The sequence below is a fragment of the Pristiophorus japonicus genome, chromosome 10, assembly GCF_044704955.1.
Source record: "Pristiophorus japonicus isolate sPriJap1 chromosome 10, sPriJap1.hap1, whole genome shotgun sequence".
Lineage (NCBI taxonomy): Eukaryota > Metazoa > Chordata > Chondrichthyes > Pristiophoridae > Pristiophorus > Pristiophorus japonicus.
In genome coordinates, this window is record NC_091986.1 from 149,184,538 (window position 1) to 149,472,895 (window position 288,358).

Below are 288,358 nucleotides of genomic sequence, written 5' to 3' on the forward strand. Positions count from 1 at the left end.
GCGTATAAACGTTTCCCTGCCTTTTTTTGGCAAAACTACGTGATTCCCCCATAGGAGACAATCCGATTGGATGGACATTTCATCCTTGCATCAGTAAAAGGGATTCATTTCATCTTGCATTTCCCCGGGAACAGCCGACCAGTTCCCAAAAAGGATGCAGTTTTTTTACTAGTGATAGCACAGGGTCCTGGCTAGTCCAGGTCCTGATCTGGCGAGCTGTGACGGGTGATCCCTCGCTCTCAAAAGCATCCATTGCCAGAAGCAACTCTGCTGGTTGCGCCATTTCCACCCCGGTGGTGGGCAATGGTAATCGACTGAGGGCATCAGCACAGTTCTCAGTGCCTGGTCTGTGGCGGATTACATAGTCATATGCAGATAATGTTAGTGCCCATCTTTGGATGCGGGACGAAACATTGGTGTTAATATCTTTGCTTTCTGAAAAAAGCGAAGTGAGTGGTTTGGGGTCAGTTTCGCGCTCGAACCGGAGTCCAAATAGGTATTGGTGCATTTTCTTAACCCTGTATACGCATGCTAATGCTTCTTTCTCAACCATACTGTAGGCTCTTTCAGCCTTAGGTAAACTTCTGAATGCATGTGCAACCGGTTGCAGCTTGCCTGACACATTGGCTTGCTGTAACACACAACCGACCCTGTACGAAGATGCGTCACAAGCTAGTACTAAACGTTTACACAGGTCATATAATACAAGTAACTTGTTAGAACATAGCAGGTTTCTGGCCTTCTCAAAGGCTGTCTCTTGAGATTTACCCCAAACACAGTCATCACCCTTACGTAGCAATAAATGCAAAGGTTCCAGCAAAGTGCTCAACCCGGGTAGAAAGTTACCAAAATAGTTGAAGAGTCTCAGGAACGAACGCAGCTCCGTCACATTCTGTGGTCTGGGTGCATTCTTGATGGCCTCCGTCTCAGAGTCCGTGGATCTGACACTGTCGGCCGCAATATTTCTCCCCCAAAATTCGAACTCTGGCGCCAGAAAAATACACTTGGAGCATTTCAGCCTGAGTCCCACTCTGTCCAGTCGTTTTAGAACCTCTTCCAGGTTGTGCAAGTGTTCATTGGTGTCACGACCAGTGATCAGGATGTCGTCTTCAGCAGACTCCCCATGTTCCTCTGGAAGATGGCAGCAGCTGAGCGAATCCCAAAAGAGCATCTGTGATATGTGAACAGTCCTTTGTGCGTGTTGATGTACATCAATATTTTCAAAGATTCAGCCAGCTCCTGTGTCATGTAAGCAGAGGTTAGATCCAGCTTGGTGAATGAATTCCCCCTGCTAATGTTGCGAACAGGTCCTCCGCTTTGGATAGTAGGCACTGGTCCTGTAACGAGACTCGGTTGATCGTTACTTTGTAGTCTCCGCAGATTTTGACTGTGCCGTCACTTTTCAATACCGGAACAATTGGACTGGCCCACTCGTTGAACTCGACTAGCGATATAATTCCCTCTCATTGAAGTCTGTCCAGTTCGATCTCGACTTTCTCCCGCATCATATATGGAACCACTCGGGATTTGTGATGAATGGGCCATGCATCAGGGACTAGATGGATCTGCACTTTGGCATTTGTGAAGTTGCCGATGCCTGGCTGAAGTAGCGATGGAAATTTGTTTAGCACTTGAGCGCACGAGGCGTCATCCACCGAAGACAGTGCTTTTATGTCATCCCAGTTCCATCGGATCTTTTCTAGCCAGCTTCTGCCGAACAGCGTTGGGCCATCACCTGGTACAATCCATTGTGATAAATCATGCACAGCTGCATCGTACGCTACCTTCACTGCTGCACTGCCAATGACTGGTATGAGCTCTTTGGTGTAAGTGCGCAGCTTTGTATGAATCAGGCTTAGTTTTGGCCTTTGTGCCTTGTTGTCCCACAGTTTCTCAAAAGCCTTCTGGCTCATAATTGACTGATTCACTCCCTTGTCCAATTCCATGGAAACTGGAATGCTGTTTAATTTGACTTTCAACATTTACGAGGGCTTTTGGTGGTGAAGGGGTGTACCCCATATACTTCCTCTTCAGCCTCAGGTTGATGTGCCTCTCTTGCTCGTTCAGCGTGATCAGCGCCGGATTGGTCATCTTCTGCCGACTCTGCCATGTGGTGAGTCGCAGCACGTTTGCACATTCGCTGGAGGTGCCCCATTGTTCCGCAGCCCTTGCACACGTAGTGCTTGAATCGACATTAATGGGCTCTATGATTACTCCCGCAGCGTCGACATGGTGTTAATGGATTTGCATTCACGCCCCACAGTGGACTCTGAGTCATCCTAGGTCTGGCCTCTGCAGGCATGTAGGCCCTGCCATGTACAGTTCTGCCTGCTGAAGGTGTTATTTTATGCACAGTACTTGCCGGTGAGCTTCGGTGTTCTAAAGATATCTGCTTAGTGTTATCGTTTGTGGACATGAAAGCCTGGGCTATCGTGATGGCCTTGCTCAAATCTCGGGATTCAGCGGATAGCAATTTGCGAAGAAGACCTCGTAGCCGATTCCAAGCATGGAAAAGTCCCGCAACATTTCCCCCCAAAATCCGGCAAATTAGCACGGTCCCGCAAGACATCTTAGGTTGGCGACATAGCTCGCCACGTCCTGGCCCTTGGAGCGACGGTGCGTATAAAAGTGGAACCTGGCCATTAAGATGCTCTCCTTTGGCTTGAGGTGTTCCTGAACCAGTGTACACAACTCTGCATATGTCTTGTCCATTGGTTTTGTCAGTGTTAGCAGATTTTTGATGAGGCCATATATCGTGGATCCACAAACGGTGAGGAGAATCGCCGTGTTACTGTCCGTATCCAGCTCGTTGGCCATGAAGTACTGGTCAAGACGCTCAATAAAGGCTTCCTAATCATCACCCACAACAAAGTTTTCAAGAATACCAACGGCAGCCATAACCGTGTGAAAGTTCGTGATCTGTTACTTGTCGCCAACTGTTATGTTCAGAATAACTCCACAAGACTGTGTGCTGTAAGCTCAAACTGATGTGACCTTGGTCTCATTAATCTAACTCCAGAGTGCAGAATCAGCATGGCAGACAACCTTTCATACTTACTTGAACAAGGTGTACAGATGACCGTTGGGTCTCCAACAGGTGCTCCCCCTGGTGGCAAGTCTTGCACTATTATAAAGTTTACAGACATAACAGAGGGGAACGTGGAGGTGGTGGTGTTCCCATGTGCCTGCTGCCTTTGTCCTTCTAGGTGGTAGCAGTGGAAGGAACTGACAAATGTAACAAGAGCCACATAGGCTGCACTTTTCAGGTCTTAAATAGAGGGACAGTTTGTAACCTAGTTGAGAGTCTGCACCCCACATGATAAGAAAGCTGAAAGCTGACAGCTACAGTCAAGACATCTTCTCAACCATCCAAATTTGGTAACTATCAATCCATTCAGTTTGTGGGCACAGATTGCTAGGTGAAGAACTTTCCTGTACAACTATAATATATGGATTTTACAATAAGTATTCCTTTATAGAATCCCTTGTATAATGAATATGTTGTACTCATTTAGTATACGGTTATATTACTATGGAATCTACAATTGAAAATAAAGCCTGACCTCAGAGCAACTAAGGTATGTGAAGTGTTTCATTGAAGGTCTCAAACTAAACCAGAAATAAGTATAAAGCAGAAGTGCTTCCCTGTTTTAAGCATGCCTTGGGAGGCCCGCTGGAAATTGTGTCTGGCATGTGGGAGCAGGCTGCTCAATTTTTGGCAGTCTATCAATGAGGCCTGGGAGTTAAAATTGCCCAGGCCTCAAGCTCATGACATCATGGGGTATTTGCTGCCACCTCACTACCCCCATCTGATTTAAAACTGAGGCTTTAAACTTAGCACAACAATCAATGTAACAACCATAATTATTACAATGCTGAGTGTTATGTATGTAATAACTCGATAGACTGAAAACTATAAACTAACACAGGTACAAACGTGCGTACAGCCCAATAACCTTAGACAGTCGCGCTACCTGGTGGCTAGCAACCCCAAGCATACATACATGACAATATCCCCCTTTAAGATATTAGTAACAGTCTTTTTACAAATTGAGGTGGTCCGGGGGTTTCCGTTCCCGAGTTGATCGTCTCAGTTCAACTCCAGCCATGGGTGAGCGTTCTGAGTCTGTTATGACTGGGGGCTGGGTAGCCGATCTGATGGGAGTGGCAATGACCATGTCAGGGATTGAAAGTCCAGATTCATTGATGACAGCAGAGTCCTCTGATGACTGAGGGTAGGTTGGTTGGTCACTGATATTGTCTTCCTCAGACTGTTCCGGTTCATCCGTGTGCCGCAGCTTTATCTGATCGACATGTTTCCTGCATGTTTGCCTATTCTTGAGCTTGACGATAAACACTCTGTTATCCTCCTTGGCCATAACAGTACCGGCGATCTACTTGGGACCTTGACCATAATTTAGTACATACACAGGATCATTGATAGAAATGTCGCGTGACACGGCAACGCAATCATGATATCACTGCTGACTTTGACGTCTGTATTCAACATGATCGTTCAAGTCAGTGTGTACAAGAGAGAGCCTGGTCTTGAGACCTCTCTTCATCAATAGTTCAGCAGGGGGGACCCCGGTAAGCGTGTGGGGTCTTGTCCTATAATTAAGCAATATGCGTGACAAGCGAGTGTGCCGTGAACCTTGAGTTACATGTTTCATACTCTGCTTGATGGTTTGGACAGCACGCTCTGCTTGACCATTAGATGCGGGTTTGAATGGTGCTGACCTCACATGTTTGATATCATTGAGTTTCATGAACTCTTGAAATTCTATTCTGGTGAAGCAAGATCCGTTGTCGCTTACAACAATGTCGGGCAGACCATGAGTGGCAAACATGACATGAAGGCTCTTAATGGTAGCTGTGGATGTGCTGGATGACATGATTATACGGTCTATCCATTTGGAATAAGCATCCACCACAACTAAAAACATCTTTCCCAGGAAGGGACCTGCAAAGTCGATGTGGATCCTGGACCATGGTTTAGATAGCCACGTCCACAGACTCAGCGGCGATTCCACTGGTGCTTTACTTAGCTGCATGCAAGTGTTGCACTGATGCACACATGATTCCAGATCAGAGTTAATTCCAGGCCACCATACATGAGACCTGGCAATGGCTTTCATCATGACAATACCGGGATGAGTGCTATGTAGGTCATGTACAAATTTCTTTCTGCCTTTCTTAGGCATAACAACACGATTACCCCACAGTAAACAATCTGACTGAATGGATAGTTTGTCTTTGCGACGGATGTAAGGTTTGGTCTCATCATCCATTTGCTTGGGTATGGCAGACCAATCACCACTAAGGACAGAATGTTTCACAACCGATAATATCAGGTCCTGGCTGGTCCAGGTCTTAACTTGTTGAGCCGTGACAGGGGTTCCTTCACTTTCAAAAGCGTCCATGACTAACAGTAGGTCTGCAGGTTGTGGCGTCTCCACCTCCGGTGTGGGCAACGGCAGACGGCTCAGTGCATCGGCACAATTCTCGGTGCCAGGTCTATGGCGAATGACATAATCATAGGCAGATAATGACAGCGCCCACCTCTGGATGCGGGACAATGCATTGGTATTGATATTTTTGTTTTCCGAAAACAATTAAATGAGTGGCTTGTGATCTGTTTCCAGTTCAAATGAAGACCAAACAGGTACTGATGCATCTTTTTAACCCCATACACACAGGCTAATGCTTCTTTTTCTACCATGCTGTAAGCTCTTTCCGCCTTTGACAAACTTTTCGAAGCATACACAACAGTTTGTAGTTTACCCGACTCGTTAGCTTGTTGGAGCACGCAACCAACTCCCTATGACGAAGCATCACAGGCCAATACTAGACGCTTACACAGATCATAATGTACCAGCAGCTTGTTAGAGCAAAGCAGATTAGTAGCTTTCTGAAAAGCTCTATCTTGAGACGCACCCCAAACCCAGTTGCCGCCTTTTCTTAGCAGCATGTGCAGTGGCTCTAATAATGTGCTCAATCTAGGTAAGGAATTATCGAAGTAGTTGAGTAGCCCAAGGAACGAACGCAGCTCTGTCACATTCTAAGACTTGGGTGCATTTTTGATGGACTTGGTTTTCGAGTCCGTAGGCCTGATGCTGTCAGCAGCAATTTTCCTCCTCAGGAATTCGACTTCCAGTGTCAAAAAAGACGCACTTCAAGCATTTCAGTCTGAGTCCCACTTTGTCCAGACGACATAGAACCTCTTCCAAGTTGTTCAGATGTTCGGCGGTGTCACGACCTGTGACCAGGATGTCATCTTGGAACACGACTGTTCTCGGGACGGACTTTAATAGACTTTCCATGTTCCTCTGAAATATGGCTGCAGTCGAGCGAATTCCGAAAGGACACTTGTTGGAGATAAACAGTCCTTTATGAGTGTTGATGTACGTAAGTTTCTTCGACGCATCGACCAGCTCCTGTGTCATGTAGGCCAATGAAAGATTCAGTTTTGTGAACCATTTCCCCCCGGCTAGCATTGCAAACAGGTCATCAGCCTTCGTTAATGGGTATTGATCCTGTTTCGAAACTCGGTTGATCGTAACCTTGTAGTCTCCACAAATCCTGACAGTGCCATCATTCTTCAACACAGGAACAATGGGGCTGGCCCATTCGTTAAATTCGACTGATGATATGACCCCTTTATGCTGGAGTCTGTCCAGTTTGATTTCAACCTTCTCCCTCATCATGTACGGTATCGCCCGAGGTTTATGATGGATGGGTCTTGTATCCAAGTGCACATGGATCTGCACCTTGGCTCCCGTGAATTTGCTGATGCCTAGTTCAAACAGCAAGGGGAACTTGCTCAGCACTTGAGCACATGGAGTATCATCCTCCGATGACAACGCTTTGATATCGTTCCAATTCCATTTTATTTTTTCTGGCCAATTCCTGCCGAAGAGAATTGGACCATTGCCTGCAACAATCCATAAAGTTAAATCATGAACCACACCATCATACGACACCTTGACTACTGCACTGCCAATCACCATTATGAGATCTTTAGTGTACATACTCAACTTGGCATTGACTGGACTCAGCTTAGGCCTCACAGTCTTAGTATCCCAGCTTGTCGAATGTTCTCTGGCTCATTATTGTTTGACTCTGCTGCACAGGAGGGCAGGAAAAAGATTGGGAGATCTAAAATGATAGGGGATTCTATTGGAAGGGGAATAGATAGGCGTTTCTGCGGCCACAAATGAGACTGCAGGATGGTATGTTGCCTCCCTGGTGCAAGAGTCAAGGATGTCTTGGAGCGGCTGCAGGGCATTCGGGAGGGTGAACAGCCAGCTGTTGTGGTGCATATAGGTACCAACGATACAGGTAAAAAACGGGATGAGGTCCTACAAGCTGAATTTAGGGAGCTAGGAGTTAAATTAAAAAGTAGGAACTCAAAGGTAGTAATCTCAGGATTGCAACCAGTGCCACATGCTAGTCAGAGTAGGAATAGTAGGTATAGATCTGGACTTGTATTTACTCTGTACAGCCACCAGAGGGCTCATACCCTGGAGTCCCAAGGGATACCATAATCCCTTGGGAGCACAGATATTTAAGGAGGCTTCACATGTTGGAGAGGCACTCTGGAGACCTGCAATAAAAGACTAAGGTCACACTTTACTTTGAGCTCACAGTGTTCAGTCCGACTCTATCTCCATACAAAACAACTGGTGACGAGATACAAATAGCGCACTCAAAGATGCAGAGAACAGTGGGCATCCTGGAGAAATTTTCAGAGGGAGATGATTGGGAAACTTTTGTGGAGTGGCTCGACCAATACTTCGTGGCCAACGAGCTAGATGGGGAAGAGCGCTGCCAAACGAAGGGCGATCCTCCTCACCGTCTGTGGGGCACCAACATATGGCCTCATGAAGAATCTGCTCACTCCAGCGAAACCCACGGAGAAATCGTATGATGATTTGTACACACTGGTCCGAGAGCATTTAAACCTGAAGGAAAGCGTTCTGATGGCGAGGTACCGGTTCTACACCTACAAAAGGTCTGAAGGCCAGGAAGTGGCTAGTTATGTCGCCGAATTACGATGCCTTGCAGGACATTGCGAATTTGAAGGATATTTGGAGCACATGCTCAGAGACTTTTTCACACTTGGCATTGGCCACAAAACCATACTTCGCAAACTTTTGACTGTAGAGACCCCAACCTTGACTAAGGCCATAGTGATAGCCCAGGTGTTCGTTGCCACCAGTGACAATACGAAGCAAATCTCTCAGCACACAAGTGCTGCTACAAGTACTTTGAACAAAGTGACGTTGTTTTTGAATCATAATGTACAGGGCAGGTCACACATACCTGCAGCTACACGTCCGCAGATGACTCAGAGTCCACCATCAAGGATGATGAATGCAAGGCCATTAACAACTTGTTGGTGCTGCGGGGGTGATCATCGTTTCCATTCATGCTGATTCAAAGGGTACGTTTGCAAGGGCTGTGGAACAATGGGACACCTCCAATGTATGTGCAGGCGAGCTGCAAAGCTTGTTAAACCTGAAAACCACCATGTTGTAGAGGAGGACAGATCCACGGAGGATCACGAAGAACCAGAGCCTGGATCGAGGAGACAGAGGTACATGGGGTGCACACATTCACCACAAATTGTCCACCGATAATGCTGAATGTTGAACTAAACAGACTCCCGGTGTCAATGGAGCTGGACACGGATGCAAGCCAGTCCATCATGGGCAAAAAGACTTTCGAAAGGTTGTGGTGCAACAAGGCCTCAAGGCCAGTCTTAACTCCAGTTCGCACGAAACTAAGAACTTACACAAAAGAACTGATTCCTGTAATTGGCAGAGCTACCGTAAAGGTCTCCTATGATGGGGCGGTGCACAAGCTACCACTCTGGGTGGTACCGGGTGATGGTCCCACGCTACTTGGCAGGAGCTGGCTGGGAAAGATACGCTGGAACTGGGACGACGTCCGAGCGCTATCGCCCACTGACGACACTTCGTGTGCCCAGGTCTTAAATAAATTTCCTTTGCTGTTTGAACCAGGCATCGGGAAATTCCAAGGGGCAAAAGTGCAGATCCACCTAATTCCGGGGGCGCGACCCATCCATCACAAGGCGAGAGCAGTACCATACATGATGAGAGAAAGGGTAGAGATCGAGCTAGACCGGCTGCAAAGAGAGGGCATCATTTCACCGATCGAGTTCAGCGAGTGGGCCAGTCCTATTGTCCAGGTCCTCAAGGGAGACGGCACCGTCAGAATCTGTGGCGATTACAAAGTAACTATCAATCGTTTCTCCCTGCAGGATCAATACCCACTACCAATGGCCGATGACCTTTTTGCAATGCTGGCAGGAGGAAAGACGTTCACGAAGTTGGATCTGACTTCAGCCTACATGATGCAGGAACTGGAGGAATTATTGAAGGCCCTCACCTGCATCAACACGCACAAAGGTCTTTTTGCTTATAACAGATGCCCGTTTGGAATCCGATCAGCGGCGGCGATATTCCAGAGAAACATGGAAAGTTTACTGAAGTCGGTCCCGCACACCGTGGTCTTCCAGGACGACATCTTGGTCACAGTTCGGAACACAGTCGAGCACCTGCAGAACCTGGAGGAGGTTCTTAGTCAACTCAGCAGCGTGGGGCTCAGGTTAAAATGCTCGAAGTGCATTTTCCTGGCACCTGAAGTGGAGTTCTTGGGAAGGAGGATCGCGGCAGATGGCATCAGGCCCACCAACGCGAAGATGGAGGCAATCGAGAACACACCGAGGCCACAGAACGTGATGGAGCTGCGGTCGTTTCTGGGACTCTTGAACTACTTTGGTAACTTCTTACCGGGTCTCAGCACACTGCTAGAATCACTACATGTCTTACTACGAAAAATGGGTGAATAGGTTTGGGGCAAAAGCCAAGAAAATGCCTTTGTAAAAGTGAGAAAATTGTTATGCTCAAACAAATTGCTCGTGTTGTATGATCCATGTAAGCGTTTGGTACTAGCATGTGATGCGTCATCATATGGCGTTGGGTGTGTATTGCAACAAGCTAATGATTTTGGGAAACTGCAACCGGTTGCTTATGCATCCAGGAGTCTGTCTAAGGCTGAGAGAGCCTACAGCATGATTGAAAAAGAAGCATTAGCGTGTGTCTATGGGGTAAAGAAAATGCATCAATACCTGTTTGGGCTAAAATTCGAATTGGAAACTGACCATAAGCCACTTATATCCCTGTTTTCCGAGAGTAAAGGAATAAATACCAATGCATCAGCCCGCATCCAGAGATGGGCGCTCACATTATCTGCATACAACTACGCCATCCGCCAGAGGCCAGGCACAGAAAACTGCGCCGATGCTCTCAGTAGGCTGCCATTGCCCACCACGGGGGTGGAAATGGCGCAGCCCGCAGATCTAGCCATGGTTATGGAAGCATTTGAGAGTGAGCACTCACCCGTCACTGCCCGGCAGATCAAAACCTGAACAAGCCAGGACCCCTTATTATCTCTAGTCAAAAGCTGTGTGCTTCACGGGAGCTGGTCCAGTGTCCCAGTGGAAATGCAGGAAGAGATAAAGCTGTTCCAGCGGCGCAAAGATGAAATGTCTATACAGGCAGACTGCCTCTGTGAGGCAGTCAAGTAGTGGTCCCCAAGAAAGGCAGAAATACCTTCATCAATGACCTCCACAGTACCAACCCAGGCATCGTAATGATGAAAGCGATAGCCAGATGCCAGATCCCACGTGTGGTGGCCCGGTATCGATGCGGACTTAGAGTCCTACGTTCACAGATGTAATACATGCTCGCAGTTAAGCAATGTACCCAGGGAGGCGCCGCTAAGTTTACGGTCTTGGCCCTCCAACGGTGGTCTAGGGTACACATCGACTATGCAGGCCCGTTCTTGGGTAAAATGTTCCTTGTGATTGTAGACGCATAATCCAAGTGGATTGAATGTGAGATAATGTCGGCTAGCACATCCGCAGCCACCACTGAAAGCCTGCAGGCCATGTTTGCCACTCACGGCTTACCCCATGTCCTGATGAGTGACAACGGGCCATGTTTTACCAGCGCTGAGTTCAAAGAATGCATGACCCGTAACGGGATGAAACATGTCACATCTGCCCCGTTTAAACCAGCGTCCAATGGTCAGGCACAGAGAGCAGTGCAAACCATCAAGCAAGGTTTGAAGAGGGTAACTGAAGGCTCACTGCAGACTTGTCTATCCTGAGTCCTGCTCAGCTACCGCACGAGACCCCACTCACTCACTGGGTTCCCACCTACTGAACTGCTCATGAAAAGAGCACTTAAGACAAGGCTCTCGTTAGTTCACCCTGATCTACATGAACAGGTAGAGAGCAGGCGGCTTCAACAAAGTGCATCCCATGATAGCGCAAATGTGTCACGCGAGATTGAAATCAATGATCCTGTATTTGTATTAAATTATGGACAAAGTCCCAAGTGGCTTCCCGGCACTGTCATGGCCAAAGAGGGGAGCAGGGTGTTTCGGGTCAAACTTTCAAATGGACTCATTCACCGGAAACACTTGGACCAAATCAAACTCAGATTCACGGACTATCCTGAGCAGCCCACCTTGGACCCTACCTTTTTTGATCCCCCAACATACACGCCAGTAGCAACCGACATCACGGTTGACCATGAAGCAGAACCCATCATCCACAGCAGCCCTGCAGGGCCCAACACACCAGGCGGCCCAGCAAGGCCAGCTGCATAGCAGCCCAGTGAAGGCCCAACAAATGATTCAACAACACCAGCTTTCATACCGAGATGATCAATCAGGGCAAGAAGAGCCCCAGATCGACACACATTGCAAATAGTTACACTATTGACTTTGGTGGATGGGGGGGAGTGTTGTTATATATGTGGACTAGTATTTACTCTGTACAGCCACCAGAGGGCTCATCCCCTGGAGTCCCAAGGGATCCCATAATCCTTTGGGAGCACAGGTATTTAAGGAGGCTTCACAGGTTGGAGAGGCACTCTGGACAACGGTCACACTTTACTTTGAGCTCACAATGTTCAATCTGACTCTTTCTCCATACACAACAAATGCGTGGCTTGAGGAATGGTGCAAGGGGAGGGATTCAAATTCCTGGGATATTGGAACCAGTTCTGAGGGCGGTGGGACCAGTACAAACCGGGCGGTCTGCACCTGGGCAGGATCGGAACCGATGTCCTAGATGGACTGTTTGCTAGTGCTGTTGGGGAGGGTTTAAACTGATATGGCAGGGGGATGGGAATCTATGCAGGGAGGCAGAAGGAAGTAAAAAGGGGGCAGAAGCAAAAGGTAGAAAGGAGAAAAGTAAGAGTGGAGGGCAGAGAAATCAAGGACAAAAATCAAAAAGGGCCACATTAATTCTAAATTCTAATTCTAAAAGAACAAATAGTGTTAAAAAAACAAGCCTGGAGGCTCTGAGTCTCAATATGAGGAGCATTCGTAATAAGGTGGATGAATTTACTGCGCAGAAAGCCGTTAATGGATATGATGTAATTGGGATTACGGAGACATGGCTTCAGGGTAACCAAGGCTGGGAACTCATCATCCAGGGGTATTCAATATTCAGGAAGGATAGACAGAAAGGAAAGTGAGGTGGGGTAGCATTACTGGTTAAAGAGGAGATTAACAGAATATTAAGGAAGGACATTAGCTTGAATGTGGAATCTATATGGGTAGAGCTATGAAACACCAAAGGGCAGAAAACATTAGTGGGAGTTGTGTACAGATCACCAAACAGTAGTAGTGAGTTTGGGAATGGCATCAAACAGGAAATTAGAGATGCATGCAATAAAGGGACAGCAGTTATCATGGGTGACTTTAATCTACATATAGATTGGGCTAACCAAACTGGTAGCAATGCTGTGGAGGAGGATTTCCTGGAGTGTATAAGGGATGGTTTTCTAGACCAATATTTCGAGGAACCAGCTAGAGAGCTGGCCATCCTAGATTGGGTCTTGTGTAATGAGAGAGGATTAATTAGCAATCTTGTCGTCCAAGACCCCTCGGGGAAGAGTGACCATAATATGGTAGAATTCTTCATTAAGCTGGAGAGTGACACAGTTAATTCAGAGACTAGGGTCCTGAACTTAAAGAAAGGTAACTTCGATGGTATGAGACGTGAATTGGCGAGGATAGACTGGCGAATGATACTTAAAGGGTTGACGGTAGATAGGCAATGGCAGACATTTAAAGATCACATGGATGAACTACAACAATTGTACATCTCTGTCTGGCATAAAAATAAAACGGGGAAGGTGGCTCAACCATGGCTAACAAGGGAAATTTGGGATAGTGTTAAATCCAAGTAAGAGGCATATAAATTGGCCAGAAAAAGCAGCAAACCTGAGGACTGGGAGAAATTTAGAATTCAGCAGAGGAGGACTAAGGGTTTAATTAGGAGGGGGAAAATAGAGTGTGAGAGTAAACTTGCAGGGAACATAAAAACTGACTGCAAAAGCTTCTATAGATATGTGAAGAGGAAAAGATTAGTGAAGACAAATGTAGGTCCCTTGCAGTCAGAATCAGGTGAATTCATAATGGGGAACAAAGAAATGGCAGGCCAACTGAACAACTACTTTGGTTCTGTCTTCACTAAGGAAGACACGAATAACCTCCCAAAAATACTAGGGGACCGAGGGTCTAGTGAGAAGGAGGAACTGAGGGATCTGAGGGAAATCCTTATTCGTCAGGAAATGGTGTTAGGGAAATTGATGGGATTGAAGGCCGATAAATCCTCAGGGCCTGATCGTCTGCATCCCAGAGTATTTAAGGAAGTGGCCCTAAAAATAGTAGATGCATTGGTGGTCATTTTCCAACATTCCATGGACTCTGGATCAGTTCCTATGGATTGCAGGGTAGCTAATGTAACCCCATTTTTAAAAAAAGTAGCGAGAGAGAAAACAGGGAATTATAGACCAGTTAGCCTGACATCGGTAGTGGGGAAAATGTTGGAAAGATGTAATAGCAGTGCATTTGGAAAGCAATGACAGGATCGGTCCAAGTCAGCATGGATTTATGAAAGGGAAATCATGCTTGACAAATCTTCTAGAATTTTTTGAGGATGTAACTAGTAGAGTGGATAAAGGAGAACCAGTGGATGTGGTGTATTTGGACTTTCAAAAGGCTTTTGACAAGGTCCCACATAAGAGATTAGTGTGCAAAGTTAAGGCACATGGTATTGGGGGTAACGTGGATAGAGAACTGGTTGGCAAACAGGAAGCAAAGGGTGGGAATAAACGGGTCCTTTTCAGAATGGCAGGCAGTGACCCAGTGGGGTACCGCAAGGTTCAGTGCTGGGATCCCAGCTATTTACAATGTATATTAATGATTTAGATGAAGGAATTGAATGTAATATCTCCAAGTTTGCAGATGACACTAAGCTGAGCGGCGGTGTGAGCTGTGAGGAGAATGCTAAGAGGCTGCAGGATGACTTGGACAGGTTAGGTGAGTGGGCAAATGCATGGCAGATGCAGTATAATGTGGATAAATGTGAAGTTATCCACTTTGGTGGCAAAAACACGAAGACAGAATATTATCTGAATGGTGGCAGATTAGGAAAAGGGGAGGTGCAACAAGACCTGGGTGTCATGGTCCATCAGTCATTGAAGTTTGGCATGCAGGTGCAGCAGGCGGTGAAGAAGGCAAATGGCATGTTGGCCTTCATAGCGAGGGGATTTGAGTACAGGAGCAGGGAGGTCTTGTTGCAGCTGTACAGGGCCTTGGTGAGGCCTCACCTGGATTATTGTGTTCAGTTTTGTTCTCCTAATCTGAGGAAGGACATTCTTGCTATTGAGGGAGTGCAGCGAAGGTTCACCAGATCGATTCCCGGGATGGCAGAAATGACATGAGGAGAGACTAGATCGACTGGGCCTGTATTCACTGGAATTTAGAAGAATGAGAGGCGATTTCATAGAAACATATAAAAATTTGACGGGATTGGACAGGTTAGATGCAGGAAGAATGTTCCCGATGTTGGGGGAGTCCAGAACCAAGGGTCACAGTGTAAGGAGAAGGGGTATGCCATTTAGGACTGAGATGAGGAGAAATTTCTTCACTCAGAGAGTTGTTAACCTGTGGAATTCTCTTCCGCAGAGAGTTGTTGATGCCAGTTCGTTAAATGTATTCAAGAGGAAGTTGGATATGGCCCTTACGGCTAAAGGGATCAAAGGGTATGGAGAGAAAGCAGGAAAGGGGTACTGAGGTGAATGATCAGCCATGATCTTATTGAATGGTGGTACAGGCTCGAAGGGCCAAATGGCCTACTCCTGCACCTATTTTCTATGTTTCTATGTCAATACTGTAAACTAACCTGGCTCTGCTTTATTCGGGCCCAAAGTGATTACATTACATGATGGCTTTCCTTTTATACCTGGGCTGCACACACGTGCGTACAGCCCAATGATCTCCGACAGTCGCGCCACCTGGTGGCTAGTAATCCCAAGCATACATACGTGACACTGAGAGTATCTGTTTGATCACAATTGTGTGGTAACAGAGTTAGAACAAAATACTTATTGAACCCACCCACAAACTCAAGGTGAACAGAATGCTTTATAAAATTTAATGGTTTTACCTCTATTCTAGTTTCAGTGGCACATATATTTTGGATTTATTGTGCAAATACAGTAGCGAAATTCTGGCAAGCCAGTGTAGGTATAAATCAATGATAACATTTACATTATATTTAATCATATTCACATATAAGTTCCATGACATAACCCACAAGAATATCTAGAAAGTGATAGCTGATTAAGTGTTACAGTGGGTACCGCTAATACATATGTTGAAAAAGGGAAGAAAGTCAATATCACTGAATAGTATCACTGAACACTAACAGTTTTTGGTGATTGTTCAATTTATTTATTCTTGGCTAAATGGTATACTGAGCAGTGCTCTTCATACTTGCATAGGTATTCATTACACATAGTCTTATTACTTTGTAAGGATCATTCTCCGCAGGATAGCATCTTGTGCCTATGGATAAATTGATAAACAGAATTTAATGTATGACTTGATTCATGATCGTTTGTCTTGAAATGTCTTTATTTGAGCACATCAACTTCTGAGGGATGCAATTGCCGCTTCAGTTTGGCCACGGCAAATTTGCTGAATATACTTGGGAAATACTTTCTTAGGTTATAAAGTGCTCTATTAAATACATTTTGAAGCTTTTAAGCAGATTTGGTAATTAATGAGATATACAGGCAATAATTCAGATCAACATTCCTGTTAAAGCTACAAACCAGAAGCAGTTTATGGAAGTGAGTGCAACCTATCATAAAATTAATGCTTTAAACTCATTGTTATATATACTTTTTCTAGCACACTACAAGAAGACATACCATATGTTATTGTGACAAAATGCAAGATGTTGTCCACAGCTTTTCATTCTTTGTCTATTTTGGTTTTTCACCATGGTACCTTTGATTTATAAACAAGTTCTCTCGTGTCTACCTAATACACATCAATTCAGGAAACTGACAATGTGAATCTTGCAGATATCAAGGAGGTATTAATATGTAATTGTCTTAAATTGCATCATGTTTACCTCATTGTTTTGCTCATTGATTCCAAAGTGGCTGTCACAATTATCTGCCAATTGAATTGTTCCAGCAGTTATCCCATGTACAACCGAGTGATACGTAAGAAGTTTGGAAGAGGAAGAACCATATTTCCTCAGAGATGCTCCCACTCTGCTGCCTTAACTTCACCCGAAATGCAGTGGTGGAGTGATGGAGTGGGATTAGCTCCGAGAAAATTCCTGTCCTATGTCTACATGGCAAGGTTTAGACTACAATTATCCCTCTCTTCTTCTTAGGCAGTCCCTCGGAGTCGAGGGTGACTTAGAGGATGAATGATCCCTCTATGCCACCTCTGATGGTATCTTTGAAGAACTACATTAAGCTTTATACAGTCTGACATACATAGCCTTGAGTAACACACCAAAAATTATATTGAGAAGGCCAGAATTAACTAGAACAATCTGTAATGAAAGTGCAAACAATTAACTTAGTGGGTAAATTCATCACACGGTGTGTTACTGAGCATTACAGACAAGGAACATCCTGGGTTCAATTCTTGGTCTGTGCCGAGTTAACTGATCTCAGCCAGGGTACCACTTCTTTTCAGAATGGCAGGTAGTGACTAGTGGGGTGCCACAGAGCTCAGTGCTGGGACCCCAGCCATTTACAATATACATTAATGATTTAGATGAAGGAATTGAGTGTAATATCGCCAAGTTTGCAGATGACACTAAGCTGGGTGGCGGTGTGAGCTGTGAGGAGGATGCTAAGAGGCTGCAGGGTGATTTGGACAGGTTAGGTGAGTGGGCAAATGCATGGCAGATGCAGTATACTGTGGATAAATGTGAGGTTATCCACTTTGGTGGCAAAAACACGAAGGCAGAATATTATCTGAATCGCGGCAGATTAGGAAAAGGGGAGGTGCAACGAGACCTGGGTGTCATGGTTCATCAGTCATTGAAAGTTGGCATGCAGGTACAGCAGGTGGTGAAGAAGGCAAATGTTATGTTGGCCATCATAGCTAGGGGATTTGAGTATAGGAGCAGAGAGCTGTTGATGCCAGTTCATTGGATATATTCAAGAGGGAGTTAGATGTGGCCCTTACGGCTAAAGGGATCAAAGGGTATGGAGAGAAAGCAGGAAAGGGATACTGAGGTGAAGGATCAGCCATGATCTTATTGAATGGTGGTGCAGGCTCGAAGGGCTGAATGGCCTACTCCTGCACCTATTTTCTATGTTTCTATGTTTCTATGTTTCTGGTGCTACAGTTGAACTCAGCCAGAATTCCTACTCCTGACTGCCAACCAGCGACCTCCTCATATTTTGTTACAATTGCTGGAACTATTTTTCTTTGAAAATTTTATTTATAAAGCATTTTTAACCCACAGCACATAACAATAGACTGTGAGAAAATGTGAAGAATAATTAAAGTTCATTTGCAAATTTATAACTCATGAGTTCTCAGGTCAACCCACTTGTGAAATATAAATCATATCCTATTGGCCTTTATAAGCTGCCCTTTATATAGTCACACAATTCAATATAATAAAGTACTGAATAAATGCCATTGATCTTCCCCAATTGCAAAAAATCCCAAAGATTATATAATCATTTAAAAACTGTCTATTTACATTAATTTTCTTAATCGTCTCTTGTTTACAATTTACAATTGGTGTTCCATTTTGATGTTTTATATATTTATATAAAATTAATATCTGGAGTATTATTGCTCCTGCATAAAGGAAGAAGTGTTCTTAATATAGAGGTACCTTGAAAATTTGTAGAAGAGTTGCTACTTGCAATTTCCATCCAGTCATTTAAATATCTGAAAAACAGTACAGCAGGAATCAGTTTTCTTTGATGATTTTCTCCAGTACTTTATTAGTGTTATATGTGGTAAAATGTAGATTGTAATAGTGCTAAGTCCATCTAAGACTTGAATACTGCTCCCATGTCTAGGGAGCTTCTTCTAAAATCTCTCTCACTCCTGAACAGGATGCAAGAAAAACTTGTCAACTTTTACCTGTATCTCCAACATCTCTCTCTCCATTGTAACATAGGGCTAGATTTTATGGGGGCTCAGCGGGCACGTTTGGGCAAATGTTATTTTCTGACAGTGAGTCGGGTCCCTGCTGTCAAGCCGCTGCCACGCTACTTTACCAGATGTCAGGTCTGTCCGGGCAGAACAGACCCGACACGCAGCAGCGGGGGAGGCAATTTAGGTGATTAAGACCTTGTTAAGAGGCTATTAAACACAATTTTGAGCTGTACTTACCATTTTACGGAGTCCACGCTGCTCGGGGATCACGACAGGTAAGTAGGCCGGGTGTTGTGCCACCATGAATTCATTTCTTTACCTGACAGCTGCAAATGTGCTATAAAACCTCCCATTTCACAGCTGTTCATTTTCCAAGATCAAAAGCTGTTGCTTACTTCATTTAGAAGGCACATTGAGCTTTATGCAGCTTGCAAGTCTTTGGAGCAATCTCTCTATCCCGTTTCACCTCATTCGAACAACCTCTCTCACCATTAACAGATTGCTTCTGTCATCTCAAGTTCACCTGCCAACTATTATATTAGCATTGGTGCCCTTGAAACTATCTCACCGTGGTCCTCAGCATCCCACCATAATCAGCCCCAACACCAGCAGCACCAACAACAACACTAATCTTCTCCACAATCAACTGATACAGCACAGGACACAGAGCATCAGCACTGACCACAGTGCTAACTGGGATTCCAGGAATGGCCTCACCATGGCCAGATTTACTTCACTTGATCCTGTTCACCCTGGCTGCCACATGATCTGGCTGGTTGGCACCACCCCACACCAACACCATAAAGCATTGCTACAATGCCCAAGCCATTCCTCTCACACTCATCGCCATTGCCGTGGGGAGGGGGTACCGTTATGTCTCACCACTCACTAAGCCACTTCTAAAGGTGCACTCAACTCTGTCCAAGAATGCAAAGTGCTGAAAATAATGGTTTCAATGTTTGACACCGCATTAACAGAAACTTCACATGAACATTGGCTAAAAGATCCAAGTGTCTATCCCTGTGTGTTGTTAGTTGACATGATTAGACTAGGATGAGGGTGAGTGTGAGAGGTGGCTAGTGAGATGGGGAAGCGATAATGTAGATAGAGAGGGATGGGTGGAGGTGGAAGTTATGTTTGTGTGAGTAAGGATGTGTAGGAGTAGGGTAGGGAAGGCAGAGTAATTGAGATGTGATGAGTGGCACAGCAGGATAAGGTTGAGTGTGGCTTTGCAATAACATTTTGTGATCCACTGAGAGGTTTGCGCCACTGCAGCCTGGTCCTCTTGACAACATCCCTGCTGGTGTCCTCCTGTGCAATGTGCAACTAGGCTGTGTTGATCTGCTGGGGAGGTCTCTTCCGTCCATTGGAGGGGAAGAGAAACTCCCTGCGTGCTGTGACTCCATAAGCATATGGAGGGAGTCATGGGAGCGCCTGGGTGTAGCCATGAACCTTTGTGTAGTGTTTGTCAGTGTTTTCAGCATCTCAATGCTATTGAACACTGACAGCACAACTGTCAAAATCAATTTGGACATGCTTCCTTTAAGTAAACTAGCTGATGACACATCATCAAATTATGTCATCAAATCTGTTTCCTTCAATTGCCGGGAAACGCGATGGGCGAGCTTAACAAACCCAATCATCGTAAAATCAATCCCATACAGCGGGCTGGAGCCGGTTCAGCAACCGTCACCGACCCCGGCCACACCAAACCCGCCAATTAGGTGAAATCGCCACCGGAATTTCTATGCCTTATAAATACTACTATGGTCAGTATATCTCTTATTTTTCTAAGAAACAAATATACTATCCGGCAAGGTCTTCCTCTCCATACAGTTCCATTCCTTCTCAAGTCTCAAAACTGTGGGACTCCTTATCCCCTCATCCTTTTCTTTCTTTACAGTCTTCAGACTTAAAACCCAAGCGTGGTGACATACACCTTGTTTTCCTCTTTGCTCCGTGTTGATCTCCTGCACTAAAGACCTCGATCTTAGCCTTGTTTCAGAATTTGAAGCACCATTCAGATTACATTTAATTATTTTTATTTTTCTAGCAAAATCAATAATCCCTAGTAAACCACACTATATTCAAAAGAAATTATGAAATATATAATGAGTGGATTGGGCAAATTTTATAGGATAGCAGTAGTAAACCCTTGAGTGGAATGTAATCTTCTCAATGTATGCTTTATTATGCTTTATTTAATTCACGAGCCATTTGTGACAATTTACCATATCCTAAAATCCTATTCTTATTGCGCATAACCAGAATAAGGTTTTTGCAATTTTCTCCCCTTCTCTCCTTTTTTAGAAGTTAAAATTGTGTTGAACTAAATTATGTACTGATACTATACTGGGAGAGGAGGTACTGAATTGTATCCAAGATTGTTATGTTGGTTTTAGAACTCTTGGGATGTGATACTGTTTCTTTGCTTTTGTCCATGTGAAGGAACCTTTTTGAATTAGAAAATTAACTGCAATACTGAGAGTTTATGTTGGATGACTGATTCCTAAACAAACCATAAAATGCTAGATTGGCAATGAGGAGGCATTTGTATATATTTTTTAAGTCTCAGGAAGATGGAGAAAGGAATGTTACAAAGTACACTGCAGTAATAAGAATGTGTTGAATGGCTGATTATTAAAATAACTATAAAAACACTATTCCAGGCATTAGCATCCCTCCAGTACCTCAGCAAATTGACCAAAGAAAGTATAACAGCAGAACCCGATCCTGACCTCACCCAACGTTCACTTGTACGCTTTCCAGTAGAAGTCACTGGCCAGTGATTAGGAGTGGGAATCATGACTGCCCTTTTCCCTCCCTAACTCAGAGTGCTGAGGCCAATTACAGCAGCCCGGCTGCAGTCTGCCTGACATCAGCTAACTCAGCACAGACTGGGAATCAAACATGTGATCTTCTGGTCTATATGGCTTAGTACCACACCAGGCAACGTACTTACCCATTGGACCAATAGGGAAACTGATACCAGTTTTATTTAAAGCTAACTTGTTTATCAGGTATTTTGAGTAGTTTTCAATGACTCTTTAAATGGTTATTAGATTATACATAGTTGCATAGAAAAATGCCATAGTAATTTTCAAAGTTTTCATATTGGGATTATTTATGGTACTTATAGAATCATAGCATTTGTGGATAAATCTGAACAGAAGAATAGGGAGTTGTGTTCAGATGATAATTGGCAGGTGGTTAAGGCCCAAGCAGGAAGTGCAGGTGGGACATCCAGTCCCTCCATCACCGGCATATCGCAGCTGCAGTGTGTACCATCTACAGGTATATTCAATAGCACCTTCCAAACCCACAACCTCCATCACCTAGAAGGACGAGGGTATACCATCATTACCTCTTTATTTCAAGAGGATTGGAATACAAAAGGGAGAAAGTTTTGCTTCAGTTTTACAGAACCTTGGTCAGACTCCATTTGGATTATTGCGTTCCGTTCTGGGCACCGTACCTGGGGAAGGATATATTGGAGTTGGAGGAGGCACAGCGCAGATGTACCAAAATTATGGTGGGGCTTAAAGGGTTAAATTATGGGCGCATGTTGCATAGGATTGTATTCCCTTGAGTTTAGAAGGTTGAGAGTGATCTAATTGAGGTGTTTAAAATTATTTAGATACAGAGAAGATATTTCCTCTGGTGGGGGGGAATCAAGAACAAGGGAGCACATTCTTAAAATTAGAGCTAGGCTATTCAGGAGTGAAACCAGGAAGCACTTTTCACACAAAGTGTAGTGGAAATGTGGATTTTTTTCCTCCCAAAGGATGTGGATGCTGGGTCAATTGAAATTTTAAATATTGAGATTGACAGATTTTTTGATGAGGAGAAATGTCTTCACTTAGAGGGTTGTGAATCTTTAGAACTCTCTACCCTAGAGGACTATGAATGCTCAGTCATTGAATATATTCAAGACTGAGACCAATAGATTTTTGGGCATCAAGGTTGTTGTGTATGCAGTAACTCAATAGACTGAATACTGTAAACTCCGAACAGGTACAAACCTGGCTCTGCTTTATTAGGGCCCAAAGTGATTACATTACAAGATGGCTGGCCTTTTATACCTGGGCCGCACACACATGTGCACAGCCCAATGACCTCCGACAGTGGTGCCACCTGGTGGCTAGTAAACCCAAGCATACATATATGACAATATCCCCCTTTAAGATATTAGTAACTGTCTTTTTACAAATTGAGACAGTCCGGGGCTTTCCGCTCCCGAGTTGAACGTCTCAGTTCAACTCCAGCCTTGGGTCTGTTATGACTGGGGGCTGGGTAGCCGATCTGATGGGAGTGGCAATGACCACATCAGGAATTGAAATTCCAGATTCATTGACCATGTCAGTAATTGAAAGTCCAGATTCATTGATGACAGCGGAGTCGTCTGATGACTGAGGGTAGGTTGGTTGGTCACTGATTGTGTCTTCCTCAGACTGTTCCAGTTCATCTGTGTGCCGCAGCTTTATCTGATCAACATGTTTCCTGCATGTCTGCCCATTCTTTAGCTTAACAATAAACACTCTGTTACCCTCCTTGGCCGTAACAGTACCGGCGATCCATTTGGGACATTGACCATAATTCAGTACATACAAAGGATCATTGATAGAAATGTCGCGTGACACAGTAGCGCGATCATGAAACTCTTACTGACTTTGACACGATTATTCAAGTCAGGGTGGACAAGAGAGAGCCTGGTCTTGACACCTCCCTTCATCAATAGTTCAGCAGGGGAGACCCCGGTAAGCGTATGGGGTCTTGTCCTGTAACTAAGCAATATGCGTGACAAGCGAGTTTGCAGTGAACCTTGAGTTACACGTTTCATACTCTGCTTGATGGTTTGGACAGCACGCTCTGCTTGACCATTGGATGTGGGTTTGAATGGTGTTGACCTCACATGTTTGATACCATTGAATTTCATGAACTCTTGAAACTCCATTCTGGTGAAGCAAGATACGTTGTCGCTTAACACGATGTCAGGCAGACCATGCGTAGCAAAGATGACATGATTGTACACTCTATCCACTTGGAATAAGCATCCACCACAACTAAGAACATCTTTCCCAGGAAAAGACCTGTAAGGTCGATGTGGATCCTAGACCACGGTTTAGATGGTCACAACCACAGACTCAGCAGCGATTCCGCTGGTGCTTTACTAAGCTTCATGCAAGTGTTGCACTGATGCACACATGATTCCAGATCAGAGTCAATTCCAGGCCACCATACATGAGACCTGGCAATGGCTTTCATCATGACAATACCGGGACGCGTGCTATGTAGATCATGCACAAATTTCTCTCTGCCTTTCTTGGGCATAACCACATGATTACCCCACAGTATGCAATCTGCTTGAATGGATAATTTGTCTTTGCGACGGATGTAAGGTGTAGTCTCCTCACACATTTGCTTGGATATGGCAGTCTAATCACCACTAAGGATACAATGTTTCACAACCGATAATATCGGGTCCTGGCTGATCCAGGTCTTAATTTGCTGGGCCATGACAGGTGTTCCTTCACTTTCAAAAGCATCCATGACTAACAGTAGGTCTGCCGGTTGTGGCATTTTCACCTCCGGTGTGGGCAACGGCAGACGGCTCAATGCATCGGCACAATGCTCAGTGCTAGGTCGATGGTGAATGACATAATCATAGGCAGATAATGTCAGCGCCCACCGCTGGATGCAGGACGATGCATTAGTACTTATACCTTTGTTTTCCAAAAACAATGAAATGAGTGGCTTGTGATCTGTTTCCAGTTCAAACCGAAGACCAAACAGGTACTGATGCATCTTTTTAACCCCATACACACAGGCTAGTGCTTCTTTCTCTACCATGCTGTAGGCTCTTTCTGCCTTTGACAAACTTTTTGAAGTATATGCAACAGGTTGTAATTTGCCCGACTCATTAGCTTGTTGAGCACGCAACCAACTTTATATGACAATGCATCACAGGCCAACACTAGACGCTTACACGGATCATAATGTACCAGCAGCTTCTTACAGCAAAGCAGAATAGTAGCTTTCTGAAAAGCTCTAACTTGAGACGCACCCCAAACCCAGTTGTCGCCTTTTCTTAGCAACATGTGCAGTGGCTCTAATAAGGTGCTCAATCTAGGTAAGAAATTACCAAAGTCGTTGAGTAGACCAAGGAACGAATGCAGTTTTTGATGTCCTTGGTTTTTGAGTCCATAGGCCTGATGCCATCAGCAGCAATTTTCCTCCCCAGGAATTCAACTTTCGGTGCCATGAAGACATACTTCGAGCGTTTCAGTCTGAGTCCCACTTTGTCCAGGCGATATAGAACCTCTTCCAAGTTGTTCAGATGTTCGGCAGAGTCACGACCTGTGACTAGTATGTCATCTTGGAACACGACGGTTCTAGGGACGGACTTCAGTAGACTCTTCATATTCCTCTGAAATATGGCTGCAGCCGAGTGAATTCCAAAAGGGCACCTGTTGTAGATGAACAGTCCTTTACGAGTGTTGATGCACGTAAGTTTCTTCGATGTGTCGACCAGCTCCTGTGTCATATAGATCCAGTTTTGTGAACAACTTCCCTCCGGCTAGCGTTGCAAACAGGTCATCAGCCTTTGCTAACGGGTATTGATCCTGTTTCGAAACTCGGTTGATTGTAACCTTGTAGTCTCCTCAAATCCTGACAATGCCATCACTTTTCAACATGGGAGCAATGGGGATGGCCCATTCGTTAAATTCGACCGGTGATATTATCCCTTCACTCTGGAGTCTGTCCAGTTCGATTTCGACCTTCTCCCTCATCATGTACAGAACTGTCCGAGCTTTAAGATGGACGGGTCTTGCATCCGAGTCCACGTGGATCTGCACTTTGGCTCCCGTGAAATTGCCAATGCCTGGTTCAAACAGCGAGGGGAATTTGCTCAGCACTTGAGCACATGGAGTATCCTCCGCCGACGACAATGCTTTGATATCGTTCCAATTCCATTTGATTTTTTTGAACCAGTTCCTGCCAAACAGCATTGGACCGTTGCCCAGAACAATCCATAAGGGTAATTCATGAACTGCACCATCATACAACACCTTGATTACTGCACTGCCAATCACCGTTATGAGTTTTTTAGTGTATGTACGCAACTTGGCATTGACTGGACTCAGCTTAGGCCTCACAGCTTTAGTATCCCACAGCCTGTCGAAAGTCATCTGGCTCATTATTGATTAACTCGCACTCGTGTCCAATTCCATCGATACAGGCATACCATTAAGTTTTACATTAATCATTATCGGTTGGCTCTTTGTTAGGAACGAATACACTTCCTTTATAATGGGGAACAAAGAAATGGCAGACCAATTGAACAAATACTTTGGTTCTGTCTTCACGAAGGAAGACATAAATAACCTTCCGAAAGTACTAGGAGACAGTGGGTCTCGTGAGAAGGAGGAACGGAAGGATATCCTTATTAGGCGGGAAATTGTGTTAGGGAAATTGATGGGATTGAAGGTCGACAAATCCCCTGATAGTCTGCATGCCAGAGTATTAAGGAAGTGGTCCTAGAAATAGTGGATGCATTGGTGATCATTTTCCAACAGTCTATCGACTCTGGTTCAGTTCCTATGGGTAGGGTAGCGAATGTAACACCACTTTTTAAAAAGTGAGGGTAATTATAGACCGGTTAGCCTGACATCAGTGGTGGGGAAAATGTTGGAATCAATTATTAAGGACGAAATAGCAGCGCATTTGGAAAGCAGTGACAGGAGCGGTCCAAGTCAGCATGGATTTATGAAAGGGAAATCATGTTTGACAAATCTTCTGGGAGTTTTTGAGGATGTAACTAGTAGGGTGGACAAGGGAGAACCAGTGGATGTGTTTTTTTTGGACTTTCAAAAGGCTTTTGACAAGGTTCCACACAAGAGATTGGTGTGCAAAATCAAAGCACATGGTATTGGGGGATAATATACTGACGTGGATAGAGAACTGGTTGGCAGGCAGGAAGCAGAGAGTCGGGATAAATGGGTCTTTTTCAGAATGGCAGGCAGTGACCAGTGGAGTGCCGTAGGGCTCAGTTCTGGGATATACATCAATGATTTGGATGAAGGAATTGAGTGTAATATCTCCAAGTTTGCAGATGACACTAAACTGGGTGGCAGTGTAAGCTGTGAGGGGGACGCTAAGAGGCTGCAGAGTGACTTAGACAGGTTAGGTGAGTGGGCAAATGTATTGCAGATGCAGTATAATGTGGATAAATGTGAGGTTATCCACTTTTGGGGCAAAAACACGAAGACAGTATATTATCTGAATGGTGGCAGATTAGGAAAAAGGGAGGTGCAACAAGACTTGGGTGTCATGGTTCATCAGTCATTGAAAGTTGGCATACAGGTGCAGCAGGCTGTAATGGCCGGACTGACATATGAGGAGAGACTGGGTGGACTGGGCCTTATACATTAGAGTCTAGAAGGATGAGAGGGGATCTCATAGAAACGTATAAGATTCTGACAGGACTGGACAGGTTAGATGCGGGAAGAATGTTCGTGATGTTGGGGAAGTCCAGAACCAGGGGACATAGTCTTAGGATAAGGGGTAGGCCATTTAGGACTGAGATGAGGAGAAACTTCTTCACTCAGAGAGTTGTTAACCTGTGGAATTCCCTGCCGCAGAGAGTTGTTGATGCCACTTCATTGGATATATTCAAAAGGGAGTTAAATATGGCCCTTACGGCTAAGGGGATCAAGGGGTATGGTGAGAAAGCAGGAACGGGGTACTGAGGGTGTGATCGGCCATGATCTTATTGATCTCGATCCAGTACATTATCCCCAATATCATGCGCTTTGATTTTGCACACCAATCTCTTGTGTGGGACCTTGTCAAAAGCCTTTTGAAAGTCCAAATACACCACATCCATTGGTACTCCCTTGTCCACTCTGCTAGTTACATCCTCAAAAAATTCCAGAAGATTCGTGAAGCATGATTTCCCTTTCATAAATCCATGCTGACTTGGACCGATCCTGTCACTGCTTTCCAAATGCGTTGCTATTTCATCCTTATTGATTGATTCCAACATTTTACCCACTACTGATGTCAGGCTAACCGGTCTATAATTACCCATTTTCTCTCTCCCTCCTTTTTTAAAAAATGGTGTTACATTCGCTACCCTCCAGTCCATAGGAACTGATCCAGAGTTGATAGACTGTTGGAAAATGATCACCAATGCATCCACTATTTCTAGGGCCACTTCCTTAAGTACTCTGTGATGCAGACTATCAGGCCCCGGGGATTTATCAGCCTTCAATCCCATCAATTTCCCTAACACAATTTCCCGCCTAATAAGGATATCCTTCAGTTCCTCCTTGTCACTAGACCCACTGTCCCCTAGTACATTCGGAAGGTTATTTGTGTCTTCCCTCGGGAAGGCAGAACCGAAGTATTTGTTCAATTGGTCTGCCATTTCTTTGTTCCCCATTATAAATTCATCTGAATCCGACTGTTGTCTTCACTAATCTTTTTCTCTTCACATATTTATAGAAGCTTTTGCAGTCAGTTTTTATGTTCCCTGCAAGCTTCCTCTCGTACTCTATTTTCCCCCTCTTAATTAAACCCTCAATCTTCCTCTGTTGAATTCTAAATTTCTCCCAGTCCTCAGGTTTGTTGCTTTTTCTAGCCAATTCATATGCCTCTTCCTTGGTTTTAACACTATCCTTAATTTCCCTTGTTAGCCACAGTTGAGCCACCTTCCCCGTTTTATTTATACTCCAGACAGGGATGTACAATTGTTGAAGTTCATCCATGTGATCTTTAAATGTTTGCCATTGTTTATCCACCGTCAACCCTTTAAGTATCCTTTGCCAGTCTATTCTAGCCAATTCACGCCTCATACCGTCGAAGTTACCTTTCCTTAAGTTCAGGACCCTAGTTTCCGAATTAACTACGTCACTCTCCATCTTAATAAAGAATTCTACCATATTATGGTCACTCTTCCCCAAGGGGCCTTGCACAACAAGATTGCTAATTAGTTCCTTCTCATTACACATCACCCAGTCTCGGATGGCCAGCTCTCTAGTTGGTTCCTCGACATATTGGTCTAGAAAACCATCCCTAATACATTCCAGGAAATCCTCCTCCACCGCATTGCTACCAGTTTGGTTAGCCCAATCAATATGTAGATTAAAGTTGCCCATGATAACTGCTGTACCTTTATTGCACGCATCCCTTATTTCTTGTTTGATGCTGTCTCCAACCTTACTACTACTGTTTGGTGGTCTGTACACAACTCCCACTAGCGTTTTCTGCCCTTTGGTATTCCGCAGATCCACCCATACTGATTCCACATCATCCAGGCTAACGTCCCCCCCTTACTATTGCATTAATTTCCTCTTTAACCAGCAACGCCACATCGCCTCCTTTTCCTTTCTGTCTATCCTTCCTAAATGTTGAATACCCCTGGATGTTGAGTTCCCAGCCTTGGTCACCCTGGAGCCATGTCTCCGTGATGCTAATTACATCATATCCGTTAACTGCTGTCTGCACAGTTAATTTGTCCACCTTATTCCGAATACTCCTCGCATTGAGGCACAGAGCCTTCAGGCTTGTCTTTTTAACACATTTTGCCCCTTTAGAATTTTGCTGTAATGTGGCCCTTTTTGTTTTTTGCCTTGGGTTTCTCTGCCCTCCACTTTTACTATTCTCCTTTCTATCTTTTGCTTCTGCCTCCATTTTATTTCCCTCGCCACTCAGAGAGCAAAGCGATTAACACCAATGCATCCAAAGATGGGAGCACACGCTGTCTGCATACAACTATGTAATCCGCCACAGACCAGGCACAGAAACTGCGCTGATGCTCTCAGTCGGCTACCATTGCCCACCACCGGGGTGGAAATTGCACAGCCTGCAGGCTTGCTCTTGGTGATGGATGCATTTGAAAACGAAAAGTTACCTGTTATGGCCCGCCAGATGAGGACCTGGACCAGCCAGGACCCTTTAATGTCCCTGGTAAAAAAAATGTGTCCTCCATGGGAGCTGGTCCAAAGGGCAAAAAACGTTAGTGGGAGTTGTGTACAGACCTCCAAACAGTAGTAGTGATGTTGGGGAGGGCATCAAACAGGAAATTAGGGGTGCATGCAATAAAGGTGCCACAGTTATCAGGGTGACTTTAATATGCATATAGATTGGGCTAACCAAACTGGAAGCAATACGGTGGAGGAGGATTTCCTGGAGTGCAGAAGGGATGGTTTTCTAGACCAATATGTCGAGGAGCCAACTAGGGGGGAGGCCATCTTAGACTGAGTGTTGTGTAATGAGAGAGGATTAATTAGCAATCTCGTTGTGCGAGGCCCCTTGGGGAAGAGTGACCATAATATGTTGGAATTCTACATTAGGATAGAGAATGAAACAGTTAATTCAGAGACCATGGTCCAGAACTTAAAGAAGGGTAACTTTGAATGTATGAGGTGTGAATTGGCTAGGATAGATTGGCGAATGATACTTAAGGGGTTGACAGTGGATGGGCAATGGCAGACATTTAGAGACCACATGGATGAACTACAACAATAGTACATTCCTGTCTGGCGTAAAAATAAAAAAGGGAAGGTGGCTCAACCGTGGCTATCAAGGGAAATCAGTGACTGGGAGAAATTTAGAACTCAGCAGAGGAGGACAAAGGGTTTGATTAGGGCAGGGAAAATAGAGTATGAGAGGAAGCTTGCAGGGAACATTAAGACGGACTGCAAAAGCTTCTATAGATATGCAAAGAGAAAAAGGTTAGTAAAGACCAACGTAGGTCCCCTGCAGTCAGAATCAGGGGAAGTCATAACGGGGAACAAAGAAATGGCAGACCAATTGAACAAGTACTTTGATTCGGTATTCACTAAGGAGGACACAAACAACCGTCCGGATATAAAAGGGGTCAGAGGGTCTAGTAAGAAAGAGGAACTGAGGGAAATCCTTATTAGTCAGGAAATTGTGTTGGGGAAATTGATGGGGTTGAAGGCCGATAAATCCCCAGTGCCTGATGGACTGCATCCCAGAGTACTTAAGGAGGTGGCCTTGGAAATAGTGGATGCATTGACAGTCATTTTCCAACATTCCATAGACTCTGGATCAGTTCCTATGAAGTGGAGGGTAGCCAATGTAACCCCACTTTTTAAGAAAGGAGGGAGAGAGAAAACAGGGAATTATAGACTGGTCAGCCTGACATCGGTAGTGGGTAAAATGATGGAATCAATTATTAAGAATGTCATAGCAGCGCATTTGGAAAGAGGTGACATGATGGGTCCAAGTCAGCATGGATTTGTGAAAGGGAAATCATGCTTGACAAATCTTCTGGAATTTTTTGAGGATGTTTCCAGTAGAGTTGACAAGGGAGAACCAGTTGATGTGGTGTATTTGGACTTTCAGAAGGCTTTCGACAAGGTCCCACACAAGAGATTAATGTGCAAAGTTAAAGCACATGGGATTGGGGGTAGCATGCTGACGTGGATTGAGAACTGGTTGGCAGACAGGAAGCAAAGAGTCGGAGTAAATGTGTACTTTTCAGAATGGCAGGCAGTGACTAGTGGGGTACCGCAAGGTTCTGTGCTGGGGCCCCAGCTGTTTACATTGTACATTAATGATTTAGACGAGGGGATTAAATGTAGTATCTCCAAATTTGCGGATAACACTAAGGGTGGCAATGTGAGCTGCGAGGATGCTATGAGGCTGCAGAGTGACTTGGATAGGTTAGGTGAGTGGGCAAATGCATGGCAGATGAAGTATAATGTGGATAAATGTGAGGTTATTCACTTTGTTGGTAAAAACAGAGAGACAGAATATTATCTGAATGGTGACAGATTAGGAAAAGGGGAGGTGCAACGAGACCTGGGTGTCATGGTACATCAGTCATTGAAGGTTGGCATGCAGGTACAGCAGGGGTTAAGAAAGCAAATGGCATGTTGGCCTTCATAGTGAGGGGATTTGAGTACAGGGGCAGGGAGGTGTTACTACAGTTGTACAGGGCCTTGGTGAGGCCACACTTGGAGTATTGTGTACAGTTTTGGTCTCCTAACTTGAGGAAGGACATTCTTGCTATTGAGGGAGTGCAGCGAAGGTTCACCAGACTGATTCCCGGGATGGCGGGACTGACATATCAAAAAAGACTGGATCAACTGGGCTTGTAGTCACTGGAGTTCAGAAGAATGAGAGGGGATCTCATAGAAACGTTTAAAATTCTGATGGGTTCAGACAGGTTAGATGCAGGAAGAATGTTCCGAATATTGGGCAAGTCCAGAACCAGGGGTCACAGTCTAAGGATAAGGGGTAAGCCATTTAGGACCGAGATGAGGAGAAACTTCTTCATCCAGAGAGTGGTGAACCTGTGGAATTCTCTACCACAGAAAGTTGTTGTGGCCAATTCACTAAATATATTCAAAAAGGAGTTAGATGTAGTCCTTACTACTCGAGGGATCAAGGGGTATGGCGATAAAGCAGGAATGGGGTACTGAAGTTGCATGTTCAGCCTTTATTCACTGGAGTTTAGAAGGATGAGAGGGGATCTCATAGAAACGTATAAGATTCTGACGGGACTGAACAGGTTAGATGTTGGAAGAATGTTGCCGATGTTGGGGAAGTCCAGAACCAGGGGACACAAGGGGTAAGCCATTTTGGACTGAGATAAGGAGAAACTTCTTAACTCAGAGAGTTGTTAACCTATAGAATTCCCTGCCGCAGAGATTTGTTGATGCCAGTTCATTGGATATATTCAAGAGGGAGTTAGATATGGCCCTTACGGCTAAGGGGATCAAGAGGTATGGAGAGAAAGCAGGAAAGGGGTACTGAGGGAATTATAAGCCATGATCTTATTGAATGGCGGTGCAGGCTCGAAGGGCCGAATGGCCTACTTCTGCACCTATTTTCTATGTTTCTATGTTTCTATGAGATGCAGGAAGAGATCAAGCCATTCCTGAGGCGCAAAAACAAAATGTCCTTACAGGCAGACTGTCTTTTGTGGGGTAATCCTATGGTCTTGCCTAAGAAAGGCAGGGAAACGTTCATAAGCGACCTACACAATTCCCACCCAGGCATCGTAATGGTGAAAGCCATAGCCAGATCCCATGTGTGGTGGCCCGACATTGACTCAGATTTAGAGTCATCCGTGCGCCAATGCAACACTTGCTCTCAACTGAGCAATGCACCCAGAGAGGCACCGCTAAGTTTGTGGTCATCGCCCTCCAACCCGTGGTCTAGGATCCACATTGATTTTGCGGGCCCATTTCTAGGCAAAATGTTCTTGGTTGTTGTGGATGCTTATTCAAAATGGATTGAATGTGTAACAATGTCTGTAAGCACGTCCACCGCCACCATCGAAAGCCTGCAAGCCATGTTTGCCACACATGGCCTGCCAGATGTCCTTGACTGCGACAAAGGGCCGTGTTTCACCAGTGCTGAATTCAAGGAATTCATGACCCGCAATGGGATCAAGCAAGTCACATCTGCCCCGTTCAAGCCCGCATCCAATGACCAGGCAGAACGGGCATCAAGCAAAGCTTGAAACATGAGTCGGAAGATTCCCTGCAGACCTGATTGTCCCAAGTCCTGCTCAGCTATCGCACCAGACCCCACTCATTCACCGGGGAGAGCTGAGCTGCTCCTGAAAAGGGCGTTCAAAACAAGGCTCTCTCTTGTCCACCCTGATCTTCATGATCACGTCGAGGGCAGGCGGCATCAACAATGCATATACCATGATCGCGCAAACTTGTCACGGGGTATTGAAGTCAATGACCCTGTGTTTGTACTCAACTATGGACATGGTCCCAAATGTCTTGCTGGCACGGTCATAGTTAAAGAAGGGAGTAGGGTGTTTCAGGTCAAATTGGCCAATGGACTAACGTGCAGAAAGCATTTGAACCAAACCAAATTGCGGTTCACAAACAGCCATGAGCAACCCGAAGAGGACACCACCAACTTCGGCCCTCCAACACACAAGTGGCAACCGACATCACGGTTGACCATGAAGCCGAACTCACCATCCCCAGCAGCCCGGCAAGGCCAGCTGCGCAGCAGCCCAGTGAAGAACCTACCAACTCACCCACACCTGCATTTGTACCGAGACGATCGACAAAGGAACAAAAAGCCCCAGATCGTCTCACCCTGTAAATAAGTGTACTATTTACTTTGGGAGGGAGTGATGTTATGTATATAACCCTTGGCAATCTGTATCACACTGCCACCAGAGGGTGTACCTGTTGGTATCCCAAGGGATCCCAGCATCCCTTGGGAGCACTGTATATGAGCAGGCCTCCCACGCTGTACAAACACTCTGGAGTTTAATTAAAGGAGCTAAGGTCACACTTACTCATTGCATACAGTACTCAGTTGTATCCTTTATTATGAGCATAACAAATTTTTTATTGATAGTGATTGTATTAAGTTCCTCCCTCCCTATAGCCCCTCGATTATCCACTATTCAGATGTTTTTAGTGTTTTCTACCGTAAAGACTGATACAAAATATTTGTTCAAAGTCTCTGCCATTTCCCTGTTCCCCATTATTAATTCCCCAGTCTCATCCTCTAAGGGACCAACATTTATTTTAGCCACTCGTTTCCTGTAGAGACTCTTACTATCTTTTTATATTTCATGCTAGCTTATTTTCATAGTCTATTTCCTCTTTCTTAATGATTTTTTTAGTCATTATTTGCTGGCTTTTAAAAGTTTCCCAATCTTCTATCCTCACACATCCTGCCACTTTGTATTCTCTTGTTTTCAATTTGATACCATCTCTTATTCCCTTCGTTAGCCACGGGTGGTTATCCCTTCTCTTAAAGTCTTTCCTTCTCATTGGAATATATTTTTGTTGACAATTATGAAATATCTCCTTAAGTATCTGCCACTGCTTATCAACTGTCCCACACTTTAATCTACTTTCCCAGTCCACTTTAGCCAACTCTGCCTTCATACCTTTGTAGTCTCCTTTGTTTAAGCTTAGGAGACTGGTTTGAGATCCAATTTTCTCACCCTCCAACTGAATTTGAAATTCAACCATTTTATGGTCAATCATTCCTAGAGGATCCTTTACTAAATTGTTTATTAATCTGTCTCATTACACCGTACCAGATCTAAGATAGCCTGCTTCCTGGTTCGTTCCACAAGGTACTGTTCAAGGAAACTATCCTGGATATACTCTATGAATTCTTCCTCAAGGCTACCCTGGCCAATTTGCTTTGTCCAATTACAATGTCATCTCTAAAGAATAATATGATTCACAGATCGGTGCAATAATAGAATTGTTTTGCAGTTCTAAAGCAGAATTACAATTAAGAGTTTTATACATATTATAAAGGTGTTTCTTGCCTAATTCTTGTCCCAAGAACTTGTACTGTATGTGAAATGAAATAAGTTTGGTTTACTTTTCAAAATTCAGTGCATTGGTCCATTCGAGTAGTTCATCCACCTCCCAATCTAGTACAGCATTCGGGCCATACTGCTCTACACTGTTGATTACTCCTTCTGTTGCTCTCTGCACTAGGACAACTGTACTTGGATCCAGTGACTGGGTCTGAAGCATACCCTCACGGTACCTGGAAAACATGAAATAAATTAAGATGAAAAGCAGAGCTCTGCTCCTGTTTGTATTGTGACTGCAAAACCTACACGGGGTTGGAAATATTTCCCAGTAATTTACTGATCCAATTTATGAATGGTCCTTCTGCCTTGTGTAAAAAGGAGGAAGTCCAATTGGATGGCATCATCTGTAGGAGTTTATGCTGCTCCCATTTCTTTAGCCTCAAACAACCTGAATGCTGGCCAGATACCGTCCAGATGTGTCTAAGTCATAAGGAGCAATGGAACCGGGGCCCACAGGAATGACCTGATGAAAAGGCAACGTCCTCCCCTCAGTGTTGGCACCACACTTACACTTGCTGCCAATTTAACTGGCATGTCCAACTGCAGTCACGTGATCCACGACCACTGCCGGGCTCACCAGGCAAGAGCAGGACCAGAAGTGGGCTGAGTAGGTAAGATTTAATTTTTTTTTTACAGTTTCCTCATTGGCCAGGAGCAGTATTGCTCACAAGGGAACCTCCCCCTTTCCGACTGCGATCATCTCCAGATGCACCTATCTAACTGCCAAGGACCATGCTACGCATGAGAGATTCACCAGGGAGGTGAAAATGAGGCCCGGGAATTAAAATGGCCCAGGCTTCACAAATGGCCAGGCATACATGATGCTTGCCCCGCCACCCCATGCCAAAGTTGCACCCAGAGTTAAAATGAGGGGGCTATAGTTTCTCATTTCTGGTATCATCTTGGTGAATCTATCCAGCATGTTCCTTTTGGCTTTAATGTCCTTTGTATAATGGAAAACCCCAAACTGCAGACAGTAAACTAACTGTGGCCCAACCATTTATCATTACCTCTTTGTTCTTACACTCAGTACCCTAAAACGCTATTGGCCTATTTTATGAATTTATCTACTTGCACTCGTACTTTCAAGGAATTACATATTTGAATTCCTAATTCTCTCAGTTCATCCAAGCTCTTCAGTGTCCTTCATTGACTGAAGTGCCAACTTGGCTCAATGGTAGGGGGCTCTTGCTTCTGAGTCAGAAGATTATGGGTTCATGCCCTCCTCCAAGAATGGAATGAATCTATTCTGACACTCCAGTAGGATCTGAGAAGCCGATGCTTTGTTGAAGGTGGTGCCTTTTGGGTGATACATTAAACCAAGGCTTTATTTACATGTTCAGCAGGATTTAAAAGATACCATGGTACTTTTGTGAAAAGGAGCAGGGAATTTTCTCAGTATATTGGTTAACATAGGTCAGCTTCGGTGGAATTGGCGTGAATGGCATGTCCTTGAGGTGACAATATGTGGGAGATGTTTGGAAAAAAAAAGCTGATGCATTACTGGAATTAATTCTCAGTCAGAGTTTGCACCTGCCTGCACATGATCTCCATCCATGTCATTCTACATCGCATCCGTGTTCTCTCTCCTGCAGCTCCATGGGTCTGTCCCTCATCCTGCTCACTCCTCTTTAACTGGCAAAATTGTGCAGCATGCAGCTGCTAGTGATGATTTTGGGTGGGCTGTAGAGCAGCACCCTGCCCACGTGGACCACACAATTTAATTATTGCTTCAGCATCCACACAATGTGCTCCACAGAAACTCAAGTGGCAGAGTGGGGCTCATTGCATCTGTGCTCTGCTATTTTTTGGGGGTTTCTAATAAGGGGTGATCAGCATGAAAGGTAGCCCTGGTCTCTCAATAGCCATCTGTTCATTTTGGTTCTTTTGCCAATTATCTTCAATCTGAGTCCTCTGGTTAGAGGCCCCAAATTTCCCCAGCTGCTTAGAGCGGCGTATCTTGATGTGGTGCGCCGACTTCCTGGATGAGAAAAAGCACCAAAAATCTATCTGTGAATTTGGCCGTTCCCTCGTCGTCCGCATCCATCGGTATCGCGCAGCAGAGTGGGGGGTGGCTTGGGCCCAGCGTGTCGTGCAGTGTCGGCAGGGGCACGCATGACTGTTTCAGTGTGCGCGCATGCGCAATGGGTGCTTGATGTCTATCACCCCCCAAACCCTACCCGGACAAGTTTGTGAACACAATGTCGACTCCCAAATCTGTGTCCGTCTGTCCCATAACTCCCGGTTCAAATTTTTTTGACCAGGTTTTCATTCCTGCCACAGCATGAAAATAGCCCTAACCAAATGGCAACCTCTGTGATCGCGACTGTGACCGTGGTGTATTATCCCTGCATCATCCTCCTCAATTTCTCCGCAGCCTTTGACACAATTGACTACACCTTTTCTCCATTGATATAGGACATAGACAGACTGGTGAAATGGGTAGACACATGGCAGATGAAATTTAACACAGAGAAGTGTGAAGTGATACATTTTGGAAGGAAGAATGAGGAGAGGCAATGTAAACTAAATGGTGCAATTTGAAAGGGATGCAGGAACAGAGAGACCAATGGTTCACATATACATATCTTTGAAGGTGGCAGGACAAGTTGATAAGATTGTTAAAAAAATATACAGGATCCTTAGCTTTATTTATAGAGGCATAGAGTACAGGAGCAAATAAGTTATGCTAAACCTTTATAAAACATTTGTTAGACCTCAGCTGGAGTATTGTGCCCAATTCTGGGCGTCACACTCTAGAAAGGATGTCAAGGCCTTGCAGATGTTGTAGAGGAGATTTACTAGAATGGGACCAGGGATGAGCGACTTCAGTTATGTTGAGAGACTAGAGAAGCTTGGATTGTTTTCCTTAGAGAAGAGAAGGTTAAGGGGAGATTTAGAGGTGTTCACGATTATGATGGGTTTTGATAGAGTAGATAGGGAGAAATTGCTTCCACTGGCAGAAGGTTCAATGGGCTCAAATTTCCCCAAGAGTTGCCCCACTTTTTTTGGAGCAAGTAGCTTTTTTTGGAGTAACTTAAAAATCGCAAATTTCCCCATTTAACTTGCTCCAGTGTAAATCAGTTAGTTAGGTTTTTTTTTAGTTTCGTTTTATTTTCTGCAAAAGGGGGCGTGACCAGCCACTTACACCTGTTCTGGCCACAGAAGCAAATTTGGCCAGCTGAAAGTTACTCCAAACTAATTTAGACCAGGATATGTGGCCACTTTTGTAGGCACAGAAAAACCTTACCGACATTTAAGAAATCAGCGCAGGTAGCCAGAGATGGGGTGGGGGGGGAGGTGATTTAAAGGATTCCAAAGCTCTAAAGACCTTCACAACATCAGCACAACATTACACCATCTTCAGCACAATAGCTGCACAACATCACCACAAATAAATGAAAGGTAAATCAGCTATAGAAATTAGAGCAGTCCTACCTTGCTGACTGCAGAACACTCCGGCTAGCCCTTCCTCCAGGGCTAGGGGCGGCAGGCACGCATGACTGTAGGTGTGAGGGATTTTTACTTTTTACAGTTGACCCTAAATGTTGCGTGGTCCTAATGGAGGATGATTCAGTTTTGATACAAAATATCTTTTATTGTGAATTTTACAGTGCACTTCAATGATACCAACAACAACAACAACAACAACATCCACAGCAGGAAAGAAAGTCTGCACCCATCCTCACCCACATTTCGGGGATCCTTATAGGGTCAGTGATGGTGGTAGTGGAGGGGTATTGGGTGCCCGGCTTAGGTCTGACCGGTGGCTGGTGCGTGGAGTGAAGTGGGAGTGGCATTTGAGTCTCCGGCCTTTGTGCCCTTATTGCAGAAGCCAGCTCCCTCATGGCATCTGCCATCATCTGCACACCCTCTGCAATGCCCGCCCTCAGTTCCCGTCTTAGTGCAGCGATTTCACCCGATAGTGTGGCGACCTCACCATGCATCCCAGTGACGGCTGCCGCGAGTGATCTTGTGAGGGCATTGGTCTCCTCAGCATGCGCAGTGTAACAGGAAGCTTGGCAATCGGCCAATTAAAGGGAGAGCGTCCTCAGAATAAGTGGCTATGGAGCATATATAAAGATGAGGTCTGAATATTGATTTTTGTGTGGCTGAAGGAGTGGAAAGGAGTGCTGGATAGGTGTATGTGAGGTGTAAGTGTGATCTTTGAACATTACCTGCGTTTGAGTCCAATAGACGAATGGCGCAAGAGCGTACAAGAAGAACCAAGAATTTCCTCCATGAGGAAGTGGAGAAATGAGTAATGGTTATTGAGGAGAAACGGTTAGAGCTGGATATCAGCAAGAGTGGTCCGTCAAAGGTCTTCCCCAAGGAAATGAGGAAAAGGTGGCACCTCGTTGCCGAAGAATTCTCCACTGGGGTCAACACTGCAAGATCTGGAAGCCAATGCAAGAAGAAATGGCAGGACATTGGTCAAGTAATGAGTGTAAGTAATATCTTCATCTTTAAATTGAATTGCAGTGGAAATGTGAGCATCTGTATGTGTCCCACCCATCAGAAGCGCACCATCTCTGACAATTTATATTTTCATCCTTGCAGAAGAAATTGGCCCACAACAAGAGGGAGAGAACTAGAACAGGAGGAGGTCTGCCAAATCTGCATCAACTGACACCCCTGGAACAGAGGGTTGCTGCCTTGCTGACTCGCACCGGCAGAAAAAGAATAAACATAAGCTGGATCCACACGCGAGGGTAAGGGTGAGTCATTAAAATGCATAGTGGCCCTTCAAATCAACTTGCTGACTGGTCTGCTATGCGTGACACTACTCATGCCACCCATCCAGCCCCGTCCTGTGCTGCTAACCATTTGACTGTTGTGTTGTCTTTTGCAGAAGAAGACGACACTCCTCAAGATCCTGAGGATCCAGATGCGTGTGGGGGGAGGAGGGGTCCATGGAAAGGTGTGCTCAGGAGAATGCTGACAGCGATATCGATCATGACATATCACAGGGCATCACACAGCCAGAACCTTCCATTAGCTCCTCGGCAACCTTCCACACCTTCCAAGGTCGTTGGTCCGAGTGGCGGTCGGGAAATGCATCTTGGGACACCCAGTGCCCCACCATCCCAGCCTGCGCCTCGCATTGGAGGGGTGCCACTAGGTCGACCCACAGCAAGGGGAAGGAGAAGCCAACCAGTCTCTCCTGAGAGGCTGCCCTCAGCAGAAGTAAATCAGGTTTTTTCATTGGGTGAGGAGACCAATGCCCTCACAAGATCACTCGCGGCAGCCGTCACTGGGATGCATGGTGAGGTCGCCACACTATCGGGTGAAATCGCTGCACTAAGACGGGAACTGAGGGCGGGCATTGCAGAGGGTGTGCAGATGATGGCAGATGCCATGAGGGAGCTGGCTTCTGCAATAAGGGCACAAAGGCCGGAGACTCAAATGCCACTCCCACTTCACTCCACGCACCAGCCACCGGTCAGACCTAAGCCGGGCACCCAATACCCCTCCACTACCACCATCACTGACCCTATAAGGATCCCCGAAATGTGGGTGAGGATGGGTGCAGACTTTCTTTCCTGCTGTGGATGTTGTTGTTGTTGTTGTTGTTGGTATCATTGAAGTGCACTGTAAAATTCACAATAAAAGATATTTTGTATCAAAACTGAATCATCCTCCATTAGGACCACGCAACATTTAGGGTCAACTGTAAAAAGTAAAAATCCCTCACACCTACAGTCATGCGTGCCTGCCGTCCCTAGCCCTGGAGGAAGGGCTAGCCGGAGTGTTCTGCAGTCAGCAAGGTAGGACTGCTCTAATTTCTATAGCTGATTTACCTTTCATTTATTTGTGGTGATGTTGTGCAGCTATTGTGCTGAAGATGGTGTAATGTTGTGCTGATGTTGTGAAGGTCTTTAGAGCTTTGGAATCCTTTAAATCACCTCCCCCCCCACCCCATCTCTGGCTACCTGCGCTGATTTCTTAAATGTCGGTAAGGTTTTTCTGTGCCTACAAAAGTGGCCACATATCCTGGTCTAAATTAGTTTGGAGTAACTTTCAGCTGGCCAAATTTGCTTCTGTGGCCAGAACAGGTGTAAGTGGCTGGTCACGCCCCCTTTTGCAGAAAATAAAACGAAACTAAAAAAAAACCTAACTAACTGATTTACACTGGAGCAAGTTAAATGGGGAAATTTGCGATTTTTAAGTTACTCCAAAAAAAGCTACTTGCTCCAAAAAAAGTGGGGCAACTCTTGGGGAAATTTGAGCCCATTGAACCTTCTGCCAGTGGAAGCAATTTCTCCCTATCTACTCTATCAAAACCCATCATAATCGTGAACACCTCTAAATCTCCCCTTAACCTTCTCTTCTCTAAGGAAAACAATCCAAGCTTCTCTAGTCTCTCAACATAACTGAAGTCGTTCATCCCTGGTCCCATTCTAGTAAATCTCCTCTACAACATCTGCAAGGCCTTGACATCCTTTCTAGAGTGTGATGCCCAGAATTGGGCACAATACTCCAGCTGAGGTCTAACAAATGTTTTATAAAGGTTTAGCATAACTTACTTGCTCCTGTACTCTATGCCTCTATAAATAAAGCTAAGGATCCTGTATATTTTTTTAACAATCTTATCAACTTGTCCTGCCACCTTCAAAGATATGTGTATGTGAACCATTGGTCTCTCTGTTCCTGCATCCCTTTCAAATTGCACCATTTAGTTTACATTGCCTCTCCTCATTCTTCCTTCCAAAATGTATCACTTCACACTTCTCTGTGTTAAATTTCATCTGCCATGTGTCTACCCATTTCACCAGTCTGTCTATGTCCTATATCAATGGAGAAAAGGTGTAGTCAATTGTGTCAAAGGCTGCGGAGAAATTGAGGAGGATGATGCAGGGATAATACACCACGGTCACAGTCGCGATCACAGAGGTTGCCATTTGGTTAGGGCTATTTTCATGCTGTGGCAGGAATGAAAACCTGGTCAAAAAAATTTGAACCGGGAGTTATGGGACAGACGGACACAGATTTGGGAGTCGACATTGTGTTCACAAACTTGTCCGGGTAGGGTTTGGGGGGTGATAGACATCAAGGATTATAAAAGAGAGGCGAGAGGGGTGTAATAATGTGAAGTGCTTGAAGGAGGCAAAAGTATCAGAGGAGATGTGACTTCGTGATAAATGCCACACCAGCACTGCAGCGGTTTGGGTGGGGCAGGTGGTGTCAAATTTCAGAGGGGTGGCTTCAGTTGCTACCTATGAGTCAAGTTTCAGTCAAAGCCAGGATGTCAATGTAGAAACATAGAAACATAGAAATTTACAGCGCAGAAGGAGGCCATTCCGGCCCATTGTGTTTGGGCCGGCCGACAAAGAGCCACACGGCCCTTGGTCAGCAGCCCTAAAGGTTACATATAAATCTATGAACAATGACGGAAAGGCAAAGAGCACCCAGCCCAACCAATCTGTCTCGCCACAACTGCGACATCTCTTATACTAAAACATTCTACACTCCACCCCAACCGGAGCCATGTGATTTCCTGGGAGAGGCAAAAACCAGATAAAAACCCAGGCCAATTTAGGGAGAAAAAAATCTGGGAAAATTCCTCTCCAATCCATCCAGGTGATTGAAACTAGTCCAGGAGATCACCCTGGCTGTATTCGATTCCCTGCAGTACTTACCATTATATCTGCTCCATCCAACAAAAGGTCATCCAGTCTAATCCCAATTACCAGCTCTAGGTCCGTAACCCTGCAGGTTACGACACTTTAAGTGCCCATCCAACCATCTCTTAAAAGTGGTGAGGGTTTCTGCATCCACCACTCTTCCAGGCAGCGAGTTCCAGATCCCCACAACCCTCTGCGTAAAGAAGGCCCCTCCTCAAATCCCCTCTAAACCTTCCACCAACCACCTTAAAACTATGCCCCCTCGTAATAGACCCCTCCACTAATGGAAATAGACCCTTACTATCCACTATGTCCAGGCCCCTCAATATTTTGTACACCACAATGAGGTCTCCTCTCAACCTCCTCTGTTCCAATGAGAACAAACCCAATCTATCCAATCTATCCTAATAACTAAGATTCTCCATTCCAAGCAGCATCCTAGTAAATCTCCTCTGCACCCTCGCTAGTGCAATCTCGTCCTTCCTATAATACGGCGACCAGAACTGCACGCAGTACTGCAGTTGTGGCCTAATCAAAGTATTATACAATTTAAGCATAACCTCCCTGCTCTTATATTCTATGCCTCGGCCAATAAAGGCAAGCATTCCGTATGCCTTCTTAGCTACCTTATCCACCTGGCCTGGTACTTTCAGGGATCTGTGGACAAGCACTCCAATGTCCCTTTGTTCATCTACACTATTAAGTGGCCTATCGCTTAATGTGTATACCCTTTCCTTATTAGCCCTCCCAAAGTGCATCACCTCACACTTCTCTGAATTAAATTCCATTTGCCACTGCTCTGCTCACTTGACCAGTAGATTGATATCCTCCTGCAGTCCATGACTTTCCTCTTCATTATCAACCACACAGCCAATTTTAGTGTCGTCTGCAAACTTCTTAATCATACTCCCTATATTCAAATCTAAATCGTTGAAATATACCACAAAAAGCAAGGGTCCCAGTACTGAGCCCTGTGGAACCCCACTGGAAACATCCTTCCAGTCACAAAAACATCCATCAATCATTACCCTTTGCTTCCTACCTCCAAGCCAATTTTTGGATCCAACTTGACACTTTTGCCTGTATCCCATGGGCTTTAACCTTCATGACTAGTCTACCATGTGGGACCTTATTAAAAGCTTTGCTAAAGTCCATATATACTACATCGTATGCACTACCCTGATTGACCCTCTTGGTTACCTCCTCAAAAAATTCAATCAGGTTAGTCAGACACGATCTTCTCTTAACAAATCTGTGTTGACTGTCCCTAATTAATCCTTGTCTTTCCAAATGCACATTTATCTTGTCTTTCAGGATTTTTTCCAATAAGTTTCCCATCACTGAGGTTAGGCTGACAGGCCTGTAATTACTTGGCCTATCCCTTTCTCCCTTCTTAAACAACATTAGCAATCCTCCAATCCTCCGGCACCATGCCCAGATCCAAAGAGGACTGGAAAATGATGGTCAAGGTCTCTGCTATTTCCTCTTTTACTTCGCTCAACAGCCTGGGATACATTCCGGGCCTGGGGACTTATCTACTTTCAAAGCTGCTAAACCTCTTAATAATTCCTCTGTCACTATATTTATTTCATCCAGAATATCACACTCCTCCTCGATAGCAGTATCTGCAATGCCCCTTTCCTTTGTGAAGACAGATGCAAAGTATTCATTAAGAACCCTCCCAACATCTTCCGCCTCCACACAAAGATTACCCTCATTGTCTCTAATAGGCCCTACCCTTTCTTTAGTCAAGTTTGCAGATGACACTAAACTGGGTGGCGGTGTGAGCTGTGAGGAGGACGCTAAGAAGCTGCAGGGTGACTTGGACAGGTTAGGTGAGTGGGCAAATGCATGGCAGATGCAGTGTAATGTGGATAAATGTGAGGTTATCCATTTTGGGGGCAAAAACACAAAGGCAGAATATTATCTGGATGGGGGCAGATTAGGAAAAGGGGAGGTACAATGAGACCTGGGTGTCATGGTTCATCAGTCATTGAAGTTTGGCATGCAGGTACAGCAGGCGGTGAAGAAGGCAAATGGCATGTTGGCCTTCATAGCTAGGGGATTTGAATATAGGAGCAGGGAGGTTTTACTGCAGTTGTACAGGGCCTTAGTGTGGCCTCACCTGGAATATTGTGTTCAGTTTTGGTCTCCTAATCTGAGGAAGGATGTTCTTGCTATTGAGGGAGTGCAGCGAAGGTTCACCAAACTGATTCCAGGGATGGCTGGACTGACATATGAGGAGAGACTGGATTAACTGGACCTTTATTCACTGGAGTTTAGAAGGATGAGAGGGGATCTCATAGAAACGTATAAGATTCTGACGGGACTGGATAGGTTAGATGCAGGAAGAATGTTCCTGAAGCAGGGGACATAGTTTTAGGATAAGGGGTAGGCCATTTAGGGCTGAGATGAAGAGAAACTTCTTCACTCAGAGAGTTGTTAACCTGTGGAATTCCTTACCGCAGACAGTTGTTGATGCCAGTTCATTGGATATATTCAAGAGGGAGTTAGATATGGCCCTTATGGCTAAAGAGATCAAGGGGTATGGAGAGAAAACAGGAAAGGGGTACTGAGGGAATGATCAGCCATAATATTATTGAATGGCGGTGCAGGCTCGAAGGGCCGAATGGCCTACTTCTGCACCTATTTTCTATGTTTCCATGCTTCTATGTTTACCCTCTTACTCTTAATATATTTATAGAACATCTAGGGTTTTCCTTAATTTTACTGGCCAAGAATTTCTCGTGCTCTCTCTTAGCATTCCTAATATCCTTTTCAATTTTGCATCTTAACTTTCTATATTCCTCTAAAGATTCTACAGTATTTAGCCGTTGATATATGACATAAGCGTCCCTTTTTTTCTTAATCCTCCCCTGTAAGTCCCTAGACATCCAGGGGGCTCTAGAATTATTTTTCCCAGCCTTTTTCTTAAAGGGCACATGTTTGGCCTGAGCCTTCCGGATCTCCTCCTTAAATGCCTCACACTGTTCCGACGCTGATTTACCCACAAGTAGCAGTTTCCAGTCCACCATGGCCAAATCACTCCTTAACTTAGCAAAATTAGCTTTTCCCCAATTCTGAACTTTTATTCCAGCCTCTTCTTGTCCTTATCCGTAACCAACTTGAATCTGACTGAACTATGATCACTGGCACCCAAGTGCTCTCCCACTAATACCCCTTCAACCTGCCCAGCTTCATTCCCCAAAACTAAATCCAAGACCTCCCCCTCTTGTGTTGGGCTTGCTACATACTGACTAAAAAAGTTCTCTTGAATGCATTTCAAGAATTCCGCACCCTTTATACCCTTCACACTAAATTTGTCCCAATCAATATTTGGATAATTAAAATCCCCCATTATTACTACCCTATAGTTTTTGGACTTCACAGCAATTTGCCTACATATTTGCTCTTTTATCTCCCTCACACTGTTTTGGGGTTCTATAATACACGTCCAGCAGTGTGATTGCCCCTTTTTTATTTTTCAATTCGACCCATATGGTCTCATTTGATGATCCCTCTAACATATCATCCCTCCTCACCGCTGTAATATTTTTTTAAATCAGTACTGCAACCACTCCCTCACCCCCCCTTTTTACCCCCTCTCTATCTTGTCTAAAAATTCTGTAGCCAGGAATATTGATCTGCCATACCAGCCCCTCTTTCAGCCATGTTTCTGTAATAGCTATATTGTCATACTCCCAAGTGTCTACCTGTGCTCTTAGCTCATCCGCCTTATTCGCTATACTCCTTGCATTAACGTATATACCATTCAGCACAGGAAGACCTCCTCGTTTACTACATATTAAGCCCTGTTTCCACTGTCTTACAGATTCGCTTCAATTATAATGTTGTGGATGGCATGGATATGCTAGAGGGAAATGTGGATAGGAGCGGTCATTATTGACCCACTAACATAATTCAAGCCAGCAGTGGTGGATAGGGTGAGCAGGTTAGGCAAGGTTATCCCCAGTGGTGGTGCACTTGGTGGGAAGGTGTTCAGATACAGATTAGTGGGACAAAGTGCCCAAGAGGGCGAGAAATGAAAGTTGGCATGATTGGCTGACAAGAAGAGGAGGAGACAGGAGACAAGAGTCTAAGAGGGGTCGAGAAAGAGAAAAAAGGAGATAGTTCTAATGGGCTCAGGTTCAGAGCAGCAACTAAAATGTGCATGTGAATGGACACAGAATTAATTCAGGTTACATGAGCACAGTAGAGATTAGGAGAGACAGCCTGATCATAATCAAAGGACTTCCCCCCTTACTCCAAGTGCTATGTATCAGAGGGATCAAAAATTGTTATACTTGGTACACTTGGTATTTTAATATTACAATATCTTATTCACTGATTGCCAGCCCACAGGTGCAAAACTTCACTGAATCAACATAACTTCACCAAATACTAAATTATTCCACAAAACAAGGCTCACAAATTCAATAGAAGTTGTCCTATTTTTAAATTGAGATTCATTGATTAAAGGCGTTGAACCCTGGTCTGTCCTGCGATGACCCATGGGTAAATGCACCAATTCCTGGTTTATGCCAAATTAGGGCAGAAACACACTTCGATGGGATGTCCCTCAAAGTCAAATAGTACTCACTGTCAAGGCTCATATGAATAATGGTTGTTTGGGCAAGAGTCAGCGAGCAACTGCCACCCTTGCAAGGAATCAACCACCTCCTGGAGAGGTGGGGAGAGAAGAAAATTGAGAGACATGAAAAAAAGTGGTGCAGGTGGGTTCGAACTGTTTTTCCTCCATTCCGTAATGACTTGCTGAAACAAATGTTTTTCTTTCTCCCTAGCAGAAGTCTGGTACTCCAGTTCTCCCTATTGCTACTAGTGTGCCTCACCCAATCTTGATATGACTGTATATACTTTTATTTAAACTCACATCTTTTTCATCCATTCAATTTTTCTTTGTTTTTGCTTTCTCATGACTTCTTGTCTCCTCTGGAATATGGAATGATGAAATGTTGTCTTTCTGTTAGGCTCAAACTGCATATAATCTGTAGTGGTTCCAAGGTACTGAACAAAACACAAAAGAAAGTTAATGGATGTATAATTAACAAATATGTATGAATTAATAAAGTATAAGATTTACCAAAAAGTGGGTAACATTAACTTAAACTTCTTGGGTAGGATTTTCTTCTATTGATTCACAAGGAGGAGATAGCACATGCATCATGAACTATTACAGAGAATTACACAGAAATTACAATATGGAAACAGGCTGTTTGGTCCAACCATTCATTCATTCATACTCATCCTGTTCCTATATCCCTTTATTCCCCCTTTCCTTCGACCACCTATCAAACTTATTGTTAAATGTTAACATGATCTCTTCTTCAATCACAAACTCTGGTAGTGCATTGCACTACCTCACAACCCTCCATATAAAAATAGTTTTGGTCACATTCTGTCCTAAATTTATTACAGTTATTCTTATATATCTATGTCCCCTTGGTCCAGACCCCTCAATTACTGGAAATGGTGAAGGGGGGCAGGGGGTGGGGGGTGCAGAGGAAGGTATTCATGAAGATATTAAAATTTACTCCATGTGAGGTTTAGCCAAAATCACAACAATTTAATCTAAGTGAAACCCAACAAGAGTCTGTCTGCCAACATATAATTTATTATTTTTTTAAAATTCTGAATTTCCCTTAGGGTCAATAATTTGACTCTGATTTTGATTTGCCTAAAATTATTATTTTTTAAAAAACTGGCTCTATCTCAATTCTGAAAGCCCACATTCATCAAGAGAGTAAACAGAGTACATGCAGAATGATGAACTCCACCTCAATCGCACCTTTTTTTATTTTCTGAGGCTCCACACAGGGATGTGAACTTCTAGCTTTGACCAGCGTAAACAGATTAGAACTACACGCTTACAACTTTTTCTAATGGGTCCCCCCCCTGGATATCTGTCTATACCAGTAATGTCATGGTCACTGTATGCAGTAGGTTGTTTAATATAATTAAAAAGTATTAAACCAACATCTCATTGTTCCTAGTTTTCGAGCTTGTTTAAAGGGGTCTGGATACAGATTATCCTGTAAATATCCAATGTATATTTAGCCTATTAGAGGGGGAAAAACTAACAGGATCATACAGGTTTGCCTTGGTAAAAGAGGGCAAAGCATAGACCAAAATTAGAGTGTGTATGAACAAAGTAGCATTATTTGCCTTTTTTTATTTATTGAACAGGTTAAAAAAAAGCCTTCATAGCACAACTCTGGCTTGTCAAGCGATAGCATCAGTGATACACAATCTTGAATTTTGACTGGAACTATTTCTGAGTGCTTCTAACAACAAACACACAAAAAAGCAGTGGTAGGATCTTAAATACATTCAGCTGTCACTATCCTATTTCAGGAATAACCTTACATACACTCAGCTGACACCACCTGCGTCCGTCTGGGACTTACACAGCTCATATGTCACCATACAATCTCAAGATAGACGTCACACATATTGTCACCATCTCACCCGAGAATGAACCTTCACATACACTCAGCTTCATCAGTCTGCCACAGGATGGAAGTCATATACACTCAGCTATCACCATCTCCCCTCAGGATGAACCTCACATACACCCAACTGTCATCACCCTCCTTAGATCCAACCCCCTAAAACTCCTGTATCCTGCTTCTGTCTACTTAGAACACTCACTGCAATACAAAAACAAAATAAGATCCCTGAACTAATTTAACAATCTAAGTCTTGTTTTTGCTTAATGTTCTTTCGTTAGAGCATGTCAGCCCAAGCAATTCTAGCAAACATCTCAATTGTCAGTTAAATAGCCTTGTAAACTGAAGTCTCCAAGTAGGTCAGATCATTTGTTTTAGCATTTGGAAAATGTGAATACCTTATCTGAAAGACTTCTCCACTCATTATTCTCCATTCGTTTGTACCATCCACTGTGATCATCTTCCGGAATTTTTACAGTGTTATTGTTATGAGCTCGTCTGGGTAGTTTTTGTTTGACAGCAGAATCAGTATAATTTTTGGGACTATTCGCGCACATATCCACGATCGGTCGGTGAGTGAATATTTTGTAGTAGATTTTTGGAGGAAATGTTTCCTATAAAGCGGACCAGAAATAATCAAATCAGTTTGAATTAAATCAGCAAAATATGTGGGCCTCTATTTACAAACAGTTGTACTAGGAATGGATGTTGTAGCTTTTATTTTGTAGAAAAGCAACTGCAACAACAGATAACAGTGCAGGCACAAATTTTCTAAAGTTGGAAATGTCACTAGCATCAGCGCTGTAGTGCATTTGCCATTGTCTGAACTGTCTAATGGAAGTCTGTATGTGTGCTTAGCAACACAACTTCATATGACCAAAGAATTGTATTCAGTTCCAATACAGATATTTTCAAAGCAAAAACATTTGTACCAGAAACTGAGCTGTGTCATGTAAATGATGTAAACAAAAGGTGAAAATATGTGGTCAAATAACAGGTTATTTTCTTACATTTATAAGAGATCATTTTCTGCCTTTGCGCCACTGATGTGTAAGGTTTCCCTTAGGTGTTTTCCAAGCACCCCCATAGTTCTAACGCTGGGAGTGATTACTGTACTGAACAGATGACTGAGTCGGGGCGAGTACCTTAGTCCGAGTACCGGCAATGCTTTTATTAAAGTTAATACACATACCTGCACCCAGTAAAACCACACACACCCTGGTGCATAAAACAAACAAATGCAGTACAATACACAGTCTGGCCCATCTAAACAGGCCCCTATCGCAAAGTAACCACGTCTAAAACACCCCTGCTCAGATTCAAAATTGCATCACTAAATCTGTCCAACAGAAATGTGCGTATGCTTATGATCCTTGCAAAAACCTCCCCACTAAAACCTCTAAAACTTGGTTGGGACACGTGACATCCTTTCACACTATGCAGTGGTCTTAAAGATCCATGGGCTGGGATAAATGCTCACCAATTACCCCTCTGGCTTACTCGCTGCTTCTCCCGATGAGGCGTATCTTCTGGGTCCATACCAAACTGTGGTATTCAAGTCCAGTCTCAAGAAAAGTCTCCCAATTGAAGTTTTTTCTCTCCGTCCCAGCTGGAGTGCTCGGTCCTTGTGCGTTGCAAGCAGGCGCAGAAGAGGGGAGAGAGAGAGATGGCTTCCAACTGCCATTCTCTTATACCTGCAAGACTGCTTAAAGTCCAACTGTCCTTCCTGCCTGAGACTGTCCAACTGAAAAGCAAGTCACATCTCCAGCCTGTCTCTTTGTTACTGGGCCTCTTCCTGTGGATCTGGTTCCAAAAAGTCTGGGTGGCTACATCGTTTCCTTTGTCTTTTGATGGCCTAAAACTCCGGCCACTTTACTTAATGTCTCACAGATGGGTTCCCATTCCATGACAAAAGGCACCCATTAACCATGATGTTCCTGCTTTCAATCATTCTCATTCCCGCCCAGCTGATGTGTATTCAAGTTAAAACATGTTTGGACTTGCCCAGGTTAGCTGCTGTACAGTGAATGTGTCCCAGCAAAGTTCAAAACTTATAAGTCCAAAAGTTTACGCCGCTGTTTTCGACGAATCTCATCTGGAGGCAGCCTACATTGGAAACTCAGGCAAACGCCAATTAATTCAAATGGATGGAAAATCGCGCAAGCAAACACAGGAACTTTCGATATGTGCTTTGAGCAGGTGATGTTCTCCACTGAAGTTGCCCAGTGGGAAAATTACCCTCATATTGTCAAATGAATTTGCTCAAGAATGGCATGCTTTCCACCTTTGTCATCAAATGTCAGTTTCAAGCACTTTCAGGACAGGTATAGCAGGAGCTAAATGCTCTTGTCTGAACCATAATGAGCCTGAATTTGCAGTTGGAGGCTTCGATCCGCATATAAAATCCGTGCCTACCTTCTGCCTCGGGATCCACGGAGACTCGCGCTCCTGTACGCGTAGACATGTGTAGAGGCGCATGTATCCTAGGGGAGCAGGTGGTTTGCAAATGCCCCTAGGATTACATGGGCTGGCCCAACCAAGGAAAGAAGGCGGATAAGGCGCAAGAATTTCATGGGCATTTGCTGGGCAGTAGTCGGGCAAAAAGCCCAACTCTCCGCCCACAGATACCCTTTTCCCGGGGATAGCTGTGATCTGTCAAGAAGATTCTTGACAGATGCAAGTTCTGGGTTTTCATACATGCATTTTGCGGGTCCCTTATGGGTGCATACAAACCCATAGGCACTAGGAAATATGGGTCAATATCAGAAAAGCGTCTCCTACTGCAATAGCAGGAGCTTTTCCTTTTCCCACAGTAGCCATCAATATTGATCTTCTCGAGTGTGATTTAGTGTAATTTGGGCGTATTTTTAGTTTTTTGCAAGGTTGTCTAAATCCATTTCATATTGACCTGATCAGAAAATATCGGGTACACTGAGCCCAAGAGGAAGTACTGGGCAAAAAACGCTAGGGGTTAGAACCTCCACTTTTTTTGCATGCTTAACGCCCACTTAACGCCCATTTTACCGCTGAAATGACATATAACACCCATATATCGCCCATTTTGACACAAAATGGAAACTGGTGGGCATTTTTAGGAAACCTATTGCCGAGTGTTACTTTCTCCATGTGCTTAATGCCGTGAAAAAATATTACTGCCTGCCCACTTTTTGGGGGCGGAATCATCAGAATGGGTGAAATCAACACCCATAATATCGCCCAGCATTACTTTCTGCACGGAATTAACGCCGAGATTCAATAATACCGCCCGCCCACTTTTTTTTGTCATAAAGAGTACATTTGGTGAAACTAATGCCCAGGAAATCTCCCACCGTCCCTTTCACCACTTTGCACACATATCACCCACAATATCACTCGCCCAAAAATTGCCCAGAAAATGTGGAACTAACCGGAACTAATCACAGCGTTATGGACGCCATGTTCTAGATCACATGTCGCATCCTTTAAAAGGCTGCTGTGCTTCAACCTCGGCGTAGTTTGAATGTACTCTGCAGGTCGTTGGAGTTGATGTGAACATCTCTACAAACACCTTGACCATACTGTGACCGATTGGAACTGAATAGGTGTCTTCGTCGGGACTTTCCTTGTTTGTGATCAGAGAGCTACTGCAATGGGGCCTGTCCTTCCTCACTCTCTCTTGGTGAACAATTAAATGCAGCAGACTCAAGATCGCCGAAGGTACGCTCCACTGCATATGTGCCCAATGTAAGGCAAGACAGACTGATGAAGAGGACCAGACGTTACACCCCCCACAAGTACAAGGAGAAGCATTCTTACCTCGACTTGCCCGACACCACCTGCCTTCAGAGACTACACTTCCACAAAGAGGTTATCACTGAGGTATGCCAGCTGATAAGGGCAGATCTACAGCCTGCCAGCACCATCAGTACTGCACTGTCCGTCGAGGTCAAAGTCACCGCAGCACTGTCGTTCTAAGCCTCGGGTTCTTTTTAGGCCACAGCTGGAGACATTTGCGGACTTTCTCAGCATGCCACACATCGCTGCATTAGACAGGTCACTGAAGCCCTGTACGCACGCAGGAGGGACCTGATCAGCCTCGCTAAGACCAGGGAGGCACAGAGTGAGAAGGCTCTAGGATTCTCCAGAATTGCAAACTTCCCCAAGGTGCAGGGAGCAATAGACTGTACGCACATCACGATGCGGGCACCTTTTCAGGATGATGAGGTTTTCAGGAACCGCAAGGGATTCCACTCCCTAATGTCCAACTGGTTGTCGACCACCAGAAATTTATAATGGCAGTGAATGCTAAATTTCCGGGCAGCATCCACGATGCTCATATCCTGCGTGAGAGCGCTGTATCTGACTTGTTTAACAATCAGCCACAAGGTCAATGCTGGATGCTTGATGACAAAGGATATGGCTTCGCCACCTGGCTGATGACCCCCCTGCATGACACCCACACCGAAGCCGAGAGGCGATTCAATGAGAGCCACAGAGCAACTTGCAATATCATGGAGAAAACCATTGGAGTGCTGAAGCAACGCTTAAGATGCCTGGACCACTCAGGAGGCGAGCTCCAATAGCACCTTGAGCAGGTAGCTCAATTTGTGGTGGTGTGCTCCATGCCTGCACAACTTGACTATCAGGAGGGGACAAGAATTGCCTGATGAGTCTGACAATCTACTTCACCAGAGCGAGGAAGAGGAGGATGAGGAGGTGGATGCTGACATCCTGAGCCATGTGCAAATTGGTATAGGGTCAAGCAGATCAGAGAGTTAAATGCATGGCTCAAAGAGTAGTGTGGGAAGAAGGGGTTTCAATTCATGGGGCACTGGCACCAGTACTGGGGAAAGAGTGAGCTGTTCCATTGGGACGGGCTCCACTTAAACCGGGCTGGGACCAGCGTCCTAGCGAATCGAATAATTAGGGCTGTAGATAAGGTTTTAAACTAAAAAATGGGGGTGGGCAGGGGTCAGGTGAGGGGAAATTTAGAACGTTAAAGAGAAAGGACAAGGCAGTAGTGCAGGGTAGCGATATGGGTAATCAGAACTAGAATGTGACAGAAAGGGACAGAGCGTACAAACAAAAGAGTGCACCAGCAAATAGGGTCATAGCAGGGAAAAATGGTAATGATAAAAGGACAAAATTAAAGGCTCTTTATCTGAATGCACACAAGATAGATGAATTGATGGCACAAATATAAATAAATAGATATGATCTGATAGCCATTACAGAGACGTAGTTGCATGGTAACCAAGGCTGGGAACTGAATATTCAGGGGAACTTGATATCTCGGAAGGATAGACAGAAAGGAAAAGGAGGTGGGGTAGCTCTGTTAATAAAGGATGAAATCAGTACAGTAGTGAGAAATGATCTTGGCTCGGAAGATCAAGATGTAGAATCAGTTTGGGTGGAGATAATAAATAGAAAAGGAAAGAAGTCACTGATGGGAGTAGTTTATAGGCCCTCTAACAGTAGCTACACTGTAGGAATATAAATCAAGAAATAAGAGGGGCTTGTAAGAGAGGTACTGCAATAATCATGGGAAATTTTAATCTTCATATAGATTGGACAAATCAAATTGGCAAAGGTAGCCTTGAGGATGAGTTCATGAGTGTATTTGGGACAGTTTCTTAGAACAATATGTTGTGCAACCAACCAGAGAACAGGCTATTTTAGATATGGTAATATGTAATGAGACATGATTAATTAATGATCTCATAGTAAAGGATTCTCTAGCGAAGAGTAATCATAACATGATGGAATTTCACACTCAGTTTCAGAGTGAGAAATTTGGGTCTTAAACCTAAATAAAGGCAATTACAAAGGTATGAAGACAGCATTGGCTAAAGTGGACTGGAAAAATAGATTAAAAAGTCGGACGGTAGATAAGCAATGGCAGACATTTAAGGAGATATTTCATAATTCTCAACAAAGGTATATTCCATTGAGAAAGATAGGGGTCAATTTTCCCCAGTTATCTGCATCGTGTTTTTGGCGTGCACTGCTTTTTTTGGCCTAAATTAAAATATCCAAGTTTTCCCAAAGTTTCTGCGCCAGCTTAACTCAATGAATGATGATTTTTTTAGGTTCGTTTTTTTTTGCGTCATGGGGGCATAGCCTGATGTCTGCGCCAGTTTTTCACATTTATGCAAGTTTGGCCAACTTACATTTCTCCTAGAATGGCATATGTGACCACTCCCAAAAACCTTCTGAGCACTTAAGAAAAACCAGCACACATTAAAAAATCGGCACAGAAAGACGCCATTATTTTTATGTGAAGTTTTGGAGGGAGTCAAGAACACATTAAATATGCATCATGAAGCTTAATTTTTTCAAACTTAAAACGGAGAAAATGGAAGTCTAATGCAATTGCTTAATTTTGGATTTTTTTCAAAGTACCACGCCACCACTAAACGTCTTCTCACTGGGCTCGAGGGTCAGAGCGTCAGCCGGCAGAATCGGTCCCTCGCCCGGACACAGTAGCATCAAAAGAAGCCCGGGGGGGAGGTGGAGGTGTGTGTTTGCCGAGCCCGTGTCTGGGCGAGGGAGTGATTCTGGTGGCCGACTCTCGAGCCCAGTGAGGAGACGTTCGGTTGGTGATGGGGTGGTACTTTGAAAAAAATCGAAAATTAAAGAATTGCAATATACTTCGTTGCTGCAAATGTCCTCATTTGAATGCCTAGCTTCCCGTCCTCAGCAAGCCTATTGTGCATGTGCAGACCTGGGTGTGGTCCATACTAGGGCGTCGACCTTGGGGAGCGAGAGAACAAAGAAGCTTTCACTCCTTGGACTGCTGTTTTGAGCTTCTTGCAAAGGTACAATTTAATTATGGGGCAACATTGACAAAGCAACACCTCGTGCAAGCCTTCTTCATGATGGTGCTGCGGAGGAGATGATTGATTTGACATCATCGCATGAGGAACCTCAGTGCACGTAAGATGATGGGCAGGAGGTCTTACCCACATCAGGTATATTGAGGCAGGCGTTCATACATGCACCTGAGCGATGCAGACTGTGTGAGAAGGTTGCGTGTCTGCAAAGAAGTTGTAACCAAGATCTGTGAGTTAGTAAAAGCAGACCTACAACCTAGAAGCGTCAGGAGGACTGCTTTGTCAGTTGAAGTGAAGGTTACAGCTGTACTTTCATTCTATGCATCTGAATCATTCCTGACCACAACTGGGGATGTGTGCACCATTTCTCAACATGCAACACATATCTGCATTTAGCAAGTGACTGTTGCACTACATGCCCGGAGGAATGACTACATAAAGTTCCCCATGACTGCCCAGGTAATCTGTGAAAGGGCTGTGGTATAAGCATCGAATCCCCAACGATCTGGACATTGCGTTTTAATCCCCAAGGATTTGTGTTTTAATATTTTTCTCACCGCAGAAAAAGGCTGGAACCAGTTTGTGGGAGGGGCCCGGGTGCTGCTCCATGTTGGACTTAGAATGATGGGCAGGGGTTCTGGGAAGACAATGGCAAAGCTAAGGCAATTCATCGCAGGTGATGAGCAAATGGACTGTGTTTTGTTAAGCAATGTGAACTCGTCAAATGAACTGATTGAGCCATTAACTGGATGAGATACCAGAACAATAGAATGCCATTAAGCCCAGACGGCTCGGAAGCGAAAGCCATCACTGGAAAAACAGGAAACCTCAAAACAAAGGAAGAAACTTTAGACACACTCACAGGAAGCTCCCGAAACAAACTTTATTCAGCCTGAAATGGCAAACGAACTTGCGATATAAAAGAGACGGTGTGGGTCACAACACTCTCTCTTGCCTCGCTGCTTCGCCCCTATAAGAATCCAACCCTCCGTATTGGGATGGAGAGAAGAAACCAGAAGAGACATCTTTTCATTGGAAGAAGCAGCGAGTAAGCCAGTGAATCGGTGAGCATTTCTGCACACACATCTTTTAAGATCACAACCACGGTGTGAGGGGGTATCGTGCGTTCTCCCAACCAAATTCTTAGGGGTTTACAGGAGAGGTGTTTTTGACATGGGTATTTCGCATTAGGGGCCTGTTTAGACAGGCCACACTGTGTATTATAAAGCATTTGTTTGTTTTACACACCAGGGTGTGTGTGGTTTTACTGAGTGCAGGTGTGTGTTTTAACTTTAATAAAGCATTGCCGCTTGAGACCGAGGTATTTGTCCATGACTCATTTATCTGTTCAATACAATAATAATTCCCAGCGTTAGAACTATTGTAAAGTGGGGGTGCTTCGAAAACATCCAAGAGAAACCACTTACAGTGAGCTTCTCCAGGATTGCTGGCTTCCCAAAGGTACAGGGCTGCATTGATTGTACCCACATTACCTTGCGAGCACCTTTGGAGGATTCTGAGATGTACAGGAACAAAAAAGGCTTCTATTTCATGAAGGTGCAGCTCGTCTGTGACAACATGCATCACATTATGTCAGTTGATGCGAGATACCCTGGGAGCACCCATGATGCGTTCATCCTACGCAAGAGCACTATATCTGCCGTGTTTCAGCAGCAGCCAGAAGGGCAGAGCTGGCTGCCGAGAGACAATGTGTACGGCCTCGCCACCTGGCTCATGATGCCTCTACGCTTAACCCAGATGGAAGCTGACCGGGAAAACATGTTGCACATTGCAACAAACAGTATAATAGAGAGGACCTCATAGGCAGTCCCTTGGAATTGAGGAAGACTTGCTTCCACTCTTAAAATTAGTTCTTAGGTGGCTGAACAGACCAATACGAGAACCACAGTCTCTGTCACAGGTGGGACAGATAGTTGTTGAGGGAAGGGGTGGGTGGGACTGGTTTGTCGCACGCTTGATTGGCATCTTGTGTGCTGCTGCTGCATCACTTAGCCATCATGAGGCAGCAGCAACTGGTAATAGAAGACCCACCTGAAGTGATAGTGGCTGATGATGAGGAGGAAGGTGCAGATGTCGAGGAGGAAGAGAGGACGAGGAAGAGGAAGCCATGCAACTAACTGAACCCGGAGCATGACGGCAGAGGAGGGCGGGCTGGTGTGCCCCTTTAACGATTGCTCGAGCCTTGCGCCAGCAGCTCATCCGTGAACACTTTGCTGCCTGAAGGCTCAGCAGCTCCTATTCCACATGGACCGTGTTTACTGTTTGGACCTGTTCCGTAATGTTATGTTGTGTTAATAGAACAAATAATAGAAATGATTCTTCTTTCGTTCAAAAAGTTGTGTTAATAATGGAACAAATAATGTAAATTATTCAGTTATAATTTAAAATATATTTTATTCAAAAGTTTAACACTTATTTGTACTTAACTTTAATAAAAATATTCTAGTATCAAACTTTAAAGTTTTCAATTAAGATCATTTACAAACTTTAAGATCACTTACAAACTTTTAAACTTGTAAATTTACATAACTTACAAAAAACTTTTAACTTGAGAACAGTAACAACAATAATAATAGTAACAACAACAGCAAAGAAAGGCTGCACCCATCTCTCCTCCACCTTATTCTAAGACCGCCCGCTGTGCTTGGTCTTGTTGATTCCACCCCCGCCTGCAGGCGGCGGTGCAGCGTTTCTTGGGTTGGTACCAAGCTTATTGTTTCGAACATCTCGCATAATGCGCACTTCTTGATTGGGGGGGTGGGGAGGGCGTGGGCAGGTGGTAATGTGGACGACCCAGCTTGGGCCTCTTCAGAGGCTGGTCTGGGGATTGGAGTGGGAGTGGCAGTTGATTCTGTCAATGGGCCCGGGGTCTGGGCATTTTCCCTTATTGCAGCAACTAACTCTGACATTCCCTCCCTCATGTGCCCCTGACAGTGTCTCAACTACCTGCAACATTCCCTCCCTCATGTTCGCCGACAGTGTAACAGCTGTCTGAGACATTCCCTTCCTCGTGTGCCCGGACAGTGTTCCCATTTCTCGAGAGAGTGTTGTTACTTCTCCCGACAGTCCCGCTACATCATCACCCACTGCACTGATGGTGTCCAGGAGTGATCGGGTAAGGTCTCCGCACTCATTGCCATCATTTGAACCACATCTGTTAAATCCTGCACCTCAGGAGAGCGCTGTCAAGCTCTCCTTCCCCTCCTCACCCTGGGTGTGGCTCGCTGCATCTCACTGGGACTCGCAGCCTCGGACAGTGGGGCCCTGGGTCTGCCTCGTTGCACCCCACTGGAATCCCGAGCCTCGGACTGTGAGAAACCATGGAATGTACCAAACTTGTATCACTCAGGAAAGGGCCTGGCACCTCAATGGGTATCACTTTACCTCCTCCAGTATGAATATAACAGTGGGGGCTTCATCCATCACCTCCCTCTGCCGCCGCCCCTCACCCCCAGGCTCTTGGTCTGGAAAGTGGGATTGGAAGATGTTCTCCTCTTCAGGCTCATCCGCGTTTGAATCTTCTGCATTGGCTTCAGCCTCGTCAGGGTTGGCCTCAAGTTCTGCAAAATATAACAGAACAGACAAATGGTTAGCAGCAGAGGAGGGGACAGGGTGGCATGGGTAGGCTCACACAGCGCAGGCAGCAGGCTGATTTGAAGGACCACGATGAATGATAGCACATTGCATCAACCAAAGCGTAGCTGACGGAAACATTCCCATGAACTGAAGCATGGCTAGCCCGCGCAGTACTTAACATTTAACAATGCCAGACTGTGGAATTTGCAGGACTTACCCTCTCTCTCTCTCTCAAGTGTGGGCCCAGCTTGTGCAGTGGTGGTTGCTTTTCTCCAGACAGGATCCATCAAAGCAGCGACCCTGTATTCGAAGGATGTCAGTGGATACAGATTTGCCGGGCCTCCTCCTGTTGCGTGCTTTCCCTTTTGTTCTGCATTTTTGCATGATGGTTCATTATCTCGTCGCTAGTTGTTATGTACACAATACAGTGATGTAACTGAGTACTGTAGATATGAGTAAGTGTGACCTTAGTTCCTTTATTCTAACACTAGAGTGTTGAAACAGCATGGGAGGCCTGCTTATATACAGTGCTCCCAAGGGATGCTGAGATCCCTTGTGACTCCAACAGGTACGACCTCTGGTGGCGGTATAATACTGGTTACATAGGGTTGCATAGATAACACTATCTATCTCCCTCTTAAATATATTCAGTGACTTGGCCTCCACAGCCTTCTGTGATAGAGAATTCCACAGGTTCACCACCCTCTGAGTAAAAAGATTTCTCCTCATCTCGGTCCTAAATTTCCTACCCTGTATCCTGAGACTGTGACCCCTTGTTTTGGGCTTCGCAGCCAGGGAAAACATCCTCCCTGCATCCAGTCTATCCAACCCAGTCAGAATTTTATACGTTTCAATGTGATCCCCTCTCATTCTTCTAAACTTTAGTGAATACAGGCCTAGTCGACCCAATCTCTCCTCATACAACTGTCCTGCCATCCCAGGAATCAATCTGGAGAACCTTCGCTGCACTCCCCCTATGGCAAGTAGATCCTTTCTTAGGTAAGGAGACCAAAACTGCACACAATACTTCATATGCGGTCTCACCAAGGCCCTGTATAATTGTAGCAACTGAGACTCCAGGATGGTATGTGCCTCCCTGGTGCAAGGGTCAAGGATGTCTTGGAGTGGCTGCAGGACATTTTGGAGGGGGAGGGTGAACAGCCAGTTGTCGTGGTGCATATAGGTACCAACGATATAGGTAAAAAACGGGATGAGATCCTACAAGCTGAATTTAGGGAGCTAGGAGTTAAATTAAAAAGCGGGACCTCAAGTGTTGTAATCTCAGGATTGCTACTAGTGTCACGTGCTAGTTAGAATAGAAATAGCAGGATAGCTAAGATGAATATGTGGCTTGAGGAGTGGTTCAGGAGGGAGGGATTCAAATTTCTGGGACATTGGAACCGGTTCTGGGGGAGGTGGGACCAGTACAAACCGGACGGTCTGCACCTGGGCAGGACTGGAACCAATGTCCTAGGCAGAGTGTTTGCTAGTGCTGTTCGGGAGGAGTTAAACTAATATGGCAGGGGGATGGAAACTTATGCAGGGAGACAGAAGGAAATAGAATGGGGGCAGAAGCAAAAGATAGAAAGAAGAAAAGTAAAAGTAGAGGGCAGAGAAACCTAAGGCAAAAAGCAAAAAGGGCCACATTACAGCAAAATTCTAAAGGGATAAAGTGTGTTAGAAACACAAACCTGAAGGCTCTGTGCCTCAATGCGAGGAGTATTCATAATAACATAGAAACATAGAAACATAGAACATAGGTGTAAAGTAGGCCATTCGGCCCTTCGAGCCTGCACCGCCATTCAATAAGATCATGGCTGATCATTCCCTCTGTACCCCTTCCCTGCTTTCTCTCCATACCTCTTGATCCCCTTAGCCGTAAGGGCCATATCTAACTCCCTCTTGAATATATCCAATGAACTGGCATCAACAACTCTCTGGGGCAGGGAATTCCATAGGTTAACACTCTCTGAGTGAAGAAGTTTCTCCTCATCTCAGTCCTAAATGGCCTACCCCTTATGTCCCCTGGTTCTGGACTTCCACAACATCGGCAACATTCTTCCCGCATCTAACCTGTCCAGTCCCGTCAGAATCTTATACGTTTCTCTGAGATCCCCTCTCATCCTTCTAAACTCCAGTGAATAAAGGCCTAGTTGATCCAGTCTCTCCTCATATGACAGTCCAGCCATCCCTGGAATCAATCAGGTGAACCTTCGCTGCACTCCCTCAATAGCAAGAACGTCCTTCCTCGGATTAGGAGACGAAAGCTGAACACAATATTACAGGTGAGGCCTCACTAAGGCCCTGTACTACTGCAGTAAGACTTCCCTGCTGCTATACTCAAATCCCCTAGCTATGAAGGTCAACAACCAGTTGCCTTCTTCACCGCCTGTTGTACCTGCATGCCTACTTTCAGTGACTGATGAACCATGACACCCAGGTCTCATTGCACCTTCCCTTTTCCTAATCTGCCGCCATTCAGATAATATTCTGCCTTCGTGTTTTTGCCCCCAAAGTGGATAACCTCACATTTATCCACATTATACTGTATCTGCCATGCATTTGCCCAATCACCTAACCTGTCCAAGTCACCCTGCAGCCTCTAAGCATCCTCCTCACAGCTCACATCGCCACCCAGTTTAGTGTCATCAGCAAACTTGGAGATATTACACTCAATTCCTTCATCTAAATCGTTAATGTATATTGTAAAGTGCTGGGGTCCCAGCACTGAGCCCTGCGGCACTCCACTAGTCACTGCCTGCCATTCTGAAAAAGAACCCGTTTATCCCGACTCTGTGCTTCCTGTCTGCCAACCAGTTCTCTATCCACGTCAGTACATTACCCCCAATACCATGCGCTTTGATTTTGCACACCAATCTCTTGTGCGGGACCTTGTCAAAAGCCTTTTGAAAGTCCAAATACACCACATCCACTGGTTCTCCCTTGTCCGCTCTGCTAGTTACATCCTCAAAAAGTTCCAGAAGATTCGTCAAGCATGATTTCCCTTTCATAAATCCATGCTGACTTCATCTGATCCTGTCACTGCTTTCCAAATGTGCTGCTATTTCATCTTTAATGATTGATTCCAACATTTTTCCCACTACTGATGTCAGGCTAACCGGTCTATAATTATCCGTTTTCTCTCTCCCTCATTTTTTAAAAAGTTGTGTTATATTAGCTACCCTCCAGTCCATAGGAACTGATCCAGAGTCGATAGACTGTTGGAAAATGATCAGCAATGCATCCACTATTTCTAGGGTCACTTCCTTAAGTACCCTGGGATGCAGACTATCAGGCCCCAGGGATTTACCGGCCTTCAATCCCATCAATTTCCCTAACACAATTTCCTGCCTAATAAGGATATTCTTCAATTCCTCCTTCTCACTAGACCCACTGTCCCCTAGTACATTCGGAAGGTTATTTGTGTCTTCCTTCGTGAAGACAGAACCGAAGTATTTGTTCAATTGGTCTGCCATTTCTTTGTTCCCCATTATAAATTCACCTGAATCCGACTGCAAGGGACCTACGTTTGGTGGACGAATTAACTGCGCAGGCAGCTATTAACGAATATGATGTAATTGGGATTACAGAGACATGGCTCCAGGGTGACCAAGGCTGGGAACTCAACATCCAGGGGTATTCAACATTCAGGAAGGATAGACAGAAAGGAAAAGGAGGTGGGGTAGCGTTGCTGGTTAAAGAGGAAATTAACGCAATTGTAAGGAAGGACATTAGCTTGGATGATGTGGAATCTGTATGGGTAGAGCTGCGGAATACGAAAGGGCAGACAACGATAGTGGGAGTTGTGTACAGACCACCAAACAGTAGTAGTGAGGTTGGGGACAGCATCAAACAAGAAATTAGGGATGCGTGCAATAAAGGTACAGCAGTTATCATGGGCGACTTTAAGCTACATTCCGATTGGGCTAACCAAACTGGTAGCAATATGGTGGAGTAGGATTTCCTGGAGTGTATTCGGGATGGTTTTCTCGACCAATATGTCGAGGAACCAACTAGAGGGCTAGCCATTCTAGACTGGGTGATGTATAATGAGAAAGGACTAATTAGCAGTCTTGTTGTGCGAGGCCCCTTGAGAAAGAGTGGCCGTAATATGGTAGAATTCTTCATTAAGATGGAGAGTGACACCGTTAATTCAGAGACTAGGGTCCTGAACTTAAGGAAAGTAACTACGATGGTACGAGACATGAATTGGCTAGAATAGACTGGTGAATGAACTTAAAGGGTTGATGGTGGATAGGCAATGGCAGACATTTAAATAGCACGTGGATGAACTTCAACAATTGTACATCTCTGTCTGGAGTAAAAATAAAACGCAGAAGGTTGCTCAACTGTGACTAACAAGGCAAATTAGGGACAGTGTTAAATCCAAGGAAGAGGCATATAAATAGGCCAGAAAAAGCAGCAAATCTGAGGGGGGGGGGCGAGAAATTTTGAATCAAGCAGAGGAGGGCAAAGTGTTTAATTAGGAGGGGGAAATAGAGTATGAGAGGAAGCTTGCTGGGAACATAAAACCTGACTGCAAAAGCTTCTATAGATATGTGAAAAAAAAAGATTAGTGAAAATCAACGTAGGTCATTTGCAGTCAGAATCAGGTGAATTTATAATGGAGAACAAAGAAATGGCAGACCAATTGAACAAGTACTTTGGATCTGTCTTCACTAAGGAAGACACAAATAACCTTCCGGAAATACTAGGGGTTCAAGGGTCTAGCGAAGAGGAGGAACTGAAGGAAATCCTTATTAGTCAAGAAATTCTGTTAGGGAAATTGATGGGATTGAAAGTCGATAAATCCCCAGGGCCTGATAGGCTGCATCCCAGAGTATTTCAGGAAGTGGCACTAGAAATAGCGATGCATTAGTGATCATTTTTCAACATTCTATTGACTCTGGATCAGTTCCTATGGACTGGAGGGTAGCTAATGTAACACCACTTTTTAAAAAAGGAGGGAGAGAGAAAACAGAATTATGGACCGGTTAGCCTGACATCGGTGGTGGGGAAAATGTTGGAATCAATTATTTAAGATGAAATAGCAGCGCATTTGGAAAGCAGTGAAAGGATCGGTCCTAGTCAGCATGGATTTATGAAAGGGAAATAATGTTTGACAAAACTCCTAGAATTTTTTGAGGATGTAACTAGTAGAGTGGACAAGGGAGAACCAGTGGATGTGGTGTATTTAGACTTTCAAAAGGCTTTTGACAAGGTCCCACAAAAGAGATTCGTGTGCAAAATTAAAGCACATGGTATTGGGGGTAATGTACTGACGTGGATAGAGAACTGGTTGGCAGACAGGAAGCAAAGAGTCGGGATAAACGGGTCCTTTTCAGAATGGCAGGCAGTGACCAGTGGGATGCCGCAGGGTTTAGTGCTGGGACCCCAGCTATTTACAATATACATTAATGATTTAGATGAAGAAATTGAGTGTAATATCGGCAAGTTTGCAGATGACACTAAACTGGGTGGTGGTGTGAGCTGTGAGGAGGATGCTTAGAGGCTGCAGGGTGACTTGGACAGGTTAGGTGAATGGGCAAATGCATGGCAGATGCAGTATAATGTGGATAAATGTGAGGTTATCCACTTTGGTGGCAAAAACAGGAAGACAGAATATTATCTGAATGGTGACAGATTAGGAAAAGGGGAGGTGTAACGAGACCTGGGTGTCATGATACATCAGTCATTGAAGTTTGGCATGCAATTACAGCAGGCGGTGAAGAAGGCAAATGGTATGTTGGCCTTCATAACTAGAGGATTTAAGTATAGGAGCAGGGAGGTCTTACTGCAGTAGTATAGGGCCTTGGTGAGGCCTCACCTGGAATATTGTGTTCAGTTTTGGTCTCCTAATCTGAGGAAGGACATTCTTGCTATTGAGGGAGTACAGCGAAGGTTCACCAGATTGATTCCCGGGATGGCAGGCCTGACATATGAGGAGAGACTGGGTCGACTGGGCCTGTACCCACTGGAGTTTAATAGAATGAGAGGGGATCTCATAGAAACATTTAAAATTCTGATGGGATTGGACAGGTTAGATGCAGGAAGAATGTTCCCGATGTTGGGGAAGTCCAGAACCAGGGGTCACAGTCTAAGAATAAGAGGTAAGCCATTTAGGACCGAGATGAGGAGAAACTTCTTCACTCAGAGAGTGGTTAACCTGTGGAATTCTCTCCCGCAGAAATTTGTTGAGGCCATTTCGCTAGATATATTGAAAAGGGAGTTAGATATGGCCCTTAAGGCCAAAGAGATCAAGGGTTATGGAGAGAAAGCAGGAAAGGGGTACTGAGGTTAAATGATCAGCTATGATCTTATTGATGGCGGTGCAGGCTCGAAGGGCCAAATGGCCTGCTCCTGCACCTAATTTCTATGTTTCTATGTTTCTGCCAAACGAAGGGCGATTCTCCTCACCGTTTGCGGGGCACCAACGTATGGCCTCATGAAAAATCTGCTTGCTCCAACGAAACCCACAGAGAAATCATACAATGATTTGTGCACACTGGTCCGGGAGCATCTGAACTGGAAGGAAGGCGTTCCGATGGTGAGGTACCGGTTCTACACGTACACAAGGTCTGAAGGCCAGGAAGTGGCGAGCTATGTTGCCGAGCTAAGACGCCTTGCAGGACATTGCGAATTTGAAGGACATTTGGAGCACATGCTCAGGGACTTCTTCGTACTTGGCATTGGGCATGAAGTGATACTTCACGAACTTTTGACTGTAGAGACCCCAAACTTGAGTAAAGCCATAGCGATAGCCCTGGCGTTCATTGCCACCAGTGACCATACCAAGCAAATCTCTCAGCACACGAGTGCTGCTGCAAGTACTATGAACAAAGTAATATTGTTTTCGAATCGCAACGTACAGGGCAGGCCTCACATACCTGCAGCTGCGCGTCCGCAGATGTCTCAGGGTCCACCATCAAGGGTGATGAATGCTAGGCCATTAACACCTTGCTGGCGCTGCGGGGGTGATTATCGCTTCCATTCATGCCCTTCAAAGGGTACGTTTCCAAGGGCTGTGGAACAATGGGACATCTCCAACATATGTGCAGGCGAGCTGCAAACTCTGCTAATCCTGCAAACCACCATGTTGCAGAGGAGGACAGATCCATGGCAGATCACGACAAACCAGAGACTCAGACCAAGGAGGCAGAGGTATATGAGGTGCACACATTTACCACAAAGTGTCCCCCGAAAATGCTGAAGGTTGAAGTAAATGGACTCCGGTGTCAATGGAGCCGGACACAGGCACGAGCCAGTCCATAATGAGCAAAAAGACTTTCGATAAATTGTGGTGTAACAAAGCCTCAAGGCCAGTCCTGACTCCCATTCGCACTAAACTGAGAACTTACACAAAGGAACGGATTCCCGTAATCAGCAGTGCTACTGTAACGGTCTCCTACAATGGAGCGGTGCACAAGTTACCACTCTGGGTGGTACCGGGTGATGGTCCCACGCTGCTCAGCAGGAGCTTGCTGGGAAAGATACATTGGAACTGGGACGATGTCCAAGCACTCTCGCCCGTCGATGACACTTCGTGTGTCCAGGTCTTAAAAAATTTCCCCTCGCTGTTCAAACTAGGCATCGGGAAGTTCCAAGGAGCAAAAGTGCAGATCCAACTAATTCCGGGGGTGCGACCCATCCATCCATCACAAGGCTCGAGCAGTATCGTACATGATGAGTGAGATGGTGGAGATTGAGCTAGACCAGCTGTAACGAGAGGACATCATTTCGCCGATCGAATTCAATGACTGAGCCAGTCCGATTGTTCCAGTCCTCAAGGGAGACAGCACTGTCAGAATCTGTGCTGATTACAAAGTAACTATCAGTCATTTCTCCCTGCAGGATCAATACCCACTACCAAAGGCAGACGACCTTTTTGCGACACTGGCAAGAGGAAAGACGTTCACGAAGCTGGACTTGATCTCGGCCTACATGACGCAGGAGCTGGAGGAATCGTCGAAGGGCCTCACCTGCATCAACACGCACAAAGGTCTCTTCATTTACAACAGATGCCCGTTTGGGATCCGATCAGTGGCGGCGATATTCCAGAGAAACATGGAAAGCTTACTGAAGTTGGTCCTGCACACCGTGGTCTTCCAGGACGACATCTTGGTTACAGGTCAGGACACAGTCGAGCATCTGCAGAACTTGGAGGAGGCTCTTAGTTGGCTCAACTGCGTGGGGCTCAGGTTAAAATGATCGAAGTGCGATTTCCTGGTGCCTGAAGTGGAGTTCCTGGGGAGAAGAATCGCGGCAGATGGCATCAGGCCCACCGATTCGAAGACAGAGGCAATCGAGAATGCACCGAGGCCACAGAACGTGATGGAGCTACGGTCGTTTCTAGGACTTCTGAACTACTTTGGTAACTTCTTACCGGGTCTCAGCACAATATTAGAACCACTGCATGCTTTACTGTGTAAAGGAGACGAATGGGTATGGGGTAAAAGCCAAGAAAATGCCTATGTAAAAGCTAGAAAACTGTTATGCTCAAACAAATTGCTTGTGTTGTATGATCCATGTAAGTGTTTGGTACTAGCATGTGATACGTCGTCATACGTTGTCGGGTGTGTATTGCAACAAGCTAATGAATCTGGGAAATTGCAACCGGTTGCTTATGCATCCAGAAGTCTGTTTAAGGCTGAGAGGGCCTACAGCATGATTGAAAAAGAAGCATTAGCGTGTGTTTATGGAGTAAAGAAAATACATCAATATCTGTTTGGGCTCAAATTTGAATTGGAAACTGACCATAAGCCACTGATATCCCTCTTTTCTGAAAGTAAGGGGATAAATACAAAGGCATCGGCCCGCATCCAGAGATGGGCGCTCACGTTGTCCGCATACAACTTCGCCATCCGCCACAGGCCAGGCACAGAAAACTGTGCCACTGCTCTCAGTAGGCTGCCATTGCCCACCATGGGGGTGGAAATGGCACAGCCCACAGATTTAGTCGTCGAAAGTGAGCAATCACCCATTACCACCCGACAGATTAGAACCTGGACAAGCCAGGACTCCTTACTGTCCTTAGTAAAAAAACTGTGTGCTTCACGAGAGCTGGTCCAGTGTCCCATTAGAAATGCAGGAAGAGATAAAGCCGTACCAGTGGCGCAGAGATGAAATGTCTATACAGGCAGACTGCCTTCTGTGGTGTAATCGGGTAATGGTGCCAAAATGGGCAGGGACACTTTTATTAGTGATCTCCACAGTATTCACCCAGGCATTGTAATGATGAAAGCGATAGCCAGATCCCACGTGTGGTGGCCCGGTATCGATGCGGACTTAGAGTCCTGCGTGCACAAATGTAACACATGTTCACAGTTAAGCAATGCACCCAGGGAGGCGCCACTAAGTTTATGATCTTGGCCCTCCAAACTGTGGTCTAGGGTCCATGTCGACTATGCAGACCCGTTCTTGGGTAAAATATTCCTAGTGGTTGTAGATGCGTACTCCAACTGGATTGAATGTGAGATAATGTCGGCAAGCACATCCGCTGCCACCACTGAAAGCCTGCAGGCCATGTTTGCCATGCATGGCCTGCCTGATGTCCTTGTGAGCGACAACAGTGTTTCACCAGTGCCGAGTTCAAAAAGTTCATGACCCGCAATGGGATCAAACATGTTACATCTGCCCCGTTCAAACCAGCATGTAATGGTCAGGCAGAGAGAGCAGTGCAAGCAATCAAGCAGAGCTTGAGAAGGATAACTGAAGGCTCATTGCAGACTCGCCTATCCCGAATCCTGCTTAGTTACCGTACGAGACCCCACTCGCTCACTGGGATTCCACCCGCTGAACTGCTCATGAAACGGGCACTTAAGACTAGGCTCTCGTTAGTCCACCTTGATCTACACGAAACAGGTAGAGAGCAGGCGGCTTCAACAAAGTACATATCATGATAGCGCAAATGTGTCACGCAAAATTGAAATTAATGATCCTGTATTTGTGTTGAACTATGGGCAAGGTCCCAACTGGCTTCCCGGCACTGTTGTGGCCAAAGAGGGGAATAGGGTGTTTCGGGTCAAACTTTCAAATGGACTTATCTACAGGAAACACTTGGACCAAACCAAACTCAGATTCACGGACTATCCAGAGTAACCCACATTAGACCCTCCCTTTTTTGACCTCCCAACACACACACCAGTGGCAACTGACACAGCGGTTGACCACGAAGCAGAACCCATCACCAACAGCAGCCCAGCAGGACTCACCAAACCAGGCAGCCCAGCAAGGTCAGCTGCACAGCAGCCCAGCGAGGCCCCAACAAACGACTCACCAAAACCAGCAGTTGTACCGAGACGATCAACCAGGGAAAAAATGGCCCCAGATCGACTCACCTTGTAAATAGTTACACTATTGACTTTGTGGGGGGGTGGGGGGGGGGGAGGGGCGCGAAGTGTTGTGATATATGTAAACCTGTAAATACCTTGTGTAACCACCAGAGGGCTCATCCCCTGGAGTCCCAAGGGGTCCCACAATCCCTTGGGAACACTTGTACTTAAGGAGGCCTCACAGGCTGGCGAGGCTCTCTGGAGACCTGCAATAAAAGACTAAGATCACACTTTACTTGGAGCTCACAGTATCTGGTCAGACTCTTTATTCATACATAACATCAGCCATGATCATATTGAATGGCGGTGCAGACGCGAAGGGCCGAATGGCCTACTTCTGCTCCTATTTTCTATGTTTCTACAATTATATAAAAAGGAAGAGCGTAGCTAAAGTAAATGTTGGTCTCTTAGAGGATGGGCCTGGGGAATTAATAATGGGAAACAAGGAAATGGCAGAGAAGTTGAACAAATATTTTGTCAATGTCTTCACAGTAAATGACACTAAAAGTATCCCAATTATTGTAGAAAATCAGGAGGCAAAAGGGAGGGAGAAAATTAAAATAATCATTATCACTAGAGAAAAAGTACTATGCAAACTAATGGGATTAAAGGCTGACAAATTCCCTGCAACTGATAACCTGCATCAGACGGTCTTAAAAGAAATGGCTGCAGAGATAGTGGATGTATTGTTTGTAATCTTCCAAAATTCCCTAGATTCTGGAAAGGTCCCAGTGGATTGGAAAACCGCAAATGTATTGCCACTATTCAAGAAAGGAGGGAGACAGGAAGCAGGAAACTATAGGCTAGTTAGCCCAACATCTGTCATTGGGAAAATGCTTGAGTCCATTATTAAGGAAGTAGTAGCAGGACATTTATAAAATCATAATACAATCAAGCAACATGGTTTTATGAAAGGGAAATTGTGTTTGACAAATTTATTAGAGTTCTTTGAGAATGTAACGAGCAGGCTGGATAAAACGGAACCAGTAGATGTAATGGATATCCAAAAAGCATTCGATAAGGTGCCACATAAATGGTTACTACACAAGATAAGAGCTCATGGTGTTGGGGGTAATATATTAGCATGGATAGAGGATTGGCTAAAGAACAGAACACAGAGAGTCAGGATAAATGGGTCATTTTCAGGTTGGCAAACTGTAACAAGTGGGATGCCACAGAGATCAGTGCTGAGGCCTCAACTATTTACAATCTATATTAATGACTTGGAGGAAGGGACCAAGTGTATTGTAGCCAAATTTGCTGACGCTACAAAGATAGGTGGGAAAGCAAGTTGTGAGGAGGACACAAAGAGTCTGCAAAAGGATATAGATAGGCTAAGTGAGAGGGCAGAAATTTGGCAGATGGAGTATAATGTGGGACAATGGGAGTTATTCAGTTTGGTAGGAAGAATAGAAAAGCAAAATATTATTTAAATGGAGAGAGACGATAGAAAGCTGCAGTACAGAGGGATCTGGGTGTCCTCGTATATGAAGCACAAAAAGTTAGCATGCAGGTACAACAACTAATTAGGAATGTAAATGGAATGTTGGCCTTTATTGCAAGGGGATAGAGTATAAAAGTAGGGAAGTCTTGCAAAATGACACAGGGCATTGGTGAGACCACACCTAGATTCAGTAGGGAGGAGAATAAAGCTGGAATTAGAAAGCATAATCAGGAAAGTGAGTTTGGAGAGGAAACAAGCAGGAAAAAGGGTAAAAAAACAAACTTAAAGGCACTTTGTCTAAATGCACGTAGCATTTGTAACTAGATCGATGAGTTGACGGCGCAAATTGAGACAAATGGGTATGATCTGATATCCATTACAGAGACATGGTTGCAAGGTGACCAGGACTGGGAATTAAATATTCAGGGGTACTTAACCATCCAGAAGGACAGACAGAAAGGAAAAGGAGGTGGGGTAGCTCTATCGATAAAGGATGGAATCACTGCAATAGTAAGAAACGATATTGGCTCAAATGATAAGGGTGTTGAAACAGTTTGAGCGGAGATAAGGAATAATAAGGGGAAAAAGTCACTGGTGGGCATAGTCTATAGGCCCCCTAACCGTAGCAACTCTGTTGGTCGGAGCATAAGCCAGGAAATAGTGGGGGCTTGTAAAAAGGGAACAGCAATAATCATGGATGATTTTAACCTCCATATTGATTGGACAAAGCAAATTGGTCAGGGTAGCCTTGAGGAGGAGTTCATAGAGCGCATAAGGGACGGGTTCCTTGAGTAGTACGTAATGGAACCAACCAGGGGGCAGGCTATCTTGGATCTAGTCCTGTGTAATGAGACAGGATTAATAAACAATCTCCTAGTAAACGATCCCCTTGGAATGAGTGATCATAGCATGTTTGAATTTCAAATTCAGATTAAGGGTGAGAAAGTTGGATCTCTAACCAGTGTACTAAGCTTAAATAAAGGAGATTATGAAGGTATGACGGCAGAGTTGGGTAAAGCGGACTGGGAAAATAGATTAAAGTGTAGGACGGTTGATGGACAGTGGTGTACATTTAAGGAGATATTTCACAACTCTCAAGAAAAATATATTCCAATGAGGAGGAAAGGGTGTAAGAGAAAAGATAGCCATCCGTGGCTAACTAAAGAAATAAAGGATGGTATCCAATTTAAAAACAAGCGCATACAAAGTGGCCAAAACTAGTGGGAAGCTTTTAAAAGCCAGCAAAGAATGACTAAAAAAATGATTAAGAAAGGAAAGATAGACTATGAAAGTAAACTAGCATGAAATATAAAAACAGATAGCAAGAGTTTCTATAGGTATATAAAAAGGAAAAGGGTGGCTAAAGTAAATGTTGGTCTCTTAGAGGACGAGACCGGGGAATTTGTAATGGGGAACATGGAGATGGCAGAAACTGTGAATAAATATTTTGCATCAGTCTTTACGGTAGAGGACACTAACAATATTCCGACAGTGGATAGTCTAGGGGCTATAGGGGGGGACGCACTTAACATAATCACTAAGGAGGTAGTACTCAGTAAGATAATGGGACTAAAGGCAGATAAATCCCCTGGACCTGATGGCTTGCATCCTAGGGTCTTAAGAGAAGTAACGGCAGGGATTGTGGATGCATTGGTTGTAATTTACCAAAATTCCCTGGATTCTGGGGAGGTCCCAGCAGATTGGAAAATTGCAAATGTAACGCCCCTATTTAAAAAAGTAGGCAGACAAAAACAGGAAACTTTAGACCAGTTAGCCTAACATCTGTGGTTGGGAAAATGTTGGAATCCATTATTAAAGAAGCAGTAGCAGGACATTTGGAAAAACAAAATTCGCTCAGGCAGAGTCAGCATGGATTTATGAAGGGGAAGTCACGTTTGACAAATTTGCTGGAGTTCTTTGAGGATGTAACAAACAGGGTGGATAAAGGGGAACCAGTGGATGTGGTGTATTTGGACTTCCAGTAGGCATTTGACAAGGTGCCACATAAATGGTACTGCACAAGATAAAAGTTCACGAGGTTGGGGGTAATATATTAGCATGGGTAGAGGATTGGCTAACTAACAGAAAACAGAGAGTTGGGATAAATGGTTCAGTCTCTGGTTGGCAACTAGTAACTAGTGGGGTGCCACAGGGATCATTGCTGGGATCCCAACTCTTTACAATCTATATTAATGAGCTGGAAGAAGGGACTGAGTGTAACGTAGCCAGGTTTGCTGATGATACAAAGATGGGAGGAAAAGCAATGTGTGAGGAGGACATAACATTTTTTAAAAAGGACATAGACAGTCTAAGTGAGTGGGCAACAATTTGGCAGATGGAGTATAATGTTGGAAAGTGTGAGGTCACTTTGGCAGAAAAAAAATCAAAGAGCAAGTTATTATTTAAATGGAGAAAGATTGCAAAGTGCTGCAGTACAGCGGGACCTGGGGGTATTTGTGCATGATTAGTATGCAGGTACAGCAAGTGATCAGAAAGGCTAATAGTATCTTGGCCTTTAGCGCAAAGGGGATGGAGTGTAAAAGCAGGGAAGTCTTGCTACAGCTATACAAGGCATTGGTGAGGACACATCTGGAGTACTGCGTGCAGTTTTTGTTTCCATATTTACGAAAGGATATACTTGTTTTGGAGGCAGTTCAGAGAATGTTCACTAGGTTGATTCCAGGGATGAGGGGGTTGACCTATGAGGAAAGGTTGAGTAGGTTGGGCCTTACTCATTGGAATTCAGAAGAATGAGAGGTGATCTTATCGAAACGTATAAGATTATGAGGGGGCTTGACAAGGTGGATGCAGAGAGGATGTTTCCACTGATGGGGGAGACTAGAACTAGAGGACATGATCTTAGAATAAGGGGCCACCCATTTAAAACAGAGACGAGGAGAAATTTCTTCTCGCAGAGAGTTGTAAATCTGTGGAATTCACTGCCTCAAAGGGCCGTGGAAGCTGGGACATTGAATAAATTTAAGACAGAAATAGACAGTTTATTAAACAATAAGGGTATAAGGGGTTTTGGGGAGCGGGCAGGGAAGTGGAGCTGAGTCCATGATCAGATCAGCCATGATCTTATTGAATGGCGGAGCAGGCTCGAGGGGCCGTATGGCCCACTCCTGTTCCTATTTCTTATGTTCTTATGTACTGCGTACAGTTTTGGTCTCCTTATTTAAGGAGGGATATATTTGCATTGGAGGCAGTTCAGAGATGGGTTGAAGGGGTTGTCTTATGAGGAAAGGTTGAGCAGGTTGGGCCTGTACTCATTGAAGTTTAGAAGAATGAGAGGTGATCTTATTGAAACATATAAGATTCGGAGGGGGCTTGACAGGGTAGATGCCGAGAGGATATTTCCCCTCATAGGGGAATCTAGAACAGGGGACGTAGTTTCAGAATAAGGGGTCGTCCATTTAAGACTGAGATGAGGAGGAATTTCTTCTCTCAGAGGGTTGTGAATCTTCGGAATTCTCTACTGAGAGAGCTGGGGAAGCTGAGTCATTGAATATATTCAAGGCTGAGATAGACAGATTCTTGAACTATAGAGAACAGGCAGGTAAGTGGAGTTGAGGCCAATATCAGATCAACCATGATCTTATTGAAAGGCGGAGCAGGCTCGAGGGGCCATATGGCTTACTCCTGCTTCTATTTCTTATGTTCTTAATATACTTTTAAGTACCATCCTCCTGACCCCGCATTCTCCAGCTGCATCAGTGCTGGAGAGCATTAGCAAGCAAGATCTCAGCATAATTGCTGGGTATGGCCAATGTAATTTTTCAGCCTTACATGTTAATATGTTAGCCATTTCTATGTGAACAAATGTCATCAACAAACATACACAACACCCTATATGTGACAGGACTGAGCTAGCATGGCAAAAAGTGATATTAATTTCTATCACTGCAAAAGCAAACAAATATCACTTACTCCTCCCAGTCTGAATCGGACATGAACTCCAGCAGCACTGTCCAGTAAATCTGCCTGTGAAGATGTAGCAGTAATGGATTTAGATTGCACCATGTTAACTTTCTAGAATTCTCATTTGTTTGTTGTTTTAAATGTAACTGTAAAACAGAGTCACAAGTCAATACTATGGCAGACTCAAGAAAATCATTAAAAAATTGTCAATATGCAGACATTGTACCTGCATTTTTCTTCTTGCTGTAAATGCAAAGTAAAGTCACCACTACTTTGTTCTAATCTCAGAAGAGCACACCCCTGCTGCACCATCAGCTAGGCAATTTTGTGACAATTAAAGCCATATTTGGGTAGTTTTGTGCTGTGGGCCCATGGCACTAGGCATTAGATTGAGATTGCCCAATCCCATTTCAGATAGAACCCTTACAGCTACCAGAAGGAGGAAATTTTCATCTGTTCAGTTTGGGCTAATTTGAATCCTTTTCCTGAGTTGTAGTTTCAAATGACATCTGCTGTCCGTCAAATCTTCAAAATACAGTGCAACAAATGCAAATTGTGATCATATTTTATTTATGTATAAAATACACAGGAACCCTAAATACCCAAAAAGAAGAGAGGTAGGGAACACTAAATGTAAACTTAGTAGAGAAACTTCTGTTGGTATTTGTGAGTAGGATAATGTCTTCCCATTTCTCCCATCCTCTCTTAACCATTGAGGGGAAGGAATGCTTAAACCCAAGAAAGACAATAATATTGCAATAGTAACAATATTAATAATAATATAACAATAATATTAGAATTGAAATTCCAAAATTATACTGAAAGTGACTTGAGCTAGATGAAGAAGAGTAAAACAAAAACAAAAGAATGCAGGTGCTGGAAATTATAAACATAAACAGAAAATGCTGGAAAAGCTCAGCAAGTCAAGCAGCATCTGTAAAGAAAGTAAGAATGTTAATGTTTCAGGCATAGCCCTGGAAGATATTACAGACGTATGTGGTCTCCCCCCACCCCTTTCTCTTGCTCTGTTCCTTCTTATAGGCTGTTCATCTGTAATGGACCAGAATTTACTGTAAAAATAACGGCAAGGCTAACGGCGCTCACTGTTATTTATGTGCAAATTGGGCAGCAACTTCAGGCAACAGCAGATGTGAACTTAAATGTGAAAATCTGGAACTCGCTGTCCAAGATGTTCTGCTCCTTCGTAAACTGCGTGAAAACAGCATCTCGCTGACTGGCTACCCTTCCAAATGTATTGAACGGCATGAAGTTTCTGTTATTTGCATAATAGATACAGACTAAACTTGCCACAGAAAGTTAGGGCTTGTCCATTTCAGTCTAAATATCCTTTTTAACAGCGTCATAAGTCTTAATTACTGCCAAACAACTTCTCTGGCACTGAAAATTATCTGCTACAACTGCTACAAGCTTATTCCTTCGATATTTTAAAAAACTTTTTCTGTCTCTTTTTTTCTTTCTCTCTTATTCCAATATTTCTTTCCAACACTTTATTTCACTTTCTGTACCTGGTTTGACATTGAATTCATTATTCTAACTTACATTTCAAGGTTCAGACTCTGTGCTGTTCTGTTCATTAACAATGTTTCAATCTGATTGGTTAATCAGTTGCTTGTCCTATTCGCACAAGTAGCAAGTAAAGGGCACCCATTAAATCTCGAACTTACAGCAACTTCCAGTGCAAAAGGTCATAGAAATTAAATGGGTAAGGGCAAGTCAAATGCTGTTCGTTCACCGGCTACTGTAAGTTCTAGCCCATTCCGTTCTGACAAAGGATTATGCCTGAAACGTTAACATTGTATTTTCTTTATAGATGCTGCTTGACTTGCTGAATGTTTCCAGCAGTTTCTGTTTCATGAACGAGAGCAATGTATCTACAAGGGGTCAGCAACTCATAATTTTTGTGCTTTTTATTGCTACCAAATAGTAGCCATTTTAATAACCAATTAAAAAAAATGAAATTAACGTTTAAATATTTTGTTCTGAAAATTAATAAATTAAATTAGAGCATAAAAAAGTAAAAATTCTACACGAATACAGTGAAATGCTAGTTTGCCAACTTTTCATGAATGGTTTCTAGTGCTAGCTTCTGCCATTAGGTTTCCTCATTCCATTCAGAGGGCTTCTCACTGCCAATCATATAATAACTGTTCAGCAGAAGGTGGGCTTTGTAGGGTGGAACTGTTGGATTTTCCCATGAAATTTAGCACTAAATTACTCTTGCTGAGAACTGATGAAAGTCCTGACCTAATGAGAGCAGGCAATTCAAGCAACAATCAAAATTAAGATTCAAACTCAAATCAACATGCTACAACAGGACCCTTGCTGCAACCAATGTTAGATTATTTTTATTTAGAAATTTAGAAGGAAAGACTTGGATTTATATAGTGCCTTTCACGTCCACCGGATGTCTCAAACCATTTTACAGCCAATGAAGTACTTTTGGAGTGTAGTCACTATTGTAATGTAGGAAACACGGCAGCCAATTTGCGCACAAGCAAGCTCCCACAAACAGCAATGTGATAATGACCAGATAATCTGTTTTTTTTTGTTATATTGATTGAGGGATAAATATTGGCCAGGACACTGGGGATAACTCAAACACAAAAGCAAAATACTGCGGATGCTGGAATCAGGGATAACTCCCCTGCTCTTCTTCGAAATAGTGCCATGGGGTCTTTTAAGCCCATTTGAGAGAGCAGACGGGGCCTTGGTTTAACGTCTCATCCGAAAGACGTAAAATGTAAAAATAAACACAACAGAAATGAAGCCCAATAAAAAGCACAGTGTAAAATTTAGAGATTTAGGGACTGAATATTTATCATGTGTGGTTGACGTGCTCATAGTCAGACCTCATTATAGGCTATATTGCTTAAGTAGAGTTCCACTGAAGATCATTTTTGGCTTACTTTCTGCAAACTTTATCAGAATTATTTCTAAATTGTCCTATCTGATTAAATTATATGCATAAGATGTAATATTAAATATGGGTTTGGGACATTGTGGGATTTTAATGGAACAATCTTGCCCCTCTGGCTTAAAACTCTAAATTTTCACTAAGTGCCACTTCGTATAATGAAGTCCACCAACATTAATAACAGTGATTCGCAAACTTTAAAAAAAGCAAGAAACTCGTTGAAACATTATTTTTATTTTATTTTGCAGATTATTCTTGGTGTGAAATATTAGGAAAATGAAAAATATTTTATTTTGCCAATGATTTCTTGCTAAAGTTATATATATCCATATGTTATTCAGTGTGCTGAATCTCAAAAGATCGGTGACAAAATCTGAGGGTTTTAAGCACACATCATTTTTCTTACCTCGACTGGGTTGATACATTTCATCATCAACCTAGGATTTCCTTTCCCTCTGAAATTAAGAATATTCTTGTAATGCTTAAACAGCTGCATATTCTGCAAACAGCAAAACAAGGTTTACAGTTAGAAACATAGAAACATAGAAAATAGGCGCAGGAGTAGGCCATTCGGCCCTTCGAGCCTGCATCACCATCCAATAAGATCATAGCTGATCATTCACCTCAGTACCTCTTTCCTGCTTTCTCTCCATGCCACTTGATCTCTTTAGCCATAAGGGCCATGGCTAACTCCCTCTTGAATATATCTAATGAACTGGCATCAACATCTCTCTGCGGCAGGGAATTCCACAGGTTCACAATTCTCTGAGTGAAGAAGTTTCTCCTCATCTCGGTCCTAAATGGCTTACCCCTTATCCTTAGACTGTGACCCCTAGTTCTTCCTGCATCTAACCTGTCCAGTCCAGTAAGAATTTTATATGTTTCTATGAGATTCCCTCTCATTCTTCTAAACTCCAGTGAATACAGGCCCAGTCGACCCAGTTTCTCCTCATATATCAGTCCTGCCATCCCGGGAATCAGTCTGGTGAACCTTCACTGCACTCCCTCAATAGCAAGAACGTCCTTCCTCAGATTAATAATGGCAAAAATAATGCAAATTCCTCAACTGGAGCAAAACATGTCAGTTAATTTAATTTGAACATTGAAAAATGTGAAACTTACTTATTAGCCCAATATGCATGTAGAGTAGTGACAATTACTTATAGCCGTTCATTCGGGAACATGAACATGAACAAACCATAACTCACAAGCACTGGAGCAGAAGTAAGATTTTATTTTTCAGCATTCTGCTCTCCCGAAGGTGCTAACTTTTGTTGGGATGTAGTTCCATGGAGACTGGTGAAGCCTTCTTCACCACAACTAGGTGGCCTTTCCTCATGTGTGAGCCTCAACAAAGATTGCCGACAGGTATATTTACCATGGCTGAGGGGGCAGGGAGCGTAAATGCCACGTATTTGCATTGCATTTCATAATTGAGGTAAATGTGCAATTGATGAATTTTAGTCAAGTTGAAATTTTAAAATGGGGTTGAATTACCACGCTTCCCCCGAATGTCCACCATAACTTTGGTAGAAGATCCACAGAAACCCTGGATCAAACCCAATCTATTTAAAGAATCCTAAATGATGCAGCAAGTTTATTCAATGAGTAGCTATACAGATCAAGAAGGTCCCAGGTTTGATCTTCAGATGTGCTGAGTTAGTTGACCTCAATGGGGTGGCGGTCGGCCCACCTGGGTAGCGAGGGGAAAATCATCCAGGGTTCCCGCTCTTGATTCGTGTCCAACAACCCTTGCTAAAAGAATGTACACTTAGATGCCAGGTGAAGACAGGATTGGGCACGCCAGGATGCCCCCCACAGTCAAAATTTCTGCAAATGTTTATTATCACGACTGACATATGAATAATGGGCATTTGGGAAAGCTTATGAGGACAGTTGGTACTTATGCAACTGTACCCCAGTGAACAGTTAATGTCTTCAGAGGAGAAGGGGAGAACATTGGTAAGAAACTCCTCCCCTCCAAATACCACACTAATATATTTTAACAAAGGGAGCAGTAGAATCAAGATAGTAGGCAATAAAAATTCCAAAAGCATTATTAATTGGACTTGTTAAATCCTGTGAATCGACACTAGATGTCAGTGATTGTCAACATAGCTGTCCAAGTGCTGCACTGTTGCTTGTACTTTCAGAAAGAGCTTGCCACCTCTATGGTGCCTATCCTTGGTTAGTTGGTTTGTTTGCCAACCCACTTTTGGAAATTCCTATCCCTGACATGCCATTTTCCGAAGTGTGTCCACAACAGCAGTATTGGTCTGCAGCTCTTAGGGCAAATCAGCATTAACTGCCACCCACTAAAGATTCTCAAATCTGGTATGAGAAGGGGTGTTAAAGACAACTGGAAACTGGAATATTCTGGCCTAGATTGTGCTGCCAATTGAATGCTCCTTTACTTACACCACAATAACATTTCATTTGGGTGTCAAATGCCTGAATACTGGTGTATTGAAGTAAATAAAAACGTTACTGCCCAATCAGAGCACAACATGGAGAAGAGCTCCTGACTTATTTTTGCAGAGCTCACTCCATCTCTCATTTGACAATTTAACTTTATAAAAAATTCTCTATTTTAAAATACAGTGGGGTTTATTTTGACTTTTGGGCAGCCAAACGGCAGAGTACACTGGTCAGTTGCCCAATCGGGAGACAGTGGCCCCTGTGATTTTGAGGCCCCCATTTACACTTGCCAGGTGAACTGCGGGCCACCAAATGGGTGTCCCAACACGGCTTGCCAGCTTCGGCAAAGGAAACCTGGCTGGAGTTGCTGACAGGAAGTTATGTTGCGGGAGAGAGGGGTCGTGCGGTTCCTGGAATGGCAGCGGCCCCAGATTATTTTTGTGAGCCCCGGAGGTGCACTCCTGCTCGATCCGTGACCCACAAAAATAATTTAATAACTAACTATGCCAGACCTCTTCAGCTCCCATCGGTCGTGCATAAGCTCCAACCAATTCATACTTAAAATGGAAATTGCGGTATAATTTACATCATAGAACCCCAATTTCCATATTAAAAGGGACCTGAATCAGGCGGGTGGATTGGACACGCAGACATAGGCCCCTTTTAAAATGCCGCTGGCTGTATCACGGTGTTTGTGAGGCGATGAGGCTACTAACCCTATTTTGAGCTGTTAACCAAGGTGAAGGGAGTCAAAATCAACCCCAGTGAATTACATATTTTGTGTAATGTTTGCATCTTAGAACAGACTTAATACCAATTTAACACTTTAACATCATAAATCTTCTTGTGCATTTGGGGGGGCGGAGTGCGTGGGGGTGCGGGGGGGGGGGGGGGGGAGGGCAGGGAACACCAAAACAAACCTGTTGAAAGTAAGGTATGGGTGAAATAAAAACAGTGTTTCTCTAACTTCAGTTAACTCAACAGATTTTGCATGTCACATTTATTTGAAGAACTGTTATGACTCCATGAGATTCTTTCAGGTATTATTCTTAAAATCTTTGCAGCAATTAAGAAAGTGTGTACACATCTTTCTACCATGTGACATTCGAAACATGATGATTAACATCTTCAGTAACTACTGTTCTTTAGCTCTCACAACATTCTCTGTTTTATAATAAAGAGTTTTTCCCATTTCCACAGTGCAACAGTGCAAGAATTAATTCTGATTTTCGTAGAATTCATGTAGAGTTGAAAAATATCCCAAGCCAAACTCAATTTTAATCAGCAGCATATTTTATAGTGCCCACATACTGCACCTCTCAGCCTGATTAACATTGAAGTAGGTTTCCAGTTGGGTACCGTAACTGTACAGTGTCAAGCACTCAGCCCACTGGCTCTGTTTAACATTAGCTTTGGCAGTAGATTCCCGCTAATTGGAATGCTACTGTGCAAGTAACTATTACATTTAGCAATTGGAAATTTCCTTCACATACCACCTTAAATGATTTGATGGTATAATGCCCCTGATATCATGAAACGGCTTATCCTCGGACATGCTGTGACCAATGTCATGAGAGATCCACTTGTGGATTACATGCCGAAAATAACAATTTTCAGCCATCAATTTAAGGAGATGTGACTAATTATTTATTTAAGGAACAAGTTGCAAGTCTATGAAACTGGCTGAAAGCCAAAGTAACTCTCCCAGGACATCTAACCACACCACTGTAATATCATTACTCTCATACTTCCTTTATTTGCTTGCATATTTTGTGGGGAAAGAACACGTCGGCGATCTTACATCAGCCAAATATGTGCTTATAAACATTATTCTAACCTGTTTTTAAATCAATTTTACCATCAAAGCATATAATAGGGAGGAACCAAATTATTCAGCTGTATACTCAGAGGCACATGATTCTATTACTGATCTTGACACAGCTTTCCTGACAGTTTTCAGCTTTTTCAAACGTTGAGGTATTCAATATTCCAGACGCAAAACTACAACATTCTCTAAAATTGCAAATATAATTAAGAGAATGCTTTTTGTAAAATGTATATATATATTTATTTATTTAATAAATGTATTTTCATAGTTAGAATCACCACGAAAAACTATTTTGATTTTATTATATTTGGGAAATACAATAAAGAAAGAAGAAAGAATCTGAATTTATATAGCATTTTTCATCTCCTCAAGATGTTCTAAAGTGCTTCACGCTTTGAATTGTTTTTGAAATTTGTTGTAATGTAGGAAAACATGGTACAGTATTGATTAATAAAATCTGGGGGTGATGCACATGGAAACACAGATTAAAACTACTTAGCAATCCTGTATAAACTGCAAGTCCCAACCATACACTGCAATTTGCCAATTTAGTATATAGTTAAACTTACAATGTGCCTTCTCCATGCTCTTTGTATTATTCTTGCTGAATTTTCTAACTCTGTCAAAGTTTCTTGATGCTTCTTAGTTACAGGGATCTCATATATAAACATCTTGCTTGCAAAGGCCTCACTGGCAGGGCTCCTGTCTGCGGGGCTCTGCGCTTCCTCATTGTTGGAATCTGACACGTCTGCATCAATGCTTAAAAAAAAGTTATAAAATTTAACAAGTTAATTCATGACTGAGTAATTTTAGCTCAATTTCCACAGAGCAACTTTGAAACAATTTACCAAACTCTGCATGATGCATTTTCCTTTTTATTATATAGGGAAGCAGAATCAGCTTCAGAAAGGTGAAATTTGTGGTTGGTTTCTGCTGCGTATGGAGAAAGAGTCAGACTGAACACTGTGAGCTCAAGGTCAAGTGTGACCTTAGTCTTTTATTGCAGGTCTCCAGAGTGCCTCTCCAACCTGTGAAGTCTCTGTAAATACCTGTGCTCCCAAGGGATTATGGGATTCCTTAGGACTCCAGGGGAGAGCGATTTGAGGGGGTGAGCCCTCTGGTGGCTATACAGAATAAATACAAGTTTACATATATAACACTCCCCCACCCCCAAAGTCAATAGTGTAACTATTTACAACGTGAGTCGATCTGGGGCCCTTCTTGCCCTGGTTGATCGTCTCGGTGTGAAAACGGGTATTGTTGAATCATTTGTTGGGCCCTCGCTGGGCTGCTGTGCAGCTGGCCTTGCTGGGCTGCCTGGTGTGTTGGGTCCTGCTGGGCTGCTGTGGATGATGGGTTCTGCTTCGTGGTTAACCGTGGTACTGGTTGCCACTGGTGTGTATGTTGGGGGATCAAAAAAGGTAGGGTCCAAGGTGGGTTGCTCAGGATAGTCCGTAAATCTGAGTTTGATTTGGTCCAAGTGTTTCCGGTGAATGAGTCCATTTGAAAGTTTGACCCGAAACACCCTGCTCCCCTCTTCGACCATGACAGCGCCGGGAAGCCACTTGGGACCTTGTCCATAATTCAATACAAATATAGGATCATTGATTGCAATCTCGCGTGACATATTTGAGCTATCATGGTATACACTTTGTTGAAGCCGCCTGCTCTCTACCTGTTCATGTAGATCAGGGTGAAGTAATGAGAGCCTTGTCTTAAGTGCTCGTTTCATGAGCAGTTCAGCAGGTGGGATCCCAGTGAGTGAGTGGGGTCTCGTGCGGTAGCTAAGCAGGACTCGGGATAGGCGAGTCTGCAGTGAGCCTTCAGTTACCCTCTTCAAGCCTTGCTTGATGGTTGGCACTGCTCTCTTTGCCTAACCATTGGACATTGGTTTAAACGGGGCAGATGTGACATGTTTGATCCCGTTACGGGTCATGAATTCTTTGAACTCGGCACTGGTAAAACATGGCCCGTTGTCGCTCACCAGGACATCGGGTAAGCCGTGAGTGGCAAACATGGCCCGCTGGCTTTCAGTAGTGGCAGCAGACGTGCTAGCTGACATTATCTCACATTCAATTCACTTGGAATATGCGTCTATAACCACGAGGAACATTTTACCCAAGAACGGGCCTGCATAGTCGACGTGTACCCTAGACCACGGTTTGGAGGACCAAGACCATAAATTTAGCGCCGCCTCCCTAGGTACATTGCTTAACTGCGAGCATGTATTACATCTGTGAACGCAGGACTCTAAGTCCGCATTGATACAGAGCCACCACACGTGGGATTTGGCTATCGCTTTCATCATTACGATGCCTGGGTGGGTACTGTGGAGGTCATTGATGAAGGTGTCTCTGCCCTTCTTGGAGACCACTACTCGATTGCCCCACAGAAGGCAGTCTGCCTGTATAGCTTTGATCTGCTGGAACTGCTTTATCTCTTCTTGTATTTCCACTGGGACACTGGACCAGCTGCCGTGAAGCACCCAGCTTTTGACTAGAAATAATAAGGGGTCCTGGCTGGTCCAGGTTTTGATCTGCCGGGCAGTGACGGGTGATTGCTCACTCTCAAATGCTTCCATAACCAGGGCTAGATCTGCGGGCTGCGCCATTTCCACCCCCATGGTGGGCAATGGCAGCCTACTGAGAGCATTGGCGAGGTTTTCTGTGCCTGGTCTCAGGCGGATGGCATAGTTGTATGCGGACAACGTGAGCGTCCATCTCAGGATGTGGGCCGATGCGTTGGTATTTATCTCTTTACTCTCGGAAGACAGGGATATAAGTGGCTTATGGTCAGTTTCCAATTCAAATTTTAGCCCAAACAGGTATTGATGCATTTTCTTTACCCCATAGACACACGCTAATGCTTCTTTTTCAATCATGCTGTAGGCTCTCTCAGCCTTAGACAGACTCCTGGATGCATAAGCAACCGGTTGCAGTTTCCCGAAATCATTAGCTTGTTGCAATACACACCTGACGCCATATGACGACGCATCACATGCTAGTACCAAACGCTTACATGGATCATACAACACGAGCAATTTGTTTGAGCATAACAATTTTCTCGCTTTTACAAAGGCATTTTCTTGGCTTTTGCCCTAAACCCATTCGTCCCTTTTTCATAGTAAGACATGCAGTGGTTCTAACAGTATGCTGAGACCCGGTAAGAAATTACCATAGTAGTTCAGGAGTACCACTGCATGCAGCTCCGTCACGGTCTGTGCGTTCTCGATTCCTCCATCTTGGTGGGCCTGATGTTGTCCGTCGCAATCCTCCTTCCCAGGAACTCCAGTTCAGGCACCAGGAAACCGCACTTTGAGCATTTTAACCTGAGTCCCACGTGGTTGAGGTCGACTAAGAACCTCCTCCAGGTTCTGCAGATGGTCGACTGTGTTCCGACCTGTGACCAAGATGTCATCCTGGAAGACCACGGTGTGCGGGACCGACTTCAGTAAGATTTCCATGTTTCTCTGGAATATTGCCGCCGCTGATCGGATTCCAAACGGGCATCTGTTATAAACAAAAAGACCTTTGTGCGTGTTGATACAGGTGAGGGCCTTCAATGATTCCTCCAATTCCTGTGTCGTGTTGGCTGAAGTCAGATCCAACTTCGTGAACGTCTTTCCCTCAGCCAGCGTTGCAAAGAGGTCATTGACCTTTGGTAGTGGGTATTGGTGCTGCAGGGAGAAATGATTGATAGTTACTTTGTAATCGCCACAGATTCTGACGGTGCCGTCACCCTTGAGGACTCAGACGATAGGACTGGCCCACTCATTGAAGTCGATCGGGGAATTGATGCCCTCTCTTTGCAGCTGGTCTAGCTCGATCTCTACCCTTTCTCTCATCAAGTACGGTACTGCTCTCACCTTGTGATGGATGGGTCGTGCCCCTGGAATTAGGTGGATCTGCACTTTTGCTCCTTGGAATTTCCCGATGCCTGGTTCGAACATTGAAGGAAATTTGTTTAAGACCTGGGTACACGAAGTGTCATCAGTGGGCGATAGTGCTCGGATGTCATCCCAGTTCCAGCGTATCTTTCCCAGCCAGCTCCTGCCAAGCAGCGTGGGACCATCGCCCGGTACCACCCAGAGTGGTAGCTTGTGCACCACTCCATCGTAGGAGACCTTTACGGTAGCACTGCCGATTACAGGAAACAGTTCTTTGTGTAAGTTCTTAGTTTCGTGCGAACTGGTGTTAAGACTGGCCTTGAGGCCTTGTTGCACCACAACCTTTCAAAAGTCTTTTTGCCCATGATGGACTGGCTCGCGTCCGTGTCCAGCTCCATTGACACCGGGAGTCCATTTAGTTCAACATTCAGCATTATCAGGGGACAATTAGTGGTGAATGTGTGCACCCCATGTACCTCTGCCTCCTTGATCTGAGGCTCTGGTTCGCCGTGATCCTCCATGGATCTGTCCTCCTCTGCAACCTGGTGGTTTGCAGGTTTAACAGGCTTTGCAGCTCACCTGCATACTCATGGAGGTGTCCCATTGTTCCACAGCCCTTGCAAACGTACTCTTTGAATTGACATGAATGGAAACGATGATCACCCCCGCAGCGGCAACAAGGTGTTAATGGCCTTGCATTCATCACCCTTGATGGTGGACTCAGAGACGTGTAGGTGCAGGTATGTGTGACCTGCCCTGTGCCTTACGATTCGAAACAACATCATTTTGTTCACAGTACCTGTAGCAGCACTTGTGTGCTGAGAGATTTGCTTTGTATTGTCACTGGTGGCAATGAACGCCTGGGCTATCGCTATGGCCTTACTCAAGGTTGTGGTCTCTACAGTCAAAAGTTTGCGAAGTATAGTTTCGTGGCCAATGCCAAGTACGAAAAAGTCTCTGAGCATGTGCTCCAAATGTCCTTCAAATTCGCAATGTCCTGCAAGGCGTCTTAGCTCAGCGACATAACTCGCCACTTCCTGGCCTTCAGACCTTTTGTAGGTGTAGAACCGGTACCTCGCCATCAGAACGCTTTCCTTCGGGTTCAAATCCTCTGAGACCAGTGTGCACAAATCGTCGTATGATTTCTCTGTGGGTTTTGCTGGAGTGAGCAGATTCTTCATGAGGCCATACGTTGGTGTCCCACAGATGGTGAGGAGGATCACCCTTTGTTTGGCAGCACTCTCTTCCCCATCTAGCTCATCGTCCACGAAGTATTGGTCGAGTCGCTCCTCAAAAGTTTCCCAATCATCTCCCTCCGAGAATTTCTCCAGGATGCCCACTGTTCTCTGCATCTTTGGGTTCGCTATCTGTATCTCGTCACCAGTTGTTATGTATGGAGAGTCAGACTGAACACTGTGAGCTTAAAGTAAAGTGTGACCGTAGTCTTTTATTGCAGGTCTCCAGAGTGTTTCTCCAACCTGTGAAGCCTCCTTAAATACCTGTGCTCCCAAGGGATTATATCCCTTGGGACTCCAGGGGATGAGCCCTCTGGTGACTGTACAGATTAAATACAAGTGAATTCCAGATTCTAACTACTTGCTGCACAAAAAAGTTTTTCCACATATCGCCTTTGGTTCTTCTGCCAATCACCTTAAATCTGCGTCCTCTGGTTCTCGACCCTTCTGCCAATGGGAACAGTTTCTTTCTATCTACTCTGTCCAGACCCCTCATGATTTTGAACACGTCTAACAAATCTCCTCTCAACCTCTGCTCCAAGGAGAACAACCCCCGCTTCTCCAGTCTATCCACATAACTGAAGTCCCTCATCCCTCGAAACATTTTTGTAAATCTTTACTGCACCCTCTCTAAGGCCTTCACATCCTTCCTAAAATGCGGTGCCCAGAATTGGTCACAATACTCCAGTTGAGATCGAACAAGTGTTTTATAAAGGTTCATCATAACTTCCATTCTTTTGTACCCAATGCCTCTATTTATGAAGCCCAGGATCCCATATGCTTTTTTAACTGATTTCTTAACCTGTTCTGCCACCTTCAATGATTTTTGCACATATAACCCAGGTCTCTCTGTTCCTGCATCCCCTTTAGAATTGTATCCTTTAGTTTATAGATGGTGACAAAGCTTTGGGGAGTTAGGAGGTGAGACACTCGCTGCAGAATACCCCGTCTCTGGCCAGCTCTTGTTGCCACAGTATTTATGTGGCTGGTCCAGTTAAGTTTTTGATCAATGGTGACCCACAGGATTTTGATGGTGTGGGATTTGGCAATGGTAAGGCCATTGAATATCACGGGGAGGTGGTTAGACTCTCGCTTGTTGGAGATAATCATTTCCTGGCACTTGTGTGGCATGAATGTTACTTGCCACTTATCAGCCCAAGCCTGAATATTGTCCAGGTCTTGCTGCATGCGGGCATGGACTGCTTCATTATCTGAGGAGCTGCAAGTGGAACTGAACACTGTGCAATCATCAGCAAACATCTCCACTTCTGACCTTAAGCTGGAGGGAAGGTCATTGATGAAGTAGCTGAAGATGGTTGGGCCTGTTTGGTACTGCGCATGTACACTTGATCCAGTCACGCATGTGCAGTACGATATATGAGGAAGCTGGAAGTGGGGTCAAACCACGTTGTCAAGCCTGGAGCTACTGCCATTGCTACCTGCCTTGTGTGCTACTCGAGCCTGAGCCTGCTACTTGGTTTTGGATTATCTTTTAAAAATCAGTAACTAACTAAAGGAGTCTCCTTTGCCTAGAATATCGCTGTTATTATCTATTGAACATTTTTGCTGCCTTACCTTCCTACAATGCAATGCAATGAAGAAACATAGAAACATAGAAAATAAGTGCAGTAAGCCATTCGGCCCTTCGAGCCTGCACCACCATTCAATAAGATCATGGCTGATCATTCCCTCATTACCCCTTTCCTGCTTTCTCTCCATACCCCTTGATCCCTTTAGCCATAAGGGTCATATCTAACTCCCTCTTGAATATATCCAATGAACTGGCATCAACAACTCTCTATGGTAGGGAATTCCACAGGTTAACAACTCTCTGAGTGAAGAAGTTTCTCCTCATCTCAGTCCTAAATGGTCTACCCCTTATCCTAAGACTGTGTCCCCTGGTTCTGGACTTCCCCATCATCGGAAACATTCTACCCGCATCTAACGGGTCCAGTCCTGTCAGAATCTTATAAGTTTCTATGAGATCCCCTCTCATCCTTCTAAACTCCAGTGTATAAAGGCCCAGTTGATCCAGTCTCCTCATATGTCAGTCCTGCCATCCCTGGAATCAGTCTGGTAAACCTTCGCTGCACTCCCTCAATAGCAAGAATGTCCTTCCTCAGATTAGGAGACCAAAACTGAACACAATATTCCAGGTGAGGCCTCACCAAGGCCCTGTACAACTGCAGTAAGACCTCCCTGCTCCTATACTCAAATCCCCTAGCTATGAAGGCCAACATACCATTTGTCTTCTTCACCGTCTGCTGTACCTGCATGCCAACTTTCAATGACTGATGTACCATGACACCCAGGTCTCGTTGCACCTCCCCTTTTCCTAATCTGCTGCCATTCAGATAATATTCTGCCTACGTGTTTTTGCCCCCAAAGTGGATAACCTCACATTTATCCACATTATACTGCATCTGCCATGCATTTGCCCACTCACCTAACCTGTCCAAGTCACCCTGCAGCCTTTTAGCATCCTCCTCACAGCTCACACCGCCACCCAGTTTAGTGTCATCTGCAAACTTGGAGATATTACACTCAATTCCTTCATCTAAATCATTAATGTATATTGTAAAGAGCTGGGGTCCCAGCACTGAGCCCTGCTGCACTCCACAAGTCACTGCCTGCCATTCTGAAAAGGACTCGTTTATCCCGACTCTCTGTTTCCTGTCTGCCAACCAGTTTTCTATCCACGTCAGTACATTACCCCCAATACCATGTGCTTTGATTTTGCACACCAATCTCTTGTGTGGGACCTTGTCAAAAGCCTTTTGAAAGTCCAAATACACCATATCCACTGGTTCTCCCTTGTCCACTCTTCTAGTTACATCCTCATAAAATTCCAGAAGATTTGTCAAGCATGATTTCCCTTTCATAAAGGCCCCATCTATAGCTCTGGCCGCACTGCACTATAGGGGATTGAGTCACCTGATCAGTATTCCATCCAAAGGTGACTGGTCAGAGGGTGGGTCCTTCAAATGCGCAGTAGAAGCCAAGGGAGTGGTGAGTGCTGGTGGATGAATGGATTTGATTTACTTTACCAATTTACCTGTATGGTGCATCGTGATTTTGTTGTTGAATAAAGGAAGGAAAGCTCTAAATTCTCCTACTAGGAAGAGGTTTGTGAATCTGAAACCTTCTGAGATAGACGGTGTTTCATGGAAAATCTCAGTCTGCTGGGAACAGATTTAAAATTGAGAAATTAAAATTTAGGGTATTCGGGGACAAGTAGATGGTACAGCATTATTGCCGAACACACGCAAGATTTGTGATTCAGTGTCTTTAAGCTGCACAGCTGCCTGATAGTCACGCACAGCCCGGGGCCAGCTTTTCCAACATGAAATTTCATGCATGCGTTAAACTTTGATTGGGCTGCGCACCCAAAAATAATTGCGGAGAATATTCCCCGTGTGTCCCCGGATTTCGTTTTTAAAATATGGTTACCCGACAGTACAATTATCTGTGCACAAGGCTCATTAAGGCCCCATTTTATTAAAATTAGGGAACCCTCATATTGCACACGGAATCCCTGACCAATGCTCCAGGTGCTCATTGTCATTTGAAATGGATACTTCACTGTAGGCCTGGTCAAAAATGGCACTGACCGGGAATTTTGTCAGAGTTGTTGCTTTGCTACATGGTCGTAATTTCATCAAGATTCTGGCAGAAACCCCGTTTACATGTGTAAACAGAATTTCTGCCATACTTTCAACAAAGAATAGCGGCGGAGCAGGAGCAGCTCTGAGAAAATTACCGGTTACTGTTTATTGCTCAGTGGACCCTCCTCCAAATAAGTTTTGTTGCAAGACTTGTTGTAGCATGACTTCCAACATCTGATCTATAAATCAGGCTGTTTTACCCAAGCCATTGTTTGCAATGCAGTGCTCCCTCAGTACTGCGCTGAATTATATCAACAAGAAAAGATTCCACCCTCTCAATATGCAGCTCACAACCGACCATCATCACAGAATCGTGAAGTGAATACTCACTTCCCCAGAAGTTGTTACAACATCTTCATTTTATGGCAATGCACTCTTTGACCTAGAAAGGCAGGTTTCTAGGGGATTGGGTGGCTAACCTGGTCTGGGAACATCGAGAAATGTAGTCCTGCTAGGGTCAGAAGGGTCTTAGTCATGTACTGCATGATGCAAAACTCTGCCTTACAAATGGCTCCTGAGGAATCAGGCCCTTGAAGCCGCAAGGGGAATCAGCAAGAGAAGCAGTAGCAGCCTAAAGAGGATATGAAGGACAATCCATTGCCGTTTGCAAGACATTAGTGGCAACCTTGAACAGGTAACCTTCTCTTGACTACAATATCCAGCCGGCTTATGCATTCCTCCATAAAAATGTCTTCATCGACAGATCTTTCTCTGTGTGCAACAACTTACAAAGTTGCCATTCAGGCCATCACATGAAAGCAACTTCCAAATTTTTCTAAGAACAATGTCTACTAGTTAACAACTTCAATGCAACCATCATTTTAATATAAACTTATAGGTTTTTGGTACCATAGTGCTTCCTCTAGTTCTGTGATTCTCTTAGGTGTTACCTCCATAGCAGGTTTGCATGAGCTGGCTGGTAGCTGCATTGCAATATGAGCCTCCTGGTACTGATATAGCCCTCATTTCACAATAGCCAAGTCCTGAGATGGACTTACTGCCAGCTGCACCTGCATCCAGCATTGGAGGACATGCATTTGTTGATATCCTGACAAGTGGTCATTAGGAGATGCTCCATTTTCTAACTCTACTTACACCTGGCCTTCACTGACCACAGTAGGTAGAATGAGATCAGGAGGTCAGCATGTGGGGGAATTATGTATGTAAACTGCATCCTACCATTCTGTGGTACCGCGAATGGCCAGCGAATGGTATATGTACTGGGAATCTAAAGAAGATATAAAACGGAAACATTGTTTTTAGATGTTTATATTGACGAATAAGAAAATACATCATTTGCCTGGATCAAGTTAAGTGCCAAAAAGCCTGCTGAAACAAGAAAAACTAATCTTGACAGCTGGAATGAAAGCCTTACTAATGTCCTCCGAGCAAAGTAATTATCTACTGTAACTGGGTGTGTAACTGGGTGTGCACCATACAGAATTTTTTTTGTTTTCTTTTGTAAAGTAGGTGTGGCTCTAATAGAGAACTACACAATACTTTGTTCCACAGCAAGTAAAGGACTGCATAGACAGAAAACTATGTAAATCTGAATGGCAAGAATAAATGTACATACAGACATTAGAAAAGTTGCTGAAAACTCAAAATCTATTTGTGTAAAATGTGCTGAAAGCTTTGCTTTCTTTCTTTTTGAGCGAGTATAGTAACATGTGAAAGACAAACGTTTCGCCCAAAAAAACTGATCAACAACATAAACCCTCTCTCTTTCATCCTCTCGCCCTATATGTAAAATATTATAAATAAAAAGCAAAAAAGTCCAGATTCTGAAAATTGTGATAGGGTCTCCTTTATCCTCATCTTCCACTCATCAGCGCATTCGACAAAACGGGGGTTAAATTAGGCCATGTAGTGCCTGTTTTTCAAGCAATATGTGGTGTAAAAGGCCCCAAATTGGCTTGCAGCAAGCATGCGCAGTGTAATTTTTTGCTGCTTATTTCTGTAGAAACAGATTTTATCCTTTACTTAGTGGTACTTGTAAACATAGATAAGACACTGGAAAAATTAGGCATTTACTAAAACAAACTTTTATGTGGCATAATTAATACTAATTTATTTTCCATCAGCGATAAATTTTCAGGACTGAATTTCTGAAATTTAGAAGCCAGACATTCTGATCTCTAGATTTATCCACAAACAACTAAATAAAATAGCCACTGCCCCGGGTTATGTAGGGTATAATTGCTGCATGGGCAATGAGAACATTATTGAGAAGATGTTCTCCCATCGTAATTTATAGATTAATACCAAACTATGTAGTGGAGATTAGAAATATAACCTACCACAGCAATGATGCATTTCAGCCCCATTATAAGCAATTTTCTCAACATATTTTACATCATTGCCCGAAAGAGGGGATACAAATAACTGAGTCAGGGCTCACGTACTTTCATAAATTTTGCTACCTGATTGTGAAAATCATATCCTGACACCTCCAGCATGCACATTTTCAAAAGGATCCATGGTGTCAGATGAGAAAGAATTTCTAATGTTTAAAGGGTCACTGCACCTGTACAACTGTCTGAGTCACCTTGGTTGATAGCATTGCTTGAAATATAATGATATCATAATGACATTTACTATGATAGTATATAATAGGCATCATGTTTCCCTCCTCTTCTGAAGATAGTGTCTTGTGCTGCGATACAATTCCATCCTTAAATATATACGAAACATATAAAGACAGGATAAGACCAAATTATTTTTTTAAGCCTGCCCCATCCTGGCATGGTGTAACCTCTGCACACCATCACCCGGATTCCACCCCTCCCGCTTGCACACGTAGCTACATAGCTTACTGGGTGGGGCAAACAACCAAAGGAAAAAACATTTGGGCAATTTAGAGAAAACTCTGGGAAATTCCTCTCCAACCTCTAAAGGTGATCAAGCAAGCTCCAGTAGACCATGATGACTGAATGACACAATCCCCAATGACTCACCTACCTTCTATACACAGATAAGTTTGTCACTTTCAGGAACTTGTCCTATTCCGTTTGAGATGTTTACAGTGAATTCGCACTCACTGCATGTGCTTGCAACTTATTCCAGAGGTCAATAACTCTCTGGAAAAAGAAGTGCTTCCAAGTGTCAAAGCTAACTTAATGTCTCTGAAATCTTTACTGTGGCCCTTGGCCCTCTCTAACCTATCTAGCTCAAATAGCATAACCTTGAACTGAATCTAATTATTTAATTATATTAAAAGCCTCAATCATATCTCCTCAAAGCCAATCTTATTGTTCTTCTCTGAACCTATTCCAAGGTCTCTATATCCCCCTCCACATGACGGGACCAAAACTGGACACAGTATTCCAGATGTATCCTGATTTTCTACAAAAAAAGAATAGTATTTCTCCTTTTATATTTAATTGTCCTGGCAATACATTTTTATGCCGTATTTGTTTTCACCACAGCTTCACTGGTCCTGAACCTTTAATAACTTATGCATTATAACTACTACATCCTTCTCTCATTCAGCAGCCTTGTGCATACAATCCTGCAGTGGTGTAAATGTGCTTGGAGTGGCCCCTACACAAGTGCATGACACTACATTTATCTATATTAAAATATATCTGCCAGACATGGGCCCATTCCCCAAGGTTCAGTTTATATTTCACTTACAATTTTTTTATTTATTTGAGGGGTCTGTTATTCAAAATCTAGAAGGTCCCAACAACCTTTTCTGAGATATAAAAGATCCATAAATGTAACAGAGCCAGTATAATGTTAAATTCTAACAAGCTGTCTAAAATTCCAAATCTGTTTCTTACCAGTCGTTGTCTGTTTGCGCTGTTTCTTCAGTCATTTCTTGTTCACTGTCAGGGATGGAGTCATTACATAAGTGAATTTGACAAAACTGCCACCATATTGGATGTCTGATATATAGTTAAAGAACTGAAGTATCTCGCACCTACAATTTAAAAAATACAATAGTAACAATATGTCTATCATTATTGGGAATTAAATACAACACATTTATTCAAGCGCTTTTAATTCCATTTGCTTGTTACTGCTGATAATTATCATTAAATTTTATACAAATCCTAATCAATTTTATTGCTCTTTCCACATTTTCAAAGGATCCTTTGACCAAATATCACTGCTGTTGATCTGTTTGGTAAGCTTCCTATAATATACATGATATATATGGAAAATCTCTTAGTTGAATAAATGTGGATTTAGGTATTAGAGATTTCTGCCTTTAAAGAATATACAACAACAGTCATATCTGAGACAAAATACATTTTTACTAGCTTTCTGAGACAGTGCACCCAAAGATGTGATGGAGAAATAGAAATATGGAAATAGGTTAATTAAAAAAAAATATTGTACAGAATGTTAATAATTGTATCCAAATGTACTTTAGTATTAGCATAAATTCACATTAAACATATCTATAATATGACATAACAGTGGCTTTTCAAAAATAAAACACGAGTGCACTGGATGACACCCAGAGCTCAAGTAAACCGAAGCACCTGATGGTGAGAAAGATTGTAAGGGATATAAATTGTAGCAGGCAAAAGAGCAGACAGATAGGCGGTCAGAACACAATGCTGAAGGTGGTGAACTAATCAGTATTAGGCGGGTCTGAGGAATTGCCTATGTATGTAACACTTGCTTATGTAGATATAGCACACTTACAGCGCATTAAAATTATATGGTTAACCTTAGTAACACTTAAACAGCCGAAGTCAGCAGTTGCAAATTTTAATTAGAAGTCTCTGAGGAAGAGATAAGAAAACCAGTATTTTTGGAACAGTTACTTCAAGTGACATACAGACTGTGGCAAAGTGCAAATCATGGAACAATACAATTAACATATGATGGGAGATGGACAATTGCATGTACCACTTAGAGCCAGTCTGATAAGAGTCGACAAATCAATGTAACTCCGCTGACAGCAATAGACCTATCGATGATTTTGTAGGAGGGTAGCTCCTCTCCAAAACCTGTATAAATTATACTCGAAATCTCTTGTACTTTGAAGGTTCCACGATTGAATCCTCCCTTGCATTTACTCGAAATAAAGCCGGTTGAACCTAAGGTTTTGTTTGGTTGATTCCGTAGTCGTTATACGGAGGGCGACGGGCGAGGTGTCGATTACCTATATCTTCCTTTTACCCCAACAATTGGCGCAGCGAGCAGGGTATAGACCTTCCGACCCCAGGATGTGGCAGCAACTGTGGTGAGGAAAATCTTTTTAACCACCTACAAGTTAGAGCTGTAGCATTGACGGGGAAGGAGGTAATCTGTATGAAGAACGAAGAGGGGGCAATCTGTATAACTGAGTTATAACGAACCACGGAAGGACGAAACCCAAGGTGGGATAATGTGTATGTCCCACAGCGTGACATGGTAATAACATGGAGAAGCCAGTATTGATCGTGCGCAGCGCAAACAAGGAAGGAATACAACCTAAAGGGGAGGTGACCCCAGAGATCGTTAGAGAAAAAATGGCTAATGAAATAGAATGGGAATGGGAAACGCAAGGATCTCTAAATCTCTAATATGTATGCTAGCTGAGAAAAATGGGAAATTAATAAAAGAAATGAAAAAGCAAGGATGGCAGCCAGAAGACTCACCTGACAGACAAAGGAAATGGTGGGAGAGTCAGAATAAAAATAAAACACAGAAAGTCTATGTAATAATACTCACCTGCTACAGAGCACAGATAAAAGAAAAAGATACTGAAACAAAACAAATTCAAGAGTTAGAAGCTAAGATAAGTAAGCTGGAAGAGATAAAAGATAGGACCAGACAGATAGTGCAGTGCGCAGCCATAGCACCACCACCGACAGCAATAGAACCAATGTACTCCACAGTGGGGTAAGTGTAGTCCACAAACCCAACCTAACAGTAAACCAGACAGGGATAATGAGTGCGGAGTAGAGTGGCCCCCGGCACATGGCTACCTATCAGCGGCGCCGATACGCACTACTACAATTCCCACCAATAGACGTGGAGCAGCCCACATTACCATACAGGAGGTACCCCTCAGCCCACAGGAGAGATAAATTCTATTGAATGACTTACCAACCCCTAAAGCAAATAGTAGGAATACAGAATTCTGGCAAAAGGTGGAGAAATGCTAGATGCCCATAACCTAACCTTAGCAGACATTCACAATCTGGTAAAAGCCAAAACGGGTCTGATAAATTGTCACAAAGCGACACCTGAGGTACAAGATGGGGACTGGCAGAATAAGGGAAGAGCGGATCTAGCATGAATGCAAAGATTGGAATTCCTCAAATACGGGATGCAAGGATGCTGGGGTTAGAACCAATTGGAGTAGAATACTGAATGTGACTCAAAAGGCAGGCGAAAGTGTAGGGGAGTACGGGGAACGAAAGTGGATTGAATACAAAAACCACTCTGGGGCGAATGACCCCGACAAAAATGATGCAGCATTCTTGAAAATGTTTGAAGACGGGCTAGGAGAAGCACATCAAAAGATAATTAAGTTAGGATTTAAGGTAGGGGATGACTACGATGAAACTTTGGAATGGGCAGAACATGTAGAAGAGTTAAAGTTCGAACAAAGGGAGAAAATAGCAAAAATAGCAGCAACAGCGGTAGCAGCAGAGCTGAAAGAGGAGGAGACACCCCCCGCGCAGCTCCCCTGATATGTTTTAACTGCAATCAGGAAGGCCACTTCAGTAGGGATTGCCCGCAGAAAAGGAAAGGTTACGGAAATTCTAGAGGGAAATGTCACAATTGTGGTAAACTTGGACATTTGTCCAAAGATTACTGGAGTAAGGGAGGAGGCGCGGGAAGGCGAGGCAAAGAAAGGTATATCATTAACCAGGGAAGAGCTGATGGACATGCTCTGACAGTTACCAGCACCACTGCCACCATTGCCCCCACCTGAGACATCTTCTAACGAGGACATTATCAACATGCTCCGATTAGCCAGTACACACTAGGGGTTGCCGGCCCACGGCGGAAGTATGGGATGGCAGCTAGGGGATCCAAGAATGTTTATTAGTGTAGTGTTAGGGGGCTGGCACTGCGGTATGCTAGTAGACACAGAAGCGTCCATTTCCATAACCAACTCAGATTTTCCCCTGACCCATAGGGCCGTCAACCTACAAGGAGTAGGTGGGGGATATCAGAAAATGAGATGGTGTTGTTTGAAGTACAAGGGGTAATGTTACCTACTCAGTTTTGGTGCTGCCAGAACACAGAGGACACCATATTAGGCATCGATACGTTAAGTGAGATAGGGGTACTAATAGATCCCCGGCGTAACCGGATAATTTGGGGGGATAAGCACGAAAACCAAATTAAGTTCGAACACCCGGGACACCAGCAGCAACGAGTGGCCGGAATAACCCTAATCCAGCCCGAGTGGGAAACAAAGGGTGTATGGGATAGCGTGTGCCAATTATACCGGACTCTGTGGGCACAATACAAGCAAGATTATGGGCAAGCAGAGACACCACCCATCAAAATTCCCAGACCTGAACACAAAGCTCACTGGCAGTACCCATTAAGACCCGAAGCTGAGGCAGCGGTCTGTCAGATAGTGCAGGAATTAGAGAAGCAAGGGGTTGTGAAACAGGTAATAGCCTCCACTAATTCACCTGTGTGGCCGGTAAAGGAACCCAACAGGTCTTACAGATTATACCGCCCTGAATAAGGTGACTCACCCAAGTCCGGCCACAATTTTTAATGGCCTGGATCCAGACCATAAGATATTCACCATGCTTGATATAGCGAATGGATTTTGGGCCATATCCTTAGACGAAGAGTCCCAATGAAAATTTGCCTTCACCATAAAGGGAAAACAATACACATGGACTAGCGTGTCACAGGGGTTCCATAATAGCCCGAACATATTTCATCGAGTACTGTAGGGAATTTTGGAACTGGTAGATGTAGGAGAAGGGAGCACCCTTTTGCAGAATGTGGATGATATCCTTATTGCCTCCAGTACAGAACAACAACACGTACTAGCTTTAAGAACATAAGAACATAAGAACATAAGAATTAGGAACAGGAGTAGGCCATCTAGCCCCTTGAGCCTGCTCCGCCATTCAACAAGATCATGGCTGATCTGGCCATGGACTCAGCTCCACTTACCCGCCCGCTCCCCATAACTCTTAATTCCCTTATTGGTTAAAAATCTATCTGTGATTTGAATACATTCAATGAGCTAGCCTCAACTGCTTCCTTGGGCAGAGAATTCCACAGATTCACAACCCTCTGGGAGAAGAAATTCCTTCTCAACTCGGTTTTAAATTGGCTCCCCCGTATTTTGAGGCTGTGCCCCCTAGTTCTAGTCTCCCCGACCAGTGGAAACAACCTCTCTGCCTCTACCTTGTCTATCCCTTTCATTATTTTAAATGTTTCTATAAGATCACCCCTCAATCCTTCTGAACTCCAACGAGTAAAGACCCAGTCTACTCAATCTATCATCATAAGGTAACCCCCTCATCTCCGGAATCAGCCTAGTGAATCGTCTCTGTACCCCCTTCAAAGCTAATATATCCTTCCTTAAGTAAGGTGACCAAAACTGCACGCAGTACTCCAGGTGCGGCCTCACCATTACCCTATACAGTTGCAGCAGGAACTCCCTGCTTTTGTACTCCATCCCTCTCGTAATGAAGGCCAACATTCCATTCGCCTTCCTGATTACCTGCTGCACCTGCAAACTAACTTTTTGGGATTCATGCAGAAGGACCCCCAGGTCCCTCTGCACCGCAGCATGTTGTAATTTTCCCCATTTAAATAATATTCCCTTTTACTGTTTTTTTCTCCAAGGTGGATGAACTCACATTTTCCGACATTGTATTCCATCTGCCAAACCTTAGCCCATTCGCTTAACCTATCTAAATCTCTTTGCAGCCTCTCTGTGTCCTCTACACAACCCGCTTTCCCACTAACCTTTGTGTCATCTGCAAATTTTGTTACACTACACTCTGTCCCCTCTTCCAGATCATCTATGTATATTGTAAACAGTTGTGGTCCCAGCACCGATCCCTGTGGCACACCACTAACCACCGATTTCCAACCCGAAAAGGACCCATTTATCCCAACTCTCTGCTTTCTGTTAGCCAGCCAATTCTCTATCCATGCTAATACATTTCTTCTGACTCCGCGTACCTTTATCTTCTGCAGTAACCTTTTGTGTGGCACCTTATCGAATGCCTTTTAGAAATCTAAATACACCGCATCCATCGGTACACCTCTATCCACCATGCTCGTTATATCCTCAAAGAATTCCAGTAAATTAGTTAAACATGATTTCCCCTTCATGAATCCATGTTGCGTCTGCTTGATTGCACTATTCCTATCTAGATGTCCCGCTGTTTCTTCCTTAATGATAGCTTCAAGCATTTTCCCCACTACAGATGTTAAACTAACCGGCCTATAGTTACCTGCCTTTTGTCTGCCCCCTTTTTTAAACAGAAGCGTAACATTAGTTACTTTCCAATCCGCTGGTAGCCCCCCAGAGTCCAGAGAATTTTGGTAGATTGTAACCAATGCATCTGCTATAACTTCCGCCATCTCTTTTAATACCCTGGGATGCATTTCATCAGGACCAGGAGACTTGTCTACCTTGAGACCCATTAGCCTGTCTGGCACTATCCCCCTAGTGATAGTGATTGTCTCAAGGTCCTCCCTTCCCACATTCCCGTGACCAGCAATCTTTGGCATGGTTTTTGTATCTTCCATGTAAAGACCGAAGCAAAATAATTGTTTAAGGTCTCAGCCATTTCCACATTTCCCATTACTAAATCCCCCTTCTCATCTTCTAAGGGACCAACATTTACTTTAGTCACTCTTTTCCGTTTTATATATCGGTAAAAGCTTTTACTATCTGTTTTTATGTTTTGCGCAAGTTTACCTTCGTAATCTATCATTCCTTTCTTTATTGCTTTCTTAGTCATTCTTTGCTGTCGTTTAAAATTTTCCCAATCTTCTAGTTTCCCACTAACCTTGGCCACCTTATATGCATTGGTTTTTAATTTGATACTCTCCTTTATTTCCTTGGTTATCCACGGCTGGTTATCCCTTCTCTTACCGCCCTTCTTTTTCACTGGAATATATTTTTGTTGAGCACTATGAAAGAGCTCCTTAAAAGTCCTCCACTGTTCCTCAATTGTGCCACCGTTTAGTCTGTGTTCCCAGTCTGCTTTAGCCAACTCTGCCCTCATCCCACTGTAGTCCCCTTTGTTTAAGCATAGTACGCTCGTTTGAGACACTACTTCCTCACCCTCAATCTTTAACTACAGTGCTAGGAGCTCTACAGAATGCGGGATTAAAAATAAATCCTAGGAAGGTGCAGGTGGGAAGGCGCGAAGTAACATATCTAGGATACATAATATCACAAGGGAAGAGACAGATGCCTGAGGACAGAAAGGGAGCAATTCAATCAATGCCCAGGCCAGGAACCGTGAAAGGAGTCCTGCAGGTACTAGGGCTATTCAACTACTGCAGAAATTTTATTCCCGAATATGCTGAGATGGCCCAACCTACACAGGACCTGGTCAAAGGGGGGGAAACCCACCCAAGAGCCAGTAAACTGGTGCCTAGATCAAGAAACTGCATTTGTACGTTTAAAACAAGCTCTCACTAGTGCTCCAGCTTTGGGACTACCCGAACAGAATAGGCCCTTTTCACGTCTATACCTACCATAGTAATGATTATTATAATGCGGTAGTGACTCAATTACATGGGGACAGGCATAGACCAGTGGCATATTACTCAGGTAAACCGCAACCTGTAGCCGCAGGACTGTCAGGGTGCATTGCTGCCCTAGACAGTGCGGCATGGGCCATCAGAGTTCATGAACCAATAATAATGTCAGGATGCATTATTCTACATACCCAGCATACCTTAGTAGAATTGCTTAACATAGGAAGGCTAAAAATGGTGTCTGACACGCGAAGGGCTGGGTGGGAAGCAATGCTCTTACCCTCCAATGGGACGGTAACAATAATAAAAGACAACTGTAACAACCCTGCAGGGTGGATCATTACAGAGGGAGAGGAGCATCAGTGTAACCCGACAGGAGAAGACGAGGGAAGTAGTCAGGCGAGTGAAACCCCGCTTGAGGAGGCAAACATGGATCTATATGTAGATGGGTCTCGGTGCTATATCAACGGTGTAATGTCCTTACTCAATGGCACAAAACCCACACAAGGCACATTCTATGGACAAGGTCACTCTATGACCTGAACCTTTATTCACAGGACCAAGAAGTGATGACCCTGTATGGGACCTCCCTTTATGTACCTGGATGACCAGGTAAGGAATGTCTCCCACAAGTTCACCCCCTGTGGTCAAGGTGTGCATTGCTTAAGTATATACAGTATTGCAGTGGTGTTACATAGAGGTTACATACATGACATCACCTTCCCCCCCAAAGTCTTATTGGGATCATAGGTTAAGTCTTTCAGGTGGTCTGAGCTCCCTCGTGGAGCGCCGCAGTTGGGGCTCTGGTTGTTGAGCCTTGGCGTGAGTGTCTGTCACCTGTGGTGATTCTGGCCTGTCCGGGCTGACCGCCGGGACTGTGCATGCTGCTGAGTGTTCTTGTTGCTCATTCACTCGCAGTGGTATGAGCACCATCTCATGATCTTCCTCGTGTTCCTCAGTGTCAATGCTGAACCTTTTTATTACTTGGTCCAGATGCTTATGGCATATCTGACCATTATTAAATTTAACTACGATGACCCTGTTCCCCTCTTTGTCTATTACAGTGCCCTCAAGTCTTTTGGGCCCCATAGCGTGATTGAGGACAAATACGGGGTCATTTATTTCTATACACCTCCCCCTTGAGTTTCGATCATGGTACTCGTTTTGGGACTGGCGCTTGCCCTTAACTATGTTGGTCAGGACTGGGTGAATGAGGGACAGCCGAGTTTTGAGTGTTCGTTTCATGAGTAGCTCAGTGGGCGGGACCCCCGTGAGCGAGTGCGGTCGGGACCTATAGGCCAGCAGGAGGCGCGATAGGCGGCAATGAAGGTAGGGTCCTTGAATCCTGAGCATGCCTTGTTTAATGATTTGGACCGCACGTTCCGCCTGTCCATTGGAGGCCGGCTTGAACGGTGCTGTCCTGACATGGTTGATGCCATTGCCCGACATGAACTCCCGGAATTCGTAGCTCGTGAAACATGGGCCATTATCGCTAACAAGGATGTCCGGCAAGCCGTGGGTTGCAAAGACCACACGTAGACTCACCACAATGGTGGATGTCGTGCACGAATTCAAAATGATGCATTCGATCCATTTCGAGTACGCATCTACCACAATGAGAAACATTTTTCCCATGAACAGGCCCGCATAGTCTACATGGATACGTGACTATGGCCTGGTGGGCCAGGGCCACAGGCTGAGCGGGGCCTCCCTGGGGGCATTACCCAGCTGGACACACGTCGTGCACCTGCGAACATAGTGTTCCAGGTCTGAATCAATTCCCGGCCACCAAACATGTGACCGGGCAATGGCCTTCATCAGAACGATGCCTGGATGCTTACTGTGGAGTTCCCTGATGAATGCCTCCCTGCCCCTCTGGGACATGACTACCCGGCTGGCCCATAATAGGCAGTCAGCTTGGATGGAGAGCTCATCCATCCGCCTGTGAAACGGTCTGACCTCCTCAGTTCATGTTCCGTGTACGGGCGCCCAATCCCCAGTCAGGATACATTTCTTAATCAGAGATAGGAGGGGATCTCTGTTTGTCCAGATTTTGATCTGGCAGGCTGTGATGGGGGAGTCTGCGCTGTCAAAGGCATCAACGGCCATGACCATCTCAGCGCTTTGTTCCGCTGCCACCTCGGTGGTGGCCAGTGGAAGCCTGCTGAGCGCGTCAGCGCAATTTTCGGTGCCAGGCCGGTGCTGGATGGAGTAGTCATAAGCAGCCAGCGTGAGAGCCCATTGCTGTATGCGAGCTGATGCTTTGGCATTGACAGCCTTGCTGTCTGACAACAGGGATGTTAACGGCTTGTGGTCCGTCTCTAATTCGAACCTCCTGCCAAAAAGGTACTGATGCATTTTTTTTACACCATATACACACGCGAGTGCCTCCTTCTCAACCATCCCATATCCTTGTTCTGTTTGAGAGTGCAACCTGGAAGCATAAGCCACAGGTTGTAGTTGGCCCTCAGCATTACTCTGCTGCAACACGCACCAAACCCCATAGGACGATGCATCACATGACAGAACCAATTTCTTACAAGGGTCGTACAGGGTCAATAACTTATTTGAACAAAGTAGGTTCCGCGCCCGGTTGAAAGCCCATTCTTGACAGTCCCCCAAAAACCAGTCACAACCCTTACGCAGGAGCACGTGAAGCGGCTCCAACAACGTGCTTAAGTTCGGCAGAAAGTTCCCGAAATCGTTCAAGAGTCCCAGAAATGAACGTAACTCTGATGTGTTGCCAGGCCTGGGCGCTCGTCGAATCGCCTCCGTTTTGGATTCAGCGGGCCGAATCCCATCTGCAGCATCCCTCCTGCCCAGGAACTCAACCTCAGGAGCCAAAAACCCACATTTAGACTTCTTGAGTCGCAGGCCTACCCGGTCCAGTCGGCGTAGCACCTCCTCCAGATTGTGGAGGTGTGCCTCGGTGTCACGACCCGTGATGAAGATGTCGTTCTGAAATATGATTGTTCCAGGAATGGTTTTGAGCAGGCTTTCCATGTTTCTTTGAAAAATCGATGCCGCTGATCGAATGCCAAATGGGCACTTGTTGTAAACGAACAGTCCCTTGTGCATAGTGATGGTGGTCAGTAGTTTAGATTCGTCGGCCAGTTCTTGGGTCATGTAGGCTGAAGTGAGATCCAACTTGGTAAACAGCTTGCCGCCTGCCAGCATGGCAAAAAGATCCTCCGCTCTCGGGAGCAGGTATTGGTCTTGTAGGGACACCCGATTGATAGTGCCCTTGTAGTCGCCACAGATTCTGACAGAACCATCCGCTTTTAGGATGGGAACAATGGGGCTCGCCCACTCACTGAATTCAATGGGCGAGATGATGTTCTCTCTCAGCAAACGGTCCAATTCACTCTCAATTTTCTCTTGCATCAAATACGGCACCGCTCTGGCTTTGTGGTGCACTGGTCTGGCATCCAGAGTGATGCCTATCACTACTTTGGTACCTTTGAATGTCCCAACGCCAGGTTGGAATAGTGACTCAAATTGTTGTAGGACTTGTGAGCATGAACTTCGCTCCACAGATGACATTGCATGCACATCCCCCCATTTCCAGTTCATCTCAGCTAACCAGCTCCTTCCCAACAGTGCGGAACCATTGCCCGGGACAATCCAGAACAGCAGCCGGTTCACTGATCCATTGTGTGTGACCGCCAACATTGCACTGCCTAGTACTGGAATGATTTCTTTGGTATATGTCCGTAGTTGTGTCTCAATGTGTTCTAGTTTGGGTCTACTGGCTTTGTGTGGCCATAGCTTTTCGAATTGTTGAATGCTCATGAGTGACTGGCTGGCCCCCGTGTCCAGCTCCATGCGTACCATGCCGGTTAGTAAAACCTTCATTATCATAGGTGGTGTTTTGGTGTATGAGCTGTGAATGTTTGCCACATGAACCCGCCGAACTTCAGCGTCCATTGATTTGCCCCAAGAGTCATCCTGCCTCACTGACTCCTCTTCTGGTCCATCCGCCTCGTAAATTAGCCTGGCTACAGGCTTCCTGCACATTCGAGTTAAATGGCCACCGAGGTTGCATTTCTGCAGACAAATTGTTGAAACCTGCAAGTCCTGGCAGAGTGTTTTCCCCCACACCTCCAGCATGAGCTTAGATTCTCATTGTTGTGAACAAAGGAGCTATGACCCGCCATTCCTCCATGATTGTCCCTTTGACTGCCCTTGAGTACCCTGTTAGTGGGTGTCAATGGCCCCATTCCGGACCACATTGTCCACTGTGTTGGCGTAAATGTCCATTCAGCCTGACATTGTCTCTGTTGAAAACCTGCTCTGGGGTCTATTGCTGCCTGGAGTATATCGAACTGCCCTTGCCTGCCTGTGGGGCTCTGAGTCATGTTTATGATATTGACTCCCTGATCCCCCGCCGCATTGGAGGCAGAATTGTGCACGTATATTATTTTGGTTTCTTCCTCCCCCGCCATGAAAGTCTGAGCCATCAACGCCGCCGCTTCCAAAGTCAAATCCTTGGTCTCCATTAACTTTCGGAAAATCCACGCATGATGGATGCCCTCAATAAAGAAATCCCTTAACTTCTCCCCCCTGCAGGCGTCTGTGAACTTACAGAGGCTGGCCAAACGCCGGAGGTCCGCAACGAAGTCCGGTATGCTCTGTCCTTTACGCCGTCGGTGGGTATAGAATCTGTGTCGGGCCATGTGAATGCTGCTCGCAGGTTTGAGGTGCCCACCGATCAGTTTGCTGAACTCTTCAAAGATTTTGTCTGCCGGCTTTTCGGGTGCTAGTAGGTCCTTCATGAGTGCGTAAGTCTTAGGTCCGCAGCTGGTCAGCAGATGTGCCCTTCGCTTGTCGACCGCTGCACCTCCCAGTCATTCTTTCGTGACAAAGCTTTGCTGGAGCCTCTCAATGAAATCGTCCCAGTCCTCACCAACACCGTACCGTTCCTCTCGTGGCCATTCTCGTGGGTCGTTGATTCCCGTTTCTCGTCGCCAATGTAATGTACTTACTCAATGGCACAAAACCCACACGAGGCACATTCTATGGACAAGTTCACTCTATGACCTGAACCTTTATTCACAGGACCAAAAAGTGATGACCCTGCATGGGATCTCCCTTTATATACCTGGATGACCAGGTAAGGAGTGTCTCCCACAAGTTCACCCCCTGTGGTCAAGGTGTGCATTGCTTAAATATATACAGTATTGCAGTGGTGTTACATAGAGGTTACATACATGACAAACGGGACACCACGGACGGGATGGGCCGTGATAGATAGCAGCGGACAGGTCAAAAGGGAAGGACGGTTAGAAGGGGGTCTATCAGCTAAAGGGGCTGAATTAGTGGCTCTCACTGAGGCTCTGAGGCTGGCTAGGGGAAAAAGAGTAAACATCTATACAGACAGCCGATATGCTTTTGGAGTAGTCCATGAATATATGATAGCCTGGAGCAGACGGGGATACATGACCTCAGGACGAGGACCAATTAAACATGAGGAGATTATAAAAAAATTAGTGGAAGCCTCCCTTCTACCCCAGAAGTGTACGATAATAAAGGTCAAAGCGCACATAAAAATTACCAATCAACATCAACAGGGAAAAGCATGGACAGACGAGGCAGCCAAGCTGGCCGGAGAAGCCCAGGTCGGTGTATGTACAATTGGGCCTGAGGAAGTAAACATGCTTAAGGTATAGGGAGAAGCCACTCCACAGGAAAAAGAGGGGTAGAAGCAGAGAGGTGTCCAGCAATGGACCGGCAGGATATGGAGGAAAGATGGGAACGTGGTGGCCCTGGAATGCAACCAGGGGAGCCTATTAAATTTATACCATGGGTATGTCCATACAGGTAGAACCAACATGATAAGCTCGATGTCCAGATGCTGGTGGCGAAAGGGAATGGGTAGAGATATAGAGAATCACTGTAGAAGGTGCATGACATGTGCAAAATACATCCCAGGGGGGAAAGTAAAGGTCAGAATGGGACATCAACCCCGACCGAAAGGACCCTGAGAAAACTTACAGATAGATTTTACTGGACCGTTACCCAGCAATAAGGGGAAGACATACAGCTTAGTTATTATAGACCAGTATACGAAGTGGATAGAAGCTTTCGCCACTAGAAATTGTTCAGCAGAAACCATGGCCAGGATCCTAGCAGAAGAAATATTACCCCGATGGGGAATGCCACTGCAGCTGGACTCAGATCAAGGTACCCACTTCACAGGGAAGGTGATGAAACAGGCCTGCGCTTTATTAGGGATTAGGCAAAGGTTCCATATCACATACCATCTGGAATCCTCTGGATTGGTGGAATGAATGAATAGAACCTTAAAAGCAACCCTAGCTAAAACAATCGAGGAAACTGGGAAAGGGTGGGTGAGATGTTACCCCGAGTACTGATGAAGCTCAGGATAACCCCTAGTCAGATGACAGGACTGACACCTTTTGAACTAATAATTGGAAGGGCAATGAGATTGCCAGAAGTCTTGGTTTCAGGAAGCAAGGATGTAGGACAATATAAAGACAGGGATACGGAGATTTGTATTACTCTGTAAGCAGTTACATGATTTAAAGGCACAGGCTAAAGATCAGCAAATAATCAAGGACTTCGAGAACAACATTAAGGAACAAAAGGTCCAAATACCCCAAATAAGCAGTCAGGTGATGGTGAGGATTACCCCAGAGAGGTCCAAGCTCGCACCCAAATGGAACGGACCCCATCAGGTAATAATGGTAAGTGACACAAGCACATGCCTAGTTATAAGGGGTATCGCAGGTGGAAACACTGGACCCAGTTGAAAAAGCATAATCACTAAATTAACCGGTGACGATCAGAAAATATTATTTTTTGCAAGATTCTGGTGCTCGAGGAAACATCATGGGGTAACCCATACCAAGGACAACCAGCAGAAGAACAGCAAGGCCTGTATTACAGGGACTTGGGCAACATTGGTTGTGATAAAGAATCAGGAACGCTGACGGTGACAGGTGGAGCAACTGTGGACTTAAGTTGCAGCGTTGGACTAACAGGCATAAGACAACATGGTGTAAGGGGTGGTTTGCAGGGGGTCAGCTTTCCCTTCTGACCTTATATGAGCGGTTCCGAATCGCTCCCACACCCTTGGTTCCCCTCCCGGCTGCGCTCTGTGCTTGGCTGACCCTGGGTTGGTCAGCTTGCACTGGTTGATGTGGAACCACTTAGTACAGCGGGGCAGCTTAATGGCAAAGACTATCGGGCTTGCCTTGTCGACAATGCTGTATGGCCCCATATATAATGCTTCAAAAACCCCGACCCGAGCATAGTTCCTCACCATGACCTGGTCCCCTATCTCCCATTCGTGGTGTTTGCTGGGTTCTAGCAGCAATCGGTTACTCTAATGCTGTCTGCCCATGTTACTAGCAGCCTGCCAATGAATCTGTTTGAGGTGTTCAAACAGGTTCCTGACAAACCGGTCCCAGTTCACCTCTCTGAGCTGACCTTCTGTGAGCACCGGGGCTAGGACATGGGTGGGGGTCCGCATGATCCGGCCAGTCATGAGCTCGTATGGGGAATACCTGGTGCTCTTTGACTGGCTGGCTCGGATCCCCATTAGGACCAACGGTAAGACCTCCACCCACTTTTGGGGTGAGTTTCCCGTTTCCTTCCGCAGCCTTTCTTTAATGGTGCGGTTTAAACGCTCCACAATACCAGATGACTGTGGATTGTGGGCAACGAGCCATTTCCCCTCAATGCTGAGCACCTTAAGGGTTGCCTGCATTACCTGCCCGGTGAAATGGCTCCCCTGGTCCGACTCCACATACTGTGGGTGTCCCCACCGGGAGAACACTTCCCTCACTAGAATCTTAGCTGTCCCTAGTGTGGTGGCTGTTCGGCAGGAGAAGGCTTCAACCCATTTTGAGAACACGTCCACCAGGACTAGGCAGTATTTGTAGCCTTCCTGGGCGGTGGGTAGGAGCCCAATGTAGTCAATTTGGATTGACTGCCATGGTCCCTCTACCCTCCTGACGTGTCCTAGGGTCACCTTCCTTTTCTGGGGGTCAGGGTTGTTCGCAGCACACACCAGGCAGTTCGCACAGAACTCGCGGACGTCCTCCCTGAGTCCCGGCCATCATCCTGCCTGTTCCACCTGTTGCCAGGTGGTCTCAGGCCCGGAGTGTTCCGCTCCTGGACCCTCATGGGCCAGTTTTAGGAATTCCCTCTGGTACTGTTGCGGCACGACCCATTGTCCCTCTTTAAACAGCATGCCTTCCTTAACGGTAATGGCTGCTGTGCCGTACGGACCTTCTACTCTCTCTCCTCTAGCTAGCACATTCAAGACAGCTTTCAGGACCAGGTCCTATACCTGAACTGTTTTTAAGTCCGGGGCCAAAGCTATCCCTGTACTCTCTGCTGCCCTGATCTTATTCTTGACCGCTGCTATGCGGCCAGTGTCATAGGGGTCCCAGAACTTTCCCGTGCGGGCACCTTCTTTGGCCAGTTTGTCAGCCTGTTGGTTTACCTCTGCACAGGGTTCGGTTTTTGAATGGGCCTTCACCTTATGTATGTAGACCTTTCCCTCTTCCCTCATCGCTGTCATGATTTTCTCCAGCAGGGGCTTGATTGCCAGGGGTCTCCCGTCAGTGGACATGTATCCGCAACGGGACCAGATAGCCAGGTACTCCGTACATGAATTGCAGGTGAACATACTGTCCGAGCAAATCGTGTACGGGGTAGGGAATTTCTCGGGGTGGGTCACCACGTACATTACGGCGGACAGTTCAGCATGCTGGGCGCTCATGGTGCTGGGGAGCTTGTTTGCCAGGGCAATACCTGCCCTTGGGTCATAGACTCCGCATCCAGTGAGTCGCTCACCAGCAGATACCGTGCTGAACCCGTCCACGTAGATGTCCCGGCCTGTAGGGTGTAACCCCGCCCGAAGGCCAATGTTTACCTCCCATACCCCTTCTATGGAGTACCTGTGGGCTTTCCCTGGATAGATTAGGTTGGCTGCGAGCCTTGGCTTGCGGGGGCCTTCTACTCGGAGGTCCATCTGGGAGAGGAGCAGGGTCCAGCGAACAATGCGGGCACTGCTCACCATCCCGTCCTTAATCCTCCCATCTAGGAGCATCTGAGTAGGTGTGTGGTGGGTTAGGAGCGTTAGAGGAGACCCTCCCGTGAAGATCAAGGATCTTTAGACTGCCCAAGGAGTACCCCTTCTCCACATCTGTGAGGATCCTGGAGGAGTAAACCACCGGTCTCAGCTGGCCGTGCCGCTCTTGAAGCAGCACTGAGCTCAAACTGTCCCCGCTGGCTGCCACCTCCAGGAAAAACTCCTTTCCTACATCTATCGCTCCCAAGGCTGGCGCGGTCTGCAAGTCCTTCTTAAGCCAATTAAATGCTGCCTTGCAACCCTCATCCCGGTCCCACTTGTGTAGAAGCCTGAGCAGAGGGGCTGCGGTGGCTGCATAATCCTCAATGAAGTCTCTGCAGTACCCGGTGAGCCCGAGAAAGGATCTTACCCCTGTCACTGTGTTGGGCCCTTTCCCCAGCGCGCACAGTCAGCCCCAGGAATTTGACTTCCTTCTGGCCGATCTGTGCCTTCTTGGGGTTTACTTTAAACCCTTCTTCTTTTAGCAGCTCCAGCGGCTCAGCCAGCAGTGGGCCATGCTCCTCCCCCTGATCGGTGAACAGGAGCAGATCATCCACATACTGCACCAACTGCTGGGGTCTGCTAAAGCCCTTTAAACAGTTCGCCATACATTGCTGAAAAATGCTGGGACTATTGTGGAAGCCTTGGGGAAGACAGTTCCACGTGTATTGTTGGCCCTTAAAGGTAAAGGCGAACTTGTACTGGTCCTCCCATTTTAAAGGAATGGACCAGAACCCATTTGAAATGTCCAGCACCGTGAAAGTGGTCGCGGATGCTGGAATACTCCCTATGAGATCCGTTATGGCTGCTACAGTGGATGTACAGGCAGGGATATTCTTATTTAGTACTCGATAGTCCACAATGGCCCTCCATTGTGGCCGGTTTCTTAACCGGCCACAATGGAGAGTTCACATGGGTTGCTATCGGTCTTAACACCCCTATCTCTACCAGTGATCCCAGCGCCGTTGTCAGGTCTGCCTCTGCCTCCCTGGGGAAGTTATATTGCTTTTGTGGTTGGGTCATGGGGTCCCCTTCTATACTAACTTCCACCCCGTTAGCCTACCACAGTCATGTTTGTGGGTGGCGAATGCTGTAAGGTGTGCCCGTACATATGCCTGGTACTCCACTGGGGTGTTACTGACCAGTAATTCCAAGTCATAACCCTCCTTTGGCTTCACGGTACACAATGTTCCCTTGGCCCCTTTTTCTGGGATCACTGCCACCTCACCTTCCCTGTCAGTCACTATGGCTCCCCATAGACAGTGGTTCCTGAGATCCACTAGGATCTGGTGGCTAATGATAAAATCAGCTCCCAGGATCCCTTTTCCCTTCTGCTCCCATTTCATCAAGACACACTTCCATTTGGTTTTGAGTGTCCCTAACTGAATGGTGAGCGGGAGGGATGGAAAACGAACCAGTTTGCTCATTGCTTGTGAACCCCACTAGACAGTACGGGATCCCGTTCGATAGAGGTGAGGTAGCTGGGTTATCTGCATATACAAGGGTGCTGGAAGTACTAGTATCTATCAGGTAGGTCCCTTTCACTTTCTCCACCTCCATCGTAACGCGCGGTCTCTTCCAGGCATCGTACTCTAGGGAACACAGGTACACAGGCTGCGCTTGCTCTAGTCATGCATTTGGGTGGGTTGGAGCAGAGGGTTTTACCATACCGGCTACTGGACCGGTTGCGATGGCTACTGCTCCCTGTCCATTTATGAGTGTCTGTAGGGCGGCTACGAGTGTCTCATATGAGTCGGGTGTTCCTGCCCCAGTCTTACGGGCTGGGGCTGGAGTGGCCTTTTCCTTAGTCTCTTTCCAGGGGTTCCTACAGTCCTTCCTCCAGTGCCCACTTTTCCCACACCCAAAACACTCGCCTCCTTTGTGGGGAGGGTTCCCACCTTCCTGATGCCACTCTCTCTTGCCTTGGCTGGGTTTAATCTCATGGACCCTCCCTTTAGAGGAGGGCTCCTCTGTCCCTCTACCGTTCCGGTAAGCCAGTGTCAACTGTCTGACCACTGTCTCCTCGGTGGTTCTGGGATCTCTTGGATCGAACCAGACCTCGGCTTTTGCCTTTACTCCAGGTAAGCTATTTGCCACTAGGCTGCGGAGCCAGTGAGCCCGCTCGTTAGGGTTCGGGTGGGCCCGGTCAAGAACCCCACTACAACCTGTCGGCGAAAGCCTGTGGAGTCTCCCCATAGAGCTGCACTGTTTTCTCCACTCGGGACAAAGGACTCCCGTCGTTCATAGCCATGGCCTCTAGAACCTCCTCCTTAACCATAGCGTACGTGTTTCGCCCCTTTCTGCTGTCTGCAGAGAGGGAATGGCACAGCTTGGTGTCTAGCGAGAAGAGCAACAGCTTAGCCTGCTCCGAATCGTCGCACCCGTTAATATCCCCTGTGTGTTCCACTTCCAGGAAGTGTACTGAGGGATCCCCCTGTTGGGTGAGCTTACTTAGGTGGCCTATCATAGCCCTTAGTTTTTGGGTGTCGTGGGGGACTACGAAGTTGCTTTCTAGGGGTCCTGCTGCCCCATTGGCATCAGGCGGGCCAAACTTCTGCTGCCGGACCGGGTGCATTGGCCCTGGTTCCGGCCCTTCTTGTATTGGCTCGCCCACTTCTCCCTGCTGCCAAGCCGAGTTAAAACTTGGGGCTGCCGGTGTTGGTAGTTCGCAATCCTTGCCTGCCCCGCACTCTGGCTGACACCCCTGCTGCTCTGGGCCGTTCCCAGGAGCTACAGGCGCTGACTGAGAGGTTTCTCCTTGCCCAACCAGGTGTTCCTTGGCTAAACCCGGGTTTATCAGGCACACCATGCCTTTAGCCCGGGATAGAGCAAGGTTCAAGCTTTGGATCTGCTGCTGGCAGGGGCCGTGGTCTCCTGCCTCAAATTCCCTGGTACTGGCTACCTTATAGGTTACCTGAATGTCTCTCACCCTCTCCCCGTACTCTTTAACTTGCTTGGCGAGGCAGGAATTCTCTTCCCGCAACGCCCGTTCACTATTCTTGGCTTCAATAATCTGACACTGTAAAAGGTCCAGTTGGGTTTTGTACCTTTCTTTAGTGAGCTTTCTACTTTCCTTTAACTGTCCCACCTCTGTCCACAGCCTTTCTCCGACTGTGGCCCTTGCGCTGGACCTCTCTTCTGCCTGCCTCAATACTTCCTTTAATTTCTCATTCTCCTCATCTAGAAGCCGGGTCTGTCGCTGAAGGCAAACTAGCCAAATGGCCTTCTCTAACGACCTTTTATGGTCCTTGCTCTCGGTCCATTGAGCTGCAGCATCTTCTGGACGCTCAGCATACAATAGATCGAGTACCCACTTCTTAGCCACATTTACCCTCTTAAACACATACGAGGAAATCTCTTCCATTTTGCTTCTTTTCCTGAAACCAGTCTCTCGCTTATCACGTCCCTTGCACCAGTGTCCCATCTGGGGCTGCCATTATGTAAGGGGTGGTTTGCAGGGGGTCAGCTTTCCCTCTGACCTTATATGAGCGGTTCCGAATCGCTCCCACACCCTTGGTTCTAGACACTGGAATTATGAAGGGACTGTGACAGACTTGGACAGACAATCGGTTTCAAGGTAGGAAGCAGGTATGGCTTTATTGTGTTTAAAAAGAAGTAAAAGGCACACCTTTAATAACACACACAGACCAATACACACTGAGGGGTACAACACATTGAATAAATTGTCAAATTACAGCCTGTGGGGAAAAGAATACAGCTTAAACTCTAAATGGGGTAAAGAGGAGAATGCAGATACATTTACACAAGTTATCCCAGCCTCCCCCTCCCAATTCCCCTAACTAACTAAGTTATAGCTCTGGGGGTTCAGGGGCTATGCTCACCAATCCCTTTAGACAGTTGCCGGTGAATCGCGGTTTCGGGGTTCGCTGCACTTGGCCTTCTAGGCGAGCCGCACCCCGGACGGAGGAGAGGACTTTGGATTGCGTAGTCTTCGGTTGGGGTGCGTCCGTTGATGCGCTAAGTTGCGTTTTGGATGTATGGGGTAAGTACCCACTTTCTTTGGTTAGGAATAGTTTTAGTTAGTCTTTTTTGGTAATTTCTCCCCCGTTGGGTCGTTCAGAAGTAAATTGTAGAGTGGTTGTCAATTTGGTTGCTGACAACCTTCTGTTTTGTGGGCCTCATGCTCGGTCAGTTCTTGATGAGTTCTGGTAGTTTCCTTCACTATTCCATTTCTTCACTGTAGAGGAAGCAGGCTGCTTGTGTCTGTGTCTGTGTTCCCGTCTGTGTCCTTGTTCGAGTCTGTGCGAGTTCCAGTCTGTGTTCTGTTCGAGTCTGTGCGAGTTCCAGTCTGTGTTCTGTTAGTTTTTCCTTGTAAAACTAGGGGATAGATATATCCCCAAAAAAGGCTCCGTTATCTCCCATCAAATCTCTTGGGCTCTGTTTAAACTGTTTTGTCCATTGATTTTCGAATGTCTCCTTTGTCAGCAGTAACTCGATTAGGGTGTGAGAATGTGCTATCACTGGTTTTGCATTGTTTTAGGATTGTCCAGTTTCCTGACCATGATTTCCATTGTGCTTGATTGGGTAATTCAATTATCTCTTAGGGGGTGAATAGTTCTCCCAAGACAGTCTGGGATCCTTAATACACGAATTTGCTTCAGAGATTGGCCCCACCTCCTGTATTTGGTAACTCTTTTTCGCAGCCAAAATGTTGTAGAATCTTAAAATTGATATGCTCCTTCCCATAGATGTTTAGGGGATCTCAAGCTTCTGTAATTTAGGTCCATTTTGAATTCCCTTTCCTATGAGTCCAAACACTGGGGGTCGGGGGGGGGGGCTCCATGAATGCATTCCCTTTTATCCCCCGCAGGCTTCGTCTGCCCCTTTAAACTCATTTTAAAAGCCCAGAAAGGGATTCTTCTCCTCCGCAGGGGAAAGGCACCTGGAATCTTTGCGAGATATTGGTAAATTCTACATTGGCGAGGGATCGGATCAATAATGTGGATGGGCCAATATAACGGGACTAATAATTTGGGTGAATAAAACCACGCTGTGTTTTGCACTCAGGAGGGGGTGGGGGGGCGCAAAGGTACTGCACCCAGGAGAAGGGGGAGGTGCAGATAAGGTGCACGGCAAATTACACTCAATTCTCCGGGGTAACCCAACAAGGGAAGGATGATTGGAAGTTATGCCTGCCCTCTCAAGGTGCCGATGCCTATAAATGGTGTTGGAGAATTATTCCCGAGACACACCCCCAGCGCCACCAACATGTCCAATTATAAATTCTGGGGCAAGAGGGGAATTGGTAATAAGGCAGACCAAGGATAAGATACACTTCAGGGTACGTCAGTGAATAATTACTGTATTCCTAAATTTAACAGACTTAACCATCCCCAACTTCAGTGGGTTAACCACCATAAGCCTGTATAAAAACCTAACCCTGCGGGCACCTGAAGTCCCTGAATCAAAAACCATGAAGTTTAATGTGGGAAGAGTGTCAGGTAAAAGGTGGAATCGGGAAAAAAGAGGGATACTGGAAATGGTAGGCACGGGGTACGTGGCGGGAGTTGTGACGGTAAACACTATAGACTGGCACACGATAGATGATCGAGTTAACGTTCTAACACGAATCTTACAGGGATTGCTGGAAAGGGATAGAAACATAGAAACAGAGAAAATAGGTGCAGGAGTAGGCCATTCGGCCCTTCTAGCCTGCACCGCCATTCAATGAGTTCATGGCTGAACATTCAACTTCAGTACCCCATTCCTGCTTTCTCGCCATACCCCTTGATCCCCTGAGTAGTAAGGACCTCATCTAACTCCTTTTTGAATGTATTTAGTGAATTGGCCTCAACAACTTTCTGTGGTAGAGAATTCCACAGGTTCACCACTCTCTGGGTGAAGAAGTTCCTCCGCATCTCGGTCCTAAATGGCTTACCCCTTATCCTTAGACTGTGACCTCTGGTTCTGGACTTCCCCAACATTGGGAACATTCTTCCTGCATCTAACCTGTCTAACCCCGTCAGAATTTTAAATGTTTCTATGAGGTCCCCTCTCATTCTTCTGAACTCCAGTGAATACAAGCCCAGTTGATCCAGTCTTTCTTGATAGGTCAGTCCCGCCATCCCGGGAATCAGTCTGGTGAACCTTCGCTGCACTCCCTCAATAGCAAGAATGTCCTTCCTCAAGTTAGGAGACCAAAACTGTACACAATACTCCAGGTGGGCCTCACCAATGCCCTGTACAACTGTAGCAACACCTCCCTGCCCCTGTACTCAAATCCCCTTGCTATGAAGGCCAACATGCCATTTGCTTTCTTAACCGCCTGCTGCACCTGCATGCCAACCTTCAATGACTGATGTACCACGACACCCAGGTCTCTTTGCACCTCCCCTTTTCCTAATCTGTCACCATTCAGATAATAGCCTGTCTCTCTGTTTTTACCACCAAAGTGGATAACCTCACATTTATCCACATTATACTTCATCTGCCATGCATTTGCCCACTCACCTAACCTATCCAAGTCGCTCTGCAGCCTCACAGCATCCTCCTCGCAGCTCACACTGCCACCCAACTTAGTGTCATCCGCAAATTTGGAGATACTACATTTAATCCCCTCATCTAAATCATTAATGTACAGTGTAAACAGCTGGGGCCTCAGCACAGAACCTTGCGGTACCCCACTAGTCACTGCCTGCCATTCTGAAAAGTACCCATTTACTCCTACTCTTTGCTTCCTGTCTGACAACCAGTTCTCAATCCATGTCAGCACACTACCCCCAATCCCATGTGCTCTAACTTTGCACATCAATCTCTTGTGTGGGACCTTGTCGAACGCCTTCTGAAAGTCCAAGTATACCACATCAACTGGTTCTCCCTTGTCCACTCTACTGGAAACATCCTCAAAAAATTCCAGAAGATTTGTCAAGCATGATTTCCCTTTCACAAATCCATGCTAACTTGGACCTATCATGTCACCTCTTTCCAAATGCACTGCTATGACATCCTTAATAATTGATTCCATCATTTTACCCACTACCAATGTCAGGCTGACCGGTCTATAATTCCCTGTTTTCTCTCTCCCTCCTTTTTTTAAAAGTGGGGTTACATTGGCTACCCTCCACTCTATAGGAACTGATCCAGAGTCAATGGAATGTTGGAAAATGACTGTCAATGCATCCACTATTTCCAAGGCCACCTCCTTAAGTACTCTGGGATGCAGTCCATCAGGCCCTGGGGATTTATCGGCCTTCAATCCCATCAATTTCCCCAACACAATTTCCTGGCTAATAAGGATTTCCCTCAGTTCCTCCTCCTTACTAGACCCCCCGACCCCTTTTATATCCGGAAGGTTGTTTGTGTCCTCCTCAGTGAATACCGAACCAAAGTACTTGTTCAATTGGTCCGCCATTTCTTTGTTCCCCGTTATGACTTCCCCTGATTCTGACTGCAGGGGACCTACGTTTGTCTTTACTAACCTTTTTCTCTTTACATAGCTATAGAAAGTTTTGCAATCCGTCTTAATGTTCCCTGCAAGCTTCTTCTCATACTCCATTTTCCCTGCCCTAATCAAACCCTTTGTCCTCCTCTGCTGAGTTCTAAATTTCTCCCAGTCCCCAGGTTCGCTGCTATTTCTGGCCAATTTGTATGCCACTTCCTTGGCTTTAATACTATCCCTGATTTCCCTTGATAGCCACGGTTGAGCCACCTTCCCTTTTTTATTTTTACGCCAGACAGGAATGTACAATTGTTGTAGTTCATCCATGCGGTCTCTAAATGTCTGCCATTGCCCATCCACAGTCAACCCCTTAAGTATCATTCGCCAATCCATCCCAGCCAATTCACGCCTCATACCTTCAAAGTTAGCCTTCTTTAAGTTCTGGACCATGGTCTCTGAATTAACTGTTTCATTCTCCATCCTAATGCAGAATTCCACCATATTATGGTCACTCTTCCCAAGGGGCCTCGCACAACGAGATTGCTAATTAATCCTCTCTCATTACATAACACCCAGTCTAAGATGGCCTCCCCCCTAGTTGGTTCCTCGACATATTGGTCTAAAAAACCATCCCGTATGCACTCCAGGAAATCCTCCTCCACCGTATTGCTTCCAGTTTGGTTAGCCCAATCTATGTGCATATTAAAGTCACCCATTATAACTGCTGCACCTTTATTGCATGCACCCCTAATTTCCTGTTTGATGCCCTCCCGAACATCACTACTACTGTTTGGAGGTCTGTACACAACTCCCACTAACGATTTTTGCCCTTTGGTGTTCTGTAGCTCTACCCATATAGATTCCACATCATCCAAGCTAATGTCCTTCCTAACTATTGCCTTAATCGCCTCCTTAACCAGCAATGCTACCCCACCTCCTTTTCCTTTTATTCTATCCTTCCTGAATGTTGAATACCCCTGGATGTTGAGTTCCCAGCCCTGATCATCCTGGAGCCACGTCTCCGTAATCCCAATCACATCATATTTGTTAACATCTATTTGCACAGTTAATTCATCCACCTTATTGCAGATACTCCTTGCATTAAGACACAAAGCCTTTCGGCTTGTTTTTTTAACACCCTCTGTCCTTTTAGAATTTTGCTGTACAATGGTCCTTTTTGTTCTTTGCCTTGGGTTTCTCTGCCCTCCACTTTTCCTCATCTCCTTTCTGTCTTTTGCTTTTGCCTCCTTTTTGTTTCCCTCTATCTCCCTGCATTGGATGAGGATAATGAAAAGGTACAGGCACAACTGGGTAATGGCGCAGAAAGGGAATTATTACAAGTGGCCCACACATTGCGAGACCATGCCAGAACTATAAATTTGATAAATAGAACAGAACGAAACTTGAGTAAAACCATACAGACAGAACTAGTATGTACAGGATATGGAGCATGTTTGCCCAGTGGAATACAACATAACCTAGAGCAGCTTCAGAATGGAAAGGTGCCGGATTGGATAACACTTGATGTATTTACCAACTGGACCTTGGACAAAAACATGTCTCATGCCTGCGAGGTGCGGAGAAACATTCATACTTGGATCCCAAAGGCCAGATCTGTAACCGGAGATTTAAATATAATAGGTTTTGTATTATCCATACCACAGTATGATGTGACAAAAGGAGATCCTCTATACCAAACAAACAATGTAGGAGAAATAAGAAATCAAACTCACGTGCGTTACCATGACCTATCCAGATATGTAATTAAAGATAACAACAGTACTAAGAGTCTCAGCATAGATGATTGCTATAAAAATAACCAAGTTGTTTTATGTCGAGATCCACTAAGAATGCTCAGAGATGACTGGATATGACCAAGTGGACGGGTGCACCTTGAGTATCACCACACTAGCCCGGGACTACGAAATCACTGCTGCTCTATGAGAAAATGGGGAATGGTGTGTGAGCACAACGGTGACTGAGATGACGGTCACAAATAAAGGAGGAAATACCTCATGTGCCATTATGAATACTGACTTCTGTTTTACCCCGCATGACGAGACACACATAAATGGATATGTTATAAACTCTGAACTGAAGGAAGAAACCATCAATGGGATAATGACAGACTCTATCCGCGAAGGGTATGAGAAGGCCATCAGGCCACAAGGAAAACCGATACACCAACTGAATGAGGAACAAACTCGACTGGAGCTGGATATTCGGAAGCAACGACTAAAATATATAATCCTGATGGAAGACATAGATAAACTGCAAAGAGACACTGAGAAAATGTTGGCTATTCAGCCATGGTATAAGAGACTTTGGAATGCTGGACTCAATGTACAAGTGCATCGTGGATAGGGATAGTTTCACATATACTGATTGTAGTGCAAGGGGTCATCTTGGTCATCCTACTATTGTTAGCCTGTAAGAAGTGTGACTTACGTAAGAGGCAGGCCCTAACCCATACTATAGTTAAAACATTGAATAAAGGGAAATCAGACTGTCTGGCAGAAAGGACTTATTTAGTATAACCTTGATGGGAAAGCCAACAGGTAAGGTCCTGCAGCTCGGGAAATAGCGCTACCCAAGCGAAAGGACAACCCTGGAAGCTCATCCATGAGGAATTAATTGGGAAATGACCTATCTTGGGCATATAGCCAAGGGCCATTAGGGGGGAATTGTAAGGGATATAAATTGTAGCAGGCAAAAGAGCAGACAGATAGGTGGTCAGAACACAAGCTGAAGGTGGTGAACTAATCAGTATTAGGAGGGTCTGAGGAATTGCCTATGTATGTAACACTTGCTTATGTAGATATAGCACACATATAACACATTAAAACTATATGGTTAACCTTAGTAACACTTAAACAGCCGAAGTCAGCAGTTGCAAATTTTGATTAGAGATAAGAAAGCTAGTATTTTGGGAACAGTTACTTCAGGCAACATACAGACTGTGGCAAAGTGCAAATCATGGAACAACACAATTAACATATGATGGGAGATGGACAATTGCATGTACCACTCAGAACCAGTCTGATAAGAGCCGACAAATCAATGTAACTCCGCTGACAGCAATAGAACTATCGATGATTTTGTAGGAGGGTAGCTCCTCTCCAAAACCTGTATAAATTATACTCGAAACCTCTTGTATTTTGAAGGTTCCACGATTGAATCCTCCCTTGCATTTGCTCGAAATAAAGCCAGTCGAACCTAAGGTTTTGTTTGTTTGATTCCATGGTCGTTATACAGAGGACGACGGGCGAGGTGTCGATTACCTATATCAGGTAGTCCGCCCCGAGGAAGAGAAGTCTTCCTTTTACCCCAACAAAGATGTTGCTCACCAGAGGGTCAGGTGATATCACCTCTTGCTGACAAGCCTGGGGATCTGCAGCTTACAAGCTCTGCACTGAGAACAGTAAGGTTTCCAGAACACCAAGCATTGGGGGTTAACATTAGACACTGTGTTGCAGACACCAGCATGCATAACACATTAGAGGACCATGTTACAGCATTATAATCCACTATAGAGAGTGTGTTCCAGGCATATATGCAGCAGCAGCCCCCATAATAGAAGCCCAAAGGGCAATGTATGCTTCCTGCATAGATGCTTACACTACTGTCACAGAGGCCTCAAGTGCTAGATTGAGCAGGACTACTTCTTTCAGTTTGGGCAGCATTGGTGACCTCAAATACTCCACCTACTCAGGTGGTGCCTTGAAGAAGTGTTAGATTATGAAGGACATCTATTACAAATTTTAACATGACATGACATGGCATGGCTTGACCCAACCTAAGCTGTTGGCATAGACTAGTCTGTGCTATAGAGCAGTTCAACTCCCTTTTTGCCATTTGGACAAAGTTATCCAAGTGAAACTTCCTGTGAAGAAGTTCACGTGAATGTAGATTTTACAAGTCTTTGTCCATGACAAGATATCCGGGTCACCGCGAACACACAGAAACATAGAAAATAGGAACAGTAGTAGGCCATTTGGCCCTTCGAGTCTGCACCGCCTTTCAATATGATCATGGCTGATCCACTATCTCAACACCATATTCCTGCTTTTTCCCCATACGCCTTGATGCCTTTTGTTTCTAGAAATCTATCTACCTCCCTCTTAAATATATTCAGTGACTTGGCCTCCACAGCCTTCTGTGGTAGAGAATTCCACAGGTTCACCACCCTCTGTGAAAAAATTTCTCCTTGTCTCGGTCCTAAATTTCCTACCCCGTATCCTGAGACTGTGACCTCTTGTTCTAGACTTCCCAGCCAGGGGAAACATCCTCCCCGCATCCAGTCTATCCAACCCAGTCAGAATTTTATACGTTTCAATGAGATCCCCTCTCATTCTTCTAAACTCTCGTGAATACAGGCCTAGTTGACCCAATCTCTCCTCATACGACAGTCCTGCCAACTCAGGAATCAATCTGGTGAATCTTCGCTGCACTCCCTCTATGGCAAGTATATCCTTTCTTAGGTAAGGAGATCAAAACTGCATACAATACTCCAGGTGCGGTCTCACCAAGGCCCTGTATAACTGTAGTAAGACATCCTTGCTCCTGTACTCAAATCCTCTTGCAATGAAGGCCAACATACCATTTGCCTTCTTAACTGCTTGCTGCATCTGCATGTTTGCTTTCAATGACTGGTGTACAATGACACCCAGGTCCCTCTGTACATCGACACTTCCCAAGCCATCACCATTTAAATAATACTTTGTCCTTAAGTTTTTCCTACCAAAGTGGACAAGTTCACATTTATCCAAGTTATACTGCATCTGCCATGTGTTTGCCCACTCACTCAACCTATCTAAATAGCCTTGCAGTGTCTTTGCATCCTCCTCACAACTCACAATCCGACCTAGTTTTGTGTCGTCAGCATACTTGGAAATATTACATTTGGTTCCCTCATCCAAATCACTTATATATATTGTGAATAGCTGGGGCCCAAGCACTGATCTCTGTGGTACCCCACTAGTCGCTGCCCGCCACCCCGAAAAAGACCCGTTTATTCCTACTCTGTTTCCTGTCAGTTAAGTAATTTTCAATCCATGCCAATACATTACCCCCAATCTTATGTACTTTAATTTTGCACACTAACTTCTTATGTGGGACTTTAGCAAAGGCCTTCTGAAAATCCAAATACATGACATCCACTGGTTCTCCCTTATATATTCTATCAGTTGTATCCTCAAAAAACTCCAGTAGGTTTGTCAAAGTCGATTTTCCTTTCATAAATTCATGTTGACTTTGTTTAATCCCATTGATATTATCTAAGTGTGTCGTTATCACATCCTTTATAATAGAGTCCAGCATTTTCCCTACTACTGATGTCAGGCTAACCAGTCTGTAGTTCCCTATTTTCTCTCTCCCTCCTTTTTTAAATAGTTACATTTGCCACCCTCCAATCTGCAGGAATTCATTCCTCATACCTTTGTAGTTTCCTTTGTTGAGATTTAGGACCCTAGTTTCGGATTGGACTACTTCACTTTCCACCTTAATAAGAAATTCAATCATGTTATGGTCACTTTTCCCTAAAGGACCCTACACAATAAGACTGTTAATTAACCCCTTCTCATTACACAATACCCAATCTAGGACAGCCTGTTCCCTTGTAGGCTCCTCAACATACTCATACACGCTCCAGGAATTCATCTTCCACAGTATTATTACTAATTTGGTTTGGCCAGTCTATATGTAGACTAAAGTCACCTATAATTACTGTAGTACCCTTGATACATGCATCTCTAATTTCCTGTTTGATGCCGTCCCCTACACTACCACCACTGTTTGGAGGCCTATAGACAACTCCCACCAATATTTTCTGTCCCTTGGTGCTCCTTAGCTCCACCAGGACTGATTCTACATCTTGATTTTCTGAGCCAATATCCTTTCTCACTATTGCTCTGACATCCTTTACTAACAACGCCACACCACCCCCTCTTCCTTTTTGCCTGTCCTTCCTAAATACCGAATATCCTAGGATATTCAGTTCACAACCCTGGTCACCCTACAACCATGTCTCCGTAATTGCAACTATATAATATCCGTTTACATCTATTTGCACTGTTAATTCATCTACCATATTACAGATGCTTCGTGCATTCAGATATTGAATTGGAAATCACAGTTGAGCTGCTTACAATTTTCTAATCCATGTTCGCAACAGGCCAGGTACCTCTAGAGTTAACTTTTTTTCTAATGGGACTGGTTGTGAATTTGTTTGATAATATTACATAAGTAACAATAATAAGGGTGTGCCTTAGTGCTAAAATCTCTAAAAAATAGCCCATGTGGTGGCTGGTGTGCAATGGCGACCACAAGTTAAAAAAATGGTGTAACTATTTGTACTAAGTTTCCTCTCTGCGCATGCATCTCGCAATGCATGCGCAGAAGCGTGAGTTAGGGCAAATATCACCGACTCCGCCCCCCACCCCCCAACCCAATACCTACTAACCCTTCTCTGTGCAGGCGTCCAAAACCACGTTGCTTCCACTGAGCAGCCAAACGCATCCGCCGAGCCTCCCACAGTGCAGAGCCCTGAGCGGGCCGCGGGTTCTGAGTCTCCCATAGCGCCGGGGAGAGCGGGTGGCAGGTGGGGCGAGCGGCTGGCAGGTGGAGAGAGCGAGAAGCGGGGAGAGAGAGCTTGGGACGAGGGGGGCGAAGAGAGAGACATGGGGGGGGGGGGGACCGGCGGGGGTAGAGGGAACTCAGAGAAGACGGATCACGGTCTTCCTACCCCCTGGTGTGTACAAGCTCGGTGCGTGTGTTACAAGGGACGTCGTTCGGGTAGATGAAATCCAGAAGTCACGACACTGTCACTATTCACCTCATACCCAATAAACATGTGAACAATCTGCGCACAAATCCCCATCTATGGGGGGGTAAGGTCTTGCGCTTGGGTAAGGGTCATCAGCTGGGGGAGGGATGCACTTACATTGGGGTAATGGACTTCGGCTGTGGGAGGCAGCACATGTGCTGAGGTAAGAGGCTTAGCTGGCGGAGGGATGCAGTTACGCTGAGGTAATGGACTTCGGTTGTGGGAGGCAGCACACATGCTGGGGTAAGGGTCTTCAGCTGGGGGAGGGATGCACATGCTGGGGTAATGGACTTCGGATGGAACTTGGTGGCTTTTGGGGAGGTTTATCCTCTGTGGCTTCTAAGTCAAAATGGATCGAAGTACAAATTGGAAATTCACTCAGAACTTATGCTGGGTGGTTCCAGTTACACATTCCAGTGGAACTTCAGGGTGTGGCTTATCCTCCAAGGGGACCAATCAGCAATAGATCTGGAGAGCCAATCAGCGAAACGGCTGCATTTCAGTTAGTACAAATAGACGCATCTTAAAATTATCCACGCACAGGCATCTTCCACCCTTGAACATGTAATTCAAGACCTGGAATATTAAAGGATTTCAATCCTTCATTGAAACACCTGTGAACTCATTTCTTTTTGGCATGGAAGCAAGTCATCCTCATTACGAGGGACCGCCTATGATGATGATGATGATGACGTAAAAGCTTGCCTTGCCCCAGTAGATAATATTGTTAAATTTCCGAAAAGGGTTGCAGTAATATTTCTTCCACAAAAGAAATCATGTTTGCTAAATTGACATCACATAGGGTAAATTTTATGAAACTCCTCTTGACATGGAGGCTCACTGGGGCCAGAACCTGACCTACAGGCCCATGTGCTGGGGTGAAGCCCTGTCACATTTTGCAGCAAAGAACTTTGAGGCTCATAGGCCCTCTTCTTCAATGCCTGTAGGTTTTTAACTTCTTTAGTTATCCATGGTGTCTTAAAACCACAGTAGTTTTCTTCTATCTCAACAGAATACACTTATTCTGTACTTTTTAAAAAAACATCCCATTGTTGCTTTACACTTCTGTGTGCCAATTTCTCCTTCCACCACACCTCAGCTAGCTCGCTCCTTATCTTTCTAAAATTTACCCTAATTCAAACGGGTGTGCTAGTTTCGAACATGTTGAGTAATTACTTTGCGTCAGTATTTATAGTAGGAGAGGATAGCATGCTGGAAATCCCAAATAAACCAATATTAAATCGGGGATAGGGACTCAATAAAATTAACATAAGTAATATAACAGGATTGAAGAAAATAATGGCCCTAAAGAGTGATAGGTCTCCATCCCAGGGTTTTAAAGGAAGTAGGTGAGCACATTGCAGTTCTCCAGATTCAAGAACCGCTCCTTTAGATTGAAAAATTGCGCATGTCACTCCACTTTTTAAGAATGGCAAGAAAGGGAAACCAGGGAATTATTTAGCCTAGCATCTGCTAGATCAGCATGGATTTGTGAAAGGTAGGTCATGCCTGACAAACCTGATTGAATTTTTTGAAGAGGTGATTAAAGTAATGGACAGGGGATTGTCTATGGATGTTATTTACATGGACTTCCAGAAGGAATTTGATAAAGTCCCACATAAGAGATTGTTATCTAAAGGTAGAATTCCACGGAATTGAGGGCAAATTGTTGACCTGGTTAGGAAATTGGCTGAGCAGTAGGAGACACAGAGTAGGGATAATAGGCAGGTACTCAAATTGGCAGGATGTGACGAGCGGTATCCCGCACGGATCTGTGCTGGGGCCTCAACCATTCACAGTACCTGTATTTATTAACAACTTAGATGATGGCATGGAAAGTCATATATCCAAATTTACTGACGACACAAAGATAGACGGCATTGTAGACAGTGCAGACGAAAACATAAAATTACAAAGGGATCGTGATAGATTAAGTGAATGGGCAAAACTTTGGCAAATGGATTTCAATGTAAGCAAATGTGAGGTCATCCACGTTGGACCTAAAAAGGATAGAACAGGATACTTTCTAAATGGTGAAAAGCTAAAAACAGTGGATGTCCAAAGAGACTTGGGAGTTCAGGTACATAGATCATTAAAATGTCATGAACAGGTACAGAAAATAATCAAAAATGCGAATGGAATGCTGGCCTTTATATCTGGAGGACTAGAATACAAGGGGGTAGAAGTTATTCAGGAAAGATAGAATAAAAGGAAAAGGAGGTGGGGTAGCATTGCTGATTAAGGAGCAAATTAAGGCAATAGTTCGGAAGGACATTAGCTTGGATGATGTGAAATCTATATGGGTAGAGCTGCAGAATACCAAAGGGCAAAAAACGTTAGTGGGAGTTGTGTACAGACCTCCAAACAGTAGTAGTGATGTTGGGGAGGGCATCAAACATGAAATTAGGGGTGCGTGCAATAAAGGTGCAGCAGTTATAATGGGTGACTTTAATATGCACATAGATTGGGTTAACCAAACTGGAAGCAATACGGTGGAGGAGGATTTCCTGGAGTGCATAAGGGATGGTTTTTTAGACCAATATGTCGAGGAACCAACTAGGGGGGAGGCCATCTTAGACTGGGTGTTGTGTAATGAGAGAGGATTAATTAGCAATCTCGTTGTGCGAGGCCCCTTGGGGAAGAGTGACCATAATATGGTGGAATTCTGCATTAGGATGGAGAATGAAACAGTTAATTCAGAGACCATGGTCCAGAACTTAAAGAAGGGTAACTTTGAAGGTATGAGGCGTGAATTGGCTAGGGTAGATTGGCGAATGATACTGAAGGGGTTGACTATGGATGGGCAATGGCAGACATTTAGAGACCGCATGGATGAACTACAACAATTGTACATTCCTGTCTGGCGTAAAAATAAAAAAGGGAAGGTGGCTCAACCGTGGCTATCAAGGGAAATCAGGGATAGTATTAAAGCCAAGGAAGTGGCATACAAATTGGCCAGAAATAGCAGCGAACCCGGGGACTGGGAGAAATTTAGAACTCAGCAGAGGAGGACAAAGGGTTTGATTAGGGCAGGGAAAATGGAGTACGAGAAGAAGCTTGCAGGGAACATTAAGACAGATTGCAAAAGTTTCGATAGATATGTAAAGAGAAAAAGGTTAGTAAAGACAAACGTAGGTCCCCTGCAGTCAGAATCAGGGGAAGTCATAACGGGGAACAAAGAAATGGCGGACCAATTGAACAAGTACTTTGGTTCGGTATTCACTGAGGAGGACACAAACAACCTTCCGGATATAAAAGGGGTCGGGGGGTCTAGTAAGGAGGAGGAACTGAGGGAAATCCTTATTAGCCGGGAAATTGTGTTGGGGAAATTGATGGGATTGAAGGCCGATAAATCCCCAGGGCCTGATGGGCTGCATCCCAGAGTACTTAAGGAGGTGGCCTTGGAAATAGTGGATGCATTGACAGTCATTTTCCAACATTCCATTGACTCTGGATCAGTTCCTATGGAGTGGAGGGTAGCCAATGTAACCCCACTTTTAAAAAAAGGAGGGAGAGAGAAAACAGGGAATTATAGACCGGTCAGCCTGACATCGGTAGTGGGTAAAATGATGGAATCAATTATTAAGGATGTCATAGCAGTGCATTTGGAAAGAGGTAATATGATAGGTCCAAGTCAGCATGGATTTGTGAAAGGGAAATCATGCTTGACAAATCTTCTGGAATTTTTTGAGGATGTTTCCAGTAGAGTGGACAAGGGAGAACCAGTTGATGTGGTATATTTGGACTTTCAGAAGGCTTTCGACAAGGTCCCACACAAGAGATTAATGTGCAAAGTTAAAGCACATGGGATTGGGGGTAGTGTGCTGACATGGATTGAGAACTGGTTGTCAGACAGGAAGCAAAGAGTAGGAGTAAATGGGTACTTTTCAGAATGGCAGGCAGTGACTAGTGGGGTACCGCAAGGTTCTGTGCTGGGGCCCCAGCTGTTTACACTGTACATTAATGATTTAGATGAGGGGATTAAATGTAGTATCTCCAAATTTGCGGATGACACTAAGTTGGGTGGCAGTGTGAGCTGCGAGGAGGATGCTATGAGGCTGCAGAGCGACTTGGATAGGTTAGGTGAGTGGGCAAATGCGTGGCAGATGAAGTATAATATGGATAAATGTGAGGTTATCCACTTTGGTGGTAAAAACAGAGAGACAGACTATTATCTGAATGGTGACAGATTAGGAAAAGGGGAGGTGCAAAGAGACCTGGGTGTCATGGTACATCAGTCATTGAAGGTTGGCATGCAGGTACAGCAGGTGGTTAAGAAAGCAAATGGCATGTTGGCCTTCATAGCGAGGGGATTTGAGTACAGGAGCAGGGAGGTGTTGCTACAATTGTACAGGGCCTTGGTGAGGCCACACCTGGAGTATTGTGTACAGTTTTGGTCTCCTAACCTGAGGAAGGACATTCTTGCTATTGAGGGAGTGCAGCGAAGGTTCACCAGACTGATTCCCGGGATGGTGGGACTGACCTATCAAGAAAGACTGGATCAACTGGGCTTGTATTCACTGGAGTTCAGAAGAATGAGAGGGAACCTCATAGAAACGTTTAAAATTCTGACGGGGTTAGACAGGTTAGATGCAGGAAGAATGTTCCCAATGTTGCGGAAGTCCAGAACCAGGGGATACAGTCGAAGGATAAGGGGGAAGCCATTTAGGACCGAGATGAGGAGGAATTTCTTCACCCAGAGAGTGGTGAACTTGTGGAATTCTCTACCACAGAAAGTTGTTGAGGCCAATTCACTAAATATATTCAAAAAGGAGTTAGATAAAGTCCTTACTACTAGGGGAATCAAGGGGTATGGTGAGAAAGCAGGAATGGGGTACTGAAGTTCCATGTTCAGCCATGAACTCATTGAATGGCGGTGCAGGCTAGAATGGCCGAATGGCCTACTCCTGCACCTATTTTCTATGTTTCTATGTTTCTGCTGTTGTACAAACCCTGGTTAGACCACACCTGGAGTACTGTGTTCAGTTCTGGGCACCACACCTTCGGAAGGATATATTGGCCTTGGAAGGAGTGCAGCATAGGTTTATCAGAATGATACTCAGATTTCAAGGGTTACGTTGCGAGGAGAAATTACACACATTAGGGTTGTATTCCATAAAATTTAGAAGGTTAAGAGGTGATCATCAAAGTTTTCAAGATTTTAAGGGGAGCGGACAGGATAGATAGAAACTATTTCCGCTGGTTGGCGATTCTAAGACTAGTAGGTATAGTCTAAAAATTAGAGCTAGACCTTTCAGGAGTTAAATTAGGAAACACTTCTACACACAAAGGGTGATCGAAGCTTGGAACTCGCTTCCATAAACGGCAATTGATGCTAGATCAATTTTTAATTTTTAATCTGAGATTGCTAACTTTTTGTTAACTAAAGGTATTAAGGGATATGGGCCAAAGGCGGGTATTTGGAGTAGGATCGCAGATCAGCCATGATCTCATTGAATGGTGGAAAAGACTCGAGGAGCTGAATGACCTACTCCTGGTCCTATGTTACTATGTCCATACTAACTCTTTTCCTTTCTATTTGGATCTTAAATGTTATCAATCTGTAGTTACTACTCCCAAGGTGCTCACCTACATTCATCTTATCTACCTGGTCTATTTCATTACTCATAATCAAATCTAACAATGCACTTATAGGCCTACCGACATACTACTTGACGAAGGAGTTCTGTACACTTTTTTTTAGCAATTCCATATTCTTGCCTCCTTCTGTCTCAATCAACAAATAATTTAAATCTCCCAGAGAATAATTTTGTTATTCCTAGTCTTTTCTCTAACTACTGCTTTGAGTACTGTTGGGGAGGATGACTCATCAGGGGAGGGCAGCAGCAGCCAAGTTCATGGCACCGTAGGCGGCTCTGCTGCAAAGGAGGGCAGGAAAAAGAGTGGGAGCGCGATAGTGATAGGGGATTCGATGGTGAGGGGAATAGATAGGCGTTTCTGCGGACGCAACCGAGACTCCAGGATGGTATGTTGCCTCCCTGGTGCAAGGGTCAAGGATGTCTCGGAGCGGGTGCAGGACATTCTGAAATGGGAGGGAGAACAGCCAGTTGTCGTGGTGCACATTGGTACCAACGACATAGGTAAAAAAAGGGATGAGGTCCTACGAAAAGAATTTAAGGAGCTAGGAGCTAAATTAAAAAGTAGGACCTCAAAAGTAGTAATCTCGGGATTGCTACCAGTGCCACGTGCTAGTCAGAGTAGGAATCGCAGGATAGCGCAGATGAATACATGGCTTGAGCAGTGGTGCAGCAGGGAGGGATTCAAATTCTTGGGGCATTGGAACCGGTTCTGGGGGAGGTGGGACCAGTACAAACCGGACGGTCTGCACCTGGGCAGGTCCGGAACCAATGTCCTAGGGGGAGTATTTGCTAGTGCTGTTGGGGAGGAGTTAAACTAATATTGCAGGTGGATGGGAACTTATATAGGGAGACAGAGGGAGACAAAAATGAGGCAAAAGCAAAAGACAGAAAGGAGATGAGGAAAAGTGGAGGGCAGAGAAACCCAAGGCAAAGAACAAAAAGGGCCACTGTACAGCAAAATTCTAAAAGGACAAAGGGTGTTAAAAAAGCAAGCCTGAAGGCTTTGTGTCTTAATGCAAGGAGTATCCGCAATAAGGTGGATGAATTAACTGTGCAAATAGATGTTAACAAATATGATGTGATTGGGATTACGGAGACGTGGCTCCAGGATGATCAGGGCTGGGAACTCAACATCCAGGGGTATTCAACATTCAGGAAGGATAGAATAAAAGGAAAAGGAGGTGGGGTAGCATTGCTGGTTAAAGAGGAGATTAATACAATAGTTAGGAAAGACATTAGCTTGGATGATGTGGAATCTATATGGGTAGAGCTGCAGAACACAAAAGGGCAAAAATCGTTAGTGGGAGTTGTGTACAGACCTCCAAACAGTAGTAGTGATGTTGGGGAGGGCATCAAACAGGAAATTAGGAGTGCATGCAATAAAGGTGCAGCAGTTATAATGGGTGACTTTAATATGCACATAGATTGGGCTAGCCAAACTGGAAGCAATACGGTGGAGGAGGATTTCCTGGAATGCATAAGGGATGGTTTTCTAGACCAATATGTCGAGGAAACAACTAGGGGGGAGGCCATCTTAGACTGGGCGTTGTGTAATGAGAGAGGATTAATTAGCAATCTCATTGTGCGAGGCCCCTTGGGGAAGAGTGACCATAATATGGTGGAATTCTGCATTAGGATGGAGAATGAAACAGTTAATTCAGAGACCATGGTCCAGAACTTAAAGAAGGGTAACTTTGAAGGTATGAGGCATGAATTGGCTAAGATAGATTGGCTAATGATACTTAAGGGGTTGACTGTGGATGGGCAATGGCAGACATTTAGAGACCGCATGGATGAATTACAACAATTGTACATTCCTGTCTGGCGTAAAAATAAAAAAGGGAAGGTGGCTCAACCGTGGCTATCTAGGGAAATCAGGGATAGTATTAAAGCCAAGGAAATGGCATACAAATTGGCCAGAAATAGCAGCGAACCCGGGGACTGGGAGAAATTTAGAACTCAGCAGAGGAGGACAAAGGGTTTGATTAGGGCAGGGAAAATGGAGTACGAGAAGAAGCTTGCAGGGAACATTAAGGCGGATTGCAAAAGTTTCTATAGGTATGTAAAGAGAAAAAGGTTAGTAAAGACAAACGTAGGTTCCCTGCAGTCAGAATCAGGGGAAGTCATAACGGGGAACAAAGAAATGGCAGACCAATTGAACAAGTACTTTGGTTCAGTATTCACTAAGGAGGACACAAACAACCTTCCGGATATAAAAGTGGTCAGAGGGTCTATTAAGGAGGAGGAACTGAGGGAAATCTTTATTAGTCGGGAAATTGTGTTGGGGAAATTGATGGGATTGAAGGCCGATAAATCCCCAGGGCCTGATGGACTGCATCCCAGAGTACTTAAGGAGGTGGCCTTGGAAATAGCGGATGCATTGACAGTCATTTTCCAACATTCCATTGACTCTGGATCAGTTCCTATCGAGTGGAGGGTAGCCAATGTAACCCCACTTTTTAAAAAAGTAGGGAGAGAGAAAGCTGGGAATTATAGACCGGTCAGCCTGACCTCAGTAGTGGGTAAAATGATGGAATCAATTATTAAGGATGTCATAGCAGCGCATTTGGAAAATGGTGACATGATAGGTCCAAGTCAGCATGGATTTGTGAAAGGGAGATCATGCTTGACAAATCTTCTGGAATTTTTTGAGGATGTTTCCAATAAAGTGGACAAAGGAGTACCAGTTGATGTGGTATATTTGGACTTTCAGAAGGCTTTCGACAAGGTCCCACACAGGAGATTAATGTGCAAAGTTAAAGCACATGGGATTGGGGGTAGTGTGCTGACGTGGATTGAGAACTGGTTGTCAGACAGGAAGCAAAGAGTAGGAGTAAATGGGTACTTTTCGGAATGGCAGGCAGTGACTAGTGGGGTACCGCAGGGTTCTGTGCTGGGGCCCCAGCTGTTTACATTGTACATTAATGATTTAGACGAGGGGATTAAATGTAGTATCTCCAAATTTGCGGATGACACTAAGTTGGGTGGCAGTGTGAGCTGCGAGGAGGATGCTATGAGGCTACAGAGTGACTTGGATAGGTTAGGTGAGTGGGCAAATGCGTGGCAGATGAAGTATAATGTGGATAAATGTGAGGTTATCCACTTTGGTGGTAAAAACAGAGAGACAGACTATTATCTGAATGGTGACAGATTAGGAAAAGGGAAGGTGCAACGAGACCTGGGTGTCATGGTACATCAGTCATTGAAGGTTGGCATGCAGGTACAGCAGGCGGTTAAGAAAGCAAATGGCATGTTGGCCTTCATAGCGAGGGGATTTGAGTACAGGGGCAGGGAGGTGTTGCTACAGTTGTACAGGGCCTTGGTGAGGCCACACCTGGAGTATTGTGTACAGTTTTGGAAGGACATACTTGCTATTGAGGGAGTGCAGCGAAGATTCACCAGACTGATTCCCGGGATGGTGGGACTGACCTATCAAGAAAGACTGGATCAACTGGGCTTGTATTCACTGGAGTTCAGAAGAGTGAGAGGGGACCTCATAGAAACGTTTAAAATTCTGACGGGTTTGGACAGGTTGGATGCAGGAAGAATGTTCCCAATGTTGGGGAAGTCCAGAACCAGGGGTCACAGTCTAAGGATAAGGGGTAAGCCATTTAGGACCGAGATAAGGAGAAACTTCTTCACCCAGAGAGTGGTGAACCTGTGGAATTCTCTACCACAGGAAGTAGTTGAGGCCAATTCACTAAATATATTCAAAAGGGAGTTAGATGAAGTCCTTACTACTTGGGGGATCAAGGGGTATGGCGTGAAAGCAGGAAGTGGGTACTGAAGTTTCATGTTCAGCCATGAACTCATTGAATGGCGGTGCAGGCTAGAAGGGCTGAATGGCCTGCTCCTGCACCTATTTTCTATGTTTTTTTACTCTACAGCATGTATTCCCATTTTTATCAATATTGCCACTCTGCCTCATTTTTTTCCCTTCTAGATAATTATACAAGTATCCCAGTATGTTTCTATTCCGTCTTGTCCAGTTTGCAGCTAGGCTTCTGTTAATGGTATGGTCTAGATCTTCCTGTAAAATAATTGTTTCCAGTTATCCTGTTTCCCCTCCCCCCAGTTCTCAACCTTTACTTCAGTCTTTTCCCCCTTTAAGACAAGTATATTTAATGTTATTCCTCTGCTCCATACCAGCTTGCTAAATTGTTTTATGCATCAATATGATCTATTTCACCCCTAACTATTAGCTGATCCTGTTGATTTTATTTTCCCAGCCATCCTCCTAATTACCTCCTGAATTCCCTATTTAACCATTTTAACAAGAGATTACCACTCTACCGGTTCTGATGTAGTATATCCTTGCAGAATAGCCCCCATCTGTTCCAGAACCAATGTCAATGCCTAATCAAGTGAAACCCTCTTCCTGACACCGCACTTCTAGCTATGCGTTGATTTCCCTAGTCTTCCTCTCCTTTTCTATTCTAGTGCATGGCTAGGCAAGTAATCTAAGGTTAAATTTCAGTTTAACAAAAAGCACATTTTTTTGTACAATTTATCTGCAGCTTATGACCTACTCAGCACTGAACTTCCACTCTCACTAAATTCCCATTTTAGAAGTCCTTACTCCCCTTCTATTACTAGCTCACTCAATGATGTGCTCTTGGTTTCTTTCACGTCATTTTTGCATGGCACTTTTTGCTACCCCACTGGTCTTGCAAAATCAATGCTCACAAACCAACTCATAAAAAAAATTCCAGAATCTTTTGTGTGACTTGTTTAGCTGGTCGAGCGTTGTGGGTTCTGTCATTTTATACCTTGTTATTAAAAACCTAATATTTTTAGGTGTGGTAGCCTGAGCACAGAGTCAGTCTACTGCCTTTTTTAGAGCACTTCTGGCAGGTAAAATGGGCACAACAATAAGGAATTTAGCTGGTTAACAGCCTGCAGCCAATCTCCATGTGAGCAGCTGATCTGCGCTGCACTGCGCAAGCTCTGATTAATGTTTCAGCCCAAGGCCGCTGAAGAAGCTGTCAGGTAAGTTCTGCATACTTAACCTCACTGTGGAGTCAGAATCTCATTGCATCAGCAGGCCGGTGCCATTAGAGGGAGTAGCATGCAGTGGCATGCTACTGCAGGGAGCAGCGTGTGCTGCTGCAGGAGGGCGATGGCTGATTGCAGTGCGGGCAGGTTCAGCAGGAGTGACGAGGTCGGGGTGAAGGAGCAGCAAGAGTTCATACAGGGATGTGATCAGGGCCCAGGAGAGGCGAGAGTTCGGGGCCCAGAAGAGGTGAGGGCTCAGGGGCAGCACGGGCCAGCCCACACTGTGATATGTGTGCACACTAGGTCCATGCAGCAGAGCTGGTCTCCAGTCGTCTTGGTTAATCCTTGCCACTGGACCAAGACCTAGCTCTGTCAAGCCCGTTTGGTGGCTGGGGTGCAATAGCCATCACACTTTAAAAAAATCCACGCACAGGCATCTTCCACCCTTCAAGGTGTAGTTCGAGATCCGGAATATTAGCGTGGAAGCATGTCATCCTTGTTTCGAGGGACTGCCTATGATGATGATGGAGCCAGAAGTGTTGCTCTTGCCTCCACATTAATAGTGCGGGCCGCCGCCCCCCCTCCGCCAATCATCTCCCCGCACCAGCCAAGAACTTATCTGAGTACCACGGAGAACATCTGAGCCGGCCGAAAAGCGTCAACTTGAAACGAGTGAGCTGTATCGTGGCGTGCCAGTCTGAAGATAGAGGCCTGAGGATCAATTTATGATGGTCCACAGGTCTACCTCATCCAGCCCGCCGCCTGCTTCGTGCCAGGAAATGGTTGCAAACGAATTTAGCCCTCAAGACTGCTTATGAACCACTTCAACTTGTATGACACACTACACCCATTTTTTTCATTTATAGATTGCTCTATGTATAGTATTTTAGTCAAGAGCACCACGTGATGCAACCCTGTCTGAAACAAAAGGCTGAGAACTCTCAAGTGGAAAACATTCTTTTGGAAACTTGTTTTCCTGGTTTGGATGCAATGATACACATAAATTTGTTGTGAGAACTTTATACTGGGAGGAGTGTTCTGTTTGCTAAATGTAATGTGTTTGAAATCTGTTTCTCCTTCATTCAATTTATAATCACATTAAAAAGTCTTTAATAATAACCCACATTACCTTTCTGAATACTTTGCACCAAGGTTCTGCTTCACTCATCATCATCATCATAGGCAGTCTCTCGGAATCGAGGAAGACTTGCTTCCAATCTTAACATGAGTTCTTAGGTGGCTGTACAGTCCAACACGAGAACCACAGTCTCTATCACAGGTGGGACAGATAACCGTTAAGGGAAGGGGTGGGTGGAACTGGTTTGCCGCACGCTCTTTCCGCTGCCTGCGCTTGGTTTCTGCATGCTCTCGGCGACGAGACTCGAGGTGCTCAGCGCCCTCCCAGATGCACGTCCTCCACTTAGGGCAGTCTTTGGCCAGGGACTCCCAGGTGTCAGTGAGGATGTTTATCAAGGAGGCTTTGAGGGTGTCCTTGTAACGTTTCTGCTGCCCACCTTTGGCTCATTTGCCGTGAAGGAGTTTCGAGTAGAGTGCTTGCTTTGGGAGTCTCGTGTCTGGCATCCGAACTATGTGGCCTGCCCAGCGAAGCTGATCAAGTGTGGTCAGTGTTTCAATGCTGGGGATGTTGGCCTGGTCGAGGACGCTAATGTTGGTGCATCTGTCCTCCCAGGGGATTTGTAGGATCTTGTGGAGACATCGTTGGTGGTATTTCTCCAGCGACTTGAGGTGTCTATGCACATGGTCCATATTTCTGAGCCATACAGGAGGGTTTGAAGACCAGACCCTCAAAACTGCCACCAAGCTCATGGTCTACAGGGCTGTAGTAATGTTTCACTAGCCTTTGTTACACAGTGTTATCTGTAAGTAGCTTAAAAATAAAGAATTAAAAATGTGAAATATACCTTTTTTCAGAAAATTCCTTCTCTAAGTCTATGAACTTCATTTTATATATGCAAATAGTATGAATACCAACTCTGCACTTAAAGCCTCACTTTTCATGGTAGTACAAATTTGTTATCTTAATTGGCATTTGTAACCACTACAATATATCAAATTCGCAACTTGCCCAAGTTATCAATTGAGCAGTAATTATATAGTCGGTCTGTTCGGCACACTGTGTTTGTCTGTTCCAGCATGTGTCATGTAACAGATTTTGTTAGAATTAAAATTAGTTGCTTAATTGACTTAGATCTTCTGATACACTTAGACACCGAAGTTGCCTTGTGGGTTAATACTGTCAGGGAGAAGAGCACCATGCAACTTCAGTAAACTAAAATACCATCCCTACATTTGCAACTCTATATAGAGTAAATAGAATGATCTATTTCCCTGAACAGAGAGGTCAATAGCCAGGGGGCATAGATTTAAAATAATTGGTAGGATTAGAGGGGAGTTATGGGGAACTTTTTTCACCCAGAGGGTGGTGGGGGTCTGGAACTCACTGCCTGAAAGGTTGGTAGAGGTAGCACCCTCATCAAATTTCAAAAGTACTTGGATATGCATTTGAAATGCAGAAAGAGCTTCTACAGGCATATAAAAGTACTAGGCAAAGTAATGGGACTAAAGGTGGACAAGTCCCCTGGACCTGATGGCCTACATCCTAGGGTCTTAAAAGAGGTGGCTGCAGAGATAGTGGATGCATTGGTTGTAATCTACCAAATGTCCCTGGATTCTGGAGAGGTCTAGGTGGACTGGAAAACCACAAATGTAACGCCCCTACTTAAGAAAGGAGGGAGACAGAAAGCAGGAAATTATAGACCAGTTAGCCTAACATCTGTCATTGGGAAAATGCTGGAGTACATCATTAAGGAAGTAACAGCAGGACATTTAGAAAATCATAATGCAGTCAAGCAGTCAGCATGGTTTTATGAAAGGGAAATTATGTTTGACAAATCATGGAGGATGCAATAAAATCTACAAAGTGATATAGATAGGCTAAGTGAGTGGGCAAAAATTTGGCAGATGGAGTATGTTATGTTCAGAATAACTCCACAAGACTGTATGCTGTAAGCTCAAACTGATGTGACCTTAGTCTCTTTAATCAAACTCCAGAGTGCTGAAGCAGCATGGCAGACAACCTTTTATACCTGCTTGCACGGGGTGTGCAGGTGACCCTTGGGTCTCCAACAGGTGCGCCCCGTGGTGGCAAGTCTTACACTATTATAAAGTTTACATATATACCATCACTCTCCCCCCCAAAGTCTTAGATACAAGTTATTTACAAGTTGAGGTGATCTGGGGCTCTTCGTTCCCGGTTGATCGCCTGAGATGAAGTCCTGGCATGGGTGAGTTGATCGGATCATTGCTGCACTGCAGCGCGGCTGGCCTGATCGGACTGTCGGGCATGGTGGGTTCATCCTTGTGATTGACAGCGAGGTCAATTGCTGGTTGGGTGTGTGTTGGTAGATCAATGATGGTAATGTCCTCTTCAAACTGTTCTTGGTTGTCAGTGAATCGCAGTTTGGTCTGATCCAAATGCTTTCTGCACGTTTGTCCATTCAGAAGTTTGACAACAAACACTCTATTCCCCTCCTTGGCTAAAACAGTGCTAGCAACCCATTTGGGACCATGACCGTAATTAAGAACAAATACAAGGTCATTAACCTCAATGTCACGCGATATAGCCACGCGATCGTGGTACATATTATGCTGGTGACGCCAGGTTTCTACATGATCATTGCGATCTGGGTGGACTAAGGAGAGCCTGGTTTTGAATGCTCTCTTCATTAGCAATTCTGCCAGGACAGAGCTGACATATTTGATGCCATTGTGGGTCATGAACTCGTTGAATTCCGAGCTGGTGAAACATGGTCCATTGTCACTAACAAGAATGTCGGGCAAACCACGGGTGGCGAACATGGCCCGGAGGCTTTCAATGGTGGCAGTGTACGTACATGATGACATTATTATACATTCAATCCATTTAGAGTAAGCGTCCACTGCTACTAGGAACATCTTTCCTAGAAAGGGGCCAGGGGAATCTATGTGGACCCTGGACCACGGTTTGGAGGGCCATGACCACAGATTCAGTGGGGCCTCCCTTGGTGCATTGCTCAACTGTGAGCAAGTGTTACATTGGTGTACGCATGACTCCAATTCCGAGTCAATGCTGAGCCACCAAATGTGCGACCTGGCGATAACCTTCATCATGACTATGCCTGGGTGGGTACTGTGTAGGTTGCGTATAAATGTTTCCCTGCCTTTTTTTGGCAAAACCAAGCGATTCCCCCATAGGAGACTGTAAAGTCCTTACTCTACAGCATGAAACCACACGAGGCACATTCCAGGGACAAGGCCACTCAGTGACCTTAACTCTTTATTACAGCACTCCAGAAGTGATGACCCTGCATGGGACCTCCCTTTATATACCTGAGTGATCAGGTAGGGAGTGTCTCCCACAAGTTCACCCGCTGTGGTCAAAGTGTGCATCTGTGTTGAGTGTATACAGTGGTGTTACATTGTAGTTACAAACATGACATCACCTTCCCCCCCACTCCCCAAAGTCTTATTGGGATCATAGGTTTAGTCTTTCAGGTGGTCTGCGCTCCCTTGTGGAGCGCCGCAGTTGGGGCTCTGGTTGTTGGACACTGATGTAAGTGTCTGTCACCTGTGGTGATTCCGGCCTGTCCGGGCTGACCGCAGGGACTGTGCATTCTTCTGATTGCTTTTGTTGCATGTTCACTGGCGGTAGTGTGAGCTCCATCTCATGGTCTTCTTCAGGTTCCTCCGTGTCATTGCTGAACCTTTTTTTTACTTGGTCCAGATGCTTACGGCATATCTGGCCATTGTTGAGTTTTACCACAATGACCCTATTCCCTTCTTTGTCAATTACAGTGCCCTCGAGCCATTTGAGCCCCATGGCGTGATTGAGGACGAAAGCAGGATCATTTATTTCTATACATCTCCCCCTCGAATTATGGTCATGGTACTCGTTTTGTGCCTTACGCTTGCTCTCAACTATGTCAGTCAGGACTGGGTGGATGAGGAACAACCAAGTTTTGAGTGTCCGTTTCATGAGTAGCTCTGCAGGTGGGACCCCTGTGAGTGAGTGCAGGCGGGACCTATAGGCCAGCAGGAGGCACGATAGGCGGCATTGTAGGGAGGGTCCTTGAATCCTGAGCATCCCTTGCTTAACGATTTGGACTGCACGTTCTACCTGGCCATTGGAGGCCGGCTTGAACGGCGCAGTCCTGACGTGGTTGATGTCATTGTCCGACATAAACTCTCGGAATTCATAGCTCGTGAAACACGGGCCATTAACACTAACCAGGATGTCCGGCAAACCATGGGTTGTGAAGATCGCATGTAGGCTTTCCACGGTGGTGGATGACGTGCATGAATTCAGGATGATGCATTCGATCCATTTCCAGTACGCATCTACAACGATAAAGAACATCTTCCCCATGAACGGGCCCGTGTAGTCAACGTGAATGCGTGACCATGGCTTGGTGGGCCAGGGCCACGGGCTGAGCGGGGCCTCCCTGGGGGCATTGCCCAGCTGGGCACATGTCGTGCACCTGCGAACACAGAGTTCCAAGTCTGAGTCAATTCCGGGCTACCAAACATGTGACTGGGCAATGGCCTTCATCATCACAATGCCTGGGTGCTCGCTGTGGAGTTCCCTGATGAACGCCTCCCTGCCCTTCTGGGGCATGACTACCCGGCTGCCCCATAGTAGGCAGTCGCTTGGATGGAGAGCTCATCCATCCACCTGTGGAACGGTCTGACCTCCTCAGGGCATGCTCCGTGTGCGGGCGCCCAATCCCCAGTCAGGACATATTTCTTAATCAAGGATAGGAGGGGATCCCTGTTTGTCCAGATTTTGATCTGGTGGGCTGTGATAGGGGAGCCTGCACTGTCAAAGGCATCAACAGCCATGACCATCTCAGCGCTTTGCTCAGCTACCCCCTCGGTGGTGGCCAGTGGGAGCCTGCTGAGCGCGTCAGCACAATTTTCAGTGCCGGTCCGGTGCCGGATGGAGTAGTCATAGGCCGCTAGCGTGAGAGCCCATCGCTGTATGCGAGCTGATGCATTGGTATTGACAGCCTTGCTGTCTGACAACAGGGATGTGAGTAGCTTATGATCCGTCTCTAATTCAAACTTCCTACCAAAGAGGTACTGATGCATTTTCTATACACCATAGACACATGCAAGTGCTTCCTTCTCAACCATCCCATAACCCCGTTGCTGACCCTCAGCATTACCCTGCTGCAACACGCATCCAACCCCATAGGACGATGCATCACATGTCAGAACTAAACTTTTGCAAGGGTCGTACAGGGTCAACAGCTTGTTTGAACACAGTAGGTTTCACGCCTGATCAAAAGCCCGTTCCTGACAGTCCCTCCAAAACCAATCGCAACCCTTACACAGGAGCACGTATAACGGCTCCAACAACGTGCTCAAGTTCGGCATAAATTTCCCGAAATAGTTCAACAGTCCTAGGAATGAACGCAGCTCCGATGTGTTGCAGAGCCTGGGTGCTCGTCGAATCACCTCTGTTTTGGATTCGGTGGGCCGAATCCCATCTGCAGCAAACCTCCTGCCCAGGAACTCAACTTCAGGAGCTAAGAACATGCATTTAGACTTCTTGAGTCGCAGGCCTACCCGGTCCAATCGGTGCAGCACCTCCTCCAGGTTGTGGAGATGTTCCTCGATGTCTCGACCCGTGATGAGGATGTCGTCCTGGAATACGATCGTTCCAGGAATGGATTTAAGCAGGCTTTCCATGTTGCGTTGAAAAATTGCGGCCGCTGATCGAATGCCAAATGGGCACCTGTTATACGCAAACAGTCTCTTCTGCGTGGTGATGGTGGTCAGCAGTTTAGATTCGTCGGCCAGTTCCTGGGTCATGTAGGCTGAAGTGAGGTCCAACTTGGTGAACAGCTTGCCGCCTGCCACCGTGGCGAAGAGGTCCTCCGCTCTTGGGAGCGGGTATTGGTCTTGTGAGGACACCCGATTGATGGTGGCCTTGTAGTCACCACAGATTCTGACAGAGTCATCCGTTTTCAGAACGGGGACGATGGGGCTCGCCCAGTCGCTGAATTCAACAAGCGAGATGATGCCCTCTCGCAATAGCCGGTCCAATTCACTCTCAATTTTCTCCCGCATCACATACGGCACCGCTCTGGCTTTGTGGTGCACTGGCCTGGCGTCCGGGGTGATGTGTAGCACTACTTTAGTGCCTTTGAAAGTCCCGATGCCCGGTTGGAAAAGTGACTCGAACTATTGTAGGACTTGTGAGCACGAACTTCGCTCCACCGAGGACATTGCGTGAACATCCCCCCATTTCCAGTTCATCTCGGCTAACCAGCTCCTCCCCAACAGTGCGGGACCATTGCCCGGGACAATCCAGAGTGGCAGCCGGTTCACTAAGCCATCGTGCGTGACAGCCAACATTGCACTGCCTAGCACCGGAATGATTTCTTTGGTGTGAATCCTTAATTGTGTCTTGATACGTTCTAATTTGTGTCTACTGGCTTTGAGTGGCCATAGCTTCTTGAATTGTTGAACGCCCATGAGTGACTGGCCACTGTGTCCAGCTCCATGCGCACTGGGATACCGTTCAATAAATCCCTCATCATCATTGGTGCCGTTTTGGTGTATGAACTGTGAATAGTCGCCGCATGAATTCGCTGAACCTCAGCGTCCATCGATTTGCCCCAAAAGTCATCCTGCCTTACAGAACCTTCTTCTGGTCCATCTGCCTCATATATCAGTCTGGTTGCAGGCATTCTGCACATACGAGTTAAATGGCCACTGAGGTTGCATTTCTGCAGACAAACTGTTGGAATCTGCAAGATCTGGCTGAGTGTTTTTCCCCACACCTTCAGCATGAGTTAAAGTTTTCATTGTTGGGGACAAAAGGGCTGTGGCCAGGAATTCCGCGCTGACTGTCCCTCTGACTGCTCTTAAGTACCCTATTAGTGGGTGTCAATGGTCCCATCCCGGGCCGCATTGTCCACTGTGATGGCGTGAACGTCCGTTCAGCCTGCCATTGTCTCTGTTGAGGTCCTACTCTGGGGTCTATTACTGCCTGATGAATGTCGGACTGCCCCTGCCTGCCTGCGGGGCTCTGAGTCGCATTGAGAATGTTGACTCCCTGATCCATCGCCGCATCGGAGGCAGAATTGCGCGCGTAAATCATTTTCGTCTCTTCCTCCCCCGCCATGAAAGTCTGAGCCAACAATGCTGCCGCTTCCAAGGTTAAGTCCTTGGTCTCAATTAACTGGCGAAAAATTCCCGCATGACCGATACCCTCGATAAAGAAGTCCCTTAGCATCTCCCCCCTGCAGGCGTCTGTGAACTTACAGAGGCTGGCCAAGTGCCTGTGGTCCGCTACAAAGTCCGGTATGCTCTGTCCTTCATGACGTCGGTGGGTGCAGAATCTGTGGCGAGCCATGTGTATGCTGCTCGCTGGCTTTAGGTGCTCCCCAATCAACTTGTTAAGCTCTTCAAAGGTTTTGTCTGGCGGCTTTTCGCATGCCAGTAAGTCCTTCATGAGTGCATAAGTCTTTGGCCCGCAGCTGGTCAAAAGATGAGCCCGACGCTTGTCGGTCTCTGCATCCCCCAGCCAGTCTTTCGTGACAAAGCTCTGCTGAAGCCTCTCAACAAAATCGTCCCAGTCTTCCCCAACACAGTACCGTTCATCTGTGCTACCGGTGGCCATTCTCGTGGGTCGTGAATTCCCGCTTCTCGTCGCCAATATAAAGTCCTTACTCTACAGCATGAAACCACACAAGGCACATTCCAGGGACCAGGCCACTCAGTGACCTTAACTCTTTATTACAGCACTCCAGAAGTGATGACCCTGTGTGGGACCTCTCTTTATATACCTGAGTGATCAGGTAAGGAGTGTCTCCCACAAGTTCACTCCCTGTGGTCAAGGTGTGCATCTGTGTTGAGTGTATGCAGTAATACAGTGGTGTTATATTGTAGTTACAAACACGACAGAGACAATCTGATTGGCTGGACACTTCATCCTTGCATCGATAAAACGGCTTAATTTCGTTTTGCATTTCCCCTGGAACAGCAGATCAGCTCCCATTAAGGACGCAGCTTTTTACTAGTGATAGCACAGGGTCCTGGCTAGTCCAGGTCCTGATCTGGCGAGCCATGACGGGTGACCCCTCGCTCTCAAAAGCATACATAACAAGAAGCAAGTCTGTGGGTTGCGCCATTTCCACCCCGGTGGTGAGTAATGGTAGCCGACTGAGGGCATCAGCACAGTTCTCAGTGGCTGGTCTGTGGCGGATTACATAGTCATACGCAGATAATGTTAGTGCCCATCTTTGGATGCGGGACGAAGCATTGGTATTAATACCTTTGCTTTCTGAAAACAGCGAGATGAGCAGTTTGTGATCGGTTTCGAGCTCGAACTAGAATCCAAATAGGTATTAACCCCATATACGCATGCTAATGCTTCTTTCTCAACTATACTGTCGACTCTTTCAGCCTTACATAAACTTCTAGAAGCATATGCAACCTGTTATACTCATAATAAATTGTGTGTAATGAGCAAATATAACCTTAGCTCCTTTATTGTAGCTCCAGAGTGCAGGTACCTCGTGAGTGGCCTGCTTATACACTGTGCTCCCAAGGGATCCCAGCATAAGTGTATAAGCAGGCCACCCAACAGGTAAGCCCTCTGGTGGACAGGTGTGATGCAAATTAAAAGGGGTTAAATACATAACATCACTACCCCGTGAAGTCAACAATACACTTATTTACAAGGTGAGACGATTTGGGGCTTTGCGCTCCCTTGTCGATTGTCTCGGTACAAATGCTGGTGTGGTTGGGTTGGTCAGTTCTTCATTGTGCTGTTGGGCAGCCAGCCTTGCTGGGCTGCTAGAGATGATGAGTTCTGTTTCGTGGTCAACTGTGATGTCAGTTACCACTTGTTTGTGTTGGAAGGTCAAAGTTGGTAGTGTCCTCTTCAGGTTGCACGTAGCTGTTGGTGAACCGCAGTTTAATTTGGTCCAATTGTTTTCTGTACGTTTGTCCATTGGTCAGTTTGACCTGATATATCCTACTCCCCTCTTTGGCTGTGACTGTGCCAGTGAGCCATTTGGGACCATGTCCATAATTGAGCACAGACACAGGATCATTGATCTCAATATCGCATGACAAATTTGCACGGTTATGGTGCACACTTTGTTGATGCCGCTTGTCCTCCACGTGATCATGTGGATCAGGATGGACCAGAGAGAGCCTTGTTTTAAGCATCCTCTTCATGAGCAGCTCGGCTGGGGGAATCACTGTGAGTGAGTGGGGTCTGGTGCAGTGGTTAAGCAGTACTCGGGACAACCGGGTCTGCAGGGAGCCTTCCAACATACGTTTCAAGCTTTGCTTGATGGTCTGAACTGCCCGTTCTGCCTGACCATTGGATGCGGGCTTGAATGGGGCAGATGTGACGTGCTTGCTCCCATTGCGGGTCATGAATTCCTTGAATTCAGCACTGGTGAAACACGGCCCATTGTCGCAGTCAAGGACATCTGGCAGGCCGTGCGTGGCACACATGGCTCGTAGGCTTTCAATGTTGGCTGTGGACATGCTTAGAGACATTATTGCACATTCAATCCACTTTGACTAAGCATCCATGACAATCAAAAACATTTTTCTTAGGAATGGGATCGCATAGTCTACATGGATCCTCGACCACGGCCAGGACCATAAACTTAGCGGTGCCTCTCTGGGTGCATTGCTCAACTGAGAGCAAGTGTTGCACTGGCGCACACATGACTCTAAGTCTGAGTCGATGCCTGGCCACCACACATGGGATCTGGCTATGGCTTTCATCATCACGATGCCTGAGTGGGTGCTGTGTAGTTCACAAATAAATGTGTCTCTGCCTTTCTTGGGCAAGACCACACGATTGCCCCACAAGAGACAGTCTGCCTGCAGGGACAGCTCATCTTTGCGTCTGTGGAATGGCTTAATCGCTTCCTGCATCTCCACTGGGACACTGGACCAGCTTCCATGGAGGACACAGTTTTTTTACCAGGGACAGTAAAGGATCCTGGCTGGTCCAGGTCCTGGTCTGGCGAGCCGTAACGGGGGAATTTCTCATTCTCAAATGCCTCCATGACCATAAGCAAGTCCGCTGGCTGTGCCATTTCCACCCTGGTGGTGGGTAATGGTAGCCAACTGAGAGCATCTGCGCAGTTCTCTGTGCCCGGTCTGTGGCGAATTACATAGTCGTATGCGAACAGCGTGAGTGCCCATCTTTGGATGCGGGCAGAGGCATTGGTATTAATCCCTTTGCTGTCCGAGAATAGCGATATGAGTGGCTTGTGGTCAGTTTCAAGCTCGAACTTGAGGCCAAACAAGTACTGGTGCATTTATTTTACCCCGTAAACACACGCCAGAGCCTCTTTTTCAATCATGCTGTAGGCCCTTTCGGTCTTGGACAACTCCTGGATGCATACCCAACTGGTTACATAATTTCCGATTCATTAACCGACTCTGTATGATGACGCATCGCAAGCTAACACTAGTCGTTTACATGGGTTATACAAAACAAGCAGTTTGTTAGAACACAGTAAATTTCTGGCTTTCTTAAAGGCAGCCTCTTGTGAATTCCCCCATACCCAGTCGTCTCCCTTGTGAGTGCAGGGGTTCGAGCAGGGTGCTTAACCCAGGTAGGAAATTACTGAAGTAGTTAAGGAGTTCCAGGAACGACCGCAGCTCCGTCACGTTCCGTGGTCGCGGTGCGTTCTTGATGGCCTCTGTCTTGGCATCTATGGGTCTGATGCCTTCTGCTGCGATTCTCCTTCCTAAGAATTCTACGTCCTGTGCCAGGAAAACACACTTTGAGCGTTTCAACCTGAGCCCCACGCGATCCAATCGACTAAGAACCTCCTCCAGATTGTTCAAGTGCTCCATGGTGTCCCGACCTGCAACCAGTATGTTGTCCTGGAAGACCACTGTGCAAGGAACCGACTTTAGCAGGCTTTCCATGTTCCGCTGGAAGATCGCCGCGGCCATCCGAATCCCGAAGGGGCACCGGCTGTAAATAAAGAGACCTTTGTGCGTGTTGATGCAGGTGAGGCCTTTCGAAGACTCCTTCAGCTCCTGCGTCATGTAGGCCGAGATCATGTCCACCTTGATGAACGTCTTCCCTCCAGCCAGGGTCGTGAATAGATCGTCTGCCTTGGGTAGCGGGTACTGGTCCTGCAGCGAAAAACAGTTAATCATTACTTTATAGTCCCCGCAAATTCTAACCGTACCATCCTCCTTGAGTACGGAACAATTGGACCGGCCCAGTCATTGAATTCCATCGGCACGATGATGCCTTCACGTTGCAGCCTGTCCAGCTCGCTTTCCACTTTTTCACGCATTATGTACGGTACTGCCCGAGCCTTGTGGTGGATGGGTCGCGTACCGGGAAACAAATGGATCTGCACTTTTGCCCCCGAGAAACTTCCAATGCCTGGCTCAAACAACGAAGGGAATTTGCTTAGAACCTAGGTACATGCGGCGTTGTCAACTGACAAGAGCGCTCGGATGTTGTCCCAGTTCCAGTGGATTTTCCCCAGCCAGCTTCTACCAAACAACATGGGGCCATCCCCTGGCACAATCCACAGTGGGAGTTCGTGTACTGCTCCATCATAGGTGACTTTGACTTCAGCACTGCCAATTACAGGGATTAGTTCCTTTGTATAAGTCCTTAGTTTGTTGTGAATGGGGCTGAGCTTGGGCCTGTGTGCCTTCTTCCCCTACAGCCTATCGAAGGCCGTTTTACTCATTATGGACTGGCTTACCGTTCAGTTCAACTTTCAACATTATTGGTGGGCATTTTGCCGTGAATGTGCATACCCCGTACACCTCTGCCTCCTCCATATGAGTTTCCAATTCCGTCTGATCCACTGTGGAGCGATCTTCCTCTGCAACATGGTGGTTTGCAGGGTTTGCAGGGTTTGCAGTTCGCCTGCACATTCGTTGGAGGTGTCCCATTGTTCTGCAGCCATTGCACGCATAGTGCTTAAAGCGGCATTGATGGGGCTGATGATCACCCCCCGCAGCGTCAACAGGGTGTTAACTGCCTCGCATTAACAGACGATGGCAGACTCTGGGTCAATTGAGGTCGGGCCACAGCAGCTGGCGTGTACATTCTGCCCTGTACATTCCTGCTCAAAACCGACGTTACTTAATGCACAGTACTGGCCAAAACTTCTTTGTTCTGCGAAATCTGCTTGGTGTTGTCGCTGGTGGACATAAATGCCTGGGCTATCGTTATGGCGTTACTCAGATTTGGGGTTGCTACAGTCAACAGTTTGCGAAGGATTGTCTTATGTCTGATGTCCAGTACAAAGAATTCTCTGAGCATTTGTTCTAGGAATCCCTCGAACTCACAATGTCCTGCAAGGCACCTTAGTTCGGCGACATAGCTCGCCACTTCCTGGCCCTCCGATCGTTGACACGTGTAGAACCGATATCTCGCCATCAAAACACTTTCCTTAGGATTTATGTGCTCCCGGACCAGCCTACACTGTTCTTCGTAGGATTTCTCTGTTGGTTTAGCTGGGGCCAGGAGATTCTTCATGAGGCCATAGGTTGTTGCCCCACAGACAGTTAGGAGGATTGCCCTTCGTTTGGTGGCGTTCTTGTCCCCTTCCAGCTCATTGACCACAAAGTATTGGTCGAGTCTCTCCACGAAGGCCTCCCAATCGTCCCCCTCTGAGAACATCTCCAGGATGTCAACTGTTCTTTGCATTTTCGCGCGGTTCGTTACCTCGTCGCCAATTGTTATACTCATAATAAATGGTCAGACCGAGTACTGTGTGTAATGAGCAAGTGTGATCTTAGCTCCTTTAATAAGACTCCAGAGTGCAGATACCTCGTAGGTGGCCTGCTTATATACTGTGCTCCCAAGGGATGCTGGGATCCCTTGGGATTCCAACAGGTAGGCCCTCTGGTGGACAGGTGTGATGCAGGTTACAAGGGGTTAAATCCATAATAACACAACCAGTTGCAGTTTGCCGGACACATTGGCTTGCTGTAACACACAGCCACCCCCGTACGAAGATACATCACAAGCTAGTACTAAATGTTTACATGGGTCATACAATACAAGTAACTTTTTAGAACATAGCAGAATTCTGGCCTTATCGAAGGCTGTCTCTTGAGATTTATCCCAAACCCAGTTGTCACTCTTACAAGCAATAAATGCAAAGGTTCCAGCAAAGTGCTCAACCCGGGTAGAAAATTACCAAAATAGTTGAGGAGTCCCAAGAATGAATGCAGCTCCATCACATTCTGTGGTCTGGGTGCATTCTTGATGGCCTCCATCTTAGAGTCTGTGGGTCTGATGCCATCTGCCGCAATCTTTCTCCCCAAAAATTCGACCTCTGGCGCCAGGAAAACACACTTGGAGCGTTTCAGCCTGAGTCCCACTCTGACCAGTCACTTTAGAACCTCTTCCAGGTTGTGCAGGTGTTCGGTGTTGTCACGACCAGTGATCAGGATGTCTTTTGAAATATAACGGTGCGCGGAACCGATTTCAGCAGACTCTCCATGTTCCTCTGGAATATGGCAGCAGCCGAGCGAATCCCAAAAGGGCACCTGTGGTATATGAACAGTCCTTTGTGCGTGTTGATGCACGTCAATCTTTTCAAAGATTCAGCCAGCTCCTGTGTCATGTAAGCAGAGATTAGATCCAGCTTGGTGAACGACTTCCCCCTGCTAGCATTGCGAACAGGTCCTCCGCTTTGGATAGTGGGTACTGATCCTGTAACGAGACTCGGTTGATCGTTACCTTGTAGTCTCCGCAGGTTCTGACCGTGCCATCACTTTTCAACACCAGAACAATTGGACTGGCCCACTCGTTGAACTCGACTGACGATATATTTCCCTCTCGTTGAAGTCTGTCCAGTTCGATCTTGACTTTCTCCCGCATCATATATGGAACCGCTCGGGCCTTGTGATGAACGGGATGTGCATCAGGGACTAGATGGATCTGTGCCTGTGAAGTTGCCGATGCCTGGCTCAAATAGCGATGGAAATTTGTTTAGCGCTTGAGCGCACGAGGTGTCATCCACCGAAGACAGTACTTTGATGTTGTCCCAGTTCCATCGGATCTTTCCTTGCCAGCTTCTGCCGAACAGCATTGGGCCATTGCCTGGTACAATCCATAGTGATAAATCAAGCATAGCTCCATCGTACGATTCCTTCACTGCCGCATTGCCAATGACTGGTATGAGCTCTTTGGTGTAAGTGCGCAGCTTTGTATAAATCGGGCTTAGTTTTGGCCTTTGTGCCTTATTGCCCCACAGTTTCTCAAAAGCCTTCTGGCTCATAATTGACTGACTCGCCTCCGTGTCCAATTCCATGGAAACTGGAATGCCGTTTAATTTGACTTTCAACATTATCGGAGGGCTTTTGGTAGTGAAGGTATGTACCCCATACACTTCCTCTTCAGCCTCAGGTTGAGTTGCCTCCCTTACTCATTCAGCATGATCCGCACCGGATTGGTCATCTTCTGCAGACTCTGCCATGTGGTGAGTCGCAGCATGTTTGCACATTCGCTGGAGGTGCCCCATTGTTCCGTAGCTTTTGCATATGTCATGCTTGAATCGACATTGATGGGCTCAATGATTACCCCCCCAGGGCCAACAATGGATTTGCATTCACGCCCCACGGTGGACTCTGAGTATAGGTCTGGCCTCTGCAGGCGTGTAGGCCCTGCCATGTACAGTTCTGCCTGATGAAGGAGTTATTTTATGCACAGTACTTGCCGGTGAGCTTCGATGCTGAGAAGATAACTGCTTAGTGTTATCATTTGCGGACATGAAAGCCTGGGCTATCATGATGGCCTTGCTCAGATCTAGGGATTCGGCAGACAGCAGTTTGCGAAAAATGACCTCGTGGCCGATTCCAAGCACGAAAAAGTCCCGCAACATCTCCCCCAAAAATCTAGCAAATGTGCACGGTCCAGCAAGGCGTCTCAGGTCGGCGACATAGCTCGCCACGTCCTGGCCATCGGAGCGATGGCGCGTATAGAAGTGATACCTGGCCATTAAGATGCTCTCCTTCGGCTTTGAGGTGTTCCCAAACCACTACTCTGCATATGTCTTGTCCGTTGGTTTCATCGGTGCTAGCAGATTTTTGACGAGGCCATATGTCGTGGACCCAAAAATGCTGAGGAGAATCGCCCTGCGCTTGACCGCGTTAATGTTCGTATCCAGCTCGTTGGCCACGAAGTATTGGTCAAGATGCTCAATGAAGGCTTCCCAATCATCACCCTCGACAAATCTCTCAAGAATACCAATGGCAGCCATAACCACGTGAAAGTTCGTGATTTGTTACTCGTCACCAATTGTTATGTTCAGAATAACTCCACAAGACTGTATGCTGTAAGTTCAAACTGATGTGACCTTGGTCTCTTTAATCAAACTCCAGAGTGCTGAAGCAGCATGGCAGACAACCTTTTATACCTGCCTGCACGGGGTGTGTAGGTGACCCTTGGGTCTCCAATAGGTGCGCCCCCTGGTGGTAACTCTTACACTATTATAAAGCTTACATACATAATAGAGTATAATGTGAGGTTATCCACTTTGGTAGGAAAAATTAAAAAAGCAAATTATTATTTAAATGGGAGAGATTACAAAATGCTGCGTTACAGAGGGATCTGGGGGGTCCTTGTACGTGACCTACATAGAGAGGTCTTAAATTGAGTGGAGTTAAACAGAGTGGTTTATTCGAGAATTTGGAAAGAGTGGGAATTCGGAGAAGAGTGGAAGATTAATTTAAAAATTAAAAATCGATAAGTGATATTTCACAGAGGCAGCGGACCTGTGTGGGAGCAGTAGCGGGAGCTAAGGTGGAGACGGAGGCTTAAAAGGCAAGGCTCAACAGGCAACATTCGAAAGGGATGTCAAAGTTTAAAAGTGATGTCAGCACAAGGGAAGTAGCTGATCGGTGAGTGTTTTTTTCTCTCTGTTAAGTTAAGGCAGCTTAAAGGCAGCGGCGGCGGCTAGACACTCCAGGCAGCAGTGCAAGCAGGTTGGCGACTGCGACGAAGTGGAACTGGGCGACTACATTAGACATCACAGGAAAGCAGGGAAGTGATTGGTTCATGAGTTCTCTCTCCTTTCTTGCTTTTCTTGCTTAATTATTTAATCAACTGTTTTCTAAATAGCAGTTGTGTGTGTTTTACTAAGGGTTAGAATTCTGTGGCATTGGTGGGACTAAAAATAAAACTTAATTAATTACTTAAATACATTAAGATGGCAGGACATATGTCAGTGCTGCAACATGTGGGAGCTGATGCACCCCATTGAGGTCTACGGTGGCCACGTCTGCGGTAAGTGTCTGCAGCTCGAGGAACTTTGGCTCCGCATTGATGAGCTGGACTCCGAGCTGCAGACACTGCGACACATCAGGGAGGGGGAGAGTTACCTGGACACTGCATTGCAGGGGGTAGTCACACCTCTTAGGTTAACTAACTCAGATTTGGCTAGCGGTCAAGGACAAGAGGGTGTGACTGTGAGTCAGGAAGGTATGGGGATCCTGGAGGTCGTGATGGAGGAGCCTCGGTCCTTGCTCTTGTCCAACAAGTTCGAGGTATTATATTTTTTATGTGGATGAGAGTAGGGATTGTAGGGAGGATGAACAAACTGACCACAGCACCATAGTACGGGAGGCCACTCAAGTGGGGGGAATAAAAAGAAACATCGTAGTAGTAGGGGACAGTATAATTAGGGGGATAGGTACAGTTCTCTGCAGCCTTGAGCGTGTGTCGCGAAGGCTGTGCTGCCTGCCCGGTGCCAGGGTTAAGGACATCTCCTCAGGGCTGGAGAGGAACTTGGAGTGAGAGGGGGTAGATCCAGTTGTCGTGGTCCACGTAGGTACCAACGACATAGAGAGGACAGACAAGAAGGTTCTGCTAAGGGATTATGAGCAGCTAGGAGCCAAATTAAAAAGCAGAACCACAAAGGTAATAATCTCTGGATTACTGCCCAAGCCATGAGCAAATTTACATTGGTTAAATAAGATCAGAGAGCGAAACTCGTGGCTTAAAGACTGGTGTGGGAGAAATAGATTTTGGTTCCTGGGGCACTGGCACCAGTACTGGGGTAAGAGGGAGCTGTTCTGTCGGGACGGACTCCACTTGGAATGTGCTGGGGTTCGGGTCCTGGCGAACCGAATAACTAGGGCTGCAGAGGGAGCTTTAAACTAATTAGTGGGGGGGAGGGTTCAGGTGAGCAGAAACCTAAAAGCTCAAAGAACAAGGTGAAGGCAATAGAGCAGGGTAGCATTGGGGGAAACGAAAACCAGTGTGTGACAGGAAGGGAAAGAATCTATAGACATATAGTATCAGAACTGGGGCCATAGCAGGAGAAAATGGTAAGGAAACACATTTAAAAGCTCTTTATCTGAATGCACGCAGCATTCGTAACAAATTAGATGAGCTGTCGGCACAAATAGTTACAACTGGGTATGATCTGGTATCTGGTAGTCATAACAGAAACATGGTTGCAAGGTGACCAAGACTGGGAACTAAACATTCAGGGGTACTTGACAATTCGGAAGGGCAGACAGAAAGGAAAAGGAGGTGGGGTAGCTCTGTTGATAAAGGATGGAATCACTGCAATAGTGAGAAACGATATTGGCTCAAATGATCAGGATGTTGAAACAGTTTGGGTGGAGATAAGGAATAATAAGGGGAAAAGTCACTGGTGGGCTTAGTCTATAGGCCCCTAACAGTAGCAACTCTGTTGGTCAGAGTATAAACCAAGAAATAGTAGGGGCTTGTAAAAAGGGAACAGCAATAATCATGGGTGATTTTAACCTCCATATTGATTGGACAAATCAAATTTGTTGGGTAGCCTTGAGGAAGAGTTCATAGATTGCATAAGGGACGGGTTCCTTGAGCAGTATGTAATGGAACCAACCAGGGGGCAGGCTATCTTAGATCTGGTCTTGTGTAATGAGACAGGATTAATAAACAATCTCCTAGTAAAGGATCCCTTTGGAATGAGTGACCATAGCATGGTAGAATTTGAAATTCAGATGGAGAATGAGAAAGTTGGATTTCAAACCAGCGTACTAAGCTTAAATAAAGGAGACTATAAAGGTATGAAGGCAACGGTGGCTAAAGTGGACTGGGAAAATAGATTAAAGTGTAGGACGGTTGATGAACAGTGGCGTACATTTAAGGAGATATTTCATAACTCTCAAGAAAAATATATTCCATTGAGGAGGAAAGGGTATAAAAGAAAAGATAGCCATTCGTGGCTAACTAAAGAAATAAAGGATAGTATCCAATTAAAAACAAGGGCATACAAAGTGGCCAAAACTAGAAACATAGAAGAAACATAGAAATTTACAGCACAGGAGGCCATTTCGGCCCATCGTGTGCACACCGGCTGACAAAGAGCCACACGGCCCTCGGTCAGCAGCCCTAAAGGTTACATATAAACCTATGAACAATGGCGGAAAGGTAAAGAGCACGCAGCCCAACCAGTCCGCCCCACACAACTGCGACACCCCTTACACTGAAATATTCTACACTCCACCCCAATACGGCGACCAGAACTGCACGCAGTACTCCAGCTGTGGCCTATCCAAAGTATTATACAATTTAAGCATAACCTCCCTGCTCTTATATTCTACATCTCGGCCAATAAAGGCAAGCATTGCGTATGCCTTCTTAACCACCTTATCCACCTGGCTTACTTTCAGGGATCCGGGATCTGTGGACAAGCACTCTAAGGTCCCTTTGTTCATCTACTCTATTAAGTGGCCCACCGCTTAATGTGTACACCCTTTCCTTATTAGTCCTCCCAACGTGCATCACTTCACACTTCTCTGAATTAAATTCCATTTGCCACTGCTCTGCCCACCTGACCAGTAGATTGATATCCTCCTGCAACCCATGACTTTCCTCTTCATTATCAACCACACAGCCAATTTTAGTGTCGTCTGCAAACTTCTTAATCATACTCCCTATATTCAAATTTAAATCATTGATATATATCACAAAAAGCAAGGGACCCAGTACTGAGCCCTGCGGAACTGCACTGGAAACATCCTTCCAGTCATAAAAGCATCCATCAACCATTACCCTTTTCTTCCTACCTCTAAGCCAATTTTGGATCCAACTTGCCACTTTGCCCTGGATCCCATGGGCTTTAACCTTCATGACCAGTGGGAGGACAGAAGATTGGGAAGCTTTTAAAATCCAGTAAAGAATGACCAAAAAAATGATTAAGAAAGCGAAGATAGACGATGAAAGTAAACTAGCACGAAATATAAAAACAGATAGCAAGAGTTTCTGCAGGTAAAGAATGGCTAAATTAAATGTTGGTACCTTAGAGGATGAGATTAGCAAATTAGTGATGGGGAACATGGAGATGGCAGAATCTCTGAACAAATATTATGTATCAGTCTTTACAGTAGAGGACATTACAAATATCCCAACAGTGGATAGTCAAGGGACTACAGTGGGGGTGGGGGGGGGGGGGGAACTTAACACAATCACAATCACTTAGGAAGTGGTACTCAGTAAGATAATGGGACTAAAGGCAGATAAATCCCCTGGACCTGATGGCTTGCATCCTAGGGTCTTAAGAAAAGTAGTGACAGGGATAGTGCATGCATTGGTTGTAATTTATCAAAATTCCCTGGATTCTGGGGAGGTCCCAGCAGATTGGAAAACTGCAAATGTAACACCGTTATTTAAAAAAGGAGGCAGACAAAAAGTAGGAAACTATAGACCAGTTAGCCTAACATCTGTGGTTGGGAAAATGTTGTAGTCCATTATTAAAGAAGCAGTAGCAGGACATTTGGAAAAACATAATTCAGTCAGGCAGAGTCAGCATGGATTTATGAAAGGGAAGTCATGTTTGACAAATTTGCTGGAATTCTTTGAGGATGTAACAAACAGGGTGGATAAAGAGGAACCAGTGGATGTGGTGTATTTGGACTTCCAGAAGGCATTTAACAAGGTGCCGCATAAGATAAATGTTCACGGGGTTGGGGGTAATATATTAGCATCGATAGAGGATTGGCTACCTAACAGAAAACAGAGAGTCGGGATAAATGGTTCATTCTCGGGTTGGAAATCAGCAATAGTGGGGTGCCACAGGGATCAGTGCTGGGACCCCAACTATTTACAATCTATATTAAAGATTTGGATGAAGGGACTGAGTGTAACATAGCCAAGTTTGCTGACGATACAAAGATGGGAAGAAAAGCAATGTGTGAGGAGGACACACAAAAACCTACAAAAGGACATAGACAGGCTGAGTTAGTTGTCAAAAATTTGGCAGATGGAGTATAACTTTGGAAAGTGTGAGGTCACGCACTTTAGCAGAAAAAAATCGAAGAGCAAGTTATTATTTAAATGGAGAAAGATTGCAGTACAGCTGGACCTGGGGGTCCTGGTGCATGAAATACAAAAGATTAGTATACAGGTACAGCAAGTAACCTTGGTCTATATTGCAAAGGGTATGGAGTATAAAAGCAGGGAAGTCTTGCTACAGTTATACAAGATATTGGTGAGGCCACACCTGGAATGCTGTGTACAGTTTTGGATTCCATATTTAAGAAAGGATACACTTGCTTTGGAGACAGTTCAGAGAAGGTTCACTAGATTAATTCCAAGATGAGGGGATTGACTTATGAGGAAAGGTTGAGTAGGCTGGGCCTCCACTCATTGGAATTCAGAAGAATGAGAGGTGATCTTATCAAAATGTATAAGATTATGAGGGGGCTTGACAAGGTGGATGCAGAGAGGATGTTTCCACTGATAGGGGAGACTAGAACTAGAATTAGAATAAGGGGCCGCCCATTTAAAACTGAGATGAGGAGGAATTTCTTCTCTCAGAGGATTGTAAATCTGTGGTATTCGCTGACTCAGAGAGCTGTGGAAGCTGGGACATTAAATAAATTTAAGACAGAGATAGTCAGTTTCTTAACCGATAAGGGAATAAGGGGTTATGAGCAGCGGGCAGGGAAGTGGACCCGAGTCCATGATCGGATCAGCCATGATCGTATTAAATGGCGGAGCAGGCTCGAGGGGCCGTATGGCCTATTCCTGCTCCTATTTCTTATGTTCTTATGTAAACACAAAAAGTTAGCATGCAGGTACAGCAAATAATTAGGAAGGCAAATGGAATAAGAACATAAGAAATAGGAGCAGGAGTAAGCCATTTGGCCCCTCGAGCCTGCTCCGCCATTTAATAAGATCACGGCTGATCTCATCATGGACTCAGCTCCACTTCCCTGCCCACTCCCCATAACCTTTTATTCCTTTATCGCTCAAAAATCTGTCTCTCTCCGCCTTAAATATATTTAATGACCCGGCCTCCACAGTTCTCTGGGACAGAGAATTCCATAGATTTACAACCCTCTGTTGGCCTTTCGTGCAAGGGTTGTAAAAGTAGGGAAGTTCTGCTATAACTGTACAGGGTGTTTGTAAGACATACCTGGAGTACTGCATACAGTTTTGGTCTCCTTATTTAAGGAAGGATATACAGGTTGAACCTCCCTTATCTGGCACCCTCGGGAACAGGCCTGTGCCGAATTAGGAATTTTGCCGGATAAAGGGAGGTCAGCACGAGGAGACGGGGGAGGGGGGATGGGGGTAGGGGGAGAGGCGGCCCAAGGTTGGGAAGGGAGGAGAGGAGGTCGGTGCCCCGGGTGGGACCGAAGTTTCGGAGGGCTGCGAAGTGTCGGCAGGGCCTCGGAGAGTCGAGTGTCGGCGCAGCCCCCAGTGGGTGTCGGCGGGCACCAGCGGGCTGAGTGTCGGCGAGCCCCTGCGAGTCGAGTGTCGGCGCAGCCCCAGCGGGTGTTGGCGCAGTGCCCAGTGGGCCGAGTGTCGGCGGGCCCCTGCGGGCCGAGTGTCTGCGCAGCCCCAGCGAGTGTCGGTGGGCCCCAGCGGGCCAAGTGTCAGCGGAAGCCCCAGCAGGACGAGTGTCTGCGCAGCCCCAGCGGGTGTTGGCGCGGTATCCAGCGGGTGTCAGTGCGGCCCCAGCGGGCCAAGTGTCGGCGCGGTCCCAGTGAGTGTCAGCGCGGCCCCCAGCGGGCGAGTGTCGGCGGGCCCCAGCGGGCTGAGTTTCGGTGGGCCGAGTGTCAGCAGGCCCCAGGGGGCTGAGTGTCAGCAGGCCCCAAAGTCGGGGTGGAGGTCGGTTGCATTCTGCGCATGCGCCTCCGGCCACCAGAATTATTCTGGATGAGGGGTGGTGCCGGATAAGGGATTCTCGGATAAGAGGGGTCCAACCTGTACTTGCACTGGAAGCAGTTCAGAGAAGGTTCACGAGGTTGATTCCTGAGACGAGGGGGTTGTCATATGAAGGGAGATTGAGCAGGTTGGGCCTAGCAGGCTGCAGGGAGGCAAAAAAGAAGTAGAAAGAAATCAAAAGGTGACGACACAGCCAAGGGGGTAAGTGATTGGCTGGTGATTGGTGAGTAGTTTTTCTTTTTCTTTTCTATATCAGTAAGTAACCTTTAGCATTGTTGTTGCCAAATTAAGTTTATCTAGGGGTTAAATCATGGCTGAACAGCTCGGACACGTGTTATGCTCCTCCTGTACTATATGGGAAGTCAGGGCCGCTTCTGGTGTCCCTGACGACTATGTGTGCGGGAAGTGCATTCGCCTGCAGCTCCTGACTGACCGCATTGCGGCACTGGAGCTGCGGGTGGATTCACTTTGGAGCATGCACGATGCTGAGAATGACGTGAATAGCACGTTTAGTGAATTGGTCTTACCGCAGGAAAAGGTTACTCAGGCAGATAGGGAATGGATGACCAACAGGAAGAGCAGTGCAAGGAAGGTAGTGCAGGGGTCCCCTGCGGTCATCCTCCTGCAAAACAGATACACCGCTTTGGGTACTATTGAGGGGGATATCTCACCAGGGGAGGGCAGTAGCAGCCAAGTTCATGGCACCGTGGGTGGCTCTGCTGCACAGGAGGACAGGAAAAAGAGTGGGAGAGCTATAGTGATAGGGGATTCAATTGTAAGGGGAATAGATAGGCGTTTCTGTGGCCGCAACCGAGACTCCAGGATGGTATTTGCCTCCCTGGTGCAAGGGTCAAGGATGTCTCGGAGTGGGTGCAGGACATTCTGAAAAGGGAGGGTGAACAGCCAATTGTCGTGGTGCATATAGGTACCAACGATATAGGTAAAAAAAGGATGAGGTCCTACAAGACGAATTTAGGGAGCTAGGAGCTAAATTAAAAAGTAGGACCTCAAAATTAGTAATCTCGGGATTGCTACCAGTGCCACGTGCTAGTCAGAGTAGGAATCGCAGGATAGCTCAGATGAATACATGGCTTGAGGAGTGGTGCAGAAGGGAGGGATTCAAATTCCTGGGACATTGGAACCGGTTCTGGGGGAGGTGGGACCAGTACAAACTGGATGGTCTGCACCTGGGCAGGACCAGAACCAATGTCCTAGGGGGAGTGTTTGCTAGTGCTGTTGGGGAGGGGTTAAACTAATACGGCAGGGGGAATGGGAACCTATGCAGGGAGACAGAGGGAAATAGAATGGGGGCAGAAGCAAAAGATAGAAAGAAGAAAAGTAAAAGTGGAGGGCAGAGAAACCTAAGGCAAAAAGCAAAAAGGGCCACATTACAGCAAAATTCTAAAGGGGCAAAATGTGTTCGAAAGACAAGCCTGAAGGCTCTGTGCCTCAATGCGAGGAGTATTCGGAATAAGGTGGATGAATTAACTGTGCAGATAGCAGTTAACGGGTATGATGTAATTGGCATCACGGAGACATGGCTCCAGGGTGACCAAGGCTGGGAACTCAACATCCAGGGATATTCAACATTTAGGAAGGATAGACAGAAAGGAAAAGAAGGTGGGGTTGCATTGCTGGTTAAAGAGGAAATTAATGCAATAGTAAGAAAGGACATTAGCTTGGATGATGTGGAATCAGTATGGGTGGAGCTGCGGAATACCAAGGGGCAGAAAACACTAGTGGTAGTTGTGTACAGACCACCAAACAGTAGTAGTAAGGTTGGGGACAGCATCAAACAAGAAATAAGGGATGCATGCAATAAAGATACAGCAGTTATCATGGGTGACTTTAATCTTCATATTGATTGGGCTAACCAAACTGGCAGCAATGCGGTGGAGGAGGAATTACTGGAGTGTACTAGGGATGGTTTTCTAAACCAATATGTCGAGGAATCAACCAGGAAGCTGGCCATCCTAGACTGGGTGATGTGTAATGAGAAAGGACTAATTAGCAATCTTGTCGTGTGAGACCCCTTGGGGAAGAGTGACCATAACATGGTAGTATTCTTTATTAGGATGGAGAGTGACACAGTTAATTCAGAGACTAAGGTCCTGAACTTAAGGAAAGGTAACTTCGATGGTTTGAGGCGTCAATTGGCTAGAGTAGACTGGCAAATGATACTTAAAGGGTTGACAGTGGATAGGCAATGGCAAATATTTAAAGCAACCATGGCTAACAAGGGAAATTAAGGATAGTGTTAAATCCAAGGACGAGGCATATACATTGGCCAGAAAAAGCAGCAAACCTGAGGACTGGGAGAACTTTAGAATTCAGCAGAGGAGGACAAAGGGTTTAATTAAGAGGGGGAAAATAGAGTGTGAGAAGAAGCTTGCTGGGAACATAAAAACTGACTGCAAATGCTTCTATAGATATGTGAGGAGAAAAAATTTAGTGAAGACAAATGTAGATCCTTGCAGTTGGATTCAGATGAATTTATAATGGGGAATAAAGAAATGGCAGACCAATTGAACAAATACTTTGGTTCTGTCTTCATGAAGGAAGACACAAATAACCTTCCGAAAGTACTGGGGGACTGAGGGTCTAGTGAGAAGGAGGAGCTGAAGGATATCCTTATTAGGTGGGAAATTGTGTTGGGGAAATTGATGGGATTGAAGGCCAATAAATCCCCAAGGCCTGATAGTCTGCATCCCAGAGTACTTAAGGAAGTGGCCATAGAAATATGCATTGGTGATCATTTTCCAATAATCTATCAACTCGGGATCAGTTCCTATGTACTGGAAGGTATCTAATGTAACACCACTTTTTAAAAAGGGAGGGCGAGATAAAGCGGGTAATTATAGACCGGTTAGCCTGACATCAGTGGTGGGGAAAATGTTGGAATCAATTATTAAGGATGAAATAGCAGCGCATTTGGAAAGCATTGACAGGATCGGTCCAAGTCAGCATGGATTTATGAAGGGAAAATCATGCTTGACAAATCTTCTGGAATTTTTTGAGGATGTAATTAGTAAAGTGGACAAGGGAGAACCAGTGGATGTGGTGTATTTGGACTTTCAAAAGGCTTCTGACAATGTCCCACACAAGAGATTGGTGTGCAAAATCAAAGCACATGGTATTGGGGGTAATATACTGACGTGGTTGGCAGACAGGAAGCAGAGAGTCGGGATAAACGGGTCCTTTTCAGAATGCCAGGCAGTGACTCGTGGAGTGCCGTAGGGCTCAGTGCTGGGACCCCAGCTCTTTACAATATACATCAATGATTTGGATGAAGGAATTGAGTGTAATATCTCCAAGTTTGCAGATGACACTAAACTGGGTGGCGGTGTGAGCTGTGAGGGGGACGCTAAGAGGCTGCAGGGGGACTGGGCAAATGCATGGCAGTAGCAGTATAATGTGGATAAATGTGAGGTTATCTACTTTGGGGGCAAAAACACGAAGGCAGAATATTATCTGAATGGTGACAGATTAGGAAAAGGGGAGGTGCAACGAGACCTGGGTGTCATGGTCCATTAGTCATTGAAAGTTGGCATGCAGGTGCAGCAGGCGATAAAGAAGGCAAATGGTATGTTGGCCTTCATAGCTAGGGGATTTGAGTATCGGAGCAGGGAGGTCTTACTGCAGTTGTACAGGGCCTTGGTGGCCTCACCTGGAATATTGTGTTCAATTTTGGTCTCCTAATCTGAAGAAGGACGTTCTTGCTATTGAGGGAGTGCAGCGAAGGTTCACCAGACTGATTCCTGGGATGGCTGGACTGACATATGAGGAGAGACTGGATCAACTGGGCCTTTATACATTGGAGTTTAGAAGGATGAGAGGGGATTTCATAGAAACATACAAGATTCTGACGGGACGGGACAGGTTAGATGCGGGTAGATTGTTCCCGATGTTGGGGACGTCCAGAACCAGGGGACATTGTCTTAGGATAAGGGGTAGGCCATTTAGGACTGAGGAGAAGCTTCTTCACTCAGAGAGTTGTTAACCTGTGGAATTCCCTGCCGCAGAGAGTTGTTGATGCCAGTTCATTGGATATATTCAAGAGGGAGTTAGATATGGCCCTTACGGCTAAAGGGATCAAGGGGTATGGAGAAAAAGTAGGAAAGGGGTACTGAGGGAAAGATCAGCCATGATCTTATCGAATGATGGTGCAGGCTCGAAGGGCCGAATGGCCTATTCCAGCACCTATTTTCTATGTTTCTATGTTTTCTATGTTTCTATACTCATTGGAGTTTAGAAGACTGGAAGGTGATCTTATTGAAACATATAAGATTCTGAAGGGGCTTGACAGGGTAGATGCAGAGAGGATGTGTCCCCTCCTGGGGGAATCTAGAACTAAGGGGCATAGTTTCAGAAAAAGGGGTCGCCCATTTAAAACGGAAATGAGGAGGAATTTCTTCTCTCAGAGGGTCGTGAATCTTTGGAATTCTCTACCCCAGAGAGCTGTGGAGGCTGAGTCATTGAATCTATTTAAGGTGGAGATAGACAGATAGTTGAACGATAAGGGAGTCAAGGGTTATGGAGAGTGGGCGGGGAAGTGGAGTTGAGTCCAGGATCTGCTCAGCCATGATCTTATTCAATGGCGGAGCAGGCTCATGGGGCCAAATGGCCTATTCCTGCTCCTATTTGTTACATTTTTATGTTATGTTCTTATGTAACCTACACGGCTACGGACCAAGAGCTGGAAATTGGGATTTGAATGGATAGCTCTTTTTCAGCTGGCACAGGCACGATGGGGCAAATGGCCTCCTTCTGTGCCGTAAATTTCTATGATATTATGATTTGCCTACCCACCAACGTCCTTTGTAATGTATTATTAATAGCAGATTTAAAAAAAATAAGTTATTTGCTGAATTGGTTTCCAAAGAAGTGTGTTTTTTTCATTGGGCAGAGCTATTCTAAAGTATTATTAATGTTATATTACAATCATGGTCTATGCCCTCTATAATATACCACAGCATTAGTTCACAGCACTAACATATAAACACTCATAGAATTTTTCAGCAGGGGAGGTCATTCAGCCCATTGTGTTAGTGCCAGCTTTCTGAAAAAAAGACTTGCATTTATATAGCATTTTTCACAACCTCAGGACATCCCAAAATAGTTTAATGCCAATGTACTTTTGAAGTGTAGTTGCTGTTGTAATATAGGAAAACACAGCAGCCAATTTGATCTCTACAACAACTGTTCATGACAATGAACAGATAATCTGTTTTAGTGATGTTGGTTGAGAAGTAAATATTGGGCATGTGAGAATTCACCTACTCTTCAAAACATTACCATGGGATCTTTAATGTCCACCCAAGAAGACAACATGGGCCTCGATTTAACTTCTCATCTGAGAAACGGCACCTCCAACAATGTAGACTCACTCAATACTGAGTGTCAACCTATATTTTGTGTTCAAGCCACTGGAGCGGCACATGAACCCACAACCTACTGATTCAGAGGCGAGAGTGTGACCACAGAGCCACAGCTGACACTATGCAAGTTGTAGTTGTAATGGCCTGATTCAAAGAGACGATAGGATCAATTTTCAACTTCCACGCATAGATGGTAATTTGGTGGAGCGGATCAGTTACCTGATACAGAACCTGCCTGAGTTATATTCTATTGATATTCCTCAGACTTGGTCTGTATATACTGGTGGTTGTGTCAGGGCAGGTGGGCAATACCATCTCAGATGTAAGCACACCTCGCTCAGCCTTGTAAGACCCTCCTCTAAAAAAAAAGATGCAGAGGTTTACAGATACCATGTTCTGACAAAAGATTATCAACCTGAAAAGTTAACTCTGTTTCTCTCTCCACAGATGCTACCTGACCTGCTGAGTATTTCCAGCATTTTCTGTTTACATTTCAGGTACAGAGGTTTACCTGGTGTCCATATTTATAATTGTGGTCATGGCAACTTAAATTGTCACAGCAACAAGCCACAGATGAAAAACAAAGGTCCCAAAGTAAGTCCAAAAAATGCAGAACAAGTATAACTGCAATCAGCAGCAAGTACAAGGAAACAAAAGTGAATGGACATCGGGTACTACAACAAAAACAAGTCGACAGCAAATAATGGTACACCCTTTTAAGAATGCAATCTATAATTAAGGCATATTCAATGCAGTACCTGTGTTAAATGGACGTGAAGGACTTTAGCACTTTCCCAGCTCTGAACACGGGAAAGAGTGTCCCAAAGTAATTCTCACCACTGTGGATAATCAGCTGTTCGAAGCGACTGTGGGGCTACTTTTTCTTTCTTCTCGAGCGTCCCGTCGCTATGGTTACAACGGAAATGATATCACTGCTAGAACCTTGTCTTGGAGCGTCGTAGCGCGCGAGCTCAGGTCCTGCTGTGGCAATCATGTTGCTCAAGCAGGTTCAGTGGTCTGAACGGTCTGCTCATGTTCCGAAGGAGGGACACTTGACAGGTCTGATAAAGAAATGTAATGATTTTAGCTGCATCAGCTTTTTATGGGATTAGGAGAAAGTAAGAGTTTACCACATCGTGATTTTATTAATTTGAGCAATTTAGCAACTCTATACTTAGCTTGTTATCTCACTGGGAAACATAGAAACATACAAACTAGGTGCAGGAGTAGGCCATTCGGCTCTTCGAGCCTGCACCACCATTCAATATGATCATGGCTGATCATGCAACTTTAGTACCCCATTCCTGCTTTCTCTCCATAACCCCTTGATCCCTTTAACCGTAATCATCATAGGCAGTCCCTCGAAATTGATTAAGACTTGCTTCCACTATAAAGTGAGTTCTTTGGTGGCTGAACAGTCCAACACGAGAGCCACAGACCCTGTCACAGGTGGGACAGATATTCGTAAGGGGAGGGGTGGCACTGATTTACCGCACGCTCCTTCCTTCCGCTGCCTGCGCTTGACCTGTTCACGCTCGCAGCGTTGAGATTCAAGGAGCACAACGCCCTCCCGGATGTACTTTCTCCACCTAGGGCGGTCTTCGGACAGGGTCTCCCAGGTGTCAGTGGTGATGTCGCACTTCACCAGGGAGGCTTTGGGGGTGTCCTTGTAACGTTTCCGCTGCCCACCTTTGGCTTGTTTGCCATGAAGGAACTCCGCGTAGAGCAATTGCTTAGGGAGTCTCGTGTCTGGCATGCGGACTAAGTGGCCTGCCCAGCGAAGCTGATCAAGAGTGGTTCGTGCTTCAATGCTAGCCTGGGTGAGAATACTGATGTTGATGCGTCTGTCCTCCCAGGGGATTTGTAGGATCTTGCGGAGTCATCGTTGGTGATAAATCTCCAGCGACTTGAGGTGTCTTCTGTACATGGTCCATGTCTCTGAGCCATACAGGAGGGCGGGTATTACTACAGCCCTGTAGACCATGAGCTTGATGGCAGATTTGAGGGCTTGGTCTTCGAACACTCTTTTCCTCAGGCGGCCGAAGGCTGCACTGGCGCACTGGAGGCGGTGTTGAATCATCGCATCAATGTCTATCTTTGTTGACAAGAGGTTCACGAGGTATGGGAAGTGAGCCACGTTGTCAAGAGCCGCGCCGTGAATCTTGATGACTGGGGGGCAGTGCTGTGTGACGAGGACAGGCTGGTGGAGGACCTTTGTCTTATGGATGTTAAGCGTGAGGCCTATGCTTTCATATGCCTCAGTGAATACATCGACTATATCCTGGAGTTCAGCCTCAGAATGTGCGCAGATGTAGGCGTCGTCCGCATATTGCAGTTCAATGACAGAGGTTTGGGTGATCTTAGACTTGGCCTGGAGGCGGCATAGGTTAAACAGCTTCCCACTGGTCCTATAGTTTAGTTCCACTCCAGCAGGGAGCTTGTCGACAGTGAGGTGGAGCATGGTGACGAGGGAGATTGAGAAGAGGGTTGGAGCGATGACGCAACCCTGTTTGACCCCGGTCCGGACGTGAAGTGGGTCTGTAATGGATCTGTTGGTCAGGATCACGGCCTGCATGTCGTCATGGAGCAGGCGAAGGATGTTGACAAACTTTCGGGAGCATCCGAAACGGAGGAGGACGCTGCATAAGCCCTCACGGTCGACAGTGTCAAAGGCCTTTGTAAGATCGAAAAAGGCCATGTATAAGGGCTGGCACTGCTCTCTACATTTTTCCTGCAGCTGTCGTGCTGCAAAGATCATGTCCGTTGTTCCCCGTAGGGGATGAAATCCGCACTGTGACTCCGGGAGGAGCTCCTCGGCCACAGGGAGAAGACGGTTGAGGAGAACTCTAGCGACAGCCTTCCCAGTGGTTGATAGCAGGGAGATTCCCTTGTCGTTGCCGCAGTTGGATTTGTTTCCCTTTTTAAAAATGGACACGATCACTGCATCTCTGAGGTCTCCCGGCATGCTCTCCTCCCTCCACATGAGAGAGATGCGGTCATGTATCCGCGGCAGCATATTTTAGCGCCTCAGCAGGGATTCCATCCGCTCCCGTAGCCTTGTTGTTCTTGAGCTGTTTTATGGCTTTTCCTACCTCGTGCAGCGTTGGGGTTTCACTGAGGCGATGGCGGGTTGCATGCTGCGGGATGGAGTTGAGAACACTGAGTCAAAGGCAGAGTCTCGATTGAGGAGATCTTCAAAGTGCTCCTTCCAGCGGGCCTTGACAGCCTTGGTGTCCTTGATGAGTGTTAAGCCATAAGGGCCACATCTAACTCCCTTTTGAATATATCTAACGAACTGGCCTCAACAACTTTCAGTGGTAGAGAATTCCACAGGTTCACAATTCTCTGAGTGAAGAAGTTTCTCCTCATCTCGGTCCTGAATGGCTTACCCCTTATCCTTAGACTGTGACCCCTGGTTCTGGACTTCCCCAACATCGGGAAATTTCTTCCTGCATCTAACCTGTCCAGTCACGTCAGAATTTTATATGTTTCTATGAGATCCCCTCTCATCCTTCTAAACTCCAGTGAATACAGGCCCAGTCGATCCAGTCTCTCCTCATATGTCAGTCCTGCCATCCCGGGAATCAGTCTGGTGAACCTTCGCTGCACTCCCTCAATAGCAAGAATGTCCTTCCTCAGATTAGGAGACTAAAACTGTACACAATATTCAAGGTGTGGCTTCACCAAGGCCCTGTACAACTGCAGTAAGACCTCCCTGCTCCTATACTCAAATCCCCTAGCTATGAAGGCCAACATGCCATTTGCCTTTTTCACCGCCTGCTGTATTTGCATGCCAACTTTCAATGACTGATGTACCATGACACCCAGGTCTCGTTGCACCTCCCCTTTGCCTAATCTGTCACCATTCAGATAATATTCTGTGTTGGGAAAAATATTTCCGAGACTATTTAAAGAGAGGTTTATTAAATCGGAGACAAAGCTTTGGGAGAAGTGTTAGAGACCCGCGTCTGCTGAACCAACTTCTCAATTTGAAATCGTCTGCGAGGTTCCTTTATCTTACAAATTACGTCACTTTACATCACGTGCCTTAGCAACAGTCCTTATATCCAATCATCGCATTACTAGGTTTACAAAGCTTTTCATACAATTACCGTTCAAGGCTGGGCTCTTGATATAAGCCAGCCTCGTATTGTGACAGGCCAGTATACACATACAAGAGGACTAATTCCCCTGTTATCACAGAAAAAACAAGTGGCAGGCTTCCTATAACCAGTAAAGGCAAGCATACAATAATGCATCAGTATTGTCTCTTACAAAATTCATTCAAGGGGGACAAATGTTTGGTATACTAGTCAAGTGTCCCCCTAGGCTTTATTATGTCCAAAAATCTGCTCCAACAGTTCCCCTTTTGGTCCTGGAGGATGTTCATGAAATCCAGATGACCACAATGATGGTAGCATGGTGTTTTATATACGGCCTTTGGGGTATGTTACTTCCCTGGTGTTCCGTATGTCCACCTTGCCCGTAGTTCTAGGCTACCCTTCAAAGATAGTGGTCGGTGTCAATGTCATCTGTTTCTTCATCCTATGTGTCTTCAGGTATTTCCATCAGGTGTACTTCTTCTTCGGCGATTACACTGGCTACTGGCATCAGTCGGGCCATCATAACTTTACAGCAGATATTAAAACACCCGATAATCAGACAGCAAGTAATTATTATTACAACCAGAATAATTACTCCATGCATAAGATAGGACCCCCAGGATTCCCCTAATAGCCAGTCAAACCAGCCAGGTCCTCCTACTGGTGTGGATAACTTCTTTACCTCCTTTCTTATGTGATCAGCGAGGTTGGTTATGTTTTCTGACTTATCGGGTATTTAAGTGCAACATTCAGCTCCAATTAAGGCGCATGTGCCCTCACTTTGTGCTAGTATATAATCTAGGGCCATTCGGTTCTGGAGTACTATTGTGCGTATGGCTACCATTTCAGCCGTTATGCCCTCCATTGCTTCAGCAGTGTCGTTAGCTATCCGTTCCAGTAGTCTCTCTAGGTTACGTAATTCATCCATGGTGCGTCCTATCCCGAATGGGAGCATCATGACCCCAAATAGCCTCTCTACCGGGGTAAGATCTCGTCTTAGTCGATCTGGCATTTGTACTTCTGCTAAAGTACGTACCCGTCTGACGAAGGGGACCACATATCCCAAATAACAGAACCCCCTCCAGTCCTGAGGCAACCAGGCCTTGTGCCCACACACAAAATAAGTGCCATTGTATGCTGTTAGATTCGATCCCAATCTCTCTCTCTCAGCCCCCGTCGCCACCTAATTTTAGGGTCCCAGCCCTGGCTACTTGTCTGATTCTTCAAACCCTTCATTTCAAAGAACCCCTAGTTTGTTGTTTTGCTGTCTGTTATGTTCCACCTGATGAGGTTAAAGTATTGCGTACAATTGCTATATCCTGCTACAAAACCTGTTTCCTCACCAGTCAGGTTTCTAGTGAAACAAATGTCAGCGGTGGGCCTTCCAACTCCTGAGGTGTTGGTCAAAACCAGGAACGGGGGTCGTACTAACCTATTATATTCCGGCTGGTACCATCCGTCAAATGCATCCAAAAGGTAACCCCCCCGATCTCCACGTTTCTTTATCCCCACTCTGATTCCAAGTAGCATTTACTTCTCCTGTACCGTTTTGTCGCATTACCCACTCCGCTACTTCCGAAATGTTAAGGGAGATTGACCTCAAGGGGATGCCTCCTTTGCTATGTATGGGGATGTGTGAACATACCCAGCAACCAGAAAGGTTCCCAATTTGCGCATAAATATAAGACATGTACAAAAAGCTATTCACATGTAACTCTCGCTTCGGTCTAGCTAGCAGGCCGGACCGAACACGAACTTTGATAATCGCACCAATCGCAACATATAATTTCATCTTATTACTCTATATTTAACAAATAGTCAAAGGCAAAATAGCCGTATGGCTTGCTTGAAGAATCTCTCGCTGTCAATCTGTAAATGGACAACAACAACAACTAATATGTGTGCTAAACGGCTGGTTCAAAAACCTTAAGCTGGGGTCCAATGCTTCCATTGCCCGTTCCCTTTAACATCGATGCAGGCACAAGTGTCCCTGCTGATTATAACCTCATATGGTCCTATCCATTTTGGGGCAAACCCCGGTTTTCCCGGGAGGACCCTTACCATAACGCGACTTCCCGCCAATGGGACTTCAGGGAGCTTTGTAAGCTCTGCTTCCGCGTCTCTTTCTTCCTGATTGTCCCTAACTAATTTACGCATCCCTTTTAATTGAGTACTTAGTTCCAAAACATACCGTTTTATTTTGTCTTTTAATGGGCCTTCATCGGCCCCACCTGTTATGATGTTCTCTGGTAATTGCATCGCCCTTCCTGTCATTAGTTCAAAAGGGATTAATCCGGTTGTCCGGTTTGTTGTGGCTCTTAACTTCATCAATATAATGGGTAATACTTCCGTCCACGTTTTTCCTGACGTTTGCATGGCCTTTGCCAGGGCGTTTTTGAGGGTACGGTTCATGCGCTCTACCATTCCAGAACCACTGTGGTAGGGGATGTGGAATTTTTGTTTAATGCCCATCAGCTGGCATATTGTTTTTACAATATTCCCGGTGAAGTGGGTGCCTTGGTCGGAATCTATTTGAAGAGGCACTCCCCATCGGGGAATCACCTGCTCGGTCAATATCCTTGCCACTGTTGAGGCAGTGCAATCACGTGTGGGGAAAGCTTCCACCCACCAGGTAAATTGATCTATAATCACTAGGCAATATCTTTTTCCATGGGATGGGGGCAAAGGACCTGTGAAATCAATTTGTATGTGTTCCCATGGCCCCCGTTGACGGGGCTGGTGTCCCATTTTAATTTTAATGGGCCTGCCTGGATTATATTGTGCGCACGTAACGCATCGATGGCAATGTTTGGCAATATCTCTCCCCATCCCCTTCCACCACCAATCTCTCCCAAGACTCCCAGTCATGGCCTCTCATCCTGAATGAGACAGGCCATGATGCAACTCCAATAAGGTATTCTGTATGCATTCAGGCGCCATTACCTTGTCGTTTCGTCTCCAAATGTTATCCTTCCCTTGCGTTGCGCCCTGCTTTGTCCACATACCTATTTCCTCCTCAGAAGTGTCCTGGTGTAGTTTCTCAATACTTATCTGTTGGTCTCGGGCCCCAGCGGCACTGACTGAGGCTTCCTCACACTCTTCCTGTTCTAATGCCTTCTGGGCAGCTACGTCTGCAGCTTTATTTCCCTGGTGACTCAGCCAATCTGGACTGGTTCGGTCCGGCTCCCTCCTGTGGGCTTTAATTTTAATAACCGCTACCTGTTTTGGTTTATTACTGGCTGCTAAAAGAGCTTCTATTCTCAGCTGATGTCAACTAGTATTTAGTAAGTTATGTCTTTTTCCATCCCAAACACCCCTTTTTATTTTTCCAGCATCTAATTAGTGTGTTACGTCTTTTTTTTTTTCAGATCACCTTTCTTCAAATTAGGTTTTGTATTTTACATGGAGGGCTCGTGACTCCGTAAATTTGTTAATTTAAAATCATCAGATAATCGAAGACACTTTTTCTTTCCAATCGTTCAATTTGTTTACTTTCAAAGTTGCGTCTTTATCTTTTTCTTTTCTCCATAACTAGAACAGAGTCTAGCACGTAGGCTTTGAGGGCTGCTTTTCGTTATCTCAAAATCCAGTTGCAAGGTCGTTAAACTGTCTTTTCTAAACTGCCAAAGCTTGCTGTTTTAACCTTTTTTCAAAGTCCCTTTTATACCTTCGCAGATAGTTCGCCACTCGCCCAGGAGTTTGACCTGATCCCTGAAGGTATTTCTAGATTGTTTCCAAACCTTTTAGTTTTATTTCCTCCTTTTTTCTTTAAGAGACCAGATTTAATTTAATAACTTTTTTTTTTAGTTTAGAATCCATTTCAGAATTTTGCTGTGTGCCTTCTCTTAATATCTTTGAATCCCATTTCAAATTTTTGTAATGCCAATCTTTATTTAAAACCCTTTTTTTTTACTGAGCTAGAAGCTTTCGTGTCAAGGTTTTACACAAAGGAAAATGGGAGCGTTTTAAAAGGCATTTTTTATCTCATTCCTAGACTAAATTTATGTCTTTCAACCCAATGTAATCAATCATTGCATGTTTTCTTTCGACAAGTAAGTGAGCGTGTCAAATAAATTATTTTTTTTTTCAATCATCAGGACCATGTATTTTTTATCTTTTACTCAACAAACCTATCCTTTGTGCATTTCCTAGCTCCGTAACTTATCATCCGAATATATCCACACCTGCGTTCCTAACTTAAAATGTCTTAAAACTTCCCACATACAGGACAACACTACAAAGGGTTAAATAAACTTTCACTCTGTTTGGAAAAATGGGTAGAGCTGCACTAATTTTCCAAACAGACTTTCAGAAACATTCATTCCGCAGTCAAAAAATCACACAGGACTCTCACTCAAGACAGACATTCACAAAAGGCTCTCTTCATTCAACAAAGCTTATTAATTGGTTGGCCGGCTCTATTTTTGGATCCATATGTCGCTTAAGATAGTCACTATCAGCTTTTTATGGCATTACGTAATTACGCAAGTTACAATTAATTAATTAACGACCCGGGCGGCCCGCGTTTTACATTCCCTTCCTTACCTTCCATGTTCGCCAGTCTCGGACGTTTCCCTTTATTCCTGTAATATTCACGGCCATGACTACTCTGTGGGGACCCTTTGTCTTCGCAACAAAGCTAGCGTGTTTCCTTACCACCGGAGTTTCAGCTCTAGGTTGGAGTGATCAGCTCCCTACCGCACCGACCTTATTTACTAAAGGGAAAAAATCAAACTGGTTAGTCAGCCTCCTCCCGCTATCTACCTACTCGTACCTTATACACTATCCCGTCGTGCCCGTACGCCTCTTTCAGTCTCTAACACCAGATTCCAGATACTGTCTTAATTGATCACGTCTGATCAGACAGTATCCTGTCGTGACACCATTATGTTGGGAAAAATATTTCCGAGACTATTTAAAGAAAGGTTTATTAAATCGGAGACAAAGCTTTGGGAGAAGTGTTAGAGACCCGCATCTGCTGAACCAACTTCTCAATTTGAAATCGCCTGCGAGGTTCCTTTATCTTACAAATTACGTCACTTTACATCACGTGCCTTAGCAACAGTCCTTATATCCAATCATCGCATTACTAGGTTTACAAAGCTTTTCATACAATTACCGTTCAAGGCTGGGCTCTTGATATAAGCCAGCCTCGCATTGTGTCAGGCCAGTATACACATACAAGAGGACTAATTCCCCTGTTAACACAGAAAAAACAAGTGGCAGGCTTCCTATAACCAGTAAAGGCAAGCATACAATAATGCATCAGTATTGTCTCTTACAAAATTCATTCGAAGGGAACAAATGTTTGGTATACTAGTCAAGTGTCCCCCTAGGCTTTATTATGTACAAAAATCTGCTCCAACATTCTGCCTTCCTGTTTTTGCCGCCAAAGTGGATAACCTCACATTTATCTACATTATACTGCATCTGCCATGCATTTTCCCACTCACCTAACATGTCCAAGTCACCCTGCAGCCTCTTAGCATCCTCCTCACAGCTCACACCGTCACCCAGCTTAGTGTCATCTGCAAACTTGGAGATATTACATTCAATTCTTTTGTCTAAATCATTAATGTATATTGTAAATAGCTGGAGTCCCAGCACTGAACCTTGAGGTACCCCACTAGTCACTGCCTGCCATTCTGAAAAGGACCCGTTTATTCCTACTCTTTGCTTCCTGTCTGCCAACCAGTTCTCTATCCACGTCAATACATTAACCCCAATGACATTAGACAACATAAATCTGTCTGTCTGTCTTCTCTAAAACATGCCTAATTAGTTTTGATCTGTAGTTTTTAAAATAGTATTGCCACCTGACATTGCAAAACAAACATTCCCAAGGTTTATAAGCAGCAATGAATAATGTGTCAGATTTTGCTCTCAAAATAAGTGAGGTTAATGATGCTCACCGTTATTTATGCGCAAATTCTTCAGCAACTTCAGGCAAGGGACAGATGGGTGGTGATGTGGGGCTTTTGAGCTCTTATAATTAAGGGGTTAAGAATGGATCTCGGAACTAAAATGAGCTGACATAGGCTTTTGTAGTGGTCAACTTTCTAAAGGTGTTTAAAGGGAAACAACATGTCAAAATGATTAATTGTTACAAGCTGTGTAACCTGAGGACAATTACAAATAGCCAAACTGTTGAACCACAGGAGGCCCGGAGGGGTGGTTAAACAGGACAAGTGGTCAAAAGTGACATGTTGGAAAAACTCCATTTAATATGAGATATAGGCGAATGATTGTGTGACGCAAAAGGAAATTAGTTAAGCAGCAGTTGTGCACGCGGGCTTTGGGCCAATTAACCTGCATGGGGGGCCGTGCATGAGGCTGACATGCATCATTAAGTGTATAAAAGATTGCTTGGAACTTTGTATCATTGGAAAGGTCTGGCTACAGACAACTAGCAGGCAAGCTCTCCATTGGTGCAAAATAAAGACTACTTGAATCTTCGATCCCAGAACTGGTGCTGAGTGTTTATTTTAAATACTCCACTACAGGTGGTTAAATGAGAATATCCAAAAGTTGCTGTTCGAGTTTGTGTCTGAACTGAAAACAGTGATGTTTAGAGTGTACAGTTGAACCAAAAACTGGAATGAAAATCAGAAAACTATCACAAATCTGTGACACTACAAAAGGGACATAGAATGCCCTACCAAAAAAGAGGAATTAGAATTCATAACCGCTTTAAAAGGGGAAATGGATAAATATTCGAAAACAAAAAAATGAAAGGGTTGGAAAAACAACAGGGAATGGCAGTAAGTTGGAAGCTCTTTCAGCGAGCCATAAATGCAATGGACGGAATGGCCTTCATTCTCTGCTGTAAAACTGTATGGGGTGAAATTGCACACGCCCTGTTTGGAGGCAGTAACCTTCTGGGGCTGGGACATTTATAGCCCTGGTGTGGAATTTGACCCTTCCGCCCTCAACGGAGGCGGAGCGATATCTGAAGCGTGCTCCGTAGCTCAGCGCTCAACCGGCAATGCTGAGGCGCCAGAATGCCCCTAGTCTTCATTTAAAGGGGAGGGCTGCTGCGTGCCCTGCAGTCCCTTTGGTGGCCGCGACTAAGTCACCCTCAACTGGGCCAACAGCCTGGCACCCATAACAGAGTGCCGGCTGCAGGATGGTGGCCCAATCGAGGTTAGGGCCGCCATTGTTGGGCCGACAGAAGAGTCGGCTGACAGAAAAATTTGGCGGCCTACGGCGCAAACGGCCTACCCTTTAAAGGATGCCCCGGTAGCTGATGTCCGCCAGCTGGCGCTAATATCGACTGCCGTCACCCGCGCCGCCCGTGGAGCAATTTCCCCCGCGGGGTACAAAGGGGTCAACGCGGAATAGAGAGGGCTTATCGCCATGTATGCGCCAGCCCGGGGCATGGCGCTAACGACACAATATCCCCCCCACCCCCCAAACTTCCTCCGGGCGATAACCCCTTGCTATAAAAAAAGGGCAATTTCACCCCCTGTGATTCTATTATAGCTTCTTCCACAGCACAAATTTGCTCTGACAGCTAAATCTTAAGATTTAAGAGTAAACTACTTCTGGCATGTCTGTACTTTCATTGATGAAAAGAGTTAAGGAAAATTTAAAAGTGTGGTTGCTGGGCTGTTAGGAAAATAGACATATAGTACTGATTTAATTTTCACCATAGAAAGGAAGATTGAGTAGAAATATGAATAGGTTTTTAAAATTGAGAAATAGATAATTTACACATAAGTTAGTTTATTTGGACCGTGAGTACAAATGAATATAAATTAACTGGCTTCAAGAAATGTTAAGCGAGAAGGATTTTCCCCCCACACATAGTGGATATGTGGAAAATCAGTAAGTGTAATTTCAAATACAGACAACTCTCGATTATCCGTACACGGATCTAACGGAGAACTCACTGCAACGGCACTTTTAAAAACTGTTGCACACATGAATACCAGCTGACGTAATGAGGGTTGTCAATTCGTCCCGAGTCAGGAACAGATGAGAAACAAAACATATACTGCAGTCGGTTCTGGTTACTTACAGGGAGGTTAAATCATTGGGGGGATCCTTGGGATAGATGAAGTTCCGGTACATATGTCCCGTGTACAGCTGCAACGAGATGGACATTTTGCTGTTTTTCTGATCTCAGCATCAGATCTCAGCATGGCAGTGTGAGCTGCGAGGAGGATGCTATGAGGCTGCAGAGTGACTTGGATAGGTTAGGTGAGTGGGCAAATGAATGGCAGATGAAGTATAATGTGGATAAATGTGAGGTTATCCACTTTGGTGGTAAAAACAGAGAGACAGACTATTATCTGAATGGTGACAGATTAGGAAAAGGGAAGGTGCAAAGAGACCTGGGTGTCATGGTACATCAGTCATTGAAGGTTGGCATGCAGGTACAGCAGGCGGTTAAGAAAGCAAATGGCATGTTGGCCTTCATAGCGAGAGGATTTGAGTACAGGGGCAGGGAGGTATTGCTACAGTTGTACAGGGCCTTGGTGAGGCCACACCTGGAGTATTGTGTACAGTTTTGGTCTCCTAACTTGAGGAAGGACATTCTTGCTATTGAGGGAGTGCAGCGAAGATTCACCAGACTGATTCCCGGGATGGTGGGACTGACCTATCAAGAAAGACTGGATCAACTGGGCTTGTATTCACTGGAGTTCAGAAAAATGAGAGGGGACCTCATAGAAACGTTTAAAATTCTGACGGGTTTAGACAGGTTAGATGGAGGAAGAATGTTCCCAATGTTGGGGAAGTCCAGAACCAGGGGACACAGTCTAAGGATAAGGGGTAAGCCATTTAGGACCGAGATGAGGAGAAACTTCTTCACCCAGAGAGTGGTGAACCTGTGGAATTCTCTACCACAGAAAGTAGCTGAGGCCAATTCACTAAATATATTCAAAAGGGAGTTAGAGGAAGTCCTTACTACTCGGGGGATCAAGGGGTATGGCGAGAAAGCAGGAATGGGGTACTGAAGTTTCATGTTCAGCCATGAACTCATTGAATGGCGGTGCAGGCTAGAAGGACTGAATGGCCTACTCCTGCACCTATTTTCTATGTTTCTATAACAAGCTGATCTTAACTGCAACAGAAAGCAACTCAAAGCTCCTGATCTTTAACACGCTCTTCCACACGGCCATTAAACCCACCCCACACACAGTCCTGCGCTGACCACTTTCTGCACCGTCCGCTGTTTGCACGAAAGCGCTGACATGAGCAAGTAACTGCAGCCCTGGGTGCAATTAATTAGTTATTGAATGTTCCCACTCCAGAGAGTTTAAAGATATCCGCTTCCAACACAATAGGGTTCACCGTGTCCTTGCCCGTGTTTTTAACCTTTCTCTCCATGTGAAAGACCGCGGATCAAATTTGGGACCCAAACATTCTCGCCAAGTACGTGCACTCGCCCTAGCAGCAAAATCGTTTACCCGAAATAGTCCGATCCCCGAGGGACCTGGATAATCGAGAGTTGCCTGTAGCATATTTTTAAAAAAGAACTGAGTGAGGATCTGGCAATGAATAGGACAGAGGGTTGTGAGGATAGGTATAGACCAGTGGTAATTGCAAGGTCTTTCGAATGTTAATGCTATCTTGGAATTTCATTTCAAATCTTAGTAAATATTTTGATTTCTGATCTAGCTGAATATATATCCATATAAATACTATCAGTTACTTAAGTGGTTATGTTACTGGACTAATAATCTAGAGAATGCGAGTTCAAATCCCATCATGGCAGTTTGAGAATTTGACCTCAGTTTAAAATATATGGAAATGAGCAGCTGGTATTAGTAAAATCATGAAACTGTCAGATTGTTTTTAAAAAACAAACTGATTTATTAATGTTCTTTAGGGAAGGCAACATGCCGTCCTTACCTGGCCTGGCCTATATGTGACTCCAGTCCCACACCAGCATGGCTGACCCTTAACTGCCCTATGAAATAACCTAGCAAGCCATACATTTGCATCAAACTGCTTCAAAGACTAACAACATTGTAGGAGTAACTTCACCACACTGACTGCAATAGTTCAAGGCGACAGCCCACACCACCTTCTCGGGCCATCTACAGATGGGCCATAAATGCCAAACTCGCAAACAGTGCCAATATCCCACGATTAAGTTTTTTTTTAAATTGCCATCGTAGAAATTAGATTACAAAAGGCAGCTATTCAGGCCGTTGTGCCTGCCACACTAGGTTCATACTAAAAGCTTTTAATACTAACCATACAATTCCTGCAGTGTTTGAAATTCCTACAAGATCATCTTATAGAATACTTGTAATGTTCATATAGCATTTACTTCCTGCAAGTAGTAGTAGTCGTGGCCGAGTGGTTAAGGCGATGGACTAGAAATCCATTGGGGTTTCCCCACGCAGGTTTGAATCCTGTCGACTATGGTTTTTTAAAATTCTTGCTATTGAGGGAGTGCAGCGAAGGTTCACCAGACTGATTCCCGGGATGGCCTGCACCGTCCACAGATCGCCATGACATGATATTTGGCTCAGCGGTGACCCGTAGGTAAGTATAAAAAAAAACACGCACGAGAATCAGTGGAGCTGGGCGGTAGGTGAATAGCCCTGCAAGAAAATGGCAATTGTTTTTTTTACTTAATTATTTTAAAATTCTGTTGTGGTGATTTAAGTTAAAAGGGTCCGGAGAATGATTTTATGATTTATGTTATGGTTTTTGAAAAAATATTTTTAGTGTTTTTCTCCTCCTAGACCCAACTTGCAGCCTCGGGGTAAATATATTAATTATCGCCCATTTTCTTTAACAACCACCCAATCGACCCAAAATTCACCCTTTTCACTGAGAATCGGGGTGCAACACCCATTTTTTTTCCGCTGGGTGGATTTTTCTCTTTTTTGGGGGAAGTTTTCACGCGATAATCTTGGGAATCTTAGCAGTCTTTTGGGTAGCAATTGGGCGCTGGCAGGTTGTTCAGAAATTCTAGCCCTATACCTTTCAATCACCTCTTTCACTTCTTGAAACATGCCCTGTTCAATCTTTTTATGCTGGATTTCTGCCGATTATATCACCGAAACTGCTCAACTGGTCAAGTCACTGTTAATGACGTTATGTTGTTAACTCTCCAAGTCTTTCAATATGTTGGCTCTTTCACAAGTTATCCTCTATGGTCTATCCTATCATGGGTTTTACTTCTACATGACCCAGCATAACCAGAAATCATCTATGGCTTCTCCTCTAGGTGATCTTGTACCAACATGCACCAAGTCTCCATCCATGAGCCACTCCTTCTCATCTGTGTGCTGCCCCTTAGTAACTTTATTTATGAACATAGTGGTAGCTTTGATATGTACACTGATGATACGCAGCTTTACCTGTCTGCCATTACTCTCAACTCCATTACCGTTACAGTGCAGTCTTGCGGAGACATTTAGTCATGAGTAAAAAATAACTTTCTCCAGCTTTTACATTAGATAGACCAAAGTAATCCCATTTGTCACTCATCACACGCACTGCTCTTTGAACCCAATCCATACCACTGCCTGGCTTTGGATACCATAATCTTGCACTCTGGAATTCTCTAGCAAAATCTCTCCTCAAAACACCTATCTTTGATCATGCCTTCAGTCTCTTATTCCAACTCTTAATTCCTGCTCTGTGTCTGTTGCCTGCCCATTTCCTTGTGTGAAGTGCCTGGGGGCTAGAATTTGCACTCCATCACTGCCTGGTTTCTCAGTAGTATTGGCCGTTTTGGGCAAGAACCGGGTCGGCGAAAAATTCCCTACCTGAGGCACGCCGGCAGTTTCGAAGTACGGCTGCTGAGAGGACCGCCGGCGTGTAACATCCACAGATCGCCCTGGCGCAATCTTTGGCTGAGCGGGGACCCGTAGGCAAGTATTAATTTTTTAAATAAAATGCCCACGAGGATCAATGGAGCTGGGCGATAGGTTAAGTAGGTCTGCAAGAAAAAGGTAAGTGATTGATTTTTTACTATTTGTCAAAATCTGTTGGGGTGATTTAATTTAAAAATATCTTGGGAATGTTTTTGGGATTTTTATTTTTTCGGCGTTGGGCCCAACCTGCAGCCTCGGTGTAAATTTTTTTATAGACTTAAAAAAAAAATTTCGCCCATTTTCTTTAGGCACCGGCCAATCTAGGCGGAATTACACTTTTCCGCCCAGATTGCTCAAGACCCATATTTTTCACTGGGCGGATTTTTTTTTGAGAAGTTTCTTCCCAGTCTTAACAGTTTTTTGGCCGGCAATCGGGAAATTCTAGCCCATAGTATTTTTAGTTATGTTAAAAGGTACTATATAAATGCAAGTTGCATTAAAGCAGTGCTGACTGCAGTGTCCCTGTTTGCCTGCCCATGGTATTTGCAGATTTTGTACACTAGTTGGGATGGGGAGAAAAATATAGCCTCAAGAACAAAAGATAAATCTCGCACTTAATGAAAATACAAATTTATTTATAGCTTAAGAGACGCTACAAGCATCATTAATAAAACATTACTGCACAAACCACAACTACAAAAAGCAGTGCATATTTTTTTATAAATAAATACTAATTTGCAGGGAAATAAGTATATGTTTCTGAAGGCAGCAAATTCATACTGACACTGGTGGAATAAATCAAAATACTCTTAAAAGACTTCTAACTTTATTGCTAAATGCGTTAACTGTTATAACGCAAAGATTTTCTACAGCAATGTACATGTTTTGCAAAGCTCATATTTGATTTTCTACATTTATAGTCAACAATACAGACCAATTGTAGATTATAGCTTCCAATACTCATCAATGTTTTGTCCTTACTAATGCAAGTAGACAGAAAGAAGGGAACTGCATTGAGCTACGCCTGGGACTGTGCAGTCTCAAGCACTGCACAAGCATGCAGTTCAGCTTCAAGGAGTTAGGTATTCTACTTTCCCATGAATGAATGCGGAATTTCTGCACTGAGGGACAGTACTTTGAACTATGTACTAAGACTCGATATCTTAATTCAGGACTTGATGATTGTGGAGCTGCCCCATTTTGCTGCTTGCTCTTGGCCAGCTATAATTATACTGATTTTTACTTAATGTACATGAATAAATCAGACTGTGTGCCCATAAAGGATCCAAGCAATGTATAATTTATATCTGCATTTTTGGTACATGAGGAGATCGGACAGTGGCTAGTTCGGACTCGAAGTGGTGAATAGAACTTGTTAGATGTAGCCGAGTGTTCAAATTTGAGAGTCTCTGAATGATTCCAGACCCAAGACTAATCCCAGCAACAGCTCTTATTTAAAGACAGAACCAGATGTCATGAATCATTTAATCAAATCAGATTTTCTGCAGTTAATGTGATCACCAATTTATAGTACATGGTCTGAACTGAATTACAAATCATTTGTAATAATTATTTCCTCCCCTAAAAGGTGAACAGTTTATTGTTGAATCTCCACTTGAAAAACAAATGAACCACACTGCAATGGAGATGAAAATATCACCAATACTGGAACCTGCAACTTTTGGATCATAACTCATGCTATATACACCAAAGCAGCTTTTTACACTACGAATCTCTTTACAAACATGCCGTTCGGCATTTCTTGCAAGTTTCAGCACAACTGGTATGACTATTTAATACACAAATCATATCTGATGAACGTATATTAGAATTGTATTTTACAAAACAAGTCTTAAAAAATCCAGTATATCTATATATGCAGAGAGCCTGTGTTGAAGTAAATTGGTTTTGAAAACTTCCCAACTATAAAAAAAATTCTGATTCTAGGATCAAGTCAGACAGTCCCTGACAGAATACATGCAACACTGCAGTGTGCTTACTGACAAAAACAGATGAAGAGCATTTGGTGTGTTTTGAATTGCAAATTACAGCATGAACTATTTTCAAGTAACGAATTCTAAGATACAAACTTCAACCGTTTCACCTGCTACAAGTTCAACTTCTGCTCCAAGTACAACTTCTAATTTCACATTTCATTTAGTCAATTTGAAGCCACAAGGGCAGAATAAACATATTATACACAAAAGCAGCATTGGGTTTAAGAGATAAAAGTGTGGTAAATAATGAACATTTTAGTTCACATTTAAATGTACATTACTCCAGGCCCTTTCCAGAAACAGTCCAAGAAAGAAAGAGGGATTTTTCAAGTAATGCAGATAAAATTAACAGAAGCAATGATATTGATTACAGTTAAAGTTCCTCCTTTATATTGGCCACGCTCTTGCAGTTACAGATAGATTCATGATCAGTTGGCTGAAGAACATGCTCCATTCCCTCACGAATTTCAGGCTCAGTAATCTGGCGTGTGGCATACTCCTAAAACAGTAAAAAACGATAATAGTTTGAATTAGAAGACCAGTTTAACAGTTGCAATTATAACATTGTATTATAGAGAAGTTATTTTCTAACGAAGCATGACAGGCATCGACAAGACAGTACGAATACTTTTAGGGGTCCCAACAACTTGTATTTATATAGCGCCTTTAACGTAGTGAAACATCACAGGAGTATTATGAGATTAAAAATTTGCCACCGAGCTGTATGAGAAATTAGGGCAGGTGACCAAAAGCTTGGTCAAAGAGGTATGTTTTAAGGAGTGTCTTGAAGGAAGAGGGGTATAGGCAAGGAATTCCAGAACTTAGGGCCTAGAGTTGTGTTACTCTAAATGGAGGGATGTAATACAATTGAAAAATAACTTGTCCTGTTAAAATCCCTCAACTTGATGGAAATTGAAAGTTCTGATGCTTTGTTGAAAATGTGTGGATGGGCTGAGAGTGAGGATGCTGAGAGAGAGCCCAGAGAAAGAGTGAGGAATGGGCTGAGTGTGAGGGCATCTGTGAGTGAAAGTATGTGAGTTTTTGATGGGTGGGGCTAGTGTTGTGACTGATCAATCCGATCTATCCAGTTTTTACAGTATATCAGAAAAACCATTGGGGAACAGCACAATGGCATCAGTCAACTTTTTCAAACAAGCATTTGACTGTTTAGCAGTCTGTAAAGAACAGAGAATCACATTTAAAAGGGCATTTAGCAACACAGGTAAGGAACCACTCTCTTAATGCTAACAAAATAAAAACTTGAATCGTTAAGAGGGTGTTAGAAATTATTTATTCAACAGCCTTACTTGGATCAATTGAGAATAACTGATTCTGTGTCACATCAAACTAGTTACATTATGTGCACAGCCCTTTCTTCCCCCCCCGCCACCCCCCCCCCCCCTCCGCCCGCCCCCCCGCCCCCATCAGCTCAAAGAACCACAGAAACATTAGTTACACCTTAAGGACCCAAAAGTTCAGTTCAGTTCATTAGTAATTTAACAATGACTTTCTTTACAACTTTATAGCCCATTTCATAACTATTGGAGGAACAATTTTATCTTCTTCTAAATGTAAAACATTAGAACAGGATTCATAGACCTCAAAAACAAGACCACATCTTTCCAAAGCACTTCAGCGTTTGAATATAAATGACATGGACTTGGAACAAAAACAGAAAATGCTGGAAACATTCAGCAGGCCAGTGCTGTTTGTCTGTAATAATCTCCAGTTCTGATGATGGGTCCACTTCTAAATCAGTTCTCTCCTTGGATGCTGCCTGACCTACTGAGTTTTACCAGCATTTTTGGTTTTTGTTTCAATGTTCCAATATCTCTAGTCTTTCTTTTTTTGTCCATTGACTTTGGAAGATTAGCTTACATTTGAGTTTATGATCCAAATGTATCTTCTGTCTCATTACAAATCTGTATAATGACCTTCTCTTTACTGTGTCAGCCATGCCTCAGTTGGTAGCACTCTCGCCTGAGGCAGAAGGACCCACTACAGAGATTGGAGTACAAAAAAATAAACTAGACTGAATAAACTCAAGTGCAGTACTGAGGGAGTGCTGCATTTTCAGATGAGACATTAAACAGAGACCCTGTCTGCTCTCTCAAGTAGTTGTAAAAGATCCCATGGCACAATTTCAAAGAGCAGGGGAGTTATGCCCACTGCCCTGGCCAATATTTATCATTCAATCATTACTAAAAACAGATTATCTCGTCATCATCATATTACTCTTTGTGGGACCTTGTTGAGCGCAATATTGGCTGCATGTGTCCTACATTACATAGAAACATTGAAATTAGGCGCAGGAGTAGGCCATTCGGCCCTTCGAGCCTGCGCCACCATTCAATAAGATCATGGCTGATCATTCACCTCAGTATCCCTTTCTTGCTTTCTCTCCATACCCCTTGATCCCTTTAGCCGTAAGGACCATATATAACTCCCTCTTGAATGTATGCAATGAACTGGCACCAACAACTCTGTGTGGTAGGGAATTCCACAGGTTAACAACTCTCTAAGTGAAGAAGTTTCTCCTCATCTCAGTCCAAACTGGCTTACCCCTTATCCTTAAACTGTGTCCCCTGGTTCTGGACTTCCCCAACATTGGGAACATTCTTCCTGCATCAAACCTGTCCCCGTCAGAATTTTATATGTTTCTATGAGATCCCCTCTCATTCTTCTAAACTCCAGTGAATATAGGCCCAGTCGATCCAGTCTCTCCTCATATGTCAGTCCTGCCATTCCGGGAATCAATCTGGTAAACCTTCGCTGCACTCCCTCAATAACAAGAACGTCCTCCCTCAGAATAGTAGACCAAAACTGAACACAATATTCCATGAGGCCTCACCAAGGCCCTGTACAACTGCAGTAAGACCTCTATGCTCCTATACTCAAATCCCCAAGCTATGAAGGCTAACATACCATTTGCCTTCTTCACTGCCTGCTGTACCTGCATGCCAGCTTTCAATGACTGATGTACCATGACACCTAGGTCTCGTTGCACCTCCCCCCTTTTCCTAATCTGCCACCATTCAGATAATATTCTGCCATCAAAGTGGATAACCTCACATTTATCCACATTATACTGCATCTGCCATGCATTTGCCCACTCACCTAACCTGTCCAAGTCACCCTGCAGCCTCTTAGCATCCTCCTCACAGCTCACACCACCACCCAGAGCTTAGTGTCACCTGCAAACTTGGAGATATTACACTCAATTCCTTCATCTAAATCACTGATGTATATTGTAAATAGCTGGGGTCCCAGCACCGAGCCCTGCGGCACCCCACTAGTCACTGCTTGCCATTCTGAAAAGGACCCATTCCCAACTCTCTGCTTCCTGTCTGCCAACCAATTCTCTATCTACGTCAGTACATTACCCCCAATACCATGTGCTTTAATTTTGCACACCAATCTCTTGTGTGGGACTGTGTCAAAAGCCTTTTGAAAGTCCAAATACACCACATCCACTGGTTCTCCCTTGTCCACTCGACTAGTTACATCCTCAAAAAATTCCAGAAGATTTGTCAAGCATGATTTCCCTTTCATAAATCCATGCTGACTTGGACCGATCCTGTCACTGCTTTCCAAATGCGCTGCTATTTCATCTTTAATAATTCATTCCAACATTTTCCCCATTACTGATGTCAGGCTAACCGGTCTATAATTACCCATTTTCTCTCTCCCTCCTTTTTAAAAAAGTGGCGTTACATTAGCTACCCTCCAGTCCATAAGAACGGATAGTCAATAGACGGTTGGAAAATGATCACCAATGCATCCACTATTTCTATGGCCACTTCCTTAAGTACTCTGGGATGCAGACTATCAGAACCGATTTATCTGCCTTCAATCCCATCAATTTCCCTAACAATTTCCCACCTAATAAGGATTTCCTTCAGTTCCTCCTTCTCAATAGACCCTCGTCTCCTAGTATTTTCTGAAGGTTATGTGTGTCTTCCTTCATGAAGACAGAACCAAAGTATTTGTTCAACTGGTCTGCCATTTCTTTGTCCCTCATTATAAATTCACCTGATTCTGACCGCAAGGGACCTATGTTTGTCTTTACGAATATCTTTTTTTCTTCACATATCGAAAGAAACTTTTGCAGTCAGTTTTTATGTTCCCAGCAAGCTTCCTCCCATACTCTATTTTCCCCCTCCTAATTAAACCCATTGTCCTCCTCTGCTGAATTCTAAAATTCTCCCAGTCCTCAGGTTTGCTGCTTTTTCTGGCCAATGTATATGCCTCTTCCTTGGATTTAACACTATCCTTAACTTCCCTTGTTAGCCACGGTTGAGCCACCTTCCCCGTTTTATTTTTAGTCCAGACAGAGATGTACAATTGTTGAAGTTCATCCATGTGATCTTTAAATGTTTGCCATTGCCTATCCACTGTCAACCCTTTAAGTATCATTCACCAGTCTATTTTAGCCAATTCACGTCCCATATCATCGAAGTTACCTTTCCTTAAGTTCAGGACCCTAGTCTCTGAAATAACAGTGTCACTCTCCGTCTTAATAAAGAATTCTACCATATTTTGGTCACTCTACCCCAAGGGGCCTCGCACAAGAGTGCTAATTAGTCCTTTCTCATTATACATCACCCAGTCTAGGATGGCCGGCCCTCTAGTTGGTTCCTCGACATATTGGTCTAAAAAAACCATCCCCAATACACTCCAGGAAATCCTCCTCCACCCTATTGCTACCAGTTTGGTTAGCCCAATCTATATGTAGATGAAAGTCGCCCATGATAACTGCTGTACCTTTATTGCACGCATTCCTAATTTCTTGTTTGATGCTGTCCCGAACCTCACTACTACTGTTTGGCAGTCGGTACACAACTCCCACTAGTGTTTTCTGCCCTTTGGTATTCCGCAGCTCCACCCATACAGATTCCACATCATCCAAGCTAATGTCCTTCCTTACTATTGCATTAATTTCCTCTTTAACCAGCAACGCTACCCCACCTCCTTTTCCTTTCTGTCTATCCTTCCTGAATGTTGAATACCCCTGGATGTTGAGTTCCCAGCCTTGGTCACCCTGGAACCATGTCTCTGTGATATCATATTCGTTAATTGCTGCCTGCGCAGTTAATTCATCCACCTTATTACGAATACTGCTCGCATTGAGGCACAGAACCTTCAGGCTTGTCGAATTTTGCTGTAATGTGGCCCTTTTTGATTTTTGCCTTGGGTTTCTCTGGCCTCCACTTTTACTTTTCTTCTTTCTATCTTTTGCTTCTACCCCCATTCTACAACCCCCTGTCTCCCTGCACAGGTTCCCATCCCCCAGCCATTAGTTTAACCCCTCCCAACAGCACAAGCAAACATTCCCCCTCTGATATTGGTGCCGGTCCTGCTCAGTTTGTACTGGTCCCACCTCCCCCAGAACCGGTTCCAATGTCCCAGGAATTTGAATCCCTCCCTTCTGCACCACTCCTCAAGCCATCTTAGCTATCCTGCAATTCCTACTCTGACTAGCACGTGGCACTGGTAGCAATCTTGAGATTACAACCCGAGGTCCTACTTTTTAATTTAACTCCTAGCTCCTTAAATTCAGCTTGTAGGACCTCATCCTGTTTTTTTACCTATATCATTGGTACCTATATTTACGACAACTGGCTGTTCACCCTCCCCCGCCAAAATGTCCTGCGGCCGCTCAGAGACATCCTTGACCCTTGCACCAAGGAGGCAACATACTATACTGGAGTCTCGATTGCGGCCGCAGAAACGTCTATCTATTCCCCTTACAATAGAATCCCCTACCACTATAGCTCTCCCACTCTTTTTCCTGCCCTCCTATGCAGCAGAGCCACCCACGGTGCTATGAACTTGGTTTCTGCTGCCCTGCCCTGATGAGTCATTCCCCTCCCTCCGCACCTCCGCACCCCCCCCCCCCCGCACCCACCCCCCCGCACCCCCCCCCGCCCGCACCCCCGCACCCCCCCCCCCCCGCACCCACCCCCCCGCACCCCCCCCCCGCCCGCACCCCCGCACCCCCCCCCACCCCCCCGCCCCCACCCCCCCGCACCCCCCCCCCCCCGCCCCCACTCCCCCGCACCCCCCCCCCCCCCCAACATTACCCAAAACGGTGCATCTGTTTTGGAGTAACTACACTTCAAAAGGTACTTCATTGGATGCAAGGGCTTTGGGACATCTTGGGATCATGAAAGATGCTATCTAAAGGCAAGTCTTTCCTTTTTATTTCTATGTATGATCTCAGTATCGTCCATCCTTTTTGTCTTATCCGGGACAACAGAGAAAGGAAAAACAAAAGCAAGAACCTACTTCCAAAATCGCTCACTCCCCAAATTATCTCCGAATTAACAGGAGCAAAATGAAAGCCAAAAATATCACTACTCGTTTAGAAGGACTGGATAAATTGAGGGCTATTTATGACATGTAGAAAGATCTCACCCTCTTCTGTTAATGAGATCATAATACAAAAATCTTTGTTCGGAAGAAGTGTCAATTCACACCATAGACTTCAGCCACCAAACCTACTGCCATCAATTCACACTTTTGTGAAAGTGCAAGCCATGAGAATGAACTTTATTTTGTTTACATGCCAGTTTCATCAAGGGCATATTTGGTAGAATAATGTAATTCAATAAATGTCCTAGTATACAAGGTGTTTGCCCATCCTTTGGCAACACTACCCCTTTTTGGCAAAAAAAAAGCACTTGACATAATAGACTATTTTCCAATTTGGAACCTATTTGGGTTTGATAGAAGCTTCACCTAGACATTCAGGGTATAAATGATCCAAGTGTGGGTCATATTAGTACATCTTCATCCCATTCTTTGCAGAGTGTTGTGCGTTGGCTTCCGGGCCCATCCAACACTAAGATATGCCATAGTGGGGCAATTTCACACAAGTACCAAAGAGGATACCTTCCCCTCACCACTACACACCCAAATGAGAGAATTAGGAAATTATTAGAACATAGCAATAACCATAATTCCAAGACGACCCCTCGGTCTTCAATTCTTGCACAGGGAAAAAAAATTGTAATTTGCAATCAAAAAAGACATCATGGGCACAACACTGAGAAGCATGCATATTCCAGTGATTTTCGCGTTGTTGATTTTTTCCTAACAAATCCACATGATTATTTTACAGACAAAATTATGGATGTACAAGGCTTCATGTAGGAACCCCAAGTTTGTAAATATTAAAAAACATGAAAATGACTTTTTAAAAGAAATTACCAAGGATCCATCCAAAATGAGTAGTTATCTCTAATGTTTCCTCCATTAATGTTACCATCGACTGATCCAGTTGAATCAGAGTACCACATCCTATATAATTCAAAACTGCCTTGCAGGACTATGCAATCTAATAAAGGGATCTATTAAGTCTCGCAAACCTGTAAAACTATGTAATAGTAACAGTAAAGACTTGAAGGCTGCAGGAGCTCTCTAGCAAGAGCTTGTCCTGATCTGGCAATTTCCTGAGCTTCAGCATCATTATCCTAAAAAAAGACCAAGTAAAGGAAAGAGATTTTAGCAAGACGTACTCAGCATTCTGAACCTATTAGGCATTATATTGTCACAAATATAAAACAAGGACCACCCTTTGATGGATACGTTGGACTGTGATTAGATTCCTCCCTACCAAAGACTACTGTTTTTAATCTATTGTGGATTCATATTTTGTGTTACAAGCATTCCTTATACGTTTCTACTATACTGCATTGTTTGAATTTATTTTGTGTTAAAAGATGAAAAGTAAATGTATACAAAGAAAATGTTCAACTTTCCCACTAACAATGTAACATTAATATGAAAAATAAAATTTATCACATGTTCCAAAGTATATCACAATAGAAAATTAAGTTGCCTCTAAATGATAATCTGCTTCACTCTGTTGTGGCAAATGCAAATGAATGCAAATTTTCTACATCAAATCATCAAGTAAACCTGATCATGTAATAAGTTAAAGTATAGCCAATATGACAATGATATAGCTGTCGTAACAAATGCCCCAAGGGTAAATAGCAGTTTTATTTATAATAGAAGCTGCATGTCTGGAGGAAACTCTACATCAAAGATCAACTATATCAACAGGCATTTAATTTAATAACTTACAATAATTCATTATTACACAATTTATACTGAAAGCGAGTTTGTTAAATTTAATTACTCTGCCTTTAAAAAAGGGGAAACTTCACTATCAATAATTTTTTTTGAAATGGCTTTCGAGTTGCCTAAAGGAAAGTTTAACATCTGGGCACTTTTCCCCCGATAACTGAATTCAAAAACAAATTTTGGCATCAAAAGGAAGTGCTAACAGTTTGAATAAATTTGATTAAAATATGTATTTCAGTTATGTTTGTTATATCTAGTTATGAGAAGTATTGTCAGATTGAAATTAATATGTTCTGAGTTGTTGCATATTACATTAGGTCACATCAATAGAAGTACTTGAACTTTTGTTCCTTTTTTCTCCCATACATTTCTAGCTTTTGTTGAAATTAAACAGCAAGTGGCGATAATTAGTATGGGGGCTGTAACGTGAACTTCAGATTAATAACGGGTGCCCCTCCCCATGGCTCAGTGGGTAAATAGCACAGAGCCTTAAATGACCAAAAGACCACCCAAGTTTGATCCTGACCAAGATTAAATTAGCCAATCCATATCCAAGTCAGCAGTGGGTTACTTCAACATTCTCTCCTAGCCTCTCCTTTCCTGAAGGTGACAATGCAGGCTGGGGTATGGTTCTAGGGGTACCCAAGTGAGTATCAAGAAACTACATGACAGCAAAAACCGATTTTGTTGTACTCAATATATGCACATTTGCATTTACAGCAGTGGTCACTGGGTAGAAATCAGAAACCGGAATCAAGGCCATTTTATTCTCTACCTAGCCTTTGAGACCAAAGGTTATTGTAGCACCCATACTGCCACGCAGACAGACTAACTCTGTATAAATCAGAATTGTATGATTCAGTGACACATTTACCCGTTGAGCCTTTGGGGAAATTCTATACATTCAAATTTTAACATTGCAGCTCACTTTCTTACCTTCACCCATTTAATCCTCTCAATAAGGTCACTCATATCTCTCTTAAATGGAATATAGTGTTTCCATGGTTTCAGAGATCTGTAGAAGTGCTCATAGTATTTAGAATCCTGCTTCAATACAAGGCTGTCGCCCAACATAAGGTATGGGAACCTGTAAGCTGCCACAGTACCATCCACATTCACTTGGTATTTATACTGGAAAAATATTCAGAAGCACATCAATGAATATAAAAATAAACACAGGAATCACACTACTTTGTCATCCACAAAATTCCTTCTAAAAATACAATAATTTTACTGACAGGCTATCTGGTCACATTGCTGTTTGTGGGAGCTTGTTGAGCGCAAATTGACTGCCGCATTCCCTATTTTCCAACAGTACCTACACTTCAAAAAGTACTTAATTGTCTGTATAGCGCTTTGGGATGTCCAGTGGTTGTGAAAGGCGCTATATAAATGCAAGTCTTTTTTTTGAATAGTAATAATTACGTTCAGTATGTGGATTTTTCTGAAACAATACCAAAAACTCAATTTCAATAATTAAAGGTCACTTAGTACAATGAAAAAAAGTAGTTGGTCTGATATAACATTTTGATTTAAAGTTTATTCTTTGCTGAAGTTTTGTATTAGATTCTGAAGCTTTGTAAGTTTAGATTCACAAATGGATGACGATACATTTGTTAATACAGAACTTGCAAGAAAATGTTATTGATTGAACTTCACTTAGACACATAAATGAACACATACAAGACATACAAACTCAGTAGGTGTTGCTACTGAGTTTGAGTACACTGATCTGTCTTTGCCCCAAATATAGATTGTGCTTCACATTTAAAATAGGGTGGAGGAAATAATAGGGTCTAATTCAACATTGTTGCACCCACTTCCCAGACGTGAAATGGGCGTAATGATAACCAATTTAGCACCCAGAGACTTGCGCATGAACTGCACGAGCGTTCGGGCCAATGCGATACTTACTGATTGGGGCTTTTTTTTAAAAAAAAGCGGGCCTCAATATTGAAATGGGACTCCTGCGCCCATTTTTGACCCAGATACCCAAAATTTTTGACTAGTTGCCGGACTAGCATTTCCAGGTCTTGAGCTGCCCAACTAGCAATCCCTAAAAAAAAGGACCATTGCCAGCTGCTCAAAACTTCTTCAAATGCCCTTTTTGTGGTCGGAAGGAGCAGCTGTGCTCTGGTCTCCAAAAAACTGGACAGCTACTGGCCCGGCCTCACCACCTCTCCTTCCATCAGACCTACCAGTGGGCCTCAGCGCCGGCCAAAATTGGCTAGGCCCTTGCAGCTCGACTGAATGATGAACAGGCCCAAGGACAAATGTTGGATGCCTCTGTTCTTGCACACGGTCACTGAAATTGTGCTCGGTTTTGGGTGATAAATTTAAGATCAGTGGATTTTGCTGCTTTTGGAAAGCTACCAATGCTTCTTTATGTCTTTTTTCAGATAGGATAGTAAATGATGGTGACATTTTATGACTGCAGGTAATACAATATCTGGTTGTGGTAGAGAGGCAAGGGGAGGGGGAGGGGGAGGAAGGAGCAGGGAGATTAGATACATAGCAGATCGTATCACATAAGGCAGCATAATTCTCTTCTTGGCCTGGCCCCCTCCTCATGGAATGCTTCAACACCACAACATGTCCACCCAAAACCCTGCAAGACTCGACGTTGTAATGTCAGATGAACCAACAGATAGCTTCAAAGTAATTGCTAGGTTACCAATTTGCAAAATAAAAATAGTTTAACATTTTTCTTTTTAAGTACCCTGTCCATCCATCATCTGAGACCAGGTCTGTGCCAATTGCCAACAAATGACCATCCCTCCACCCACACCTCTCTATACCAATGTGAGTGAGATCAGGAATTCACCAGAGTGAGGGAAATTAAACCAGTGTTCACCACAATAACAGTATGCAGATACTCAATTGTTGCATTCTAAATAACGTTGCATTTTCCAACAAAAAATTATAAAAATAACAAGGGTTTAAAATAATTCTGTTTTATTTATCCAACAAATCATACCTTAAAGAAGTCAAAGAAACTGATCAGTTGAGCTTTTCCAAGATCTTTTTCTTCTTCACGAAAGAAGAAATAGGCAGTTATTCCAGCATCCAACAGCTCAGGATTGTTCCTGGAGATCCTCACTAGTTTTAGCCTCTCCTCTCGGCTGTCCCTTCCTCTCCAAAAAGCCTGCTCCGTTTTATTGTACCAGGCAGGACCTTGTATTTTGTAAGAAACAAAAACAATTTGAGCTATTATAAATACACTTTGTTAGCAACTCTTAATGCCCTCCGAAGGTAACTAGAGATGTGCAGTAAGTGTCACCTATACCCTAATGCAAGGGTTAGGAGGGATGACCAAAAGCTTGATCAAAGATGTATTTTGAAAAGGATTAAGATGGGGGAGGGAAAGCTCGAGAGGCAGAGGACTTTACAGAAAGAATTCCAAAAGTAGAGCTGAGGATCTGTTGTAATTTTATGAATTTTTCTTGAAATACATTGCTTGAAAATGAGATGTAATTTTAAAAGAAAACAGTAATTAAAATACTTTGGGTCCGAAATTGCCGGTGCTGGGTTTGGGGTGGTCACTTTGAATTAAATGATAGTTTAGTGCTGGGGCGTGAAGTGCCACCACCGGCGCGGAATTGGCCACTTCAGCAAAAAAAGTGTGGGGCGGTAACTGTGCGTTTGTGGAGCACAACACTCAGCGTTGTGCTGAGCACATCACAACTTCCCTCCTCCCTCTTTTAAAAGGGACGACCGCTGCGAACTCAGCAGCCTCTTTAGTGGCCGTCCACTAGGCCACCAGGGAGGGTGGCAGCCGGGCCAGCAGCCAGGCACCCAAGAGAGGGTGCCAGTCTGCATGTTGACTGCTCAGCCGCACTAGCAGCTGCCATTGTCAGGCCGACTGAAAAGTCGGCCAACAGAAAAAAGATTTTGGCTGCGGTACTACCACCTCCCTTCTAAGGGTGGCCGGGGGGCCCCAGCCACCACAGCTTCTCGCCCAGAGAAGCTGTGGTGGCATTGCCCCATGCCGACCTCTCGTCCCGCGGGGCAATTTCCCCCGAGGGGCGACGTCATGGGGCACGACGTAATCCACTTTTCACCGGTGGAGCACCAGGGGCATTTCGGGGGGGGGGGGGCAGGGGCCTCTGGCCGCCGTGCCTGGGCAAAAATCCTTTCGTGCCCCGTTACTGTCTCCTGGAGGTACCAACTGGCTGAGAGGAGCAATTTCTGCCCCCCGAAATCTAAAAAGATGTGTTAAAATAAAACACACACAATTTACTTATAGCTCAAAGCCTTTTCAAGAAGTTGAATAGATCTTAATATAAAATTGCAATTAGAATTACATTAAATGGTCAGGAAATCTTGTTTTATGCTTGTATTAGGCATGTTAGTTACCAGCCTACAATTAACTGACAAATTATGTAGCTGGTAGCTGAAAAACAGTTTGGCTGCAATTTCATGGCTCAGACATCCTTCTAAGACTTATACATACATCTATTAGGATCAAGGATTGTTAAATTTGTTCCACCTAATTTTAAACTATGGCCTGGATTTTGCAGTAGAAATAACGGTGAGACTAATTATGCTCACCATTATTAAGGAATAAATCGGACAGCAACTTCCGGCAGCCACACATAGGCAGTTAAATACAGAAATCAGGAAGATGCTATCCAAGTTGCCCTGCTCCTCCAAAAGCTTTGCTCTAACAATATCTCGCTGAGAGACTTGGCATTAAAACATATGAAGGGCATGAAGTTGCAGTACTTACCCACTAGGGTACCCACTCAACATAAGAACATAAGAAATAGGAGCAGAAGTAGACCATCTGGCCCCTCGAGCCTGCTCTGCCATTCAATATGATCATGGCTGATCCTGGTCTCTCGCCATCAGCGGCAGGTCGGGGCCATAAAAGGAGAGGCGAGCGGCGGCGTACCACTGCAAGGTACAGCACGAGCTGGTGCAGGAGGAAGACGGCAGAAAAGGACGTCATCAAGGTCCAGGTTGCAAATTGGAGCGTGGGCAGGTACAGCAGGAGCGGCGAGGTCGGGGCGAAGGAGCGCGAGAGATTGTAGAGGGACATGATCGGGGCCCAGGGGAGGCGAGAGTTCAGGGCCAGAAGAGGCGTGGGCCCAGGGGCAGCACGGGCCAGCCCACACTGCAATATGTGTGTGCACTAGGTCCGTGCAGCAGAGCTGGTCTCCAGTCGTCTTGGTTAATCCTTGCCACTGGACCAAGACTTAGCTCTGTCAAGCCAGTGTGGTGGCTGGTGTGCAACAGCCAAGACACGTTAAAAAAATCCATGCACAGGTATCTTCTATCCTACACTATGTAGTTCAGGATCTAGAATATTGGGTCCTTCTTTGAAACAGCTATGAACTCATCCTTTTTTGGCATGGAAGCAAGTCATCCTCACTTCGAGGGACTGCCTATGATGGCTGATCCTGGCCTCAACTCCACTTCCCTGCCCTCTCCCCATAATCCTGGACTTCCTTATCTTTCAAAAGTCTATCTATCTCCAATTTAAATATATTCAATGACTCAGCCTCCACTGCTCTCTCGGGTTAATAATTCCAAAGATTCACGACCCTCAGGAGAAAAAATTCCTCATTTGCATTTCAACATGTCAGAAAAAGTTAGGGTTTGTCCATTCAAGTGCAACCTGAATTTTTAAAACAGCAGATAAGTCTTAATTACTGCCAAACAACCTCTGGCACTGAAAATTTACTTTTTCTTTGCAAATTTTGTGTGTCTCTTATCTCCCATCTTTCTTATCTTCACTTTATTTTGCTTTCTGTGCATGATTTTACATTGAATTAAATATTCTAACTGACACTTCCTGGTTTAGAATCTGAATTTGTTAGTGAAGATTCTTCAACCTGATTAGTTACGGAGATAGGTCCCAGAACCCCCGTAAAGAGTATCACGCTGCTTTGACTGTCTATTAAGCCCAGAGAAATTCTGTGGGCAAGTGCAAGTGTAATAAATAGCGAACACCGTTTGTTCACCATTGACCGTAAAATCCAGGCCAAAATATACTTAACAAGGACACATTACTGATTTAAGTTCTGGTGACTTATTTAAAATACATTTAAATCTGAAAGAAACTGAATATTCCCAAATTAAAGTATGAATTAATGATTAGTTTAGTTTTTTTCTTTACTTAATTCAGGAATGTCGAATTAGCTTCTGGAGCAGACACAATGGCGGGGGGGGGGGGGGGTGCGGGGAAACTGACCACATTTTTTGTAATTAGCTGCCCAGGACTTCCATGGTGGTAACCTCACTATGGAAATCATGGATAGATTATTAACATATTAATAGCAAGCAAACTGAAATGTAATTATAATGCCTTTCACTATAATTTTACACAGCTCACAGTTAGGGGAAGAAGAACAAAGATAATGGCTCCTTTTGTGACTACAACCATACAACTGCTCAGTACAGGTTGCTCAAACAAGGAAATATTATTCTAGCCAATGTGTAGCTTTTCTGTGCAATTTATGGACCAATCTAGGAGGAACAATGAACATGATACTTCTTGTTAATTGCTAATGTGACTCACACCTAGTTGGTTTATAGGCCCCCTAACAGCAGCAATTCTGTTGGTTGGTCGGAGCATAAACCAGGAAATAGTGGGGGCTTGTGAAAAGGGAACAGCAATAATCATGGATAATTTTAACCTCCATATTGATTGGACAAATCAAATTGGTCAGGGGAGCCTTGAGGAAGAGTTCATAGATTGCATAAGGGATGGGTTCCTTGAGCAGTATGTAACGGAACCAGAGGGAAGCCTCGCTTAGATCTGGTCTTGTGTAATGAGACAGGATTAATAAACAATCTCCTAGCAAAGGATCCCCCTGGAATGAGTGATCATAGCATGGTTGAATTTGAAATTCATATGGAGGGCGCGAAAGTTGGATCTCAAACCAGTGTACTAAGCTTAAATAAAAGGAGACTACAAAGGTATGAGGGCAGAGTTGGCTAAAGTGGACTGGGAAAATAGATTAAAAAGTGTAGGACGGTTGATGAACAGTGATGTACATTTAAGGAGATATTTCATAACTCTCAGGAAAAATATATTCCAGTGAGGAAGAAAGGGTATAAAAGAAAAGATAGCCATCCATGGTTAACTAAAGAAATAAAGGACTGTATCTAATTAAAAACAAGGGCATACTAAGTGGCCAAAACTAGTGGGAGGACAGATGATTGGGAAGCTTTTAAAAGCCAACAAAGAATGACTAAAAAAAATGATTAAGAAAGGGAAGAAAGACTATGAAAGTAAACTAGCACGAAATTATAAAAACATATAGCAAGAGTTTCTACAGGTATATAAAAAGGAAAACAAAAAAAAAAAAAAAGAGTGGCTAGAGTAAATGTTGGTCCCTTAGAGGATGAAACCAGGGAATTAGTGATGGGGAACATGGAGATGGCAGAAACTCTGAACAAATATTTTGTATCAGTCTTTACGGTAGAGGACACACAAAATATCCCACCTGTGGATAGTCAAGGGGCTACTGGGGTGGGGGGAGGGGAAGGGGGGAGGGGGGGGGGGGAGGGGAGAAGGAGGAGGAACTTAACACAATCACAATCACTAAGGAGGTGGTACTCAGTAAGATAATGGGACTAAAGGCAAATAAATCCCCTGGACCTGATGGCTTGCATCCTAGGGTCAAGAGAAGTAATGGCAGGGATTGTGGATGCATTGGTTGTAATTTACCAAAATTCCCTGGATTCTGGAGAGGTCTCAGCAGATTGGAAAACTGCAAATGTAACACCCCTATTTAAAAAAGGAGGCAGACAAAAAGCAGAAAACTATAGAGCAGTTAGCCTAACATCTGTGGTTGGGAAAATGTTGGAGTCCATTATTAAAGAAGTAGCAGGACATTTGGAAAAGCATAATTCAATCAGGCAGAGTCGGCATGGATTTATGACAGGAAAGTCATGTTTGACAAATTTGCTGGAGTTCTTTGAGGATGTAACGGACAGGCTGGATAAAGGGGAACCAGTGGATGTGGTGTATTTGGACTTCGAGAAGGCATTTGGCAAGGTATCACATAAAAGGTTACTGCACAAGATCAAAGTTCACGAGGTTGGGGGTAATATATTAGCACGGATAGAGGATTGGCTAACTAACAGAAAACAGAGTCGGGATAAATGGTTCATTCTCGGGTTGGCAATCAATAGCTAGTGGGGTGCCACAGGGATCAGTGCTGGGACCCCAACTATTTACAATCTATATTAACGACTTGGATGAAGGGACTGAGTGTAACGTAGCCAAGTTTGCTGGCGTTACAAAGATGGGAGGAAAAGCAATGTGTGAGGAGGACACAAAAAACCTACAAAAGGATATAGACAGGCTAAGTGAGTGGGCAAGAATTTGGCAGATGGAGTGTAATGTTAGAAAGTGTGAGGGGATACACTTCGGCAGAAAAAAAAATCAAAGAGCAAGTTATTATTTAAATGGAAGAAAATTGCAAAGTGCTGCAGTACAGCAGGATCTGGGTGTCCTGGCGCATGAAACACAAAAGGTTAGTATGCAGGTACAGCAAGTGATCAGGAAGGCCAATAGAATCTTGGCCTTTATTGCAAAGGGAATGGAGTGTAAAACCAGGGAAGTCTTGCTAGTTATACAGGTTATTGGTGAGGCCACACCTGGAAAACTGCGTGCAGTTTTGGTTTCTATATTTACGAAAGGATATACTTGCTCTGGAGGCAGTTCAGAGAAGGTTCACTTGGTTGATTGTGGAGATGAGGGGGTTGACTTATGAGGAAAGGTTGAGTAGGTTAGGCCTCTACTTAATGGAATTCAGAAGAACGAGAGGTGATCTTATCGAAACGTATAAGATTATAATGGGGCTTGACAAGGTGGATGCAGAGAGAGGATGTTTCCACTGATGGGGGAGACTAGAACTAGGGGGCATAATCTTAGAATAAGGGGCCATCCATTTAAAACGGAGATGAGGAATTTCTTCTCTGAGGGTTGTAAATCTGTGGAATTCGCTGCCTCAGAGCTGTGGAAGCTGGGTCATTGAATAAATTTAAGACAGAGATAGTCAGTTTCTTAGCCAATAAGGGAATAAGGGATTATGGGGAGCGGGCAGGGAAGTGGAGTTGAGTCCATGATTAGATCAGCCATGATCGTATTAAATGGCCGGGCTTGCTCGAGGGGCCGTATGGCCCACTCCTGTTCCTATTATTTTCTTATGTCTATCCCAGAATACTCTAATTAGCAGCTAGGAAATGTGCAAAAGTGACCTTTGGAGAACTGAACCTCCAAATGTACCTTGCTCCACCTCTACTGTGTGCTTCTCCTTGATAGTATCACCAAGATCAAAGCGATTGAGGGTGGAGAAAAGTAGGCATGGTACAGTGTCTAATACAACAATGCATTCTGGAAATCCAAGAACAAAAAAGCCCTGGAATTTGAAAGTTTGTATAAAAGCACCAAGAGTTGTGCCCAGTGGGTTACCAATGTTAACAGTAATCAGTAATGAGTAAATAATGCCAAGAACTGCAGTAGCAATGATAACAGTAGCACCCAGTGATTATATTCCTTATTCAACGGCACACAGAGAGGGACTGTTTTTGACAAAAGCAGGTCAACAATTGCATTTATACAACACCTTTAACACAGGAAAGCATCCCAAAACATTTCACAGGAGCATAATTTAGATAAAAATTGGCACCAAGCAAAGAAGGAGCTAGTAGGATGATGACTAAAAGTTTGGTCAAAAAGATAGTGTTAAGAAGGGTCTTAAAAGAAGAGGGGGGATTCCAGTGGTTTAGGGCCTAGATGGCTGAAGGCAGTCACTAATCGTGGGTCAAAGGGAGTGAGGGATGCACAACTGGCCTGAATTGGAGGAAGGCAGAGTTCTTGGAGAACTATAGGGGTGGAGGTGGTTGCAGAGGTAGGGAGAGACGAGACCATGGAGGGATTTGAACACGAGGATGAGAATTTTAAAATCAAGGCGTTGGTGGACCGGGAGCCAATGTAGGTTAGTGAACATAGGGATGATGGGTGAGCGGGACCTGGTGCGGGTTAGGATACAGGCAACAGAGTTTTGGATGAGGTCAAGTTTATGGAGGGTGGAAGATGGGAGGTCAGCCAGGAGAACACAGAAATAATAGAATCTGCAGATAACAAAAGCACGGAGTGTTTCAGCAGCAGATAAACTGAAACAGCTGAGGAAGACGCAGAGACGGGCAATATTGCGGAGGTGGAAGCAGGCTATGTTTGTGATGTGGTTGGATGCTCTGCTCAAGATCAAATAGGGTGCCAAGGTTGCAAACAGTCTGCCTCAGCCCGAGACAGTGACCATAGAGAGGGAATGGAATCAGTGACAATGGAATGAAGTAGAGGACAAAGACAATGGCTTCAGTCTCCCTAATGCTTAACTGGAAGAAATTGCAGCCCATCCAAGATTAGATTGGACAAGCAGTCTGTCAACTCAGTCAGTACAGCGGTCTAGAGCGGTGGTGCTGGGGCGTGATCAACATACATGTGGAACCTGTCGTCATGTCTTTGAATGTCACTGAGGAGCAGCATTAAAAATAAGAGCAGGCCAAGGATGGATTCTTTGGAGGGCTCCAGGAGGCAATAGTGCGGGGTCACAAAGAGAAGCCGTTGCAGGAGATTGTCTGGCTGCGATCAGATAGGCAAGAGTGGAACTGGGTGAAGGCAGTCCCACTCAGCTAGGCAACAGAGAAGCATTGGAGCAGGATGCTGTGGCCAACTGCTTGAAAGGCTGCAGCGAGGTAGAGAAGGACAAGGGGGAATAGTGCACCATGGTCAGTCACATAGGATTTCATTTGTGACTTTGATTAGGGCCATTTTAGTGCTGTGGCAGGGACAGAAAACCTGAGTGGAGAGGTTCAAGCATTGGGTTACAGAAAAGCTGGGCACAGATTTGGTACTCAACACGTTCAAGAGCTTGAGAGGTTGGAGATGGGGCAGTAAAGTCTGCTGAAATTGGATGAAATTGAGGCTAAGGTACAAGGAAGAGGGGATGGGGCTAATGAGCATGGTGACCACATTTCTGATTAAACCTCAACTGCATTTGGCATAATGGAAAATCTCCAGCCTCTGCACAACTGACCAATTTACAAGTACAAAGAAAATGAAAAGGGGAATGGGAGAATGAGAAGGCTACATACAAATAAAATGGCTTGACAAAGGTGATCTCCTCCTCTATGGATACTTTAATTTAAATTAAAAAGCTGCAACAGTAGATGTCAGCTCTATTACATCCGGCATGAAACTTAATGTAAAAGTATATCAGTTAACAGAAATATAAGGAAACAACCTACCAGTCTGTCCTTGAATGGATAGGAGGTCATTTGTTACACCACGCAGTGTTTCTAATGTAGAGCGTGTTATGTCATATGTTGGAAGGACAATATCTGCAGTATCCTCAGAGCCACACCAAGAAATGATAGGCAAGGGGTTATCCTTCATTTGACGAGTTTCCAGTGGCCAATCTCCAACATTTATATAGAATTCAACATTGGGCAAACGAACCTAAAGAATGCAAATAAAAAAACAAACTGAATAATGACCTATTTTGTAACAGAATAAAATACAAAAAAAAAATCATTTTCAGATTGTAATTTTATTAACACATACTTTTCTTGCTAAAGAAAGCAGCATTTCATCTGAAAACATTTTGAAGTCAGTGTATCGCCCCATGGTTCGTCGATAAATCTGATTATTTAATATGGTGTAGTGAACAATTCCTCGATCACCAAATCTGTTTGGTACTTGTTCTAGCAGGAGTGTGAGATCTATACTTGGAAAATTAGTGAAGTCGCTAGAAATTTGTTCCTCTTTTACAGGACAAGATACAGTATCTTTCCATGTTTGGGGCTCCTCTTCTGGACAGTAACAGTATTCATGATAAACTGGTCCTGATGACAGAAACAGGAACACAACATATTACTGTTACATGCAATTACACATTGCCTCCAATAAATAGATCTATTAAAAATTATTTTTTTTTTTTTAAATCAAGCCACCACAAAATAGCTATTAAAAATGATTCTTCAGGTTTTTAAAAAAATCAAGCCACCACAAAGTTAAGCCATGCAGTGGCAAAGTTCAAAAGCTATTTTCAAAGATTTGCAAGGTACCTCATCCACTACATTTTATGAAAAGAATACCCTTGCATGTGTGTATTTTTATGCCAGAACAACTAATGATAATGCAACTTGTCAATTAACAAATGTTTTTCAGCTTACCACAGGTGGAAAGTAACTTGCCCCAGGCTAGTTGGCGAGAGGACTGTTCCAGCTACAGCAATACTGGAACAAGGCACTAACTGAGCACAGAAGATTACCTAGAAGTCATCTCTGCAACATTACATTTCTGGGCACAGAGCTTCTCTGAATTTAGGGAAAGAGATGAGAAGACCAGAAATGTTAAAAGCAAAGTAAAACAGGCTAAAAGCTAGAACACGGTCATTTCAACATCCAGCCATTTAAATTTCTTGCCACTGGCACTTTGGCTATGGAGACTGGGAGCAAAACCACCTGTTCTGAGCACCCAGAGGCAGTACTGCAAGACAAAGTGACAGACGATTACAGCGCACAAACAGGACTCAGCCAATGAAGTCCCTGCCAGCATCTAAAATGTTCAATTCCAAACACCAGCATCCTTGGGATAGAGTAAATAAAGACTTGGCTGCAAAGAGCAATCAGTTAATAAAAGCTACAGGTAACCAATTCCTGTTTGGGAGGGAGTACTCCCAATATTCTGGTGAGATGCTCAATGGGCACCAGGAATAAAAGAAAAACCCTTATATTAATATAGAACTTTGTGCCTCAAACAATTCAAAGCAATTCACATTAAATGGATTGCTTTGAAGTGTAGTCATTATGTAAGAAAATGCAGCATTATTTTGAACACAGCAAGATCCCACAAACAGCAATTAGATGAATGCTAGCTGACTGTGAATAGTTACCTGTTCTCAGGTACTGTCCCTTTCAAAACCAGTCATTCCCCCCCTCCAACTCCTCTGTCCTTGCAAACTACCACGCCATCTCCAATCTTCCCTCCCTCTCCAAAGTCCTTGATGGCGTTATCACCTTCCAAATCCATGCCTAATTTCCCACAATTCCATGTATAAATCTCTCCATTAGGATTCCACCCTGCCACAGTACTGAAGTGGTCCAAATCAAAGTCACAAACAAAATCATAGAATGATACAGCACAGAAGGAGGCCATTTTGCCCATCATGCCTTTGCCGGCTCTTTGGTAGAGCTACCCAATTAGTTCCACTCCCCTGTTCTTTCCCTATAGCCCTGAAATTTTTTCCCTTCATTCTCTTTTGAATGTTACTATTGAATTTGCTTTCACCATCCTTTCAGGCAGCGCATTCCAGATCACGACAACTCGCTGCGTTAAAAAAAATGTTTCCTTGTGTCACCTCTGGTTCTTTTGCCAATCATTTTAAATTTGTGTCCTCTGGTTGCCTACCCTTCTGCCACAGGAAACAGTTTCTTCTTATTTACTCTATTAAAACCAGTCATGATTTTGAACATCTCCCATCAAATCTCCTCTTAACCTTCACTGCTCTAAGGAGAATGACCCCAAGTTCTCCACATAACTGAAGTCCCTCATTCCTAATACCATTCTAGTAAATCTCCTCTGCACCCTTACCAAGGCCTTGACATCCTTCCTAAAGTGTGGTGCCCAGAATTGAACACAATAATCCAGCTGGGGCCTAACCAGTGTTTTATATAAAGGTTTAACATAACTGCCTTGCTTTTGTATTCTACTCCTCGGTTAATAAAGCCAAGGATCCCATTGCTTTAACAGCCTTCTCAACTTGTCCTGCCACCTTCACCCCCACACACTTAAGATTGTACCATTTAGTTCATATTGTCTCTCTCCATTCTTCCAACCAAAATGTACCACTTCACACTTTTCTGCATTAAATTTCATCTGCCATGTGTCAGCCCATTTCATTAGTCTATGTCCTCCTGAAGTCTGTTACTATCCTGCTCATTGTTTACTATATTTTCCAAGTTTTTTTTTCTGCAAACCTTGACATTATGCCCTATATACCAAAGACCAGGTCATTAATATATATTAAAACGACCCCCGAGGACCACCACTGTATACTTCTCTCCAGCTGAAAAACAACCGTTCACTACTACTCTGCTTTCAGTCCCTTAGCCAATTTTGTATCCATGCTGCCACTGTCCCTTTAATCCCCATTATGTGGTACTTTATCAAATCCATTTTGAAAGTCCATATACAGAACATCAACCTTCATCAACTCTCTACTTCAAAAGAACTCGATCAAGTTAGTCAAACACAATTTGCCGGGAACCATAGCAATTTTCATTTATTCTGATTTTCATTTATCAGCCCATACTTTTCCAAATCCCAATTAATTTTGTCCAGGATTATTTTCTTTAAAAGGTTCCACAGCACCGACATTAGGCTGACTGGACTGTAGTTGCCGGGTTTATCCCACTCCCCATTTAAACAGGGGTGTAACATTTGCAATACTCTAGTCCTCTCGCACCACCCCCATATCCAAGGAGAATTAGAAAATTGTGGCTAGAACCGCCACAATTTCCACCCTTGCTTCCTTCAGTAACCTACAATGTATCCCATCCAGACCGGGTGACTTTTCGACTTTGAGGACTGCCAACCATTCTCAAGCAATGGCTTCTCTTCCCAACTCATCTTTTTCTATTTTTATCCTATCCAATATCACTATTGCCTCCTCCTTTACTGCTATATTGGCAGCATCCTCTTCTCCAGTGAAGACAGATGCAAAGTACTCATTTAGAACCTCAGCCATGCTCTCTGCTTCCACAAGATCATTTCTTTTTTGGTCCCTAGTCGGCCCCACCCTTCCATTATTTATGTTTATAAAAGACTTTTGGGTTCCCTTTTATGTTAGCCGCTAATCTATTTTCATACACTCATTTCCTTTTTTAGATCCCCTTTAATTTCTATATTCAATAAAACACTGGTGACTAGAGTATTTCCCCTCCTCAACCTCTATGCAGCCTTTGATATGATCAACCACATCAGTCTCCTCCAATGCATCGCCTCCATTATTCAGCTCAGCGGGAGGCCCTCACTTGGTTCTACACTTAACCTATCTGATCGTAGCCAGAATATCCCAACAATAGCTTCTCTTCCCACCCCTGCATCGTTATCTCTGGAGCCCCTGCATTTCCGCCCCTCCACTCCCAACCAAGGATTTTATAATTGGCTCACTCATCGACATGCTGCTCCTTGGTGACATCACCCAACGACAAGGGGCTCTCCCTAGCCCTGAACTCGCATCTTTCTCCAGTTTCGCTCCGAACTCCCCTCATGACCAAGCTCATCCTGTCTATGAGACCATCTCCTACTCCCTTGACTCAATTCCCACCAAGCTGCTGACCACCCAACTTCCTTTTCTGGCTCCCATGTTAGCTGACATTGTTAATGGTTCTCTCTCCTCAGGTACAGTCCCCCACTTCCTCAAATTTGCCATCATCACCCTTTTGCTCAAAAAAACCAACCCTCGACCCCTTCATCCTTGCAAACTACCGCCCCATCTCCAACCTCCCTTTCCTCTCCAAAGTTCTTGAACGTGTAGTCGCCTCCCGATTCCGTGCCCATCTTTCCCGCAATTCTATGTTTGAATCCCTCCCTGTCACAGTATCAAAACGGCTCTCAAAGTCACAAAGGACATCCTTTGTGACTGTGACAAAGGGAAACGATATTTCCTCGTCTTTGTTGACTTGTCTGCAGCCTTTGCTTGACCACTCTATCCTTCTCCAACATCTCTCCACTGTCGTTCAGCTGGGTGAGACTGCACTTGCCTAGTTCCATTCTTATCTATCTAATCATAGCCAGAGAATCACTTGCAATGGCTTCTCTTCCCATCCCCGCATCGTTACCTCTGGTGTCCCCCAAGGATCTATCCTTGGCCCCCCCCTATTTCTCATCGGCATGTTGCCCCTTGGCGATATCATCCGAAAACACAGCGTCAGTTTCCACATGTACGCTGATGACAACCAGTTCTACCTCACTACCACTTCCCTCGACCCCACCACGGTCTCTTGCCAGACTGCTTGTCAGACATCTAGTTCTGGATGAGCAGAAATTTTCTCCAACTGAATATTGGGGAGACCGAAGCCATTGTTTTCGGTCCTCACCACAAACTCTGGTCCCTAACCACTGACTCCATCCCTCTCACCAACTTCTGTCCGAGACTGAACCACACTGTTCACAACCTTGGTGTCATATTTGACCCTGAAAATGAACTTCCGACCACATAGCCGCAGCATAACTAAGACCGCCTATTTCCATCTCCGTAACATCGCCCATCTCCACCCTTGCCTCAGCTCAGCCATGCCTTTGTTACCTCTAGACTTGACTATTCCAACACACTCCTGTCTGGCCTCCCACATTATACCCTACGTAAACTAGAGGTGATCCAAATCTCGGCTGGCCGTGTCCTAACACACACCAAGTCCTATTCACCATCACCTCTGTGCTTGCTTATCTACATTTGCTCCTGGTTAAGCAACGCCTCGATTTCAAAAGTCTTATACTGGTTTTCAAATCCCTCCATGGTCTCGCCCCTACTATCTCTAATCTCCTTCAGCCCCACAACCTATCCAGAGATGTCTGCACTCCTCTAATTCTGTCCTCTTGAGCATCCCTGTTTTTAAAAATCACTCAACCATTGGTGGCTGTGCCTTCTGTTGCCTAGGTCCTAAGCTCTGGAATTTCCTGCCTAAACCTCTCCGCCACTCTACCTTCTCCTTCAAGACACTCCTTAAAACCTACCTCTTTGACCAACCTTTTGGTCACCTGCCCTAATTTCGCCTTATGTGGCTCGGTGTCACATTTTTTTTTAAAGATCTCAATACTCCTGTAAAGCGCCTTGGGATGTTTCACTACCCTAAAGGTGCTATATAAATACAAGTTGTTGATGTTGTTGTTGCTGGCTACCACATGTGCAGAGACATCAAATTCTACCTCAACCCCTCACTGCTTCTGTAAAGTCTTGTCTAATGTCTAGTCTTGGATGAGCTGCAATTTCCTCCAGTTAAACACTGGGAGACTGAAGCCATTGTCTTCGGCTACCACCACAAATTCATACCCTCCCCACTGATTTCATCCCCCTCACATGCCAATGTATCAGGTTGAATAGGATCATTCTTATACTCAACGTCCTATTAAACCTTGTGTTGAGCTTTCGAACCCATATTCTCTCTAGCTCCTCTCCATCAAAGGCTTCCACCTCTAACTTCACCCGCCTCCACCCCTACCTCAGCCCATCTGCTACTGTATTTCAGCCATGCCTTTTCCACCTCCAAACTCAACTGTTCCAACACTCTCCTGGAAGATCTCTCATTCTCCACTCTCCATAAACAAGCTCAACCAAAATTCTGCTACCTGTATCCTATCCTGCAGCAAGTCCCACTCACCTATTACTCCTGCCCTTGCTGACATATTGGCTCTCCCAATACCTCCAATTTAAAATTCTCATCTGTGTTTAAATCCCTTCAAGGCCTCGCCCCTCCCCATCTCTAAACTCCTTCAGCGCAACATCCATCCACTCCCCAACTCTGGCCTAATCTATACCCTTTCCTTCATCCCACCATTGACTACTGTGCCTTCTGCCACTTAGAGCCCCTGCTCTGGAATTTCTTCTCTGCTTCTCCACCTCCCTTTCCTCCTTTGACTCTCCTTAAAACCCACCTGTATGATTGAGAAACAGGAAGGAAGGAAGAAAAAAGGAATGAGATGGACACGATAGAAAAGGAGAAGGGGGGGGGGGGGAAAGAGAGGAAGAAAAGGGGAAAAAAAGATCTAAAAGATAAGAAAGGGAAGAAAAGGAAAGCAAATAAAAGAAAAGCATTTGTAGTGCCTGTCACAGCCTTAGAATATCCCAAAGCACTTCCAACCAATGAAATATTTTTGAAGTGTAGTCAATGTTGCATAGTAGCCTATTTACATACAGCAAGGCCCTACAAAGACCAATGAGATAAATGACCAGATAATCTATTGTTTAGTGATGTTGATTGAGGGATAAATATTGGCTAGGACACCAAGAGCATTCCCTGCTCTACTGTCACAATTTTACTTTCCACAGAATGTTTGAAAATTATGGCCAGAGTCTTTACTGTTTCTTCCATTGCTTCCCTCAGATCCCCTAAATACAAACTATAATTTTCTGTGATTCATCCACTCTTCAGTTTCAGTAGCTTTCTCTATTTTAAATGTGAAAAAGTTAGATGATTATTCCCCAAGTGTTCTCCTGCCTTCAGGTAACTTACTTGTCTTGCTTCATTAACCAAGACCAGTTCTAGCATTATATGCCTCCCTCTTGGACACAAAGTATACTGATGAAAAAAACACTTCAGAACACAGTCTAAAAATCCCTCCCCACTTTCACCCAGTCTAGATTAGGATAGCTAAAGTCTTCCATTATTATAACTATTGCTACTGTAAACTTCTCAGAATTTCCTATAATTCTCATCATAAACATCTTTCCCACTATTTGGATGTCTGTAACAAACTTGCAATGTTCTAACACATTCCATATTGTTTCTTAACTCTACCCAGACAGACTCCATCTGAGCACCATCAGTAAAATCTTTCCTTTCTATAACGGTATTCCCATTAAGTAACAGGGCCATTCTTCCTTTTATCCTTATCCATTTCATTAAATTTTATAGCCAAAAATATTTGGTTCCAAATCTCACCTTGGATGAAGGCAGATTTCTGCAAAGACATGTCATGCCTCTCCATTCTAAATAGCACCTGTAGCTCAGTGACTACTTCTAATGCTTTACACATTTGTATATACACACTGTAATAATGCATTTTGTTGTTGTTTATTCTTTCCTTCACCCTTAACATCTTTTCAGCCTTATGTGAATCTTTCCATATCCCACTATGGAATGTTTTACTCTCCACTATACTTATTCTTAGCCCCTCCTCGAGGTCAGTTTGGCTTGAGAGGACATTGATACTGGTTAAGTGAAGGTTAAATCCATCATTTCTGTGCAGCTTCCTCTTGTGTCAGAACCACCTCCAGAATTCTAGGACCCCCTACAACTCCTTTATTAGGCAGCGGGTCCCCAACTATTTTTGAAGCCCAATAAACTCACCTGTGGTTTCCAGTACCCTCCCCCTCTCATCACACAATTCCACTCTACTGTCCCAGCATACTAAATGGACTCAAAAGAATCATACTCAAAGTAATCAAGTCAACTATATTTGTGCTGAGCTCCAGTTCAGGCCAACCTCTACTCACCAAGATATTTTCTCACACTGCTGATTTCCTGCAACTCCTATATCCAAGTGCTTTTTATCTGAATTTACCTTTTAAAATATATGGAGACTGGCCTACATGTTGACCTTGATGAAATACTTCAATCTTTAGCCCCTCAATGGCAGTTCCATACATTCGATACCTCATAAGAAACGTTCCATCATTTCGATCCAAGGGTGCAGGTACATAACGGCGAACATGTTCTCTGGAGGATAGCACTTTAATTGTCACATGGAATGTATTACTTCCTGAATTAAAAGGACAAATGACTGACTTTAATTTTCCATTTCTCCCACTATACAAACTTTATTAATTTAGACTTACAGGTTACAAAAAAGCCTCCAAAGTAAACAGTTATAATACTGTCATGAATACGTGGCTTGAGCAGTGGTGCAACAGGGAGGGATTCAAATTCCTGGGGCATTGGAACCGGTTCTGGGGGAGGTGGGACCAGTACAAACCGGACGGTCTGCACCTGGGCAGGACCGGAACCAATGTCCTAGGGGGAGTGTTTGCTAGTGCTGTTGGGGAGGATTTAAACTGATATGGCAGGGGGATGGGAACCAATGCAGGGAGACATAGGGAAACAAAAAGGAGGCAAAAGCAAAAGACAGAAAGGAGATGAGGAAAAGTGGAGGGCAGAGAAACCCAAGGCAAAGAACAAAAAGGGCCACTGTACAGCAAAATTCTAAAAGGACAAAGGGTGTTAAAAGAACAAGCCTGAAGGCTTTGTGTCTTAATGCAAGGAGTATCCGCAATAAAGTGGATGAATTAACTGTGCAAATAGATGTTAACAAATATGATGTGATTGGGATTACGGAGACGTGGCTCCAGGATGATCAGGGCTGGGAACTCAACATCCAGGGGTATTCAACATTCAGGAAAGATAGAATAAAAGGAAAAGGAGGTGGGGTAGCATTGCTGGTTAAGGAGCAAATTAAGGCAATAGTTCGGAAGGACATTAGCTTGGATGATGTGGAATCTATATAAGGACAAAAAACGTTAGTGGGAGTTGTGTACAGACCTCCAAACAGTAGTAGTGATGTTGGGGAGGGCATCAAACATGAAATTAGGGGTGCGTGCAATAAAGGTGCAGCAGTTATAATGGGTGACTTTAATATGCACATAGATTGGGTTAACCAAACTGGAAGCAATACGGTAGAGGAGGATTTCCTGGAGTGCATAAGGGATGGTTTTTTAGACCAATATGTCGAGGAACCAACTAGGGGGGAGGCCATCTTAGACTGGGTGTTATGTAATGAGAGAGGATTAATTAGCAATCTCGTTGTGCGAGGCCCCTTGGGGAAGAGTGACCATAATATGGTGGAATTCTGCATTAGGATGGAGAATGAAACAGTTAATTCAGAGACCATGGTCCAGAACTTAAAGAAGGGTAACTTTGAAGGTATGAGGCGTGAATTGGCTAGGATAGATTGGCGAATGATACTGAATGGGTTGACTGTGGATGGGCAATGGCAGACATTTAGAGACCGCATGGATGAACTACAACAATTGTACATTCCTGTCTGTCGTAAAAATAAAAAAGGGAAGGTGGCTCAACCGTGGCTATCAAGGGAAATCAGGGATAGCATTAAAGCCAAGGAAGTGGCATACAAATTGGCCAGAAATAGCAGAGAACCTGGGGACTGGGAGAAATTTAGAACTCAGCAGAGGAGGACAAAGGGTTTGATTAGGGCAGGGAAAATGGAGTACGAGAAGAAGCTTGCAGGGAACATTAAGACGGATTGCAAAAGTTTCTATAGATATGTAAAGAGAAAAAGGTTAGTAAAGACAAACGTAGGTCCCCTGCAGTCAGAATCAGGGGAAGTCATAACGGGGAACAAAGAAATGGCGGACCAATTGAACAAGTACTTTGGTTCGGTATTCACTGAGGAGGACACAAACAACCTTCCGGATATAAAAGGGGTCGGAGGGTCTAGTAAGGAGGAGGAACTGAGGGAAATCCTTATTAGTCGGGAAATTGTGTTGGGGAAATTGATGGGATTGAAGGCCGATAAATCCCCAGGGCCTGATGGGCTGCATCCCAGAGTACTTAAGGAGGTGGCCTTGGAAATAGTGGATGCATTGACAGTCATTTTCCAACATTCCATTGACTCGGGATCAGTTCCTATGGAGTGGAGGGTAGCCAATGTAACCCCACTTTTTAAAAAAGGAGGGAGAGAGAAAACAGGGAATTACAGACCGGTCAGCCTGACATCGGTAGTGGGTAAAATGATGGAATCAATTATTAAGGATGTCATCGCAGTGCATTTGGAAAGAGGTAATATGATAGGTCCAAGTCAGCATGGATTTGTGAAAGGGAAATCATGCTTGACAAATCTTCTGGAATTTTTTGAGGATGTTTCCAGTAGAGTGGACAAGGGAGAACCAGTTGATGTGGTATATTTGGACTTTCAGAAGGCTTTCGACAAGGTCCCACACAAGAGATTAATGTGCAAAGTTAAAGCACATGGGATTGGGGGTAGTGTGCTGACATGGATTGAGAACTGGTTGTCAGACAGGAAGCAAAGAGTAGGAGTAAATGGGGACTTTTCAGAATGGCAGGCAGTGACTAGTGGGGTACCGCAAGGTTCTGTGCTGGGGCCCCAGCTGTTTACACTGTACATTAATGATTTAGACAAGAGGATTAAATGTAGTATCTCCAAATTTGCGGATGACACTAAGTTGGGTGGCAGTGTGAGCTGCAAGGAGGATTCTATGAGGCTGCAGAGCGACTTGGATAGGTTAGGTGAGTGGGCAAATGCATGGCAGATGAAGTATAATGTGGATAAATGTGAGGTTATCCACTTTGGTGGTAAAAACAGAGAGACAGACTATTATCTGAATGGTGACAGATTAGGAAAAGGGGAGGTGCAAAGAGACCTGGGTGTCATGGTACATCAGTCATTGAAGGTTGGCATGCATGTACAGCAGGCGGTTAAGAAAGCAAATGGCATGTTGGCCTTCATAGCGAGGGGATTTGAGTACAAGGCAGGGAGGTGTTGCTACAGTTGTACAGGGCCTTGGTGAGGCCACACCTGGAGTATTGTGTACAGTTTTGGTCTCCTAACCTGAGGAAGGACATTCTTGCTATTGAGGGAGTGCAGCGAAGGTTCACCAGACTGATTCCCGGGATGGCGGGACTGACCTATCAAGAAAGACTGGATCAACTGGGCTTGTATTCACTGGAGTTCAGAAGAATGAGAGGGGACCTCATAGAAACGTTTAAAATTCTGACGGGGTTAGACAGGTTAGATGCAGGAAGAATGTTCCCAATGTTGGGGAAGTCCAGAACCAGGGGACACAGTCTAAGGATAAGGGGGAAGCCATTTAGGACCGAGATGAGGAGGAATTTCTTCACCCAGAGAGTGGTGAACCTGTGGAATTCTCTACCACAGAAAGTTGTTGAGGCCAATTCACTAAATATATTCAAAAAGGAGTTAGATGAAGTCCTTACTACTAGGGGAATCAAGGGGTATGGTGAGAAAGCAGGAATGGGGTACTGAAGTTGCATGTTCAGCCATGAACTCATTGAATGGTGGTGCAGGCTAGAAGGGCCGAATGGCCTACTCCTGCACCTATTTTCTATGTCTATGTTTCTATAAGGTGGCTTGGTTACTCTCGAGAAAAATCTCAACTGAAAATCCACATCTAGAGTAGCTCACAAATTTGATTACAATCTTTAAACCACTCCCAGTTGTCTGTTAATGCTCATTATTCCGTTGTAATTTGATGTGGGGAATCTATTCTATTTTTATACTACAAGAGGGCAGACGCAAAATAATACTGACAGAAATGCTCAACAATTATGACTGTAGTGCTGGGCTTTAATGAAGTTAACCTGCATCTGGCTGCATAGAAATGTTACAACCAATAGTTACAAAAGTTAACCACAGCAGTGGATCCAAAACTGATGACCGAGTTGTTAACTGGAAGTGAACAAAATGGGTCAACAGACCCAAACAATAACAAGGAGCAATCAACATACCGGGAGAATAGGTGACGTTTTCTCCTGTGGAGGTAATTGCCTGGATATAGAAATATCGAACCGGCAGCACAACATCAGCCCTCAGACCCGGCCCCCACACCAAACTTTTTGCTGCACTTACTTCCTCTTTTCCTGTTTCACATTTACAAAGAGATACCATAAAAAGCAACCACACGGAAAGCACCCAGAAAAATCGCGGCCGCTGCATTTTTCTATCTGCTCCAATTTACAGCGAATGCATTTACACCCCGCCCAAAACTTCAATCCCACCCAGGGCTGTTCAACATTGTTGGCCGCGTGTGATTGGAGTGCTGAAACCCCAAAGGCTGCGGGGAAACCAGGACCTCACGTCGGAATGAAAGGAAAACCTGGAACTGGAACTCCAGTGGAGCCGAACCGAATAACAACAACTTGCATTTATATAGCATCCTTAACGTAGTAAAACATCCCAAGGCGCTTCACAGGAGTGTTATCATACAGAATTTGTCGTCTCCCGTCCGGACACGTCCCTGCGTTCCATTCGGCGGAGGCGGGGTCCACGGTGGAGGTCTCTCTACGCGGGAGTCCTCCCCTGTTCTCTTGGGAATCTGGCGTGGAGGGTGTTGCACAGAGCAGTTCCATCTAATATATTTTTAAGTCGATTTACGGACTCCCAGGCTGCCTGTAATTTTTGCGGCCTGGATGAGTCCGTGTTTCATAGTTATACGGAAAATGAGGGGTTTGAGGGAGCTGCTCCTTTATTTCAGTCCCATGCTCCTAACCTTTGGCTACCTGGTGCGAACGGATGTGGGCGGATCAGAGCACCTCCTCGTGGATCTGCGCCTGGGCCTGGCCAAGGCGGCCATTAATGGGTTCAGGCAGACCGCGGTCGATGAGGGTGTTTGCCCTGGCTGCCTGACTCTCTTCCACAGTTATGTCTGCATCCAGATGTCCCTGGAGAGGGAGCACGCGGTGTCCATCGGTACGCTTGAGGCACCAGCGGGCATGGAGTGCTTTGTGGATAAAGAGAACAAAATTATAATTTGCTGTTTTTATTTAAGTTAGTTTTGTCATAATTTGAAACTTATGTTTGTGCCCCTTTGAAAATGGGGCACTTATAATTTATGTGGTCCTGTGTGATGATTTAACCATCCTTCAACTAAAAGAATCAAATAACATTTTACACTGAGACAGATAAGGACATATTAGGGCAGGTGACCAAAAACTTTGTCAAAGAAGTATATGTTTTAAGGAGCGTTTTACAAGAGGAGAGGTATGAAGAGGAAAGGCTTAGGGAGGGAATTCCAGAGTTTATGGCCCAGGCAGCTGAAGGTACAGCTGCCAATGGTCTGGCAATTAAAATCGGGGATACTCAAGAGACCAGAATTGGAGGAGCGCAGAGATCTTGGAGGGTTGTAGGGCTGGAGGAGGTTACATAGAAAGGGAGGGGTGACGCCATGGAGGGATTTGTAAACAAGGATGAGCATTTTAAAATTGAGGCATTGCTAATGAAGGTCAGCGATTCCATAGTAAAGAAATATAGAGTATAGTTGTCATGTATTCAACCAGCATTGTAACCCATGTATAATCTGACCTAAGTTGTACACTGTGAGAACACTGACCACTAGGTGGTGAACTTGTGGGAGACACTCCTAACATAGACCTTCAGATATAAAAGGGGAAGCTCCACCCACTTCCATCGAAATGACTGGAAAATCTTATTGGGATCACAGGTTGAGACTCTCTGGTGGTTTACGCTCCCTTGTAGAGCGCCTGAGTTGGGGCTCCAGTTGTTGGGCGCTGGCCTGAGTGTCTGCTGTTTGCGGTGCCTCAGGCCTGTCCGGACTGCCCACAGTGACTGGGCTCTTCTCCACTTGGTTCCGGTGTTCGGTCACCTGTGGTGGAGTAAACTCTACGTCGTGTTCTTCCTCTGCTTCTTCTATGGGGTTGCTGAACCTCCTTTTTGTTTGATCCACATGTTTGCGGCAGATTTGTCCATTGGTAAGTTTAACTACCAGAATCCTATTTCCCTCTTTGGCAATCACAGTGCCTGCGAGCCATTTGGGCCCTGCAGCGTAGTTGAGGACAAAAACAGGGTCATTTACATCAATACATCGCGCCCTCGCATTCCTGTCATGGTAGTCATATTGTGACTGGCGCCTGCTTTCGACAATTTCTTTCATGGTGGGGTGTATAAGGAATAACCGGGTTTTGAGCGTCCTTTTCATTAGCAGCTCTGCAGGTGGAACCCCTGTGAGCGAGTGTGGTCGGGATCTGTAGGCCAACAGGAGGCGTGATAAGCGGCATTGTAGGGAACCCCCTTGGATTCTAAGCATCCCCTGTTTGATTATCTGCACTGCTTGTTCTGCCTGGCCGTTGGAGGCCGGCTTGAACAGTGCCGTTCTAACATGGTTAATTTCATTGCCTGCCATGAAGTCCTGGAATTCAGTGCTTGTGAAGCACGGGCCATTGTCGCTGACCAAGATGTCCGGTAGACCGTGGGCGGCGAACATTGCCCGTAGACTTTCTACCGTGGTAGAGGATGTGCTTGAATTTAAAATGTCACACTCGATCCATTTGGAGTAGGCGTCTACTACAACCAAAAACATTTTTCCCATGAAAGGACCTGCGTAGTCCACATGGATGCATGACCAAGGCTTGGCGGGCCATGGCCAGGGGCTAAGGGGGGCTTCCCTGGGCGCATTGCCCAGCTGGGCACACGTGTTGCACCTGCGAACACAAAGTTCCAGATCTGCGTCTATCCCTGGCCACCTGGCAATTGCCTTCATCGTGACAATACCCGGGTGCTCATTGTGGAATTCTCTGATGAACACCTCTCTGCCCATCTGGGGCATGATTACGCGGTTTCCCCACAGTAGGCAATCGGCCTGAATCGAGAGTTCATCCTTGCGCCTGTGAAATGATTTAAATTTCTCAGGACATGCCCTGTACGTGGCTGCCCAGCCCCCATTCAGGACACATTTCTTGACTAGAGACGATAGCGGGTCTCTATTTGTCCAGACTTTAATCTGACGGGCTGTCACGGGTGAACCTTCGCTTCTGAAAGCTTCAACAGCCATGACCATCTCAGCAGCATGCTCGGTAGCCCCCTCAGTGGTGGCTAGTGGGAGCCTGCTGAGTACATCGGCGCAGCTTTCGGTGCCCGGTCTGTGCCGAATTGTGTAGTCATAGGCGGCTAACGTGAGTGCCCACCTCTGTATGCGGGCCAATGCGTTTGCATTTATGGCCTTGTTGTCGGCCAAAAGGGACATTAGGGGTTTGTGATCTGTCTCCAGCTCAAATTTCCTGCCAAACAGGTACTGGTGCATTTTCTTTACCGCATATACACATGCGAGCGCCTCCTTTTCTACCATCCCGTAGCCCCTTTCTGCCTGGGACAGACTTCTGGAGGCATAAGCTACCGGCTGTAACTGACCCTTGGCATTGACATGCTGCAACACACACCCGACACCATAGGACGACGCATCGCACATTAACACAAGTTTCTTACATGGGTCATATAACGTTAACAGATCGTTGGAACATAACAAATTGCGTGTTCTATTAAAAGCCCTTTCCTGGCTGTCCCTCAGACCCATTCGCGACCTGTGGGTAGGAGCACGTGTAACGGCTCTAGCAGCGTGCTCAATTTGTGAAGAAAGTTACCAAAATAGTTCAGGAGCCCCAGGAATGAATGCAATTCCGTTATGTTATGGGGTCTGGGTGCTCTCTGGATCGCTTCCGTCTTGGACTCAGTAGGGCTGATCCCGTCTGCTGCTATCCTCAGCCCCAAGAATTCTACCTCTGGAGCTAGGAAGACGCACTTCGCCTTTTTCAGTCGCAGACCTACCCGGTCCAGTCTGCGTAGCACCTCCTCCAGGTTGTGGAGGTGTTCTTCAGTTTCGTAACCCGTAATAAGGATGTCGTCCTGAAAAACCATCATCCCTGGAATCGACTTGAGGAGGCTTTCCATATTTCGTTGGAAGATCGCGGCGGCCGAGCGAATCCCGAACGGACATCTGTTGTACTCAAATAACCCCTTGTGTGTCGTGATGGTGGTCAGCTTCTTCGACTCACTCGCCAGCTCCTGGGTCATGTAAGCTGAGGTCAGGTCCAATTTTGAAAAAAGTTTGCCATCGGATAGCGTCGCAAAGAGGTCCTCCGCTCTCGGTAGCGGGTACTGGTCTTGGAGTGACACCCGATTGATGGTGGCCTTGTAATCGCCACATATCCTGACCGACCCATCTGCCTTGAGCACAGGCACAATTGAGCTCGCCCAGTCACTGAATTCGACTGGCGAGATGATGCCTTCCCTTAGCAGGCGGTTCAATTCGCCTTCTATCCTTTCCCGCATCACGTACGGCACCGCTCTGGCCTTGTGGTGTACTGGCCTGGCGTCCGAGTTTATGTGAATCACTACCTTGGCCCCCATGAAAGTGCCAATGCCTGGTTGAAATAATGAGTCAAATTTGTCCAGGATCTATGAGCATGATACTCGCTCCACAGAGGAAATTGCATTGACATCGCCCCATTTCCAGTTCATGACAGCAAGCCAACTCCTCCCCAGCAGTGTGGGACCGTCCCCCGGGACAATCCAGAGTGGCAACCTGTTCTCCGAATCTTTGTGGGTCACGACTACCGTGGCGCTGCCTAGCACCGGAATGATCTCCTTTGTGTATGTCCGTAGCTGTGCGTCAATCGGCGATAATTTTGGCCTCCTGGCCTTGGACGCCCACAACTGTTTGATACCCATCAGGGACTGGCTGGCCCCCGTGTCTAGCTTCATTGATACTGGGATGCCATTGAGGAGCACATTCATCATTATCGGTGACGTCCTGGTGTATGAACTGTATACGTGCTCCACATGAACTCGCTGAACTTCAGCTTCCAGCGATTTCCCCCAGCGTTCATTTCTGCAATTTCTGCAGGTATTTTGCTCACCTCTGCAAACTCCGGCTGAGTGTGTCTTCACGCCTCCAGCATGAGCTGCTGTTTGAAACAAAAGATCCCTTGCCAGTCGATCGTCCCTGACTGCCCCTGTGTCTGGCTGGAGAACTGTGTGCTGCTTTAACAATGTTGAATCTCTGTCCCAACCATTCCTTAACACAGTACCTCTCGTCTGTTCTGCTAGTGGCCATGCTCGCGTGGTTTAAATCCCAGTTTCTTGTCACCATTGATATGTCCTTACTATACAGTATAAATGCACACGAGGCCCATGCTTGAGAGAAGGTCAGTCTGTGACCTGTCCCTTATTTCATAGCACTCAAGTAATGGAAGTGGGTGGAGCTTCCCCTTTTATATCTGAAGGTCTAGGTTAGGAGTGTCTCCCACAAGTTCACCACCTAGTGGTCAGTGTTCTCACAGTGTACAACTTAGGTCAGATTATACATGGGTTACAATGCTGGTTGAATACATGACATCAGTTTACACATTAATTTATAATAATAATCTGTCACTTTAATTGGGTGTTGTCACTGCATTGGAATGTTTTCAGGGAATCCAATTTACTGAGATAGCTCAGAATAACCTGCTCTAAAAACTATACAGAATGAGAAAAAAATGATCTACCCTATTCAGAATTAACACTTGCTATTTAGAAATTTGCTTCAAAGTCAATTGCAACACTTAACACACAAAAAAGCTACTTATAGTATTAAATGGAGGAGCAAGACATTTACCACACTCCCATTAGAAATCAAAAATGCTTTTCTGTATATGTCTTCAGGCTAACAGAAAAGAAAATTAACAGGAATCTTTTTTCAGTCTGTAAATGTCCCCAAGTTGAAATCTAAAGACAGGAGTTTATTTTCACACTTGGCAATATATATATAATATGCAATACAATACATAAAATAGACACAGTAAATGTACTTTATGATTTAACACAATTACACTCAGTGTTCTTCCAATCACTCTCCCAATACTATGCACAGTAGTTACAAATTTGAGAAGGAAATTTATAAACATTGAGAATTATGCTGGGATATAAAAACATTTGCAAACAGATTGTTATTGGGGTAGAATCTGGTCTTTGCGATGCCCGTTTACCAGGCCAAACCTAGTGCAAAAAGGTTTTGGGGCACAACGTTCTGCACGTGGATTACGGGCGCTGCCATATTAGTAAAGGCATCTTCTCCCGCCTAACACAGAGAGACCTAATGGCTGTTTTAGGCCCTTGCAGAAATTGGTTTGAATTGAACGGAGCAAGAACCAAGCCTACTGTGCCCAGGCCACAAATATTGTAAACAGAGTACCACAAACTCTCCCATTCTTCAACTATTAACACTTTTTCTGGAATCCCTCTGCCAGCTTATTTTAGCCAAGTGCAATATATCTATTTGACTGAGTGATGGTGGATATCATGCTTTAAGAGCCCAGAACATATAGTAATTTATGAAGAATGTTTCATACATTTTCTTTCCACCTTCACTTCCATTTTTCTCCCCCCGCTGGTGTATTTGCTTGTCCCTATGCAAACCTCTTCAGCCAGAAGATTGATTGACCTGATTGAATTTCTCCACGTTCATCAATACCACTATGCCACTGCCATAAAAGATATGATTAAAGCAGGTTGAGTCCACTCCTGAATGTTTGTCCATACCCTCCCAAAAATGAATGCAGTGTCATTGTATTATGAATTGTTCAGGTTAGGGAAAATAGTTGCCTATAATTTAAGCTAACCAGACTTTCCACCTATAAAGCAGCCAATATTGTGAACAAGGTGTCCAAGGTAATATTACACTTAGTATTTCTGTTTCCAATGGCCTCTTTTGTTCAGGTACTGAAACCTTGCAACAATGTGACATCCCTTGAATGATATACAAGTGAAGTAGATGTAGTTCAATAGGAATATATGAACAATTATAAAACAATAATGAACATTCTTCAGAGAAAAACGAAGACAACTAAACTCCAACCAATACACTATCATCCAGAGAGTGTCTTTTAATCTCAAAATTTAGGGTGTGGTCATATCAAAGGATATCCTTTCATGCCCAGAGGGAAGATAGTCATAACTTCTTTAAACTGACACACCTAGGCTTACACTCAGCTACAAAGAAGAATAATATGAGGAAAAGAGGTAGCGTCTGCGACATTGCACAGAAATAGGTGCAGCTAACCCCAGACTTTTTTATTAATGCCAGAGTTGCTGTCCCTGTCAACATTTTGCCTCAATTCAGAAATTCTGTACAGATTGCTAATGGCCAAGATTCTCACACCATGTCTTCTGCTTGTGGAACTCTCTCCCAGACAGTGTTGTCACCTGAAAGTGTCATTTCAACACAGAGATTCAAATTCAGTTAATAAATACTTGATGAACCATGGCTGCCCAAATGCATTAGGCTTGGATACATATCACTAGTACCCAATTTCTTCAAGCAACATCAGCATCCAAAAGGGTCAATTTCCTAAAATATCTGCCTTGTTACTGTTGCCTCTGACTGCATTCTATTGCTATGCTACCTATTATACACATACGAAAAATGGTGTTTGTGCTGTGCTGTTGAGTCTGCCACATTTGTAAAAACATTTAACCTTGAAGTAGTATTTAACAAAATGCATTCATAATAATGTACAGGCAGGTGCCTATTTCAGAATTTGCAAACACAGGTCATAACCGACATATTCTAGAAAGGTTTTATGATCACTGCAGTAATGAGCGAACACTATTTGAAAAATGGCAAATTAACTACCAATGCAGCTCTCTATTTTACCTATTTTTTACTCCTATAGTGGACATGCTTGAGGTCTATTTATTTGAAGCTGTTTTCTTCCATATCCAACATCTTGAGCCACTTCAAGCAGAACACAATCTCATAAAAGACAGGTGACCTGCGCTCAGACTTCTGCTAATGTCACTCTAAATCCAGCTACATGCACTTGCTTAAGAGAGCTAGTGGCTGCCCACTGGTTTCAGCTTTGTCACAGTGTCACACCTGAGATTGGAAAATCAGTGTAGAGAGGACCATGGGCGCAAATTTATACATTATATCTGGTTCCAATGCTCAACACCACTGCCCGATGTCTATCTCAGACATAGTCAAGCTAAGTGGCTTTGCAACTACAGTAGCTGTATTTTTGAAATATATTTTACTGTAACACAGTTTGACACAGTACTTAGGCATTTAAGTATATCCATGCTGAACTGATTTTTTTTCATATGTTTCATTGAGTTTGCTTTTTTCCCTAAATCTACCAGTCTTTTTACTGTGATCTCTGCAGTTCTGGACTACATTTTGTTGCCCCTTAACAGGGCCGGATTAAGGGTCTGATGGGCCTGGGCCAAACTAATCCAAATGTGCCCATAGTTATGTTTGCTCATGTTCATTACATTACGTATATGATTCTGATTCTGAGTTTAAAAACATAGGCCAGTATATTCAACAATGAAAGCATATATTCTGTATCAAGTGGGTATATATTCTGGTTCTGGTAACATTGCAATACTAGATTCCTATGCATATATGCAAATTTCTCTCAATAGCGTGAAATAAAATAAGCTAGTACATATTCTGTTCTGTATATAGGTACATTAGCGTATATAGGTACTTCTGTAAATAGGTATAAACAAGTGAATCTAACCTGTATAAGCTAGTATATATCCTGTAGATACTTTACAAGATAACATTGCAAAACTTCTTATATGTGAATTTCTCAATGATGTATCCCATTTCAATAGTAGCCAACAAGTCATGTTCAATACATAGAAGTGAAAGGGCATTCAGTCGGATTTGGCCCATCGTGACCAAATTTTATTTTTCACTATCTTGTCTCTGCAAAAATAGAAATGTACACGTTAGGCCAATAAACAATATTTTCCTCAGTCTTGTTTTTCCTCTCATTGTCTATTATATTCAGCCTATTTAGGAGGCCTTATATATTTTTTCCTACATTTATTTGGTGGGCCTATGTTCTTTAGTGAGCCTGGGGCTGCAGCCCCATCCACCCCATGGTTAATCCACCCCTGTCCCTTATGTGGAAACATGAAGCTAGTGAAATTGTCGATGTGATGAATTGCACTGTCTGACATTTTCGATGTTTGTTAGTCTTTGTAAGCAGATGCAAGTCAGTATATTATGTGACCAGAATACAAAATATGTTACATGTAAGTTCCCCTTATATTTTATTCCTTCAACTTTAGTATTGTTAGTATCATGCACTATTTTCTGACGAGAGATTTAATAGAAGTTAGCTGCTCCCATGCCTCTGCTGATGTTACTCTTCACCTGGCTGCTTACAGGTGGAGAAGTCTGCCTTTAACATAAAAGGTTGATCCTTTTATTTGCTTTGTCAGGCATGGGAACACATAATTTTGTTCAAACAAAATGTAAATGCTGTGAAGCAAAATTATCTTTCTTATTATTCTTGTAAGCTTGCCTTTGCACATGACAAGTTCACCTTTGACAGTAAACATACAAGTCAAAAGTAGACATAGTCCTGAATAACTAACAACTCAAAAACAAACCAGAGAATTGGCTAATGAGTGAAAACAAGTAGTTACACTTAAACTGCAGTGGGACAATAAGATTGTCATAACTTAATCTGCACCTTAATCTCCCGGAAAAAATTGCAGATTTTGAAATTTATGAAGGGGGCAGCAAATATTGCTCTCCCTGGTATGGCCGCCATCTTCACTCTCTTGAGTCCAAGTGGCACAGACATAAGTAAATAAGTTATTCTTCGTATGGTTTGAATTTATTTCTCATCAATTTTCATTTGTATCTTCTGGTGGAACTTTCCTAGCTGAACTTGAAGTAATATTTAGCATTTACCTATTTATATGTCATCTTAATATTTTTGTACCTTGATGTAATTACCCTTAAACAACGCTTTTAGGTTGCAAAGCTTGAGGTTCTGTAGTTTGTTGTCTCATGGCTTATCCCTGTTACACTTGGGATTTATTTCATTCCTCCTCTCCGCACTGTCTCTGATTCTTGAATATGTTTTTTGTCGTGTGGTGATTCGAATTGAACATACTCGTGTATTTTAAAACCCCAGCATAACATCTGAAGCATTGTACTCTTACTATTCTGGCTATAGATCCCGCTATTTTATGTTTTTTTATTGCTTTACCACATTTTCCAGACATTGAATGTGATCAGTCTATCATCATCATAGGCAGTCCCTCAAAACGAGGATGACATGCTTCCACGCCAAAAAAGTTTGAGTTCACAGGTGTTCCAATGAAGGATCTAAAATTCCAGATCCTTAACTACATCCTGAAGGATGGAAGATGCCTGTGCGTGGATTTTTTTAACGTGTGGTGGCCGTTGCACACCAGCCACCACATGGGCTTGACAGAGCTGGATCTTGGTCCAGTGGCAAGGATTATCCAAGACGACTGGAGACCTGCACTGCTGCACAGACCTAGTGCGCACACATATCGCCCCTGGCCCCGAACTCACGCCTCTCCTGGGCCCCGATCACATCCCGCCACAGTCTCTCACCGCTCCTGCTGTGTCTGCCCACGTTCCAATAGAGCAGTTATGAATGCTATCATCACTGCCAGATACCTTGTTCAGCTTCTCTCTACCAAATCAATTCAAAAGTGTTGGTCAGATAATATTACTAACTCACTTCAATGCACTACTGAGCGAATAAGATGTTAAATCAAGGCCCTGTCTCCTCTCTCTGGTAGACATAAAATATCCTAAAGCATTAGGTGCTCTAGCCAACATTTATTCCTCAACCAATGCCTAAAAACAGATTACCTGGTCATTTATCTCATTATTGTTTGTGGGACATTGCTGTACACAAACTGGCTGCCACATTTGCCTACATTACAACAGTGATGACACTTCAAAAGTAATTAATTGGATGTGAAATGCTGTGGCACATCCTGAGGTTACATAGGATTACATACAATATACAACATAGAAACAGACCATTCGGCCCAACCAGTCCATGCCGGCGTTTATGCTCCACTCGAGCCTCCTCCCATCTTTCCTGATCTAAATCTATCAGCATAACCCACTATTCCCTTCTCCCTCATATGCTTGTCTAGCCTCCCCTTAAATGCATTTATACTACTCGCTTCAACCACTCCCTGTGGTAGCGAGTTCCACATTCTCACCACTCTTTGGGTAAAGAAATTTCTTCTGAATTCCCTATTGGATTTCTTGGTGACTATCTATATTGATGGCCTCTAGTTATGCTCTTCCCCACAGGTGGAAACATTCTTTCTGAATCCACTCTATCAAAATCTTTTATAATTTTAAAGACCTCTATTAGGTCACCCCTCAGCCTTCTTTTTTCAAGAGAAAAGAGACACAGCCTGTTCAACCTTTCCTTATATTTTTCATTTCTGGTATTATCCTTGTAAATCTTCTCTGCACCCTCTCCAGTGCCTCTATATCCTTTTTTATAATATGGCGACCAGAACTGTACGCAGTACTCTAATGTGGTCTAACCAAGGTTTGAAACAGTTTAAGCAAAACTTTCCTACTTTTCAATTATATACCTCTAGAAATGCTAACCTGTCTAATGATTTGTGCATTTGTACTCCGAGATCCCTTTGTTCCTCTACTCCACTTAGACTTGCACCCTCCAAGTAATAAGTGACCTCCCTATTCTTCCTACCAAAATGTAATACCTCACATTTATCTGTGGTGAACTTCATTATATGCCATTCTGTAAATTTATTAATGTCGTCCTGTAATTTGTTGCAGTCCTCCTCAGTATTGACTATCCCCTCCAATTTGGTGCCATCTGCAAATTTAGAAATTATGTTTTTGATCCCAAAGTCTAGTCATTAATATAGTTTGTGAACAGCAGTGGTCCCAGCACTGGTCCTTGTGGAACACTATTACCCATCTGCCACTGTGAATAGCTACCCTTTACTCCTACTCTCTGCTTTCTGTCTTGAAGCCAGCTAGCAATCCTTCTTCCTCCTTAGGCAGCCCCTCAGAGTTGAGGATGACTTGTTTCCACACTAAAAATGAGTTCTCAGGTGACTGAAGAGTCCAATGCTGGACCCATAGTCTCTGTCACAGGTGAGGCAGACGGTGGTTAAGGAACGGGTGGGTGGGGAGCCTGGGTTGCCGCGCGCTCCTTCCGCTGTCTACGCTTGGCTTCAAGGTGCTCAAAGCCTTCCCAGATGCTCTTCCTCTACTTTGAGCAGTCTTGGGCCAGGGATTCCCAGTTGTTGGTGGGGATGTTGCACTTTTTCAAGGAGGCTTTGAGGGTGTCCTTGAAGCGTTTCCTCTGCCCCCCTGGGGCTCGCTTGCCGTGTCGAAGCTCCGAGTAGAACGCTTGCTTTGGGAGTCTCGTGTCAGGCATGCGGACGATGTGGCCTGCCCAACGGAGCTGATCGAGCATGGACAATGCTTCGATGCTGGGAATGTTGGCCTGAGCGAGAACACTGACGATGGTGTACCTATCCTGCCAATGGATTTGCAGGATCATTCAGAGGCAGTGCTGGTGGTACTTCTCCAGCGTTTTGAGGTGTCTGCTGTACATAGTCCATGCGGCCGAAATTAGTGGCCTTACCGCCCACTGTTGCTGGCTGCTACCGAATTTTTTTGCTGCTCTCCTCTTGGTGACAGATTCCTCCAGGTCTGCATCCGGCGGGAGGGGAGTACCGCCGGGAACCACCTGCTGATGGCCTCTGGCGGCCAAGTCGCATAAGTGACCTCCCGCCAGTCGAGCTGGCATATTGCTGTGGGCGGGAGTTGGCGGCAGCAGGGGGAAGGACTGTTGCGTGAAGGCAGGTCTAACCCCAATGGTAAGTAAGAAGACCTGCAAAAAAAGATTAGTGATCATTTTTTAATTTTATTTTTTTCAGCGTTTTACCTGTATGGGGTCCCCTGAAGGTGTTTTGGGGTTTTGCTCTTTTTATTGTGAATATTTTTATTTTTCAGTGTTCCCCCCTCCTTGAGCCCTACTCAATCCTCAGCGGCACTTTGGCGAGGAATGCATTTGTCGCTGAGATTGGGGGCTCCCGCCCGCTGCCGCCCAGATTGACAGCGTAAGCCATTATTTGGCCAGCGGGCGGTACTGCCATCTCTTTTAGAGGGATCTTCCTGGCAAAGTACCGCCCGGTCTCTCGGCGGCCATCGGCTGACGTTTAGGCGGCGTTTGGGCGGGCCTTGGTTTCCACCAAGTTCGGGCCCCATGTCTCTGAGCCATATAGGAGGGTGGGTATCACTACTGCTCTGTAGACCATAAGCTTGGTGCCAGGTTTGAGGTCATGGTCTTCAAACACTCTCTTCCTCAGTCAACCGAAGGCTGCACTGCCACACTGAAAGCGGTGTTGGACCTCGTCGTCGATGTCTGCCCTTGTTGACAGTAGGCCCCCGAGGTATGGAAAATGGTCCACGTTGTCCAAGGCCTCGTCATGGGTTTTGGTAACGGGGAGGTGAGGGCAGTGCTGTGTGGTGGGGTCAGGTTGGTGGAGGACCTTTGTCTTATGGGTGTTTCGTGTAAGGCCCATGCTCTCATATGCCTTGGTGAAAGTGTTGATGATGGCTTGGAGTTCAGCCTCCGCGTATGCGCAGACGCAAGTGTTGTCTGCATACTGTAGTTCAAAATTTCAGAGGATGGGATGACCTCAGATCTGGACGGAAGGCAGTGTAGGTTGAACAGGTTCCCATTGGTTCTATATTTTAGCTCATCTCCAGCGGGGAGGTTGCTGAGGGTGAGGTGAAGTATTGCAGCAAGGAAGATCGAGAAGAGCGTTGGTGCGATGACGCAGCCTTGCTTGTCCCCGGTCCGGCCGTGAATTGGACCTATGGTGAATCCGTTGGTCAGGATCATGGCTTGCATGTCATCGTGGAGCAGGCGGAGGAGAATGGTGACAAACTTTGGAGGGCAGCCAAAAAGAAGGAGGACACTCCACAATCCCTCAAGGTTCACAGTGTCAAAGGCCTTTGTGTGATCAAAGAAGGCCATGTGCAAGGGTTGGTGCTGTTTCCTGCATTTCTCTTGTAATAGCCGTGCAGTAAAGATCATGGGCCAGACTTTCCACTTTTGTGCACATCGCCCAGTGTTGGCGGTAAATATGGGTTTCGAGATCGCCGGATTATCGCCCATTTTCAAAACCCCAACTTTCCACTTTATAAAATGGGCGTTACTGTGAGCGATCTGAAATGAGCGATACCGTTAAATTTTTTTGACTTTCTGCCATAAAGTGTCGCCGTCCATAGCAACAGTATGGCAACAGTCGTTTCCCACGTTTCAGGAGGTCAGGGGTCATCATTACAGGCGCAGAAGAGGAGAGAGAGAGAGAGAGAGGGAGCAGAGAGGAACTGAAAGCGTTTGTGGTGCTGTTGTCTGCTTGTTTGGCTGTTGTGGGAGGCAGGAGGGAGATTTACCAGCAGCAAAAAAGTCTGCTGAGCACAAAGAAGATAAAGGTACGCGGAGTCAGCGGAAATGTCAGAAGATAAAGGTGCGCGGAGTCAGTGGAAATGCCAGAAGATAAAGGTACGCGGAGTCAGCGGAAATGTATTAGCATGGATAGAGAATTGGCTGGCTAACAGAAAGCAGAGAGTTGGGATAAATGGGTCCTTTTCAGGTTGGAAATCGGTGGTTAGTGGTGTGCCACAGGGATCGGTGCTGGGACCACAACTGTTTACAATATGCATAGATGACCTGGAGGAGGGGACAGAGTGTAGTGTAACAAAATTTGCAGATGACACAAAGATTAGTAGGGACGCGGGTTGTGTAGAGGACACAGAGAGGCTGCAAAGAGATTTAGATAGGTTAAGCGAATGGGCTAAGTAAGGTTTGGCAGATGGAATACAATGTCGGAAAATGTGAGGTCATCCACCTTGGAAAAAAAAACAGTAAAAGAGAATATTATTTGAATGGGGAGAAATTACAACATGCTGCGGTGCAGAGGGACCTGGGGGTCCTTGTGCATGAATTCCAAAAAGTTAGTTTGCAGGTGCAGCAGGTAATCAGGAAGGCGAATGGAATGTTGGCCTTCATTGCGAGAGGGATGGAGTACAAAAGCAGGGAGGTCCTGCTGCAACTCTACAGGGTATTGGTGAGGCCGCACCTGGAGTACTGCGTGCAGTTTTGGTCACCTTACTTAAGGAAGGATATACTAGCTTTGGAGAGGGTATGAAAAGACAATTCACTAGGCTGATTCCGGAGATGAGGGGGTTACCTTATGATGATAGATTGAGTAGACTGGGTCTTTACTCGTTGGAGTTCAGAAGGATGAGGGGTGATCTTATAGAAACATTTAAAATAATGAAAGGGATAGACAAGATAGAGGCAGAGAGGTTGTTTCCACTAGTCGGGGAGACTAGAACTAGGGGGCACAGCCTCAAAATACGGGGGAGCCAATTTAAAACCGAGTTGAGAAGGAATTTCTTCTCCCAGAGGATTGTGAATCTGTGGAATTCTCTGCCCAGGGAAGCAATTGAGGCTAGCTCATTGAATGTATTCAAATCACAGATAGATAGATTTTTAACCAATAAGGGAATTAAGGGTTATGGGGAGCGGGCGGGTAAGTGGAGCTGAGTCCACGGCCAGATCAGCCATGATCTTGTTGAATGGCGGAGCAGGCTCGAGGGGCTAGATGGCCTACTCCTGTTCCTAATTCTTATGTTCTTATGTTCTTATGTTTATGTTCTTAAAGAACGTAGTTGCCACCGAGTTTTTGTCGAAAAAGTAATATTTAAAATGGAAGGGATGGAGGAAGTGACACAGCATACTGTGGAAACCGAGGACACTGGCGAAAGCAGTGCGGTGGGAGAGGAAGAATTGGGAGGACGCAAACGAGTGAGGAGATTCTCCGATGAGGCAAATGCCTTCCTCCTGCAGGAGGTGGAGTCACATTGGGGTCAATTGACCCAGGTGGGGGTGGGAAGCCCACCCCAAAGGTCTACCAGAGGATATGGGCCAACATAGCCGAGGTGGTCTTGTCGGCGATCAACGAGATGCGTGAGGGCAACCAGTGCCGCAAGCGCTGGAACGGCCTTGTCGGATCCGCCAGAGTAAGTATTACATTTATTTACATGTACTTATATATTTATATAATTTGATTTGTAAGTGTAATGATTGATTAAAATCAGATGTGATGTCTTGCATTTATACCGGGAATGTTTTACTCAAAGCCTGCGTTTACGGTGTACGTCTTTAGGTAAAGAATAATAATGATCATAATAATCATGATTACATCTGTCGGTTATGTGTTGTATCAGTCTCTGTGATAGTACCTTGCAATGATCTCACGCAATGATCTCATGCCATGTCATGCTGGTGTTACCTTTTACAGAGGACGCTTTCGAAGAATAGGGCCGAGCAGAGGCGAACGGATGGCGGGCCACCAGTCATCATCGAGCTCACCGACATCGAGGAACGGGTGCTGGCACTAGTGGGGAGCCACCCCCAGTTGGCCATGCATGTAGCAGCAGAACCTGATGTGATGTCATGTGAGTAAAGTATACACCATTGCGTGATGTAAAGTCAATAGATGCCACACCCACTCATATCTGACCAATAATATGATAGATGATTGATAAAAGTGTTCTCTAAATAATGATGACCTCATGAGAATCATTGCAATGCAGAATTTGGTCATGGTCATGAAATGTGATGTCTGTGATGATTTTGATAGCAGTGGTGCTTTTGTCGTGCATATGCTGTATGTAGCGCTGGACTCACCTTGTGATCCTAGCACCCCCTTCTCCTCTAATAATCTCATTTATGTTTTGTAGCTCAGCCAGCAGTGTGGCCCCATGCAAGACCACCGAGCCCAGGAGCTGGGGGCGGGGGACTCGCCGGACGATCGTCCATCTGGTGCTGAGGAGCCCCAATTATCGCCCGTGGAGCTGCTGAGTGCCTTCTCCACGGATGAGAGTGCAGACTTCGAGGAGCCTGCATCACTAAGCTCAATAATGCAGTCAACATCGATTATATCTAGTGCTCCTACGGCCATTCCCTCCTTCACTGTGGAGGTACTGGGCCCAAGCACCTTGCCGCAGGGCACCAAAGGTGTCTCCAGGACGGCGCCGACCACGCGGAGGTTGGTTCGACACAGCAGGTCTGCTCCACGAGCAGCAGATGTGAGCGGGGACATGGTACACTTGTTCAGGAGAAGTGTTGACATAGGTCAGCAGATCCTACAGACAATGGGGGGCATATCCCAACAGATGGCCAGCATGTCCGCCACCATGAGCGAGTACATGCCGTGGATGGCGGAGACCCTGGAAGTGATAGCCAGGAACACTGGTGGCAGAGGTCTCCCAGTGGTCCCTATAAGTGGTTTTGCCATTGGTGGTTTCGAATTACCCCTCTTACAACAGTTCTAGATTCCGGAATTACAGTGTTGAACAGAAATACACAGTTACAGCCGGATCTTTTGGTCTCAACCGTCACAATGCCTTTATTCAAGTTAAAGCACACATCTGCACCCAGTAAAACACACCCTGGTAGTGTAAAACAAATAAAACACAGTACAACATACACCCTGGTCTGTCTAAACAGGCCCCTAACGTGAAGTACCCACGTCTAAAACACCCTTGCTCGGATTCAACATTGCACCACCGAATCTGTTCAACAGAATGTGCGTACAGATTCTTGACAAACTTATCCCGGTTTTTTTCTCTCACTTGACCTTCGGAGAGAACCGCTGCCAGAACATGAGTGGGCGTGCGCATGACCCTCCCGGTCATGAGCTCATGCGGGGAGTACCCTGTGCTCCTAGAGAGGCTGGCTCAGACCCCTATCAAAACTAACGGCAGGACCTCATCCCACCTTTTCGGGGACGGCCCTGTTTCCTACCACAGCCTTTCTTTGATGGTCCGATTAAGTCGCTCCAAAACCCCCGATGACTATGGGTTGTGAGCCACATGCCATTTACCCTCTATCCCCAGAACCTTCAAGGTCCCTTGGTCGGACTCCACGATCTGTGGCAGTCCCCACCTGGAGAATACTTCCCTTACCAAAATCCTTGCCGTCGCCAATGCCATGGCTGATCGGCAAGGGAAGGCTTCCACCCACTTGGAGAACACGTCTACTAGGACCAAACAGTACTTGTAACCCCCACTTTGTGGTAGGCAATGGTCCAATGTAATCGACCTGTACCGACTGCCATGGTGCCTCTACCCTTCTCGTGTGCCCCATGGGAACCTTCCTACGTTGCGGATCGGGGTTGTTCGCCGCGCACACCAGACAATCTGCGCAAATATTGCGGACATCCTCCCTCATTTGCGGCCACCATCTACCCTTTGCCAGGTAGTCTCCGGCCCTGGGTGTGCTGCTCCTGGGTCCCTGTGGGCCAACTGGAGGAATTCCCTCTGGTGCACCTCAGGAACTATCCATTGGTCCCCCTTAAAGACCATCCCCTCCTTTATGGTGATGTCCGCTACCCCGAATGAACCTTCTACCTTCTCGCCCTTAGCCAGCTGCTCCAGGATGACCTTGAGGACAGGATCCTGTACCTGGACTTGCCTCAAGTCCGGGGCTAATGCTACCCTGCACTCCCTGGTGCCCCCCTTTGTCCCTGATCGCTGCTACTGGGCTGGACCCATATGGATCCCAAAACTCCTTCCCTGGCTCCCTCCTTGGCTAACTCAGCTGCTGTTTGGTTGCCTTCCCCTCTGGGCTCTGTCTTAGAGTGAGCCTTTATTTTGTGGATGTAATGACATCCCGGGGTCTCTGTGGCCTCTAAGACCTTTCTCAGCAACGGTGCTGTTGCTAAGTGCTTCCCGTCTGTGGGTGTGAAACTACGACGAGTTCAGATGCCAAGTATTCGGTACACGAATTGCACGTAAACATGGAATCTGAGCAGATGGTATATGGGGCCGGGAACTCGTCGGCGTGGGTAACGATGTACACCACTGCCGACAGTTCGGCGTGCTGGGCGCTCAGGGTGCTCGGGAGTTTAATGGCTTTGCTATCCCAGCCGTAGGTCATAAATCCCGCACCTGGTGAAACACTTCCTGTTCACTACCGAACTAGACCTGTCGATGTAGATTTCGCAGCCTGTTGGGTGTAACCCGGCCCGAAATCCTACGTCCACGCCCCATACCCCTTCCACCGTACACTTGTGGGCTGTCCCTGGGTAGATCATGTTGGTGGCCAACTTGGGCTCACTCAGACTTTGCACTCTCAGATGCAGTTGTGAGAGCAATAAAGTCCAGCGGGCAATGCAAGCACTGCTCACCGTGCAATCCTTTTTCCTGCCATCTAATAAAATTTGAGTGGGGGCATGGTGGGTTAGTAGAAAGATCAGGGACGATCCCGTAAAGAGCTGTGAGCGCTTTACGGCCTAATGCGTGGCTAGGAGATGCGTCTCACAATTGGAATATCCCCGTTCTACATCCATGAGAACTCTGCATGAGTACACCACGGGCCTTAGTTTGTCGTGCCGCTCCTGGTCAGCACCGTGCTCAAACTGTCCCCACTGGCTGCTACTTCCAAAAAGAAGTCCTCCCCACCATTAATCACCCCTAACGCGGGTGCCGTCTGCAGGTCTCCCTTGAGACAATTAAACACTGCCATGCAGTCCCCATCCCACTCCCATCCAACTCCCTTGCGGAGCAGCCGAAGCAGAGGGCCTGCCGTGGCAACGTAATCCTCAATAAAATTCCTGCAGTACCCCGTGAGCCCCAGGAAGGATCTCATCCCTGTCAAGGTCGTGGGGGCTGGTAACTTCTGTACTGCCTTCCGTTGTGCGAGGCCCCTTGGGGAAGAGTGACCATAATATGGTGGAATTCTACATTAGGATGGAGAATGAAACAGTAAATTCAGAGACCATGGTCCAGAACTTAAAGAAGGGTAACTTTGAAGGTATGAGGCGTGAATTGGCTGGGATAGATTGGCGAATGATACTTAAGGGGTTGACTGTGGATGGGCAATGGCAGACATTAGAGACCGCATGGATGAACTACAACAATTGTACATTCCTGTCTGGTGTAAAAATAAAAAAGGGAAGGTAGCTCAACCGTGGCTATCAAGGGAAATCAGGGATAGTATTAAAGCCAAGGAAGTGGCATACAAATTGGCCAGAAATAGCAGTGACTCCTGGAGCTCTGCCTTAAGCTTACCAACCTGCTCCCTGAGTAGCTGGACTTGTTTCTGCAGACACAGGAGCCAAATGGCCTTTTCTTTTGCCTTTTTGTGCTCCTTTCTCCCCATCCACTCAGCGGCTTTGTCCTCAGGACTGTCAGCCCGCAACAGGTCTAACACCCACTGCTGTGTTACATTAACTTTACCAAATATGTACGAGGAAATCCTATTCCCCATTGCCAATCTTTTGAACTTGAGATCTTCCATAACTGTCTGTTCACTCAAATACCGGGTCCTGCCATGGTCACCAGATTCTGTAAGTGATTTTGCCCTTGGTGGTTCCGAATCACCCCTCTTACAACAGTTCCGGAATTACAGTGTTGAACAGAAATACACAGTTACAGCTGGATCTTTCGGTCTCAACCGTCACAATGCCTTTATTCAAGTTAAAGCACACACCTGCACCCAGTAAAACACACCCTGGTAGTGTAAAACAAACCAAATACAGTACAACTCACACCCTGGCCTATCTAAACAGGCCCCTAACGTGAAGTACCCACGTCTAAAACACCCCTGCTCAGATTCAAAATTGCACCACCGAATCTGTCCAATAGCATGTGCGTATGCCTATGATCCTTGCAAAAAAACCTCCCCGCTAAACCCTTAAGGCTTGGTTGGGACACATAACACCCTTTCACACTATGCGGTGGTCTTAAGGCTGTTTGGGCTGTGATAAATGCTCACCAATTACTCCTCTGGCTTACTCGCTGCTGCTGCTGATGAGGCGTATCTTCTGGGTCTGTACCAATCTGTGGTATTCAAGTTCAGTCTCAAGGTCAGCTTCCTAGTCGAAATAGCGAGGCTCTCTTTGCTCGTAGATGGTGTTTCTTCTCTCCGTCCTAGATTGAGTGCTCAGTCCTTGTGTGTTGAATGAAGCAAGCAGGTGTAGAAGAGGGGAGAGAAAGAGAGATGGCTGCAAACTGCAAACTCTTATACCTGCAAAAATGCTTCTTCTCATGCCAAAAGTTCAACTGTTCTTCCCCTGAGGCTATGCAACTGAAAAGCAAGACACATCTCCAGCCTGTCTCTTTGTTACTGGGCCTCTTCCTGTGGATCTGGCTCTGAAAAGTCTGGGTGGCCACATCGTTTCCTTTGTCTTTCGATGGCCTTAACTCCGGCCACTTTACAATGCCTCACTGATGGGTTCCCATTATATGACAAAAGGCACCCATCAACCATGATGTTCCTGCTTTCAGCCATTGACCCAACCCGCTCAGCTGATGTGTATTCCTTTGGGACATATTTGGACCTGTCCCACTTCAGCTGTCTTCTCTTCTGCAGTAACATAAAATATGTCTAAGTAATGTCCAAAACTTAAATCCAAACGTGTGTTTTTGCCGAATTCTTACATCCCGGAGCATGGCACTGCACCCAAAGGTGCCGCACTCCCATTGCCAATGACACATGAGAGCCAGGAGGAAGATCTTGCTTCTGGCTTGGGGCACATTCCCACCTCGGGACCGTCCTCTCCCATATCCATCCAAGCAGCGGTTCTGCCGTCATCCCCCCCAATGAAGCAGTGCCTGAGGAACTCCTCGGCCAGGCGGTTTGGAGTCAGGAGGGAAAGGGGAAGGGGTAGAGGTGGGGAGGAGAAGTGGGGGCGCGGGGTGGGGAAAGGAAAGTGAAGTGCATGGACACAGGTATTGTCTTGGTCACAGTATTTTAATGTCTTTGTTGCTATTTTGTTGGGAGGTTTGGGGGGAGCGGGGCACCTTGTTTTTTTCCATTTGTGTTCTATGTTTATGAAGTATTGTTGGAAATGTTAAACATTGAATGAATGATATAAATGTTATAAATTTGTTGTGGGGTGGGGTGGAGGGGGGGAGTTTTTTACAGTTCTAATTATGATTTCATACAAATGTTCTCATTAAATGTTTTTTTATTTAACATAACCTTGTTGCGCCTTGTCTCAGATAGCTGCACCGTTATACACTGGTGATTCCTTAACATGAAAGGGGATAATTAAACTTAATTTGAATCAACTTAAACTTTAACTGTCATCAAAGTAATGCACAGCATTCATGTATGAGCTGCAGACACATCAGTCCTGCAGCTTTGTAAATACGACCAACGTTATTTCAAGCAAAGCGCTCATTTATGAGCTGCTGACGTAAGAGTCTTGCAGCTATGTAGCCACCATGGGCCCTTTCCTACAGTCTAGAGGGGGGCAGTGGGCATGGTTTCATTGTCAGTCTGATTGTCTGGCCCGAGGTCAGCGTCCACCTCCTCATCCTCCTCTTCCTCTCTCTTCTGAGGTGGACTGGCAGTCCCTTCTGGCAATTCTTGTCTCCTCCTGATAGCCAAGTTGTGCAGCATGCAACACACCACCACAAATTGAGCTACTTGCTCAGGGTGGTATTGTAGCCCACCTCCTAAGTGGTCCAGGTATCTAAAGTGCTGCTTAAGCACTCCAATGGTATTCTCAATGATATTGCATGTGGCTCTGTGGCTCTCGTTGTATTACTTCTCAGCTTCTGTCTCACTGTGACGCAGGGGGGTCATCAGCCAGGTGGCGAGGCCATATCCTTTGTCACCAATCATCCAGCATTGACCTTGTGGCTGACCGGTAAACATGTCAGATACAGTGCTCTCATGCAGGATGTGTGCATCATGGATGCTGCCCAGAAATTTTGCATTTATTGCCATTATAATTTGCTGGTGGTCGACAACAAGTTGTACATTCAGGGAGTGGAATTCCTTTCGGTTCCGAAAAACCTCTGCATCCTGAAAAGGTGCCCGCATGGCGATGTGCGTACAATCTATTGCTCCCTGCACCTTGGGGAAGTTTGCAATTCTGGAGAATCCTAGAGCCCTCTCAGTCTGTGCCTCCCTGGTGATAAGAAAGCTGATAAAGTCCATCCTGCATGCGTACAGGGCTTCAGTGACCTGTCGAACGCAGCAATGTATGGCATGCTGAGATATACCGCAAATGTCGCCAGCTGAGGCCTGAAAGGAACCCGATGCGTAGAAGGCAAGTGCTGCAGTGACTTTGACCTCAACGGACAGTGCGGTCCTGATGGTTCTAGCAGGCTGCACATCTCCCCTGATGAGCTGGCATATCTCACTGATAGGTATAATACTGATAGTTATTGTAATGGGGCCTGTAATTTCTCAGCTTGTCTTGATGACCATGCACATGCTGCAGACTAGAGATGGCAGAAGTTATATTTAACAGCATTATGTTCTAATCAATGAGGTGCCAGACTGCTGAGGAGGACGAGACGTTACACCCCACGCACTTACAGGCATATCTCTTTGCGGAAGCGCAGTCTCCTAAGGCACGTGTTATCGGACAAGTTCAGGTAAGACCGCTTCTCCCTGCAAGTGCGTGGCGTGTAACGTCTCGTCCTCCTCAGCAGTCTGGCACCTCTTTGATTAGGCACATAATGCTGTTAAATATAACTTCTGCCATCTCTAGTCTGCAGTATGTGCATGGTCATCAAGACAAGCTGAGAAATTACAGGCCCCATTACAATAACTATCAGTATTATACCTATTGTTCACAAACACTAAATTTACTTACTAAGACACCTAAAATAACTTCAAATCATCCACAGTATAATAAGATGTTTGGTCAGATGTTCAAGTCACCTTAAAAGACTTCCAGAGTACATCCAAACTCCCCAGAAGTTGAAGCAGCCTTTTATAAGAACCGACTTCCGATTTACAACATGCGTCCATATCGCTGGGTTTAGTTCAGGTGAAAGCAACTTTTTCTCAGCGGGTTTTTCGGCGAGCGATATTTTCGGCGATATGTGGGCGAGGTGCCGAAAGTAATGCTCGCCGATATTATGGGTGTTAGTTTCGGCCATTCTGATCTTTACGACAAAAAAAAGTGGGCAGGCGGTATTATTAAGTCTCGGCATTAATTACATGCCGAAAGTAATGCTCGCTGATATAATGGCCATTGGTTTCACCCATTCTGTTCTTTACGCCAAAAAAAGTGGGCGGGCGGTATTATTATTCCTCGACATTAAGTACATGCCGAAAGTTACGCTGGGCAGTAAGTGAACGATAAGTGGCCGTTAGTTTCCACTTTGTGCCTACATGGGTTATATTTGGGCATTTTTCCTCATCTCAGCGTTAAAATGGACGTTAAATGGGCGGTATCGATGCAAAAAAAAATGGAACGTCTAGCCCCATGTCTGTTGTGCCCCTTAGAGGGCAGCATCTGCATTGCGACTCTGGGAGAAGCTCTTCAGGCACAGGGAGAAGACGATTGAGGATTCTTTCAATTACTTTTCCTGTGGTCGACAGCAGGGAAACTCCTCTGTAGTTACCGCAGTCGGACTTGTCCTCTTTCTTGAAGATGGTCACGATTACGGCGTGTCTGAGATCTCCTGGCATGCTCTCCTCCTTCCAGATAAGAGAAATTACATCATGTATTCGCATCAATAATGCTTCTCCACCATGTTTTAGTGCTTCGGCCATTCTGCTACTTGTCCCCTGATAGTGCATTCTCTGACCTTGTTCATCAGTCTATTATGGGGTACCTTATCGAAGGCCTTTTGAAAATCTAGATAAATTACATCTACTGCATTATCCTTGTCTGTTATCTCTTCCAAAAATGTAATAAGGTTGGTCAAGCAAAACTTTCCCTTTTGAAATCCATGCTGACTATTCATTATATTTTTGCTTTCTAGATGTTCTTCTATTTTCTCCTTTAGTAGGGATTCCATTATTATTCCTACCACCAATGTTAAGCTGACTGGTCTATAATTCCCTGGACATGTTCTATCCCCCTTCTTAAATATAGATATTACGTTAGCTATTCGCCAGTCCCCTGGCACTACACCTTTTTCTAACAAATTATTAAATATGTGTAGTCATCCTAGGCAGTCCCTCGGAATCGAGGAAGACTTGCTTCCACTCTAAAAATGAGTCCTTAGGTGGCTGAACAGTCCAATATGACCACAGTCTCTGTCACAGGTGGGACAGATAGTCTTTGAGGGAAAGGGTGGGTGGGATTGGTTTGCCGCACACTCTTTTCGCTGCCTGTGCTTGATTTCTGCATGCTCTCGGCGATGAGACTCGAGGTGCTCAGCGCCCTCCCGGATAAACTTCCTCTACTTAGGCCAGGGACTCCCAGGTGTCAGTGGGGATGTTGCACTTTATCAGGGAGGCTTTGAGGGTGTCCAGGTAATGTTTCCTCTGCCCATCTTTGGCTCGTTTGCCGTGAAGGAGTTCCGAGTAGAACGCTTGCTTTGGGAGTCTCGTGTCTGGCATGCGAACTATGTGGCCTGCCCAGCTGATCGAGTGTGGTCAGTGCTTCAATGCTGGGGATGTTGGCTTGGTCGAGGACGCTAACGTTGGTGCCTCTGTCCACCCAGGGGATTTGCAGGATCTTGCGGAGACATCGTTGGTGGTATTTCTCCAGCGCCTTGAGGTGTCTACTGTACATGGTCCATGTCTCTGAGCCATACAGGAGGCCGGGTATTACTACAGCCCTGTCAACCATGAGCTTGGTGGCAGATTTGAGGGCCTGGTCTTCAAACACTCTTTTCCTCAGGCGGTCGAAGGCTGCACTGGTGCACTGGAGGCAGTGTTGAATCTCGTCATCAATGTCTGCTCTTGTTGATAAGAGGCTCCCGAGGTATGGGAAATGGTCCATGTTGTCCAGGACCATGCCGTGGACCTTGATGACTGGGGGGTAGTGCTGTGTGGCGGGGACAGGTTGGTGGAGGACCTTTTGTCTTACGGATGTTTAGCATAAGGCCTATGCTTTCGTACGCCTCAGTAAATACGTTGACGATGACTTGGAGTTCAACCTCTGTATGTGCGCAGATGCAGGAATCGTCCAGGTACTGTAGCTCGATGACAGAGGTTGGGGTGGTCTTGGACCTGGCTTGGAGACGGCGAAGGTTGAACAGGTTCCCACTGGTTCTGTAGTTTAGTTCCACTCCAGCGGGGAGCTTGTTGACTGTGGGGTGGAACATGGCAGCGAGGAAGATTGAGAAGAGAGTTGAGGCAATAATGCAGCCATGTTTGACCCCGGTCCGGATGTGGATTGGGTCTGTAATAGATCCGTTGGTAAGGATCACGGCCTGCAGGTCGTCGTGGAGCAGGCGGAGGATGGTGACGAATTTTTGGGGGCATCTGAAACTGAGGAGGACGCTCCATAGACCCTCGCGGTTGACAGTGTTAAAGGCCTTTGTAAGGTCGAAGAAGGCCATGTATAAGGGCTGGTGCTGTTCCCTGCATTTTTCCTGCAGCTATCGCACTGCAAAAATCACTGCACCTTTTTCTAACAAATTATTAAATATGTATAGCAATGCCTCTGCTATCTCTTCCTTAGATTCTTTTAAAATGCGTGAATGCAATCCATCCGGATCAGGGGTTTTATCCTCTTTTGAGTTTGATTCGTTTATTTAATAGGTCATGAAAGGTGCTATATGAATGCAAGTTCTTTCTTATTTATTATTCACCCAATTTAATGAGGCATTTTAAACAAAAACATCTAAATTCATATTTCTCATATTTATATATATATATATATATTACAAATAAAAATCTCCCAAATTTGTACTATATACTTATTAAAGTGCTTTGTGTCCTCTAATTACATTCATAACCTAAACATAACAAAAAACCTTTAATTGTTTTCTGTATTTATTTATGCGTATTTCATGGATAGGAAAACACACAAGGAAGTGTGCACTTTCTCTGACAAATCGTACAAGTACTTTATTCAAGGCCCAAACACTTGGAATTTATACAAATGCAAAAATAAAGGCACTATTTTATTAGCAACATAATTTGTTAGAAGACTATTTGAACATTTATTTGGCTGACAGTATCAGGTTATACATACTGTGCGGAATCTGTGATCACACAAGCAGCATGTTTTATTGCAAAATGTTTTGGCTCGTCCCTTAAATATATTTGAAGATATCAATAGATCACAGAAATTGTAGGAACAAGGATATGAAATCCCATATAATAAAAAAGAAAAACTGCAGAAGTTGAAAATCTGAAATGAGAACAGAAAGATTGGAACTGCACAACATCAATACATGAGAAAGACAGATTACTGTTTCAGATGTGATCCTACATCAGACATCTGATGAAGGATCTTACCCAAAATGTTAGCCTATCATTTTTAACCAAATCCCGTGTATTTATGCTTTTAGAGTAGATGGCTTTTTGTGCACATTGCAATAAATGTACAGAACCACAACCAAACATGCACTTTTCATCACTATTTAGTATACGGATATGATTTAAATCCTCCCAAAAATGTAATAGTAAAATTTAAATGTTTCTACCAATGAGACAGTTAGTTTTCTTTTTTAGGAAATATGTCACATAACTGCCAAAGAGAACTAAACATTTTGAAAATACAGAACAAATAATATCAATATTACTAAGTATTTTAGTGTCATATTTGAGAGCATTTTAACACATATTAGGATGACCACGGCCATCAGCAACAGGAGATCATAAAACATGATTTGTTACAAATCAATAAAATACACTGCCATTCAGTCTTAAATGTGGTGAACAGTATTACAATGCAGATTCCTTGACAGTTTCCTTGCCATCCAAGAAATACTCATCATCAGTAGTGGTGTCTGAGTTTGTATCTGAGTAATGAGAGAAGTCCTGTTTGTCAATCACAACCGGTGTACGGTGTTGCTGTGGTGAAAGACTGTCCTCTGATATTTTACTCCCTGTGGATGATGAACTTAATAGTCTTATTATATCTGTGGGATTTTCCTTGGGCCAGAATATTTTAATGTCTACAGGAAAATACTCATCATTCTGTACATTATCATCATTCACCCCTGGATCCTGGTTTACTCCACTGGCAAGTGGATTGAAAACATCCTCACTCCTCGGAGAAGAGGCTTTCTTGTGAAGATATCCAGGTTTCCACAATCTGTCTGCTATTAACACTCTTTTCATGTTCTCTAGGTATGTTTCTTTCTTTTTCTCTTTTTCTTTAGAAACATTTCTTGTGTCTACACTTTCAATTACTAACTCATGGTTGTCCAGACTAAATTTACTGCCATGGTGTGAAGTCCATTTGCTGTAGTCAGACTCATTCCCATTAGAAAAGAGCAGATCAGAATAAGATCGATAAAGTCTGCTGGATTTCGTACGATTTGAAAACTGGTGACTGGGGTTAACTTGCCTGTTTCGAACAGCTAGTTTAGAATTATTTGTTTGTGTGAGAATGTTTGTGGAAAATACATTTTCATGATCTTGGAGAGAGGACTGATTGTAATCTGAATGAATATCTTTCAAACTTTTTGTCTTATAGATACAACCATGTCTTCTTTGTGTATTCTGAGGACCGGGCATCAGAGAACTTGTAAACCTGGAGTAATGTTTTGAGAATCTGGCTGTCCCTGCCTGGTAGTTTTTGTTTATCGGGGTGTTATTATCTTCATCAATACTAGAGGAACTTTCTCTGTATCGAGAAAGATCACTGTAGGCATTTAACCTATTACGAAAGTTATTCATCTCTGTGATATCTGAATCAATTTGGTTCTCCTCTGGAGAACTTTGCTGCAGGGAGTTAGAAACATCTGTATTTTCCATCCATGTTCCCAAAATTCTATTTTCAAACATTTCTTCACAAAATGATTTTCTTCTACGTCTGAATATTTTGTCACTTTCTTTAACATTGTCATAGTCTTGTGGAGGAATGTCCACACTATTTGGTGAATGATCCCAGAACACCTTCCTCTTGTTATGTATATTTGTAGGAGACAGAAGAGCAGGTGCTGAATCAGGTGAAGAAGAAATACCGTTGATTAAACGCTTATCAATTTGTTCACAACTGTCATTACATCCTCTATCCAAAGCGACATCACCACTTTTTGTTGACTCTCTCAAATACTTACTTTTGCTGCTTGTGACATCTAGGGAAGTCTCTTGATCAATCAGTAGATCCGGTAATGAAAGGGTAATGTCAGTTTCTGATTTATACTGTGTCATATTGACACCACTTCTTCTATTCAAAGACATATCACTGTTTGGAAACCAATTCTGAAACTTAGTATTCTTGCCACATGTATTGTCTGCAGAAGACCACGGGCCAATTGGTGTCTGGAATGAAATTCCTCTGTTGTTTTCAGACTGGCTATTTTCTACATTCTTGGTATCTGCTGTGTCCATTACGAAGTCACCTCTTTTTGGAGAATAAGCCAGTGAGTTGGTTTGTTTGCTTTTTATGATATTTGCAGAAGATTGTTGGCCAGCCAGTGAAGCTGATAATGAAAATTCACTGTTGGTTTCAGATTTGTTCTTTTGTATACAACAATTATTTCTTCTGTTCATTATAATTTCACCACTCAGTATGGAATGAGTTGGTGACTTGTCTTGGTTGCTTCGTGTGATATTAGTAGTGAGCAGTTGATTGGTCGCCGTAGGCGGTGATGAGGGTGCACTATTTGTTTTATGTAAAACTTTAAAGTTCAACCTTTCGTAAGGTATTTTATCTCGATAGATTTCAGTAACTTGCGCTGAATAATTCTGCCTGCTATTTTTCTTTATATCTGTAATGGACTGTATGCCAGTTAGTGAATCTACTGTTGGAATTTTGTTAGTTTCTGTTATGTCCTTTTGTAAATGTTCATTGCCTCCAATATCTGCAATGACAGTAGCACTGTTGAGTGAATAACTCAGTGCCTTAAATCTACTGCTGTGTGTGATATTATTAGAAGGCTGTTGGCTGGTCACTGGATCCAGAGCTGGAAGTATGTGGCTTGTCTTAGATTTGTCCTGGTTATAATCTCTCTTAATTATTTTGCTCGCAATGACATCAGTTCTGACTGATGAATGACTGAGTAGCTTGGCCTTGTTGAGTGTTGTAGCTATGGGAGATTTTTGTTGAGTTACTTTATCTCCTGATAAAAGTGCACTTTTAGTTTCATGTTCGTACTTTTCCAAATAGTCAGGACTTTCTCTGTGTACAATGACATCAGCACTGTTTAAGAAATGAATTAGTGGTTTGAGTTCGTTGCTATGTGCAATGTCTGTAGGAGTCAATTGACTGGATACTGGATTCAGTGGTGAAGGCAAATACTTAGTCTCACATTTATCTTGTACATCACACATATTATTAACTTCTCTGTCCACAGTGATGCCATCAATATTTGGGAGGCATTTCTGTAATGTAGTTTTCCTGCCTTGTGTTGTATTTGTACCAGTCCTCTGACCATTCAATTTATCTATTGATGAAACCGTACTGTTTTTTTCAGATTGGTATTTTTCTACATTTTTGCTACCTACCAACAGACTGCTGTCATCTCTGGTCACGGATAGAGCGTTAGATTTGTCTTGATTGCTGTGTGAGATATTTTCAGGGAGCCACTGGCTGGTCCCTTCAGGTGACAATGAGGGCGAACTTTCAGTTTTATACAAAATGTTTAAATTGAATCTATCACAAGGTCTCTTACAATGGTAGATGTCAGTTGCCTTTGTTGTATATTGCTGCAATGTTTTTTTCTTCATATCTGTAAAACCTGCAGCAGAGTGATGGCGAGTGAATGAATATGCTGGTCGAATGCCACTGCTGATTGTAGGTTTGTACTTCTGTAAGTTCTCATTAACCTCTATGTCACCACTCTTCAAAGAACGAGTCAATAACTTGTTTATGTTGCTGTGAGTATTTGTAAGCGGCTGTTGGCCAGCTGGTGCATCGTGTGATGAAACTGGACTGCTTTTTTCAGATTGGTAATTTTCCACATTCTGGATACTTCCTGGACCCAGAGTGGTGTCATCACTGAATGGGAAATGGGTCAGCGGCTTGACTTTGCTGTGTATGATATTTGTAGAAGACTGTTGGTCAGTCAATGAATCCGGCAGTGTAGGTCCAGTGCTGCCCTTTTGTAGATGCTCCTTGCCTCCTCTGTCCACAGTGATGGCTGGATGGTTTGGTGAATAATTTAGTGACTCATATTTACTGCTGTGTGGGGTATTTGTTGGAAATTGTTGTCCAATCATTGAATCCAATGTGGAAGATATGTAGGTAGTCTGTGATTTGTCTTGTTGTACATTATCTTTACTGATTGTTTTATCCAAAGTGATGTCACCATTATTTTCCCTGCATAAGGTAGTATTTGTCCGACCAGTCATTGTACTGGGTAAAATTGCACCATGGATTTCTGATTGGTAATTTTCCAAATTTTTGACACCTCCTGGAACCACAGAGATCTCATCAATGAATGGGGAATGAGTGAGTGACTTGCTTATGTTATTATCTGTGATATTTATAGGAGACTGTTGGGCAGTCGATGGATCTGTTGTTGTAAGTTCACTGTTGTCCTTTTGTAAATACTCATTACATCCTCTGTTCTTTGTGTCATCTCCACTAAGTGGGGAATGAGTCTGGGAATCGTCTTTGTTGTTGTGTCCGACAATTATAGGGAACCACTGACTCGTCACTGAAGGCGGTGATAAGGGCTTTGTTTCATGCAACATATTAAAGTTAAATATGTCACAAGATTTCTGATCATCAGCAATTTCAGTTACCTTTGATGAATCATTCTGCAATGTTCCTCTCCTTCTATCTGTGATGCTTGTAATGGACTGTATGCAAGTTAATGAATCTACTGTTGGAATTTTGTTAGTTTCTGTTGTGTCCTTTTTTAAATGTTCATTGACTCCAATATCTGCAATGACAGTAGCACTGTTGAGTGAATAACTCAGAGTCTCAGATTTACTGCTGTGTGTGATATTATTAGAAGGCTGTTGGCTGGTCAATGGATCCAGAGCTGGAAGTACATGGCTTGTCTTAACTTTGTCCTGGTTATAATCTTTCTTAATTATTTTGCTCGCAATGACATCCGTACTGACTGATGAATGACTGAGTAGCTTGTCCTTGTTGTTGTGGGATGGACCTATAGGAGATTTTTGTTGAGTTACTTTATCTCCTGATAAAAGTGCACTTTTAGTTTCATGTTCATACTTTTCCAAATAGTCAGGACTTTCTCTGTGTACAATGACATCAGCACTGTTTAAGAAATGAATTAGTGGTTTGTGTTCGTTGCTATGTGCAATGTCTGTAGGAGACAACTGACTGGATAATGGATTCAGTGGTGAAGGCATATACTTAGTCTCACATTTATCTTGTACATCACACATATTATTATCTTCTCTGTCCACAGTGATGTCATCAATATTTGGGAGGCATTTCTGTAATGTAGTTTTCCTGCCTTGTGTTGTATTTGTACCAGTCCTCTGACCATTCAATTTATCTATTGATGAAACCGTACTGTTTTTTTCAGATTGGTATTTTTCTACATTTTTGCTACCTATCAACAGACTGCTGTCATCTCTGGTCAGGGATAGAGTGTTAGATTTGTCTTGATTGCTGTGTGAGATATTTTCAGGGAGCCATTGGCTGGTCCCTTCAGGCGCACTCTCAGTTTTATACAAAATGTTTAAATTGAATCTATCACAAAGTCTCTTACAATGGTAGATGTCAGTTGCCTTTGTTGTATATTGCTGCAATGTTCTTTTCTTCATATCTGTAAAACCTGCAGCAGAGTGATGGCGAGTGAATGAATATGCTAGTCGAATGCCACTGCTGATTGTAGGTTTGTACTTCTGTAAGTTCTCATTAACCTCTATGTCACCACTCTTCAAAGAATGAGTCAATAACTTGTCTATGTTGCTGTGAGTATTTGTAAGCGGCTGTTGGCCAGCTGGTGCATCGTGTGATGAAACTGGACTGCTTTTTTCAGATTGGTAATTTTCCACATTCTGGATACTTCCTGGACCCAGAGTGGTGTCATCACTGAATGGGAAATGGGTCAGCGGCTTGACTTTGCTGTGTATGATATTTGTAGAAGACTGTTGGTCAGTCAATGAATCTGGCAGCATAGGTCCAGTGCTGTCCTTTTGTAGATGCTCCTTGCCTCCTCTGTCCACAGTGATGGCTGGATGGTTTGGTGAATAATTCAGTGACTCATATTTACTGCTGTGTGGGATATTTGTTGGAAATTGTTGTCCAATCATTGAATCCAATGTGGAAAATATATAGGTAGTCCCTGATTTGTCTTGTTGTACATTATCTTTACTGATTCTTCTAAATAAAGTGATGTCACCATTATTTGGGGGCAGATTCTGCAGAGTATTTTCCCTGCCAGGTGTGATATTTGTTCGACTAGTCACTGAACTGGATGAAATTGCACCGTGCTTTTCTGATTGGTAATTTTCCAAATTTCTGACCACTCCTGGAACCACACAGATGTCATCAAAGAATGGGAAATGAGTGAGTGACTGATTTTTGTTATCTATGATATTTGTAAGAGATTGCTGATCTGTCAATGAATCTGGTGTTGATAGTTCACTGTTGTCCTTTTGTAAATATTCCTTACATCCTCTGTTCATCATGTCATCTCCACTAAGTGGGGAATGAGTTTGTGAATCATCCTCGGTGTTGTGTGCAACAATTATAGGGAACCAGTGATTTGTCACTGAAGGTGGTGATAAGGGGTTTGTTTCATGCAATATTTTAAAGGTAAATATATCAGAAGGTTTCTTATCAGCAATTTCAGTTACCTTTGATGAATCATTCTGCAATGTACCTTTCTTTGTATCTGTGGTAGTTATAGTGGACTGTAAGCCAGTTAATATTTCTGGTGATGGATCTACACCATGGGTTTCAGATTTGTTCTTTTTTAAATATTCATTGCTTTCTCTGTCCACATCGATGTCCTTGTTGGGGAAGGGATGAACCAGTGGCTTGTTTTCATTGTTGTGTATGATATTTGAAGTGGTCATTCCAGGTGGTGATGAGGATGCACTATTTGTATTACCCAAACATTCAGATTTGAAACGATCACAAAGCCCTTCATCACAACAGATGTCAATTACACTTCTTGAATAATGTTGCAGTGTATTTTTCTTTATATCTGTGATAGCTGTCAGAGATTGTTGGACAACCAATGGATCTAGTGATGGATCTATACCACTGAATTCAGATTTATCCTTTTGTAAATATTCCACAGTGTCAACAGCACTGTTCAGTGAAGGACTTACACTGATGATTTCTGGGTTGTCCTTTTGCAAGTGCTTATTAAATCCAGTATCCACAGTGAATGGAGAATTGTTGAGTGAATAACTCAGTGACTTATCTCTATTGCTGTGTGTTATATTTACGGGAGACAGCTGGTTGATCACTGGATCCAGGGGTGAAGATGCATAAGTAGTTTCAGGTTTGTTCTGTTGTGTAAGGTCTTTAAGTGCTCTTTTTATATCATCACTATTTGACAAATAATTCAGTTGCTTGTCTTTGTTGTATATAATATTCATAGAAGACAGTTGATGAGTCACTTTATTTTGCACAATTGCAGTGTTGATTTTGGATTTGCAATTTTGCAAATAGCTAACACTTTTTCTGTTCCCAGTGATATCAGCATTGTTTCGAGAATAACTCAATGGCTTGTGTTCATTGCAATATGTAGTATCTGTAAGGGACAACTGGTTAGAAACTGGATCCAGTACAGAAAGGACAGTATCAATCTTAGATTTATCCGGTTGTTTGTAATCTTTAGTAACAGTGTTTTGTTCCCAATTCTGAAATGTGCTTTTGATACCATGTATAATATCTGAAGGAGTCTTTGAGCCGATTGCTGTTCCTGGTAGTGAAAGTACTCTGTAGTTTTCAGATTGGTCATTTTCTGAATTCTTGATAGCACCTGATTTCACTGGAGAATGAATCAGTAACTTGTCTATATTGCTGTGAATATTTGTAGAAGACTTTTGGTCTGCCAGTGAATCTTGTGATGAAATTGGAGCATTTTTTTCAGATTGGTAAATTTCTGCATTCTTAATAGTTCCTGGACCCACTGTTTTATCATCACTGAGCGGGAAATTAGTCAATGACTTCTCTTGGTTGCTGTCTATAAAATTTGTAAGAGACTCTTGGCCAGTCAGTGAGTCTTGTGCTGAAAGTTTACAATTGGTTTTAGATTTATCCTTTGGTAAATATTCATTGCCTCCTCTGAGTGAGGAATATATCAATGAAGTATCTTGGTTTACATGTGTGATAGTTGTAGAAGACAGTTGATCATTTACTGTTTCTGGTAATGTTGCAGCTCGATTTTTCTGTGCATTATTATTGTTTCCACTGTTTGGGAACTTTTTTGATGACTTGCCTTTGTTGGTATGTATGTAATCTGTAGACCAGTTTTGCATCACTACACCTGATGATGGTGTTCTGGTCATTTCAGATTTATAGTTTTGTATGTTATCAACTCTGGGTATTTCAGGCAAAATGCTATTGATTGTGTATGATGGCCAATTCTGTAAAGTATTTTTCATGCCATTTTTGGTATCCAAAGGAATTGCTTCTGTTGAATCTGATAATGGAAGTACATGGTTAGGGGCAGATTTATATTCATTACCTGTTCTGGCTGCAGTTATGCCAGTACTCTTTGCTGAAATACCAGTTACTGGGTCATTGTAGCTGTATGGTATAGGAAACTTGTAGCTGAGCACTTGATCTGTTGATAGTGTAATGACTGATGCCTGTGTGTAGTTTTGTATAGAATTTCTATCCAAATTAAGGGTGTTTATGTTTGATGATGGACTTTGGGAAGCAAATGGTTTGTAAGCAAAGTTTGGAGATTGTGTGATAGTCATTCCTATTGCATTACTTGTTTCTGATTCATTATTTTGTAAAGAGTCATTATTCACACTTTCTAAGGTGACAGCATCAGTTTTCGGAGGATTACTCTGCATTGCACTGCTGTAATAAATGCTATTTGTTAGATATTGTGGTTCAGTTTTTGGATCTGCTGAAAGTTCATGACATTTTTCATGTTCAGCTTTTTGTAAATAACCATCATCACCCGATTGCCAGGTAGTACCTGATGTGTTTAGTGCACAAGGCTGTACCACATTACTGTCCATGCACGTTGGTACAGGTGTAGGAAGCCGTGAACCAATTAGCTGGGTTGCTAATAAAGTTGTGCTTCTTCTCCCTTCTTCGCAATTTTGTTTCCAGTTGTTATTTTCACTTTCTGGCAAAAGGACGTCAGCATCCCTTGATGTGGCAATTGCCTTTCTGGTTTTACTCAATGCGATAGTAACTACTGAAGAGTTTTCTTCCTCAGAGTCTGTAAACAAAAAGGTTCTTTCTCTTCCATCCCTACAGTTTTGTAAATAAGCATCATTATATTTTCTTTCTGTAGCAATGTTAGTGTTGTCTGACCCAGAATATTGCTGCTTATTTTTGCTATTGATCATAATGTATGAAGCAGCCCTTGGTTTACACACTGGATCCGATAATGAAAGTGAACTATTGGGTTTAAGTTGACTCATTTGTAAAGAATCATTGATGTTGCCTCTTTGGGAAGTGACGCTATCACAATTTTGTGATTTAATTTTCCACCCAGTGTTTGTTTTCTTTATATACTGAGGAAAGTGTGAAGTATGTACTGGAACATGTGATGAAACTGTAGCACTGCCACTTTCTTGTGAAATGTTGAGTAAACTATCCGACCAATGCCGTCGTAGCCCATTTTTGTTGCCAACGTTAAGACTTCTTGGTCCAGTCATTGAGCTGAATGATGAAGATTCACTGTTGCTTTGTGAACAACATTCATCTCTTTGTGAAGGGATACAAATATTGTTTGATGAGTAACTTTGCTGCTTATTTTTGTTGCTATCAGCAACAATTGGAAGAGGCCGCAATTCAGTTAGCAGATCAAGTGATGATGTTCTGGCAGTTTCATGTTTGTTGTTTGACAAATAACCATCAGTATGTGTTCTTATCAGATTGTCATCAGCACAGTTTATTAGATGACTTTGAAACATATTTTTAGGCTCAATAATGGGAGATCGTAGGCCAGATGTTGGATTTGATAATATTGCATTGTCAGTTTTGTATTGACCTGTTTTAACACAAGTACAATTTCCTTGTTGCTCAATAGCATGAACATTGCTCGACAGAGGAGTGTGCCTCACATTTTCAATGTTGCACCCAACTGGCAGTGACTGTATCCCAGTGTTTTCACTTAACTCAGAAGTATGCAGCCAAGTGTTCATCTTATTGTCATTTCTGTTTATTCTTGCTAGGCCATGGTGGTTATAATTTTTAACACTTTCCTCATCTGTGATTTTATTGCATAAATCTTCAGTTCCCAAGATCTTTTCATGTTCATCCATGGCAACTACAAAATGATCAAAAAAAGCATTAATAAGAAATAAGAATAAGTATGCAGAGGAGCTGCAGAGAACATAATACACCATATAGTTATCAACATAAAGACAAAACACTTGACTATACAAGTATGCTTTGCAAAATACTGCAAGCAAGATTGATACTGGCAGGTGCCTTAGAACAGGATATCTCTTCATCTTCTTGGCTGATGAATAATGTGTGTCCTGGATATGTAGAAGATTTATTTTAATGAAGTTTAAAATATCATAACTGCTGTTTACTTACCACGGATGGTCTTTGTTTCCAGGTCTTGGCCAAGGACTTTAGGGTATTCTTTAGAAAGTATGCATTTACCAACGTCATGATAAGCAAATATTTTCCTTTCAACACGGGGGACTGCCGCTGCCTTCAACTGTATCTAAGGTAAATTACATTCTCTTCGTTAAACTGTAAACTCCATGAATAAACAGCATTAAGTGACAGAATTAATAGCCTGAAGGGAGACTAGATAGACAGCATATAACACAGCACATATGTCTTTAAAGATCATAATATACTCCTAAGTTTGTTCTTTTATTCAATACCATAGCTAAATTATTTAAAGAAAGAAAGTTACTTTTTAAAAATTTTAATAGTCATCGCTCTTAGTAAAAGATATGGGATGGGAAATTGGACCTTGTGCCCATTTTATGGTTGTAAAATGGGTGCAACGAGGCCCAATTTTAGAACGCCAGAAAAACATTCAACCCAAAATTGAGTAGGGCTATTGTCCCTGATGGCTGCCTAAAGCAGGCGTTAAAACCGTTAAATATGTAAATGAGTGGCCTATTTTAGATCCCCTCACAGAATTTTGGCATCGAAGAGCAGGGCAAGTGCTGGCCCTGCTCAGGATTAGAAACATAGAACATAGAAACATAGAAAATAGGTGCAGGAGTAGGCCATTCGACCCTTCTAGCCTGCACCGCCATTCAATGAGTTCATAGCTGAACATGCAACTTCAGTACCCCATTCCTGCTTTCTCACCATACCCCTTGATTCCCCTAGTAGTAAGGACTCCATCTAACTCCTTTTTGAATATATTTAGTGAATTGGCCTCAACAACTTTCTGTGGTAGAGAATTCCACAGGTTCACCACTCTCTGGGTGAAGAAATTCCTCCTCATCTCGGTCCTAAATGGCTTACCCCTTATCCTTAGACTGTGTCCCCTGGTTCTGGACTTCCCCAACATTGGGAACATTCTTCCTGCATCTAACCTGTCTAACCCCGTCAGAATTTTAAACGTTTCTATGAGGTCCCCTCTCGTTCTTCTGAACTCCAGTGAATACAAGTCCAGTTGATCCAGTCTTTCTTGATCGGTCAGTCCCGCCATCCCGGGAATCAGTCTGGTGAACCTTCGCTGCACTTCCTCAATAGCAAGAATGTCCTTCCTCAGGTTAGGAGACCAAAACTGTACACAATACTCCAGGTGTGGCCTCACCAAGGCCCTGTACAACTGTAGCAACACCTCCCTGCCCCTGTACTCAAATCCCCTCGCTATGAAGGCCAACATGCCATTTGCTTTCTTAACCGCCTGCTGTACCTGCATGCCAACCTTCAATGACTGATCTACCATGACACCCAGGTCTCGTTGCACCTCCCCTTTTCCTAATCTGTCACCATTCAGATAATAGTCTGTCTCTCTGTTTTTACCACCAAAGTGGATAACCTCACATTTATCCACATTATACTTCATCTGCCATGCATTTTCCCACTCACCTAACCTATCCAAGTCGCTCTGCAGCCTCATAGCATCCTCCTCGCAGCTCACACTGTCACCCAACTTAGTGTCATCCGCAAATTTGGAGATACTACATTTAATCCCCTCGTCTAAATCATTAATATACAGTGTAAACAGCTGGGGCCCCAGCACAGAGCCTTGCGGTACCCCACTAGTCACTGCCTGCCATTCTGAAAAGTACCCATTTACTCCTACTCTTTGCTTCCTGTCTGCCAACCAGTTCTCAATCGATGTCAGCACACTACCCCCAATCCCATGTGCTTTAACTTTGCACATTAATCTCTTGTGTGGGACCTTGTCGAAAGCCTTCTGAAAGTCCAAATATACCACATCAACTGGTTCTCCCTTGTCCACTCTACTGGAAACATCCTCAAAAAATTCCAGAAGATTTGTCAAGCATGATTTCCCTTTCACAAATCCATGCTGACTTGGACCTATCATATCACCTCTTTCCAAATGCACTGCTATGACATCCTTAATAATTGATTCCATCATTTTACCCACTACCGATGTCAGGCTGACCGGTCTATAATTCCCTGTTATCTCTCTCCCTCCTTTTTTAAAAAGTGGGGTTACATTGGCTACCCTCCACTCCATAGGAACTGATCCAGAGTCAATGGAATGTTGGAAAATGACTGTCAATGCATCCACTATTTCCAAGGCCACCTCCTTAAGTACTCTGGGATGCAGTCCATCAGGCACTGGGGATTTATCGGCCTTCAATCCCATCAATTTCCCCAACACAATTTCCCAACTAATAAGGATTTCCCTCAGTTCCTCCTCCTTACTAGTCCCTCCGACCCCTTTTATATCCGGAAGGTTGTTTGTGTCCTCCTCAGTGAATACCGAACCAAAATACTTGTTCAATTGGTCCGCCATTTCTTTGTTCCCCGTTATGACTTCCCCTGATTCTGACTGCAGGGGACCTACGTTTGTCTTTACTAACCTTTTTCTCTTTACATATCTATAGAAACTTTTGCAATCCGTCTTAATGTTCCCTGCAAGCTTCTTCTCGTACTCCATTTTCCCTGCCCTAATCAAACCCTTTGTCCTCCTCTGCTGAGTTCTAAATTTCTCCCAGTCCCCGGGTTCGCTGCTATTTCTGGCCAATTTGTATGCCACTTCCTTGGCTTTAATACTATCCCTGATTTCCCTTGATAGCCACGGTTGAGCCACCTTCCCTTTTTTTATTTTTTACGCCAGACAGGAATGTACAATTGTTGTAGTTCATCCATGCGGTCTCTAAATGTCTGCCATTGCCCATCCACAGTCAACCCCTTCAGTATCATTCGCCAATCTATCCTAGCCAATTCACGCCTCATACCTTCAAAGTTACCCTTCTTTAAGTTCTGGACCATGGTCTCTGAATTAACTGTTTCATTCTCCATCCTAATGCAGAATTCCACCATATTATGGTCACTCTTCCCCAAGGGGTCTCGCACAACGAGATTACTAATTAATCCTCTCTCATTACACAACACCCAGTCTAAGATGGCCTCCCCCCTAGTTGATTCCTCGACATATTGGTCTAAAAAACCATCCCTTATGCACTCCAGGAAATCCTCCCCCACCATATTGCTTCCAGTTTGGTTAACCCAAACTATGTGCATATTAAAGTCACCCATTATAACTGCTGCACCTTTATTGCACGCACCCCTAATTTCATGTTTGATGCCCTCCCCAACATCACTACTACTGTTTGGAGGTCTGTACACAACTCCCACTAACGTTTTTTGCCCTTTGGTATTCTGCGGCTCTACCCATATAGATTCCACATCATCCAAGCTAATGTCCTTCCGAACTATTGCCTTAATTTCCTCCTTAACCAGCAATGCTACCCCACCTCCTTTTCCTTTTATTCTATCTTTCCTGAATGTTGAATACCCCTGGATGTTGAGTTCCCAGCCCTGATCATCCTGGAGCCACGTCTCCGTAATCCCAATCACATCATATTTGTTAACATCTATTTGCACAGTTAATTCATCCACCTTATTGCGGATACTCCTTGCATTAAGACACAAAGCCTTCAGGCTTGTTTTTTTAACACCCTTTGTCCTTTTAGAATTTTGTTGTACAGTGGCCCTTTTTGTTCTTTGCCTTGGGTTTCTCTGCCCTCCACTTTTCCTCATCTCCTTTCTGTCTTTTGCTTTTGCCTCCTTTTTGTTTCCCTCTGTCTCCCTGCATTGGTTCCCATCCCCCTGCCATATTAGTTTAAATCCTCCCCAACAGCACTAGCAAACACTCCCCCTAGGACATTGGTTCCGGTCCTGCCCAGGTGCAGACCGTCCGGTTTGTACTGGTCCCACCTCCCCCAGAACCGGTTCCAATGCCCCAGGAATTTGAATCCCTCCCTGCTGCACCACTGCTCAAGCCACGTATTTATCTGCGCTATCCTGCGATTCCTACTCTGACTATCACGTGGCACTTCAGTAGCCACTGCAACCACCAACTAAGGTTAAGTTTTTGAGTAATTTTTTGTTGTAAAAACCTCCCTACGCAGCCAAGCGGAGCAGGAGTACTCCCCCCAACTCTAGAGTCATCACGATCACCACCCCCCCATCCCCATCCCCTGCTATACATTCCAACCCCCTTCCTGGGACTTTACTTTAGGCCGCTGCCGGCAATGCAAGGCAAGAGGGACGATATTCTTCTAGCTCAATGCGTAAGCTGCCTGTGGAGTCACGACAGCTGCTCACACAAAATTTTTTAATGAGGCACTTGGACCAATTTCGAGCAGGCCTTCAGCTTTTTGGTTGGGGCATGCAGCCTTGATTCTGGAGCCATGCTGTTTAACACTGTGGTTTAAAAATATATATATTTATTGAATCTTTGAGATTAGGGTTTTAAGAATTCCTAAATGCAATCCTTCTCTATGTCACTGATATCAAAGACGAGTATGATATTTCGCCTAAGTGAAGGGCATTGCTCAGTGTTTTTTCCCTCACAGGGTAGTAAAATGCGTTCACTGATTAACTCTTTTATATGGAGTTACATGGAGATCTGGTTATGAAAGGTATTAAAGGTTATGGAGGCTTCACCTGACCACAAGAATGTTATTTGTGGAATGCAACCTGTTGAGCTGAATAATATTAGATTGACTTCCTGAGTTTTCCACTCAATTGTTTTCAGGATCTGGGAGGGAATTTGCAGACATTTCTCTTCTTGTACTTACATTTTTATGTACTTAAAGGTTTAATCACTTAATAAATTTGAGGCTTCCAATTTTGGTAGCATTAAAAGAACAGAAATCCAAGGTATCTGCTCGAAATCTGACTGATGGATCCTCTACGTGTTGCTTTGACCTGCTCTTAACCCCATTCTTAATCCTGGAGATGGGGTTACTTAGATAGTTGGGGCAGAGTCCTGTGCATGTATGTAAACTTGCCCAACCAGAAACTCTGAGCAGTACACTACCAGTCCAAAAGGGGAAGGCCAAGCCTAGAGCAGGCCACAGGCAAAACGGAAAAAAAATCCTTGCTCTGTATTAAGATAATTGATCTCTCTGAGGTTGATTACCTTTGTGTTTTTTTACTCTTGGGGTCTTCATTAGGTCCAAAAAGGGATCTATGCCTGCTTGACTTAGGTGACACTGGGCCTCAAGGAAGAGTTGTGTGGAATTCCCGGGAGGCCTGGAACACCACCTAAAGACTTGGCCTCAATATTGTTTTTCAATGTATTAGGGAAGAGCAGAAAGCCAACCCCTCCCACAGCAGGGCAATCTGTCAGACAAGTTTAGATAGGTGAAAACCTGGCGGACCCAGGTACTGTCTGGAATTATTGCCTAATGTTTCCCCCCATGCATGTTTAGTAGCAGTCCAATGGAAATGTTCGATTATGTGGAAATTAAGTATATAAAATGTCTATATAAACACTGGGTCTCACCGAGGTAGAATTTAAACAAGGTTCACTTTGGTCTGGTGCTTGCCCTGCTTACTTAATATTTTAATAAAACACATACCTGGAATTGCTGAAACATGTCTGGTGATTCCAACTGCAATGAATTGTAGTTACTGCACCTATCAAAATAAAAATTATATTTTAAGAAAGACTAAACTTGTGTTTATATAACATCTTTCACATCCTCAGGATGTCCCAAAGCACTTTACAGCCAATGAATTACTTTTGAAGTGTGATCACTGTTTTTACATAGGCAAATGTGGCAGCCAATTTGCACAATTGAATAAATGACCTAGTAATCTGTTTTGGTGATGTTTGGTGTGGGATAAATGATGGCCAATGGCCAGGAAGAGAAGGAGGGAACTCCCCTGCTGTTTTTCAAATAGTACCATGGAATCTCTTGCATCCACCCGTTGATTTCCTGTGGTATAGTGATGCTCGTGGGAATATAAAGTCACTAACTGCTGTAGGCTGCATTTGGGTTGGGGTTTATGGAGAAAATGTGGCCCTCAGTGCCACCCTTCTCCTTATCCAAGTTCTCATTGTATCCCATGCCCCTTCACCTTTCCACTACACATTCCCCTTCCTATCACCTCCACACTCGCATCCTTCCCTATTTGAGCTACCAATTCAATTCTCCACTGTCACTCACCTGACTCAACCCCCTCCATCCACTCTCCACTCACTCCCGCTTAGGCAGATAGTGACCAGCCAGAGACTCCCTTGCAGTTCTATCCTCCTTATCTATTTGTTTCCCTCGAGAAGACTTTCTTTGTTTTCAAAATTCAACATTTTAAAAAGAAATCACATCAGAATGAGCGAAAAAATTGCCTTTCTGCCTTTATCTTAATTGGGTCTTTATTTCTGCCTCCCTTTAGAAATTAGAATTTGTATAACACGTGTAAGCGATTAGCATTAACAGGTCAACAAAACAGAGGTGCAGATAATTAGTAGGCTTCAAAATTCAATTGATGTCTTTTTGAAAATGAAAATAACATTACCGGTAAATGAAAAAAGACATTCTTTCACCCCTCCCCTTGCCCGTCTCTCAATTTGTAATGATTATAGAACACAAAAGCTATAACTGGCGTGTAATCAGACCATATTATTTTCTCATGAATAATCACATACATACACACACTAATTACCGCAATCAACCCTCTGAAACTGACAGCAATTTCTGGAGATAGAGCATACGTACATAAAGCCGGAAATCGAGAAGCTGCTGTCAGTGATTCTATGCTTCTCCCTAGGGTGCGCTGTTGAATTCCCCAGAGTTGGTAATCTTTGAGAAATCACTGAATTGATGAGAATCTCAGCTTTTACACTGTAATATTGCTCTAAAAAAAGTTAAGCCTTGTTGAATGAGGTGTAGCTGGGTTTTTAATAGCATACTGCTTCATTATTACTGTTGAACTACTGTTCTGACCCTGATAAACTAAATTTATATTTGTGGAATGACTAATTTAAAAATTCCATAGTTTTTAATATCATATAATTTAAAAAAAATTTCTTTTAAAGTTTATTTAGGATGTTTCAGCTTCTACCTTAATTCCATGTTTATGTCCCAACCTTTATTTTGTTCTCTAAAAGGATTAAAAGTGAAGGAAAATCAGTGCATTTTACTTCTTGGTTTGCTGTATGAGAATTCTTCAATATGATTGGCTGCTTGGCCAGCTTGATGACATCACTGTTGCTGGACGCTGTAGAGGCCCTAGACTTGACGCCAGCATGAACTTAACGGCAGGAGATCTGAAATTCATGCCAGAGAGATCGCTAGATCTTTTGGACAGCTTTCTTCAAGGTCAGCGGCGAGCGCTGTTGCTTCACCATTGACCACAAATTCCGGGCCGTTATGTTTCACACATTTTGATACCTTTAATATAAAAAATGTCAATTATAGTGCCAACTATAGTAGTAATAGGTACGGAAGGTACTTATAAGCTTTCAATGAAATACGTGGCCCACATACTGAATTTAATATATAATAAATATGTATTGTCCATTACAGTTAAATAATGAATTATTCCCTATTTACTATCTGTCAGTTAATGAATTATTCAAGTCATAGTTAAAGGATTATTATATATGTACAGTCTATCATAGATAGAAGCATTATTTAGAGCAAGAGCTGAACTGAAATTAAATGTGTTAAATTTGCTTTAGTTTTTAATTTTTCCAAGTTTGGACCATTCATGGTTCATGTTTCGCTACCTCCAAGGGTGCTACAATGTATTAGTAATAATAAAAACAAAATGTATTTGCTTCTTGGCATTGTCATAAAGGTAAATGAATTTGGTCAAATTCTACTACAGAAATCTTGTGTTACTAATCCATAAAAATTTGCTTTGTTGTTTCAATATCTTCCCTTTAAGAAAACAAATATAAAACTACTGGCCTGTAATGTGACTTTAGATGTTTACCAGTGAGGCCCAGTCCGGAGTGCCATTTGTGGGCGAAGCTCTGGGCTGCAATGGCCAGCAAAGCGGAAGGTTGGGCGAGGTTGTCAGGAACCTTCTCTCTGTACAGGATCTGTTCTCAGCTCTGGTGCTGTGTCACCATAAAGCAAGCAGGCTGCTCTCTCCCCATTACAATCTCAACAAAGACAGAAGCCATTACAAACCCAGCTTGGACTAGCCTTATCTGACCCATGGTTTGTGATCATGAGGCTTACTGTGGGAAACTTGCAACTTGTAGCTTGGATGCAGGGCCAGACAGAGGCTGGAAATGCAGGTTTGATTATTCTTGGAGACAGGAACAGCTCCTCAGCACCTAGTTCTAGATTGGACTCAAAAGTGAAGACAAAGTTCAGGAACTGCCTGCAGTGATGGTCTCACGTTCCACCCTACGTAAACTTGAGGTAATCCAAAGCCCACTGCCCATGTCCTAATTTGCGGCAAGTTCCGTCAACCCATCATCCCTGTGTGAGCTGACCTACATTGGTTCCCAGTTAAGCAACTCCTCCATTTTAAAATTATTATCCTTGTTTCCAAATCCCTCCATGGCCTTGCCCCTCCCTATCTCCTCCAGTCCCACAATCCCTCACCTCCTGAGATACCTGCGCTCCTGTAATTCTGGCCTCTTGAGCATCCCTAATTATAATCACTCAACCATCAGTGGCCGTGCCTTCAGCTGCCTAGGCCCCAAGCTCTGGAATTCCCTTCCCAAATTTCTCTGCCTCTTTACCTCTCTTTCCTCCTTTAAGACGTTCCTTAAATCCTACCTCGTTGACCAAGGATGATGGGTGAACAGGACTTGACATGAGTGAGGACATGGGCAGCTGGGTTTTGGATTACCTCAAGTTTACGAAGGGTAGAACGTGAGACCAAGCTTTTGGTCACCTGCCCTAACTTCTCCTATGTGGTTTGGTGTAAAATTTTGTTTTATAACTCTCCTGTGACTCTCCTGGAACATTTTACTACATCAAAGGCGCTATATAAATAAAATGATTGTTGTTGTGGTCAGCCCAGTAGCAGAGAGGTTGGGTCCATAATCAGTCTGTCGATAGAAATGCACAGCAAGTCAGTCAGCATTTGGAAGACAAAGATGGGTTACACCTGAAACACTGAACTATCTTTCTCTTTCAGATGCTGATTGAACTGTTGTATATTCCTAATATTTTCTAGTCTTACTTCAGACTTTCAGCACTCATTTATTATTTTTAAAGTTATGGCTCTATGTTAAATAACAAACAAACTGATCTAGAAATACAGAGTACATCATTAACTCACTGGCTTTGTTCTGAAAGAGATTCCGTGTTTTGGTTTTCAGATGCAGAAGCAGCAGCAGGCCTGGAAACAGGATCTCGACTGTCGTCTCCCCTGGAATTATCTGAAGACTTTATATAACTGATCCCATTTTTGTTCTGCGGACAGTTTTTTGATTGTGTAAGTTTCAAGTCACTTAAAGCTGGAAGTGAAACAAGCAGGTGGAATTTCAGGGCAGGAAGATCTCGCTGCATTAGTGGAATACAAAACTGGTTGACTGTAAATGTGAACTATCTTCTTATGTACTTGGGCATAAAATCCAATTAAATTACAGTTTAAACGAACTATTATGACCATTGATGAAACAAAACTATTAGCAAAAATGCATGATCTCTAGATAAAGTATTGTATAAAAGTTAACATTTGTTGAGAATTATACATTAAAATATAAGAACATAAGAACATAAGAAATAGGAACAGGAGGCGGCCATACGGTCCCTCGAGCCTGCTCCGCCATTTAATACGATCATGGCTAATCTGATCATGGACTCAGGTCCACTTCCCTGCCCGCTCCCCATAACCCCTCATTCCCTTATCGTTCAAGAAACTGTCTATTTCTGTCTTAAATTTATTCAATGTCCTAGCTTCCACAGCTCTTTAAGGCAGCGAATTCCACAGATTTACAACACAAGAAATTTCTTCTCATCTCAGTTTTAAATGGGCGGCCCCTTATTCTAAGATTATGCCCTCTAATTCTAGTGTTCCCTATAAGTGGAAACATCCTCTCTGCATCCACCTTATCAAGCCCCCTCATAATCTTATACGTTTCAATAAGATCACCTCTCATTCTTCTGAATTCCAATGAGTAGAGGCCCAACCTACTCAACCTTTCCTCATAAGTCAACCCCCTCATCTCTGGAATCAACCCTGTGAACGGCCTCCAAAGCAAATATATCCTTTCGTAAATATGGAAACCAAAACTGCACGCAGTATTCCAGGTGTGGCCTCACCAATACCTGACATAGTTGTAGCAAGACTTCCCTGCTTTTATACTCCATCCCCTTTGCAATAAAGGCCAAGATACCATTGGCCTTCCTGATCACTTGCTGTACCTGCATACTATCCTTTTGTGTTTCATGCACAAGTACCCCCAGGTCCCGCTGTACTGCAGCACTTTGCAAATGTTCTCCATTTAAATAATAACTTGCTCTTGGATTTTTTCCAAAGTGCATGACCTCACACTTTCCAACATTATACTCCATTTGCCAAATTTTTGCCCACTCACTTAGCCTGTCTATGTCCTTTTGCAATTTTTGTGTGTCCTCCTCACACATTGCTTTCCCCCCCATCTTTGTATCGTTGACAAACTAGGCTACATTACACTCAGTCCCTTCCTCCAAGTCGTTAATATACCGACAAGGGAGCAAGCTATCTTAGATCTGGTCCTGTGTAATGAGACAGGAATAATAAACGATCTCCTAGTAAAAGATCCTCTTGGAATGAGTGATCACAGTATGGTTGAATTTGTAATACAGATTGAGGGTGAGGAAGTAGTGTCTCAAACGAGCTTACTATGCTTAAACAAAGGGGACTACAGTGGGATGAGGGCAGAATTGGATAAAGTAGACTGGAAACACAGACTAAACGGTGGCACAATTGAGGAACAGTGGAGGATTTTAAGGAGCACTTTCATAATGCGCAACAAAAATATATTCCAGTGAAAAAGAAGGGCGGTAAGAGAAGGGATAACCAGCCGTGGATAACCAAAGAAATAAAGGAGAGTATCAAATTAAAAAACAATGCGTATAAGGTGGCCAAGGTTAGTGGGAAACTAGAAGATTGGGAAAATTTTAAACGACAGCAAAGAATAACTAAGAAAGCAATAAAGAAAGGAAACATAGATTACAAAAGTAAACTTGCGCAAAACATAAAAACAGATAGTAAAAGCTTTTACCGATATATAAAACGGAAAAGAGTGACTAAAGTAAATGTTGGTCCCTTAGAAGATGAGAAGGGGGATTTAATAATAGGAAATGTGGAAATGGCTGAGACCTTAAACAATTATTTTGCTTCGGTCTTCACAGTGGAAGACACAAAAACCATGCCAAAAATTGCTGGTCATGGGAATGTGGGAAGGGAGGACCTTGAGACAATCACTATCACTAGGGGGGTAGTGCTGGACAGGCTAATGGGACTCAAGGTAGACAAGTCCCCTGGTCCTGATGAAATGCATCCCAGGATATTAAAAGAAATGGTGGAAATTATAACAGATGCATTCGCTATAATCTACCAAAATTCTCTGGACTCTGGGGAGGTACCATTGGATTGGAAAACAGCTAATGTAACGCCTCTGTTTAAAAAAGAGGCAGACAAAAGGCAGTTAACTATAGGCCGGCTAGTTTAACATCTGTAGTGGGGAAAATGCTTGAAGCTATCATTAAGGAAGAAATAGCGGGACATCTAGATAGGAATAGTGCAATCAAGCAGACGCAACATGGATTCATGAAGGGGAAATCATGTTTAACTAATTTACTGGAATTCTTTGAGGATATAACGAGCATGGTGGATAGAGGTGTACCGATGGATGTGGTGTATTTAGATTTCCAAAAGGCATTCGATAAGGTGCCACACAAAAGGTTACTGCAGAAGATAAAGGTACACGGAGTCAGAGGAAATGTATTAGCATGGATAGAGAATTGGCTGGCTGGCAGAAAGCAGAGAGCCGGGATAAATGGGTCCTTTTCAGGTTGGAAATCGGTGGTTAGTGGTGTGCCGCAGGGATCGGTGCTGGGACCACAACTGTTTACAATATACATGGATGACCTGGAAGAGGGGACAGAGTATAGTGTAACAAAATTTGCAGATGACACAAAGATTAGTGGGAAAGCGGGTTGTGTAGAGGACACAGAGAGGCTGCAAAGAGATTTAGATAGGTTAAGCGAATGGGCTAAGGTTTGGCAGATGGAATACAATGTCGGAGAATGTGAGGTCATCCACCTTGGGGGGGAAAAAAAAACAAAACAGTAAAAGGGAATATTATTTGAATGGGGAGAAATTACAACTTGCTGCGGTGCAGAGGGACCTGTGGGTCTTTGTGCATGAATCCCAAAACGTTAGTTTGCAGGTGCAGCAGGTAATCAGGAAGGCGAATGGAATGTTGGCCTTCATTGCGAGAGGGATGGAGTACAAAAGCAAGGAGGTCCTGCTGCAACTGTACAGGGTATTGCTGAGGCTGCACCTGGAGTACTGTGTGCAGTTTTGGTCACCTTACTTAAGGAAGGATATACTAGCTTTGGAGGGGGTACAGAGACGATTCACTCGGCTGATTCCGGAGATGAGGGGGTTACCTTATGATGATAGATTGAGTAGACTGGGTCTTTACTCGGAGTTCAGAAGGATGAGGGGTGATCTTATAGAAACATTTAAAATAATGAAAGGGATAGACAGGATAGAGGCAGAGAGGTTGTTTCCACTGGTCGGGAAGACTAGAACTAGGGTGCACAGCCTCAAAATACGGGGGAGCCAATTTAAAACCGAGTTGAGAAGGAATTTCTTCTCCCAGAGGGTTGTGAATCTGTGGAATTCTCTGCCCAAGGAAGCAGTTGAGGCTAGCTCATTGAATGTATTCAAATCACAGATAGATAGATTTTTAACCAATAAGGGAATTAAGGGTTATGGGGAGCGGGCGGGTAAGTGGAGCTGAGTCCACGGCCAGATCAGCCATGATCTTGTTGAATGGTGGAGCAGGCTCGAGGGGCTAGATGGCCTCCTCCTGTTCCTAATTCTTATGTTCTTATGTTCTTATTAATGTTGGGGAAGTCCAGAACCAGGGGTCACAGTATAAGGATAAGGGGTAAGCCATTTAGGACTGAGATGAGGAGAAACTTCTTCACCCAGAGAGTGGTGAACCTGTGGAATTCTCTACCACAGAAAGTTGTTGAGGCCAATTCACTAAATATATTCAAAAAGGAGTTAGATGTAGTCCTTACTACTAGGGGGATCAAGGGGTATGGCGAGAAAGCAGGAATGGGGTACTGAAGTCGCATGTTCAACCATGAACTCATTGAATGGCGGTGCAGGCTCGAAGGGCTGAAAGGCCTACTCCTGCACCTATTTTCTATGTTTCTGTCTGTTTTTATATTTTGTGCTAGTTTACTTTCATAGTCTGTCTTCCCTTTCATAATCATTTTTTTAGTCATTCTTTGTTGGCTTTTAAATACTTCCCAATCTTCTGTCCTCCCACTAGTTTTGGCCACATTGTATGCCCGTGTTTTTAATTGGATACCGTCCTTTATTTCTTTCGGTAGCCATGGATGGCTATCTTTTCTCTTATGCCCTTTCCTCCTCACTGGAATATATTTTTCTTGAGAGTTGTGAAACATCTCCTTAAATGTACACCACTGTTCATCAACTGTCCTACACATTAATCCATTTTCCCAGTCCACTTTAGCCAACTCAGCCCTCTTTTCTTCATAGTCTCCTTTATTTAAACTTAGTGCGCTGATTAGAGATCCAACTTTCTCACCCTCCATCTGAATTTGAAATTCAAACATGCTATGATCACTCATTCCAAGGGGATCCTTTACTAGGAGATTGTTTATTAATCCTGTCTTATTACACAGGACCAGATCTAAGATAACCTGCTCCCTGGTTGGTTCCGTTACATACTGCTCAAGGAATCCATCCCTTATGCACTATGAACTCTTCCTCAAGGCTACCTTGACCAATCTGATTTGTCCAATCAATATGGAGGTTAAAATCACCCATGATTATTGCTGTTCCCTTTTTACCAGCCCCTGCTATTTCCTGGTTTATGCTCCAACCAACAGAGTTGCTAGTGTTAGGGGGCCTATAGACTACACCCACCAGTGACTTTTTCCCTTTATTATTCCTTATCTCCACTCAAACTGTTTCAACATCCTGATCATTTGAGCCAATATCGTTTCTCACTATTACTAATCAGAACAATGTAATATATCTATTTTATATATCTATATCTGTTATACATTAAAAAATGGTACGATCTCAGGTTTCTAAAAGTACTGCACCTGTAGATGGTGCTGTGAATCGAACATGACATAACTAACTGATTACAATCGGGCAGCTCCTAAAGTTTTATAAAAGCTCCAAACTGGACCCTTAGTCATCTCCAGCTAGACCTGGCAACAACAGTTGCAGAAAGCCTCACGACATTTAAAAAAATACTTGGATGTTGCACTTAAAGTGCCGTAACCTACAGAGCAACGGACCAAGAGCTGGAAAGTGGGATTAGGCTGGATAGCTCTTGGTTGGCCGGTGCAGACACGATGGGCCAAAATGGTCTCCTTCCATGTTGTAAATTTTTGGGATTCTATGACAGACTTTAATTAGATAACGCTGTCCCATTATTTCATCAAGTAACTTTTAAAAAGTTTCTCTCATTGCACTTAATTATTTTTGCTCCCCCGATTGAGTCAGAATGAGGCAGAAACACTCAAGGGGGTAATTTTAATGTAACCTGCCTAGCGGGAAACTGACAGGAATGGATGGTCCACCCGATTTCTGCCTGGCAGGAACAGTTAGAATCGATCCCTTTACCTTAGTTGTTAAATGTCGAGTTTTATTTGTGTTTGGACTCTGTGACTTCATTTTCCTGTGTTGGAGGTCACCTCATATGCAGACATAGACAAGATCAATGCTCATCCCTTCTCCTTAATGATCACGGAAGTGCATCATCTTTTAAAAGAATCACATTCAGCTATCCCTGAACATTGTACCCTTGCCAATCAAATGTCGGAGATGTTCCAAAGTAACCCATAGCAATGTTCCCTCTAATTTTTTTGGGTGCGTGGTCCCTTTCATGGGCTGCGTGGCCCATTCAAATTCTGTGCATGCAGTTTTTCCATTCTGAAGCCGGCAAGCAGCCTGCCTGGGACCCCCAGTCAGCTGCGCGGCTGCACAGCTTAACGGGGACATTGCCCCATAGTCAGCCGGTAATCGGCCATTGTTGATTCACTGAATCAGCAAACTCAGACTGTTACTCACAACTTCCGTTTGAGCCTGAATTGCCTTCCCCCCCTGAAGTTGTCCCCTAGCATTGACACCGTAAGCTTATCACCTTTCCCCTTTCCTGAAATTCAAAATATAGGCCTGATGTCTCTCCCCTTACTGTTTCTAATGCCACCAACCTTCCTCTACCCTTCAATGAACTTTGAAATGTTGCCCTGACTTTGCTGCCACTGCCATGTTTTAAGCCTCCTGACTCCATGTGCAATGCCATGAGAGATTGACTAGTGATTTACAAAATGTTCTTTGGATAAAATGCCTTTTAAAACTTGGACTATACTGTGAGGTCTAAGCTGTATGTCCGCTTCCCGCCTAACCTTTGTGTGGGATCAACTAGTTGAACCTCTTCTGGTCCTGTTTTGCTTGCACAACCAAGACTACCTTGGGCACGAGCAGGTTAATTACTGCTTAGCCAAACATTTCAAACTTTCTGACCCTCAGGGACACGGGGTCTTTTTGTGTATGTCCTTATTTTATTCGGCTAACATAAGAAAGACTTGGATTCATATAGCGCCTTTCACGACCACCGAATGTCTCAAAGCGCTTTACAGCCAATTAAGTACTTTTGGAGCGTAGTCACTGTTTTAATGTGGGAAACGCAGCAGCCAATTTGGACACAAGCAAGCACCCACAAACAGCAATGTGATAATGACCAGATAATCTGTTTGTTTGTTATATTGATTCAGGATTAAATATTGGCCGGGATACCGGGGATAACACCCGTGCTATTCTTTGAAATGGTGCCATAGGATCCTTTACGTCCACTTGAGGGAGCAGACGGGGCCTCAGTGTAATGTCTCATCTGAAAGTTGGTACTTCCGACAGTGCAGTGCTCAGTGCTCCCCCAGCATTGCACTGGAGTGTCAGCCTAGATTTATTTGTACTCAAGTTCCTAGAGTGTGACTTGAACCCACAACCTTCTTACTCAGACGAGATGCTATCCACTCAGCCACAGCTGACACTGTGAGAAACATAAGAAGTAGAAGCAGGAGTAGGCCATATGGCCCTTCGAGCCTGCTCCGCCATTCAATAAGATCATGGCTGATCTGATCTTGGCCTCAACTCCACTTTCCTGCCTGTTCTCCACAACCCATGACTCCCCTATAGTTCAAGCGATGCAGCATTTAACAGCGGCGGAGTCGTGGCCCAGGTGCGGCACAGCTTATAACAACAGAGGAGTCACGGCCCAGCATTTAACAGCAGTGGGGATGGGGCCCAGGGGAGACGCAACAGAGCTTGGTCTCCAGTCGTCTTGGTCAATCCTTGCCACTGGACTCAGAACTAATTCTGTCAAGCCCATGTGGTGGCTGGTGTGCAACGGTCACCATACGTTAAAAATATCCACACACAGGCATCTTCCACCCCTTTAAGATGTAACTCATTGTACCACCTGTGAGCCCATCTTTTTTGGTGTGAAGAGTGTCATCCTCGTCACGAGGGACTGCCTAGTAGTAGTAGTAGTAGTAGTAGTAGTTCAAGAATCTGTCTATCTCTACCTTGAATATATTCAGTGACTCAGCTTCCACAGCTCTCTGGGGTAGAGAATTCCAAAGATTCACGAACCTCAGAGAGAAGAAATTCCTCCTCCATTTAGCTATACAAAAAAAAACAACCTTAATGTAATCTGTATTTTAATAAAGAGTGCCCTAAAAGAGTCAACTGGTTTGATATGATGTAAACTAATTAACGCATGTGATTGCAATAAAAGATGTAAATAATTGGTTTCAAGATAGTGATTCAGCTAAAGAGCTCAAATAACATCAAATCGACATTTTCTAACTCACTTGCATCACAATATAACATTACTACTTGGAAATAGGATTGTGAAAGGGGAGAAAAAGGACATCAAGCTCAGGAAAGAAAACTGCCATGGAGCATGTGACTGTATTATGGACTTTTAGATTACTTTTTTTTTAAAACTCAGTGGCATAGTTTCATGTTAGATATCAAACGCCCTGATATTTCACAAAGAATGGATGATGGGAGGCTGGCCAGGAGAATCTGGTGGCAACAAAAGCATGAATGAAGATTTCAGCAGCTAATAAGCTGAGGCAGAGGTGGAGATGGGCAATATTACGAACATGGGAGTACGTGGTCTTGCTGATGGAGAAGGTATGGGATTGGAAGCTCAGCTCAGGGATTAGAAAGGATGCTGAGGTTGCGAACAATGTGATTAAGCCTGAGACAGTGAGGGAGAAGGATGGAACTGGTGGCGAGGGAACAGAGTTTGTGGCAGGGGCCAAAGGCAATGACCTCGGTCTTCCCAATGTTTAATTGAAGGAAATAGAAGAAGGAACATGTAAATTATGTATAAAGTGAGACCAAGGATAGATCCTTGGGGGATTCCTGAAATAATCCCATGCTTGCTAGTCGACATTGGCTCCTCAAATTTAAAAAGTCTCATCCTTGTGTTCAAATCCCTTCATGGCCTCTCCCTTTTCTCTCTGACCTCTGCCAGTCCAACAACTCTGAGAACTCTGTGTTCCTCTATGGTCTTGTGTATCCCTCACTCACTTCACCTTACCATTGACAGCTATACCCTCAGCCATCCAGGCCTATTGCTCTGGAATTCTTTCCTTAAAACACTCTCACCTCCTGATCTTTCTTTATCCATCTTAATACCACCTCTGACCAAGGTTTTAGTCACTCACTCTGATATCTCCCTTTAGCTTGGCATCCATTTTTTGGCTTATCAAGCTTCTGTGAAGAATCTCGGGGTGTTTTTTTCTCTGCTAAAGGTGCTATATAAGTGCAAGTTGTTGTTGAGAAAGGTGGCTTGTGAAAGGGGAGAAAAAGGGCATCAGCTCAGGAAAGGAAATTGACATGGAGCCATGTGACTTTATAATTATTTTGTCCAGTAGAATAGTGATGCAGATATGGGCAAATTGACAATTTGTTTAAGTTTTGATTAGGTTTGGTAAGAATGCAGGGGCGCAAGAGCACTCACATCTAAACTTTGACCTGCACATTGATAGTAAAACCAGAGCCGCAACCGAGACTCCAGGATGGTATGTTGCCTCCCTGGTGCAAGGGTCAAGGATGTCTCCAAGCGAGTGCAGGACAGTCTAAAAAGGGAGGGAGAACAGCCAGTTGTCGTGGTGCACATTAGTACCAACGACATAGGTTATAAACGGGATGAGGTCCTACGAAACAAATTTAAGGAGCTAGGAGCTAAATTAAAAAGTAGCACCTCAAAAGTAGTAATCTCGGGATTGCTACCAGTGCCACGTGCTAGTCAGAGTAGGAATCGCAGGATAGTGCAGATGAATACGTGGCTTGAGCAGTGGTGCAGCAGGGAGGGATTCAAATTCCTGGGGCATTGGAACCGGTTCTGGGGGAGGTGGAACCAGTACAAACCGGACGGTCTGCACCTGGGCAGGACCGGAACCAATGTCCTAGGGGGAGTGTTTGCTAGTGCTGTTGGGGAGGAGTTAAACTAATATGGCAGGGGGGTGGGAACCAATGCAGGGAGACAGAGGGAAACAAAAGGAGATGAGGAAAAGTGGAGGGCAGAGAAACCCAAGGCAAAGAACATAAAGGGCCAATGTACAACAAAATTCTAAAAAGGACAAAGGGTGTTAAAAAAACAAGCCTGAAGGCTTTGTGTCTTAATGCAAGGAGTATCCGTAATAAGGTGGATAAATTAACTGTGCAAATAGATGTTAACAAATATGATGTGATTGGGATTACAGAGACGTGGCTCCAGGATGATCAGGGCTGGGAACTCAACATCCAGGGACATTCAACATTCAGGAAGGATAGAATAAAAGGAAAAGGAGGTGGGGTAGCATTGCTGGTTAAGGAGGAGATTAATGCAATAGTTAAGAAGGACATTAAGCTTGGATGATGTGGAATCTATATGGGTAGAGCTGCAGAACACCAAAGGGCAAAAAACGTTAATGGGAGTTGTGTACAGACCTCCAAACAGTAGTAGTGATGTTGGGGAGGGCATCAAACAGGAAATTAGGGGTGCATGCAATAAAGGTGCAGCAGTTATAATGGGTGACTTTATTATGCACATAGATTGGGCTAACCAAACTGGAAGCAATACGGTGGAGAAGGATTTCCTGGAGTGCATAAGGGATGGTTTTCTAGACCAATATGTCGAGGAACCAACTAGGGGGGAGGCCATCTTAGACTAGGTGTTGTGTAATGAGAGAGGATTAATTAGCAATCTCGTTGTGCGAGGCCCCTTGGGGAAGAGTGACCATAATATGGTGGAATTCTGCATTAGGATGGAGAATGAAACAGTTAATTCAGAGACCATGGTCCAGAACTTAAAGAAGAGTAACTTTGAAGGTATGAGGCGTGAATTGGCTAGGATAGATTGGCGAATGATACTGAAGGGGTTGACTGTGGATGGGCAATGGCAGACATTTAGAGACCGCATGGATGAACTACAACAATTGTACATTCCTGTCTGGCGTAAAAAATAAAAAAAGGGAAGGTGGCTCAACCGTGGCTATCAAGGGAAATCAGGGATAGTATTAAAGCCAAGGAAGTGGCATACAAATTGGCCAGAAATAGCAGCGAACCCGGGGACTGGGAGAAATTTAGAACTCAGCAGAGGAGGACAAAGGGTTTGATTAGGGCAGGGAAAATGGAGTACGAGAAGAAGCTTGCAGGGAACATTAAGACGGATTGCAAAAGTTTCTATAGATATGTAAAGAGAAAAAGGTTAGTAAAGACAAACGTAGGTCCCCTGCAGTCAGAATCAGGGGAAGTCATAACGGGGAACAGAGAAATGGCAGACCAATTGAACAAGTACTTTGGTTCGGTATTCACTAAGGAGGACACAAACAACCTTCCGGATATAAAAGGGGTCAGAGGGTCTAGTAAGGAGGAGGAAATCCTTATTAGTCGGGAAATTGTGTTGGGGAAATTGATGGGATTGAAGGCCGATAAATCCCCAGTGCCTGATGGACTGCATCGCAGAGTACTTAAGGAGGTGGCCTTGGAAATAGCGGATGCATTGACAGTCATTTTCCAACATTCCATTGACTCTGGATCAGTTCCTATCGAGTGGAGGGTAGCCAATGTAACCCCACTTTTTAAAAAAGGAGGGAGAGAGAAAATAGGGAATTATAGACCAGTCAGCCTGACATCGGTAGTGGGTAAAATGATGGAATCAATTATTAAGGATGTCATAGCAGCGCATTTGGAAAGAGGTGACATGATAGGTCCAAGTCAGCATGGATTTGTGAAAGGGAAATCATGCTTGACAAATCTTCTGGAATTTTTTGAGGATGTTTCCAGTAGAGTTGACAAGGGAGAACCAATTGATGTGGTGTATTTGGACTTTCAGAAGGCTTTCGACAAGGTCCCACACAAGAGATTAATGTGCAAAGTTAAAGCACATGGGATTGGGGGTAGTGTGCTGACATGGATTGAGAACTGGTTGGCAGACAGGAAGCAAAAAGGAGGAGTAAATGGGGACTTTTCAGAATGGCAGGCAGTGACTAGTGGGGTACCACAAGGTTCTGTGCTGGGGCCCCAGCTGTTTACACTGTACATTAATGATTTAGACGAGGGGATTAAATGTAGTATCTCCAAATTTGCGGATGACACTAAGTTGGGTGGCAGTGTGAGCTGCGAGGAGGATGCTATGAGGCTGCAGAGCGACTTGGATAGGTTAGGTGAGTGGGAAAATGCATGGCAGATGAAGTATAATGTGGATAAATGTGAGGTTATCCACTTTGGTGGTAAAAACAGAGAGACAGACTATTATCTGAATGGTGACAGATTAGGAAAAGGGGAGGTGCAACGAGACCTGGGTGTCATGGTACATCAGTCATTGAAGGTTGGCATGCAGGTACAGCAGGCGGTTAAGAAAGCAAATGGCATGTTGGCCTTCATAGCGAGGGGATTTGAGTACAGGGGCAGGGAGGTGTTGCTACAGTTGTACAGGGCCTTGGTGAGGCCACACCTGGAGTATTGTGTACAGTTTTGGTCTCCTAACCTGAGGAAGGACATTCTTGCTATTGAGGGAGTGCAGCGAAGGTTCACCAGACTGATTCCCGGGATGGCGGGACTGACCTATCAAGAAAGACTGGATCAACTGGGCTTGTATTCACTGGAGTTCAGAAGAATGAGAGGGGACCTCATAGAAACGTTTAAAATTCTGATGGGTTTAGACAGGTTAGATGCAGGAAGAATGTTCCCAATGTTGGGGAAGTTCAGAACCAGGGACATAGTCTAAGGATAAGGGGTAAGCCATTTAGGACCGAGATGAGGAGAAACTTCTTCACCCAGAGAGTGGTGAACCTGTGGAATTCTCTACCACAGAAAGTTGTTGAGGCCAATTCACTAAATATATTCAAAAAGGAGTTAGATGAAGTCCTTACTACTAGGGGGATCAAGGGGTATGGCGAGAAAGCAGGAATGGGGTACTGAAGTTGCATGTTCAGCCATGAACTCATTGAATGGTGGTGCAGGCTAGAAGGGCCGAATGGCCTACTCCTGCACCTATTTTCTATGTTTCTATGTTATGCGAAGGTGAGAACGTGACTGGGAACCAGATTAATCTGTTTCTGCAAGTTTCACTAAGTAAACATATGGCTGCCTTAATAAACATAAATATTCCATTGTATATTGTCACTTAAATTGTTTCTCCGATCAAAATCTACCTCAGAAATAGATGAGTCATGCTATCTTGTTTTGATGTTTTAAATGGAAAAAATAATTTAACCTTCAAATTCCTAAAAATAACTTCCTGACATTTCCATCATTGGACAGTGAAGGGAAGGGACTTAGCCTACAAATAGCAAGTCTTCTGTGAAGAAAAATCTTGTTATCAATAATTAACAGAATTCTGGGAATTGTCATCTGTTCTCTAGTTATCAACATTTGATATTGGTGATTAACAAAATGTACAATTTGGAGGTCAAATTACATAATTTTCCACTTCCTTAATGAGACAGAGACTGGAGGAGAGAGAGGGGAAGGGGGAGAGGAGATCAGAGGGGAGAGAGAGAACTCAGGGAAGACAGATCATGTTCTTCCAACCCCCTTTACACCAGAGTGTGACTAAGGACATCATTGGAGTGGATGAACTCTGGTAGTCACTAAACTGTCACTACTCACTTCATACCCAATAAACCTGTTAACAGTCCGTGACCCACACACAATGCCCCATCTATGGTGGGGGGGGGGGGCGTGGAGTCAGGAACTTGGGCTGGGATGGGGTCAGGAACTTGGGCTGGGTGGGGGGAAATAAGGAACTTTGGCTGGAGGGGGCATGAATTTTGGCTGGGGGAGGCATGAACTTGGGCTGGGGGGGGCGCGGGGTGTGAGGGTAAGGAACTTGGGCTGGGGGGGGCAAGGAACTTTGGCTAAGGGGAGGCATGAACTTGGGCTGGGGGGAGGCATGAACTGGGATGGGGGAGCTCTATCCTGTCTGGGGTCTGAAGTCAGAATGGCTCGAATTACATTTTGCGAAGTCACACAGAACTTGGGCTGGGCGGTTCCAATTACACATTCCAGAGAAACTTCTGGGTGTGTCTTATCCTCCAAGGGGACCAATCAGCAATCAGTTCATTTGATCATGGAGAGCCAATCAGAACATTTTGTAGTGCAAACAGCTGCATCCTTTAAAAGCAGAACCAAGGGGTGGCTTGACCCATCCACCTCCACGGAGGTGTGTGGGGGACCTGACCCATCCACCTCCATGGCACGAACCTGGTATTGCAGTACTTCCAGGAACGGTGCAGTGGCTCTAGGCCTTTTGGCTAAGAGCATTGGCGCAGAGTGATCCTTGGCGTGTGCAAGGTGACCTCTGGCATTTGTGATTTGACAAAGAATTGGAACGATTGGCTACGAATTTCAAAAAAAAAAAAAACCAAGATTGCAGTTTAAGTTATAGTATCAAACCTAGCAGTCATGCAAAATGAGTGTGAAGTCAAGGCAACGGAAGAAAGCGCAGCTTGGAGGGTGATGGAGGAACGAGGTATTAGAATAAAATATTACCCAGAATAGAAGTAGGTAATTTCAATTCTTGCCCTACTCTGTTAACAGCCACTTAAATACGTACATGTATTGATCTTTTATCTGTTGACAATAAAATAGCCCCTATAAACCATATTGGTTTATCTTGAAACTTTTGACCTCCACTCCACAAATTAAGAAACTACAAACTGGAGAGCAAGCTAGGAGATTTTCAAATATTGGTTTTATTGTTCAGTTAAGTTCCATGATTTACTGGCCTAATCGGTCAGTCAGTTTAGAAAGGGAATCCTTCGGGGTGTAGGAGACTCGCATCACCTACCAGTAGCCTTGAGTCTCTCGAGAGGCTCTGTGTCACCAAGAAAGTCTCTGTGATCAAGAAATGGAGAGGGTCTGTGTCAGATCTCTGTCGTTAAGAGTGGCGAGTGAAAAACTTAAAGAGGCTGAGAGTTTCATTCAGAAACAGATAGATAATCTGGAACTGGGTGAAATCCTGTTGGAGCGAGTGTGTCAGATGCAGTCAAAAGAAATTGTGCAGGAGGCCACAGAGTTAATATAAGCAAAGCTACCAACAGCCCTTTCACAGCATACAATTGTTGTAAAAGAGTTCCTTAAAAAACCCTTGGTTGGACACTTGGTGTAGCAAAAAGGTTAGGAAAAAGAGAACGAAGATAAAAGCCCACAGCAAAAAATAAAATTGCTGTGAGAAAGAAATAGAATAAGTGTTTTCAGTATTTTCTTAATTTATAACGGAAGAGGCTGCTGGATTTTGTATTCAAGTTCTGAAAGGGTGTGAGAATGTGCAAAAGTTTGCTGCTGGCTACATGATCTTGAAAGTCTGTGGTGATATTATCAACGTTAACCTGTTTAGCAGAAATTGCTGCTGTTTTCGGTTTTTGGATTTGAACTGATTTGGAGTAATTGACTCGAGTGTTTGATCAAATTATGTGTATAGCCCCCGGATGCACAATTTGGGATTATCAGGAAAACATTGGCATTTTCAGCATTCATAACCCATTACAGGAATCAACATTTTTAAGGTGCATGAAAATATGAATGGCTGTTGAATGTTTGTTTCAATTTAAGATTGTACCCCAGGAATGGGAGAGTTAAGGAAAAAAGGGAAAATTGGCTTTATACATTTTAAATAAAAGATGTGTAGTGTGGATTCATTTCAACTGAAATACCACTGTTAAATACACAAGAGTTTTAAAAAAAGTTTTAAAAACAAGCTTCTGCAAACTGTCACTGTGGGATTAACTCTATCCCAACCCCTACAGTTTCACAAGCAAGAAGTAATTAACTTCTGGTTCGCAAATTGCATTGCTGGAGTTAATTACTTGCTGTACTAGGTTTTTTTTGGAAGAAGTTGGTCTCACATCTTTTGAGCTTCTAGCACTTCAATCGGACTTTATGTGGAAGCTACTATTCAATCACTGGTACAATAAGGTGTTTACTACAAATTCTCCAATTTGGCTTGTAAAGAAACCAGGTAATAGTTGGCATATGATCATTGATTATTGTAAATTAAATCCTGTTACACCCGCCTGCTCACCTGTGGTAAGGGAGACACCAACGTGATCTCAGGTACTGACTGGTTCCAAGTATTTCTCCACCTTGGATACTGACAATGGATTTTGGAGTATTCCATTAGAAAAGATCAATATAAATTTGAAATGAATCCATAGCAAAAAACCAGAATGCCTGCTGCAGTAGTAACTGATTTATTGCTAGCTGCAAAAACAAAGGAGGAACATCTCCAGTTGTTAGGCGAGTGCTTGAATTGTTAAAAGGGGCGGGACTAAAACTTAACACTCAAAAGGCTCAGCTACTACAGGAGCTAGCATTTCTTGGTGTGTCCATCTCTGCTGCTGGACAAACCCCAGATAAGCATAAAGAAGAAGTTATTCAATGGCTACCCTTGCATGTGTCTAAAACAGCTCTCTGATCATTTCTGGACTTGGTGGGGTATCAGAGGAGCTTTTATACGACATTTTTCTGATCTCACAGAACCATTTTATATGAGTTGCTTAAAGGAAAGGAAGACGACGTACAATCGTAATGGACGGAACAGCACAGTGAGACTGTGCAACAACTAAAGGAAGCTGTGATGTAAGTGACTTGCCTGATCATCCCAGACCCGAGTAAGCCCTTCAATTTGTAGGTAGGTGCAACTGATTAGAGCTTAGCAACTCTCCTGTGCCAAGAAGTGCAAGGTAAACTCTTACCTAATGCTTATGCGCCATGAATACTGACTGGCTGCCTTCTGGTCAGTCAAACACTTACATATATTATTAAAAGAGGGATACATTTATTTGTACTGCCAAAATGGCCAACATGCTCCACCCTTTATTTCTGATTGGTCCCCTTGGAGGATAAGCCACACTCTGAAGTTTCACAGGAATGTGTCACTAGAGCCGCCCATTCCAAGGTCTCACTGACTTTGCAAATTGTAACTCGATCCACTTTGACTTTCTGAAGCGACAGAGGACAGAGCTCCCCAGAAGTCAGCAAGGGCCAGCCAAAGTGTCTTACCCCAAGTCCAAGTACATCCCTCCCCAAACCCCTCCCTCCCCCACCACCATAGATGGGGCATTGTGTACGGATTGTTAACAGGTTTATTGGTTATGAAGTGAATAGTGACAGTGTCGTGACTTCTGGATATGATCCACTCCAACGATGTCCCTTGTAGGAGATTAGAAGAACGTGATCCGTCTTCCGCGAATTCCCTCTCTCCCCTCTGATTCCCCCCCATCCAGGCTCTCTCTCTCTCTCTCTCTCTCCTCCAGTCTCTCTCTCACTGTCTCTTTTCCCCCCCCCCCAGTCTCTCTCTCCCTACACCTTCCCCCCCTGTCTCTCTCTCTCCCTACACCTCCCTCCCCACCCCCCCCCCCCAAGCTGTGTCTCTCTCTTCCCGCCCCCCCAAATCTCTCTCTCTCTTCCCCCCCGCCCCCCGAAGCTCTCTCTCCCGACCACCCCCCCAGCTCTCCCTCCCTCTCCCACCCCCATTTCTCTCCCCCCACCAAGCTCTCTCTCTCTTCCCCCCGCAAAGCTCTTTCTCTCCCTCTCCACCACCCCCCTCCCCCACCTCCTCCAAGCAGGCTCTCTCCCCTCCTCCTCCTCACCTCCCCACTGCTCGGGACTCACGGCTCACGGGAGGCTCAGGGCTCGCAGCTCAGCGGGAGGCATGGTCGGTCACAGGGTCCCACTTCTCTCTCTTCCCCCAGCCTCTCTTTCGCCATCGGGCCCAGGCCTGCCGACATTGGCACCCTCCCGCCACCATCGGGCCCAGGCCAGCCGTGGGGACAGAGTCGGGGCCTCAGGTCCTGATGCTCGCACCACGTGCATGGAATGATTTGGGCTGGGAGGGGGGCGGTGCTTGACAGGGGGCGGGGCTTGCCGGTCAATAAAAGTGCAGTACGGGCAGTGGGGGGGCGTATCAAAAAAAGTGCAGTACAAATAATTAGTCCCTTAAAAGAGGTAACTGCAGAGATGGTGGATGCACTGGTATTAATCTTCCAGAATTCCCTAGATTCTAGAAATCCCCAAGAATTGAAAGGTAGCAAACATAACCACTATTTAAGAAAGGAGGAAGAGAAAAAAAACGGGGAACTATAGGCCAGTTAGCCTGACACAGTAGTAGGCAAAATGCTAGAATCTATTATTAGGGATATGGTAATGGGTACTTAGAAAATCGTAATATGATTAGACAGAGTCAACATGGTTTTATGAAAGGGAAATTGTACTTGACAAATCTGTTCGAATTTTTTGAAAATGTAACTAGTAGGATGGATAAGGGGGAACCAGTGGATGTAGTAGAAACATAGAAAATAGGTGCAGGCGTAGGCTATTCGGCCCTTCGAGCCTGCACCACCATTCAATATGATCATGGCTGATTATGCAACTTCAGTACCCCATTCCTGCTTTCTCTCCATACCCCTTGATCCCTTTAGCCATAAGGGCCACATCTAACTCCCTTTTGAATATACCGTATTTGGATTTTCAAAAAGCATTCAATAAGGTCCCACACAAGAGGTTATTATACAAATTTAAGACTCATGGGATTGGCGGTAATATATTAACATGGATTGAGGATTGGTTAATGGACAGAAAACAGAGTATGAATAAACAGGACCATTTTGGATTGGCAGGCAGTAACTAGCGGGGTACCGCAAGGATCAGTGCTTGGGTCTCAGCTATTTAGTCATCTATATTAATGACTTTGATGAAGGGACTGAGTGCAACCAATCCAAGTTTGCTGATGATACAAAGTTAGGTGGGAAAGTGAGCAGCGAGAAGGATGCAGAGAGCTATAAACAGGTTGACTGAGTGGGCAAGAACATGGCAAATAGAATACAATGTGGAGAAATATGAAGTTATCCACTTTGGTAGGAAAAATAGAAAAGCAGAGTATTTTTTGAATGGTGAGTGACTGGGAAATATTTGCAGTCAGAGGTGTCCTTGTACTTGAATCACAGAAAGACATACGGGTACAGCAAGCAATTAGGAAAGCAAATGGTATGTTAGCTTTTGTTACAAAGGGATTGGAGTATAAGAGTAAAGAAGTCTTACTATAATTATACAGGGCATTGATGAGGCCATACCTGGAGTACTGTGTACAGTTCTGGTCTCCTTATCTAAGGAAAGATATACTTGCTTAGAGGGGGTGGAATGAAGGTTCACTAGAGTGGTTCCTGGGATGAGAGGGTTGCCCTATGAGGAGAGATTGAGTAGACTAGGCCTATATTCCTTAGAGTTTAGAAGAATGAGAGGTGATCTAGTTGAAACATATAAAATTCTTAAGGGTCTTGACAAGGCTAATGCTGAGAAAATATTTCCCCTGGCTGGGGGAATCTAGAACAAGAGGTCACAGTCTCAGAATAAGGGGTCGGCCATTTAAGACTGAGATGAGGAGAAATTTCTTCACTCAAAGGGCTGTGAATCTTTGGAATTCTCTACCCCAGAGAGCAGTGGATGCTCAGTTGTTGAGTAGATTCAGCTATTGAGTATATTCAAGACAGAGGTCAAAACATTTTGGGGATATGGGGATAATGCGGGAAGGTGGAATTGAGGTAGAAGATCAGCCATGATCTTACTGAATGGTGCAGACAGCTCAAAAAGGGACAAATGGCCTACTCCTGCTCCTATTTCTTATGTTCTATGTTCTTATTATTGGCCTGCAGAATGTGCACATTCTGCTGAATTCGCTCATAAAATCTCCTTGGCTCGGCTAAGTCACTGGACACTTTTTGCTAATGGAACAGCGTTTGGATATTACTCTAAAACAAACAACCCCACTACCACAAGTGTCACAATATAGGGGTGAGCCACACGAGTGCCCCCTACCATTGTTGGATTTTGAGACACACCCAGTTCATAAGACTGCAATACCTGGTGCCCTACATGTCTACTTGGACGGATCACCATCGTATTATGAGGGAAAACCGGTTACAGGTTTTGCAGTGTTCTCCGAGATCAAGTTATCCAGCAAAACTGCGTGCCACACTCGGCACAATATGCTGAGATTGCGTCCCTCAGACTAGGGACCACCATAGAAACATAGAAAATAGGTGCAGGAGTAGGCCATTCGACCCTTTGAGCCTGCACCGCCATTCAATAAGATCATGGCTGATCATTCACCTCAGAACCCCTATCCTGCTTTCTTTCCATACCCCTTGATCCCTTTAGCCATAAGGACCATATTCAACTCCCTCTTGAATATATCCAATGAACTGGCATCAACAACTCTCTGCAGAAGAGAATTCCAGAGGTTAACAACATTCTGAGTGAAGAAGTTTCTCCTCATCTCAGTCCTAAATGGCTTACCTCTTATCCTTAAGACTGTGACCCCTGGTTCTGGACTCTCCCAACATCGGGAACATTCTTCCTGCATGTAGCCCGTCAGAATTTTATATGTTTCTATGAGATCCCCTCTCTTTCTTCTAAACTCCAGTGAATACAGGCTCAGTCGATCCAGTCTCTCCTCATATGTCAGTCCTGTCATCCCGGGAATCAGTCTGGTGAACCTTCGCTGCACTCCCTCAATAGCAAGAACGTCCTTCCTCAGATTAGGAGACCAAAACTGAACACAATATTCCAGGTGAGGCCTCACCAAGGCCCTGTACAGCTGCAGCAAGACCTCCCTGCTCAAATCCCCTAGCTATGAAGGCCAATATGCCATTTGCCTTCTTCACCGCCTGCTGCACTTGCATGCTAACCTTCAATGTCTCGTTGCACCTCCCCTTTTCCTAATCTGCCGCCATTCAGATAATATTCTGCCTTCATGTTTTTACCACCAAAGTGGATAACCTCACATTTATCCACATTATACTGCATCTGCCATGCACTTGCCCACTTACCTAATCTGTCCAAGTCACCCTGCAGCCTCTTAGCATCCTCTTCACAGCTCACACCACTGCCCAGTTTAGTGTCATCTGCAAACTTGGAGATATTACTCTCAATTCCTTCATCTAAATCATTGATGTATATTTAAATAGCTGGGATCCCAGCACTGAGCTTTGCAGCACTCCACTAGTCACTGCCTGCCATTCTGAAAAGGACCGGTTTATCCCGACTCTCTGCTTCCTGCCTGCCAACCAGTTCACTATCCACGTTAATACATTACCCCCCAGTACCATGTCATCACTTCCATTTTATTGTAAAAATGATTATAGATTATATATGACGGAAAATTGTTGGTTATTGAGTGAAGTGATCTGCAGGTGGGGAGTACCTATACAGGTAGATAGTGATGAAGGATTACATTTTACGGGAATTTATTTTACTGAACTCTTAAAACTTATGGGTATTAAGCACAAGTTGCATATTTCACATCACCCACAGTTGTTGGGTGTAGTAGAAAGGGGAAATCGGACCCTGAAAACTGTGTTAAAGACATTTGTGCAGTTCGCCCCACTCAATTGAGCAAATATGTTGCCTATGTGTCTTCTGGCAATCAAATCAACCGCACATGTCATCGCAGGTATCTCACCATACCAGATAATGACGGGACGACTGATGCTCATGCCAGGACACTTCTTGATACCCACAGCAACTCCTTTGCTGTTTGGGGCAGTAGGAATTAAATAGTTGAATCCAATGGTAGAGTATGTAAAAGTGACCAATACATTGATAAATCTAAAAAGCAGACTCAACAGTATTTTGAAAAAAAAAGTCAAGCCATCGGAATACGAGCCTGGTGACGTAGTGATGGTACTAAGTTACTTAAGAGAGAACACGTATTTAAACTAAAATGGAAAGGACCTCTTCCCATTGTGGACAGAGCAAGTCCAGCCCTTTACCTAGTCCAGTGTATAGGTAAAGGTAACTAAATGGTACTATATCAATCAACTTAAGTCAGTCAGAAGTGAAACTGGTAATTAACACAAGTGTTGGGTTTACAAAACTAAAATTGGAAATTAAGTTTGGGTCTACTGCTCGGACCTGCGGGCGGGTCCACAGCCAACGACTCAAGCATGTAACATCATGGTGATGGAGATGAAGTTCATAGAGGAACCGACACACAGCTGGACCAGCCAAGTCCTAGACTCCCTAGCCAGCGGAAATATTTTCTCTCTATCTATCCTATCTATACTCTTATATGACTGAGCAGTCCTTTTATTTCCACTTTAAATTTGCCTCCAATTAAATGACAATATGCGAGAATTGTCAAAAACTGCAATCACCACGTTAGCTTTCATATACTTGTTTTTGAGAGCAGTAGAAACACTGGGCGAATGTTTCCTCTGTTGCTACTTGTACCAAAATTGTAAACATACTCTTTATACTCAGCTTTATGATTTTGCACCCAAAAGTGAACAGATGAAATATATTGTATTTGTAAACCGACAAAAAATAAACTGCAATCATTCCTTTAAGTATTCCGTCTTAGAGAAAATGGTAAATGCATCTGTGAACAATCAAGTTTATTATCTTTGGAAAAACTGGGTTTTTTCTTACTCTCAGAAATTGAGAAATGTTACCTTACATTAAATTCATGAGATGAAATCATAAATTGTTTTTGGTCTCTGTCAGCTTTTGGTAATAACAAATTCATTACTAACCTGTCCTGCTTTTCTTTCTCAAACTCCAGGTATGGGGCACTTTAAGTATCTTGGTTAAGTCAGTCTGATCTTTAAATTTTGCTTTCCTTATTTCTTCAAACCATTGGCCGGTTACACCTTTCAACCATAATTTGTCATGATTTGTCTTCTTGACATCCCTAAAAATGAAAATCAATCATTATTAGTAATTCAGAGAAAAAAGGTTGAACCTGCTACTTAAACTAAATATTCTTTCCAAAAATATGAAAAGTTTCTATCATCCATGTTAGCGTCATTATGTGTTTCAATAATTCTCAAGTTTCTGTAGATGTAGGACTTTGGAAGCAGAATAGCTCAGCTTCACTATTACCATCATCCAGATAGTATCAGAAAACTCGTATGTTGAATTTTGAATTACTTTCAGGGATTTTGTTCCCTACAGTAGACCATATGTGACATGACAATTTTTTGAAGGTGAAGGGAGAAGGAGAAACAGTTGTAGTCACAATGTTATCAAATATCTGTGGAATATTTTTCATGTCAGAATTATGGACAGCTCCTCCACTATCAGATGCACACATCAGTACCATGATACTAATACAAACGCTCCCAAACCATAATGGACCATTTGCACTTGCTTGTTCCAGCACAGTTATAATACACTGCAAAAATAGGTTTATAATAATACAGAACCAGTAACATGTAGCGTTTCTATTACCTGCATGAAAGATTCAGCACAAGGCTTTTGCGAGATTAAACTCTAATTATACACCTACAGTGCATCTTAAATTCAAACAGCAGTTTATAACCTATGATTTACAACTATTGCGCAGTTCATACTGGATCTTCCGTTTCAAGAATTGTAGCACACAAACATGTGGGTGAAATTTTAACACCCAGGCAAGGAAATGACCTAGCGCCAATCAATCTGTCTGAGTGGAGGCCCAGACAATTTTAACGGCTGAGCCTCATAACATACCGCTGGGCGACTTCCTACCCAAAACGGGAGGGTAATCGATGGGATGTAGTGGTCAGGGATGGATGAAGAGTGCCTTGGGCCCTGGGCAATACCCCGGCCATGGGCCCCCTACTCCCATTCACATCCTGCAGTAAAAGACATTAGTGAGCTAAGTCACAGGGTATACTGAGTATGCATCAGATCAAGTTCAGGTCAGGTCTACATCTCAGGTTATGTTCTTATTGATAATATATTAAATGAGTGTCATCATAGTATGTTTCCAAACAATCATGCCAATACCTTGATGAAACCCTGTATAAACAATAAACATCAACATTTAAATTTTTTAAATCCTTACATTTTGAAACAAAATCGACAATGACAACAATTTAGAACAAGACAGCACAATATTTTTGGAAGACAATCATTTGTCATTTGCATTCCATTTTCTCCATAGAGGCAACTACAAGTTGATCTTAACATTACATTGATCTTTTCTTAAATTTGTGTCGGTTAAACTCGTCAATGATTTTCGAGTACTTCAGTACTTCGCTCTCGATGCTCATGATTGAAAGACTATTAAGTCGATCTTGTCCCATTCGGTTCCTGACCTCATCCTTGATGAGTTTTAGTTTCTAGAAGGATCGCTCACCACTGCAATTTGACACCATCATCGACAGATATATCCCAAGAGCTATTTCAATGTTAGAAAAGGTTTGGGTGAGGGAGTGTGTATGGAGGAATTGGTGCATTCTCAGCTCTGCTGGCTTAGTTTGTTTGACACAAATTGAGGTTTAAAGCTCTGTTGAGAATGCCACCAAGCTAGAGAACTGGATGAATTCACTTTCAATCATAGGTTCCAGGTCTTTGGGATAGGAGCGGGCAAGCTTTGCTGCGGCTAGCTTGGACAGGAATACAAACTTACAGTTGATTTCCTTGTATGCTTCAAAGCGATGTTTCAAGGTACTGATTAGTTGATCAATGATGACAAGGAATACTTCAGTTTTGAATTTCTCCTTGGGTGACAGCACAGTGTTTTCAGTATCTCCATCATCATAGCGGCGGTTGCTTACCCAGATGAGCCTTGGAGCTGAATTGTACTCGTTGTGGCCACACAGTTTAATCCCTAGGTCTTCGAAGTCCTCAAACTCTGTCCGCTGGGTTTTGTCAAAATCGACAAGGGACTCGAGTAAGGACACCATAACATTCAGCTTCAAGCCGGTCTCTTGAAGCGAGAGATTGGTCAGGTGAAAGCGCTTCAAGACTGAGTTCCAAATAACAATGAGAATAGGTGAATACAGTTCACCCAGTTTGTCAAGGATCAACTGAGCTTCATTTCACTCTAGGCTTGGGCCCCGGGTGACTGCCTCATCTGCCCCCCACTTAATCCATCCCTGGTAGTGGCCAGTCTCAAGATATGTGCGAGGATGGGGACAGGTAACAGAAATTCCAGGGTAGTCAGCGACTTGCGAGGGGAAGGGGCGAGTCCGGGCAAGACAGGGGTAATGCGATGGTGCTGGAGTTTAAAAAGATAATCACTTCCCACCTTAGGTTAAAACAGCTGTGTTTTTTTAACTTGGGGATTTATATTCTGCCACTATTGCTGGGCTTTGATGGCAGGGTGAGAGAGTTAACAGACATCGCCAGACATGAGATAAAGTGAGCAATGGGGTGTGGGGAAAATAAGTGAAACAGCATCAAGGAAATAATGTTTTGCAACCCATTGCTAAGAGTCTTATTATCGTCTATCCACCGCAACCAAGTTCATACCTCAACAAGATGAAATTCTGGTAGGAATTATGCTATTATATGCCATTGGCTGTAAAGTGCTTTGGGACATCCAGTGGTCGTGAAAGGCGCTATATAAAAGCAAATCTTTCTTTTTAAGTTTGTTACCAGCCATGGTTTATGCACAGCTGCCAAGTTAACAAATTTTAGCCTGCACATTTAAAATCAATTTTGATTTCCAGATGTAGAGAGAAGTATGGGTTAAATAGAAGTAATTCCCAGTGTCTAGTGTAAATATACAGCTCCTGTTTATTCAGTTCTGCTGCAGGATTTCCTCCAATGTGAAAATGAGGACTCTGTGTATGAAACTAAATTTCAAAAGGTAGCAACTACTTTTAGTCATCATGATAGGCAGTCCCTCAGAATCGAGGAAGGCTTGCTTCCACTCTTAACATGAGTTCTTAGGTGGCAGAACAATCCAATATGAGAACCACAGTCTCTGTCACAGATGGGACAGATAGTCGTTGAGGGAAGGGGCAAGTGAGACTGATTTGCCACATGCTCTTTCCGCTGCCTGCGCTTGATTTCTGCATGCTCTCGGCGATGAGACTCGAGGTGCTCAGCACCTTCCTCCACTTAGGACGGTCTTTGGCCAGGGACTCCCAGGTGCCAGTGGGGATTGTTATGTATGTATATAAACCTCACCAATATGCAAGACTTGCCACTAGGGGGAACACCTGTGCGAGACCTAAGGGTTACCTGTGCACCCTAGGGCAAGTAGGTATAAAAGGTGATTCACCATGCTGCTTCTCCACTCAGGAATCTGAATAAAGAGACCAAGGTCACAACAGTTTGAGCTTACAATACAGCCTTGTGGATTTATTCTGAACATAACAATTTGGCGACGAGTAACAAATCATGAACTTTCACGCGGTAATGGCTGCCGTTGGTATTCTTGAGAGATTTGTTGAGGGTGATGATTGGGAAGCCTTCGTTGAGTGCTTCGACCAGTACTTCATGGACAAGGCTGAGACGGCGATCAAGCGCAGGGTGATTCTCCTCACCGTATGTGGATCTTCGATATATGGCCTCCTCAAAAAGCTGCTGGCACCGGTCAAATCAATGGACAAGACTTACACAGAGCTGCATACGCTGGTGCGGGAATACCTCAAGCCGAAGGAGAGCATCTTAATGGCCAGGTATCACTTTTACACGCACCATCGCTCCGAGGGCCAGAACGTGGCAAGTTTTGTCACCAACCTAAGACGCCTTGCGGGACCAGTGCGAATTTGCAGGATCTTTGGGGGAAATGTTACGGGACTTTTTCGTGCTTGGAATTGGCCACGAGGTCATTCTTTGCAAACTGCTATCTGCCGAATCCCTAGATCTGAGCAAGGCCATCACGATAGCCCAAGCCGTCACATAACACGAAACAAACAGATATCTTCACAGAATCGAAGCTCACCGGCAAGTGCTGTGCATAAAATGTTTTCAGCAGGTAGAACTGTACAGGACAGTGCCCACACAACCGCAGAGGCCAGAGCTCTATATTCATTTGTCAGCAGCAAGAAAGAAAGTGGTTTAGGTATTAGGATTTTTACCACTGTTATTTACTATACCTGCTGAGGCCTTTTAAATTCACTTCTGTCTTCAATTTAAGCAATGCTGGATGCCTGTTTTATATGGGCTGTTTAACTTCCAGTTTAAAATAAATGCCAGAGATGGAAAAGTGGGGTGTATGATGTCACCATGTAATTACTGCCTCATGTGCACACCCACCATTCCACAGAAGTGATGCTGGAAAGACATACAAAAGAATGGGTGGCAATCCAGTTTAACGGGTCCCCATTTTCTGCCCCTGCCTGTTGCAATTGTGAGAAAAATCTAGCAATAATCAGATGTAAATCTACCCTACTGTGTACAATCTATTTGTTACATGTATTGCTCTGTATCTGCATCTCCTTCACTAATTTGTTGTCTTTCCACACAAACGGATTGTGTCTGACTAGATCTGTGACATTGTTTTACAGCACTGCATGATTAAGAGAAGAGAGTAGCCACCTGCAAGAGAAAAATATGATTTACATTCTGCCCAGCATTCTAACTTGAACTTTGGGCTGTGACCAGCTGGATTGGAGTCCTTTTTGCCTTTAACACCATTTTCTCAAATGTAAAAATTGTTTTTATGGCAACTATATTGTAATTTACAGAAAGACATGTGCAAATTGACAATTCTGCCACATAGAACAGTGCTAATTTGCCAATTTGCCAGTTATTTTATAAGCCGAAATTTGCATTCTTAACATTTTAAATAGGTAATCAAAGCTCCGATTACAGTAACATTGTACAAATAAACAATGCTGCGCCAGAATATAAAAGGAGACTTGGACTAAACAAAAAAGACAAAAGACTAAAAGGAGATAAAATCCTCACCCGGTCCCAAGAGACAGTGGGAAACAAAAAAACTAAATTCTTCATTCATTCTCCTGGAAAAAAAACATCTCCCGAGTCCTGAATTAGATTTTTTTTAAATCAGCACTTTCCACCACATAAAGTATACCTTTTCCAGGAATCGCACAAAACAAATGAACATCATGATGTACAGAACAAGAAGGATTCAAATTTCTCCCTGTCTTGAGACAATCCAATGAAGTTCAAGGTCATAAAACACATTATTCAGTGCTGACTAGCTGCATTCTGCAAATAAAACATATTTTGTCCCAGCAACAGAAAACTGTACTTTTCCACAAAATATTTGAGGTACCAATGCCAAATGTCATGACTTCAGAGGGGCTGTGCCCTCATTGTTCACCTTGCCCATATAAAATGAATTCATGATGGATAAATTGACCTGGACTGCTTCTTTGAAGCCCTCCAATCAGGTTTCTGCACCTACAACAATACTGAAACAGTCCTTATCAAAGTTACAAATGACATCCTATGTGCCTGTGACTGGGGTAAATTATCCCCTCCTCGTCCTTCTCGACCAGTCTGCAGCCTTTGACACAGTTGACCACTCCATCCTGCTCCAACGCCTCTCCTCTGTCATCCAGCTGGGTGGGACTGCATTCACCTGGTTCCATTCTTATCTATCCAGTCGTAACCAGAGAGTCACCTACAATGGCTTCTCTTCAATGTCCTGCACTGTCACCTTTGGAGGCCCCCAAGAATCTATCCCTGGCCCCCTCCTATTTTTCATCTACATGCTCCCCCTCGGCGACATAATCCGAAAACATGCCAGCTTCCACATGGATGCTGGCGACACCCAGCTCACCACAACAACTTGTATTGATATAGCACTTTAATGTAGTAAAACGTCCCAAGGTGCTTCACAGGAATATTATGAGACAAATAATTACACAGAGCCACAAAAGGAGAAATTAGGGCAGGTGACCAAAAGCTTGGTTAAAGAGGTAGGTTTTAAGGAGCGTCTTAAAGTTGGAAAGAGAGGTAGCGAGGTGGAGATTTTTAGGCAGGTAATTCCAGAGTTTAGGGCCTAGGCAACAAAAGGCATGGCCACCAATGGGTGAGTGATTATATTCAGGAATGCTCAAGAGGGCGGATTTAGAGGAGCGCAGATGTCTCGGGGGGTTGTGGGCCATGGATGGATTTGAAAACAAGGATGAGAATTTTGAAATCGAGGCGTTGTTTAATCAGGAGCCAATGCAGGTTAGTGAGTACAAGGATGA

The 288,358-nt window shown here is 44.4% G+C and overlaps 2 protein-coding genes and 1 non-coding gene across 6 annotated transcripts; 1 reads left to right on the plus strand and 2 right to left on the minus strand.

The window, feature by feature from the left end:
* Positions 1-15,834: 15,834 nt before the first annotated feature.
* On the minus strand, positions 15,835-165,063 carry c10h11orf65 (chromosome 10 C11orf65 homolog). Its single transcript, XM_070891520.1, has 10 exons — positions 164,989-165,063; positions 94,853-94,992; positions 82,851-83,040; positions 78,442-78,534; positions 75,110-75,163; positions 49,394-49,609; positions 47,420-47,553; positions 34,906-35,076; positions 18,278-18,333; positions 15,835-15,960 (listed from the first exon to the last, which is right to left on the minus strand). The coding sequence occupies exons 2-10, from the start codon at positions 94,885-94,887 to the stop codon at positions 15,857-15,859; spliced, it is 1,053 nt and encodes a 350-aa protein (XP_070747621.1). The 5' UTR covers positions 94,888-94,992; positions 164,989-165,063; the 3' UTR covers positions 15,835-15,856.
* A 13,567-nt stretch (positions 165,064-178,630) lies between these two features.
* On the plus strand, positions 178,631-178,712 carry trnas-aga (transfer RNA serine (anticodon AGA)). The gene has a single exon. It is a non-coding gene; the product is annotated as a tRNA-Ser (tRNA).
* A 2,110-nt stretch (positions 178,713-180,822) lies between these two features.
* poglut3 (protein O-glucosyltransferase 3) lies at positions 180,823-213,804 on the minus strand. Of its 4 annotated transcripts, none has more exons than XM_070891521.1 (8): positions 213,452-213,802; positions 209,514-209,711; positions 201,789-202,069; positions 201,473-201,683; positions 193,182-193,378; positions 191,141-191,335; positions 189,484-189,588; positions 180,823-182,612 (listed from the first exon to the last, which is right to left on the minus strand). In XM_070891521.1, exons 1-8 carry the CDS (start codon positions 213,657-213,659, stop codon positions 182,487-182,489), a joined length of 1,521 nt encoding a protein of 506 aa, XP_070747622.1. In that variant the 5' UTR covers positions 213,660-213,802; the 3' UTR covers positions 180,823-182,486. The 4 variants fall into 4 exon arrangements, with proteins under 4 accessions (XP_070747622.1, XP_070747626.1, XP_070747624.1 ...); XM_070891525.1 differs by having other exon boundaries at positions 213,573-213,646; XM_070891523.1 differs by lacking the exon at positions 191,141-191,335 and having other exon boundaries at positions 213,452-213,804.
* Between the last annotated feature and the right edge of the window lie 74,554 nt (positions 213,805-288,358).

Excerpts from the sequence above, each read along its gene's own strand:
- poglut3 (XM_070891521.1), bottom strand. The coding sequence starts at position 213,659 with ATGCAGCGGCCGCGATTTTTCTGGGTGCTTTCCGTGTGGTTGCTTTTT. Across the intron at positions 201,684-201,788 it reads TGCTTTCTTTAGCAAGAAAA|GTTCGTTTGCCCAATGTTGA; the intron begins GTATGTGTTAAT and ends TGCATTCTTTAG. Across the intron at positions 191,336-193,181 it reads GTTTCTTTGACTTCTTTAAG|TATAAATACCAAGTGAATGT; the intron begins GTATGATTTGTT and ends ATATTTTTCCAG.
- c10h11orf65 (XM_070891520.1), bottom strand. The coding sequence starts at position 94,887 with ATGACTGAAGAAACAGCGCAAACAGACAACGACTG. Across the intron at positions 83,041-94,852 it reads GCGCAAACAGACAACGACTG|CATTGATGCAGACGTGTCAG; the intron begins GTAAGAAACAGA and ends CTTTTTTTTAAG. Across the intron at positions 35,077-47,419 it reads ATTGAATGGATGAAAAAGAT|GTACCGTGAGGGTATGCTTC; the intron begins GTGAGTTTAAAT and ends CATGTTTTCCAG.